The 259,309-nt window shown below is 34.8% G+C and overlaps 31 protein-coding genes, 3 long non-coding RNA genes and 3 pseudogenes across 54 annotated transcripts; 18 read left to right on the top strand and 19 right to left on the bottom strand.

The window, feature by feature from the left end:
* Window positions 1–9,615: 9,615 nt before the first annotated feature.
* On the top strand, window positions 9,616–15,413 carry LOC140807340 (ACT domain-containing protein ACR12-like). 2 transcript variants are annotated; one of them, XM_073164150.1, is made up of 10 exons: window positions 9,616–9,877; window positions 10,395–10,458; window positions 12,223–12,342; window positions 12,728–12,822; window positions 13,053–13,137; window positions 13,271–13,330; window positions 14,028–14,083; window positions 14,342–14,447; window positions 14,562–14,630; window positions 15,084–15,413. In XM_073164150.1, the coding sequence occupies exons 1-10, from the start codon at window positions 9,726–9,728 to the stop codon at window positions 15,144–15,146; spliced, it is 870 nt and encodes a 289-aa protein (XP_073020251.1). In that variant the 5' UTR covers window positions 9,616–9,725; the 3' UTR covers window positions 15,147–15,413. The 2 variants fall into 2 exon arrangements, with proteins under 2 accessions (XP_073020251.1, XP_073020250.1); XM_073164149.1 differs by having other exon boundaries at window positions 9,621–9,877; window positions 12,220–12,342.
* Window positions 15,414–16,560: 1,147 nt separating this feature from the next.
* LOC140807654 (diphosphomevalonate decarboxylase 1-like) lies at window positions 16,561–21,079 on the top strand. Its single transcript, XM_073164601.1, has 10 exons — window positions 16,561–16,958; window positions 17,576–17,774; window positions 18,343–18,406; window positions 18,709–18,772; window positions 18,861–18,941; window positions 19,703–19,789; window positions 19,934–20,091; window positions 20,201–20,249; window positions 20,440–20,564; window positions 20,677–21,079. Exons 1-10 carry the CDS (start codon window positions 16,740–16,742, stop codon window positions 20,897–20,899), a joined length of 1,269 nt encoding a protein of 422 aa, XP_073020702.1. The 5' UTR covers window positions 16,561–16,739; the 3' UTR covers window positions 20,900–21,079.
* Window positions 21,080–22,386: 1,307 nt separating this feature from the next.
* On the top strand, window positions 22,387–25,349 carry LOC140808435 (endo-1,4-beta-xylanase 5-like). Its single transcript, XM_073165575.1, has 6 exons — window positions 22,387–22,554; window positions 23,014–23,069; window positions 23,146–23,395; window positions 23,525–23,694; window positions 23,786–23,884; window positions 23,964–25,349. The coding sequence occupies exons 1-6, from the start codon at window positions 22,500–22,502 to the stop codon at window positions 25,098–25,100; spliced, it is 1,767 nt and encodes a 588-aa protein (XP_073021676.1). The 5' UTR covers window positions 22,387–22,499; the 3' UTR covers window positions 25,101–25,349.
* Window positions 25,350–26,835: 1,486 nt separating this feature from the next.
* Window positions 26,836–31,088, bottom strand: LOC140806909 (uncharacterized). 4 transcript variants are annotated; one of them, XM_073163457.1, is made up of 6 exons: window positions 30,629–31,088; window positions 28,996–29,734; window positions 28,145–28,517; window positions 27,299–27,698; window positions 26,986–27,205; window positions 26,836–26,896 (listed from the first exon to the last, which is right to left on the bottom strand). In XM_073163457.1, the coding sequence occupies exons 1-4, from the start codon at window positions 30,894–30,896 to the stop codon at window positions 27,648–27,650; spliced, it is 1,431 nt and encodes a 476-aa protein (XP_073019558.1). In that variant the 5' UTR covers window positions 30,897–31,088; the 3' UTR covers window positions 26,836–26,896; window positions 26,986–27,205; window positions 27,299–27,647. The 4 variants fall into 4 exon arrangements, with proteins under 4 accessions (XP_073019558.1, XP_073019556.1, XP_073019559.1 ...); XM_073163455.1 differs by having other exon boundaries at window positions 26,836–27,205; XM_073163458.1 differs by having other exon boundaries at window positions 26,836–27,205; window positions 28,996–29,707; window positions 30,629–31,087.
* Window positions 31,089–35,370: 4,282 nt separating this feature from the next.
* Window positions 35,371–39,866, top strand: LOC140806576 (uncharacterized). The gene is made up of 14 exons (XM_073163129.1): window positions 35,371–35,766; window positions 36,513–36,624; window positions 36,758–36,870; window positions 37,033–37,155; window positions 37,241–37,413; window positions 37,534–37,609; window positions 37,909–37,995; window positions 38,269–38,349; window positions 38,467–38,499; window positions 38,707–38,760; window positions 38,843–38,884; window positions 39,319–39,397; window positions 39,490–39,560; window positions 39,632–39,866. The coding sequence occupies exons 1-14, from the start codon at window positions 35,581–35,583 to the stop codon at window positions 39,731–39,733; spliced, it is 1,332 nt and encodes a 443-aa protein (XP_073019230.1). The 5' UTR covers window positions 35,371–35,580; the 3' UTR covers window positions 39,734–39,866.
* A 1,451-nt stretch (window positions 39,867–41,317) lies between these two features.
* On the top strand, window positions 41,318–45,346 carry LOC140806577 (organelle RRM domain-containing protein 1, chloroplastic). Of its 2 annotated transcripts, XM_073163130.1 has the most exons (9): window positions 41,321–41,682; window positions 41,871–41,968; window positions 42,303–42,543; window positions 42,633–42,730; window positions 42,818–42,883; window positions 43,435–43,512; window positions 44,406–44,474; window positions 44,577–44,683; window positions 44,788–45,346. In XM_073163130.1, the coding sequence occupies exons 1-9, from the start codon at window positions 41,360–41,362 to the stop codon at window positions 44,872–44,874; spliced, it is 1,167 nt and encodes a 388-aa protein (XP_073019231.1). In that variant the 5' UTR covers window positions 41,321–41,359; the 3' UTR covers window positions 44,875–45,346. The 2 variants fall into 2 exon arrangements, with proteins under 2 accessions (XP_073019232.1, XP_073019231.1); XM_073163131.1 differs by lacking the exons at window positions 44,406–44,474; window positions 44,577–44,683; window positions 44,788–45,346 and adding an exon at window positions 44,070–44,389 and having other exon boundaries at window positions 41,318–41,682.
* A 1,199-nt stretch (window positions 45,347–46,545) lies between these two features.
* Window positions 46,546–47,831, top strand: LOC140808287 (copper transport protein ATX1-like). The gene is made up of 3 exons (XM_073165367.1): window positions 46,546–46,750; window positions 47,035–47,110; window positions 47,390–47,831. Exons 1-3 carry the CDS (start codon window positions 46,742–46,744, stop codon window positions 47,683–47,685), a joined length of 381 nt encoding a protein of 126 aa, XP_073021468.1. The 5' UTR covers window positions 46,546–46,741; the 3' UTR covers window positions 47,686–47,831.
* A 138-nt stretch (window positions 47,832–47,969) lies between these two features.
* Window positions 47,970–51,438, bottom strand: LOC140808286 (histidine-containing phosphotransfer protein 1-like). The gene is made up of 6 exons (XM_073165366.1): window positions 51,132–51,438; window positions 50,401–50,531; window positions 50,234–50,302; window positions 49,902–49,973; window positions 49,118–49,190; window positions 47,970–48,513 (listed from the first exon to the last, which is right to left on the bottom strand). The coding sequence occupies exons 1-6, from the start codon at window positions 51,189–51,191 to the stop codon at window positions 48,481–48,483; spliced, it is 438 nt and encodes a 145-aa protein (XP_073021467.1). The 5' UTR covers window positions 51,192–51,438; the 3' UTR covers window positions 47,970–48,480.
* A 10,354-nt stretch (window positions 51,439–61,792) lies between these two features.
* LOC140808434 (uncharacterized) lies at window positions 61,793–70,087 on the top strand. The gene is made up of 3 exons (XR_012112877.1): window positions 61,793–62,403; window positions 63,196–63,293; window positions 69,443–70,087. It is a non-coding gene; the product is annotated as an uncharacterized lncRNA (long non-coding RNA).
* Window positions 70,088–71,733: 1,646 nt separating this feature from the next.
* LOC140807314 (cytochrome P450 77A2-like) lies at window positions 71,734–73,653 on the bottom strand. The gene has a single exon (XM_073164114.1). It carries the CDS (start codon window positions 73,430–73,432, stop codon window positions 71,873–71,875), a length of 1,560 nt encoding a protein of 519 aa, XP_073020215.1. The 5' UTR covers window positions 73,433–73,653; the 3' UTR covers window positions 71,734–71,872.
* Window positions 73,654–80,216: 6,563 nt separating this feature from the next.
* Window positions 80,217–82,636, bottom strand: LOC140807418 (uncharacterized RNA-binding protein C1827.05c-like). Its single transcript, XM_073164254.1, is given in 8 exon segments — window positions 80,217–80,396; window positions 80,659–80,690; window positions 80,692–80,757; window positions 80,846–80,893; window positions 81,059–81,114; window positions 81,222–81,336; window positions 82,542–82,600; window positions 82,603–82,636. Coding segments are annotated over 8 exon segments (486 nt in total). The 3' UTR covers window positions 80,217–80,320.
* Window positions 82,637–84,480: 1,844 nt separating this feature from the next.
* LOC140807721 (uncharacterized) lies at window positions 84,481–88,401 on the top strand. Its single transcript, XR_012112747.1, has 3 exons — window positions 84,481–84,828; window positions 86,105–86,229; window positions 88,295–88,401. It is a non-coding gene; the product is annotated as an uncharacterized lncRNA (long non-coding RNA).
* LOC140807720 (transcriptional activator DEMETER-like) lies at window positions 88,382–97,248 on the bottom strand. The gene is made up of 20 exons (XM_073164682.1): window positions 96,459–97,248; window positions 94,373–96,163; window positions 93,940–94,293; window positions 93,644–93,734; window positions 92,527–93,554; window positions 92,136–92,455; window positions 91,972–92,051; window positions 91,771–91,855; window positions 91,602–91,693; window positions 91,462–91,530; window positions 91,328–91,364; window positions 91,133–91,215; window positions 90,590–91,018; window positions 90,173–90,209; window positions 90,034–90,091; window positions 89,602–89,741; window positions 89,433–89,498; window positions 89,146–89,260; window positions 89,029–89,067; window positions 88,382–88,901 (listed from the first exon to the last, which is right to left on the bottom strand). Exons 1-20 carry the CDS (start codon window positions 97,246–97,248, stop codon window positions 88,792–88,794), a joined length of 5,814 nt encoding a protein of 1,937 aa, XP_073020783.1. The 3' UTR covers window positions 88,382–88,791.
* Window positions 97,249–102,092: 4,844 nt separating this feature from the next.
* LOC140807907 (glutathione S-transferase T3-like) lies at window positions 102,093–102,869 on the top strand. The gene has a single exon (XM_073164863.1). It carries the CDS (start codon window positions 102,093–102,095, stop codon window positions 102,867–102,869), a length of 777 nt encoding a protein of 258 aa, XP_073020964.1.
* A 3,747-nt stretch (window positions 102,870–106,616) lies between these two features.
* Window positions 106,617–109,875, bottom strand: LOC140807493 (uncharacterized). The gene is made up of 5 exons (XM_073164352.1): window positions 109,669–109,875; window positions 108,498–109,136; window positions 108,295–108,383; window positions 107,951–108,050; window positions 106,617–106,994 (listed from the first exon to the last, which is right to left on the bottom strand). Exons 1-5 carry the CDS (start codon window positions 109,825–109,827, stop codon window positions 106,827–106,829), a joined length of 1,155 nt encoding a protein of 384 aa, XP_073020453.1. The 5' UTR covers window positions 109,828–109,875; the 3' UTR covers window positions 106,617–106,826.
* A 9,073-nt stretch (window positions 109,876–118,948) lies between these two features.
* On the top strand, window positions 118,949–122,257 carry LOC140806935 (uncharacterized). 2 transcript variants are annotated; one of them, XM_073163501.1, is made up of 2 exons: window positions 118,949–119,172; window positions 119,974–122,257. In XM_073163501.1, exon 2 carries the CDS (start codon window positions 120,023–120,025, stop codon window positions 121,805–121,807), a length of 1,785 nt encoding a protein of 594 aa, XP_073019602.1. In that variant the 5' UTR covers window positions 118,949–119,172; window positions 119,974–120,022; the 3' UTR covers window positions 121,808–122,257. The 2 variants fall into 2 exon arrangements, with proteins under 2 accessions (XP_073019602.1, XP_073019603.1); XM_073163502.1 differs by lacking the exon at window positions 118,949–119,172 and adding an exon at window positions 119,193–119,362.
* A 140-nt stretch (window positions 122,258–122,397) lies between these two features.
* Window positions 122,398–123,738, bottom strand: LOC140806936 (uncharacterized). The gene is made up of 3 exons (XR_012112601.1): window positions 123,073–123,738; window positions 122,893–122,983; window positions 122,398–122,681 (listed from the first exon to the last, which is right to left on the bottom strand). It is a non-coding gene; the product is annotated as an uncharacterized lncRNA (long non-coding RNA).
* Window positions 123,739–124,861: 1,123 nt separating this feature from the next.
* Window positions 124,862–134,414, bottom strand: LOC140807078 (dihydrolipoyllysine-residue acetyltransferase component 1 of pyruvate dehydrogenase complex, mitochondrial-like). 4 transcript variants are annotated; one of them, XM_073163748.1, is made up of 26 exons: window positions 134,212–134,414; window positions 133,053–133,100; window positions 132,452–132,503; window positions 132,342–132,375; window positions 131,467–131,516; window positions 131,324–131,368; window positions 131,089–131,162; window positions 130,703–130,772; window positions 130,168–130,356; window positions 130,046–130,090; window positions 129,849–129,922; window positions 129,703–129,772; window positions 129,174–129,572; window positions 128,833–128,893; window positions 128,702–128,746; window positions 128,544–128,627; window positions 127,834–127,910; window positions 127,696–127,758; window positions 127,146–127,216; window positions 126,984–127,044; window positions 126,667–126,753; window positions 126,117–126,187; window positions 125,956–126,016; window positions 125,661–125,721; window positions 125,491–125,571; window positions 124,862–125,050 (listed from the first exon to the last, which is right to left on the bottom strand). In XM_073163748.1, the coding sequence occupies exons 1-26, from the start codon at window positions 134,310–134,312 to the stop codon at window positions 124,992–124,994; spliced, it is 2,133 nt and encodes a 710-aa protein (XP_073019849.1). In that variant the 5' UTR covers window positions 134,313–134,414; the 3' UTR covers window positions 124,862–124,991. The 4 variants fall into 4 exon arrangements, with proteins under 4 accessions (XP_073019849.1, XP_073019852.1, XP_073019850.1 ...); XM_073163751.1 differs by lacking the exon at window positions 134,212–134,414 and adding an exon at window positions 133,320–134,195; XM_073163749.1 differs by lacking the exons at window positions 133,053–133,100; window positions 134,212–134,414 and adding an exon at window positions 132,702–132,766.
* A 1,362-nt stretch (window positions 134,415–135,776) lies between these two features.
* On the bottom strand, window positions 135,777–146,936 carry LOC140806989 (uncharacterized). 3 transcript variants are annotated; one of them, XM_073163609.1, is made up of 22 exons: window positions 146,742–146,936; window positions 146,592–146,635; window positions 146,428–146,491; window positions 146,207–146,321; window positions 146,061–146,128; window positions 145,857–145,957; window positions 145,083–145,254; window positions 144,134–144,356; window positions 143,716–143,824; window positions 141,928–142,034; window positions 141,707–141,787; window positions 141,270–141,401; window positions 140,970–141,103; window positions 139,961–140,041; window positions 139,801–139,874; window positions 138,825–138,900; window positions 138,637–138,708; window positions 137,940–137,979; window positions 137,055–137,335; window positions 136,754–136,931; window positions 136,466–136,674; window positions 135,777–136,131 (listed from the first exon to the last, which is right to left on the bottom strand). In XM_073163609.1, the coding sequence occupies exons 1-22, from the start codon at window positions 146,796–146,798 to the stop codon at window positions 135,835–135,837; spliced, it is 2,715 nt and encodes a 904-aa protein (XP_073019710.1). In that variant the 5' UTR covers window positions 146,799–146,936; the 3' UTR covers window positions 135,777–135,834. The 3 variants fall into 3 exon arrangements, with proteins under 3 accessions (XP_073019710.1, XP_073019709.1, XP_073019711.1); XM_073163608.1 differs by having other exon boundaries at window positions 143,716–143,842; window positions 146,742–146,934; XM_073163610.1 differs by lacking the exons at window positions 146,061–146,128; window positions 146,207–146,321; window positions 146,428–146,491; window positions 146,592–146,635; window positions 146,742–146,936 and having other exon boundaries at window positions 143,716–143,842; window positions 145,864–145,959.
* Window positions 146,937–148,506: 1,570 nt separating this feature from the next.
* On the bottom strand, window positions 148,507–153,956 carry LOC140807539 (glucosamine inositolphosphorylceramide transferase 1-like). The gene is given in 5 exon segments (XM_073164434.1): window positions 148,507–149,130; window positions 149,132–150,238; window positions 150,389–150,556; window positions 152,682–152,804; window positions 153,237–153,956. Coding segments are annotated over 5 exon segments (2,349 nt in total). The 5' UTR covers window positions 153,615–153,956; the 3' UTR covers window positions 148,507–148,557.
* Window positions 153,957–161,356: 7,400 nt separating this feature from the next.
* LOC140807412 (uncharacterized) lies at window positions 161,357–162,423 on the bottom strand. Its single transcript, XM_073164247.1, has 2 exons — window positions 162,012–162,423; window positions 161,357–161,906 (listed from the first exon to the last, which is right to left on the bottom strand). The coding sequence occupies exons 1-2, from the start codon at window positions 162,196–162,198 to the stop codon at window positions 161,395–161,397; spliced, it is 699 nt and encodes a 232-aa protein (XP_073020348.1). The 5' UTR covers window positions 162,199–162,423; the 3' UTR covers window positions 161,357–161,394.
* A 973-nt stretch (window positions 162,424–163,396) lies between these two features.
* LOC140808086 (uncharacterized) lies at window positions 163,397–166,964 on the top strand. 2 transcript variants are annotated; one of them, XM_073165104.1, is made up of 5 exons: window positions 163,397–163,510; window positions 164,487–164,656; window positions 165,419–166,292; window positions 166,509–166,630; window positions 166,708–166,962. In XM_073165104.1, exons 2-5 carry the CDS (start codon window positions 164,523–164,525, stop codon window positions 166,814–166,816), a joined length of 1,239 nt encoding a protein of 412 aa, XP_073021205.1. In that variant the 5' UTR covers window positions 163,397–163,510; window positions 164,487–164,522; the 3' UTR covers window positions 166,817–166,962. The 2 variants fall into 2 exon arrangements, with proteins under 2 accessions (XP_073021205.1, XP_073021206.1); XM_073165105.1 differs by lacking the exons at window positions 163,397–163,510; window positions 164,487–164,656 and adding an exon at window positions 164,712–164,960 and having other exon boundaries at window positions 166,708–166,964.
* Window positions 166,965–170,997: 4,033 nt separating this feature from the next.
* On the top strand, window positions 170,998–171,360 carry LOC140807905 (uncharacterized). The gene has a single exon (XM_073164862.1). The coding sequence runs from the start codon at window positions 170,998–171,000 to the stop codon at window positions 171,358–171,360; it is 363 nt and encodes a 120-aa protein (XP_073020963.1).
* Window positions 171,361–174,305: 2,945 nt separating this feature from the next.
* On the bottom strand, window positions 174,306–180,213 carry LOC140807114 (uncharacterized). Its single transcript, XM_073163819.1, is given in 10 exon segments — window positions 174,306–174,680; window positions 175,251–175,350; window positions 175,462–175,627; window positions 176,244–176,550; window positions 176,615–176,880; window positions 176,883–177,083; window positions 177,161–177,203; window positions 177,601–177,719; window positions 178,467–179,872; window positions 180,042–180,213. Coding segments are annotated over 9 exon segments (2,484 nt in total). The 5' UTR covers window positions 179,631–179,872; window positions 180,042–180,213; the 3' UTR covers window positions 174,306–174,562.
* Window positions 180,214–181,738: 1,525 nt separating this feature from the next.
* On the top strand, window positions 181,739–182,403 carry LOC140806917 (histone H2B). Its single transcript, XM_073163468.1, has one exon. It carries the CDS (start codon window positions 181,808–181,810, stop codon window positions 182,246–182,248), a length of 441 nt encoding a protein of 146 aa, XP_073019569.1. The 5' UTR covers window positions 181,739–181,807; the 3' UTR covers window positions 182,249–182,403.
* Window positions 182,404–183,608: 1,205 nt separating this feature from the next.
* On the bottom strand, window positions 183,609–187,403 carry LOC140806918 (histone H2B.1-like; annotated as a pseudogene).
* Window positions 187,404–188,059: 656 nt separating this feature from the next.
* On the bottom strand, window positions 188,060–188,824 carry LOC140808237 (uncharacterized). Its single transcript, XM_073165311.1, has one exon. It carries the CDS (start codon window positions 188,714–188,716, stop codon window positions 188,174–188,176), a length of 543 nt encoding a protein of 180 aa, XP_073021412.1. The 5' UTR covers window positions 188,717–188,824; the 3' UTR covers window positions 188,060–188,173.
* A 4,187-nt stretch (window positions 188,825–193,011) lies between these two features.
* LOC140807251 (NAC domain containing protein 50-like) lies at window positions 193,012–196,462 on the bottom strand. Its single transcript, XM_073164029.1, has 4 exons — window positions 195,874–196,462; window positions 195,028–195,305; window positions 194,723–194,908; window positions 193,012–193,692 (listed from the first exon to the last, which is right to left on the bottom strand). Exons 1-4 carry the CDS (start codon window positions 196,067–196,069, stop codon window positions 193,177–193,179), a joined length of 1,176 nt encoding a protein of 391 aa, XP_073020130.1. The 5' UTR covers window positions 196,070–196,462; the 3' UTR covers window positions 193,012–193,176.
* A 556-nt stretch (window positions 196,463–197,018) lies between these two features.
* LOC140807902 (phospholipase A(1) DAD1, chloroplastic-like) lies at window positions 197,019–198,250 on the top strand (annotated as a pseudogene).
* Window positions 198,251–203,065: 4,815 nt separating this feature from the next.
* On the bottom strand, window positions 203,066–204,032 carry LOC140807851 (zinc finger protein ZAT5-like; annotated as a pseudogene).
* An 8,859-nt stretch (window positions 204,033–212,891) lies between these two features.
* On the top strand, window positions 212,892–214,951 carry LOC140807396 (probable cysteine protease RD19D). The gene is made up of 4 exons (XM_073164228.1): window positions 212,892–213,431; window positions 213,818–213,937; window positions 214,019–214,262; window positions 214,539–214,951. The coding sequence occupies exons 1-4, from the start codon at window positions 212,955–212,957 to the stop codon at window positions 214,811–214,813; spliced, it is 1,116 nt and encodes a 371-aa protein (XP_073020329.1). The 5' UTR covers window positions 212,892–212,954; the 3' UTR covers window positions 214,814–214,951.
* Window positions 214,952–217,107: 2,156 nt separating this feature from the next.
* Window positions 217,108–220,857, top strand: LOC140806926 (uncharacterized). Its single transcript, XM_073163482.1, has 5 exons — window positions 217,108–217,305; window positions 219,048–219,266; window positions 219,659–219,746; window positions 220,173–220,239; window positions 220,481–220,857. The coding sequence occupies exons 2-5, from the start codon at window positions 219,122–219,124 to the stop codon at window positions 220,532–220,534; spliced, it is 354 nt and encodes a 117-aa protein (XP_073019583.1). The 5' UTR covers window positions 217,108–217,305; window positions 219,048–219,121; the 3' UTR covers window positions 220,535–220,857.
* Window positions 220,827–225,015, bottom strand: LOC140806925 (putative ribosomal large subunit pseudouridine synthase SVR1, chloroplastic). Of its 2 annotated transcripts, none has more exons than XM_073163480.1 (10): window positions 224,445–225,015; window positions 223,895–223,974; window positions 223,599–223,699; window positions 223,434–223,506; window positions 223,224–223,317; window positions 223,062–223,110; window positions 222,798–222,948; window positions 222,033–222,089; window positions 221,341–221,396; window positions 220,827–221,244 (listed from the first exon to the last, which is right to left on the bottom strand). In XM_073163480.1, the coding sequence occupies exons 1-10, from the start codon at window positions 224,935–224,937 to the stop codon at window positions 221,184–221,186; spliced, it is 1,215 nt and encodes a 404-aa protein (XP_073019581.1). In that variant the 5' UTR covers window positions 224,938–225,015; the 3' UTR covers window positions 220,827–221,183. The 2 variants fall into 2 exon arrangements, with proteins under 2 accessions (XP_073019581.1, XP_073019582.1); XM_073163481.1 differs by having other exon boundaries at window positions 220,827–221,239.
* Window positions 225,016–227,707: 2,692 nt separating this feature from the next.
* On the top strand, window positions 227,708–230,718 carry LOC140807149 (amidase 1). Its single transcript, XM_073163867.1, has 9 exons — window positions 227,708–227,890; window positions 228,391–228,543; window positions 228,830–228,954; window positions 229,023–229,148; window positions 229,218–229,400; window positions 229,564–229,711; window positions 229,802–229,970; window positions 230,332–230,466; window positions 230,546–230,718. The coding sequence occupies exons 1-9, from the start codon at window positions 227,769–227,771 to the stop codon at window positions 230,654–230,656; spliced, it is 1,272 nt and encodes a 423-aa protein (XP_073019968.1). The 5' UTR covers window positions 227,708–227,768; the 3' UTR covers window positions 230,657–230,718.
* On the bottom strand, window positions 230,543–235,179 carry LOC140807150 (OVARIAN TUMOR DOMAIN-containing deubiquitinating enzyme 9-like). 6 transcript variants are annotated; one of them, XM_073163869.1, is made up of 11 exons: window positions 234,985–235,179; window positions 233,167–233,443; window positions 233,001–233,067; window positions 232,833–232,906; window positions 232,594–232,648; window positions 232,169–232,243; window positions 231,969–232,042; window positions 231,828–231,876; window positions 231,660–231,744; window positions 231,297–231,353; window positions 230,543–231,001 (listed from the first exon to the last, which is right to left on the bottom strand). In XM_073163869.1, the coding sequence occupies exons 2-11, from the start codon at window positions 233,439–233,441 to the stop codon at window positions 230,958–230,960; spliced, it is 855 nt and encodes a 284-aa protein (XP_073019970.1). In that variant the 5' UTR covers window positions 233,442–233,443; window positions 234,985–235,179; the 3' UTR covers window positions 230,543–230,957. The 6 variants fall into 6 exon arrangements, with proteins under 6 accessions (XP_073019970.1, XP_073019971.1, XP_073019969.1 ...); XM_073163870.1 differs by having other exon boundaries at window positions 233,167–233,465; window positions 234,995–235,179; XM_073163868.1 differs by having other exon boundaries at window positions 234,995–235,179.
* Window positions 235,180–238,672: 3,493 nt separating this feature from the next.
* LOC140806591 (ABC transporter G family member 24-like) lies at window positions 238,673–246,154 on the top strand. Its single transcript, XM_073163151.1, has 14 exons — window positions 238,673–239,122; window positions 239,399–239,475; window positions 240,034–240,294; window positions 240,624–240,687; window positions 240,783–240,929; window positions 241,045–241,079; window positions 241,261–241,334; window positions 241,516–242,402; window positions 242,797–243,093; window positions 244,146–244,631; window positions 244,923–245,071; window positions 245,287–245,576; window positions 245,665–245,798; window positions 245,878–246,154. Exons 1-14 carry the CDS (start codon window positions 238,881–238,883, stop codon window positions 246,032–246,034), a joined length of 3,300 nt encoding a protein of 1,099 aa, XP_073019252.1. The 5' UTR covers window positions 238,673–238,880; the 3' UTR covers window positions 246,035–246,154.
* Window positions 246,155–251,086: 4,932 nt separating this feature from the next.
* Window positions 251,087–257,543, bottom strand: LOC140808296 (N6-adenosine-methyltransferase non-catalytic subunit MTB-like). Of its 3 annotated transcripts, XM_073165379.1 has the most exons (9): window positions 257,409–257,524; window positions 257,208–257,282; window positions 254,342–256,876; window positions 254,055–254,138; window positions 253,827–253,931; window positions 252,931–253,039; window positions 251,971–252,122; window positions 251,367–251,751; window positions 251,087–251,207 (listed from the first exon to the last, which is right to left on the bottom strand). In XM_073165379.1, the coding sequence occupies exons 3-9, from the start codon at window positions 256,796–256,798 to the stop codon at window positions 251,155–251,157; spliced, it is 3,345 nt and encodes a 1,114-aa protein (XP_073021480.1). In that variant the 5' UTR covers window positions 256,799–256,876; window positions 257,208–257,282; window positions 257,409–257,524; the 3' UTR covers window positions 251,087–251,154. The 3 variants fall into 3 exon arrangements, with proteins under 3 accessions (XP_073021480.1, XP_073021479.1, XP_073021481.1); XM_073165378.1 differs by lacking the exon at window positions 257,208–257,282 and having other exon boundaries at window positions 257,409–257,543; XM_073165380.1 differs by lacking the exons at window positions 251,087–251,207; window positions 251,367–251,751; window positions 257,208–257,282 and having other exon boundaries at window positions 252,019–252,166; window positions 257,409–257,543.
* Between the last annotated feature and the right edge of the window lie 1,766 nt (window positions 257,544–259,309).

The raw sequence follows: 259,309 nt of genomic DNA, 5'->3' as shown, positions 1-259,309 counted from the left end.
TTCCAAAAACTACTTAAACTTCTGGCATAAAAGATAAAATCTAAAGCTCTTTTCTTTTTGGTCTTGTTGCTTACTTTTAATGATCATTGGAAGATCGTTTTCTTTACAACATTAAGAAACACGTTTATCAATACCCTTTAATTGTTTATAATTCTTTTATAATGCTGTCATATGACATCATCCTGTAAATTTTCTTTTTTGAAAAGAGGTTATCCTGGTCAGAGTATTTGGATTGACACTAACTTATTCCCTTATTTGCATTTCTTCCAAAAGACTTAGCATTTTAGCGAAGAAAAACTACATTTGTGGGGACCCGGGCTCTAACTCAATTCTTTTGGGATTTAATTGGATCTTTGTTCGAAAATGTGGGTCAAAAATTTGCTTTTAACATTAATTCTAATGTATAGATAAAGCATAACATATCGTTAACTGAAATAAACAACATAATGTACATACATATCTGTCTAGTACAATCATACACTAGTGTTCGAATCTCAAATACAAACATAAGTAGTACAAGTTTCATAAGGAAACACTAGTAATCTGCAATGCCCGAGATCTCCACGCTATCATCATCTCTCATCTAGCTCGCGACCCCGATCCTGCCCCACCTGTTGCCATGCACACATACAGACACGACAACAGCCGGATAACTCCGGTGAGAACATATCCCAGTATAAAACATGGATGCATGCAATGTCATAATCATGTACAATGCATAACATAAATCAAGTAACATGAATATACATCTAAACATGTAGTAGAATACAAATCTGTATTCTACAATTCACATCTTGACTCGACTCTTTTCTAATCTAGGGATCCCGGTGTGAATAAGACGGTCTGTTACCTACCCACCCACTCGGGGCAACGGTACGTCTTATTCCTAGACTTCGGTCAACTCTGTATCGAGGGTCTACACATAGAGCAAATCTACTACTATGCGACGATACACCGAAACGTCTAGTTTTGGCAAGTCTGCCAATCTCTCCTATCTCAGGACTCGAATATAAATCAATAAACAAGGCATTACATAATCAATGTAATAACAATCTAGTATGTGATTTAGGGAAACTCGTATCAAATCTGAATCGAGTTGTGCAATCCCGTGACCACATGAATTATACCTTTCTTGTCGAATCGTCGGTCGAAGTCTCGAGTTCACAATAGCCAATACAAATCTGAAATGGCATAAACAATGTGCACTTCAATCATATACATCTCAAACAAATCAATATACAAAGCTAACATCGGTTTCAAATTAATTCGACGGCGTAACGACGTAGTTCTTCGATACCGGTAACTCCACCATAACATGCTCAATCATAATCAACTCATAAACTCATCAACCTCAATACATAAGCTGAAATCTGTACCATTTTAACGTAATACATGCTGGAAACTAACAATCGTAGCAAATAACATCCGTTTCTTGATGCGGTTACGCATATACCATGCTCAATACCTCAAGAACACAATCTAATTAACATACTACAATTTCTCCAACATCTATATTTCGAGATAGGCTGGAATTATATCAAACTTACGTCACTTTGTAGCCGTCAATGCAAGGAACACAAATCTTACCTCAGAATTAAAATCGGATAACCGGAAATAGCAAAATCTCAAGTGCAAAGATCAAAAGAATGAAGGCTTCTCCCAAATCCTCTCTCGGTTCTAAGTTCTGAAATCTGAAAAATGAGATGTCATGCCAAGGTTTATATATCACATGCCATGTGTCAATACGAAATTCAAAGGTGGCAATCTCGCATGCACACCGCGGGTGCGGCAACTCAAGAGTGCGGGTGCGCTGAGCTCACGGCAAATTCATTTTAAAGTGTGACACTCAGACCGCGGGTGCGGTCCTTACATGACCGCGGGTGCGGTCTCACACCGCGGGTGCGGTCACGCTAACACCGCGGGTGCGGTGTCTGTTCGCAAAATACCACAAATTTCTGTCACCTACACCGCGGGGGCGGTAATCTAAGCACCGCGGGGGCGGTGTGGCTTCGGCCATGCCTTCAAAATTCTCATTTTTCATGTCATGCATAATCTTCTTCAATTCTCACATCGATGACACGGATAATTCTCGAGCCTTACATTTCTCCCCCTCTTAGACAATAGTTCGTCCTCGAACTTATAAACCAGTAATCACACTAGTATACGCAAAACAGTAAAATCAAAGCGGGAAGAAAAACTCACATCATAAGAATAGCTCGGGATGCCTCTGTCTCATCTCAGACTCCGTCTCCCAAGTTGCTTCCTCGATGCCATGGCGACTCCATTGAACCTTCACAAGCGGAATGGTCTTGGTTCTAAGCTTCTTTTCCTTCCGATCCAGAATCTGTATCGGTTGCTCGACGTAGCTCAAAGTTTGATCTAACTCGGCTTCGTCAGGCTGAATGACATGAGACTCATCTGGCATATATCTGCGAAGCATCGATACATGAAAAACGTCATGTATATCAGATAATGAAGGAGGAAGAGCAAGTCTGTAAGCTCGATCGCCAATCTTCTCAAGGATCTCGTACGGACCGACGTATCTAGGAGACAACTTCCCACGCTTGCCAAATCTGACCACGCCTCTGAAAGGTGAAATCTTCAAAAATACTCTGTCTCCCTGTTCGAATACTAACGGTCTGCGTCTGATATTGGCGTACTTTGCTTGCCTATCCTGTGCCGTCTTCATTCTCTTCTGAATGATTTTCACTTTTTCGGTCATCTCACGAATCATATCAGGCCCCAACTCTGGTACCTCAGAGATATCATCCCAGTACAACGGAGATCTACACTTCTTTCCGTATAAAGCTTCGAACGGTGCCATCTCTATGCTCGTCTGATAGCTGTTGTTGTATGAAAACTCACACAACGGCACTGAATCCTGCCAACTAGTACCAAAGTCTAGTACTACAGCTCTCAGCATATCTTCTAAAGTCTGGATAGTCCGCTCTGACTGTCCGTCTGTCTGGGGATGATAAGCAGTGCTCAGGTGTAAAGTCGTACCCAAAGCCTGTTGCAAGCTGTGCCAAAAGTGAGAAGTGAATCGTGGATCACGATCTGATACGATCGACTTCGGCACACCATGCAATCTGACGACCTCTCTGACATACAACTCTGCCATCTGATCGTGTCGATAGGTCATCCTGTACGGAATGAAGCAAGCTGATTTGGTCAGTCTGTCAATGATAACCCAAATCGAGTCACAGCCCCAGGATGATCGAGGTAACTTCGTCACAAAATCCATGGAAATGTGGTCCCATTTCCATTCAGGAACAGACAAACTCTGAAGTAAACCTCCGGGCTTCTTTCTCTCTGCCTTCACCTGTTGGCAATTCAGACATCTAGACACAAATTCTGCAATGTCTGTCTTCATCTGTTTCCACCAGAATTGTGTCTTCAAGTCATTGTACATCTTCCTGCCTCCAGGATGAATGCTGAACCGACTACAATGTGCCTCCGACATGATCTGTCGTCTCAAATCTGAAACATCTGGCACCACTAGACGGTTATGCACATACAGAACAGAATCTCTAACCTGATATTCTGATATATGACCAGCTCTGACCATATCAATCGATCTCTGCACACTCGGATCAGTTCTTTGTGCTTCTTTGATCCTCGAAATCAAGTCTGGCTCAATCTGAATCGTAGCAAGTCGCAACGGTCTACTCTCTGTATCAAATGTCAATCCAGACAAACAACAATCTTCTACTAAACTCGATACACCTACTGTCGACAAGGAAAGAGCACATACCTTTCGACTCAAGGCGTCTGCCGCTGCATTCGACTTCCCTGGGTGGTACTTGATCTCGCAATCAAAATCTTTCAGTAGATCAAGCCATCGTCGCTGCCTCATGTTCAACTCTGACTGAGAAAAGAGATACTTCAAGCTCTTATGATCGGAATAGATCTCAAATTTCTCGCCATACAGATAATGACGCCAGATCTTAAGTGCAAACACAATCGCCGCCAATTCAAGATCATGAATCGGATAACGAGTCTCGTGTGGCTTCAGCTGTCTAGAGGCGTATGCTATCACGTGCCCTCGCTGCATAAGAACACATCCTAACCCTCTGTGAGATGCGTCACAGTATACAACGAACTCACCTGTACCTGCAGGAATCGTCAAGACAGGCGCACTAGTCAGCCTCTTCTTCAACTCTACAAAACTGGCTTCACAATCTTCGGACCACACAAATGGCATATTCTTCTGTGTCAACTGGGTGATAGGCTTCGCTATACTGGAGAAATCTCGGATAAAACGTCGATAATACCCGGCTAGACCCATGAAACTGCGTATCTCAGGCACAGAAGTCGGTCTCGGCCAACTGATCACAGCCTCAACTTTACTCGGATCTACCGCAATACCCTCTCCAGATATAATATGCCCCAAGAAGACAACCTGTCGCAACCAGAATTCACACTTGGACAGTTTAGCATACAACTGTTCCTGTCGCAAAGTCTTTAGCACAATTCTCAGATGATCTGCATGCTCAGTCAAACTCTTCGAATACACCAAAATATCGTCAATGAACACAATCACAAAATCATCTAAATATCTCTGAAAAATGCGGTTCATCAAACTCATAAACACCGCAGGTGCATTCGTCAAACCGAAAGGCATAACAACAAACTCGTAGTGTCCATACCTGGTTCGGAATGCAGTCTTCGGAATATCAACGTCTCTAACTCGGAGTTGATGATACCCTGATCTCAAATCAATCTTCGAGTATACCGAAGATCCCTGTAGTTGATCAAACAAGTCGTCGATGCGCGGCAAAGGATACTTGTTCTTCACTGTTGCCTTATTCAACTGCCTGTAATCAATACACAGTCGCATCGAGCCATCTTTCTTTCTAACGAAAAGCACCGGAGCACCCCAAGGTGATACACTGGGTCTGATATATCCCTTGGACAGAAGATCCTCCAACTGTGCTTTCAACTCTTTCAGCTCTATCGGTGCCATCCTATATGGAGCTCTCGAAATAGGAACAGAACCGGGCATAAGATCTATGCTGAAATCAACCTCTCGAATCGGAGGCAACCCTGGGATCTCCTCAGGAAAAATATCTGCAAACTCGCAAACCACTGGCAGATCTGCCAATGCTGGGCTCGACTTCAGTAGATCTACTGAATATACGAGAAAGCCCTCTGCTCCTTTCTGAAGCAATCTACTCATAGTCAGAGCAGATACTAAGGGAATCCGAGATCTGGAACCCTTGCCGTAAAATTTCCACTCGTCTGTCATTTCGGGTCTGAATCTGACAATCTTGTGGAAACAATCTACAGTGGCCCTGTACTTGGTCAACATGTCTATGCCAACTATACAGTCAAAATCAGCTAAACCAAGTACTACACAATCAAGATCAATCTCATGCCCCTCAAACTGAAGCATACAGTGTCTAACAGTAGTCACAGATATCAAACCACTTCCCAACGGAGAAGCTATAGACACTACTGTCGACAACGACTCAACAGGCAATGCATGTCTCAATGCAAAATGTTCAGATATGAATGTATGCGATGCTCCTGTGTCTATCAACACATATGCAGGATAACCGCAAAGGAAACAATTACCTGCAATGACATCATCTGGCGCCTCCTGCGCCTGCTCCTCTGTCAAGGCAAAGACACGTGCCTGCTGTCGAGGAGGCTGACTCACCGTCTGACTACCTCCTGGCCTCTGCTGTGTTTGTGTGGAGGGTGGCTGAAAAGAGTGTACAGAAGATGCCTGTCTCTCCATCTGTGGCGCTGCAGCAGACGATCCTGCACTCTGGAATCGCTGAGAACTCCTCTGTGGGCACACTCTGGCGAAATGCCCCTGCTGTCTGCAGATGTTGCAGCGTCCCAGAACTCCTTGACACTGCTCCGTCGCATGTCGCCCTCCGCATGAACCACAGTATGCACCACTATACTCTGACCCCTGACCTCTCTGTCGAGATCCACTCGAACTCGATGAACTACTCCCAGATTTCTTAAACTGTTTGCCCTTAGCCTTCAGAAAATCCTTCTTACCACTACCACTAGCTCCGCTGTCAAAACGAGGAGGAGGTGATGGAAACTGTACGGTCATGGACTGTGGCGGTCTCTGCCCCTGAACACCGTAGGAAGCTCCTCGCTGCCTAATCAAGCCAGCCTCGGCTCCCTTCGCTCGGTTCAGTGCCTCTGAAAAAGTACTAGGCCGGCCCGTGTTCACCAAAGTAAAGACATCGGGATTCAGCCCGTTGATGAACTGATCGGCCACTGCCTCGTCGTTCCCGGCCACATGCGGTGCAAATCGCAGCAAAGCAGAAAATTTAGCGACATACTCCTCAATGTTCCACTGTCCCTGTCTCAGATTCGCAAATTCAGCTCCCTTATCTTTCCGGTACGAAACGGGAAAGAAGCGCTGATAGAACTCATCTTTGAAGACTTTCCACGTAATGTCAATGCCTCGGTGCTCCAAGGCTCTCTTCGTAGTCAACCACCAGCTCTTTGCAACCTCTTGCATCTGATGCCCTATCAGCTTCACACGTCGCTCGTCAGTATAGGCCAACGACTCAAACAACATCTCGATATCATCAAGCCAGCTCTCGCATTCTACTGCACTCTCTATGCCCTTCAGGGTAGGCGGATGGAAAGACTGAAATCTCTTCAATAAAGTCTCCATCGGCGTCGCGGTGACGTCCATCTGTGCACCTGATGTGCTACCCTGCTCTGGTTGTGGCACTCGTCTAGGCGGCATAAATCTGATTATCAAACTGATTAGTACATAATCAATATCATCTGTCTCAGCCCTCCTCTGATCATAACCTCTGATCGAGAATCGGTTCTGATTCAGGCTTGAAATGCTGTAACTCAATTCAGATAATACAACACAACATATAATAGGGAAAGCAGTAAATCATGCTAGCATCTCAAAAGCAAGGAAGATGACTCGATCTACCCCGCTCATTCTATTCTATTTCAGTCTACAGAACCTACTGCTCTGATACCACCTGTTGTGGGGACCCGGGCTCTAACTCAATTCTTTTGGGATTTAATTGGATCTTTGTTCGAAAATGTGGGTCAAAAATTTGCTTTTAACATTAATTCTAATGTATAGATAAAGCATAACATATCGTTAACTGAAATAAACAACATAATGTACATACATATCTGTCTAGTACAATCATACACTAGTGTTCGAATCTCAAATACAAACATAAGTAGTACAAGTTTCATAAGGAAACACTAGTAATCTGCAATGCCCGAGATCTCCACGCTATCATCATCTCTCATCTAGCTCGCGACCCCGATCCTGCCCCACCTGTTGCCATGCACACATACAGACACGACAACAGCCGGATAACTCCGGTGAGAACATATCCCAGTATAAAACATGGATGCATGCAATGTCATAATCATGTACAATGCATAACATAAATCAAGTAACATGAATATACATCTAAACATGTAGTAGAATACAAATCTGTATTCTACAATTCACATCTTGACTCGACTCTTTTCTAATCTAGGGATCCCGGTGTGAATAAGACGGTCTGTTACCTACCCACCCACTCGGGGCAACGGTACGTCTTATTCCTAGACTTCGGTCAACTCTGTATCGAGGGTCTACACATAGAGCAAATCTACTACTATGCGACGATACACCGAAACGTCTAGTTTTGGCAAGTCTGCCAATCTCTCCTATCTCAGGACTCGAATATAAATCAATAAACAAGGCATTACATAATCAATGTAATAACAATCTAGTATGTGATTTAGGGAAACTCGTATCAAATCTGAATCGAGTTGTGCAATCCCGTGACCACATGAATTATACCTTTCTTGTCGAATCGTCGGTCGAAGTCTCGAGTTCACAATAGCCAATACAAATCTGAAATGGCATAAACAATGTGCACTTCAATCATATACATCTCAAACAAATCAATATACAAAGCTAACATCGGTTTCAAATTAATTCGACGGCGTAACGACGTAGTTCTTCGATACCGGTAACTCCACCATAACATGCTCAATCATAATCAACTCATAAACTCATCAACCTCAATACATAAGCTGAAATCTGTACCATTTTAACGTAATACATGCTGGAAACTAACAATCGTAGCAAATAACATCCGTTTCTTGATGCGGTTACGCATATACCATGCTCAATACCTCAAGAACACAATCTAATTAACATACTACAATTTCTCCAACATCTATATTTCGAGATAGGCTGGAATTATATCAAACTTACGTCACTTTGTAGCCGTCAATGCAAGGAACACAAATCTTACCTCAGAATTAAAATCGGATAACCGGAAATAGCAAAATCTCAAGTGCAAAGATCAAAAGAATGAAGGCTTCTCCCAAATCCTCTCTCGGTTCTAAGTTCTGAAATCTGAAAAATGAGATGTCATGCCAAGGTTTATATATCACATGCCATGTGTCAATACGAAATTCAAAGGTGGCAATCTCGCATGCACACCGCGGGTGCGGCAACTCAAGAGTGCGGGTGCGCTGAGCTCACGGCAAATTCATTTTAAAGTGTGACACTCAGACCGCGGGTGCGGTCCTTACATGACCGCGGGTGCGGTCTCACACCGCGGGTGCGGTCACGCTAACACCGCGGGTGCGGTGTCTGTTCGCAAAATACCACAAATTTCTGTCACCTACACCGCGGGGGCGGTAATCTAAGCACCGCGGGGGCGGTGTGGCTTCGGCCATGCCTTCAAAATTCTCATTTTTCATGTCATGCATAATCTTCTTCAATTCTCACATCGATGACACGGATAATTCTCGAGCCTTACAACATTGATATATTTTCTTTGATCCATGAATTTCATCTATATTTAGTGAATAACATAATGTCTTCGTCAACTAAATATATGTCATTCAAGACTATATATAGTTTGAATAAATTTCTTTTTCTTCTTTGTATATTGACTGTTGAAATAATCTACTCATATAAATTGTGATTTAAATAAGGTATTCATTCTTCTTACTATCTCGCTAAGAGATTCACCGGCTAAGACCAACTCATTGGTTTCCACTGAAGTCATGTCCTAAGCAATTTTTACTGATCCCATAAGACTCGTTTTTAAATGTTTAATGAATTATTATCTGTTGAGATCAAGTGTTTCTACTGTGATTCTCATAGTTGATATCCAATCATCTATAAGATCTTCTCTTTTTTTGAACTCCAATACATCAAGATTAACTATAACCCTGTAAGGATGTATTGGTTTTAAAACATATTTCTCATATGGTGTTTGGTGAAAGAAAATTTAATTTCCCAACGACCTTATTCTAGTTGAGCGTGCTTCTCCACCAACCTATAAATCATTTCGAGGTCTTCTCATGCTTGTAACATAGGATCTCATATTTTTCCTCGGTGGTTCTTGTATTATACTAAGCAAAGGTTGCACACCTTAGTTGTATTAAATTTCACAGATACGATCTTAAGATCTGCAAAAGATTTTGCAAGGTCAAGTCATTTTTATAGTTGTCATCGAATTATTTTACTTTGCGAGACAAATTTGATAAAATTGATATTTTGGAAATATTTATGCACCATCTTGGACAAAATCTTTTGAAACATAATGAAAGATTTGAGACTGTTGAAAGAAAAAAATTGAATTGTGATATTATTAAACATTATACCACGTGAATTTACTTCACTTCCCGTCTTCGCTTCAGCACAAAAAAATATCCAGTTGTCACTTTTTCTATTAACAATTCTCTACTCTGCAGCATCAATGGCGATGGCTAATGCTTACCTCACTTCTTCTTTCACTTCTCTCCGGTTCAGGCCTTCAAATCTTTCTTCTGTTCCGAATCGTTGTTTGCCCACCTCAAAATCCGATCTTTACTTCTTGGTTTCCCCGAGAATCGATTCAACGCGCAACAAGTAAAGTGAAATATCTTCCATCGGCGGGTGTTAGCTCATTCTTTTAAATTCGTGGGGTTTTTTTTTTTTTAAAGAATTGTGTTCGAGTTGATTTTTTGGCTTATTGAGTTTCCTGGCACGTTTAGTTGCTAGCAATGGTTGTGCTTTTTCGATTGCCCGATGATCGGTATACGAAATTCCTTGTTTTTTTGTAAACTCTGTCGCAGTACTGATCGGTGTTCTGATTTTGGGATGTGGATGCTAGTTCAATGCTTTTGATTTCTGGGCTTTATTTTTTTTATATTTGTTTAAAAGCCTTTCATCGTCTCAGTTTGATGATTGATAAATGATTTTTTATGTCTTAATAATTGCCTTTTCTTGATATCTATCGATATTTTACGCTAGTGGATGGATATTTTGGGCAGCCACAGTGGCGATAAGCGTTAATTGAATTAAAAAGTTCAAAATTTTGCGTGGATTTCATTTTCCTGCATTACCCATTTGCTACTCAACGTGACTTGCTTGAACTTGCATGTAGGAATGTTGTGATGTGTGCCTCTGTGGATGGAGTGGATTCAATAAGTTCAAGTTCATTTTCTTTGGTAAGTTAATGTATCTTGTAAATTTTGCGCCGCCCTTGAGTTTCGGAAATGAGTTTCTGTAGTTTCATTTTTCGGAAATTGTTATGCTTTAAGTCAATCTGTCTCTGTAAGGTGTTTTTACATGGTGAAATTTGATGAACTGTTGCAGCTTTTAAAGACTTTTGTAAAATTAACAGTTCTTTGATTTCTTGAGCTGAAAAAACTTGGTAGAGTTTTGGATGTGATACATGAATGGTTTTCTTGATAGAGAGAAGCGTGCGTGAGACCACATTTTTGTCTTTTCAAGTTTTATGCAGCCCTGCTAAAACCCTAAAATTGAATTTGGGTATCTTCTATGTAACTCGAGCGTTTGAGATTTGTATACATAAACTACTGTCACTGGTTAAACGTGTACATTTATTGCTGGACTTGGTGATTTAATTTTTATCTGCTAGTTTTGTTCTGGGTATTCATCTTTTACCTTTATGTAAAAATAGGGAAATAGGTTTTACTCCAGAGGACATTTTCAAGGAAAGCCTTACAAGTATATCTGAATGGTCCAATGTAAAAAAGGGAATAGGTTTTACTCCAGAGGACATTTTCAAGGAAAGGCTTACAAGTATATCTGAATGATCTGTGGACGTGGATTTAATAAAAATTTAGTGGAATAAAATTGAATTGTATGGAATTAATGTTTTCCCTACGCAGTTGGAAATTGTCAATGTGTTCACATGCAAATGGTTTTGCTAATCTCTTATTATTCATATCGCATTTGCTGGATAGTTGAGGGCCACACATTTCTGTCATGTTGAATAAGTATATCGCCTGTTTTATTTGTTGATATGATTTTAAATGAGAAATTATTATATTGCCTCTAGCATGATCTCATGTTATGCATGCATCATTTGTTTCTTAATTCAATATTACGAGTACTAGGCTTGCTTTGAACTAAAACAAATTAGGACATCGGCAATTTTGAACTCAAACAATTAAATGGGAGAGAAAAGCATGAAAATTTGTTTATCCATAGAATGGTGACCGAGGATGATTATACAGTTAAATTTTGCTTATGGCTCCTACTGGACACAATGGAGAATGTCAAAAAATTAATTATTCGAATCTTTTGATGGATCTCCAGTTTGACACTAAGATATTTTACTCAAGTGAGAAAAGAAGGTATATTAGTTTATAGTATATGATATACGCTTTCAAATCCACTTCTAACAATGGGAGAGACTCTTGAAGGTCCCAGATTTTATTCGGTAGAGAGGAAAGATAAGTGTGAATTAACAGGAAATTATTTTAGTTAAATTGGACATTCTCAATAAATAAGCTACTGGTGTCAGTGAAAAAGTGCAAACTAGGGTAGACAAGTGAAGAATTATGTACGATACAACCCTAAGCTTTGATCTTGTTTTTGCTCGATTTGATAATCATGGGGATCGCGACACAGCCTACAGCCAAATGAATGTTCAAGTTTGAGTTACATGTTCCTGGTAATTCAACTATGTTACGTGGTAAAGTATTATTTATGTTTTGAACTTTTTGATGGAATGACATAATCACCTCTTGTCATAAGTTGTGTAGCCCATCTGCTCATTTGGAATCGAACTTTTTTGTGTAAGATTTATCGAAGAAGGAAATTGGGACTCAAATTGTGAATTAGTAATCATGATATACAGTTGTCTCATGTTCATAATAATTAGTACATTTAACTTAAAGCAAAAATATTTGTTTCTTCAAATTCAAGAAGTTTGACACTGATAAAACAATTCGTCGCAGAAGTCTGGGCCAGAGACTGATTATGTTCCAATGCCAATCGTCTTAATAGATCAAGATACTGATCCTGATGCAACCATTGTGCAACTTAGCTTTGGCGATCGCCTTGGTGCTCTTCTTGATACGGTAAAGGCTTATTCTACTTTGTATCCACTTCTTTACGTCTGGCCTTTTCTGAAGAATTCACTTATGCGACAACACTTTGAGGTGGAAAAGTTAAGAAACTTGCATCTCATTTTTCTTCATGGAGTACATATTACTTTCTCCTTATTGTCGACCCGATGTCGATTTTTGTTTTATGTGTAACATCGATGTTATTTGCTTCCATGGTTACTTGTATGTTAGCTTGTTTGATTTTCTGTCTCGATGTTATTTGCTTCCATGGTTACTTGTATGTTAGCTTGTTTGATTTTCTGTCTTTATGTGTAACATTTTTATTATTTGGTAAGTCTGCTATACTTTACTTCTGGTTGAAAGTTTGCCATCATGCAACTTTTATTTATTGCTGCAGATGAAGGCACTCAAAGATTTAGGCTTGGATGTTTTAAAGGGAACTGTCACCACTGAGAACTCAGTCACACAAACTAAATTTTTTATTACACGACTGTGAGTATGGTTTTGTGTTACACTTTTTCCTTGTTCTACTCGCGAGTGATGTGCAATTACTAGTTATATAAAAGATATATTTCTTGTTGATCCAAAATTTGGTTTTTACTTTTTTCCCCTTGATCTTGTTTTACTTGTTCCTTTTATTTTATGAAATGTTATGATCTTTTTTAAAGTTGTCTCTCTGCTGTTTGAACTGTTCATATATATAATGTTTCTATATTATTCAGATCCACTGGACGTAAAATCGAAGATCCTGATGTCTTGGAAAGGATTCGCTTGACCATCATCAACAACCTTCTTAAGTATCATCCGGTATGTTTATATAATTGATGCAAATATTACATAACCATCGTTTTGATTTTGGAGATTTTTTGGTCTGATCTAAGAAAATTAATTGCTATGGTCCTATGGTGACGAGCCTTTACCTGAAACTTTTGTCCTACAGGAATCAAGTGAACGACTTGCTATGGGTGAAGCATTTGGAGTAAAACCCCCGGAAAAAAAGGTGATGTCAAACAAAATATCAGTTATTGTTTCAGTTTCTACTCCAATTTCACCGCATTCCTCTTTCGGATGTGTTTGTCACCTGTTTCCCATTTCGGGCTTCATTGATGTTTATTTTCTGCAGTGTATTTGAGTGTTTTCTTCTTTTTTGTTGGTAGTATTTCAGTGTTTTCAAATACAAGTTTATTTTTCGGGAAAAAAGTTTGAAGAAAGTTATTTGGCTAATTATCCATGTTTATTCTTTCACCGCATTCCTCTTTCGGATGTGTTTGTCACCTGTTTCCCCATTTCGGGCTTCATTGATGTTTATTTTCTGCAGTGTATTTGAGTGTTTTCTTCTTTTTTGTTGGTAGTATTTCAGTGTTTTCAATACAAGTTTATTTTTCGGGAAAAAAAAGTTTGAAGAAAGTTATTTGGCTAATTATCCATGTTTATTCTTAAAGCTTTAAATTTTGTAACTTGTTTTCGATTTAACTTGTGAAGAAATTTGTTTTTAATAGGGAATATGTCATGTTCATGTCCTATCTGGAGCTACTGTCAATTACTTCTTTGTTCAATAGCTGAATACTCTCTTATACAACAGTAGTTTACTATTTTTTTAATATATAGACAATAGTGGCATACTTGAACACAATGAACAGCATACTTTTTCTACAAACAATGACAAATTATAGTTTGGTTTTGTTTTCTTGGTGCAGATTGACGTTGAAATTGCTACTCATATACATGTTAAGGAAGACGGACCTAGGAGGAGGTATGATAGGTCCCATGATTAATATTTTAATTAGATTGCAGCTCAAAAAGCCTATCAACTACATTTGTAATGAAACTACTTGAGGTAATTTTGGTTCGAATTCCATTTGTTCGGATGGAACATGTTACATTGTTTTTATGAAATATGTATAATAGTTGCCCAAATTATTTTCTTTCTTTCTTTTTATATTTATGGACTTTTTGAACACCTCTTGTGGTGAATGGCTTGGCAATAAACAAATTTATGTGGTGTTTTCAGCTTACTCTCTTTAGAGACAGCGGATCGACCTGGATTGTTGTTAGAGATAATCAAAATATTGTCAGACATCAATGTAACAGTCGAATCAGCAGAGATTGACACCGAGGTAATTCTTTTTCACAGTTTGGATCACTCGGACAAACTTTATTCTTTGCAGAAAACTAGTTTCTTTTTTCGTTGATAGCCACATTTACTGGTTTTTGGTGTAAAAATATTATAGGGATTGGTTGCCAAAGACAAGTTTCATGTCAGCTATCGAGGAGCAGCATTGAACAGTTCCTTGTCTCAGGTATTCAAATTTACTTGCTTCTGCCGGTCTTTTTACATAGGTTTTCTCTTCACCACTGAGCCACAATTTGTGTGTTTTTAGTACGACCCTTGTGTGACGTATGAGCGGCCTTACGAGATTACATAATTAATTCATTTGGCAATTTGAGTCAATAATTCTGGTGAAACGAGGGCGGATGCAAGCAGTTGTCTCTAGAGTAGCAAATTGTATCCGCTCTCATTTACACCAACTCCTTGGCCCAAGGTGTGACACGATCTTCGTGGTGGCTTGGAGAGCTCAATATTCTAATATAAAGAAAACCATGATGAACACTTTTTACCTACATAACTAAATTGGCAGTGCATCTGTGCATGGATCAAATTGTTTCTGTTTCTTTCTGCATTCTTGTTTTTTCTCCATCTTCTTGCTCGCTCCATCGTTGCATCAACAGAAAATGATGATTTGAACTTGCAGGTTCTTGTGAATTGCCTGCGTTACTACCTGCGGCGGCCAGAAACCGACGAGGACAGCTACTGATATTAGTATTCCATGAACTGTTCATCCTTACATTGTTGTGTTGGGGTCGAATCTTCGGTTTCGAGCTGTTAATGTTATATATGGAAGAAAAAGACTTTCTTGTTTGTCATATGTAACTCTACTGTGGGTGTAATAAGAGTTCCCTGTCATTATTTTGGGTCATATTGAGATCGTGGAAAACTAAAAACAAAGATATGCTAAAGGGTTGTAGTCACCTCTCTTGTATTATCAAGTCAATTTGCTCAAATCAATTTACTCTATTTTTTTTTATTACAAATATAATTTAATTTCTTACTCAAAATTTTATTTGATGGTTTTTCTTGAACATGAACATTTTTAGGGACACGACACAGGTCTTCAATTGGAAAAAGGAAAAATGAAAAATATTTTCTTGTGGGATGTTCAAACTATCCGAATCTTGATAGCTACACATATTGGGCGGCGTTAGTTATTAACGTTGATACTTGATTTGTGCCTAACTTTGAGTGCGAAATGTTTGAACGGAGACCCATGTTGATTGGTAAACAAAGTTTACCTATAATACATTCATTGTCATTGCAATTTATTCGCCAATCTGAAAACTACTTTCTGGCACACGAGCAATTTTTTTTTTTTTTTTCTCTAATAGTACATATTTTTGTGACGAATGTCATAAATCTAAGACGAAATCTCGAATTCGGAAATTCTCAACTTAAGACAGCATTTCATGGCAAATTATTGCTGTTTCTAATTAATTCCCTTTCTTGTTCGAACCTCTGGAGGGAAATAAAGTTGTGTGCGTTAATTAATCACTTTAGTCAGTGTTTGGTTGGAGGGATTAGGTGGGTTTATGGTTTTTTAACCCAACCAATCTCATATTTGGTACGTTTTTTATTTAACCAAGTCAATTTTTCCTATGAATGATTAATTATATTAAATGTGATAAAATAATCACTCCTCAGTCCTCAACCTTCTCTTAATCCATTATATTCTTCCAATTTTGTCATTAACCTAAATCCAAACTCACCATCACTTCATTGTACCGACCGCCGGACGACCACCGACCCCTGCCGCCCATTGCCGACCACCCCCTCCTCCTGTAGGCCGACCACCGTTGGCTGATCGTCGGCCGACCACCGCTGCCACAAAAGTAGAAGAACAATTTTGTTAATTCATTAAAAGATTATTATTATCCAATTTTTAATCATCATATCAAACATAATATTATTTTATCATTATATATTATTTTTTTATTTCAATAATTTTTTTATCATTTATTTTTTAATTATTTTATTATTTTATCCTCCGACGAGACGTAGTTTTAAAGAATATTTTAACTGAATTATTCTCATTTCTATTGCCATTCTTCGTAAAAATAAATATATAAAAATTTTATACAGAATTTTTAGTCCAATTCAATAAAGCGAGCTCTTCTTCACTGACCAAACATAGCGACGCACATGTTACACATGCGCATATACGTACAGAAAAAGTACCCACATTCGCATTTACAAAAGCTTGATTCCTCCCAATTCCGAGATCCGATCCAACATACACACACACGCACTGAGGGAATAGCAAACATATTTCTTCTTTTTTCTTGCAGTAACGCGAATGGAGGCGGATGGCGTGAAAAATTGGGTGTTGGCAGTGACGGCACAGACGCCGACGAATATAGCGGTGATTAAGTACTGGGGGAAGAGGGATGAATCCCTTATTCTTCCTATCAATGATAGTATTAGCGTTACTCTCGATCCGGCTCATCTTTGCACCACCACTTCCGTTGCCGTTAGCCCTTCCTTCACTCACGATCGAATGTGGCTGAATGGGAAGGTAAAATTTCCTTTTTTACGTTGTTGATATTTGTTTGTTTTTCTTTGTCGGCGGTATTTCGATGTTTTTGTTTTCAGCTGAATGCTATATTTTTTGTCCACTGTTGGCTTTCTCAGTGCAAATCTACCATTTGATTTTGACTCGAGTCTCAGTTCTGGTTTTGGGTGATTATTAGAATTGTCTATGCGTTGTCATTTGATATTTTGGTGCAAAATATGAACCTTTGAGTCAAAACTCGGAAATTTTGAGATTTGGCAGTTTTTGAATGTTTATTTGTACTTCTTGAGCTAAAGTATTCGCTTCGATGAGCTGGTAGGGGGTCCAGTTTGCTTACCATTTTAAATGAATTAATTCATAAAGACTTTTATTACTACCGATAAAAGCTTGCTAGCTAAAGAAATACTCTAGCTGGATAAAGTTTAATGGATTTGAATTGTAATTTTTCTGCTATATTCCCTCTTTTATTGTTGCGTCTGAAACTGCTAGTCCGGGTTGCCATCCGTACGATATTCTAGAAAAAAAATTTGGGTTTCTTTTTGTATCATGTTACAGAGGCAGATTCAAATAATTTAGAGATTCTGACATATTAGTGCATGTATGAATTCTGGTTAGCGCAGGAGATATCTCTTTCTGGAGGAAGATTCCAAAATTGTTTGAGGGAACTTCGCTTCCATGCTAATGACGTCGAGGACGATGACAATGGTATTAAAATCGCAAAAAAGGATTGGGACAAGATGCATGTGCACATAGTTTCCTATAACAATTTTCCTACCGCTGCTGGCTTAGCTTCCTCAGCTGCTGGCTTGGCTTGCCTAGGTAACTTGAATATCCCTATGTTGACCTATATTTACTGAAGTTTTTTTTAGTGGTTGATTTGGGCTCGACGTTTCTATTATTGTCTATGCGCACTGAAACCATGGACATAAGAGGAGATGGATTAGCAGTTATAGACATTTGTCATGTTAGTGTTTTTTGTGATAGTTCTGATTTTCCTAAAATGTATTGGCTTTTATTTTATTTTTTGTGAAGTAGTTGATTGCACCTAGTATCACCCTTTGTTAAACATAAGGATGTCCTACTTCTGCTTTCGATATTAAAAATGAACATGTCCTAGTAGATTGTATTTTATTTTTTTGGGGAAATTTGAATTGATGGTACCGAGGAATGCGAGTATTTATTTGGTAGCAAACTCCAATTTTGGTTAAATATGCTTGATTAGTTTGATAAAATTTTTCATATGTGAGCTTAAAGTACAATTTGATATCTAGATTTGATGATGTTTATTTTGTTGCTATCTCTGCTATAATAGCAAGATTTAAATCCTACTTTTTTATTTACTTAAATTAAATTTAACAACAAAATTATGATCTTTGCTTTTTCCCAGTTTTTTCCCTTGCCAAACTTATGAATGTCAAAGAAGATCACAGCAAACTATCTGCTATAGCAAGGTAACAGTTGCCTCTTGATTTGTTAATCCGAGTTATTTTATTTATTCAAGTTTATCTGCTAGCTTGCAGGATTAGTTTAATGCCCTTATAAAGTTTATCTTTTTTTCTATTTCCTGGACGTGAAACTCCACAGATGCATGCCAGTACACACACTACACACTCTTTGCTTTTGTCTCTATTTCTGTTTATAATTGATGTTATCTCTATATTTTGTTAATTGATGGTCACTCCTAGCTCTGTATAAAATTCAAGAGATGTCAACAGACGTAACAAAAAATTTGTTTTTATATTTTCATGTCCAGGCAAGGTTCTGGAAGTGCTTGTCGCAGTCTCTATGGTGGATTTGTCAAGTGGATCATGGGAAAAGTATGTGTAGTTTCTTAGCATTGTCATGGATTACTTCGAAAAGTATGTAATGGTCATTTTTTTCTCAAATTATTTTTTTTGGCGGCAGGAGGAAAATGGAAGTGACAGCATTGCAGTTCAACTTGCAGACGAGAAGCACTGGGATGACCTTGTTATTGTTATTGCAGTGGTGCGTATCCATCCTTTCCTGATTAAAATGCAAGTCACTTACTTTACATGTAACTGCTCTCTTTTAAGTTATACTACTTTGTCGTGATATTCTTGATTCACCTGTCACAATTAACCCATTATCCTAGGCTGGAGTATTTTTTCTTAATGCTCTTTTTCTCGATATTTTATTTTCTGCTGTACCTGTATTAAGTGATATTAAGTGAGAATCTTATTTGTGTTTTCACTAGTATTAAACTGTCAATTAGTAATAATACATTTTGGTGATAGGTTTCCCTTTTGATTGCTTTGTTAATTGATCACGTTATCGCTTTTTGGGTCTACATAATTTCTTTTATATTTACTAGCTACCAGACAATTGAGTATCTATATGACAGTTTATTTTATCCTTTGCTTTGAGTGTCAATTAGCTATTGCTAATTGACAGTGAGTAAATAAGAAAATGTTTAATGACCTTCATAAAAAAATGATAAATATTTCAGATATATATTTGACATTACTGTCTAATCATTTTAGTCCAATTACCGTGGTAAAATATTTTGTTATAAAGTTTCTTAGCATTTTAAGCTGTTATGGTGTAGCTCTCATGTGTTACAACATGTAAAAACCATCAGCGTCTTTGTCTCTTTTTTCTTTCCTTTTTTCCTTTTTTTGTTCCTCTAAGATGAAGATAATGATTCTTGTATTGATTGATCCCTGGTTTAGTTGTTTCCTGTGACTTACTATCTGTCACTTTTGTGTTTGGGCTTATTTCGGGTTCAGGTAAGTTCAAGCCAGAAGGAAACAAGCAGTACCTCAGGGATGCGTGATACAGTTGAAACCAGTGCATTGATAGAACATAGAGCAAAGGTATATAATGTTCCTCCCCACTAGTTTTAAGAAGTTTTTGAATGCTTCTTAGATGTCAGAAAGATTATTGTTCCTCGGTCATTTTGAGAACCTCAATGGTTTTTAGGCAACTTCTGAAGGTCACTCCACTTTTCAAATTTACAGGTTGTAGTGCCAAAACGGATAATACAAATGGAGGAAGCAATTAAAAATCGTGATTTTCCTGCTTTCGCTGCCCTGACTTGTGCCGACAGTAATCAGTTTCATGCTGTCGCTCTGGATACCTGCCCTCCTATATTTTACATGAATGATACTTCCCATAGGCAAGTTCCTTTTTCTGTTTTTAATTATGGCTCTCTATTCTCTTATATGCAAATACTTTCCCCCAAAGAAGCACTTTGTGGTAAGCTCATCGGGGCATTCATTTTTCAGGATAATCAGCTGCGTCGAGAAATGGAATCGGTTTGAAGGAACATCTCAGGTTCTTTTCTCTATCTTCAGTTGACCTTTGAGCTAATCAATCATTATTGTCCAACTTAAATAGGCTTGATACTTTCTCGAAAGCCTATTGTCACAGATGGCTGAATCGATCAGTAACCCGGTTACGGTTTCCCTGAATAACATTTTTATTAGAACGCATTTTAAGCAACTAACAACAAGATATTTGACAGGTTGCTTATACTTTTGATGCGGGGCCAAATGCAGTTTTAATTTCACGCGACAGAAAGACTGCTGCCCTTCTGCTTCAGAGGCTGCTCTTTTACTTCCCTCCTCAGTCAGAAACTGACTTGAACAGGTGTTTTTCAATTTCGAAATTTGTTCCAACCATTGTCTCCTTCATTTTCACTTCTCCAATCTGTATGAACATATATCCATCTTATCTTGGTTATATGCTACCTTTATCGCAGTTATGTTATTGGTGACAAAACAATTTTACAAGATGCGGGCATTCAGGAAGTAAAGGATATTGAAACATTGGCTCCACCTCCGGAGATAAATGCTAATACTCCAGCCCATAGATACAAGGGAGACATTAGCTATTTTATCTGCACGGGTCCTGGGAGAGGTCCTGTAGTACTCACCGACGAAAACCAATCTCTTATTGATCCCAAGACAGGGTTGCCCAAGTGAAAATAAGAGGCTCGAGTGTTTGGATTTGATTTTGCCCAAGTTAATTTAAGTTGGAGCTTTTTCAATACTTTTAAGTGTACTAATATGATAAGCATGGTTCAGTTTCGTTTTGACAGTCTTGAATATCAGTCTACAGCTTCTTTGGCCGAATAATTATTCAAGTATAATTGAGTCTGTCAACAGTCAATATAATAAGTTGGCCTTTTTTTTTCTTTTTTTTTTCCTTTTCTTTTTTTCCTGATTCTTGATTAAAAATTGATGTAATCATAAGGTGGACGGTGAATTTTCCTTAACTTCGGCCTTAATTTTTGAACTCATGTTTCTTGTTGTTAATTTATCTTATATTTTGAACTTACTTGAAGTGGAAGCGAGTATAGGAGATTCATGCATCGGAAGATGGAAAACCATATTTGAAACCAAAAACTTACTCAACATTCAATAACAGAAATGAAGCATCAATAATTTCTGGGTTGATTAGTTTCAATACAATGTATTTCAAAATGTGAATCAAGGGAAGAAAGGTACATCAACATTTCTTTTTTCCAATTCCATCCCTTTAACACACATATAGATAGCTTAGCTAGTGTATACAGAGGAGTAATCATGGAAATAAAGGTAACCAACAATAATAGTGCGAGCTCCCGCACAGCTTGTTCTATCTTATATGGGGAGAAATACCATTGTGCAGGACTAGGATAGCTATTGAATTAAGGTAGACCAGACAAAAATAGGTGGGACGACTACAATCTAAATGGTTGACAATACACGGGGGGAGAAATTCTTCTGATGTAGCATAGAATTTGCCCTGACAAACACACTATCTAGGCTTTGAATTGACGTGGAACCAAGATTGGAAGAGAGTAAGCATGGATAATTGTAGTGTTGAAAAAAGTTGGACCATCTCCAACTATTGTTCACGAAAGAAGAATGTCTAATCCAAAGAAAGAAGCATACTCAAAGATGCAGCTATAGCTAGTAACAGGAATAGGTATTTGAAAGATCAAAATAATTCAAGTTTGCTTTTACTTTATAAAAGACAAAAACTTGTGTGAGACGGTCGTATTTGTGATATAGATTTATTATTTGGTCATCCATAAAAAAATATTATTTTTTATGCTAAGAATATTACTTTTTATTGTGAATATGAATAAGGTTGATCCATCTCACAGATTAGGATCCGTGAGACGGTATCACATGAGACTCACATCTGTGAGACGGACTAGTTTTAATATCTTTATGCAAATATTAGTATGTTTATTATTTTTTTAGGGGGGAAGAGAATATAACTAAAACTAGTTATCATCGATAAAATTCGAAGAATCATGTGCACCTTTCAATATCTCATGGAAAGCAACGAAGAATGAACAACCTCACGAATATGCAAGTAAAAATAGTAAAGAGAAATTTGTGGACCAAAATTCTCTTAGTTCTTTTTTTTTTTTCACTATTTAAACGCATCGAATCAAACCAACCATTTCAAGTTTTTCCCCCCACCAAAAACACCTTTTTGGTGGAATAGAAAAATATTTCTTCTTCTTAACAAAAAAAATAAAAATATTTCTATTAGTTTCTTCGGAAAAACACCGAAAACTTCTCAACAATGGCGAAGTTCTTGAAACCTTGCTTGTTTCTTTTTGTCATTGTTTTTGTATCTGGTACGAATTTGAATTGTATATCTATTTCCCTTGACTTTTTTCAAATAAAGTTTTTATGACATGTTAAAACTGGTAAATATCGTGGAAAGCATTTACAAAATCAAAGTGGGTTGTTTTTAAAATTTTCATTTTTCCAAAGAAGATGAATCTTGAAATCCTTGATAATATATACCATTATTTTTTTTGTGATATCCCTTGATTATAACATTGAGTGTAAAAAGTCAGTCTTGGAGGGGTTGAGTATACGGAGAAATTTTTTTGCCATGGAACCTAATTAATGGACGTAGTGCAAACTATTATGATTTAGGAGCAGATATCTTGTGAGACGGAATCACGAATTTTTATACGGATTTATCATAACGATATCTCACAAAATACGAGCTGTGAGACCGTCTCATACAAGTTTTTGTGATGGTTTAGTTTCAAATATTTACACGTTGTTTTCTGTGTGTTTCACAGGTAATTCCCAAGTTTATGCCGCTTTACGGCCTTATGACTACTCATACACAGCTGAGGCAAGCTAGCTTCTCTTTGTGATTATACGAAATCCGTACTGTTTATTTACTTATCTCGATTCGTGCGTGCGTGCAGTGTCTTAAAACACCATTGAAACCCCAATACGATGGAGGGATAGTTGTGAATCCTGAACTGAGTCAAGGATTGACTGGTTGGGAAGGTTATGGAAAAGCAAGAATCCGGATCGAAGTAGCTGATGAAGGTAGCAACAAGTACATCACTGCCGCCACCACTGATTTGGCTGCTTCCGCCCGCGTCAACACTTCTTTCCACAGCTTTGCACAAGATTTTCATCTCGACAAAGACATGCTCTATTCCTTCTCTGGTAAGTTCATCCAATATCAACATTGAATTTCAACTAGTGCATGTTTTTGCACGAGTTAATTCTCTCATCATGCTAATATTCATATCGTATGATTTCTGAAACTATAGCATGTATTGTGATGTTTTGTAGCTTGGTTGCAAGTAAGGGATGGAGAGGCCCATATAAAAGCTATGATCAAGCCAAAACATAGCAACGCCAGTATTATTATTGGCAGGGTCGAGGCTCGAGAAGGTTGTTGGTCCATGCTCAAGGGTGGCTTCATCGTCGACGTCTCCGGCCCCGCGACGCTCTACTTTGAAGTATTTTTCTGCTGCTATATTGATTGTGTGATCCTTGTAATATCTAAATTTATACTTATTTATTCTAATGATTTCTTTTTCAAATTTTCAGAGCGACCTTTCAATTGCTGAAATATGGGGAGATAGCATCTCGTTGCAGCCATTCACATATGAAGAATGGAGATCCCACCAATATGGAACCATCGAGAAGGTACGTACGTACGACATGTTTCTCACTAGATTTCCATGCATCGATCATATGATGCCAACAATTCGTATATCCATTTCAGGTACGCAAGACCAAGGTGAAACTCCAAGCCGTGGACAAAGCTGGTCAACCCGTACCCAACGCCAAAGTATCCATCAAACAGATGGAGCCCCATTTCCCACTGGGCTCCGCAATAACCGTGCACATCCTCAACAACACGGCGTACCAGAACTGGTTCCTCCCCAGATTCCGATACGCTGTCTTCGACCGTAATCTCAAATGGAACGTAGTAGAGGAAGTGAGAGGTATCGTCAACTACACGCTGCCGGATAGATTACTTGAATTCTCCAGGGAACACAACCTCATCGTCCGAGGCCACACAATCCTCTGGGCAAACCCGGTGAAGTTACCCCCTTGGTTCGGAAACCTAACCGAAAACCGTGAATACTTCCAAGCAGCAGTGGACATGAGAGTAGAGTCGGTGGTGAACAGATACAAGGGCCAATTCATTCACTGGGATGTCCTGAATGAGAACATGCATTTCTCGTTCTACGAAGACAAATTAGGCCCTGATACCACTGTCGATTTGTTCAAGAAGGTTCAGGAGATCGACCCGGAAACCACACTGTTTCTGAATGAGTATTTCACAATAGAGAAGGCTGTGGACAAGCTAGCATCCCCACCTCTTTATTTGAAGAAGATAGCGGAGTTGAGGAAGAAGGGGTTTAACGGGACTATTGGTATCGGGTTGCAAGCCCATCTTACCTGGTTGAGCCTGCCGTATATGAGGGCCTCGTTGGATGTGCTTGCTTCCACGAAGTTGCCTATTTGGGTGACTGAACTGGATGTCTCCGTTTACTCTCCAGACAGGGTGTGGGCCTTGGACAATGCGATGAGGGAGATTCATTCTCACCCTACAGTCCAAGGCATGCTGCTTTGGGGTTCATGGTATCCACAGCCAAAAGGGTGCTGGAGGATGTGCTTAACAGATGATAACTTCAAGAACTTGGGTACAGGAGATGTGCTGGACAAGTTCTTAAATGAAGTTAAACATGGAGATGGTGTGCATGGAACCACTGATAACAATGGTTACTTCGAGGCGTCACTCTTTCATGGAGAATACGAAGCTCAGATCGAGCATAGCAAGTCGGGTTCTGAGAGATTCCAGGTGTTGCCAACCCTAGAGCCACAAGATCCGGTGATCCTCTGGGCCGCGTGATAAAAAAAAACCGACAGGACCAAGAATTTGAATGAAAATATGCATGTAAATGGGTAAATAATGGTATGTACAAGTACAACACGCTTGTATAATGAAAATATGTATGTAAGTGGGGAATGGTATGTACGATAAACTTGTGTAAAGCTTGTTAAAAGGAAGGAAACCTTCTTTCAATGGGAATTTAAAAAACTATTACTAACTCATGTTTCTTGTTATTAATTTATCTTATCTCTAGTATAAGTAGTTAATGATATTTGTTTTTCGGAAAAATTGCAATTTTAGTCGGGTAACTTGGCATGTTCTTGGTTTTAGCCATGTAACTTGTTAATGTTTGGTTTCATTCATTAATTGGATTTTTTTAATCTTTTTTTTACCTGAAACCACAAAATATTACATATATTGCTTATTTGGAACCAATAATCTCCTACACGACTCATGTAGCAATATTAAACCAATATTATACACATTAAAATCTATCTAAACAAAAGTGAAGGGAAAAAAGAACAAATAAAACATCATTTACATAGTACTAATTAAATAGGGGATAAAATAGGAAAGGAAAGTATGGGAAGGAGTTAATATAAAATAAAAGGACTTTAAAATTACAAATAAAGACTAAATAATAAAAAGTTAGCGGACTTTAGTAGTTTTTTTTTGTTATTTCCATCGTTTATCTCCCTACTAAAGTAATAAAAATTTGGAGACTGTAGTAGTTTTTGTTGTTATTTCAATAGTTTATCTCCCTCTTTGGCCATATTTGTATCATGTGACTTACAAAAAATGCCCATCCCATTTTACATAATGATGGACAAATGTGGACAATAATGATATCTCACACAATGTAAAAAATTTGCCCCTCTCACCGTTTTATAGTAGAAATAGAAATGTATTATAGCAAATAGATGCAAAGGAAAGCTTGCAATCGAAAAACATATTGCCTTCATTTCCTCCAGGTCGCGTGATACGGGGAAATGTATGTACAATGAACATGGCTAAAAGATTAAACAAACTATTACCAAATCTAAAATTCGATATCATCTTAAAAATGAGTTAAGCAATTTCCCGTATTACTCCCACTGATTGTAAAAGATTATCTTCAACAAGTAAACAGTGGGGAGCTTACGTTCTTGACTTCTATGGTAGCATCATTTTTGCTAGTTTAATTTCATACTTGGTATTGCGCATATATCTAGACAGAAAATCCAGAGGTGTCGCTGCCATGGTGCAATAGTACACAAATTACTGCCATAATTTCACCATAGCAAACCATAAACTCCTTGGACTTGTAGCACTATCCCAAAAAAATACGTTCTTAGTCAAAAAACTTCGTTCCAAGTGATTTTTTTTTTACGATTTATACGTATTAAAATAATATAATTCATCTACGCATATGAAACAGGTTCAAAAAGCACTATTACTACTGCCCTTCAACTTAAATTAAATCAAATCATTTTTCGTGATAGCTGATGCAAACGAACAAAATGCACAATTGAAACAAAAATGCGCGATTAAAATGGAAAATTTTGATGCTGCATTACATATGCAAACACTCACAGTTTGCAAACAAGAAATATCAGAGGTTTAAACATTGTTGCAGCCCCCCCTCCACCGAAATTGTAAGACAAGTTATATCTGACCGTTAAACATTGTTGTAGCCTCCGGCCACGCTGGGGCTTTCTGTGTATGACCGAACAGCATTCCGGATTCCCTTTTTTTGACAAGAACTTGTGCTGCCACAATTTAAATTCAGTCTACAATGCATTATGGTGAAAACCCTCTTTCAGTAAAAAGATAACCTGCTAGATTTGAAAAGATATAATTATACTTATGTTTCAACATATTACATATATCCAAAAATATTAAACCAAAATGTGAATATTCAGACCCCATGAGAAGGGGGATGAATGAGTCGGGTTGAGCACGGATCATCTGGTTGGGAAAATTTCTGACATCAATTTCAGGTGCAGCCCAATTGAACCATAAATTTTGAGTAGCTCATTTAGAGCTTTCACGTAGAATAAAAAGCTCGAGCAGTCAAGCTTGACTCGAGTTTTGTCTGAATTGCCGAGAAGTAGTCTTACTTCCACCCCTAAACCTACAATTTTCTGAGGATGGGCTGCGTAATTAGTACATACATCGGCAGAGGTAGCTGAGACTTGCAACTTGGCAAAAATGGATTATTAAGTTACTGAAGATACCTGGGGCGACAATCGGTATGCAAGTTTACAGCTCTGATATTCTTTTTCCAGTTTTGTTTTTTATCATCATCATCACCTGTATCAGCAGCAGAAAGGCAGAGCCCTAGGGAGCTCAGTCAACTATCTTTAGCGATGCCGCTGACAACAAACTCCATCAAGAAGCTTCCAATCAAACTGAGATTTGCTGGATGGACCAAAGTAGGGAATGCAAGATCCAGAACCACTACCCAGCTCATCTCAGTCACTTATGCCTGCACCCTAGCCAGGGAATTAATATGCCGCCCTAGCAGCCACAATTTCAAGGAGGCCCAAAACCTTCCTGGCTGGGTGCAGGCATGGCCCAGACCCCTCACCGAGGCCGGGCTAATCCAAAACTTGCATCATGTTGCTGCTGATGAGACTGAAATGAGAAATTAGCAAAAGTCGACGGGTTGTGACTGTATGTCTAAGCAACACTTTAAAAAGAACAGTGCAGATCAAACAGGAATAAGTTAAACAAAATGTCAAAATTAAACTTTACAATTTAATAATCTGGAGGGGTTAAGCAGAATGCTATGAACTAACATAATTGTCAGGTACAACAATAGCAAATTAATTATCAAGTACAAGCAGAGCTATCAATGATATAATACCAAATTTCGTTTTATAATAAAAATGGGCACGTAATTTTATAAACCCTAGATAACCGTATAGTCTACCTCCACGTATTGTGCATTTTCTTCGCACAATTAAAAAATACCCTCGTGAATAAGGGAGCCAAATTTTCATTAATGGGAAGGAAGTCACTCATAGGTAGCCAAATTAGTCAAACCAAAGAAATAGATAGGACATCCTAACAAATCATACCTGTGAAAATGTCTGGTGAACCTGTTCATGTGGATGGATGTAAGGCAATCCAGCTGGTTGACAAGGATACTGTGGAGAATTCAAGTAGAGTCCAGAGTTTGCGTGCACATTGACATTACCAGGACTAAATGGGGACAACACAGCTTCTGTAGGACCATACCCAATACCACTAGGACCTGATGGTGAAACCCATGGCCCAGGTATATGTTGGGGAACAGGTCGAGGCTGATGTTCAGAAGAAATTGAGGGCTGCCCGTGACTTGATCCAAGCTGTGGAAATTCAGTATTGTAGTTTATTGCAGGTGCATACATAGGCTGAATTGTGTATGCCCCTCCACTAAATCCAAACCCAGGGTCAAACCTTTGCATGTACCTGAGAAAATTGTAAAACATTAGCTCCTACCCAGCCAATGAAAGCCAGATAATTTTTTTCCCTTTTTTCAAACTCTTGAAAGTAACTCTGTGGCCAAAGCTAGATCCATGTCCAAAAGTAATCCAAAAGAATATGGGGGGAGATCAGCAAAACAAACTGCTGTCTTTTAATCAAAAACCATCAATGTTCATAAAGAAATTAAAACAATTCATATTTAACAGAATTAAGAGGATCCACCTAGTGTTCACTGGTTAAATACAAGCAAATGCGATGATCATTATTAAACTAAAGCACAGTCATAATTAAATAAAAAACAAAATAGCAAACTCTTTACAAAAAACAATTTGAATGTGAACCCTCTTTAAAAAAGTAAAAATCATAATGATAAAAAATATATTGCGAAGTACTAACAGTAACGATGTCAAACGCGAACAAAAAGGAGTGGAATTGGCAAGGATGGAAAAAAAGTAAAGCATACCTGTCGTATCTCCTGTCATAGTCGGGATCCTTGCGATCACCTTCACGATCCCGAAAGATAGCCACTCTATTGTTTGTTTTGGGCCTACCTATGGGCTCCTTCTCGGTCATACTTCCAGTTATTCTACTGCTGATTACAGAAGAATCAGAATAACTTCTGCCAATATTCACATCAGACCCACCTACTGGAAAAAGTCTTTCTTCTACCCTTTTATTCCCCATTGGACCACGTTGAAAACCATCCTGAGTCCTATGTTCAGCTTCTGGCTTCCCACTTGAACTTCCACCGGAACTGCTGGAACTAAATATCCGTGCCCGAGCCCTATTATATTCCTCCTTTCTTTCCTCCACACTTTTAGAACTGTTGGATTTGGCTAAATGCACATTTGAATTGCCTGTATTCTGTGATCCCTTTTGTGGCCTTTGCTTGATTGCAACCTTTAAATCTCCACCCTCTTCAGTAGGTAGATTTACAGGAATGTCAGCCAGACGAATCAAAGGAAACCGAATATTAGACGTCTTCCGAACAATGATCCTAGAGCCAGATCCATCGGGAAGATTATTATCCAATAAAACCATGGACTGTAGAGAATAGTGCTGGGCAACGCGATGTGCAGCCAAGCGCAAATACGAAGTAGGAAGATGTTGGAATTCCATTTGGTCCCTGGTTGGATCGCGAATGAACTTTTCAACATCCTGCTCCATTCGAAGGACTGAACATTCCAGAATATCATTATCCTCTCAAGCATCAAAGACAAATTAAAAACCAAAACAAAGAAGAAAGACAATACTCAATCATAGGATCACAAAATCGAACAAACCATCAGAAAAGAAGATTGAGGTCATCTCATTTGTGCATATCATCAGATTTGAAAATATTTTAAACAAACTAAAGGGATAATAAAAAAGTGCAAACGTAGGATTAGGTAATAAAAAAGTGCAAATGTAGGATTAGAAATAACACATAATCACAGACCATAATAAATAAGGTAGATGCGGACAAATCTCACTCGTGCATATCAACTGATGTGACAGTTCAAAATTGGTTTAAGAAAAAAAATAAGTTTCACGACTATATGTTCAGGTAATGTACAAATCCGGCTTCAATACAATGTGTGAAAGCATCATTATTTATTGCACATGGAAGGTCTTTAGAGATCCAAAAACCAGTGCTGGGGGCAGAGACATATATATAAGTCTAAATTCATTTTGCTGACAATGAAACGTGAGCCCCATCCAGCCATCCCTCACCCCTTTCGCTCACGAAGTGATAAATATTTTGCAAATAGTGCCACTCATATAAGTTTGAAAACTACATAAATATGTATAAAATTATTAATCAGCATGTTTAGACCATTAACTAAATTTTCACTTGGAAGAGAATATAAGTATGAAAAATTGAAAATACCAAATACATTTCGGAAATCAGTAAAATTCGGCAAAACTAGCTTAATAGAAGAAAATCAAAACATGGATAATTAGTAGAAACTAAAGAACCATGCAAATACTTCCATTTAACACTTGAATTCAAAACTTTTGCAAATAGCAAAAATAGGGTGTTACGAAGGAAGGAATAAAAGTGGAAAAAAAATCGAACAGATCGATAATCCTAACTGCCTCGAACAAAGACTCACCGGAGAGCCGCTCGCGAGGATTCTGTATGGCTTCCTGCAAAAATTGATCCACTGACTGGATCAAATCCTCTTTACCAGAGCCTGAAACCAACCCCGAGCCCTCGGCTATCTCAGGTTGACTTGAACCAGTATTAGTAGAGCTTGAATCCTTTCTAGAAGAAATCATGAGGCGGCGCATGCTGGCGTCCACATCGGCAACCTCCCAAGACTCCGGTGGAGCGAGACCGTCATCCGACGCATCCAACGACGTCGCCGCAGCACTCTCCATGAAATCTTCTCCAAGTGATAATTCTAGAGGTCGATGTCAGATTCATAAATCATCGGATCCAGGTGAGTTCAGAGGAACAATAAGGCTCAGATTTAAATTATCAGCTCAATATCATAAAAATATCATTGGGTGAATTACAAGACAAGAAAATAATATTTAGGGTTTCACCAAAGCGAGATGGAATATAGGGGTTGAGGATATTTTTATTGGCGATGTGGCTGACACGTGAATAGCACGTGATGCCCGATCTTTATTATAATTATTAACTAATATATATATATATATATATATATATATATATATATATGGTGTTCAGCATATCAAAACTAATATATATAAAGTTTTGATATGATGCACATCTACCGTACACACTTATGTGAGCACCGATGAGGTGTCAATCACCAATTGGATGTAATGAAATATAGAAAAATTGTGCATCCAATGGATGAGTGACACCTCATCGGTGCTCACATAGGTGTGCACGGTAGGTGTTCAGCATATCAAAACTATATATATATATACTAGGTACTTTGCACACGCACGCGGTGCGTGCGTACAGTTTTTTTTATAAATATTTATAGACTAAAGTGAAATTTGACAAATTATCGAGAGACTAAAGTGCTATTTGAATGGTTGTAATTTTAAGAAAAATAAAAACAAAAATGTTTTTTGAAATTAAAAAAATAAAAACAAAAATGTAATTTTGATACCAAATGGGGGCAAAATTGAAAAGCAAAAAACAGACCAAGAGCAAAATTGGAAGATAAAAAAAACAAACATTTTTTGTCTCTATTAGACAGATTCTTAATAATAGTAATAGATATATATATATAATAAGTAATACTCTTAACATAAAAAATAATATTTTTTCGTGGATGACCTAAATAAGATATCTGTCTCATAAAAGATGACGTCGTCTCACACAAATTTTTACCATATATACACAAAGTATTCTAAAAAGTGGCGGTTGTTAGCCAACTACTTGTGCTGACATCAAAACCAAAATCCCAATATTTTATAAATTTTTGAGCCAAGATTTGCTCTATAATTTCTCGATATAGCAAACATTTATATATGTTTTCTTTTTATTGCAAACCAAAATTATGTATTATTACACAATATTTATTTTCTATTGATTTTATAGGCAATTATATTACAATGTTACTTAAATGGATATTTTTTCTTTTTTGGAATTAATATTTTGCCGAGATTTTACTATATTTATCAGACAATTAAATACACTGTTTTTTATTTTTTGGAATTAATATTTTGACGAGATTTTACTATATTTATCAGACAACTCTGACATATATATATATATATATATATAAATATATATATATATATATATATATATATATATATATATAGCACACTTTTGTGAGCATTGATGATATGTCACTCATCCATCGGATGTGATGAAATATAAAAAATTGCGCATACAAAGGGTGAGTGACACCTCATCGGTGCTCACATAGGTGTGCACGGTAGGTGTGCAGCATATCAAAGCTCACCGATGAGGTGTCACTCACCCATTGGATGCGCAATTTTTTTATATTTCATCACATTCAATGAGTGAGTGACACATCATCAGTGCTCACAAAGATGTGCTATATATATATATATTGCCGTTCTTCCAATATAAGGTTATATGACTCTTTATAACTCTATAAATACGAAATATGTAATATAGTTTGACACATTAACTCGTTATTATCACTCAACACTATTTTTATCGTACTCTTAATTTTTATCTCAGTGTTGACTTAAGCATCCGAGAATGTACGTCAGAACCATCTCTTACACCATCTAAATCAGAGACGGATCTACGCTAGGGTTATACTGGGCTGTAGCCCAGCCCAATTTTTTTTATTTAGCGACGGTTTTAGCGACGGTTTTTTGATAACCGTCGCTATTGTTGCGACGGTGTTAGTAAACCGACGCCGATTGGATCGGCGACAGTTTTATCAAAAGCCGTCGCAAATATTAGCGACAGTTATTGCTAAAACCGTCGCTAAATTATTAAAAAATAAAAAAAAGGTGGATCGGTGGTTTTAATTAGCGACGGTTTATTCAATAGAACATCATTACCACTTTGATGTTTTTAATGCAACAATAGATTTCATTTTGATGGAGTTAAATACTCGGTTTAATGAGTCATCGGTGAAACTTCTTTCTCTTAGTATAGCTTTAGATCCTAAAAATTCATTTGACTCATTTAACAGTGATGATATTTGCAATCTTGCGAAGAAGTTTTATCCTGGAGATTTCACAGATCAAGAAATTGTTGTTTTGAAGTATGCATTGATACATTTATAAACTCGATGTGATGCAGAATTTAAAGGTTTCTACACTTGTTGAGTTGTGTCAGCAATTGACCGAGAGTGGACGGTCAAGTGTTTATGTTATGTTGACTAGATTGATTCATCTTGTTTTGACATTATCTGTGTCTACTGCCACTATTGAACGGGCTTTTTCAGCAATGAAGCATGTGAAGACGGCACTTCGCAATAAAATGGAGGATGACTTTCTTGCCGATTGTTTGACACTCTATATTGAACGAGATTTAGCTAAACATATTGATGTAAATTCTATTATTGATGAATTTTATGTTTTAAAATCCTGTAAGGCACAACTTCGTTGAACGATATAATGTACTTTTTTTTTAATAATATATAATTTATCATATTGAGTTTAAGCCCACCCCAACTCTTATTCCTGGATCTGTCCCTGCTCTAAATCTTGTTCGTTCATGCATATTCATACAAAAAACCATGTCCGACCCTTGTCGTGATGTGCTGAAAAAGATTTTATTCATCATACCGAACCTATTGTACAGATTTTGGTAACATCACTTTTGTAATGGGAAATAATGTCATCCACTTTTATACTTATAAATTCACAATGTTACAAATAATACAATTATTATTTTGTGTGATACACTAAACATTTGAAACTAAAGTTGTTTTTGTTATAATCGTGTTAAAATTGTTTTTCACCCGTCAACTTGTCTCGTCCGACTCGTCAAATAGTTGAGTTGGGTTGACAATCTCTTGACCCATCTCGCCAAATAATGGATTGTGCCAGGTTGCAGACCAGCTCCTACTAAATTGGTAAATATAACTAAAAAATTATTATGTCCATACAGCAAAATACTGAGTGGTGGTATATTGTAGGCCGTCCCAAGCCAGCAATTCGCTGGCCATTTTGAAGACTGTCTTTTATCTATCGTTTTTTATATTAATCATGGCCCAACTCTAACAATTTAGTTATTAGCTTAATGGCCCAACTTAACACTTGAGCTGTTAGCGGATCACTTATGGCCCACTCTAACACTGGAGCTTTAGCGGATCACTAAGGCCCAACTCTTACACGAGCTATTCTTGGATAAATTATTTATTATTGCAATCTGTAATTAAATTTAAAAAAAATAATTTGTTGAAATATTTAATAGATTATATGGATAAAAATATATAAAAGATAAGAAAAATAAACGACAAACATAATAAAAGTTGCAAAATAACTTATTGTAATATATTCCTACGCATTTCCCCCGAATCTATACTTTTTAAAATTTTGGTTGTGACAAATTATAATCAAGTGTAATAAATATAAGATAAAAACTTGTGTGAGCCGGTCTCATGAGTCTGTGAGACGGATCTTTTATTTGGATAATTCATAAAAAAATATTATTTTGTATGCTAAGAATATTAATTTTTATTGTGAATATCAGTATGGTCGACTCGTCAGATCAACTCTGATTATAATTACCATGCATACTCACAATTTCCTATACTTTAATCTTAGAGCTCGATATGATTAATTGGCTGATGAAAAAATTTTATTTTTATTTTAAAAAATTATTTTTTATTTTTACTATAGATCAGATTGACGCATATTATAAAAATAGACACGTGAAATCGTTTTTTTTAAAGTATATAATTGTCAACAAAGTGTCAAAGCATATGCCAGAATTAAATGGCTCGTGTGACACATCAATTTAGCTAGTGTAGGCACGTGCACAAGTGTGCCCAGTGCTCAACCCCCGTGTCCCGAACGAAATCAGATGTACAACCCATACACCACGACGTACAAATGCTGGATGCTTGTTCTTTGATCCATTCAAGAAACCTTATTTGACGCAGTACATTCATTATTGTGGGATGGGCAGCAACTTTTTCCATGCCAACCTTATCATCATTTTACTTTATTGGTAAAAATAATTTAAATATCGTTTTCTCATATTTTTTACCTTAAGAGAAGCAGAAATTATATTGACGAATTAAAATTGGATTATCTGAATGAGTATTTTTGATTATATTCAAGGAATCTATCTAAACAAAGTTGTGTTGATATTTAATTATCGTTGATGCAATGATATAAACATCTTGCAAAAGTCGTCCCGTCCTTGTCTTATAAAATGTAAAATAACACAACGTTGGTAGATTTTGGTTTCTATAAATGAGTCGTTGGCTGTATTCGAGCTGAGACCAGCATAAGATTTCGTGAACGCGACCTCGATTGGTTCCTACGTAACATTGTGAACAACTCGGGCTGCTACAGTTTGCATTGATCAAACTGTTCTCTATCAATAACTACAGATACAAATCAATTCACACGCTCGTTCCTCCTCAAAGATTGGCGCTAAGTGAAGAAAGATAGCTTTTTTTTTGGGAGATCGATAATGGGTTTTTGGTGGGAAGGTATGAGAGGGCTTCGGCCATTGATTCACCTTCTGTTACCGCTGTGTGTGCATTGGGTTGCAGAAGAGATGACCGTTTCTGTGCTTGTTGATGTGACGACTAATGCTCTTTGCCCTGGCCAGAAGACCTGCCCTGAAGCTATATATATCAATGGCCTCCAGCAAACTGTTAGTGTTTTGACTTTTTTTTTTCTTTTTTGATTAATTCTCTCTTTAACTTTGTGTATGCAAATTTTGCTTGATTTAGGAGGAGGGTGGGGATTTTTTTGAGACATTCTTGACGTATAATTTATTGTTATATTACTTTGAATTTCCCTTTTCCCGTTTTTGTTGATCTGATGATTGATTAGGTGTTTTAGTGTCTTGAATAAAGAGAGAGAGAGAGAGAGAATTTGTTATGAATCCTGTGGTCTGTATAGGTCTATTTGTTAAAGAAATCAACACAAGATATCAAGACAAAAGCTGATGATATTATGCTAAAACACAATGATGATAAGTCACCCGGCTCCTGCATTTTTAAATGTTTTTTGGCAGTGGAGAAGCCAGACAGGCAGGGCCGTAACACCAATTTTCCTTTTTTGACTTTTAAAGTCAAAGGTTTAGTTTTGCTGTATAGGCTCTCTTCCGCAGTTCCACTGATTCTTGGGGTGCCGCCTGGGCAAGCGACCGAAGTTGTCCCTGGAAGTGAACTTTTTTAAGAAAGTTGTTCCTAAATGCGGCAAATACTATTTCATTTGTGTGAATTGGATTTTTTCCCTTAAATAGTTAGCCTCTGTATGCAGAGGGATGATATAAGAATCGAACCTTCCATGGATAGACGAAGAGACAAATTAATTAACTTTTTCTATGGAGCACAAACTACGTTTGTTGCTTACATTTTTCCTCGTGTTTTAGGACTTCTTTTGTGGTCGTAGGTTGTTGGGATATTCAAGATGATAGTTCTTCCACTGCTAGGCCAGCTGGCAGACGAGTATGGGCGTAAACCGATGCTTCTTCTCACTTGTTCGACCACTATTGTGCCTTTCAGTATGTTTTCTTCAGGCAGTTTCATTCTTTCCATGACACATGTTATACATAAAATAAACGGTCTACTGTATTATACATATTGCATATTTTAAGTTTTTTGAATATTTGGATTTCATTGTATTACGTTTTGCAGCTTTACTCGCCATCGATAAATCGAAAGGCTCGGTATATGCTTACTATATTCTCCGGACGATATCTTACATCATAAGCCAGGGGAGCATTTTCTGCATTTCGGTTGCATATGCAGTAAGTGCTTGTTTGTATAATTTTCTTTGTAATACCTGTCATGTATATTCTGGCCTTCTCTTCCTCTTCCCGAATTATTTCGTCTCCCTCTCTCGCCAACACAAGCATTCTAGTCCATTATTGCTGGATCTACTTGTAACTTTATCTCTTTGCTCCATGCAGGCAGATGTTGTGGATGAAGAACGAAGAGCTGCAGCTTTTAGTTGGATCACAGGCCTTTTTTCTGCATCACATGTCGTTGGAAACATCCTTGCAAGATTTCTTCCCGAAGAATACATTTTCGAGGCATGCTGACGATGCCAAATTCAAGATTTCTCAATTTTTTTCTGTCATTTACTTATTACTTATGTGATTAAACTTCTACTTTCAGGTGTCAATTGGTCTATTGATTTTTGTGCCGGTTTACATGACACTGTTTCTGTCAGAAACAGTGAGGCCTGTTATGAGACCTGATCGGCGTATCCCTTATTTAAATAAAGCTTTTAGAGCTGTTCAAGAACGATATTACTCGATGAAGAATGCGGTATATGTTGTCACCAGAAGGTATTGTGGTGCTTTTATTTTGTTGCAAAGGAAATCGGGATTTTACTGGATCGAAGTCCAGGAAATAAATTTCTTCATACGGGTTACATGCTTGCTGAAATATTGTCATTTTCTACACAGTCCAACGCTGAAGTGCATTTCTCTTGTTTCCTTCTTCTATGAATTGGGAATGTCTGGCATCAGCAGTGTCCTTTTGGTACGTCTCTCTGCCTCTAACATGACTGATATTTAATCAGTGATGCTTCTTAATTTCAGTATATGTTTTTGTTTGACAATAGTTTTGAAAGAATATTTTATAACGGAATCAGTTAAGATATACATTATAAATTGTGGCGTTGGATACTGTATATTGTGTCCAGAACACCAGAAACTCCGCCGCTCTCTTTGATCTGCGTGGAATAAAAGTAGTATAAAGAAATTATGTAGTTCGTAATGTAAGTAATTTGATTTCCTGGAAGTATACTTAAAAATTATTTAAACTTGTCTCCCTTGCAGTACTATTTGAAGTCCACGTTCGGTTTTAACAAAAACCAGTTATCAGAAATTTTAATGATGGTGGGAGTAGGCTCGATTTTTTCTCAGGTACTTTATGATTCTCTTCCAATTTTTTGTTTCTTTGATGCTGATAACGAAAAATTTCTGCTTAGCCAACTCTGAGAAACAAATTTTTCGGATCTTTTTATCTACTAACTGCATTCTCTATTTTTGTCTCCTTTTTGGATGATGGAGTGACAGTTAAATCTTACTACTTGTTAAACCACGTATTTTGTTCCAATTTCGCACTTGATGTACGATTTTCTTGAATTTTCTTGTCTTTCTTGCTCATCTCTATCTCCTTTCATCCCATGTTTCAAGATACTGGTTCTGCCTTTACTCTATCCATTGGTAGGAGAAAAAGTGATCCTCAGTGCAGCCTTGCTCGCGTCTGTAGCATATGTAAGTTAATGCAGTACTTACAATACCATAAACTGTGGGTTTAAATTCAGTAGATAATACTTATTATTATTTTTTATGTGAAAGGAAATGATCTAACAAAGAGATTTATTTGTGCAGGGACTTCTATATGGCTTAGCATGGGCACCATGGGTGAGTCAAGTTTTCTTTGTTGCAAGTTATATTAAGTTAAAAAATTTAAATTTCACAAATATTTACTCTGCTACCTCTATATTACATATGATACTAGAAATTGTATGTCTAAAGGGCGGCGGACTCAGCATAAGCTTGAAACACAAGTTGAGATTCATCTGTTTACTATTTAATATTTGTTTTACTGAAAGCTATTGCTAAATATAGGTGCCGTATTTGAGTGCTTCTTTTGGAGTTATATATATCCTTGTGAAACCATCTGTAAGCACTTCCCCTTAACTCTATTATTTGTAAAAAAATTATGTTAAGGATATCCACATTCATTTGCTCATCGTGTTTACAGACTTATGCAGTTATATCTAAGGCATCAAACTCAGCAGATCAGGTAAGTCTGCACTACCAAATACTTAATTTTGAAGAGCAAGAAGCAAGTCTTGTGGGAGCAAACCTCAAACTAATATTAATGTTTGGATCATGTGATTTTTAATACCATGCAAATATTTTGGATTTCATTTTCATGTGTCGTGAGGAATCTTGGAATTATACCAGTATTTCTAATCTGCATAACTCAGCTCAATAAACAGTAGTTACCATATGCAACTGCTCTGCTTTATACTAAACAGTGAAAGTACCACATCGCGAAATCTGAAACATCAGATTGTGATTTTGACCGAAAAGTTGATAGAAATATAGCCAGAAAAAGCTTCAGCAATTACTGGGGTCTTTAAGTTCTGCTATACATGCGCAAAGAATTCAACATTGTCTCTTTCGTAGCTATTTCTAAGTATAAAATGATCATACTAGCTCATTATAAATCAGGGGAAAGCTCAAGGATTCATAGCTGGTGTTCAATCCATTGCAAGTTTGCTTTCTCCACTTGCGATGAGTCCACTTACCAGTAAGTCTGTATTCTTATTCTATAATTTTTGAAGCAAAAATGCAGCCCTTCTTCTCGATTTTCTCAAGCCACTATTTCTGGTCTTGTTGCAGCATGGTTTCTATCTAGCAACGCACCTTTCGACTGTAAAGGTTTCAGTATCATTGTTGCATCTCTGAGCATGGTAACTCAACTCCTGTCTTCCAAGAATGGCTCGGTGTCTTGCTATGAGTCTAATGTCACATTATGTTTCAGGTGGTTTCGTTATGCTTCTCTTTCACGTTAAAACTAGACGCCCCGAGTGACAAGAATTTAGAGGACGGAGCAGAAAACATTGAAGCACCACTTTTGTCGTGAGGATTCAGGATGTGTCTTGGCATGTCTGTCTCTATCCATATAGTTTGAGAGGCTCTTACATGACGCTCTTGGTGTGAATTCGAACTGGTAGGAAAAGAGAGTGAGCGTATGTTCTAAAAATCCGTACAGTGGAATTGAGTTTAATAGTTTTCCTGTAGTAAAAAATATTCGGGGCGTAGTTATAAATTATTATTATTTAATTTTTTATGTTTCAGTGGAAGAATGTTTGCCCAATTTAAATATTAGATTCGTACAAGAAAAATTATAAAAAAATCACTTCCATTCAAAAATTGTTGAAATTAAATTTGAAGTTTATATTAAGAACTTCAATTTTAATATGTTTCCTCTGAAATATCCTTTGAAGAACATCTTAAAAAATAAGCGTATTTATCTTCAAAAAAAATAAAATAAAAGTATTTGATTTGAAAATTTCTTTTTGATTAGTAATTATATTTTCAAATAATTAACTTTTTTATAGTAAGTAATAATATAATATGTATTGGAAACTTCAGTTTTTCAAATACTATTATTAGTTTAAACACATATGAAATAAATTAATTAAATTATGATTATCGATAAAGAATAAACAAATAATAATAATAATAATAAAACGTGAAATAAATTAATAATATTATTGTTGGAAATATTACGATATTGTACCAACAAAATTAATGACGATATCAGTATTATTTACAATTTAATATAATGATACCATATTTATAAATTAATAAGAAATGAGGTAATTGAGAGTCATCTAAGTTTTTTTCATTTGTCTGAGAGTCATCTAAGTTCTAAATGGAGTGATTCTAATTTTGCTATTTTCTCCATAAAAATAAAAACTTAAATTAATCAAAATAAAACTTGGGGAAGTTGGTGTACTAAAAAAGTACCCAGTGACCGAACACAAAAAAAAAACGACGGCTAGGGACTGAAGACCGATTTCCCGATAAAACTTCACCTTAACTCAACTATGACATAAAACTTCACTCCAAAATTTACCCAAATTTTCGTCCCAAACTCCACCCACTCCACCAGATGTGTAATACTTGACTCAAAAAGTTGAAGACATTGAATCAAATGTGAAAAGTCGACTCAAATGTGAAAAAACTCGACGTAGATATGAACAATTACAATTCAATCTAAATATGAAAAACTCGAATCAAATATGAAAAAGTCGATCCAAATATGAAAAAATCGACCTATACTCGACTTAAAAAACAAAAAACTCGACCCATTATGTGAAAAAAAATTCGACCTATATATAATATGCATATAATTATTTATGGAAATATTTAATCAAATGTGACATGTAGTGGTAAAACGACGTGTTTTGTAAAAATAAATGGTTTGAATGGATTGAATCAAAATATGATGTTATTTTTTTTATTTTAATAAATATGCGTAAAGATCATATTCCTTTTAAGTTATTTTTTGACCAAATTTAAAAAGTCAAACTTTTTTTAATTAAAATAAATTTGTAGGGAGTTATATATATATTTTAATGACTCATTTTTTTAAGTTCATATATTTTATTAATAATAATTAAAAATATGGTAGTTTTTTTTTTTAAAAAAAACAATTAAAAGGAAGGACAAGGTCTGCCGGGATTTAGATACTCTGTTAGATATGGAAACCGTGTCGTGTTCAGCAGCGGTCACGGCCGCCTTATCGTTTCCGGTAGTCTTGGCTAAACTTGGCAAAATCCCGCACCCGAAATCCCCTGCCCTGCACCTCAAAGCGACGTCCCACTGTTCTTCCATTTCTTGTTTTTCTTCCCCAGTTTCTGCAGCAGCCACTTCTACTTCTTCAACTGCTCTTTTTCCCAATAGTAGCCATGGTGATGGTAGGCGGCACTGGATGGTTCTGTTGGATACCCCGCCACCGGAATTCACTGCTAGACCTCAAGTAATTGATTATTATGTCAATGTACTTGAAGGGGTTTTAGGCTGGTGAGTTTTTTTTGTTATGACGTCACAAATTTTGATCTTTTTCACTTTCATTTTTCCTCCATGTCTATGCTGACTCGCTTTCGATGATGGAGCTGGTTTTTTTCTTGGTCTTATTGCTCTGCCTTTGCTGTCTCTTTTGTTGGGGGGGATTTATCTTTGGTTTGTATTGTGACTCGTGGTTTTTTCAGCAAGGAGGATGCACAGAGGTGCATGTCTGATGCTTCTTCTGATGCTCATTTTGGTTTCTGCTGTGATATCGATGAGGAAAGTGCGAATGAACTAGCCGGTACTTCTCAATCCATTGACACCATGTTTTCAGGATGATCTCCGGTCTTACTGTTGAAGAAAATTAATCATGAACTTGAGTTTCTTTCGACTGTGAAATTTTTTGTTATGCTAAGAAGTATATTTATTGAAAACAGTGGTTAAACATCGAGGACTTTTTATGCTCACAGTTAGCTTATTTCCATAAACGAACAATGATTCTCTACTCTATAGCTTGATGAGATTTGGTTTGTCTGTTTAGCAAAGTAAATTTAATCACTCCATTGTTATTTTACAAGTGTATGTGAATGATTGGATGATCTTGAGTTAGCTATACTTGCTTTCAATCTTCATAGGCAGGCCAGGGGTTCTATTGGTTAAGCCAGATCCCAATTTTGACTCCGTACAAAAAGACTACAGTAGTTTGAACGATGGGTTCCGTCTTCAATCAACCTATTTTAATGGGAATACATCATTATTTCCTGCTGGAACAACTAAACACTGGCTTGTTCGAATGGATAGGCCAGCGGTTGGAGCAATTAGGAAGGCGCATGTGGTCGACTACTACACCCAAGTCTTAATGAGAGTTTTGGGGAAGTGCGAACTAGTTTTTGTTTTGAATTTTATTATTTCTGCTGTTCTTTGGGAAAGTTTTTCTTAGGTCCGATCATGTATCCTTATCACAGTGAGAAAGATGCTCAGATGTGCATGTATCACGTTTCTTGGCAATCCAACTATGGCTTCTGTTGTGAACTAGACAATGAATGTGCTCAAGAGTTAGCTGGTGGGTACTTTTTTTTTTTGCATCGATTATTTAATATGAACGATTTGTGTTGCTATGTTGATAACGAATATCTTTATTTGGTTGCAGGGATTCCTGGCGTGTTGTCTGTCCAGCCAGATGAAAATTTTGGCTCGGACGATAAAGATTACAATGGTTAGTCTTGTCACTACATTTTCTGGATGGACTATGTGTTCAAATGGTTATGAACGTATGGTCACCACCATACATGACTTCATTTTCCTCTGGAATAAGGGGCTGTAAATTATATATGTTAAAAATAACCAGTGTTTCTATCTTTGAGTATTATAGTTCTATCAGCTGCTGCAGATATGACAAGATAAAAGTTGGGGAGTGTGGATGAGTTTGTTTTTATATTTGAGACGGTGTAGCAGTCAATCTGGGATCCATTATTAGTGCTTTGTTTTAGATATGTTTCTCCCCAATTTAGGGAAATGTCCCTGACATGCATGGTTGCACCTGATAGCAACTGTTAAAAACAGATTCCTCAACAAAGAAAATGAAATGAAACTCTATGCCGTAAAATCTGCATATACTCAAACTGATTTGCCAGTTTGCTCTACTTTTAAATGAATAAATAACAAAAAGTTCTGTAGGACTTAGTTCATGGACAAGGCAACATTTTGGGTGCAGTTTCGTTAATCTACTATTACCATTTTGAACACATGCATATGTTCATCTTGCAGGTGAATCCTGTGCCATGAAAGATTCTTCAGCCTCATCGCCAACTACCAATATTAAAACAAAAAAGCTCTTTGTAACTGGTATATTTACACTCCAAATTTTGTTGAAATTCTGTTAATCTATTATATTCCGACAGCTTCAATTCTTGTACTGAGGATCGCGAGTTTTTACCACCCTGTTTCTTACTGACAATAACACAGTTGTATCCTTTGAGAACATCATGTTGTTTCATAATTCGGGTTTCATTATCTACACCCGAAGGACCAGTGATAACTCTTGAGGTTTTACAGTCTTATGTAACTAGTGAATAAACCGTGAATATCAAATGATTAATGGGATATAAATAAGGTTGGCAACTTTATTTTCAGTCATATCTTCTTAATCGGCATAAAAAACTTTATACATCGAGAGTCTGGGTATGCATTCAGGAAAATACTCTTGCAGTGATGAGCTCGTAAAACTTTAGTTTACCTAGGGATGTGAACTAGCCGAGCCGAACAGTTATATAGGCTCAAGCTAGGCTCGTTTTGAAATTCCTAAGTTAAGCGGACTCATTTTCAAGTTCGTAGATTATTCTTAGCCAAAATGCGGGTATGCTTCTGATTTATAGAATTTCAATCTCTTCTCTTTCGTTCAGATATCGATGTGGGACAATACAAGTTGTTTTCCAATGTTTGAGTTATTGTACACTCACGGCCCAACAAACTAGTCGAGCTCAAGCTCGAGTCACATAAACGAGCTGAGCTTGAGCCGAAGCTCAGGAACAGGCTCGCGAGCTTATGAGCCGAATATCTTTGAACTCGAGCTCGAGAGCATATTATCACGCCCGAATGTCTCAAAGATCACGTCTTGAACTATGACTTTTTTAATCCTTGATTAATCTGCAATAGGACTGCTGATCCATGTACGTTACACACAACACCCTTTTTTCCTACTAAATCGAGTATTCTTGCTGTGTGGTTTATCTCTTCAGGCCTATCCTTCTACACATCCGAAAAAACCTTGAGCGAAGCTTTTGCAGGTTTTGGTGAACTAGTTGAAGGTACAACGCCATGGACAAAAGAGGGCTGATTATTTACTTAAGAAGAATGCCATCTAAACATGTTATTGCCTTTGTTTGTATTTAAGTTTCCTTTCTTTGCAGTTAAAGTCATCATGGACAAAATCTCGAAGAGGTCCAAAGGCTACGGATTTGTAGAGTACACGACCGAGGAGGCTGCAAATACAGCTCTACGTGAGATGAATGGCAAGGTGGCTGAACTTGGTTTACCCGTACACAGTTCTTTTTTTAATTGTTTAAACACTTGAACCGATGTTGACAAGATTATCCAAGTTTCTTTTTTTTCTTCTTTCAGATCATCAACGGCTGGATGATTACCGTCGATGTTGCCAAAAAGACCCCACTAAAGTATAGTCCGGGAAATCTGAGACCTGCATCGTGATCGTGAAGGAAGTGTGACTTTTACGTGCAATGACAAACAAAGCGATTACAGAACCGTTAGCTCAAGTAACAGCTTCACGTTCCTAGGCTTGCAGAAAAGAGGGCAATTGGTGAAACAACCCACCGTAACGCGTCTTCTTGATGATGAGCACCATTTAGGTGTGTTTTTCTTGTGCGATTTACCAGCAACGACTTCGATAAGTCTTGGAATGAGGAAGAGATGTTAAGAGTATATATCTAAAGGGGCAACAGCATGGATAAACGCAGTTGTATCTTGGTCCATTTTAGTTATTTATATGCTATTTTGAACTGAGCCGCATTATTTAACAAGAAAAAGATTTACGGGTATTTTATTATGTTTTAATTATTCTTTGAATCAATTAAACTATATTACATTGTAATTTGTTAAAGATAATATGTGAACATTCAAAATTTTGAGAGTTAATATTAATTTGTTGGAGATAATTTGTGAATATTTGAATTTTTTTAATTGGATATTAAATAAAAAGGTATTATTTACTAGGTTGATAAGGATATTTTTGAAAAAATTAATTTTTGTCACAAAACTCTTCGTATAAGAGTCTCCCGCTAAATAAAAAAAACTAGCGACATTTCGCATGCGTCGAGTGCATAAATATAAATTTTTTTAATTTTTTACAATTTAATGTTTTCTAATAATATTTTTTTAAATTAGGAATCAAAATTGAAAAAATAAAATTATAATTTAAAATTTTCTTGTTTTTAATAAGTTTTTAGATTTTTTTACATAAATTCAATTTTTCATTAAAAAAAGAAAAAGAAATAGGAGGACTAAAAGAATGGAAAAAATAGTATATAGTCACAAAAGAAAGCAAATTTTTTTTAAAAAAAGCACAAATGAAACAGTTAAAAATAGTAAAAATAAAAATGAATTTTACACTCGTGTACTTGGGAGTAAATGGTACTACGTCTTTGCTGGTGTAGTACCATGGGATAAAGAAACCTGTACTACGCAATACAAATCAAAAGAAGGTTCCTTTCAGTATACTTTGAGTCCACCAAGTGCACATGTTCGTTTTCTTGGGTTGGTGTCCAACAAAATTTGTTAAACCAAATATACCAAAGACAATCCATCTCCACCTTCTTGTTTCATGTCAAGTCGACTCATCACGCATATTTAATCGTATATATCCTTTATAATGACACCTACTTTTCTTTCGAATAACGAGTTCAACACGTATATTCGATTAACGTTGCTTGACATAGATATCTTATCTTTTCAGATGTTTAAAATGACGTCTATTATTTTATTATTATCACATTGACGTACGCTCGACTAACAATAATCTTGCTACCGAAACCGTAATGCATTCAAATTGTGGAGAGTATTCCAACGAAAAAAAATGTGATTTTAGACTAATGCAAATCAGATTAGTTGACTTTATAAGAAGTAACTAAAAAATATCTTTTTGGTATAATATACACACATGGTGTATATTTGTTTCGAGAGGTGTGAGAGTTGGCGGAGTAGGTGAAACCAATAGCTAAGAGTTCGATTCTTTTATTAACACTTTCTCGAGCGAGCTCGTCACACAATATTTATTCATTCTCAAAATTAATATTTCAATTTGAAAATTAATTTTACCGTTTTTTAGAGAGAAAAATTGGCTCGTTTGAGTAAGACTTTGATTTCTAATGATTTGATAATTGTTGTGATGATGATGGAATGATACTTCAGCTTACACGCTACTGTATTTTTCTTTATTAATTGATTTTCTTCCTCTTTAAATATCGGAAGAACGAGTGAAGTTCTCCATTATCACCACACCTCCGTCCCTCAAGAAAATATCGATCTTCTTGTCGGAATACACATTCCGTAATTACTCACTATGTCTGAGGCAAGTTTCACTCTGAATATACTGCATGAGTTTCTGCCAACAATTTTTTGTTGAAATATGCTCCAAACTTGAATCTGTTACATGGTCATTAATCATATTTCTATTTTATTAATTATGGGTTATTCGAAAAGAATTTCTGGGGTTGGAAAGAGATGGTTTTTGAGCTATTATGGGAGAGCAATCTAGTATAATTGTTGTGAGCAAATGTTGATAATTAGCAGGTTGGTTGGATTTAAATGTTTTCTGGATGGAATGTACATTCATAGATTTGTGATCAATTGCAGACTGTTGTGCTCAAGGTTAAGATGTCCTGCCAAGGTTGCGTAGGGGCCGTGAACAGGGTTCTTTCGAAAATGGAAGGTTGGAGGACATTTTTTTTCTCCGTCTTTATTCATTTGCTGGTTATCGTAGTAGAAATAACAATTACTCTTCTTGGTCTCTGTGACAATTGAACCTTACGGTTTAAAAGTTTTGAGTTGAATAATGGTCTGAAATCACGACAACAGATGCTCTAGCTTCTAACAGTAAGATGATCACTTTTTTGTGTTTTCTTGAATCTTGTACTCACCTCGACATAAAGTTGTCAATTGTCTAGCTAAATCTTCCAAGGCCGTTGATTTCTTGCACCTTATTCAATAGGCGTTGAATCGTTCGACATCAATTTGGAGCAGCAAAAGGTGACAGTGAAGGGCAATGTAAAGCCAGAGTCTGTTCTGCAGACTGTTTCGAAGACTGGGAAGGTGACTTCCTTATGGGAAGCGAATGAGGCGAAACCCGAAAATGTGTCAAAGCCTAATGATCCCCTGGCGAAAACTGAACCAGTTTCAAAGCCTAATGATCCCGTGGCGAAACCTGAACCAGTTTCAAAGCCTAACGACCCTAAGGCGATGGCTGAATCGGGATCAAAGTCTACTGATGCTGTTGCTGCTGCCTAGTGTAACAGTTTGATCCAGAAATGAATATATAAGCTATAATAACTTCTTGCCTGATGTTAGAAATAAATACTTCTGTTTAATGACAGAGTTTGAAATGTCTGAAATAAAAACATGAAGCTTATATCAAAATCCCTGAACAATGGTCATGGCTCGCCTATGTTCATCACAAGATTTTTAACGAGTGTGCATTCAATCCGGAGTTTTATGAATCAAGTACAATTCACACAATTAATAAAAATTGATGTATTCAACGGTCATGTTGGTCTAATTGCATTCAATCACACATTAAACCTGAAATCTTTTATAACCTGAAATCTTTTATAGCCATTTTATCCCACAACAAAGAAAACAAAAAAAAGATCACCAATCCATAAAGAAAGGAGAAATGGAAAGAGAACTCGGAGGCACGTAAGAAATTCCCGCCAAAATATACTTTGTGGCGAATTGATTGGTCGTAGAATTCCGGACAATTGCTGGTTCACCTGCCTGTAGTGTTTATCGTCGAGATCCCTTTCGGTTATATTCTTCACGGTCAATTTCATTTTTTTCTATTGGCGGGAAGATCAAAAGCTTTGCATGAACATTGGAAGAAGGACCGACGAAAGAAGCCCCTCGGACGCACTAGTTTAGCTAACACCAAACATTCTCTGTTCTTTCACATGAAAATTTGACAGAAAACTCTACATATAAGGACTAAACGCTGGAAAGACGAGTATCCATGAAGAGTACTTAACGCTGAAACAACCACCAAACCTACACTGTATGCGAAAAACACCATTCCACCATAAAAAGTCGTCAGCCGACTCCGGAAATCAACTTATGCTCGTCCTGCACCATAGATTGAATCAACATTTAATCGAGTCTATACAGGGAACAAAAAAAAATTGAAAATAAACAGGAAATGTAAGATAAAGAATACAAATATTAATTTTAGAACAAGTAAAATGGTATTTGAAATAGCCAAAGTTCGCTACAGTAAAGTAAGTTATTTCAAGATCCTAGTTTTCTAACGAAATATTCCAAAGGGAACAATCAAGACAAAACTTGAATATTCTGTAGTATGCTAATTGAGTACGTGACTGACTGACTGTATTCCTAAACTAAGCTGTGCCTGAGATGATGCTTGTATAAACTTGACGAACGAGCCCAATGAGCTGAACCCAAGTTTTAAAATTTTGAGCTTGAGCCAAGTTCAACCATCATGATTAGTCTGAGGTTCAAAATGAGCCAGAGATCAAGCCTGTGAGCTTTCAAAACGCTTCGACTTTTGAATGCCATTTCCACAACTAACAATTTGGCATGCAAAAGTCAACCGCATTATGGAATCCCATCATCCAAAACAAAAAAATTAGGAAAAGGGTTGAACCATCTAATCCTCATCTAGTATCTTGTGAAGGGTTGGTGAAATAATATGCTTTTTGTTATTACTCACCTTGAGAACAAAATTCAAATGAGACCGAAGTTCCTTGAATTCATGCTTGATATTGTTCAGCGCCTGAAGGCACCTGAAATTTATGATATCATGAAAGACCATTTAATAACTTTTAAATTTAAATCAAATTGCTGCAATGAGTGTCCAAAAGCATTCTGAAAATGTGTCATCCACAATTAGATTAGAATGAACACAGAAATAAGGGATAACAGAAGATAACAGACACAAATTAAGAGAATGCAAAATACTTGCCTGCTCGAAAGTCTCTACGGAATTAGAACAATTCAAGGATACATTCAATGGATATATTCCAGATATTCAAATGTATGACATGTGGATAATCGTATTTAATTGTCATAAGGTACAAATCTACTTCACCACAAATCGTGCAAATACAGAAGTATATAAAATAAAGAGTTTAACAAGATTCTTCTTTAACAACAAAAATTTGAGAAAAAGAACCTTTTGGAGTAAAAGAAACTATATAGACAAAAACTATAGATTCTCCACTGTTTCACTGTCAACACTTTTTCTGCTTCCTATCATTTCACATTTCATATCAATGATCTTTTGTTGTCTTCGGATTATTTATTTAAAGTTTAATGGTATTCGTTCAGATATGGTTATTCGAAGTAATGTACCTTTTGGATTGATCGACTTCAAAGTAAACAAACAAAAATACTTAAGAATTAAGATCGTATCAACAAGAAGAAATGATCAACTGACAAAATGGCAAAAAGGAAAAGTTTCTCCATAAATGGCAGAAAAAATCAAGCTATCTTACTCTTCTTTGGAGTTATTCTCAACAGCTTGGTGTAAATTAGAGCACACAGCACTGATACGGCACGCTCCAATGCTGTAAATTAAGCACAAAGCATTAATATAAATCCTGCCACCACCTTATTATAAAGAGAGGTAAATTTTCCAACTTTAAAAACAAAAATACTAGCTTTTTCATTCAATGAACATAGAGATTAAAAAAAAAAGTGTAACTCAAAACAGGAAATTTAGGCAAATTCAAGCAGAAGACCTGCATAAGGAGATAACTTCCACATCAAGATCTATCTCATTGAAACATTTTTAAGTATAAAACGAGCGGTTAAATGGTGTAATTACCTTGCGGCACATCCTTTGAGCTTCATACAACAATCGATCATCTCATCAAAGTCAACAAGTGATTGATTCCTGTCAATGATCGATCAGAAACAATATAAATTACAATGACGAATCACCCCTAAAAACATAAGATAAGGCAGGTCAATAATGTCGTAAGAAAGCTGTACAAAGTCTTTCCCATCTTTGTCACCACATTTCTAGCTTGGGTAGAAAAATTAGAAATCAATTCGAAGAAAAATGTAGGATCAGTGTCCTCCTTCAACAAATAGCACTCCCGAAAATGGTAATCAACCAATCCCTACAAGCATCAAGAGTAAATCGGTCAAACCCAAATCAGATCAAAGATAAAAAGGAAAATCTATATAGTACGCTTAGTTTTGTTTTTTGGCCAATTTTCCATTTGATATGTCGTGCAAACAAAACCCAAAGAAAATCTTATCGATTTTCACATAGAATATTTATACATAAATTAGAGCTACAACCATGTACATCTAAATGCAAGATCATGTCAATATTAATCTATTTTAACAATGTGTTTAACATTGACTAGTTCTATGTCACCACATGCAACATAAAGCTACTCATGATTGTGTACATATTCAATATACTCGTGTACACAAGAAATATTGAACCCACATGAACTCAAACTTTTTAAAGTCAATTAACATCAAAATTTCCAAGTTTAACTATTCCCATGTCAATTAATTCAGTTCTTAACAATGTACTTCTTTTCTTGATACAAGTAACTTAATCTTGATCGGTTATATCACCTCGTGATGAATTTCAAGAAAAGGGAAAACGGAGACAATCGATTCATAGCCGAATACAAGAAAATTCAAGACCACACAAAAAAAGACACGAAACATGGTGGTGGGGGGAGAAAAGAAAAGAAAATTACATCATTTTCGAGTCGTTGAATGGTATCAAACAGAGATTTTTTAAGCTCTTCTTTATCCATTCCCCAATCCACAACCAATGCTACAGAAGGTAAATTCAGCTAAAAGAATTAATTCGATGCGCATAACACTCAGAGAATCCGATGAAAATGATGCGGTCTTGGATTTCTGAGCCAAGTTTGTCGACATAAACATACACACAGAAACATGCATGAAATCAACGTGCTGCGGAAGGCGACGAATGGCGAAAAGTTGAGTCTGGCTCTCTGCGAATGCTCTGAGTTTGTGTGTTATGTATGGGGAAAACCAGTGTGACTGTGTGAGATATAAATTAAAAAATCTATGAAGTGGAAAACGTACGTTATACCAAATTTTTGAAAAAAACTTATATTTTTTTGTTATTTATATTTACATCTTCGAGATTTTGTTTATATGGTAGTTAAATTTTAATATTAATTTATTATTTTTTATAATTTTAATATTTTTTCAACTGACATCTACGTTGGACTAATGCGATAATATTATGACATTGAAATGTGTCAAATAAGCACCTCATATTATGGATGACAATGATTAAGGTTCAAACACATGACCGTTCGGGACGAGTTGGACTCGGTGCAGTGAGTTTACAAGCGATTTTTGACTCGGTGAAACTATATAATTATTAATTTTTATTATTATTAGTTGAATATAAATTAATAGATTTTAAATTATGATGATATTTTTTGTTACTAAATATTATTAATATAAAGATGAAAAATAACTTTGATGATTATTAATTTTAAAACGCTTTATTAACGTGTAATGACTATCATTAAACATTATAATTTTTTTAAAAAGATTGACAAATCAGTGAGTCTAATCCATATTAGATTCGTCAGATAGTGGACAAATCTTAATTGACGCGAAACTGATCTTAGGTTTGGTCAAACCCGTCCAGGACTGTCTCGTTTCCAATAGACTTCAACAGAACGGCTAGATGCTAGAAAGATGAGTATCCATGAAGAGTAGTAAAAGATGAAAAACAACAATTCGACTGTCTTTGTATGCCAAAATGACTCAGAAACTTCGACGTATGATTAGACGATAGGAGGATGAGTATCCATGAAGAGTACTAAAGGATGAAACAACAATCCAACTGCTGCTGTATGCGAAAACACCGTTCCACCATAAAAGTTCAGCCGTACATTCCGGTTATCAACTTATACTCGACCTGTGCCATAGAACGAACCAACTTCTAATCAAAATTGCCAAAGTTTGCTCAACGCTATGTTAACAACACACTCTCTCCGCAGTAAAGTTAGTTATTTCATGATCCTAGTTTTCTAACAAAATAATCCAAAAGGAGCAATCAAGACAAGACTTGAATGTATATTCTGTATTGTGCTAACTGCATGAGCAGGAGTCTGTATTCCCAAACTTAGCTGCGCTCGGAGCCACCCCAAAGGCTGGCGTGAGCTCTAGCCCAGGCTAAAATTTTGGCCCAAAGTAGTAATATATATGTATTGGGTTATTTTTGTATTAAATTTTAGCCTTCTTAGTAAATTTTTTGAGCCCACTTTAGCCCATTTCTTTCAGCTAAATTTTGGCCCAAAGTAGTAATATTGGGTTATTTTTGTATTAAATTTTAGCCTTCTTAGTAAATTTTTTGAGCCCACTTTAGTCCATTTCTTTCGGCCTATTTTTTTAGCCCACTTTAGCCCATTTCTTTCGGCCTATTTCGTTGATGAATGGCTTGCTTTTCATTTTTTTAGGACAACAATGATATGATTATGGTACTCATCTCAGCCCAGGATAAAAAAAAAAAATCCTGGCTACGTCAACCTCAGAAAATCATCTGCGTTGTGGAATCATATCATCCAAACCACAAAAAATCAGGAAAAGGGTTGAACCATCTAACCCTCGTCTAATATCTTGTGAAGGCTCGGTGAAAGAAGATGCTTTCTGTCATGACTCACCCGGAGACTTTCGTGCCAATGATACTTAAGATCCTTGAATTCACGCTTTATATTTCTCATAGCCTGGAGGCACCTGAAATTTATGATATCATGAAAGACCATTTAATAGTTTTATGAAATATAAAATCAAGATATCTTACTCTTCTTTGGATTTATTCTCAATAGCTAAGTGTAAAATATTAGAGCATTCAGCACTGACACGACACGCTCCAATGCTGTAAATGAAACACAAAGCATTAACATAAATCCTTCCACCACCTTATTGTCAAGAGACAGGTAAATTTACCAACTTTAAAAACAAAAATGCTAGCTTTTTCATTCAATGAACATAGAGACTAAAAAAAAGTAACTCGAACATGAAACCACTTAGGAAAATTCAAGCAGAAGACCTGCATAAGGGGATAACTTCCACATCCAGATCTATATCATCGAAACATTTTTGAGTCTAAAACGCGCGGTTAAATATACATGTGTGTAAATTACCTTGCAGCACTTCCTTTGAGCCTGATACAAAATTCTTTCATCTCATTAAAGTCAACAGGTGTTGCATTCCTGTCAATGATCGATCAGAAACGATACAAATTAACAACGACAGATCGCCCCCTAAAAACATAAGATAAGGCAAGTGAATAATGTCATAAGAAAGCTGTACAATAAATTTCTCGTTCTTCTCGCCACTTTTTTAAAATCCCTGGAAAAAGTAGAAATCAAGTCGAGAAAAAATCTAGAACCACTGTCCTCCTTCATCAAATAGCACTCCCGAAAAGGGTAATCAACGAATCCCTACAAGTATAAAGATTAATGCTTAGTGTTGTTTTTTGGCCAATTTTCCAACGTCGATATGTACATCGAATATTATGCATAAATTAAAGCCACAACCATAATCATGCAAATGCAAGATCATGTCAATGCTAAACTAAAAATGTAAGGTCATTCGATGATGAAAATAACAATTAGCATTGACTAGTTTTATGTCGCCACATGCAACATAAACTCACTCGTGATTGTGTACATATGCAGAACACACTAATACATGTCCGAAAGGCTGATGCCGAGGAACGGAAACTCATGCATACTCGAGTTCCCAAGAAAGATCGAACCCACATAAACTCGAACCTTTTAAAGTCAATTAACATCAAAATTTCCCGAGTTTAACTATCCCATGTCAGTTAATTCAGTTCTCATCAATGTAATTTTTTCTTGATACAATTAACTTAGTTTTGATCGGGTATATCAGCCATCGAGATGAATTTCAAGAAAACCGAAAACGGAAACAACGGATTCATAGCTCAATACAAGAAAATTCAAGAATACACAAAAAAGGCGGAAAACAAGGGAGAATATAAGAGAAAGGTACATCAATTTCGAGTTGTTGAATGGCATCAAACAGCCATTTTTTTTTGCGTTCTTCTTTATCCATTATCCGAAGTCCGATCGTCAACCAATGCTACCGAAAGTAAATTCAAGTAAAAGAACTAATTCGTTCGGAGAGAACGACGTGGACTTGGATATCTGAGCCAAGTTTGTTGACATAAACCTATACACACAAACATGCATGAAATCAGCGTGTTGTGAAAGGCGATGAATGGCGAAAACTGTAGTCTCTGCTAATGCACTGTGTTTGTGTGTTAACTGTGGAGAAAACCAGCGTGAGTTATTCTCTTTGGAAATGAATTTCAACGTAAAGTTGGAGGAGGACGGTTATTCATTGAAATATATAATTTTTTTAAAAAAAATTCATAAATTTAGGAAATGGAAAACGTCTGTTATAACTGATTTTTTTTTTTTTAAAAAAATTGCATTTTTAATCTTTATATTTTCTTAATCGAGATTTTGATCCAATATATGTTAAGTTTCAATCTTAATTCGTTTTTGTTTTTGTTCTACCTTAAAAAAGGGAATTTTAAAAAATGCAAAAAACTTGTGTGAGATGGTTTTACGAGTCGTATTTTATGAGACAGATCACTTATTTGGATCATCTATGAAAAAATATTATTTTTTATGCTAAATGTATTAATATAAAAATATTGCAAACGAGCTGATAATTAAATGCACATAATTATCATCAATATCTAATTTATTAAACTATTATACTGAGTAAATTTTTAAAATTCTAATAAATAACATATATAAATCAAATCTAATAGCAAAATATTCATTGTTTTTGTGTTTTTTGTTGAGCAAAATTGTCAACTAAATCATCGTAATCAAGCTCAACCATCATTTTTTTCAATCGACAATATGGTCAAATCATTCAATCTATTATGTGACATAGTTGATCGGCAATATTTTTGGCAAAAACTTGTGAGAGACGGTCTCACGGGTCGTATTTGTGAGACGAATTTCTTATTTGGGTTATCAATGAAAAAATATTATTTTTTATACTACGAGTATTATTTTTTATTGTGAATATCGATACGGTTGACCCGTCTTACCGTGAGACAGTCTCACATTAGACTCACTCGATATATTTTTTATCGACTTCAGTTTTGAGAAACTTATTTCCAACATAAGCTATTGTTCTCGATATGATTAATAATATTCTATAACAATTTCAAATTCTTACAAGCGATATACAATCAAATCTTTGTAATTAAATAATGGCATAAACAATTGTATTGAAAGAAAAGAAAAAATAAAGCTAAAAATAATATAAATAAAATAAAATTCATCAACTAAGAAAATATAAATAATTAATTTTTGTCACAAAACAAATCTACAAAACCGTCGAAGTTTGAAACACCCTAAATTTATGTAATGACAAGTGTTCAGAGTAAAATCATTAGTCTCTAACTACAATCCAATTTACCAATCGAGATAGATACCATGGAATCGAGCTGTTAGATGTTATAAGATGAAGTAGCAATATTTCTCAAAATTTCAAGAGTCAATCAACTTTTCAGAAGCTAAAAAAGCCAAAGTTGTAAATTACAAAAAATCATTAAATGTAACAAATAAACATTAAATAATCATTTAATGCAGTGTACGATGAAAATAGATTGACTTATGTTGTTGTCGGGAGATAGCACAGATGATGAACGAAAAGTTTTTCGACCATTGGAAGATGTAGGATATAAATATGCAGATTCAGATTATTGAAAAATAATTGAAGAACATAGAAATGATTCAAGCATTTACAATCTACATTATACAATATTTTGAGCACTCTTACTCTTTCAAAATCAAGCTAGTCATCCAGCACACACCTATTTGTTCATATCTTATAATCAATGATCGACTTGTGCTACAATACTAACTCTAGCCGTCCAAAGCTAGCTGTTGGAAATATTATTGTTTCCGGTGGACCGAGGTTCTTAAACAACCGAAATTTGTTATTGTTTGTGTTACACTAAGAGTTTTGATTTATGCATGAATAGAGTAGGTCTCATGTGAGACCGTCTCACGAATCACAATCTGTGAGACAAGGTCAACCCTACCCATATTCACAATAAAAAGTAATATTCTTAGCATAAAAAGTAATACTTTTTCATGGATGATCCAAATAAAGATCCGTCTCACAAAATACGACCCGTGAGACCGTCTCACACAAGTTTTTGCCGCATGAATAAATCATAATTGAAGTAGATATATATACAATAGTTATATTGATCAAAGTCATTTAGTGAATCTCACAAAATCTTGTCTCATTTACTTACACATTTACTTCTGTATGCCTATTTATTTATCTAGTCGTTGTGTTATTTGTTTACAAAATAATTTTACAATAATTTTTGAATATTAAAGATGATATAATCATTTAAAAATTTAAAAACAAAAATAAAGATAATGAATTGTTGATAAGATGACGCATATTTTAGATAAATCTAAAATTATTTCAGGACTCTATTCGATTTGTATAGAATATATACCTTGATGTCATAGATACCCATTCAACCAATTGATGATCTAGAAATTACTTAGGAAAAAAGTTATGGAAAAATCAAATAGCTTAGTCTAATCATCATACTCGTTTTAGTTTATTTCCAAGCATTTCATGTCTTTTCCTTTCAGATTTCAGAAAATTTTATTATATTTTCTATGTTTTATGAAATTTGTAAATACATAATCATTAAAAAAGTTTATTGTTCTAATTTCAGTCTTATTTTCATCTTTTGGTTTTTTTGTTTTTAACATTATATTTTATCAAAAAATTATAACTTACAATAAAATTTGATTCATACGTAGAATGAATCCATAGATTTTTTAGTAGGTCTCTTATGAGACGATCTCACGAATCTTTAAATATTTTTTATAGATGACTCAAATAAGATATCCGTCTCACAAAATACGACACGTGAGACCATCTCACACAGGTTTTTACCTAGAATTTTGTTATGCAGAATAAGATGGATAATTCCAAGTCAGCCACTCTTTTTTTTTTTTTTTATGATACTAAGTCAGCCACGTTTTGTTAACTTGGATTGACCAATTATTCTCTCTTGTCAAACAAGATAACGAGTTAAAGCTGGCGGCTTGCCTTGCCTTGCCTTGCCTAACGCTTATCTTACTATAAAAACTTGAAATAGAATAACTTTCAAATATTTAGAGTCGTTGTTAGTTATACGTAATCATCAAATTCCGTTGGCTATCCGAAAAAGCAGGAAATGATTCGGTGGAATTCGGGTGAGATGGTCGATCCGAGGCTTCTTGCCTTGCTGGAATCGTTCGAGGAAATCTACGTGAGAAGGCATGAATTGTTCGAGAAAATTTTCCCGGGGGATCACGAGGAATTGTTCAGAAAAATCGGTGATGCGATATTGAATAAGAAAATGAAGATGAAGAAGAAAAGCATGCGGCGGAGCCACAGCATTGGATCCTTGTATGCAATCAAAAGAAGAGGGTTGGATGATAGAACTGATGAATTTAAGATCGAGAGATTCAAAATCAGAACTCCGATCGTGATGGAGGAAGATGGCCAAGGGGGCACAACTCTTGGGGGATCCACTAAGGATTCAAAGTGAAATATACACACACATTTACCATTTTTTAGATTTTTTTTACATGAATATTGGGTAAAAAAAATTTATTCATTTATTTATTATTGTACTTTTTGGTTTAGAATTTGTATATATCTTGTGCTAGATTATGGGCCACAATCGTTATATGTAACATATTTACATTCTTATTTAATATTTTGAATGAAAATTTGAATTCTAACCGTTTTTAATTAGCGACGACTAATTTTTTGTAACAAGAGTTTTAGCGATGAAATTCAAAACCATTGGCACCATAAACTGCATAACATGGAACTCTATAGTTGTAACACCAGTCGTAACTTATAGAACAAAATTATAATCTACTTGGTTTTATCAGTAAAGATTTATTAAAATTAATTCGATGAAATCTTATTTAAAATCATAGTCATACACTTATTTATCCATATTTTTATAAAATTCAATTATATATATTCTATAATGATTTTTATCAAATAATCAAATAATTTTTTTAATCATATTTAGATAATAATTGCAAATTATCATTAGTAATTATGAAGGCTCAATCATTCATGATTTTTGGCATAGATACCGAATTATTATGCTCCCTAAGCTTTATTATCTATTAACTCATTTCTTCGTTAAAACATTAAAGTTATCCAATTTTTTATTTTTATTTTACAAGAATTAATGGAATTGGAAACCATTACATCGTATTACATATTGGGACAGGAGGTAACTGGAAATAGATGTTAGGATCGAATGCTTAATATGCATCATTCAAGAATCTTTGTTTAAAAAATAGGCAAAAATTTTGTGAGACGATCTCACGAGTCGTATTTTGTGAGACGTATTTCTTATTTTGATTATCCATAAAAAATATTATTTTTTATTGTGAATATCGGTAAGGTTGACATGTTTTATAGATAAAGATTCGTGATATCGTCTTATAAAAGATCTACTAAAAAAGAGTTGGTCTCATTTGAGACCATCTCACAGATCCTAATCTGTGAGATGGGTCAACTCTACCGATATTCACAATAAAAAGTAATACTCTTAGCATAAAAAATAATATTTTTTCATAGATGACTCAAATAAGATATTTACCTTACAAATACGATTTGTAAGATCATTTTACACAAATTTTTACCAATCAAAAAATGGTGACGGATCCAACATAAATTTTATGCTAACAAGACTCTTGTTCACTGACCACTGTCACATGGCATTTCAATATCTTGTTAATATTTAATTAAAATCGGATTTTATATTCAATCAACTTCAGTAAACATCGGCCCTTAATCCAAGTGTCATGAATCACGGAATCATAGCTGCACTCTTTCCCTTAAATCACAATATAAAATTAAAAATAGTTTTTTTTTTATTCGTGACACCAATAAGTCATATTTATATTTATAATAAAAATAATATTTTTAACATAAAAAAACAATATTTTTTTACGAATAACTTAAATTAAATATTTATCTCATTAGATTGATATTTAAGACCGTCTCACATGAATTTTTATATGAAAAAATAATTATTAGATTGCTTTATTTGTTTGTTTGTTATTTGGATTTGGGATTGTAATTCCGTTTCACATGAATAATGATAATTAGTCTATAGTAAAAAAACCGTATTTAATAGTCATTATTATATAGTTCTTTTGACAAAATATGCAGTTGAATAGACTCGAGAACGTGGGAGGACGACTTTATCAAATGCATATTTAAATTTATATATTGTAATTCAATGTTGTGTGAAATTATCAACGTAAGTTATGTATATATTCGTGCCAAGGTTTGTTTAAAATTTAACCACGTTAAATTTATTATATCACTTTAGGTTCTTACATAAGTCGTAATTTTTCATGTAATAAATATCTCAGATTTAAAATACAAAACAAATATATTTAGGGGATGCCCTTGAAAGGTCCGGAAGAGAGAATCAAAATAAGATTAGATTGTATCAAAGTAGGATTAGATTCTAAGTTGTTTACAGAAAATTGAGTAGAACTCAGATAGAACTTAGTCAGGGTCATCTTGCCTGATCATGGGTAGAAATCATTAGCATGAAAGTCAGTACTCATGACAAAATTATAAGATATAGTTTGGCACATGAGATAAGAGAGCGAATGATAAATAATCCTCTCTTATCCCACGTTTGGTATTTTTTTAGAAAGCTCGTGATAATATCATGTGCCCTTGATAAATAATTTTATATGGAGATAAAATATCTTTTTATGAGATATGATAATTTTAATCTAATGATAAAAACATCACAAATGATTTAATTGCCCTCAATATATAAAAATCCTAAACTCTATTGTTCTCTCATTTTACTTTTAGGTAGAAATTAAAATCAAATAAATAATTTTATATATTATATAATATGATAAATATATAAATGAACTAGAGATAATTATATAAATAATTTGTATAAATCTCAATAAAATTATTAGTATCACTCGATTAACCTTAAAAATTTATATTTGACTTGACTCACAAAATTAAGGGCTCAATTATCATATTATATAATATATAAATTTAGGTAAAAAAAATCATGCAAGTACTGTCGGCGGATGAACAGATAAGAAATATGAACTCAAGCAACAAATTTGAAATTATAAAATTTATTATGATAAAGTTAATTTTGTCATTACAATCTAATATATAAATTTAATCACTCTTATTAAAATCATATCAAACATTAAATTAATATCATATATCTTGTTTATCATTAACTTATCCTTATATTATATATCACATGTTTATCATATCATGTGTATCAAACTATGCCTAACAGTATGTGTAGCCATGCCTATTGACAAAGGCCGGGGCATGGTCAGCCGTCAGAGTACATGGCGTGGACATATGTCTAATCAGGAACACTGCCCAAACACTATAATCGATGTCATCTTCTCCTTTATAAATACTCATATTTGGTCATTCATTTGGAAAATGAGATATTGCATTATATTGTATTCAATAAATTTTCTCATTACTTAGTGAACCATGTATTGACTTAAGCGTTGGAGTGATCATATCGGAAACCCTTCTGGACCCTCACTCAAATTTCCTTGTCGAGTGTGTGCAGATTGTCTGACCCGAGCTCACCCTACCCGGTCAAGGGTACTCACATGCTAGGTCAGACCACTTGGGCTCATCCCATCAGGTCAGGACATGCCACCCGAGCTCTTCTCATCATGTCAGGGCAGGCCAGGCTAGGCCTACAGGTCACCCAGACTCATTCCATCGGGTCATGTCACTCATGCTCATTCTATCATACTAGACTCATCCTATCAAATTAAAAATCTTCATAGAAAAGTATCTTTTTGTAATAGGTAGATTGTCCACTCAGCTCATCTAATCTACCAACATATATATAAATCCAACATATAATACAAGCATTGCAAATTATCATTTGATAATATCACATATTAATTTGTAATCCAAATATTTGATCTGATTAAATCATGAAAAATTTTACTTTTTATTTTAAATATTGAGATTAAGTTTTTTGAGACGATATCACGATTTTTTATCTGTGAGACTGGTCAACTCTATCGATATTCACAATGAAAGTAATACTTTTAGCATAAAAGTAATATTTTTCATTTTGACCTAAATAAAATATTCGATCCATTAAATTGATCCGTAAAACCGTCTCACATCAATTTTTTAGAAAGACGGATTGTCACTGCATGTGAAATAGATCGAGTGTCTTACGAAGATAGAACATGCGTCCTTTGCAACCTTATTAAACTTCTACTTCTAATTTATCTTAATTCCTGCTTCTGAGAATCGAATTTTCAAAGCTGAATCTTTATCCCTCTGTGGCTTCTCTTTCCCAACGTGGGTCACCCTTTAAACTTTGCTTCACCCCACTTCCATCAAGGATTATATTCTGCCGCCATTTAAAATATTACATGCTCCTGCACTCGTCACAGGGAGGGAAGGTGGAGGAACAGAACAAAGATCTGATTTTTTCTTGTTTTAGAACGGACAAAATTAGGACCGACGGTCAAAGATGCAGTCTTTTACGCTTTTATGATTGAAAGATTGGTTTCCCGAGAAGGGTTTTTTGCTGTAATGTAAATCATTACAGTAGTTGGATTTCTCTTGGAATTTTCATTGTGAGGCATTGAGAAATATAGAAAGTAGGGACGACATTAGAATTTGGTCGTTATCGTGGACAAAGAAATTAAGAAAAGGAGGAAAAAAATGATATCTTCAGGTATTAATTTGGTGATGACAGTGATTGGATTTGCGGTGAGTACTTTGTTTATTGTATTTGTGTGCACAAGGCTCATTTGGGCTCGGATATATTTGACTGCGTCGACGCGGACATTAGCCAGGGCTTCTAGATCTGAAGTTGGCATCGTAAGAACTTGTTTTCACTACTTTTTGTTCTCTGGAATTTCATTTGGATGCGGATTTTGATTCACCTGTTTTTCCAATAATGTGTTAAGACAATGTCTTTTGTTTCTGTGTAGCTGCATTTTGTATTTATACTGGGTTGTTAAAGCTTGGTCATGTATTCTATGTGACTCTTTTGGATACTTGTGATTTTTGTTGACAAGCTAGTATTTGCTCCCAATCAGACTTATTACCTTATGAACCGCTGGTACGGGTCAAAATTTTCACCCTTTCTGTGTAACTTGTGCCTGCTCTATGTACATGTCGAGTTGGAGTCTACCTCAACCACCATGTTCAGTGGGATCCAGAAAATTAACTTTGGCTCCACTACGTCGTGCACGCAGCATGACACTAGATATTCTTTCCTTGAATTGAGGCTGTTTTGTTTTTGGCTCATATAACGTGTTTAGAATCTGAAGTTTGTCACCTGCTTATTCTCTGTTTGTTTGCTCAAGCAATTACTGAAGTCTTCTCGTGTTCTAGCATTTTTTAGAGGTGGCAATTGCCCCCTGCTAGTCACTCCAGTCAGTCCACACAGTCACTATCACATCCTTATTACAGGCTGGTACACCTACTTGTACCATGTTGATAACCACATCAAGACACTAGCATTCTGTTGTCAATTTTGTTGTTGTTACTTGATCCTTGGGTGTGTGTCTTGTCATAGAGTAATGACACACGAGAATCCTGATTTGTCTTTACTTTGAACCACTTGTAACTCAGATCTAAAGGATTGTTTATCTGACCTTTATACAGTTGGAGCGTGGTCTTCACTGTCTTGAGCCTCTCGAGGTATCTAAATTTCCGGTGAAAAAGTATGGAGAATTGTGCTTATCCTCGACAGAAAATGCTCTGTAAGTTTGTCAATCTTCTATGATCCAGTGAGTTTACACGAAAATTTTCTGCTAAACAGGAAGAATTTTATTAAGAACATTTTATTACTTATTTTCGGTTCACGGTGTGTCGTGGTTCCTCCAAAAAAAAGGTGTTAAAGAGAAGCAATGATCTGCCATTGAAGCAGTTAAGCTTCTCGTTCATAGAGCAAATATGAGAAGAAGAGGAAAATAAAAAGTATTTCCAGAAATTGTGTTTTGAGTACAAAAGTCAAGCTATTTATATCCTGACTAATTAAGCTACTAACCAACTGCAATATGTAAAAGACGTGTACACGTTTACACACTATTTAACAGCCCCCCTCAAGCTTGTAAGATGTTGAGGAGTGCAAGCTTGGATATCAAAAATTGATGCTGATCAGATCCCAACGGCTTAGTAAAGACATCCGCTGGTTGCAACTTTGTGGAAATATGTGTAGGGCGGATCACATTGTTGCGAAGCTTTTCTCTAATAAAATGACAATCAATTTCTATATGCTTCGTTCGTTCATGAAACATAGGGTTGGCCGCAAGATGTATAGCAGAATTGTTGTCACAAAACAGGGGTGTAGCTTGATCAATATATAACCCCATATCATTAAGAAGACCACGAAGCCAAACAACTTCACATACAGCAGTAGCCATCGAACGGTATTCGGCTTCAGCGGAAGAACGTGATACCGTGTTCTGTTTCTTAGTCTTCCAAGAGACAGTGGAGGAGCCCAGTTGAATAACATAACCGGTTGTAGACTTACGGCTCATAGGACAAGATGCCCAGTCGGAATCACAAAAGGCAGACAAGTGGAGATCATTAGTAGCTGAGAGGAAAATGCCCAGACCAGGAGTCTTTTTAATATATCCAAGAACACGAAAAGCAGCCTGCAAGTGAGATTTCTTTGGACAGTGCATGAACTGACTCAGAATATGGACAGCAAAACAAATGTCAGGCCTGGTGATAGTAAGATATATAAGACGACCAACAAGGCGTTGATAATGAGATGGGTCACTGAGAAGGGGATCAATCTCAGAAGTAGAACATGTCACAGACTTTGAACTATCAAATGCGAGAGTTGTAAGCTTTAAATGTTGTTCCATAGGTGTATCAAACGGTTTGCAACCAGACATTCCAAATTCTGACAGTAATTCTAACGCATATTTGCGTTGATTCAAACAAAGACCAGCTTTGGATCGAGCTACTTCAATGCCCAAGAAATACTTCAAGGAGCCGAGATCCTTGATGTCAAAAGTTGCATGAAGATAGGCTTTGAGTTTGTCAATAGCAACAGAGTCATCACCAGTAATGACAATGTCATCCACATAAACTAACAACAAAGTGATTAAAGTCCCACGTTTCTGGAAAAACATAGAATTGTCATGCATGGACTGCGTAAAACCTGCTGCAATTAGTGCAAGGGAAAATTTAGAGTTCCATTGGCGAGATGCCTGCTTCAAACCATATAGAGATTTGAGAAGTTTGCAAGCATAGTTCCTTTGCTTCCTTTCAAAACCTTGAGGAATGGTCATATAAATTTCTTCCTGTAAATCACCTTGCAAGAACGCATTAGTCACATCCATTTGATGTAAATTCCTGTTGCGTGCAGCTGCCATGGATAAGAGACAACGAACAGTAACAATCTTAGCCACAGGAGAAAAGGTATCCTCATAATCGATACCATATTGTTGGGTGTAACCCTTGGCAACAAGGCGAGCTTTGTAACGATCAATGCTTCCATCCGCTTTGTATTTGATTTTGTAAACCCACCGGCAACCAATTGGTTTCTTCCCGGGAGGTAAGGGAACAATATCCCATGTACGATTGGTGTCCAAGGCAGCAATCTCCTGAGCCATGGCATCACGCCAAAGTGGATCAGAAGCTGCCTCTTGATAGGACTTGGGTTCGGTGAGATTAGATATGGAAGCAAGAAATGACCGATAAGAGGGTGATATTTTGTCATAAGTGAGGTAATCAGAAATGCTATGAACTGTAGAACTGGATGAAAGATTGGAACATACATAATCATGGGTCCAGATAGGAGGTCGTGAAGATCTAGTGGACTTGCGGAGTGGAATGGAAGAAACAAGGTCAGGGGAGGTAGAAGATGTAATAGCTGCTGGAGGAAGATCAGTGGTTTGATGATGGCAAGGATCTTCCAGAAATAAAGAGGTTGAAGGAGGAAAAACAGAGGATGGAGAAATCATTGAGGAAAAAGGAAATATATCCTCATGGAAGACGACATCTCGAGACACAATAAACTGTTTTGTAGAAATATCAAAAAGCTTGTAGCCTTTGTGTTGGATAGGATAACCCATAAAAACATATGGTTTGGCACGGACATCAAATTTATCATGTGGCTTAAGATTTGAAGCATAACATAGGCAACCAAAAACTCTAATGTGAGTGAATGAAGGGAGTCTGTCAAACAAGACCTCGAAGGGTGTCTTATTTGATAATAATGGAGTAGGAATCCTGTTAATCAGGTATGCAGCATGTAATACACATTCTCCCCAATAAGGATCAGGAATGGATGCTTGGAATTTAAGGGCTCGAGCTATGTTAAGTATGTGGCGATGTTTTCGTTCGACTAAACGATTTTGTTGGGGAGTATAGGGACATGAGCTTTGGTGAAGAATCCCTAAGGATGTGAATAATAATCGGCAATCATTATTGAAGAAATCGGTGGCATTATCAGTGCGAACAGTCTGAACTTTTCGATTAAATTGGGTAGATACAAAGGTAAAGAATTGTTTTAAACACTGGAATGTATCAGATTTAAAATGTAAGAGAAAAACCCACGTGCATCTCGAGAAGTCATCAACCAGGGTAAGAAAATATCGAGCATCATTATGAGTAGGTGTTCGAAAAGGACCCCATATATCTATGTGAAGGAGTTGAAAAACATGAGTTGATTGTGAGTGTTCTCGAATGGGAAAGGGACGTCTGGTTTGTTTGGCCAGTGGACAAACTGAACAATGAGATAAAGAAGATTTACTTTTAATAAAAGGTAAGCAATATAACCGAGAAACAGACAAATGCCCAAATCTTTTATGCCATAGATCAATGTCATCAGTTATACTAGCAGAAAAAACGCAAGAATGAAAATTCAGATTACACCTAGAATGCACATTTGATTGAATAGGTGTTGCTATACAGCTATGGAATCGATCAAGATAGTATAAACCATGCTTTTGTCTACCAATCCCCATGATCTTCCCAGTGAAGAGGTCCTGAAATAAACAGAAATTTGGATAGAAGACAACAAAGCATTTATGATCTCTGGTGAATTGAGAAATGGATAAAAGATTAAAGCTAAAATCAGGAACAAAAAGAACTTTGGATAGGTTACAAGAAGGGGAAAGTTGAACTGAGCCATATGAGAGAATAGGGGTAATGTTACCATTCGGCAGCCTGACCGAATCAGAGGATGAAGCACACGGCTGAGGAGATTGCAAAACACTTGAAGTACCTGTAATGTGAGCATTTGCCCCAGTGTCTAATATCCAATCAGTGTCCTTTGAAACTGTCATCAGGCTAGTAAATTTACCTGCCAAATTAATTGTAGCCTCTGGATTGGACTTAGGTTGATCAAGCAGCCGTAACAGTTGCTGATATTGGGCATCAGTGAAGGTATGAGCCATATGAGGAACAGCTTTGGATTCATCAGAGACACTGCAAGGATCAGCCGTGGTATTGACACTATTATGAGCAGAAAATTTCGAAGGTTTTTGAGTGAACTGAGTGAACTTATAGTTCTTAGATTGAGGAAACTTCCTGTGCAATTTGTGACCAGGAGGATAGCCAACCAACCGAAAGCATTGATCCTTTGTATGGCCTAGAATGTTGCAGTGCTCGCATTTAACTGAATCCACCTTTTTATACGAAGAAGAATAAAAAGCAGCAGCATGTAACTCAGTATTCAAGTGAGAAGAAAGAGCTGCACGATGCGATTCCTCTTGACTAACAATGGAATATGCTTGATTGACAGATGGCAAGGGATCTAGCATCAGAATTTGACTACGAACATGTCCATACGTCTCATTCAATCCCATTAGAAATTGTAGAAGGCGTTGATGTTGATCATGATCAAGATATGCCTTAGCAGTCGCACATCCGCACGAAGGAAGCGTAACCAGAGAAGAATACTCATCCCATAGCTTCTTCAAGGTTGAAAAATACACAGAAACTGATGAAGAACCTTGTGAAATATGTGAAATTTCACGATGAAGAGAAAAAACTCTCGATCCACAAATTTTATCAAATCTTTCCTTTAGATCTGTCCAAACCGCGGAGGCTTCAGTGCAATATATGATCCCGCTGAAAATATCCTTCGAAACCGAGCTCATTAACCATGAGAGAACAATTGCGTTACATCGCTCCCATTGATGGAGAGTAGGATGATTATCAGCCGGCTTGCGACAGGATCCATTGATGAAACCTAGCTTATTTTTCGCTCGCAGTGCTAAGAGTATTGCCCTACTCCAAACTCCATAGTTCTCTGTACCAATTAAGGGATCGGAGACAAGCGAAGCTCCAGGGGCATCAGATGGATGCAAATAGAAGGGATCACTGAAGCTAAAATTGGTTGGATGCGCCGCCATGGACAGATTCAATCAGAGGCGGAAGAGATCAGCTCTGATACCATGTTAAAGAGAAGCAATGATCTGCCATTGAAGCAGTTAAGCTTCTCGTTCATAGAGCAAATATGAGAAGAAGAGGAAAATAAAATGTATTTCCAGAAATTGTGTTTTGAGTACAAAAGTCAAGCTATTTATATCCTGACTAATTAAGCTACTAACCAACTGCAATATGTAAAAGACGTGTACACGTTTACACACTATTTAACAAAAGGTGCGATGGAATTAAAAAAATGATGTTTTAATGGGTAATTTTGGAAATTTTTTTGGGGTTGTCCTTTTGCTCCTCTTCTTAGTGTAAGTTTATACTGCCCTTTTCACATAAATTCACCTTTATTGCGAAGAAAATTAGATTTAAAATACTTTCAAGCGTAAGTGTTGGCTATAGCCTATATGATTCAGAAGACGTGAGCATTTTCCCTCTGTTTTTGTTAGTTTCCAAGTTAAGCATATTTTAATCAGTCTGGCCCTGTGTTTGTATCCAGGCATTTTTAATTGTTCCCTTACCTCTATTAAAGAATAATCTCCTCTTGTTGCTGCATCCCTTATCCCTCGGCTGCAGAGTCTCGTTTTCTTTTAGTAACATGATACTTTTCATATTTCCTGCGCGCACTTGCAACTTTTGTGTTCAGAATGTTGGAGGTGGTCATGTATTGAAAAAGGGCCCAAGATGATCTTCTTAAAAGTTAAAGACAGCTGTCTGAGTAACATTCTTACACTTTAATCTTCTTAGTAGTCTTTGCAGAGACCATACAGTTTTCATAAAACTGGCTTTCCCAAAGTAGCTTTATCCTCCTGGCTCTTTTGTTTATTGATTATGTAATCTCACAAACCAAGGGTGCCTGATTGTTGCCTTTGGATTTCAAACCATTCTTTGTTTCTTGGATTTCAAATCAACATCCCAAAGAGTGCAACCATAATATCACAATTTTCACGAAATTTACTTTTACACATGTTAATAAACTCTTTCCTTTAGAACAGGTGAGGTCCTATGATTACCTGATGTTTTTTAGGCTTCTGTGGCAAATGCATCTCCTATTCTTTATTAAGTTCTTTTCTTGGCTTCATTTTTGGCTCGTTAACTTGTTTTGCACAAGAGTGCTAAACAAATTTCATTTGGGAAGATACTGGTAAAGTCACTTTGTGGATAAAACGAGGATGGAAAAAACCCCCTTCCCAACACTCGATAGATACAAACTAGAAACGGAGCTTTTATTTGAATTTTTGTAATTGACTATGTAGTATTAGTATCTTCTGTTTGCTGTCTTATGTTATGGACTCCTTTTTAAGCATTGATCCTATGAAATTGATAGGTTCAGCCGTTCAACTGGACCAGAACTCGGTGCAGTTCCAGTTGAACTGGCCTAAACACTAGTCTCGATTATCCTTGAAATGTAATGTATATCATTAGTGCTAAAAAATGAGGATACACTGTGCATCCTACCAGTCTGTTGTCTTCTGGTCACCCTTTTAATGCCAGATAAAAAAATTTGCCTCAGGTGCACTGTCTGCTTATCCGAATACCACAATGAGGATACGCTACGCATCCTACCAGTCTGTGGACACTTATTTCATGCTACGTGTATTGACATATGGCTGCACCAGCACTTCACATGCCCTATATGTAGAATTTCTCTTCGGGAGCTACCCGAACGAAAGTGGTATATGCAACCGATGTTTAGTTCTGCTATCCGGTCCCAGTATACCATGCAATCCATCAATGAATATCGCTGTCATTGCATGTTACATGAGCATGGTTGCTCTTTGAGATCCAACGACGCTCGTTCGACTTCCCCAATCCAGGAGGGAGGTGTTCCTGATCCAAGAGTTGGTGGCACAGTCTCGACCCATCGTGATCGGTCGGATAAAGATTCAGTAAATTTGAAAGTCGATAGCCCATCGAATCCGTGAGGTCGAGCCATTTTTCAGCTGCACTACGATCCTAGTGTGCTACTGTGTTTTTCAAATGAACGAAAAATATATATTTATTTTGTGATCTTCTTCTTCTTCTTCCTTTCCCCATCATCGATTAAATTCCCGGTTCTATTCTTATTAGATTCGCTCTCTTTTTATGATTGTAATTTTTTTGCTTTAATTTTGGTAAGGATATTTTGCAACAGTTTCATTAATGATGTAATACAAGCAGGTAGAGAGTACTGGTTAAAGATTTGCTTTTTAAAAAAAAAAAAAAATTTATGGGCTCGACTTGGATTTGAAAATGATGAATTAAAATAATTTGAGCTCGAGTTCGTATTGAAAAATACGCGCATAAACGCAGCTATATTTGGAAACAATGCGTCAATTTCTTGACATGTTAAACAATACGAGGAATATTCGATATTTTGAATAATATTAATAGAATCTAATTTAATTATTATATTTTTAAGCATTATTAATTAATTATCCTAAAAGTTAAACTGCTCGAAAGTCCTTGATGTTATTCTTTCATCTTTTATTTATTTCACTATCACCCCCAAATAAAGCTAAACAAAAAAATGAGAAAAATAAAGCAAATGGCACCAAAATTTTCAAAATGTCGAGCATTTCTTTTTGTTTTTTCTTAGATTATTTTTAACGTATTTAATATAAATTTTATTCTCGTCATATTACCTATATAAGACTAAAAAATGACCAAAATAAAAAAAATCGAATTACTGGAACAAAACCGAACACATACAAGTAAAATATAAAACAAATAAATTTATAGGACTAAAATTACAAATTTTCTAAAATACATCTTTTTTTTTTGTGGTGTCAAGCAGTGCCAATTCAGATGAATTTCACGGACTTTAACTAAAAAGAGGTAAGTGAAAATAAATTGATCATGATTTCAAAAATAAATAATAAGTCTATTTTGAAACGATCTCACATATATTTATCGGAGAAATAAGTCAATCGTGTTCATATTTATAATAATAAATAATATTTTTGACATAAAAAATAATATTTTTTCATAAATTATCCAAATAAGATATTTGTTTAGTATAATTAATTCGTGATATGACATAATGTTAAGTACAATGAAATCTTAACAATAAAAATATATACTCAAAGTCCAACCATATATAATATATGCATTTATGCATATGCAGAATCATAGGGTCATACATGTTTCAAGAGTTGGTTTCATGTGAGATCATCTCACGGATCTTAATCTGTGAGACGGGTCAATATTACTAATATTCACAATAAAAAGTAATACTCTTAGCATAAAAAATAATAATTTTTCATTGATAAACCAAATAAGATATATATCTCACAAATACGACCCGTAAGACCGTCTCACATAAGTTTTTGCCATGGTTCGATTCGATATATGATTGAACCCATAAAATTTTCTCATAGAATTAAATTCATAGAGTTAATTTTTCGTTCACCTTTTCCCCAAGCTGATCTTATTTCTAATATGTCCAGTACAATAAAATTTTATATTATCATTAACATGTATGTTTACAATTAGATTGTTAAATATCGGGATCAAGTCTTTTAGAGTGGAATACGTGAACTTGAACAAAATCTAAATCTTGAGGCAAAAATTTGTATAAGACGGTCTTACAGGTCATATTTTGTTAGACGGATTTATTATTTGAGTCATCCATGAGAAAATATTACTTTTTATGTTAAGAGTATTACTTTTTTATTGTGAATATCGCTAGAGTTGACCCATCTCAAAAATAAAGATTCGCGAGACCCTCGTACTTATTCTTTGAATATAGTATCAGAGCCAGATAAGATAAAGGCAAATTTTTGGGTACAATTATATTTTATATAAATAAACAGAAACACAAAGTCACAAATTATATATGTGTTTATTATTGGCACCCCTCCGAAACACTTACAAATTAATGAAATATCTTCTTACCCAAAATTAGTCTTTAAAATACACAACAAACATATGGATTAGGACACATACCTAACACATGAATTACCTATTGTGCCCTTGGCTTGATATGGGCCCTCAGGCTATTTTTCATCACAACCGTGAACGCCAGCTTCTCACTAAGATCCAATTTACCATTTTCATCCGGGTAACCCGACCACTCGAATTCTTGCACCATTCGGGCCAACATCAAATTCACGTGGACCGTGGCCATGCTCAAACCGGGGCAGATCCTACGCCCGACGCCGAAAGGCATCATCTTTACACCTGTTACGCCTGTTATATCGGCCTCCTCTCGGCCCGAAAAGAATCTGTCGGGGTCGAATTTCTCTGGGTCGGACCATAGCTTCGGATCCTCCGAGATACCCGGTGTGAAGAACTCAACATTTGCACTCGTTGGGATATCATACCCGGCTAGCTTGGCGGGTTCGGTAACTGCATGAGTTAGTGCAAAATAGGTTGGGGGGTGCTTGCGCAAGAGCTCCTTTACGACAGCGTTGAGATACGGCATCTTTTCGATATCTTTCTCGTCCACTTTCTTGTTTTCTCCGACTGTGGACTTGATCTCCTCGTACAATCTTGATTGGATTTTGGGGTTCTCGATGAGTCTAGCCACAGCCCATTCGATGGCTGTGCCGGTGGTATCGGTGCCGCCGTTCAAGAACTCGGAGCAGAGGGTCACGAGCTCCGCGTTCGACGGAGATGATTTGCGGTCCTCGATTTTGAGGTCGAAGAGGGTGTCGAGGTATGAAAATGAAGCGGCGTTTTTGTGCAATTCTGGGTTTCGAATTGCTTGGCGGCGCTTCTCGATTAGCGGGACTAGAGTTTCGATCTGTTGTTGCCTCACTTCGTGTACCCTTTTCCTCTGTTTGGAGAAAAATGGGCTTAAAAGGGGTAAGTAATCGTCCAATCTTGGATCGAGAACTATCAGCACAGTTTTCATCATTTGATCCACTTTCTCGATCATTTCCTCGTCCATTTCGACCCCAAAGCACATGGATAAGAGTATACAGAACACGGCGAATCGCGCGTTTCTGAGAACCCAAACTGCGCCATTGTTGGCCACTGCTTCATTCTTCAGCCTGTCGATGAGCTTCTCCATTGCCATCTCTCTTGCGTTTCGGAATTCTTTCAGCCTGGAGGCGCTAAGCCCGTTCTGCACCAAGTTCCGCCGCAAGGATCTCCACACAGGGCCGTAGAGGCTGGCATTGACGGTGAATTTGTTGCAACTGAAGATTGTCCTCGTTGGGTTTTCCCTCGGCCGGCTGGCAAAGATCTGACCTTTCACAATCAAAGCTTCGTAAGCTAAATCAGCACTGCTGATTATAATCATGGTTCTTGTCCCCATTTTCAAAGTAAATATGGGACCATATTCAGGTAAAAGGTCGCGAACGTATTGAAAGAACTGCTTCCCCGACCCGGCCACCTGAAACAGGTTGCCCACGACCGGCCATCCCGGCGGGCCCGGTGGCAAGTTCAGCTTCTTGGCCTTGGACTTGGACTTGGACTTATACATAACCAAGAAAATCAAACCGGAGAGAAAGAAAGCCGAAGCCGTGAAAATGAGATGGTAGTAAGGAGAAAGCGGGGAAGACGAGAGGGAATCCATTGATGAGATGAAGACGCCAGGTGCTGGAAACTGGAATGGGAGTTTATCAACAGAGAAAAAGCTAGAAGTTACAGGCAGGATCAATTAAAGCTATTGAAAATTTTCAACAATAAAAGACATTGGCTTTAAATGCTGCTACTCGGTATGTAAAAATGTACCATTTTTCACTGAATTTAAGCAGAATCCATGGCAGTGGACTGCGAAATAAGTTGGGTGGCAAGTGGAATATGGCGGAAAGAGAAGCGGTTGGGAGTTATTAATAAATCTCTCCCAACCACTTTCGTCGATCATTTAATTTGCACTGCCAAATCTTTTTACTGCAACCTTTTGTTTTCTTGAAGAGAATTTAATACTTGACTTATATTTATAGTAAAAATTAATTTTTTTAAATCTTAACTTTTCTCTCATGAATCTTTATCACTGAGATGTGTTAATTTTATTGATGTGTACAATAAAACATAATGATATTAGCATAAAAAGTAATATTTTTCATTGATGATCCAAATAAGATATCTGTCTCACAAAATGCGACTCGTGATCCATCTCACACAAGTTTTTGCCCTTAGAATATATATTAATTAGGATATCAATTTTACGAAATTGATTCATCATATGATAATATCATAAAAAGTTTTTTTTATTAATATTTTTATAAAAATATTCAATCCGTAAATGTCAAAAAAAATCTACTAACTTCTTGAATTTAAATGTAGTTTGTCTAATCCAAAGAAAAGCCTTCCTTGAAAAGTATTTCCAACTCCAAATAAAACCTTACTTTGTATCCTTATTAAGAAATTACAGTGATTTTGATACTAATTAATACAATTAATCATGTGAGTTTTCCTCATAGAGGTTCGAACATTTTATTTATCAGTAACTATTACATATTTACATGGGAGGAAAAATTCAAAAGAATTTTCAGTATTTATCAGTAGAATATGTTGTTTTTATTCCAAAATAATATTTTTTCACATAGAATATTAAATTTTAATGGTTGTGACGGTTGAGACGTTCTTTTTTTTATCATAAATAATTTAATTATGTGTTTAAATATGTTAATCGTATTCAATTAATATAATGGATTTAACCATAGCGCATTTATATTACAATTTATTTGACAAATCGCATTCCTATAATCAACATGTTTAGCACACATTATCAGGTGTAATAGGTGATGGCGCTTGAAATAATAACACACAATCTGATAGCTCGTCTGCCAAAACCGACGCCAAGATTTTAAATTTGAGGAGGTCGACCTAATATGTTATAGTCCTCGTATTATCTATCATGTTAAAATTGAAATTTGTACTTAACTCAACCCCAAAAACTAGTTCAAAGGGCAAGATTGTCCAAGATCATATATACAACTCACAAATATTTTATTTGTCTGATGTGAGACAACTAACACACAATGCGTGAAGTTTACAGATGACCCAATTAATGGCAGAACATGTGACTCAACTATTGGTAGTCAACACATAACAGTGGAATCTGTGCTCTAATATCATGTTAAGATTGGAACTTGGATTTAACTCAATCTCAAAAACTAGCTCAAGATGGGAGGATTGTCCAAGACCATATATATAACTCTAATATGTTTTATCCAAGCGACGTGGGATAACTAACATATCAATTACACTTGATAATGTCACATTGTACAATGTTTTATGTAAATTACTACGAGAAAACTTTTAATTTAATCTCCTGTTTTCTGACACGATTTTTTTATTGGGCTGGGAATGGTTCTTTTCGGGGAAGTTTCCCAATTTACAAATTTGCTGGAAATTTCAATTACTGATACCAAATGGGGAGCTGCTAATGGAAAGTTGAATACTTGAATCCTTCTATTTTTTATATTTTTTTTATCAGAGTGGAATTTTTAGTATGCGAAGGAACTTCAAAGCATCCCTGGCTTGCCAGAAGTACGGCTGACTAGTGACATTTCAACTCACCGTACTTCGTTGATTTTTTTTTTTTACACATAATTTTAATTGTTCATTAAAAAAACAAGGGAATAAAGAAATAAGATTAAAATTTTGGACATTTTAAAAATTATAAGAAAACACTATTTTGTATTAGTGGATGAGTACTTTTCTTATAAGACGATCTAACGGATTTTTATTTATGAGACGGTCAACTCATCGATATTCACAATAAAAAAGTAATATTCTTATCAATGAAAAGTAATATTTTTTATGGAGGACCCAAATAAAAGATCTATCTCACAAAATATAACTCGTGAGACCCGTTTCGCACAAGTTTTTGTCACAGTGGATTGTGGTAAATGCGATGTGTGTGTTTCTTAAAAAAATAAAGATCATGAAGTAGTATTTCAATTTTAAAATAAAATCTATAAAATTTTGAAAATGAAATGGTAGTAGATAAAAAAAATATAAAAAATACTATTATAATATAGTAAAACTATGTATTTCGTTTGATAAGATGATGTTTTCGGTTAGGCAAAAACTTGTGTGAGAACGGTCTCACGGGTCATATTCGTGAGACGGATCTCTTATTTGGATTATCCATGAAAAAATATTATTTTTTATGCTAAGAGTATTACTTTTTTATTGTGAATATGGATAGGGTTGACCCGTCTCACAGATTAAGATGCGTGAGACGGTCTCACATGAGACTCGCTCTTTAGGCTAGTCGACAATTAGACCATGACTTCATATAGTTAAATTTACCTAGAATTGTGATAATAAACAATGGCAGGTTATTTGTACAAATCTTATTTAAAGAAAAAATAAGACAAACTATAAATTAATTACCTCCAATTTTTCATCATTTCTTCATAATCTATAAATTTAATAAGTTTTTACAAAAAAAAATATAATATTTTGCAAACACTCTCTATAAATATACGGGATATTTATTTTTATGTTTTCATGCTTGTCTCGCATTATTACGGGTCACTGGCGAGATTTCAAGATTTTATTTACACGGAAAAATATCGCAAATATCGAGGAAAATTAGACCCTCTTGGGGAAGTAAAATAGAAGATACAGAATGGGTCCATGGTTCACTACATTATATTGAAGTCCAAAACTTAAACTACATTGATTGAATCCACGTCTCATTAATTCCGTGTTAGGACCACTTTTGCCATCAACTTTATTCATTCATACATGCAAATATATACATATTATGCCTGTTTATAGTTTTCTGTACAACATAATAAATTTTGTTAGATTGATATTTTTCCGATCCAATATATACTCGGTGTTGTAAATTTTTAAAAAAATAGATGAGAGAAATGTGAGTTCAGACAATAAACTTAGAACTATTTTTATTCATAACTGAGAATGATCCTTATTTATAAGATAAAATATTAGAATACAAATATATATATACAAATATTGAAATATCAGTCTTAATAGAAAATCTATCCACATAATCACCTATAATCAAAAATAATATCATAAGACTCTCCCTTACATGATTATCTATGTAGCAACTACTTCGTTGAATATTTCATTTGGAAAGATGAATGTTAATTTGAAGCTTCATGGAAAGTCGGGTGTTTCTTCGCTAAAACATTGACAATAAAATTCAGTGGGAAAAACTCGAGCGAAGGAAAAAAAAATACAACGATTGATACTTGAGTCAGGTGTTGCATCGCTAAAACATTGACAATAAAGCCCAGTGAGAAAAACTTGCGGGAATAAAAAAAATACAATAATAGATACTTCTCCTTGTATGTTCTCTTGACAATAGATGCGTCTCATTAAAACCTTATTAGAAAAACACAGTTGGACAAAAACCAATGAAGAAAAAAGAGTATGACATCTCTTACTTCAAGCTAATCATCTCATTAAAACATTATCATGAAAGACCGTTTGAAAAAATTCATACAAAAGACATAAATAGTCTAATCTGAATATTTCCTCGTGTTGCAAGCATAGCTCAGTATCTTTAAGTTATTGCCTGTTTGATTTTGATGATAATAAAATTTGTTATTGTGTTTCTAACATATCTACTCAAGTGAATAGTTTCTCTTGTTCAAGTTGGAAGTTTTAGATGCTGAAATCAGCAAAGCTAAACATCAGGTGAGCATATGTTTTTTTAAAATAATATATTATAGTCTGTTGATTCAAATGACTAGCCGCCAAGACGGTTAAAGAGCCAACTGAAAATTCTACAAATCATATTCAAAAGTCAAGGTCTGAATCAGAGTCTAAGAGGACGAAAATTTGCATTGAAATGACATGTTCTAAACTCAAATTTAGTAGAGCAGAATCTAGGGCGTAACTAAGTATTTCGAATATTGATATTAATTTAATATTCATCGAGAATATTAACATATCTTATATCTGATTTTGAAATTCATCATCAATATTGATGAATGTTGAGATCGATATTCTTCAGTAAATTGATAATATTACATATTATATCAATATTTTTCAGAAATATTGATAGATCGATTTTAAAAATTTAAATTCCAAGTCTAATACTCTTCAAGAATATAGACATTATTTAGATCATGAATCACACATCTGACTACATATCTAATTTCAAATAAATTCTTTTCAAGAACATTGGTATACTAATCTTGAATCTTGCTAAGTATCAATATAAAATCGTGTTGTGTCACTTCAGGAATATTAAAAAATTATAACCAATAGCATCAATATAACATTAAAATTTTTTAATAGCGAGTAGCGCTCTTTAGAATAACAACTTAAAAGAAAAGCATTGTTACAGATAACATGTTATAAATTTAATAAGAAAAGAGAGGAGATGAGAGAAATGAAGTTCAAATAATAAACTCCGAAATAAGCTGAGAATCTTTATTTATAGAATACAATGATATAATACATATATGTGTATAGATAGATTGAGATATTAAGATTGACATTTCAATCTTAATAGAAAATCTATCAACATAATCATCTATGTTCGAAATTATATCACAACACTTTTTAGTTTTTTCCTAATTTTAGTAGTTTTTGTTTTATAAGTTTTCAAATTGTAATAATCTTAATTATTTAATATATGTATAAATTAATAGTACTATTTAAAAAATTAAAGTTTTATATATTTTATCAATAATAAAAAATATATAAGTTAAGAAATTTGGGAGAAAAAAAATTAAAAAGAGGGACCGAAGCCCTGGGCCCTTCAGGTTATTAATAATTTTTTCCCATATTTTGTTACAATTTTTTGTTATCTATATTTTTTTAATTAAAAAAAACCAATAATACGCTGAGTCTGACACTACGGTTGATCAGGAACAAGCAATGTTAGGGTTTAGATCTTTCCCAATCCTCCACGTTCCCTCCAAATTCAACACTGTAATCGCGATTCTTCCACCTCAAACCCATAATTTTCATTCACCGTTAACCCCAAAGTCCCAATCCCAACTCCTAAATCTCTACACCAGAAAACAGTTCCGAATTTATGCAGAAAATGGGAACAAGGAAAAAGAAGGCAAGAATGGGGTTCCAACATGAAAAATCGAGCAACGGGGAGGAAGAGAAGGTGGAGAACGAGCTGCCCAGATTCAATCTGAGGTGGGCGGAACTGCTGCTGGACCCGAATCCGGACAACATCGTGGCCGTTGGATTGACTGGGCTTCTGACGTGGGCCAGCGTGCAGGTTCTGTGGCAGCTGTTCGTGATATCGGCGGCCATCTTGATCGCCGCTCTCAAGTATACCCTCGTCGCTGCTCTTCTCATCTTCGTTCTCATTACTCTGCTTTGATTTTCCATCTACACTTTTCCCCTTTCATTTTATTATTATTATTATTTCGTAAAAATTAATAGCGTGCGATTAATATATTATCAGCGGTGTATTTCATTTTTTTCGTGGGAATGGACGAACGGTATTCATTGAGAATTTGTTGGAATAATCTCTAAAAAAGTTGCACACACTTTTTTCTCAATTTAATCAATAATTTTTGTGCAAAAATAAATAAAAAAATATTGATCAATAATTTTAGTAAAAATGTGGCTACTTGTAAAAATATAAAATGAAAAAAGGGTGGGTCAAATCAAAATCAAACAACTTCCCATTTTGTTTCAATTTCGTGTAGGGTCGGTTGCATCCCGGTTTACACAAATACGAATTATGTCTACTTCTTGCAAGTTACACGAGTGATGTGAAAATGTGTGAAATCAACGTACTACACCAAAGAACAATGAAACTCGGTTTTGTGGCTGTGGGTCACTTTAAAACTTATGTCCGCTTATGAAGGGGCATCGACGTTGCAGTTCATGGTCAATATCCAACAAGTTTAGCCAAAGTAGAATCGAATATAACAGAAAAATTACATCTAAATAAACACAGTAAACGACCACATCTACAAAATTGAGAAATTAAATATAACCATCGTATAGTTGATACACGCTTCAAATAGAACCTGGGCTGTTTGAAATCCCTACACCTCCAAAATCACGTTTTAGAAAAACAAATGAAGCTTGTCTCCATCCAAAACAACATATATGAAGTTGAATAAGCAACATATTCGATTTCTGTTCGACGATATTCCCGTTTGACAAGATGATAATCCGGTTTTCAAAGACAGATCAAGGTTATGGTAGCGTAAAAGAACGGCTCACAATATCTATTCGAAAATCAAACTAATCTTCTTCGGAACACTTTGGAGGCCTACACCTGAAAGAGTCAAGTGTCAAATCATCCAGTTAAAAATTAGAAATCAAACACTTAAGACACAGGTTAATTTATTTGATCAAATAGAATAGTTGAGTAAGCACAAAGACTTCAAAGTATAGGTATCTATGCCAGGGACATAATAATCCAGCAAAGGACTTCAAACGTAACGAATATTCGGAGTTTAGAAGTGTTTTGTTTTGCGTAAGATTTGTGCTTTGACAAACCGTACATCTATCTTTCAACAAAATGCATAATATGTTCAAATTAAGTTTACACCTTATCTTGACGTCTCCGCTCGATCTGAACCCAATCCAAGGGTTTGTAGGAGCGGTTCACGCCTTTCCATCTGAAACAGTTGAGTCACATTCAATTACCAATTCAGCGAGCCTTCGAAATTTACATCTTTACCAGTAAAAGGATACCTAGTTTAAGCGTTGACGGTTGACCCATCGTAAGATAGTTCAATTCCAATATCATGCCCATGTTATCATATACTACAGGGATTATCCATTTATTCATGTAAAAATAAGATATCCCCAAGTATGGGTTGCAGAAAATGGGATGACCAGGCAATAGCATAATAAGGGGACTGCAAAGTTATTACTCACATTTGTGGATGAACCCGTTCCTGGGGAACTAAGACTCACTTGCAACAAATGCTCGTACATTAAATAATTATGCATGCAATCGGCAACAACTTGGGCAACCTGCAGTTGAAAAGAAAAGAATGAAACTCAGAGAATGAAAAGCACATCCCAAGGAAGTTAGATTATAATATCTTTGCACAAAATCAACCTCTGGAGACTGGAACTCAATGAATCCAAAATGCTTTGACTTTCCGGTCTGTAATGTAAGATAGAAAAGTAAATCATTATGGACACAAAATTCTCTTGTTGATGGCATGCAACATTACCAACAAAGCTCAAAAACTGATGAAGAGCTATCATACTGGAATCAAAGTTTCGGATCCGCAAAAGTAAATACAAAATACAGCAACAAAAAACCGACCTTTCTATTCCTCGCAATTCTAAGCCGCTTGACAGAACCAACCTGCTTGAAAAAACCTGAAAATCCACACATACTTGAGGGTAATGCAACACAAAACAAACACTGCTGAAGTCAATTCAAGAATTCGACAAATACATCTGCTACAAAAACGAAAAACCAATACCTTCCATCTCATTCTCATAAAATCCATGTGGGATTCTTCCAATATACAAGACGGTTGCTTTCTTCTCTTTATCTTCAGTTTTCAGAATATCCCTCGCTGGACCACCCTCTAGCGGCTAATTTTTCCAAACAAAAAGTCAAAAACACGTTTACAACTCGCAACTGTCACGCCCCGGGATGGGGGTTGGTTGACACCGGCGTTGCTCTCAATATTCATTCGAAAACAACAAGCCTCAGAAGTACAGAATTTCAGAAACCCGTCTTTTATTCATAATAATCATTGTCTGAACATATGCAGCGGAAAATAAAACATAAATCAGAACTAAGAACAACGATCTTCATCACCAGCCCCAAAACTGACGTTGCTCCTCTTCTTCTATCAACTCTTCCTCGTTCTTATCTGAGATGGGTTTGGTGGGTGAGTGATATGATTGTCACTCAGTAAGCAGGGGCGGGAATAACTCCCAGTTTTCGAAATCGTTTTCAACAGAAACACAAATACAATAATATACAGAGAACTCTTGTTTTCAGAACAGTAATCAGAATTCAAGAATTACAGAACAAAATTCAGAATTAGTAAGCACTGAGCACGTTAGTGAATTTCATGGCTAAACTGATATCAGTCCCCTATATGTTCTCTCCTCTAAGGGGTGAGGCCAAAATCAGAATCAGAATCAGAATCAGAATTCAGAAATGTTCAGAATATATATTCCTACCATTAGTTCACTAGGGAGTTTCAGTGCTTCAAAATCATATATCAGAAATCATACAGAAACTGAACTTTAAAACAGAATTATCAAACGGATTTCAAGATATTTACATATAAGCCCACTTACCGTAATTTGCTTAAAGTTTCGGTTGAAGTCTACTGGAATTTGGCTGTTCTCGCTACTGGATTTTGCTGCTTGACAAAGGCACTCTTTCTTAACTCGAAATTTAAGTGATAATCTCAAAGCTTGTGTAACTCATTTCAGAGACTTGAGGGTGTTATTTATAGGCCACAATCTGACTGTTACGTTTCCAATTAATGGCCATAATCTGACATTAACAGCCTTTATTCCATGTTAATGCTTCAGTTACAAGTCTGAGCTGAATCAGTAACTGACTGCTGCTTCTTTCTCGCTCTTCTGCTGCTGCTGATTTTTCGTTCTTCTTCTACTACTGCTGCTGGAAAATACATGTCTGCTGGAAAAGTACCAGCTTCTGAATATTATCTTCTGCTGGAAATTTTGCATTGCTTACTGAAATGCTTTTGCTGGAAATTCGGGTTCTCACAGCAACTTACTAATCGGCTCTAATAAATTGACAAACAGTAGCATACCAGGAAATCACGTGTTTCCTTTTTCGAAGCAGAGATATCAGCAGCGGCCTTCTTCAATTCTTGGCGATCATTCTCTTCTTAGCTTTCGTCCCCATTTTTCTTCAAACAAGAATACACTTGTTGATCGAATCTATGCAAATTAACCAGCAGTTCATAATAAACGGGAAGAATAATTAACCCTCTGTTTAGCAGCCCTATATATCATAGGACTTGAGGAGATTTGAAAATAAAATTTTCATTTTTAAGTGTACATTAGCACGATTTTACAATACAGATATCATATTTAAAGGGACGAGATTTTGTTTCAGTAAATGAAATCCTATTAAAATTGAACGAATTTGATGTGATTTGGATTACAATGAACAACAAACCTTCGATTAACAAACAAATCATTACATAAATTAACGAATTTTACCTCAAACTGCAGCCTTTTGACAGCCTTTCGACTTGATTGCACAAATTTCAACGGCACCGGGAGGGTTTTTCCACAGCCGTGGTAGACGGCAGCGGGCCAAAAGGCAGGCTGAGTGTTCACTGGTTAACTCGACCTTATCACTGTCTGACAGTGCTCGTAAGGGTCGATTCCACGGCTCGAATTTTTCTGAGTCAATTTTTTATTTTTTTTATAGAGAGATGGGTCCGGATCACTCCACGTATGGCCCATGTAGGCACTGTCTGCACTTAGAGGTGAGCAAAATCTCGGTTAAACTGAAATAACCGACCGAATCGAGTCAATTCGAAAATTCGGTTCGGTTATTTCAAAAATTCAGTTTTGAAAGTTTAAAAAAATCGGTTAATTCGGTTAATTCGGTTTTCGTAAAAAAAAAATCGGTTAATCGAAATAACCGAATAATAAATTAAATTTTTTTAAAAAATAGATTTATTATATAATTTATAATATTGTTAATGTTTTTATATTTAATTTTATTTAAAAAAAACAGTTAATTCGATTAATTTATGATCGGTTATTAAAATTAATTCGATCATTTCGGATATCAAAATAAAATTCGGTTCGGTTGATCGAACCGACCGAATACACATCTCTACCTGCACAGACAGGGTGAAACAATCCGTGTTCACTTAACCTATTTAATTTTTTTTTGTTTTTTTAATGTTTTTACCATAATCCTGTAATGTTGGCCCAATGGGCCCATTCACAATAAATCTAGTAATGGTCGATATCTGGCATAAATAATTATAATTTTGTGGCCTGAAATATTATAATTATTGAACAATTTTATGTTGGTTTATGATATAAAAAATAATATATTTTTACGAATAACATCATATTAAAGATATAGATTATAAAATAGACTCATGAGACGATATTATAGAAGTTTTGCTTTGAGTATATCAAGGATTTATATTCATATACGAGTTGATTCGGTTTAAATACACAACAAAACTAATATTTTTGACATAAAAAATAATATTTTTTTCATGAATAAAGTTGGTTTGTGGATCCAATATTTCATTGAAGTCCTTGTGATTTATGAGATTAGTAAGAAACAACAAAAATAAATTTTTTTATTGATAGCAGATAGATGATTATCCTTATCAGAATAAAAAATAATCATGATTAAGATTAATATCTGCTATTGATACGAAATTAACAATTCTTAAATCATTATTTATTCGAACACTCTTTTTGTTTTCTCCCATGTTTAATATTAAAATTAATTAAAAAGTTTTTATGTATTTCCGAGGGAAATATGCAGTTACGAAACTTACGTAGCACGAATGGGAAAAGGCGGCAGACTCGAATACAAGGGTAAACTCTTCGCGGAAAAGTTCCCATTTTTCCCGCTGCCATTTCGTCATATCGATGCAGAACTTGTACACAATTTACTCCGCACATGTTTCCACTGTATAAGAACTCGGGCTGGACACCAAAAGAACGATCGAATTCGAGCAGGTATTGACTTGACTTGTGGTTGGGTTCACTTTGTTTACGATGCTTTCAGAATGGTGGATGTCATCTTATCTTCATATTTATGTTGATGGGTTTGTTAGACATTGCGAAAAAAAATCGCTGTTGATATTTTATATGTTTGCGAGAAACTATCTGCACTCAATCATCATGAATCGTTAGGCCCTCGTGTTGAAGAAATGGAGAAATCTTTTAGTGGACGGACGCGATTTGGACTGGTGGTAGTATATATACAGGTATAAAATTATTGGTTGGAATACTTGAAGTTTTCGAAACGTGCCATCACTCACTATAGTTAAGAGTGTCATAAAGTAAGGCAGTTGTCCCCAAGACAAGCACCTCCACTCTTAGCCTGAGGTAATTGTTCATAGAGCCTCAATTTAATGAAAGTCTTTCATAAGTTCTAGTTCGAAATTATGTTGGGAGCATGAAGGTTTGCAATAAAATTATCTAGACTTTCTAATTCTGCTGTATAGGCGTGAAATTTTTAGGATTGACAAATATTTGTCAATATATTCGTTTTATCTCAGTATTATCACTTGCAACAATGAAAGAAATATCGTTAACACCCATAGTTCAAGAATTTTGAATGAGCATTATAGCATCAAAAGTTGTAACTGTGGCCACGATGTTTTTAAGTAGTACTTTTAGGAATCACGGTTTTGTTTTTTGGTGGACTTGGCGGCATTAACTTTTAAGGTGGTGTGTAGGATTGCATATAGTTGTCATGGTAATGTGACGAGTTGCTGACAGATTATGTGCTAGGCATATCCTGAGTAAAACGAGGTTTTTGTGTCTCCTTGTACAGGAGGGGTTGTTGGACAGTTTAAAAATTCATAAAACAATGTCATAAGAAAAACTTAAACTATTATATGGATATCATCTTGAAGTACTCTGCTGATATTGTCTACTTCCTCGCACTCTATCTCTAATATTGGTCCGGAGTTACGTATAGAGGATTTCATGTCTCAATAGAGGCTCTTGTATTTTATCCACGAATGTTATGAGTCACTCAACCATTGACATGGGTAAATAAAGTGTGAAATATCTCATAATCTTTCGTGGATATTATCGTGAGATTGGTGCCTGCCTTCAATAAAATTTCCATTCTCTTGGATTTCTAAGCAGCTGTATGATATCAAGATCCTTCAGTAAGTCCTGTATATGACATTGATATCACGTTTAAGGAGTCTGTGGAAGGAGGGGTTCGCCTATTCCTTTTTTCAATCTCATTTGACCATTTCTCATCAACTAGAATTTAACACTGGCAACTCACACTTCAGAGATTGATGCCTCTTCCATATCGAAGTGCATGCGCCATCATTTTTCCTCCTCTGGCCTTCAATATAAGTATCCTCAGTCTCTTGATTGGCAGAACTAGAGTAGCATGCCTGTTATCCTTTTGCTTTCCACTTATTGTGGACATTGTGTTGTTTGCTACATGAATTAGAAATACTATTGATTTACCGTTGTCTGCTGCGGCTTTTGGCTTATTGTTTTGATCCGATACTGTAAGAAAGTTGGTTGGCTACTTGGCTTCTCGCCTTCTTTCAACTTCCATCATTCATGGAATAAAAGCATGGATTAGTATCACCTGAAATTAAATGTAGCATTGACTTCATCACACTTGCAGGTACCACCTCCTTTAACGCAACATGTTTTGGCATGAGAGGTACTGGAGTCGGTATTACTGGTTGTAAGACTCCCTTTAGGATGCATCGGTCTGTCCATCCACTATGAGCCTCAATCTTTCATCAGGTTTGGTCTGGATTTTTTTTCTCTATCAGTAAAAATTCCTATTCATTGACCGTGACGCATGACTAGATCATCATATATAATACAGCCCTATATATTACCAGTATCCAAGTTTCTGGATTAAAATAGTGAACTTCGTTCAATTAACTGGAGTGTTTAGTGGAAAAATTGATTTGTGCGTTGATGTGATTCAAACTTCCAGATACAAAAGCATTAGTCATATATAAACTACTCATTGGTCATAACCAATGGAGATTTTACCCTTGTTATCATCCTACACACACTATAGCTAAATGTACACACACAACATGTTGACAATTATCACTAGCTGACTCTTTACACGCGTTATGTGCATATATCTAATATTTTGTGTTAAAAGTTTTTGTGTTTTTTTTTCATGTAATGCTTTCTTATAATAAATTTTTATATTAGAAATGACATAACCATTTAAAAATTTAAAATTTTGGATAAAGATTAAACAAAATATATTAGTAGTTTTAAAATTTTTGGAAATTTGATATGTTAGGTGAAAAGAATACATAAATTTACTAAAATGGATTTTTATAATATTTTTTCTTAAATGAAACATGATAATTTTTTTATTTTTAAATTAATGATTTTTTTATATTTTTTATTAGGAACATATCTAAAAAGGTTAAAATATAGATAAAAATTTGATTGAATTTAAAATATATAATTTCTTCGATAAATTCATATAATGAGGATATTATTGTACTTTTATATACAGCTTAACCAAAGCTTCACCAAATAATTAGAAGCTAGTTAAAATAGTAAGCTAGTTAATTAGAGCGTTTTGGAAGTCAATTTCAACAAAAGAGAATCTTGGCGCTAGCGGGTCTAAAAATGGGTCCGAGGTGAGTCTCTTTGGACTTGTCTCATCAAAATATGTTATATATTTAAAAATATAAAATGTATATGCATATATATTATTAATGATATAATTATATTATTTATATTAAATAATTAATATCTTATCTATAATTTTAGTTTATAAAATTTTTGGATTGAAATTATTTTATTTTATTATTATATGTTTTATATGAAAATATATTATTGCAATTTTTTAGATATTAATTATGGCAAAAACTTGTGTGAGACGGTCTCACGGGTATTATTTGTGAGACGGATCTTTTATTTGGGTCACACATGAAAAAGTATCACTTTTTATGCTAAGAGTATTACTTTTTATTGTGAATATGGGTAGGGTTGACCCGTCTCACAGATTATGATCCGTGAGACGGTCTCACATGAGACTCACTCATTAATTAAATACAAGTCGATATATTTTAACTTATGATAATATTAATTTTGTTCTCAATATTATTAATATAAATTTTGACATATAAATTTAATGATTCATTAATTTTTAATTTTTTTAATTATATGTTTGATGACTCGTTGCCATCCCTGACTGCAATGGTATCTTCCTTCATATTGTGAAAAAAAATTACAGAAGACTTTTCCTTTATTATATTCATAATCAGAATGAGATCTTCTTTTATTGCAAGAGAAAGGCAATGAGATTTTCTCTTAACGGGATAAGGGAAACAAGATTTTCCTTTATCTCATAGAAAGTTTAATAAAATTTTCAACTTGTTAGATTTTCTTTTGATCTCATAGAAAGTTTAATAAAATTTTCAACTTGTTAGATTTTCTTTTGATAAATAAGTTATTCCGTCGATCTCCACATGTTTATAAGGGGGTTTGCGTCCCGGTGTTACCTGAATTCCAAGAAGGCCTTTGTTTTAATCCCATGAGTCAATAACTTAACGAGGCACTTCTTTAATGTTGCTGGGATACGACCACTCGATTTCCCATTTAGTTTTTGTTTTGGGACTTTAATTTCAGATGATTTGAATTGGAGTAGTTTTAAGGTGGGAGGAATCAAGGGTATCTCTTCCCTCCGACCATTCATGAGATATTCCTCCGAGTTTCTGTGTGTGCCTTTTTTGTGAATACAGTTCTATTTCTTAATATCCGTCTTTGTTCCCATTTTTTTTTGTATAAAAAATACCTCCAATCCCCCGAGGAATTGATTGTTTTACAGCCGCGTTGCTGTATACATGAAATGATTGAAGAACCCGGTGTATTTCTGGTGACATGATAACATAATCAGACATAATTGTTCAAGGAAGAAACAATGGCTCATTTGCCACCAAAGAACTCTGACAAATATATACATGTAATACCAGTGTAAAACACATTCATTGATTACATCCCTTATTGTTACCTATTCTGCCGCCAACACATTTGTATTCTTGAAAAATGGCTCAGTTGTGAGCGTATCATGAAAAAATATGAACTATGGAAAAAATGGAACTTTTTTATGGCCCCCTCTTTCAACAGATTACTCACGCTCTCTATAAATTATGTGCCTGCCGCTCATGTTAACTTGCTCTCAGGTTAATGAGGAGAGGAGGAACAAATGAATGGGTAAAAATTTTGTTAGCTGTCATATGTAGTCCTATTTTATCAGGTTTTTGTCTTCTCTTGGGGAAGAAACAGGTCATTAACCCGTTTTTGTATCTTACCCCGTAGCATGCACTATTGTTGCTCATTAGGCTTAACCATCTTACTTGCAGGATGATGCAATCTGGAACTTAGCGGTCTTGGTGCTCGAGCTTTCTGGTCAAACCCTCTGACGCATACGAACCCTGACATGCATTTCAAATTACATCAATTAGTGGTGAAATAAGGATAGTTGTCTGCATGGGACTATGAAGAAGATGCTCAATGGCATCGATATAGCAGAGACGGGTGGGATATTAATGCAGTATATACCTTTCCAGAAGCAGTACTGGATACCTTCAGTTGTCAGGCCTGGCAAGCACAATAGTATTTCTGTAAGCCAGAATTTCTTTTTATATTTCATAGTTCTATGAAATTTTATTTATTTACCTTTGAAAATGGTCGTGACAGAGGTCCCAAAGAACACTGTCCGTCTTGGCAGGTTCCATAACAAACTTCTTGGAACAACGATAGGATTCATACTGGATTCATGATCCGCGAAAACCTGAGTACAATTTATTGATACGTTATCTCCAATTTGCAGAAATGAATTCACTTTCATCTCCATGAAGATAAATGCAGAATCCTCGTGCGGTTTACAAATGGGAAACATTTCTCCAGTACTTTGGAGTGCATTTTTACATATACAGAGCTCTTAAGAACATGAATTGTGTTACCTCATTGACCTGGAAATATGTGCCATTAAGAGGGAAACTTCCTCTCATTGCTGTCCTGCAAGGTATCTAAAAGGAGGTAGGCAATTCAGCAAAAATAAACAGAAGAAACGGGAACCTAATGGCTCATAATTTTGTTTGATCATTGATGATTTTTCACATTTGTGCTCACCAGAATTGTGCCTCTGACCGTTTGAGCCTGTGCTTCTCTTGAACTGCTGCAAGAAAAGCATGTTTTCTTGTCGCACATGCTACCTCCTTCCCGAGCTTCGCATTTACTTTCAGGAGGTTTAACTGAGTCTGATGTCTCACCTGGTTAAGATAAAGTTGATTTAGGTATGATAATAGCTATTTTACTGAGATAATCGAGTTTTAGTTTTACTGAGATAATTCTATCCTTTTCTTTCGCTGAGGCTCATTTATTTTGTCTGTGTCAGTGAGAGGAGAAAGGGAAGGGGAAAATTACAATAGATTTATTATATAAGCATTATAAATCATATATATAATATTTTAGCCTCTTATACCATTATGGCAAAGAAATGCCTTTGTATTTTCATGCAGGCGTGATTGAACTGTATTAAGTGATTAATTTTATACTGGGTACCTGGTGTCCATATAGCAAGAAGGTATGGACTTGGATCATCAGGTTCTCGTTTGTCCAGCTAAACATTTTAAGATTTATGGTCAGAGGAGTCAAATTGCATATGATCTTCAAAATTAAACCAAGAGAAGAAACAACTAACCCCTTTCAGTATGGGATGTGAATTCGGGAGTTCATAGCTGCAGGAATATGAATCATTAGTAACAGAAACTTATCCTTCTAGTTACATACTTACATCTAGGCTCAAGATGCTTGATGTGGTCGTGATACTTAAGGGAGCAATACCTATGCTATTTTCTGAGTTTGTTTCCTAATAAATTATTAAGGGAAACTATAAATCACTCACCTCTCACTATTTTTAATAAAAGAAAAGGACTTCTGAAATGTTTAGTAAGCTCTTTTTAGTTTGATGGCTAAGTTTTAATTTTCGTTATCCAGACCACTACACGAGATAACATTTTTGACCCAACAAAATTTTGCATGCCACGTAAAATTTCCTCTGTTAGATATCCTACAGTTTCGTCCCTTTCTTATGCTCTAGCCAGAGACTATCACTTACACTTGATGCTCTGTCCGCAGTCGACTCACGTTCTTCAGTTTGGGCATTGGAATAGAAGCAAACTCTGGACTTAGAGCAACTAAGGCTTTGGACATGTCTCCTTGCATTTCCTTTTGCAATTGCATAAAGCTCTGCAAATTTGATGTGAATTCTTCCATGTTGAGCTTTATGACTGGAATCTCATCAGGATCCTCATAATATGCATCCTCGATGTCTCTTTCTGTCAATTCTGTGGGTGGCTCTGGGGTTTTTGGTTCCTCAATGATTGGTTCACTGCTTCTCATTGAATCCTTCCCTTTCTCCGAATTGTCCTCAGATGGAGGAAGTGGCATCGGCTTCATGGTCATGTTAGACATTTGGTTAGTGCTTGTTGGGGCGGATGAACAGACTATATGTCTCCCCTCGGTCCCTGGAAGAGCGAGTCTTGCACTGCCCCAAAAGCATCCGCCAATCAATATTCAAAGGTTTAACAATCAAAATAAGCTTTCTTTCATTGGAAAGCTTCGTGTTGTGCATACGTTTGAGACATATTAGACGACTAACCTTGCATAAGCACTTGCAAAATGTCGGCAGTCACCCCTCATTGGACATGCGTTACAGTTTGGGTCTCTCTTTGTGCAGAAAACCTGTACTCAAAAGTTAATAAAATAATCTTTTGCGAGACATGTTTCACGTAGTTGGCTTGCATTATGATCACCAAGTGGGACTGGCAATCAATTGTCAAATATAGGATCTCACCTTTCCAAATGTTATCAGTTGGTAATGCAGCTCGTACCTGTGATTCCACAACCAAAAATTAGTGTATCATTTTGGGTTGGCAAATATAAGTATGAAGTCCTAATTTAATTAATTTTTAAGCTTAGTAAAATTACAAGGATTCTTGATCCAAATGGCAGAGTCTGGGCCAAAGATATTTCTGGATCGATTCCAAAACTGGATATCTGCATAGAAACACATTTAGTTTCTGTAATGATTCACAAGATCTTATACTAATTGCTTTATATATATTTACAGTTCAAGGAGATGCAATTGGAGTGACTCAGGAAGAGGTCGGAGAGGAACCCAACCAAGTCGTACTGCAATCCGTCCAACGTTTGTGTCAACCTAACATGAAGACTAGTCAGAAGAATATTTCTTTTGTTTTCCCTTTATACATGATCTGTACAGGAAACTGCACTTACTGGAAAAGCAACATTACGAAGTGTTAATAAGCGCACACATTCCACGCTCTTTAAGCCCAATCCTCGTATACTTAATAGATAATCCCTGCACGAAAAATTGTTGTTCGAGGGAGAGTATGATTATCTTTAGAAAAAATTGGCATGCCTCCTTATATATGTTTCGAGATGGATGATCGGACTAGCTTTTCCGAGGAGACTTACTTGACTTTGTCTGGTTGAACATCTCTCAGCCATTCAAGGTCCATTCTTTCATGCTCTTGAACAAGTCGATTGAGAAAAGCCTGCATAATATCCAAGGAATGCAGATTCCAGTGAAGTATGCTGTCGAACTTATTATTAATTGTTTTTAATATTCCAATAAATACCTTAATTCGCTCTGCTAGCATGTTGTTCATTCCTCTTTCCTTTATTGTTTCAGATATCTCACGAACATCAGCATTTCGTAATGCTTCATAATCTATGGAGTCCACTGTGTCCACATTTCTGGCTCTCATTCCAGTTTCTGATTGCACCTTCTTTCTTAAGGCATCCCAATTAAATGAATCTGTCTTTTCCTTCTCAGCCTTTTGCTTGCTTACATGTGAAATTTTGGTGTCAATCTTACTGGATGGAGGACCGTGCGAGGAATGTACTTGGTTAATTTCTGATGATTCAGGAGTTATATTTTTAGAGCGCTTCTGATTATCTGCAACAAAATTCACTGTAATCAGTTTTTCCACATAAAGACAGTAATGTGGATTTATTTCTGTAATTTACCACTTGGTAGTTTACTGGACACTTCAGCAGGTCTGGTGGGGTCTGTCAGAAATTTGTGTTCTCGCTGAAAGGTCTTCTGTGTTCCATCTTTCCTATAATTGACAACATGTTGGTCTTTTCTGCTCTGAGAACATGCCGATAAATAAGTTTGCTGTTCAAAATGTTCATTCAAAATGCCATTGTCCGCCATTGATGGCTGTAACTTTGGTTTTCCTATCTGTTGAGCGATAAAATTCCTTTCAACATTCTGTCCTGAAATATCATGTCTGTTTTCTACTCCTCTTCCATTAGTAAGATTAGCGTCTGTTGAAGCCATAGAAGATATGCTTCCTTTTCCAGATACGGTGATAATATCCCCTTCCAATTTTTCCGAACTCTTTGACATGTTTGGCCAGGAACTAGTGGGCAGGGTAACAGGTCTCTGATGATGCAGCACATTGGCAGCAAATGGGTGAATGCATGCACTTTCACTGGTGGTCAGCTGAGTAAATTGTCTGTGCATTGGATTTTCAAATTGCTGGTGACCAGGCACGGTTCGCGTAATTGGAAATGAACTTCCAATTACTTGTAACTGACATCGCTTGAATGCAGCAATTCTTTCACCCTGCTCATAAAAACTTGAAGGACCATGGTTTCTGCTGAAATTTCCCCCAGTTATTTGATCTTCTGCTTCTGAATTTGATCCTGAACTGGATCTGATATCTTCAAAGGCTTGAAAAACAATAGATTCTGAAGAACTTTGTGATGAAATCATGTCTTCCTCAATTTTTTTGGTCTGATCATTTAATATATAGGTTCTTGTGGTTGTGAAAATTTCTGCCCCGCATTCAGATGATTCACTGGAAGTCACGGAGCTGGGGTTATACACCGGTTCCCTTATCATTCTATGCTCATAAGACGTCCCATCTGGATATGTTATGCGAATTTTTTGTTGTTCAATCAATGAACTTTGCCCATTTTGGCAGCATGATTCTCTTATAGTTGTTGGTTTTACTGGGAACTTGGCTGCTAGATGCATGAAAGCAGAGCTGCAAGCAAGGAAAGACATTATGTAAATGTGATTAGCTCCTGTTATCTTGAAAGGCTCTGAAGCTTTTCTCTAGGAAATCGATTTTACCTAGAAAGATGATCTGAAACATTTTGTGTGAGGAACACTCCTATCACCGAGTCAACAACCGATCCTTTCCATTTGGAAAATCGCCTGTCTCCTGTGAAGATGCAATTCATTCAAGGTTATACCACCACGGATTCATACAATTCGATCAGGTAAATCCAAACAAATTATGGTCCTTGTTGGGTTTGAAGAAAATAAATTTGAGCTGGATTCTTTAAGTTGAATTTTAGTGTCTTGATAATTACTCAAAATAATCTTATGGTATAGTGCTAATGATGCAGTGGTTTGGAAGCTAATACCTTGAACTAGATGCATCCTTGCGATAAATGAGTCTGCTCGATTACGGAGGACTTGTCTTTCTTTCTCCCACCATTGTTGTTTGTCATCCTCCATTGTTCCTGCACTTTCACTTCCTTCCTTACCCATTAGAAGGTTCCACAGCCTATTTGTCTCTGGATCAAGATCCACTTTAGGTCGTAGCCGGCGCTTTTTGATCAGATCATAAGAAACAATAGCACCATCTCCTCTATATGGAACAAGCGCACTTCGCTCTTCCTGACCAATTTCCTTGCCACCGGTATTGATGTTTAGACCTTTCATACGGTCTATGATATAATCAACTGAAGATGAATTTCTCAACTGTTCTTGTGACCCTGCTCAGCAAAATAATAGTTTTAATTTAAAGAGCATGTTCAGCTTAGTTATGGGGATGACTTATGAAGAGATGGATACCTGTGAATGTCTTGGGCGGACGCCCACGACCTCTTGAATGCGCGATCGGTTGCGGCAACACTTTGTTTATACTGGACAGTTTGTCAGATGTTTGTCCAGCTATCTGTCTCTTAATTGACACAGGCGCAAGATAATTTACTACTTCATTTCCTTCAGTAGTAGGATCTCTTTTGGATGCAGATTCCAGATTCCAGTTAGTGACTGTAGCAAAAGAATTGGTGCTTTCTGCTTGAGTGAGGTGATTGAAAGTTTTCTGTGCCTTTTCTTTTGCATGAAAATGAGGCGAAGTATGTCGCTGCTGAAACTTGCCTTCAAAATCTTTGGACTTCACGTACCAGTTGCAACTGACCTTGTTGAGTTCATCGTTTTGATATCCGGAGGTGCATCCTTTGATGTCAGAATTTGGTAATCCATCATTCAGGTAAATTGCGGAGCTCTGTGCATGGAGACTCTTACACTTTGTGTCCATTTGTCCTCTGTAATCTTCAGCAGTTGTAATCCTAGAAGACATGCTGGATATGGTTCCATGAATTATGCCCTCAATCCTCCTCTTTTTCATAGTTTCTGAAACATTTAGACATATTTTGCTGCTATCACTGCTAGCATGACTCGTGTTAGAAGACCACAGTTGAGATCCCATCAACGTGACAGTTTGAGGTTGTCTTAGCTCAGTGTGGGAATAATCTCTTTTGCAACCCTGATTCTCTTCGGCAGGCACCAAATCTTCTAAAAGTTGAGTTTTACTATGAAGGTTCGGTTGCCTCATTCTGTCTGGGTTTGCTTCATTGGAATTTGCCTCAATGACAAGCTGAACAAGGTCTCCACTCGTAAGCTGATGCAAGTGACTGTATCCATTTTGGCTACCATTTTGGTTGACATTAGAATTTCTCGCATTCAAACTCCTTGCTATGATATTCAACGTATGGCCCTTTGAGCCAGGTGGTGAAGGTGTAGACGGAAGCGGCGACAACTCTGGAGATGGGATGTGATTTACTGATTGGACACGATTGTATGAATTCTCTATTATATGTAGTGTAGATTTGGCTGCCTTGTTCAATTCTGTAACCCATTCTGTATTGGGAGAATCCAAGTTCAAAGTTACAGGAACCTTGCTTCTTTCATCATTCTGTGTCTGGTTACCAACTTCTGTTGCCTGGCTGTCCCTTTCTACTCCATTTTCTAAGTTAAAATTCAGTACTCTCCTGCATGATTTCACTGTGGGCCCAACATTAGATCCTTCAACACCCTTTGCAACATCAGTTAATGGAGTTGTTGAAGTTCCAGTGCTGTTTTTCCGCACATAATTTCTTTTTCCGGAAGCATTTTTATCTGTGGTTCTATTCCCTGAAGCAGCAGACTTGGGAGTTCTTTTGGGTTTTCCTTCCACTATTACTTTTGGTCGATGTTTTTTTCTTTTGGGTGGTCTTTGCTGAGGTGTCTTATTCAGATCAATTTCTCCATTTCCACCATCAGAATGAATGTTTTCATTAGGTGGTGTTGAAATGACCATAGATGATGTGCCTGGATTGCTGCTCAATTCATCATGCTTTCCCTCAATTATTTCAGAAGGCTGAATGCAGACTGCGTCATCTTCCTTAAGTTTTTCTGGAGTCAAGCAATTGCTTGCAAAGAACTTTGGTACTTGCATGGGCTGGTTGGTTTTCATCTGCTTTTGCTGATCTGGTGTTACTGGCTCGAACGGAAAGGGCATGGTTCCACTTGAGGATGCCCCTTTCAATCTTTGTGGTAAATTCAGGTTACGGTCAGCATGGTATGGGACTGTAAATGTATCTGCCAAAACGAAGCATTCTAATTGTCAACTTGATTTTTTTAAGTCCTAAAAAAAAGTAAATATTTTTTGTGCTTCAAAAATTGAAATTATAAGCTGAGGCTCATATGGTTCATACACAGTTGTCGAGCGAGAGACACTCTGCTACAGGAAACGGATAAGAAACATTGTCTTGTCATTTAAAACAGATACACAGCTATTGGCTAAGAGTTCAGAAACATAAACATTCAGACTTAAGATTATCTGATTCATACAAAAGAAAGCTCAGAACATGTATCCAACTTATAATTTACTTACTGGTCGAAATTTGTTGTAGGTTGTGACCCCCTACATGCCAGTTTTCATTCAAGATGTGATTTTGAAGGAGTATTGAACTGTTCGAATCATGCATCTTCCCATTGCTTCTGGCCAGAGAATGTTGATTGACAATGGTGGAATTGCTTATAATACTTGCTGATCTGTTAGGTGGGCCATTGGTTAGAGTGGAAAGTGGATGTTTATTTGTTCCCATTAATTCTGCCAGAGAATCAACTTTCTGAGGAGGAACGACGTCTAAATTCTGCACGTAAGAGCCGACTGTTCCACCATATTGATTCAAGATTCTGAGATTCTCAACCGGTGCAACATCTCTAAGACTATGCTTCAGCTCCCATTGGTTCTGCCCTACGAAATTGGTGGGATTCAAATCCTGAGGAATCCTATTACAAGTCTCGACAAAGGTAAGATCTTGCACGTCACACTTCCGATTCAAATCTATAAAACTGGTTCCATTTAAATTCGGGGGCAACCCATTGCAGGTTTCTATGGGAGCAACATTATGACTAAGTTCCCCATGATTTAGCCCTACATGACTACATGGATTGAATCCAGGAGGCAGGTGATTACTAGTTTCATCCTGCAGGAGGTCGGTGTAAATTCCCAGCAAATCGCACCAGTTTTCTGCTACCGTCAGATTTTGCCGCATTTCAGCAGCAACATAACTTGATCTGTGCACACCAGGTTTTTCTGGTGTTGGAGGAACCCAAATATCTCCATTTTTCACCACTTCTTTTTCAAGGGGAATTGACATTCCCCTTCCAATGTTCATATTCGAACTTGCTGGTTCGATTTTCTAGGACACTTGCCTAATCTGTTTTGTATATTTGTGGCACATATAACATCCCGACCTGAAATCCAAACCAATTTATCACTAAACCACGCAGCAAAACCACTGATTTGTAAGATTCACATGTGAAAAAAATGCATTATCCTCAAATCAAGATCAATTTAATTAACGTCAACTACTAATTCAGTTCCAAACATCACACCTTTTCTCTTTAAATGCTCTTATTACATGCGTGTATCTGTATGCTCCATGTATGCAATTTCCAGGTTTTACAGACCCAGCTAGCTGAATTAGCAAATGCACGTTTAAATTAAAACAGTATATAAACTCAAAATAGAAAAATTGAATCAAATTCAGGAAATCAAATACCACCATAATTGGAGAATCAGAGTGAATTGGAATGTTTAATTCCGAAAAAGAAACATACAACGGTGTAAAAATCCACAAAATCTTGGTAATAATTCTCCCAGGTGATTCTGACTAAAAATGCAATCACACACTGATATTGGATATTAAAGCATGAAAATTTAATTAAAAATGTGAGACACGAATTTAGAAGAAATTAAAAAAAAAATTTATTTCATACAATTTAAACCCATCGATCTCTCTCTATATATCCATGTTTTCATGTATGTGTGTGTGCTTTTTGTGTGTGTGTGTGTGCGTGTATTACCGGAGTCAATGCCGGAGAGCCAAGTCAGCTTTCGTTACGTTTGAGAGAGAGAGAGAGAGAGAGAGAGAACAGTAGAGAGAGAAAAACTAACAAACAAAAGCTAGTACAGTAAGGTATCCTCTATTTTTAAGAATAACAAAGAAATGTGGGGAAATTTTCATTTTCAGGAATGGAAAAAATTAAATTTTGCATATGTTGTATAGGTTGCAATAAGATGGAGCAAATGTTAGGTGGGGTGTTGATGGTTTCGCTTATTGTCTGAATTTAGATTACGAATCGTAAAAATCTCGAGTGTACATCTCGTGTTTATTGCGAGAACCTCGAAAACTAAGACGATCTCAGTCTTCAACATTTGGTGTTTCAAATCGTATTACACTTTGCTTAAACAAGTTTCGTTTACGCAAATTATTAAAAATTTAAATGCTGTTAAACATCATAATAACAACAATTAATCATTGATAAAATATTGTATTAGTCTATTCGTAAAAATAAAAAAAATCATCAATATATTGTCTTAATCATTTTCGCATTTGAGACATCGATTTCTTTTTTAAAAAAAATAAATGGATCGAATGTTTGATTAATGATTAGTTTTATTTTGTTCATTTGTGATGTTTAGGTACATTTAATTTTTAATAATTTATACAAACTTAGCACGGTGTAAAACACAAGTATAGTACAAAAATTCTCCGTATTTTGCTACGGAAGTCGGTGGAGATCGATTGTATTTATAAATGTCTTTGCGTAAATTATTAAAATATAATATATAGAATAACGACAGTTACGTTGCTTTCTTGAAACGAGGAAGTTTTTTTCCTCGTATATATGTGTATCTATACATATATATTTATTTCTTGCTACAGTCATCTATGGTCGAAGCTGGATAGATATAAACCTAAATAAATATATGTAATATAAGAAAGATAAAGAAATTTCTACGAAAATTCAATATATATATATATATATATATATATATATATATATATATATATATATATATATATATATATATATACACACCCTCCCCTCTCCAATTGGTTCAAACTTTGTCTACTTGGCGAAAATGACAAAATAACCCTGTTTTGCCGAACACCCTATTGAAATTCTGGTCTGCGTCCAATAAAAACTTTTATGCAATACTTTTTAAACTTTTTACATTTATCTATTATTAAAATAATAAAATTAAAATACGCTAAATATTTATCTGGAAAATTTTTAAATGAATAGGTTTCATGTGTTTTTAAATGAATATGTTTCATGTGATACCATCTCACGGATCTCAATCTGTGAGATGGTCAACCCTACCCATATTCACAATAAAAAGTAATACTCCTAGCATAAAAAATAATACTTTTTCATGGATTATCCAAATAAAAATCCGTCTCACAAAATACGACCCGTGAGACCGTCTCACACAAGTTTTTGTCTTTTTAAATTTGGCAGTCATTTATGCAAACTAAACCAAGAAAACCTCTAAATTTATATCATTCCATACACAAATGAATGAACACAAAGTAACTTATGTTTCACATAATTAAACACTATGAATGCGATTCTTTTCTTCATCACAAATTACAGTGGATTCTTTCATTTATTGGGATAATATATATATTTTTTAAAAAAATCGAAAGAAATTCCACCAAAGTTTGTAATAATTACCTATATCTTATTATTATTATTATTATTTAAATAAAAAATGGTTCAGTTTAAGCTAGGGTATTATGGTCATTATCACAAACATTAGGGATGCCTTAACAAAGTAGAGACTAAGTAAGCATTGATTGTAATTTTTGACATTGTCAACCAATTTGCGCATTAAATTGAGGGCCAAAATTGTCATTTAGCCTCTCTGTCTGAAACTTAGTAGCGTGAAAAGCGTGCGGGTCATGGCTCAACCAACATATGCATCTCAACTCGAGAAACGTAAACCTGACAAATATCATATACTCAATTAATTTAATTAAAAGTAACATCACACTACACGAGTTGAGTGTTTATATGATATTGCACTGACACCCTCGGTTAGAAATCTGACGAGCTGAAGTATTTTAATGATATCTCATGGACCAGATATCAAAATGACCAGTGTCCCAAGTTAGTATAGATAACTTCTGAACTAGTTTAGTCAGCTAGAACTATGACTCGTAGAAAAATAAGATTTATTTATGACAATTTTGTCTACTGAAACTCGTCAGATTTTCAGCTGATACAAGGAGTGGTCGTGCAAATTTTATAAAAATTAAGATCGAAGATAACTATTATATTAAAATGTTATGATTTGGATATAATTTTTATAAATATGTTATTTTGGATTTTTTATTGTGTGTTTACTAAAAATAAAAAAAGGCTAATGTTTAACGGGTTCACAAGTCCAACCAACATTGGACCCAACGATTTTGGGACAAAACGAATCTAAAAATGTGACGAGACGAGACGAGTTCAGGTTTATGTCCTATTTTTTCATGGCGGAATAAGTCGTGTCTACTCTCTTGCATCTCTACTCGGTGTCCTAACAACGTGTGTGTGTGTGTGTATAAACAAAATTAATAACATTCTTAACTATTATCTAAAATAATAATAATATAATAATAACAATAATAATAAAAAAAGAAATTTCTCCGTAGTTCAATGGGACATGGTCAGAGAAAATTTCTGTCAAATCATTGTAATGATTCTAACATGTTTGTCACAATCTAATGTGACAACAAGGAAAAGTTTATGTTACATCAAGTGTGATTTTATTTTATATTGTTATATATCTAAGTGGAATCTATCTTATCTTAATGATTAGAAACATGCACAAAAAAAAAAAATTTATATTGTAGCATAATTTATATTTTTTCATAATAGATGGTAAATTTATTTTATCGGCAACAATAGTTCTTCTTAAATAAAATATACAAAAAAAATTTCCCAAAAACAATATATTGTTTTATGGCTTAGAAAGAATCATACACAACATAAATACTATATAAAACAAAATATATTTTCGATCCATAATTGTTTTATATAAATATCATATGATTTTTTTGATCGAATATTTCTCAAGCAACACAACGTTCATAAACATATTTTAAAATAATAATGATAAGGCAGTTAAAATATCGCTCCCCTTGGGGCAGCCGCAATGGTGTGTTGTCAACTCATCAAAAATCGCGGGTTCATTGCCACATACTTATTATAACAACACATCTTTTTCACCCACATTTTTTTAACATTAGATTAATTATTTATAGGTCTCACAGTCCACTCAATCATCTAAATTTTTTTCATATTAAATACAAATGTTTTATAATATTTAAATAATTTTCTAGATGTTCCCACGACTATTTTACAATGAAAATTTTGCAAATATGATAATAATTGAAAATCACATTAATCGAAATAAGAAATACAATAATTAAAAATTACAATCACTCGGAAAAACAATAATACTAGAAAATGAATTTTGGGTAAATAGTTTTGATATTTCATCTCGACTTAATATCCTGATATAGACATTCATGTATGATAAGCTGATCATCTGTCATCTGCGAGGTGTCTTTGTTCAAGATTTCGTACTCCTTCAATTTCAAGCGTCGATTCTTAACTTCAGATTTGGACAATGCAGCTTTTGGCTTAATCTCGTCTACTTCAAGTTGTTTTTGTTTCAGATCAACTTCGGACTTCATCACGCTTGTGTACTCGTTGAACTTTGCAAAGATATTGTTATAGTTTATTGTCAGATCTTCCATGGTCGATTTTACTCTGTCTTTTCCCTTTCTTTTTGTTGATTTCTGTCTCATTGGATGAGTATCTTCATTCAGCTCTATACTCACCTCTTGTTTAGAGGAGGTGTTGCTTGCTCCCGACTCTGAAGTTCTCATCTTCTTTGTGGCCACAAAGTGATCAGCGGACTGTGGAATAAACATTGGATGTTATTTGACAATTCTCCACACATGCTCGAGATTGAATGCAACACCATTGTTTTCGGATTGATATTTTTCGTACGCAAACCTCAATTTATCTTCGTCAATGCTCACATTCATTTCCAAATATGTTCTTTTCTCAACAAAATCTTCAAAATTTCCAAGGTTTTGGATATTCTATGAATCATCATAATTATGCCCCTCGAGGTCCATATCAACCGCTTCCAACCGAATATTGGCAAAACATGAGTCATCCGTATTTCATGCCGCCGGTTATTCATGGATATAGTACCCCGCACACAACTGTTATGCCTTTCATATCTCTGATATCAAATGAACCTGCAACTCCGACTTTTGTCTCGGAAACGCAATTTTCCGATCGTGAATCTCCAATTGAGGTGGTCAATTTAAAAAAAAAAACGGATTCAAATGTTGAGGGTTCGAGAATGCGTTCAAGTTGGACAAAGGTTGAAGATGAGGTCTTAGCGAGAACTTTTGTCATTATCAACGATGATCCAATAATCACCAATGATCAAAAGGCGGATGCTTTTTGGGGACTTGTTGCAAGCTACTACAATGAAAATCGTCCCCCAGGTTCAAACACCAAAAGTGCAAATGTTATACTGTCACATTGGCACAATACAATCCAAAAGAAGGTATATCGATTCAACGCAAATTATAATAGTGTTTACAGTTCATATCGAAGTGGTCACAGTGACGAAGATATATTGAGGTTTGCGTACGAAAAATATCAATCCGAAAACAATGGTGTTGCATTCAATTTCGAGCATGTGTGGAAAATTGTCAAAAACCGTCCAATGTTTACTCCACAGTCCGCTGATCACTTCGTGGCCACAAAGAAGACGAGAACTTCAGAGTTGGGAGCAAGCAACATCTCATCTAACCAAGAGGTGAGTATAGGTCTGGATGAAGATACTCGTCCAATGAGACAGAAATCAACAAAAAGAAAGGGAAAAGACAGTAAAATCTACCATGGAAGATCTGACAATAAACTACAATAATATCTTCGCAAAGTTCACTGAGTACATAAGCGTGAAAAAGTTTGAAGTCGATCTGAAACAAAAACAACTCGAAGTAGAGGAGATTAAGGCAAAACTGCATTATACAAATCTGAAGCTAAGAATCGACGCTTGAAATTGAAAGATTACGAAATCTTGAACAAAGACACCTCGCAGATGACAGAGGAGCAGCTTATCATATATGAATATCTATGTCAGGATATTAGGTCGAGAAATAATATCTAAACTATTTACCCAAAGTTCATTTTCTAGAATTATCGTATTTCCGAGTTATTGTAATTTTTAATTGTTGTATTTCTCATTTCGATTAATGTGATTTTCAATTATTATCATCTTTGCAAAATTGTCATTGTAAAATAGCAGTTGAAAACTAGCCATTGCAAAATAGTCGTTGGAACATCTAGAAAATGATTTAAATATTGTAAAACATTTGTATTTAATATGAAAAAAATAGATGATTGAGTGAGCTGTGAAACCCATAAATGATGAGTATTAATGTTAAAAGAAATGTGAATAAAAAAAATATGTTGTTATAATAAGTATGTGGCAATGGACCTCACGATTTTTGATGAGTTGATGAGTGCTATAACAACCCACCATTACGGATGCCCTTAAATATATTAATACATTTAAGAAAATTACATGAGTCAACTAAATCCAAAAATTCAATTTAGTTATTCAATCCTATCGTGTAAGAAGTAAACAAAATTAATTTGAAATTATTAAATAATTAATTTATGGTAAAATTTAATTATTAGATATTATTGTAATAATTTTGCTTCAACTGATTGGTTTACTAATCTTACCCATAATCAAGCGTGAATCACAGATACTGATTGAGATGTCCAAAATTTGATCGATCTACTTCCTTCCACATTACTAGTAATCAGTAACAAGAAACAGACGTTACGTGATTATACAGTCTTACATTTCGTGAAAATTTGAACTTAATGGTTTTTAAATTTAATTTGATTTATATTAAAATAGTAGTAATATTATAATTGTAAAAATTAGGTTGAGTGAACTACAGTTTGGCGAAATGTCATATACCAAACCGACACAATGTCCGTATAAGAATTGAACCTTAATGGTAGTATTCTACCCACATGTTTGGAAATGCACGCCAAAAATTTGGTCGGATCAAGTATAAGAAATTACAAAGAGTGACTAAACAGTAACTAAGTACCAAAAACAGATTGAAATCTTGCACCAAGAATGAACATGAGTGGCATGGAAAACAATACCACACAACTGAGACGTGCTTGGTCTAAATTCAAATTTTGTGCTTTAATGGAGCACCGTTGCATTAACTGTACGGTGAAAGTAAAGAGCAGCCTGAGATCAACAAAAGATGCCGAATATAACCTCTTTTAATGGTCGATATGGAGTGACGATAATTGAAACGGTGTTTATCCTAACATCCAACAGGCTGGAAAAAATGGACTGGGACGTCCATAGAGAGTCGGGAGTGTTTATTGCTAGATGAACTACCTATAAATTAGGAAGCCTGCAGCGTATATAGAGAGAGTAAGATGTCAGCTTTTAACTTCAAGGCTGGTAGAACTCCGAGAGCTCTCACTCAAGAAGGGAACAATCCTTCTTGCATCTTCCCAAACCATTTCCGGAATCAGAAGTGATTGTAATAACACGGCAGGTGATGTGGCTTGACATTTCCGCCGTTTGCAAACATCACAAGCTGCTACAAATTTATATACATCATGTTTCATCCCTTTCCAACAAAACACTAACTGTCAGGCGCTTCAAATTACGATATCCTCCTGAATGCCCCCTAGAGACAGTTTTGTGATACTCTTAATCTCACACCAAACGCCCTTTATATAACAATTGACCACACACCAAAAAATAGGGAGCAGGCTCATTAGGTTGCTCTTTTAATTTCTGTCTTATTTGTTGCAATGCAACATCTTATTCGACTGGCTCCCTCACATCTTCTACTCCCACCCAGTGAGGAATACTAACTGACATCAAGTCTCCCTCACCCGTTACTCCCGACAAAGCATCTTTTTTTTTTTATGAGAAACTAAATATTATTAATAAGAGAAGTTTTACAATTAATGCGGATGAGTAGTCCGCAATACGATTAAGAACACTACATAATAGACACTAATCCAGTACGATCATGCCCATACATACTTCCAATCCCTAATTAAATCAGAAATAGATAAATACTCCCGACAAAGCATCAGCTGCTCTATTGGTTATTTCTGGCTTATAAATAATTTTGAAATCATAGCTCAACTTGGCAAACCAATTTTGCTGGTCAGGTGTAATAACCCTTCGTTGTGTCAGGTAGCGTAAGGATTTTTTATATGTCATCACCTTAAACTGCCGTCCCGACAAATAAGGACGCCAATGATGTATAGAGAGGACTAGTGCCATCCACTCCTTCTCATGCACTGACTTGGCTAGTGTTCTTTCTGCCAACGCCTTGCTGAAAAATGCTAACGGCCTACCATACTGCATCAATACAGCCCCTAATCCTCGACCGGAAGCGTCACATTCAATGACAAATTCTTAGTTGAAATTTGGTACAGCCAACACAAGAGTTGTAGTGATCAACTCCAATTTTTCAAATGACTCCTTTGTCGGTTCCCCCACTTGAACCCATCCTTCTTCAATAACTTTGTAAGAGACCTCCAATCTTGCCATAATCCCTAATGAACCTGTGATAATACCCTGTCAACCCCAAAAATCATCTCACCCCTTTCACCGACTTGGGCTCTGGCCACTGTTTCACACAAAGCACTTTGTTCAGGTAAACCTTCACCCATTTGTTTGAAACTATATGTCCCAAACACTCTACCATCGGCTGTCTAAATTTACATTTTTTTGTTTGGAACAAATTTTTGCTCTTGCAACACTTCAAACACTAGCCGTGCATGTCACACTTGGAACCCAACCATCCTCGGCCTTTTTGTTACTGCTCTTTATTGCATCAGTCAATCCTTGAACCACAGCAGTCAAGGAACTCATTTGTCCATCTAATGATTGGAATTTAGTTTGGGTAAACCAATATTTTTCTTCCTGACCAAGTATCATCTTCTCTAATGTTTCAAACTTAGCATCAGTGATTGTGGAAGCCATGGAAGTCCCTTGGTCGGCTTGGCAGGTCTGACCAATTGATAGAACTCCAAGAGATCTCACTCAAGGGAACAATCCCTCTTGCCCTAGCAAGGCTAGACTTGCGTAACAAAACACATCATATCTCACTACATCTCTCCTCTCCCATTTTAACCCCTCTGCACATGCATAACAACCAGCCTCCTCCCACATGTTCTTTGGGCCTTCTTTGATATACTTTGTAAACTCTTGGTCTATCATGGTGGGCCTAAAATTGTTGGCCCTCCAACATCAGTACTTGGGCCCATAAGTGTTTGTCCCGTAACAAATACTCTGCCTAAAAAAAAGTACTGCTAGGTTGAGAGTCAGTCTCGAAGCAAGCACATGTAAACATCATAGTGTCTGCCCCATAAATGGCACATTTTGCCAGTCGAGCTCAACTACTTTGAGACTAAGGCCCGATATACGATTAATTAAGCTCAACCATAATTATATGGTCATGAGCGGGATGATGATCTATGATAGAAAGGTAAACTAATACGTTTTTAACTGGAAGATAAGGAAGGACAAAGGTAGGGGTCCATGCCTATGGGGATGTGCATTCAAGATACTCCAATTTAAATAAGCAATTTCAGAAGAGAAAAGTGATTCCGAAATAAAAATTGGGAAGGAACAGATAATGTAGAAATCTATTACAGCCGTCACAATGTTGGAAGTAATTTCCCATGAATCAGAACATGATATATAGTTACCAAGTATGATTTCAACAACAAAAGAACACGTACCTTCAATTTTATTCACATGATAAGTATTATAGATTATGGCTGCGCTTCAACAGGCGAGATATGCACCAATAAATCATCTGCAAACGGATCCTTCCGACAGTTTTTGCACCACAGATGCAGATGAGTTTTTCAAGCAATCACAGAACACTATGTTCTGCGGATTTCCAGATATGAATTGTCTTATGGATTTGATTGCATCAAAGTACGCGCCATTAAAAGGGTATTCAAGTCCATCAATAACCTACAGTCATGATTGAAATCAGAACAGACAGATGGCGACTTAGATATAAGCTGTTATAAAGGAGTGAACACATCTCAACCATATATGGAAAGATCTGAGTGCCTTAGAAAAATTAAGCGAACTAAAATGGAGTAAGAATAACATAAAAGGTTGAAGTTAGACTTTTAAATAGGGGTGAACGAAAAATTCAGTTACACCAAAATAACAGAACGAATCCATATATCGGAAGTTTGAATCAGCTTATTCAGTGATTTGGATTTAAAATTGGAGAATATTGGTTTGGTATTATTTATTTTTAAAAGAAAACTGACTAAACCAAACCAACCAAACTTTTAAAAATTAACATTTTTTAATATGTAGAAGAATTTCTTTTATGTTGACCTATATTAGCATCAAGTGATTACATTAATTTAATAAAAAAATTAGTTCATTTGATTTATTTGTTAATTTGTCATTTTTAAGTAGAAATAGATTATCTTGGTCGATCGACTGAATAACTGATTAAAATCTTTCAGTTACATAGCTTTTCACAAAGTAATGATAGGTTTGATGTGGCAAAAACTAAATCAGCCTAATCCTTTTTTTAGCAATTCGGTTCCATTCACACCCTAGCTCTTGGTGCTTAGAGTCTTGATGCTTAGAGTAGGGGTTTGATATGCAATTGCTGATACACTCAACTTATGTGACGTTGGTGAGCATAAACACTTTCATGAGAGTAATGAAGCGTTAACTGATTAAAATACAAATATTGGGGTGAATTCTATTTCTCGGCATTTCTCTATTCAGGGATTTACGTAATTTTTTTTTACAACAGTGTTTTCTAAAACTATTATAATTGTCCTGTATGATTACTACTAAAAGAAAAAAGAACACAAAAGAATACCATACCAGATGGAAAATAATGAATGTTGCAATAACAAGTCTTAAGGGGAATGAAAAGTTTAATATAAAATTACCAGTAGGGAAACCCCAGATGTGTCAAAAGCCTTCAGGGTGAGAAGCTCCAAAAGCCTCTCCGGCGTGGAGACAATGAACTCCGGTTCACAGCTCTTCAAACTTTCAGAAAAAGCGAGAAAGGTGAAAGGTCATTCTTTGAACAGAGAAACAACACAATCATAAATATACATGGGCTTAGTTAAATTCTAAAGGCGAAGTAGAAAAGAGAGATTGACAAACAAAAAAATTGAGGATCATACCATCCCACCTCCCAAATGAAAATCCTATATTTGCCTCGCTTTTAGCTATTGTCTATGACTCGCAAAGTTACATCATATTAACAAGATTGAAGGTAGATTCTAACCCATTAACTTGATGATCAACGGAAGCACCAGAATGAAGACTCACGGTATGAATTCCAAGGGCCTTCAATGGCTTGCATACTTCACGCACCTAAGTATGATGCAACAGAGAGACAATTAAGCCAATGAGTCAATTGCGACTCTCAACAGATCTATAAGACCTGTGGTACCGTTGATTAAAAAATAATTATTGTATCTGACAAACCTTAGAAGCTTTCTCTCGTGATGGCACAAGATATAAAAGAAAAGGGCTAGTAAATGAAAGCCCCTCTTTCTCTTTCATTGAAATGGTATCAGCAGCCGTTGATGCGATCCAAGCAATTTGCTCCATTGTGGAATCAGCTCTATCAGTTTCAAGAACATCTTTTCTGTTGGAATAAAAATTCCAGAACTCCGTTCCCCATGCATTGGCAAAGAAAGGTTTGTCTCCTTCACTAACATAACCTTCAACATTCTCCAAAGCAGTCTGAATTGAATTCAGGCATGTAATCAAAAATTTTGATGGGCACTCCGTTTTGTTTTCAGAGCAGTTTACTTTCCGAACACGGTCGGGATTGATCCTACTAATGACCTGGCAAGTTGGTTTCCCCACATTGATTGCTATTTCTGGACCCATAAAACTAAATGGCTCAATAGATTCTGAGTGTCCACTACCCACTTCATGCTCTTGGGGATCTACATGAGAATCACCCCTGCATTTGGTTACTTTCTCAAGCATTCTGGCTTTTTTCTCCCGAGACTTCCCATTTGCTTTAGAACTTCTCTTCCTTTTTTTCGTATGATCAATTTTCCCATGTTTATCATTAAAAGGGTCCTCCGGAGTTGGAAGGCTAAAGCACATGCCCTGAAAAAGCCACAATAAAAGAAAAACATGATCCTAATGATCATGAACAACAGCCACATTAATGGTGAGCATCAGTACCTTAAAGGTTTAGCAGTGCTACATCAAAATTTTAAGGGTCAAACAAAGATTTATGGTCCAAATAACAGATTCAGATTCAACTACATAATCTCAGAACAAGAAATCAAGTCATAGGGAGACATAATATTTTTTTACATCAAAGACACGATTTTGAAATAATTATTCGAGGAATCCGATTATAGCTGCCGTACTCGTTTGAAGCCAATCAGCACCCGACTGCAACCACGCATGAAAGCAAACTCTTCTAACCTAACGCGTTTATAGCAGCGAATAATCTTAACAAACGATAATATATTTTCAATTCATGATTCTACTGCAAAGGAAAAAAAAAAGACAAATCTTAACTTCGAGATAACAATGAACATTACATGACAGATATTTACAATCAACGAAACAGCATAAAACCATAAAAAAAAACAATTAATCAAGAGGTGTCTTCACAATCTCAAGTCACCTGGCATTGGCGGCGTTTGCCTGATTTGCGACGGTTTTTGAATGCGATGATAGCGGCGACGCGAGCAGAAACCTTAGAGGATGAATCTTTCTTGTTTTCTTGCTTTTTTCTGCTCTGTTTGTTCCTTCTTCTGCTTATCGAATCCTCGCTTCTTCCCATTTCTGAAGGCTGCGGGCGAATGAACCAGGCGGTTTCCGCAGTTCAGTAGCGAGGCTATATTTGATATTTGAGAGGGGTGCGCCATGGTTTTTTTGTCATTTCCGTAGGCCAATAGGGTTTGGTGGGCTTTGGACAAATTGGGCTTAGGGTTGGGCCTTTACATATTATACTTTTTCATTTTACACAATAATTGATAAATTCGTGAAATAAAGAAGAAAATGTTGAATTGTCCTCCAATTTTTCAAATCAACCAAACTCTTTGCTAATGATTATTTGTTATATCACGTTACTATTATATCAATTATAATATTGAAATCTTCTTATTATCAACCACCGCACTTGAAATATGAAATAAAACGTTAATTGTTTGAAGTAAACTCCGAGTTAATTTATTGATTAAGTATTTTATAAGACGATCTTGAAGATCTATATTTCTGATACATATTGACTCGGTCGATATTTTTAACATAAAAAATAAAAAATAATATTTTTTATGAATTCGATCAGATTAAAAATGAATAGCATAAAATTGACTCATTATATGATGGAGAAGGTCTCTTGTGAGACGATCTCACGAATCTTTATCTGTGATACGGGTCAACCATACCGATATTCACAATAAAAAGTAGAGTGAGTCTCATGTGAGACCGTCTCACGGGTCATAATCCGTGAGACGGGTCAACCCTACCCATATACACAATAAAAAGTAATACTCTTAGCATAAAAAAGTAATACTTTTTCATGGGTGATCCAAATAAGAGACCCGTCTCACAAATACGACCCGTGAGACCGTCTCACACAAGTTTTTGCCTAAAAAGTAATACCCTAAACATAAAAAGTAATATTTTTTCATGGATGACCCAAATAAATATATGTCTCATAAAATACGTATGTCACACAAGTTTTTACATATATGATTTTATATGAGTTTTTTTGTATAATTTAGTGTAACGATGAATAAAATAATATTTATATATGAACATATGGACAACAGGCGGAGTGAATGCCGTTACTTGTTCCAAAGCAATAAATTTGTTTGAAATTACCAACTCACGGGGCGCATTGACTTGCGTGACTTGTTCAGACCACTGTCTGCCTTAACCTGTAATAATTAATTCCATTGCATGGAAATATAAATTACCTAAAACTTAGAGAGATGCAATTTTCTTTTTAGTAGCCACCGGTCAAATTAATTAATTCACATAAATTAAAATTAAAATTAAAATTAAAATTAAAATTAAAACATGAATTTATTCATACCTAGATTTATTATGTTATATCGGAAAAAATACTTGTATATAATAAAAATAATAATTTGATACATACATTTAAAAAAAATTTATGAGTCCTTCGTACAATATATTGAAGCTTATATATATATATATATATGAACCGGGTTTATATTTGGGACGGATGAAAAAAGAATGCAATATTTATATTGGGGACGAAATCGACAAAATTGTTAGAATGGGCAAGTGTGTATGACGATCGATGAAAATTACGAGTGGTGCACGCACTCGGGTCGAAAGGTATTTTCACTGCAATTATATGTCGGCCAAAATAAGTTATCTTATGATGGATTTAATTATAAGTCAAATTTGAGGCATTTTATATTATTATTATTATTATTACGTGCCTATGGGAAAGAAAACGACTCGATGGTAATGTCAAAAACCAGCGGATGGCTAAGTTAAAATTTCATCGCGCACGTGGAACCGAGACCCAATTCAAATATGTCGACCATAAAAGCAAGCACTGGTCGTTGGTCAAAATGTTAAAATCCGAAATATGAAATAATAATAGTTATAGAGCAGTAAACGAAATATTACTGTATAGATATAGATGTAACATTAAACAAAAACAGTATGATATTAGAAGTACAAATATCAGGTATGTAAAACAATAGGAAATCAAAAAACTAAATCGAAATCTGTATGGATTGCACTTTCTATAAAATAGATTTGTCCTGCTGATTCTTTAATATTCATGAGATATAAATTAAATTTAAACTTTTTTAAATTTAATTAAATTTCCGTCACAAGTTAACAAAGCCACCATGAATACTTGCAATTTTGGCGTTTAGAATTAAAGTAAATAACAAAAACGTCTCACATTAATTAACCATATCGAAACATTAATTTATGGTTTTTTTGCTAATTGGAGCTGTGGGGACCCGGACGCTAATTCATTCCTTAATCGTCTTTAGGAATAATTCAAACAATTATAATAAACAGAGTCTAAATTTTTTTTTTAAAATACACAGCGAAAACATAATGTAATTAGATTCAAATTACATATTAAACATAACATACAATCATTGTATGATCTACAATAATCCGACTAGGTTCAACTACAGGTCAGTGCTGAATCCTAAGTTGCTTCAAAGCCCGGATCTCCACGCTATCTAGTCCAGCCTCGTTCTCTTCTTGACCCTGATCCTAGCCCACCTGTTGCCATGCACACATACAAACAAGACAACAGCCGGATAACTCCGGTAAGATATAAATATCCCAGTATAAATCATGTATACATGCAATCATATAAACAATATAAAAACATATAACAGAAAATCATATCCCATATCGAACTCATGACATGAAATACTAACAAGAATAAATCATATTCTAAACATGTACCCTATTTAGGAACCGCAAGGAATATGAACCATATTCAGGAACATAACCAACATCAATAAATATAAATCAATATAATTGTCACTCAGACTCGTGACTCCACGTTTTAGACTAGACTCAGTCCTAGCCTAGGGATCCCGGTTTCCAGACATTGGCATTCCATATCGACCAACAGTAATAGAAAAGACTCCAGTTCTATCCACGTCGATATAGTATCGATCACCAGTAATAGAAGAAGCTCTGTTTCTATCCACATCAGTATAGTATCGATCACCAGTAATAGAAGGAACTCCAATTCTATCAACATCGATATAACATCGATCAACAATAATAGAAGAAGTTATGATTCTATCCACATCGATACAGTACTGATTACCAGTAATAGAAGGAGCTATAATTTTATCCACATCGATAGCCAATTATCCAATGACAGACTATGGCACTTCCGCCAATACAATATCTCATGACATCGTGCAATGTGCCCGTGGTAATCCTATCAATATCTGGCACTTCTGTCACAAGATTACTCGTCTAACACCTGTTATCTATAACTCAAGAGAACAAGTATATCAATCTACTCAATGCAAATATCAATGCAATAAGTAAAGTATGTGATTTAGGGAAACTCGAGTCAAACCTCACTCGAGTTGTGCAATCCCAACTCAACATTAATTTATACATTTATCTCCTCGCTCAGAAGAAGAAGAAGAATTTCCGACTCTATCTCGGTCCATTCTCAATCTGGTAATAACAATACCGAACAGATATAATATCAATAAACAACTCAATTCAATACATGTTCTGATCAATACTCAAATCAACACATAATCTGATCAATGTCAAGTCAAGACACAATCTAATCCATATCGACGATATCACGATATAATCGAAATCACTACTGTATCTGATCAATATCAATCAACTAATGTTTCGACGACATAACAATATTGTCTGGATACCCCGTCAGTCCGAACATCACAGATATAATACCAGAACTCATAATAGATATCGATATCAGTCATAATCTCAATAACAATACATATCTGATATGAATTCTCAGTCAAATCAGTTCCAAAAATCATAACAATTTCATAAACAGTCTGTTTCTCAATCTGACTTCGATTCTATGATGTCTAACATGACAAGAACATCATATATGAATTCTATTCAATTCTGACAACAGCATAATTTCAAAGCATATCAAAACGTAGCAAAACTTATGTCCAGTTGTAGCCTACGTTGAAAGGAACTCGGTACTGTACTCAGATTCAAAATCAGACGGACGGATTGAAATAAAAAGGCGTAAGGATTTTCGTGAATCTTTCTCGGCCCTTTCTTCAATTCTGGGGAGAATTAAACATTTGTATGCATATATATCTACCGCTCGGGCGCCACATCTTCTGCCCGAGACACATTTCTGTTGAACATTGGCGCTCGGACGGTCAAAAACCACCGCTCGGGCGCCACACTCTCTGCCCAACTTCCTCGAATTTCACATGTCGTCTTATTTTCATGTTCCGATTAATCTTTTCATAATCATATCAAATTATATATCAATAATTATAGATTACTAGGATTAAATTTCCGGGCATTACAGAAGCACACTTCTAGGTCAGCATTCAACTCACTGACATTGATCTACCGTGTATTTCTTTCGGGAAATTCGCTTTCAGTTCTCAGACGTCGATTTTTTTTGTGTTCAGTCCCTGGGTACTTTTTTAGTACCACATTTCCACATAAAGTGTACCACATTTCCACATGAAGCGTACCATATTTTGTATGACATAGTACCACAATTTTGTGGGTAAGGAGTGAACTCAAAGAAATGTTTTGATTGGGGATTTTTCACCAACTTCTCCTATTTCTTTACATGCTTTAAATATTATATATATCAAAAAAAAAAAAGAATCACAAATTTTTCATGTGAGCCTGATATTTTATTTGAGTCGTTTATTAAAAAATATTATTTTTTATATCAAAAATATTACTTATCATTGTAAATATGAATATTTGATATGATTGAATTATTTTATGTATAAAATTCGTCTGGATCGTTTCATAAACCTACTAACAAAGAATAAATTTACAACGTTGTAATTGGGACTTTGCATGTATAGTTGTAAACTAATTTCTATTGGGCAAAAAAAAAAAAAGAATAGGAGGGTGGTTTTGAAAGTAACTTCAACTATTTTTTTAAAACTGAAGCCAACTATTTATGTAACATGGATTTTCGTAATAATATTATTTAATAACCAGGTCGGCTTTGAGATCTGTCTCATAAAATTGATTCGTGTGTAAACAACAATCCTTGATTTGTTGATGTCATAGCTTGACGTATGATCCATAATTCACGTAATTATCATAAATCATAGCAATTTATTAAAACAATAAAATTATTATATTCATCGTCCGAGTTAATTATATATATAAAAAAATTAAAAACAAAATCACACCAGAAGTTCTCAATATTAAAACAATATCCAAATTTGTTGTGTAAAAGATTATTTTAGATCAAAATATAAGATACTAATTAATCAGTGGTATTTACTGTACGTTATGGAGGACAGTCCTTTTCGATACAAGAAAGAAACTAAGAAAGTATAAATTAAACAGCCATAATTATTTAAATATAGACTAATCACATATTTTTTTAATTAATTAATAATAATATTCAAATCGAAACGAAGTCAATCTTTAATCCCACACGTGGACCCACTTCCCCTATCACACATTTGGGTGGCCACTAGAACCACCAAGGGTCAATCAGAATTCGGTGGCCAACACATTTGGTCGGCAAAAATGAGATTCATAGACATCTTTTTTGTGTGGATACAGTTAATAGGGATGCCAATTTCCTCTTAAACCAATTGAGAATCTTATAATTGATCTTAATAAAGGAGGGTAGGGTATGAAATTTTTTTTTATCTGATTAAATAAATGAGTAATCGAGTATAGAGATTTCTCGAGTATGCATATGAAAGCAGGTCTTCAAAATCCTATACACACCCCGATTTAATTAATATTGATGAGTATGAGATTTTTAGTTAGTTAAGTGCTAATTTCGGATAATTACATCAAAATCGATCAGAAAAAGAGTAAGTGAACATATTGCTAATATTTAGCTCATATAAGGGCTCCTTTAAGTCCATCTAAATTTATCTATAAATATCAAGTATTTATTATGTTCATGGTAAGTGACTTTGAATTCCAAAAATTATTTCCCTTTTTATTATATTTTGGAGGTGATTGTTGATTTGATTTTTCGTCGGGTAATCAATGGCATCTCTAACGTTCGTTCGTGAAGTATGTGACATCTTCGAGAAGACCATTTATTGGATTTTCATTCTATCGACTGATTCATAAGAGCATGATGTCAATCATATAAGTGATCTCTTAATTTGGTAGACTACCAGAACCCCTAATTGCAGGTAGTCATTTTATGACGTGCATAAAATATATGTGTGTGTGTGTGTGATGTCCCGGAAAAAAGGGCTAGAGCCTTAGACCCGGTCGGGGAAATAAGGACCAGAACAGGGAAATTTCAATGTTTCTCAGGAAGCCAAGAGGAGACCGAGTGGAAGTCAATCTGAGTAAAGAAATAATATCATGTTTAAATCACCCCCAGCACATATCAACCAAAAAAACATATCACACCACCACCAACTTGTACAAGACCGATCTTATGGCCTCAATTGGGCAACACAGAAAGATTAGAGTCAATTGATCACGAACTTTGTCAACCGATAATCAAGAGGCCTGTTTCCCTTCAGGTTCTCAAATCATCTCGAAGTCAATACGTGTGCCAAGTCCTCATATCGTGGCCATTACTCGAACATCTAAGAGTGATCATTGACTCGGGTGCCTTACAAATAACTCCAATAAATGTGAAACCTGAGAATTCATTTCCATTCTCACAAGCACTCCTTTTAGACTCATTTAAAGAAACATTTTTTTTCTCTGCATAAATATTTGACTGACTTGAGTGTTGGGGTGATGATGCCGCAAACTCTTCCGATGCCCCAATAAAGTTTCTTGTTTCAAGTGTGCAGACCATCTAGTCGATGTTATAGAGATGATGATGAAATTGAATGTCCGATGATGTTGGTGGTGCATATAATAAATGATGATGCGAACAGAAGATATAAAATTCTATATAATCCGACTCATTATCATTCATAACAATTAAATTAGATTAAAAATGAAATCCCACACCCCGATTATATAAAGATTTGGGTGGTCCAATTGATAGGCCAATCCAATACGATTTTTTTAGTATTTATTATATGTATAGTTTTTTTTTATGAAATATATATAATAATTTTACATGAAATATAATTGTATTGATGTATTGTAATTTGTTTTGAGAACATCCTCTCAGTATGGTTTTGAATAATTAAAATAAACATATTTAATGCGGCTCGAAATCAATAATAATTTTTGATACTCACGGGAAATTTAGGATCCGCTCCCAGCAAGTGTCAGTAGTACAGACGTAGGGTTTTGAAATTGTCCCGAGCTTGAAATCACGAAAAAGACCGTTAAGAGGGGGCCAGGAGGGTGTCCTGACGTAACCCCTCCGACGCTCAAGTCAGTGACTGAGGATATATGAAGGAGCAGCTAAGGGTGCTGCCGAAAACAATATAGTGAATGAATCAACTGAATACTCAAACCTGGTATTTATAGGAGAATACCTGAACCTTTGATGAGTCTGTCTTCCATTTGGGCTTAAGATGGACCAGGGGTTTGGATCGGATCTTGATGGGTACAGAGAATATCAATTTTAAAAAAATCAACAAATTTTTTGTTGGCAACGTATTTAATATTGATGATTATGATATGATTGAAAGAAATCGTGAATAGTCAACGAGTGAAGGACCGGGCGGGCCGGCAGGGCTGCTTTCAGTGGGACAGATTTGAACCGGTCATTTCAAATTGATGGTAGGGTCAAAACGGTAAATATACATTTCTCCGCGTGGTCGCTATAATGATTTGTAACATTTATGTCTATCACAATTTCAAGTACCCCCTTTATCTTATCTGCTCCAGAACCCCCAAGAAAATTATATTTGCCGGGTTTCCCCCTTCATTTGCCTGGGTTTATAATGTTGTCGGTGAAAATAAAATAGAGATTATCTCAATATTATTTTTTTTAAATGTAGTTATCTTTTAATAAATGGATAATAATGTAAACTTACAATAAAAGATTAAATGCAAAAACTTGAGTGAGACGGTCTCACGGGTCGTATTTGATGAGACGAATATCTTATTTTGGTCATCCATGAAAAAAATATTACTTTTTATGTTAATAGTATTTCTTTTTATTGTGAATATCGGTAGGGTTGATCCGTCTTACCGATAAAGATTCGTGAGATCGTCTACTCAAGATTAAAAGTATGTCGATTGATGATCTGATCTATATTTACGAAGAAAAATATTATTTTTCGTGGTTAGTCGGGTTGGAGACTCTTATCACAAAATTGATATTTGAGACGATATTATTTTTTCATGGTTGGGTCGGATTGAAAAATCGTCCCACAAAATTTGACATTGAGATAGTCTTATAATAGGTTTTTTTGGATTAAAAATTTCGATAAATATATCTATTTAATTTATTCTTAAAAATAAATTAGATTTTTTCCCAATTAATGAAAACACGGCCAATTTTTTAACAATTCTACACTAACTAACTTAAAATGTCATATTCTCCAAAACAAGAAAAAAACAATCAAATCAAAATAAGTATGTTAAAAAGTTTTTAAACGTTTTCTCACTGTATTGAAACATATCAGACTATAAAAAAATTCATATGAAACCGTCTCACGTACCAATTTTGTGAGGCGATCTACTGTTCGATGCGACACATGATATTTTTTATTGTTATGTCAAAAATATTACTTTTCATTATAGATATGAATCAAATCAATACATATAACAAATAAATATATGTGAGATGGTCTCACACAAAACATACTCATCAAACTAATAATAAATTATTAATAAATCTAAAAAACATAGATATTAAACATGTCGATATCAAATGATCTAATTTTAGCTTGTTACAGTAATTTCTTGATACCAAATGCTATTTCAGTTGATTTTTTATTTAGTTACCTTACCATTTTTATATTCCATATATTTCTATAAAATTTTGAGAATATTTGAATATATGTTTTATCACAAAAAATTTGTGAGACTCACTAATCAATTTTGTAAGACGAATTTCTTATTTGAATCATCCATGAAAAAATAATATTTCTATGAAAAAATATTATTTTTATGACAAAATTATTACTTATTATTATAAATCGACGAGGTTCATATGTCTCATAGATAAAAATCGTGAGAACCTATGAAAAGATAGGTACTAAAGTTTTATGAAGCATAAACAAAATCCTACATAAAATAAAACAAAGTTGAAAAAAGATGGAAAGATAACATTTAGAAAAGGTAACAAATCTCGAGTGTTAAGGGGAATTACGAAAGGAAGAGAAAGCTGAGGGTGCTGGCTGTAACGTAATAAATGTTCCCATAAATTCCACTCGGTTTCTCAACTCTCGCCAATTCTTCTGCCAATTTCGTGCATGTGGCCATCTTCCCTCTGCCTTTCCCCTTTATATTTTGCTGGGTTTTTCTCTCTCTTCTACTAGAAAATACAAGCCTCCCGTTGTTTCCTGGTAGATTCGGTCCAATTTTTGTCTGTTGCAGATAATTAGTGAGTTTCTGATATGGGCTTTCACCCTTCTTTGTTTTTTTCTGCTTGGTTACACGGTGTCTTGTTCTTGTTATGTCCTGGTTTTATGACGGGAATTTTAGTGTTTCATAGTTTATAGTTCTTGTTGAGCTGTGTGTAAGCAAAGGAAAATAATTTGTTGGGGAAGATTTGGAAGTTGGCAGCAGTTTAAGCAAGTTTTGAAGCGTTCTCTTTTGCTTGAAATTTGAAAGAATTTTTTTTTAATTAAATCCGATATCGGTTTGATTCTTCTTACTTGTTTGATCTGGGATTATTTATGTTTTCCTGTCTTCGGTGTTTTTTGTAATGAATTTCTAATCATTTTGTGGTGGTGGGGTATCGAATTCCAAGTGTAAAATAATTTATCGATCCATTTTAGTTGTGCTTAGTTCACTTTATTTAACGTATAATTTCTTCAAATTTATAGTTGCTTTGTCGTTCACATAGTTTCATGAGATCTTCCGAGTACCAAATGAAAAGGCGAAAGTAAAGCAGAAATAGAGAATAGGAATCTTGGGAAGGAGAAGATTATTTTCTGATTAATGAAGTCTTAAGTTGTTTTGTTTTCTGATCATATCTTTCTGGTTATAGAATCAATCATCCTTCGGTTTAAATTTTTTTGTTTGTTTTATCGTGAATAGTTGATCTTGAGTATTTTCCATTCACCTTGCTGTTATCTAATGTGCAAATAAAGGTCATTTCGATGATCTGTCATTTGTTACTTGTTGATCTTTACAAGAACAGAATTTGAACTGGTTTTAAGCAGCTTCTGTTTCTGTACAGTTTCTCTTTTACTTCGGAGTAAAGAAAGTTAGTGGGTGCAATACTAGAAATGGTTGCTGAATCATGGTTTCGTAGTTTATGGAAGCCCTCGAAAAAACAAGACTTTCATGCTGGAAAGTTGCATATCGGGGTTCTGGCTTTCGAAGCCGCGAGTTTGATGTCTAAGCTGCTTCATCTCTGGCAATCATTGACCGAGAAGCAAATCATGAGGTTGAGGGAGGAAATAGCAAATTCCACAGGTATCAAGAAGCTTGTCTCGGAAAACGATGATTACATTGGAAAAATGATAAGTGCAGAAATGACCGAAAACTTGGTGAATGTTGCAAGAGCTGTTGCAAGAATATCAAAGAAATGTAGTGATCCCTTGTTAAAGAGTTTTGAGCAAGCCTTTAATGATTTGATTAGGTTGTCTAATGATACCTATGGTTGGCAATTTTCGTGGAAGAAGATGGATAGGAAAGCCAAGAGATTGGAACGGCTTATAATCGCGAATAATAATTTGTTTCAAGAAATGGAGACACTTGCAGATTTAGAACAAAGTTTGCGAAGAATGATGGGAAGTGATAATGCAGATAGCATAATCTTGGTGGAATATGAAAAAAAAATCGCGTGGAAACAACAAGAGGTGAGGCATCTTAAGGAGAATTCTCTTTGGAATCGAACTTATGATTACACAGTTCTTCTTCTAGCAAGATTTATATTTACTACTTATGGTAGGATTGGGCATGTGTTTGGAGTTAATGACGTGGCTGACATGGGGATTAGAGATTCTAGATTTGTAGATTCAAACAATAGCCGAAAGAGCCACTCAACTGTATTCACTCAATCATCAGTTTACCCATCTGAAAATTGCGTTCCGAGGTATTCTTATGGCTCGGTAGGCAAGATTATATCTTTGTCAGGTCCAATTTCAAGAACAAGCAATATTGGCAATTTCCACTCAGGTCCACTTCGAAATTCCGAGAATACTTCAGGCCCGATTCCTGGAACACATAATGGTGCTAGCTTTTATTCGGGTCCCCTTGTGAGGTCGTCAACGAAGTCCGGCCCTCTGCGAAAGGCGATCCGATTGTGGCAGTTTCGTGATAAATCTCAGAACATAAAGGAGAAGATTCCACCGCAGCAATCTGATCAACTAACCACCTCGGTGCCTTTTACGAGGGGCATGGTCAGTGAGAATGTTACTCCCACAAGCGATTTCTCCGGGAACATCTATTCCGGAGTTTTCAACAGAACTAAAGGTCCCAACAGAGCAGAGCATACTTCTGGCAACTCAAGTCAAGGAAACCAATCGGTTGGTCCTAAGAACAAGTTGTTGAATGCGCCTCCTCCCGAAACTCTCGGTGCTGCTGGCTTAGCTCTTCACTATGCAAATGTTATCATATTTATTGAGAAATTAGTGGCGTCTCCTCATTTGATTGGCAATGATGCAAGAGATGATTTATACAACATGCTACCTTCTAGCATCAGAGCTTCCCTGAGGGCGAAACTAAAGCCGTATGCCAATATCCTGACTTCATCAGTGTATGATACAGTTCTCGCGGGAGAGTGGACTGATGCAATGTCAGTAACACTCGAATGGCTAGCCCCACTTGCTCATAACATGATAAGATGGCAATCAGAGCGGAGCATTGAGCACCAGAGTTTAGTTTCCAGAACAAATATGCTTCTAGTTCAAACCCTTTTCTTTGCGAATCAAGAAAAGACAGAAGCAGCCATAACCGAGCTTCTTGTTGGGTTGAACTATATATGGAGGTTCGGTCGAGAAATCAATGCAAATTCACTATCTGAGTTTGCTAGTGCCAGAAAAGTCGACGAATACTTGGATTCATAGCTGCATCACTAATACATGCTTATCATTTTGCTGAAGGATCATTCTTAATGTCAAAGTTTCCTGATCCATTCGTCCCAAAAGCCGAAGTACAGGAAAGGATTCCTCGAGTCTTTGGTGAAACCTACATGTCGGATTCTTGGATGGCAAGAGGGCATATCCTTATTCCCGCAGTTGGTGGATCGCAACATTTTCCTGGTTACAACTTTGGATATAAGGTTTGTGATTCAGAATCCACATGATGCTGTTTTTCAGTCATCGATAGCCATTACTCGCACTTGAAGTATTGTAAATTGTCGATGTAGATCATGAAAATTTAATCCTGGTAAAGGTGTGGTTTTCCAATCTTAGGAGCTTCTCATTAATTTAAAGGATGTCATGCGGCTTGTTGTTTGGCTTGAAATCTTTGCTTTGCCATAAACTTTTTTGTTGGGAAACAATTAGAAATCTCAATTTCATGGCCTTTTATTAGTGATGATATTTATGATTACTGTTGTCCATGCTTGTGGCTACTCTTCTCTAAACAAGATACAAATCATTGCAACTATAAATTGGGTGCAATATGTTAACTAATATCTAATATAGCATGAAATGAGTGTCTTCGGGTCCAACAGCTCCATTTTCGTCGAGAAATGGCTGTTCTATCGGTTTAGGTTTGATTAAGTAGGTTTCACTTGTCTGCATTATTGTCTAGTTTTTTTGAAAGAATTGCACTGTTTCTTCCTGTAAAGTAAATTCATGGTGCCTCCGGAAAGCGTAACTCTGCTGGACCAGGACCGAGAATGCCTTTCTGCTCGGAAATCTTGCCCAGTCCCCAAGTTGGTTCAGTCTGCACAATCTTTTCTTCATCTCGCCTACCGATGCCTTGCCATTCTCTCTACGCCATAAAAAATAACCATGGTTAGTATGGCAATGAAAATCTGGTCGTCCAGAGTATGCATCAAAAGATTTCAGGGCTATGCTCGACTAAAAGAGCACATTTTTTAGAAAATATTTGCTAAAAATGAAAGCTAAAGGCGCATGGATTAATAGACCAATTGCTGCTGAGAGCCACTCTTATTATATAATTCTTAATATAAGAAACTCACCTCATCCGGAGTGTAGTTTCCATCTTCCATCAACGGAGTCGTAAGAGGAGGGGCGATATCTGGATCAGGCTTTTGAAAAGATGAATGTGGTCTGTAAACAGAGGATTCACAGATAAGTTCAAAGAAAATACAGAAAGCTCACTTCCGAGGTAATAATCCAGTGTGGAGCGATACAATCACCCAAAATGCCGTATGTTCTGGGAAGAAGCCTTGGATCAGTAAGGTTTGGACCAGAATCCATCAACAACCATGCCAATTGTGCTCTGACAAGCCAAGCTAAGTAGTACGTCAGTCATTTCACCAAAGTAATACATCTGAGAGACTTCATTCGACAGTTTAAAACTGGAGAAAGAATATCTGCTTGGAACACTTCATATACCATAATTAAATGTATTAAAATTCAAGAAAAGAAGAATCCATGCATATTTTTCATCCTTCCTCGTTAGACATCCTAGATTTGCCGAGCTACAAGAAATAACTGTGTTTTCCAAGCACTTGATATTCAACTTATACTAATGTATCAATAATCCCACAGAATAAATGCAATCCAGATTAGTCAAATTTGTGACACGCTTTCCGCTTTTGTTGACCTTCTGTAACCATACAAGCACATAGAGAAAAAAAACAAAGATTACAACGTTTAAGATAAATATGTTACCTGTTGTCCTCATAAAATTCAGTCAGGTTTTGTATCTCTACATACTCAAGACCAGCCTCTCTAGCCAACCTGATATCAGAATTCTCCACACTAAAACAAGAAATATCATAGATTAACTGGCAAATAAGCAATTTCAGGACATGATTTTTAATTGGGTGTCCGTTTGCAGCCATCTACATCAAGCTAGTTCGAAAATTAACGTTCAAAAAATTGAAATACTTAATATTATATAAAAATATTTATATTTTATTTAATATTATAGAGAGTTGTGAGAATTAAATATATAAAAATAATACGAAACTATAACAAAAATTAATAAAATGATATAACTAATGCAAGCACCTAAATGCAGTTTATATTTTCAAGGGACATCAAATTCGAATTTGAATATTTTTTAAAAAAATTAAAAATCATATCAAATTTGAATTTTTTTTAAAAAAAATTAAAAATCACAACAAATTCAAATTTGAATTTTTTTTAAAAAAATTAAAAATCATATCAAATTCAAATTTGAATTTTTTTTTAAAAAATTAAAAATTAAAAATCATAACAAATTCAAATTTGAATTTTTTAAAAAAAAATTAAAAATCATATCAAATTCAAATTTGAATTTTTTAAAAAAAAAATAAAAATCATATATATATATATATATATATATATATATATATATAAATATATTTGTTTTCAAATTTTTCATTTTTTGGCTGATTGTTTATTTAATAATTTTTATTTTAATATCACGGGAAATTTTGAATTATAGAATTGATTTTGTGATTTTTGATTTATGATTTATACAAATTAATGTAATATTCAATAATAATAAAATATGATCAAAAAAATGTTGCTTAATTCTTAATAATTAAATAGTCTGGTAACAACCATGATTTTTTAAATTCATTCTAGTATTTTCAATTAATATGTAAGCTATAATATTTTTATACAAAATTATATTCACACAATAATAAATAATATTATTTTCACATGTATATTGTCAATTTAAAAAGAATGTTACATGTTAATCAATTGATGTATTTTAAAAAATTTACAAACATACATATAAACCCACATATATACACATGTAAGAATTAAACGATTTAACTTTTAAATAAGTAAATTTATTTATTAATATAAATATTAAAAATAATTTCAAACTGAATATGTTATATATGTCAATTAATTATTGGTTCAAAGAAATCAATAAAAAAATCACATGTTATAGTTGAGTACAAAATTTATAAAATTTTATAATAAAAAAATTCACAAAAGTCTATAAAAATATTGCAAAAAAGTCTACATAAATCCACATAAATCTGTTTATAAATCTGTGAGATTCTATAAAAGTCAATAAAAATTTATCAAATCCATAAAAATCTATCATTTAAAAAAGTCATTAAAAGTCATCAAAAGTCTGAATTGAATACACCCCGCAACGTTGACGCCATCACAAAAGAAGTATTCTAATATCGCTGAAATTTGATCGAAGTGCCGTCATGAAGCTGCCTGTAAAAACAGATTACTTGCAATAAAGCCAATTGGAATCCAGAACACATAGAAACTGACATCGGAATAGAATTATAAATGACAATTGCATTGGAGTTGCAATTTTTGGTCGGTATTCTTGAAGAATAAATTCCCCGAGTCACCATTCTCTCAGGCCACTGATGTAAAAGAAAATGATTCCAGAAAAGCAGAGAACTAGAAGAGAAAGGCCTTCGTTCAAATGTTCCTCAAGGAATGATTACACGTGATTGGTTTAGTGTGTTTAGGCATTCTCTTGGAGAGCTGAAGGCACTAGCTGCTTAAATGCACCAAAATATTCATAATTTACCGGGTGCCAACTTTTATGGTGTTTTAACATGTATGGTTGGGAACGAGGTTTAAAGAAGTTGGGGGAGGCATCACATAATAAAATAAAGTTTAATCCGCTCTATATCAAGTACCTCCGACTTTTCCATCAAAAACACGATGATCTGCAGACAATGTTAGACTCATTTTTGTCACAACAGCAGGCTTCTCAGTTCCTGAAAGCGAAGAAAATCAAAGTTCAAAGTCAGCCAGTAATGGTTAAGTTAAAATAGCACATGTTGGACATTACACACAAACAGATTACCATCATCTCCAATAACTGGTTCAACAACTTGATTGCCCCTACCAACAGCAAGAATGCCAGCCTTCAAGAAGGAAATTAGTCAACTCTCACCACCGCTTACACAATCTATTTGATAATTCCAAGAGCTACCGGGAGAGAAATATAAACTTTTAGTCCCAAATTTACAATCTGAACGACATCATTCTTATTTGGGCTCATAGTTCAGGCAAGTTTCTCTTTGTGATTGTCGGGACATGCATGTGTGCAGGTGGGTGTATGTGTGTGAGAGAGAGAGAGAGAGAGAGAGAGAGAGAACCTGTGGAGGATTTATGATTGCACAAAAGTGATCTACAGGAAACATCCCCAAATTTGAGATGCTGCATGAAGAAGGGAAAAAAACATCAATAAAGAAACAAAAAATGGAGTATTCAACAAAAAAAAAAAAAAGATATTCGAACAAGGATAAGGTGAAGCCACCTGAATGTGCCACCTTGAAACTCATTGGGCTTAAGCTTTCCCGTTCTTGCTTTTTCAGCAAGTTCTTTGACCTTTAGACACAATTAGAAACAGAATTTTTTTAGCATAGAACAAAAATAAAATCACAAACGTAAATATTTCATGGAATGACGAGACATTTAAATACCTAAAGATATAGAATTTAGGAATATTGTAAATAATGTGAAAGTCATGAAGTTAGAAAAACAAGTAATAATGCATAAGGAAGAGCACGCAGTTGAAAAATTAATACCTAAATCTTAGGGTAAACATTTATTAGAAATGACCAATCAGTTTAACACAAAGTAAAATGCTTAGAGAATTGACTTGAATCTGATAGAGTAACTGAACGATATCAAACAACTGAACTTGAAGTACAGCATCACAAACAACACAAATTGATAGTATCCGCCTGATTCAATGTAATCTTATCCTTCAAAGAGCACAATGATGCCGTCTTAGACCAATTGCAGCAAGTCATCCTTTCACTGGCATATGAAATTGAAGCAACTTCAAACTTATTTCAACATACCTCTGAGGAAATGGATGATATAGACTTTTGATCAGCATTTCTAAGGATTGGAGTCATCAAGCCCCTACCAACAGCAAGAATGCCAGCCTTCAAGAAGGAAATTAGTCAACTCTCACCACCGCTTACACAATCTATTTGATAATTCCAAGAGCTACCGGGAGAGAAATATAAACTTTTAGTCCCAAATTTACAATCTGAACGACATCATTCTTATTTGGGCTCATAGTTCAGGCAAGTTTCTCTTTGTGATTGTCGGGACATGCATGTGTGCAGGTGGGTGTGTGTGTGTGAGAGAGAGAGAGAGAGAGAGAGAGAACCTGTGGAGGATTTATGATTGCACAAAAGTGATCTACAGGAAACATCCCCAAATTTGAGATGCTGCATGAAGAAGGGAAAAAAACATCAATAAAGAAACAAAAAATGGAGTATTCAACAAAAAAAAAAAAAAAGATATTCGAACAAGGATAAGGTGAAGCCACCTGAATGTGCCACCTTGAAACTCATTGGGCTTAAGCTTTCCCGTTCTTGCTTTTTCAGCAAGTTCTTTGACCTTTAGACACAATTAGAAACAGAATTTTTTTAGCATAGAACAAAAATAAAATCACAAACGTAAATATTTCATGGAATGACGAGACATTTAAATACCTAAAGATATAGAATTTAGGAATATTGTAAATAATGTGAAAGTCATGAAGTTAGAAAAACAAGTAATAATGCATAAGGAAGAGCACGCAGTTGAAAAATTAATACCTAAATCTTAGGGTAAACATTTATTAGAAATGACCAATCAGTTTAACACAAAGTAAAATGCTTAGAGAATTGACTTGAATCTGATAGAGTAACTGAACGATATCAAACAACTGAACTTGAAGTACAGCATCACAAACAACACAAATTGATAGTATCCGCCTGATTCAATGTAATCTTATCCTTCAAAGAGCACAATGATGCCGTCTTAGACCAATTGCAGCAAGTCATCCTTTCACTGGCATATGAAATTGAAGCAACTTCAAACTTATTTCAACATACCTCTGAGGAAATGGATGATATAGACTTTTGATCAGCATTTCTAAGGATTGGAGTCATCAAGCCCTGGAATTCGTGAAAAGATAATGAGAACAAGGTTTCCATAATAGAGAAAAAAGAGAATGATGTTGCACGGATTACCTTCTCTGTTGCTACTGCAATGGACATATCAATTGAGTCACGTAATATTATTTCACCTTTCCCAGCATCCCAGTAAGCTGCATATTTATTAAATATTGAGCACATAATCTGATAAGTGAACTAAAAGTAGAAATAGAAGAAGGCACTCAATTTTCAAAGACGGACTTTTATCCTTGCACGCCAAGAAACAAAATAGGTAAAGTTTATTTACATCCATATCCTTAATCACTCAAACTTGTATAATTATATCAACAGAATTACTCAAACAAATGATTCATAATTGATATCTGATCCAAATTTAACTTATTACATCCAAACTAACTCAAATTAAGACTAAATTAGCTGTTTTTTTTTTAAAAAAATAACTTCTAGAGGACTTGAGTCAATAATGACAAGGATCGAGAGAACAATTGTATGCATTAACCTATGACGAAAGATGCGGAAATTTAAAAAGAGAGTGCAACATGTATTTACTTTTCAATCATTACTGCCATATGAGCTTACAATTTAAAATTATGTAACCATCAGGCACTCTATTTTTTGTGTATCTACTCTAGTCCAAGGAAGTAAGGGTATGGAAGAAGTTTTCACAGTCAGCCAACAGATGAGTGGGAGATGATTCCGACTTGAGGCTAGAAGCAATGTTTCATTACGGTCTTCAACACAACCAATTAAAACTTGAACCAGTTTGTCAACATGAAAACCCATACCATTTGCTTCTGGTACATTTTTCAATGCAACTGCAACCGCTTTGATGACAATATCATTCACTGAAACTTTAACATCATATTTTGCTGCAACACAATGTAAATTAGATAACTCAACTTTAATGGTGTCTTTAACGAGGCAAAGAGATAGAAGTCTCTACCTTTAAGCTCCTTTCTGAAGGATAGAAGAGGATCCAGAATAACATCTAAAGCAACAATCAAGGTAAGCATCACAATGGTAATGTAATAATTAAAGTTGAATGCACATATATCTTTCTTGGAAGTTTGAAACCTGTTGATAAATATAAATGGGGTGTGGATTGTTTAGATTCCAATAAACGTGTTGCTATCACCTGCATATAAGCGAAGAGAACATGTTTTTGTGCTATCAGCAAAAGAGTGTTACAAAGAGTGAAAATAATGAGTGTTTTAAGAACTCCTCTAAACAAAAGCTTAAGTTACAAAGATGACATCACATGAATTTTTTTTCATTTATTTATAATATTAAAGTTTATGACATGATGTGCACCACGAACTTTGATGTTTATCGCATTTACTAGATCCTTCACAGAAAAACTAAAAAATACTAACCAAGGGCCACATGGTACCAAAGTAAATAAACTGTACACGTACCTTGCGAATTTGACTATTCGGAAGATCTTTATAAGCATCTGTCTGCTGTACAATGGATTTTAATCCTACTGATGTGGAGGAAGAAGTTTGAGGTTGAGTTGTAGGTGATGGAGAACTCTTCTGAGATTCAGAGATTTTGGTAGATCCTTTGCCAGATTTCATTGCAGCCAAAACGTCACCCTTCAACAAAGTACCACGAGGACCAGACGCTGCTATTAAAGATGTATCCAGTCCGTGCTCTGCAATTAGTATCTTTGCAGCAGGACTAATCCGATTAAAACTTGTTTTCTCCATTTCGATGTTCTTTGAAGTGCTTTTTGGAACAGGCTTTTCATCTTTGACACTCGAACCACCATTAACAGATGTCTTTACAGCTTCAATATCATTTGGATCCTCAACCTTGAAAGACAAGTAAGCAATTCTTATGAGAATTATGATTATTCACTAATGCCATAATAAAAAAATATTACACGGCATATGTTTAGGGAAAAAGGAGAGATTGGTCCAAGTTCACTGAAGTATAACTTACAGTTACTGCAATAGGCTGGCCCACAGCAACATCTTTTGACCCTTCTGCAACCAATATTTTGGCCAGGAACCTGCATATCCAACATAGTCAACTGAAAATGAAATCCTTCATCAACTTGATCATAGTAAAGTCAATATTTTCATTACCCTTCTTCAAGACTTTCAAATTCAAGGGTTGCTTTGTCTGTTTCTATTTCACAAATAACATCGCCAACCTCGATCTGTACTGAGCAAAAGTATAAAAGCAACCAAAAAACAGATGCATCATGCACGTAAATATTATAAATTGTAGAACAGTTTGCCACAGAGAAATTAATAGACCGACATAAAATCGAAAAACTGACCTTATCACCTTCTTTTTTCCTCCATTTTGCAATATTTCCCTGGTTCTGTAAAGCAACCAAAATATCTTCAGCAATGATGAAAATAGCAAAGCAATACAATATATAGACATTTGACTTCCTACCATGGTTGGTGACAATGCTGGCATTTCAAGCACAATGTGAGGAGGAAGTTCAGAAGGGCTGATGTCAGCAGAGCTCGATTGTTGTGTGTTGTCTCCAGGAGTCAAATTTTGTTCACTAGATGTTTTATCTTGAACTTCTGACCCACTAACAGTTGCGGGAATATTCCCCATAGCATCTGGATCCTCAACCTAGTCATCCAACTCAAACTCATCACACTAGATGATGCCAACAACATTGATAAGAAATCAAAATGATCAACGAAAACAGGGAATATGAGTGTAGTTATATCTTAAGAAAAAGTTTGGGAAGACAAATAAACCGCTAAGAACCTTCATCACCAAAATATTGACAAACGAAAAGAGGTGGACTTTGCTGGCATGGATTGGAGAGAAAGGATCACAATGGTAAACTTTTTCAGATGAGCTAAGCTCAGCAATCATATACTATAGTCTTCAAAAAAAAATTACCATGAAAAAAACAGGACAATGAAAAGCTTTGATTCTGTTATGCACAGAATAGATAAAAAAAACTTACAGTAATTGCTATAGGTTGACCCACTGGAACATCCTTTGCGCCCTCAGGAACCAGGATCTTAGCCAGAAACCTGAAAGTCATTTTCCAACATGGGACCACATGAGAACCATGATATCCACCAACCAGTTAAATGTTCTATCCTATATGACTTCCATAATAAGAATACTAACAAAAATAGAATTGACAGCTTAGTTTGCATGAGAAAAGTATCTCAGTGTAAACATTATAACAGCAAAATAGAAATATATAAATCCTGACATGTGTTGCTAGACCAAGAGAATTTTCAAGATAAGATACTTGAGATTAATTAATCTACTATCAAAAACATTTCGTCATGACTAACATCCTATCATAAGAGAAAAAATAAAGTAAATCATATTATTTACCCTTCTTCAAGACTTTCAAACTCCAGGGTAGCTTTGTCTGTTTCTATTTCACAAATCACATCACCCACTTCTATCTAAAGGATCATATAAAAAAGTTAATGTCAATTATATTTATTTGAATACCATTCACAGTAAAGCCTTCCTTCTATCAAAACATTCTTATTTTATGTGTGTGAGATTATAAGTCCAGATTAACAAACTGTCCCTACTAATAGAGTTTCTTAATGAAACTGGCCTTATCTCCCTCTTTCTTCCTCCACTTTGCGATGTTACCTTGGCTCTGAAAAAACGTGGACATGCATGTGAGATCTAAACATGCCAACACATTTTCATATGAAAAGTCAAAACTAAATTTTGGCTGCCTCAGGATTAATTCACCATTGTAGGCGACAAAGCTGGCATCTGAAGCACAATATGATCAGGAACCTCTGCAATAATAAAAAAAAATCTTACCGAACTGCTTGAGAAAAAAATTCACATCGAGTAGTAATAAAACTCCAGCAAGCAAGTCCAACATCTTTCTTCTACATGTTTTATAGGTTGATGGCTCCCAAAGTACTGTTCAACTAACTGAATGTAGATTATATGTCCTTAAATGACTTTGATGAGCTTCAATAACTTTTCTGCTCCTCGTCGCCATGATGCTACCTAATCTCCATTTTTTTTCATTTTCACATCTTAAGGGAGTAGCTGTTAGAGAAAGTCCCACCATTCCTAAGTTGACCATCTTAAGCATGTGATGAAATGCCAAGATTCACAAGCTGTAATATTATTTGTACCTTTCAGCACAGAGTTGAGACTCTGGTATCTCAACAATCAAGGGGAAAGACTTACCAACTGTACTTCCACCACAGATATACTGTAGAAAAAGATATTTTGATATAAAGCAAGTCTGCATGCTCATAGCCAAGAAACTAAAAAAAAGACACTTGGAGACACGTACAAAAACAAACATGAGTAGAAAAGGAAGTTCAGACATCTTTCCCTTTTCAAGCTCAAATATCAAGTTTGGTGCCAATCCCAAGTGTTCCAGTTATTAAAAAGACTCTAAGTAATACGTTTAAATATCTGAAGAACAAATACTCAATGTGGACAGTATATATTTGACATGAAATTACGAGTTAATAGAAAAAGATAAGTAGAACACTATCTATCACAAAAATGAGCTTATCAAAATGCAAACAATCCATTTCTCACTAAAAACTTCTCAAAGAGATATATATGGCAAGGTTCGATGCTGAATCGAAAAGTACCTGATGATGAATAATATCTGACACCAAGTTGTAGCTGTAAAATCCTCATGTTGTTAGAAAAAGAACATGCAGGTGAAACATGTATCATAAGTACTAGTTTTATAACCAACCTTAAGGCCAGAAGGAATATAATGAACCCTGTCGCCCACTGAAAAAGATGTCCTGTGGAATTTCATCATGAGCGAATGGGAATGTCATTGTTCAATTTATTTGATCAACACTAAAAAAAACTGTTTGATCACAGTATATTCCCCGATCGATGTCACTATTCAAGGTAGATGGAGGGTAATGGAAGGAAGTTTAGGGCTAAAGGGGGGAATTTAGCAACCCCAATTGTTTTAATACAGGACTTTTCATCACCTTATCTTATGATGCTGGTAAGCCTCTCTGAGGTAGACCTCAGACGTCATGTTGGATTGAGTTGAGAACATAGAGCTGACTAGCTAAAGATATGCCAAGATAGAATATGAAAAGAGTGACCTAACCAAGTGATAACCATTTAGATGTCTAAGATTATCACACCAGATAATCATTTAATCACAAACTCATATCAACTTCCTTAATGTCAAAAAATTGTACTCGAGTTATTAGATTACCATATTTAAAAAAGGAAAAAAATCAACAAATAAAATCTCCAGGTTATAGCTTGGGTTATAGCATTGATAAACAATTGAGACCAAAATGATAAATATGAGGTCTGTAGATGCAAACCTCAAGCAAGTGGTCTCAGCATCAATACCTTGATTTAACCCCCTACATCTGCATCATCAGTAGTTTTATATTGAGACAATATTTAAAAAGATCAAATTGATAATTTATCCATTAAAAATAAAATCAAGAGACAAATACAAAGCAAGCATTGGAAATCACATTACGCAACTTTAAGTGAAGAGAAATGACAAAGTGAAGGATTTTCCTTTTACATATCAGAAATTATTAATCTACATAGAACTAGATGGTCTAAAGAGTGTAACTAACCATGCATAACAAACCATGGTCAGGGAGGCAGGAATCCCTGGTCAGTGTCGAGAGCTCGAGAAATGCCCAGTTTTAGCGAGTATACTACTTGTCATCCAAAATAACTTCCTAATACTCCATATTCTTCAATGAATTTTGGAGTTCGTTATTTAATTTTTATCAGGTAAAACGGTATCAAAGGAAATTCAGGCCCCAACAAAAAGAATAAAAGAGAGAAGCAATAAAAAAATTTCAAACATAGCGATTCAAATGTCATTACAACAGCAACCACACCAAATCACAAGCATTTTAGTGTTTGCAAGTAATTACATAAAAGTGAATTTATATTGCAAAGTCCACAAACTTAGTGTAATAGGATAGCTCACAGTAGCATTTTCTCAGAACCAAGGAACTATAAAAAGGAGAGAAACTTGTGGAATGAACTTGATGTTTAGCGATCCCAATATCGTAGAGCAACTAGTCAGAATGGAGGACAAAGACAGAACCTGAGGTCCCATGACCCAAATTGGATTTGTGAAAAATCTTAATCTTCCCTCGACCCTTCCTATCCCCTGGAAAAATCTCAATTCCAAGAACCAAGCAAGAAGGTTGGACCAGGAGTGTGGTCGTTGGGCTATTCAACGTGTATAAGGTGAAACTAGCATTTTGGCGTAAACAACACAAAATTTTATCTTTTTTTTTCTTTAGCTAGAGACTCCCATAGTCGACCACTAGGCCTCCCTGTTTCATACTTCTCAAGTAGACCAACATTTCTCTCGATATTTTTTTACCATTCATCCAGCCACCAGAATTTGAATATTCGCCATCAAAGAGCTAAATCAGATCAAACTTCACAAGACCGTTGACACAAACACACTAGATAGATCCAAATATACAGAGACGAAGAAGTTACCGATTGAGCGATGGATGAGCGGAGGAAAAGGTGATAAAACGTGCCCTGAAGAGAGAAGGAGCTCGGAAGATCGCCGGATTTCTAAGCCTGGATAATGCCATTGATCATCAGACGTGCTTCGACGTTTCTTCAATTCCTTTTCATTTCTTCGGCTCGTGGTTGCAAGTTCTAATTGCACCTACGGAACTTTTCTTTCCTTTCTATTTTTTTTTTTAAAACGTGTATATATATATATATATAATTTTGATATATTCATCTACTGTACTTACATTCGTGCACACCAATCATATATCACTCATTTATCGCATGTGATGAATTATATTCAAATCTATATACCTATAAAAGTGTGGATGAAGGACATTATTTTCCAATTGTGCAATGACAAAATTAACCTTCTATTCACACTTCAAGATTAGAATGTAACTCCTATATTAATTTTATCAAATAACTCATCTTTATACTACATTTATTTAATATGCATTTCTTTACATATGTTGATTTATTTAACAAGAAAATAATAGTCATCAATGTTAGTCTACGAAATATCGACGGCTTGAATTTTAATTTGGAAAACAATTTTGAAAGTAAGTTATATAAGTTCTTATAAATCGTCTAATATGATAGGAAATTAAGCTCAGATAAATAACAAAATGATTTAAATTATTTTTTAGAAAATCATATTTTTTTAATTTTTATAATATAATTGAAATTACGTGCAACGCACGTGCATCATGTTAGTTATATATCAAATAGATGAATGACATCTCATTGATACACATAGTGAGTGAATAACATATCGAATATATATATATATATATATATATATATATATATATATATATATATATATATATATAATGTCTCCTTGTATTGAAATTATATAATTCAATTATACATGGAAAATATTTTTTAAAAATTTATTATTCTATTTCAAGATTTAAAAAATAATAAATAAAATTGTGAAAATAAAAGCGTTAGATATGTACATGGCACGTGGCGATTTGGCCATTTATTTTCGGTACGTGGTTGGCTCTTTGAAAGGTTTGGAAAGGTGAATTTGAATACGAATTCTCCATTACTCCTTTGTCACACTAAAATTCATTTTTTGACATATGAATTGTTATAAATAATTTAATTGTTATGAATTATCGATAAATTGAAAAAATCGATACAATTATTATCATAAATGATTTAATCCACACACGATCAAACTAAAAGATCAATTTTACTCGAATGAAATTGTTTTAAATCTAATTATTGTTATTAAATTCAACTAAGGCAAAAACTTGTGTGAGACGATCTCACGGATCGTATTTGTGATACAGATCTTTTATTTGAGTCACCCATGAAAAATTATTATTTTTTTATGCTAAGAGTACTATTTTTTATTGTGAATATGGATAGGGTTGACCCGTCTCACGAATTATGACCCGTGAGACAGTCTCACATGAGACTCACTTCGACTAAATACATATTTCATTTTTAAAGGTTATTTTATTTTTTAAAAAGTATAAAAAATAAATGTATATTTATTTAAAAATTATATTATATATATATTAGTCAGGTAAAGAATCGGGATCGGTGATTTCATACAAAAATAATTATAATGTACAGATGGAAAGTTTAGTCACAAGAGGTAACAGCAAGAGCTACACCAAGATCATTTGACGTTGCACATATATACATTCTGTATGTTTCAACATCTTGTTGATAAATCTTAGGCGTACCTGCAGCATAGTAGCTTCCCTCGACTCGGTCGCGTTTCAAAAAAATTATCTCCCTCAAGATGGGTTCGTGGCCATTGAGGAGATTTCCCATGCTCAAAACTTTCCTCCACGACTGGTTTTCAGTTGGTGGAGGGAACATGTTGGCGACCACATGTCTGTCGCGTGAGCTTATTTGTTGCTTCTTGTCAAAATCCTAACATGGGGAGAACAAAACAGATAATAGCACGAAAAAATATGTATTATACGAGGAGGTATTATTGTAGATCAAATGGGGTTCGACAGATAAATCAGGGAAACAGATTCGAATAAGGTGCACCCTTGTACTTTATGGAGTTTTAAAAAAAAGATTAATTTCCCATCGGGTTAGGCCTAAATACAAAAAACTCCACAGAGATTTGATTAACTATGACTTCACGAGAGTGAGATTACCCAAAAATTATTGGGGACGTCGTATTAACCTACGACCAAGGCATTATCCCATCGATTGGCGAACAGTTGCAAAAAGTAGCACAGAAAAAGTTGATTACCTTCTGAGTATCACCTTGTGCAGAGCCAGTTCCCATTTTAGGGAGATAGTAATTGTAGTAATCGTTGAAAATTGCTTGTGCAAGGTGTGGGGATTGCAAGAATTTGTGGTGAAGAGATGCTGCAAGTAAAATTAACTTCTCAATGTGTTCAAAGGTCGTACACAATCGTGTGAGGTCTTCTATGCCATCATCACCAATTATATCATGCGCTGTGATAGAAAGAGTATTAGTAAATTCCGTAGACCACTTTCTCACCAAAATAAATTTTTAAGATGTGGACAACATTACTTTGAAGATGTTTTAGCATCGATCCCATGGTAATGTACAACTGTCCAATTTTTGTGGTCATGTGCTTTAAGTCAACAAATGAAGTCTGATTAAGAGTGTCAGCTGCTGCTCTGAAGGCAGTACAGATTATTTGTGGCAGCAGTTGGTGCGGTTTCAGAGTCTCCAAATAATGAAGAACCTAGCACAAGATAATACAATGATTGAAAATAAGAAATAAACAAATATAAACCACTGAACTGTGAAATAATGGAGCATATCTATGAGAAGAATAACCAAACTATCACCCGAAAATCAGGAATACCTTTTCTCCTTCTGTATTTGGATCTAGCAGTGGCTTTTGTTCGGAAGCATGTAAAGGCTGAGCTTCATTCCAGATCTTTCTCCACGAGTTCCCATGATCTGACATTCTCTCTGATAGTCTTCCAGAAGGAGGCCACTTGACTGTTGACCCTCGATTTGCATTACTTGGAGACACTTGATTGTGTTCAATATTAATATCATTTTCCCAATCTTTTGGTGAATGCCACCGAATGAAATCTTCAAAGACAGCATCTGGATTAGCAGCCTTGAATGCAGACATATCTGCAGTCAAGAATAAGTGATCCTCACGAAGATTACGAAAATATAACAGGTCAACATAAGCAGATTATAAGAACCATTCAGAATTATACATAGCTCGCATAAAATTAATATCCCGGGTCCCATTCATTGAAAGAGGGGAAGGAAAAAATTACCGATAAACATCAAATCAAAATATATGAAAGAAGACTAACTATAGTGAAGAAAGAAACAGCACATCGACCACATGCTGGCCTACCACACTGTTGATTTCGTGTAAAGCAAGTTACGTTTTGGGAAGCATTAACATAGATGAGCCTAACTATTACAACAAAGAAATAATTTCAACATTGAGATCTCCAAATAATCCTCAAAATTTTCATTCATCACCGAATGGCAACCAAGTTCTTCAAAATATATTTGTTCAAATTTTTTTTTTCCAATCTCAAGGAAAAAAATCTGCAATCTCAAAAAAAAAATAACAATTGTCAGATGATATTTAATTTCCCATGTTCTACTACAAAATACTAAATACTAGTCTGCAGAAGGGATATTCTCCTCTACAATGGTAAAAAGTTACTGCAAGTGATTAACGAAAGTAAAGGCATGATAAAAGAAATGCCGTTACCTGATGATAGGATATCTTTCTCAAGTTGAGCAGAGAAATTCTGCAAAAAACGAAGGCAGAAGATAATTACCCGCCAACTGTAAAATTTTGAACAAGAAAATAGTGAAGAGAACATGATCCAATACATATGTGATTTGCTACGGCCAACATCCAATACAAGTGGCAAGCAATCTTGTTATTCCTGATTAATTTTTAATAAACTATCATCCTGATATATGCATGAAAATATCTTGGGAATGAAAATAATCTAGCCAAATCGCAATAAAATGAGATCCAATACCTCATAATCTCGACAACATACATATATTGAATCCAAAGGAAATGGCCTTAAAAAATAAGCTTTTGACTCCAAATAATCAGTCACAAAAAAAAGGTCTCAGAAGGGGCTCTTCTAACTAGATCTGGTCAAATTTACTATTATTAACATTGAAAACTTGCACATGCTACCATATATCCTTAGCTAATATTATGTGAATGATGTGCAAAATACTTGATGAAAGAAGTTTGACAGCCCTTAATATTTGTGAATCAAGACTGGAGTAAAAGTACAACAGAGCATCAAATTCCCAGTTGAAATTCAATTGGAAAAACCTATATTTTCCAATTAAAAAATGAGGCAGAAAATTCTCACTTGACATGAAAAACTATATTTAAGATTAAGAGTAAAAAACAGTATCCACTAATGGTCTTAACTTACAAATGAATCACCCAAGGCTTGAGCAGCCTGTTGTCGTTCTTCATGCATATCTTCAGTCATAGGAGGTGGATCCTACATAATCGTTAGAAGGGGGATGCATGTTATTTCCTTCAGTATTTGAGTAGGTCCAATAGTGTATGGGAAAGATAGGAAAAAGCTTTAAACAGCCGACCGATTTAGCAATCAACCTGTGTTATTGGACCATGCATACTCTTGCTTGATTTCAAAAGCATCATAGGCACAGGAACTCCACTTGAATGCTTTCTGACACATTAAGAAGGCATATTTAAACAGATTCAGAAACATACCCGTACCTAGAATTACAAGCACGTGCGCCCTCTGGCAAGCACACAATATGAGGTTCACAATTTTACTATAAACAATGTTGAGATAATTTATAGATAGACCAAATATTGCAAGGGTATGACATCGTTTAATTGTGAAAGCACGCGAACAATCTATTGAATTTGTAGCAAGAAATGGAATAAAATTAAATCCATCCCTCCCAGAAATCACTCTCAGCAAATCATTGTTTCAAAATATTAATTATATTACTATATTAAGAAAAGCAAGCGCAGGTTATTAGAATAACTATCTCAGTATGTCCAATGTGTATTGCCAAACATGGCCTATAAGTATATAGATAAAAGGACACATTAGAAAAGTTTATCCTAATTACAACTCATATCACAGACTATGTTTCTATCTTTACCATCATGTATATCATGCACATGCACCGCCTAAAATGATCTGGGAAAATGCCATTCAATAAATTTTAGTTGTGTTCAGTAGTGTAGGTAGCTCCCTTTTTTTGAAAAGAGTGGTCACCTAAAAAAATACTGGTGGTTTAAACTAATGGCAATGATTTTTATATTTGTTTGAAAATGAATCAAACCTTTCAAATAATGAATGAGACTCTTGGATCAATAAGTTTACTTTTAATTTCCCCAACCAAACCATAAATTTCATATAACAGGAATTTCTATAATAAGTTATAAAGGATGGTATAAAAAATCCATAGATCAGTAAGAAGTAATCTATATGTCATCAGTTTCTTGTCAGAAGTTGACGGAAAAGGACAGCAACGCCAACCAAATATTTTTGGCAAGCCCACAGAGTCTAGGTCGAGATGATATAGAAACAGAGTTGTCACTTGCTTTTCACCTGTCTTTTTTCCTTTCAACACCTTCATCAACATCGCGAGAAGAAGAAATATCCCTAGGAACTAAAATATCTTCCTGCAGTAAAATATGCACTCAATGACAGAGGTTAAAAATAACGGGATACAACCACCAAAAGGAACAAAATAAAAATCTACACGTACATGAACAGTATCCGAATCACCACTTCCAGCAACATCATTCCCTCTATCTTGTCGACGTTTCTCATTGATGCATATTGCAAGCTGAAAAATTAACATAAAAGAACTATCTGTTATTTTCATCCAGGAGTAATTTGGTTAAAAAAGAATAACAGTATAAAAAGACTATAATTGTTTTAGATATTCTTCTTCAAAGAGAGAGACAGAGAGATGGCACTCTTCATCAAATTAGAATCAATCGATGTTCATAATATTGTGTGACCATAAACAAATCATATGTGGAAAAATTTCAGAAGATCCTCAGCATGTGAATTATTTGAAAAATTAGTAATTTCTTCACCGGTTATTCAGGTGCATTGGCTAAACCAAAGTTCGAACGTGTTCCGTGTAATTATGTACTATTAGGTTAAATAACATAACCAGTCCTATAATGCCGTTTGAGCTAATGCTTCTTCTCACTGTAACATGTTTAGTTGACTCACAAGACATTTTCTATTCTAACACTTTCGTGAACTTTCATTTCACAACATAACAAGGTAAAAAGAAAAAATCCTCGAATACAAATTGTCATCTTTGACAACAAGATGTAAATCAAGAGTCAAAGACACTAGAAACTTCATACTTAAATCAGTAGAGATTTCATCAATTTATGCACTTATATCAAGTTTATAAGAGGAAAACAGCCGGAATAGGGTGGTCACTCCACAGCTTCATATTATCTCAACATCCCCAACAAATGTTTCGGTTCTGAATTTAATAAGAGAAGGTATAATGCCATGATTATGAAGAGAAGTGGATCAATAGCCACAGTATATAAATCAGTCTCACCACCCACTCCAATAAAAGTACGATTGTTTGGCAATAGAGATTCAGTGAAGAAACAAGATAATGATCAGAGGTGCAGGAAAAAGAATGGTGACACACAGATAGAAAGAGAAAGAACGAGTTTCTACAAACTTAGCAGAGGTGCTACGACATCAGGAAGTATATAATTTGTGTAACAAAAACCAACCATGTGCAATTTCTGATTAATCAAGCAGGTAGATAAGTCGATTGTGCCATTGACTGGCATTCTTGGAAGTGGCTGTGATTCTTCCCAACACCAACGAACCTCCCTTACAAACTCTATCCAGAGTACAGCTATTGCTAATAAAATGAGTAGCAAAATGACGACAGTGAGAATAGTGTAAAAAGACAGTTAAACAAGAAGAGGAAAATCTACAGATGCACATTTTTTTAAGGCAGGTGCACACAATTGCTTGATAAGCTCCTTAAGAGATTATCTTGCTAAAACAGATCTCAAGAGAAATACCATGTTTACTACAATTTCCAAACCAGAGGGCATGTAAACAGAACTGTGCAAATAACGAATCAAGAGCAGCGCCTTTAACAGCTCGCGAATTTCTATGCTCCCCCAAAGAAAAATCTAATTGAGCCCCTGCAACTGAGAGGAAAATTTATGTCAGTAAGCATCAACTTAAAACCAAGAGCTTTCTTCCATCTTTCCCTTCTTTCATGCATGCCAAAGAATAGCACTTAAGTTGGAATGTAAACAATAAATAAGGGAATTATACAGAATCAGAACAGGGATTTTGACTTATAAAGAAGAAATATAAAGAAGAAAAACCAATAAAATATAAAGAAGAAAAACCAATAGATCAAGGATGGTTTGGAAAGCAAGAACGACTATGGCATCACAAGCATAATGAGAAGTTCATAGGCGAACAAAAAATGGACAAAATTTTGTACCTTCATGAAATAAATTTTTTAGCACACGATCAAGAACTGTAGGGGGAGGCACAGCTTCCGATGACTTCAAAGTTTCAGAACCTGAGTTTCAGCCGCTGAATTAATAGAGAGAATTGAATAGTAAAAATAACCCAAACGAGTATATAAGGAAAACTTATAGTTAAAATAAATTATTCTTCACATCTGACACATAAATATCATGTACATAAAGATCTTCAAACCTGACACAAAATCTTCCACAAATTGAGCATCCAGTGACATTTTCAATGCCCTAACCAGAAGGCGCAGCTGTGATGCAAATCCAATGGTGTTTCCACCAGAAACACCACTGTTAAACAAGAGCACATGACTCAATCACTTCAAACAATGGTTAAAATTCAAATTCACCATAATTAGATATCCATAATCAATGATAAAATAAAACAATCTCCTTTGAAATAAGATCAACCAATCAAAGAATGAAAGTTAACAATCTACCCAAGAAATCAGTTAAATCTTTACATAAAAAAAATCACAGAATTGTTTAAATTTTAAAATAAAATAGACACTATCTGACTCATTCATTTTCAGCAGAAAATAAAATACGATAATCGGGAAGACAAATGTTGGACGGGGGAGGGGGAGAAGGGATTTTTCTGAATAGCGCACAGCAAAAAGAGGAGTGAAGATTGAGCACCCGGAGTAGAGTAAGAAAGTGGCTGATAAGTATGGAAGCAGAGTGAATATCCTGGCATTATTGGGGTTTTAGCTAAGCTGAATCACCAAAGTAACCTCCATAATGACTTAAAAGTGCATGACCACGTTGTTATATAACTGTACTTGTCCAACCTCATCAAATACTGAGTAGCATAATCATGGATTAAGACATTAGATCTATGTCCCTATCCAAAAATACTACATGGATCAGCAGATGTAAAGAGAGATATAACTTAATATGTACAGAAATTGGGAAGTAATGTTGAACTCGTCAGTCACAAGCCGTGTTGTTCATCAAAATTCGTGTAACACATATGAATTACTGCAAGAAGGATGTGCCGATCCTCAATGTATTGAATCAAGACAAGCACTAGGCTTGACATAACAAAACAATACTAACCTGCTCAGCAAAAGTTATAGACAAACTTTGGTGGTTGTGCTTGCTATGATTAGATCAGGTAAAAATGATGAAGGATTGGGTTGAGTCCAATTAAGGACCGGAACGGCAACCACCACTAGATTACCTTGTAGCCCATCTTGAACAAAATGTTAAGGGCCACATCGATATGCTATTATTAAATACTAAGAAAACACTTCAAAGACATCATTGTACAAGTTGATGCTGAGGATAGCACATGTAACCTAAAGATACACCTATGCATGCTATATTTGGAAATAAGATGAACATGCATACGTAAATAGTCAGAGTATCAGATAATAATGTGTTTTGACAAGCATTTCACGGTACCGCTGAACCAAACAAACTTCAATCTTCATTCACCAGTAGTCAGTACTTAAAAAGTCTGGCAGATGCATTTCATTTTCCAAAATATTTGAGAACAATATCAAAAGGAAATGACGAATCAATAAGAACATTCAAGTTTGAAGCTGTGTGAACTGACGTTTGGAGATGATGCTGACAAGGATTTAGCATCAGAGGTTTCTCAGAGGAAAATTTTCGGTTAAAAGCACTGGAATAAATTTCCCACTTGATACCCTCAGGTGTAGACCAATCACATGATGAAAAAGATTGAAGGTGTTAAATAGATATTGTCTGACCACTCCATGAGTGGCGAACCTTCTGAAGTAACTTGTCATATGAATACGAACTTGTATGATGACATATGAATGTAAGTCCCATATTTTACTCTTCTTGGTTAGCATTGCAAATTCGTCACTTTCCTAATTGACAAGGACTCCAATAAGGTAGCCAAAACTTGACACGAGCACATGTTGATCAAAAGCATGTTATATATTCTCACGCATACAAAGAATAAACATTAACATCACATATATGAAAACACTACTCTTACATATTTTGGGAAAGATTTGGATTCAAGAACCACTTATCAGCTTCCAAAGGAGAGGCATTTTCCAATTCAGCCATATCCAGAGAACTTTCTGCTGTTATCTCAGACCATACTGCAAGCAGTTGAAATCCTGAAAAAGAAACTCCACACATAAAAATAATATTTGGTTTGCAGTTTTGAGACTTGATGTCTGCTACTTAATCAAACCAAATAAAACGACAAAAAAAATTAAAAAGTTTACTCAGAGAAGAGACCGAGTCAATAATAAGCTCACTCCAAATAAATTTCTCAAGCATATTTTCAAATATCCTACAATTTTACTCTTTCCTAGAAAAATGAAAAGGGCCGCATCTGAAGAATCCCGGGATTCATTTGAAATCTCATTTTTTTCACTTCAATGGAGATTATTCAGCATATCTACCTTTGACTGGGTCCTCCGCTGTGTACCACTGACTCCAAGGACAATCATCATCCCATTGGATTTTCCCATGTTTGTCACTCTTAAGACTTTCACCGGATTCTGTGCCCTCGGCTTCAAATTCTTGCACTTCGTCTTCCTCAACGTATACAGGGGTTCTGTAGGTTAACTTCATCTTAAATTGGACTTCAAAATGATGCATTGACAAGTCCACAGCAGTATAGGCCTTCGGCATGTGTTTGGAAAGATGGACTATCATATCAGTATACGATGATAATATAATCTCACACTCAAACTAAAAACTCTAGAAAATAACCTACTAAAACCGATGAGTATTGAGTGCAATAGGGCAAGCTTACATAGTCAGTCATACATAATGAGCATAACAAGAATGATAGCTCAAAAGTACAATACTCGACAAAGTTTCCTGGCTATAAATGTATAAACTCAATATTCAAATTATTGAGTTAATATTTGTACTGATAATAGTTAGTAGAATAGTAGTTAAATTAGTCTCGCATGACAGCTGGCAAGTTAATATATGTTTGCTTCTTGTTAGTAAGCATATAAAGGGCAGCCTTTATAACTAAGCAATTCAGATAACGAAATAATGCTTATCAATTCAGTTGCTCCATGGAAAAGCTCTCGTATGTTATACAATGCAATGATGGGAGAGGGAGAATGTTGACAGACCTTCGTTTAAACATACATACTCATAGAAACATGACGGTCAATTCCATGTCGAGAGTTTCCCATTAATCAAAAGAGGGATAAAGCATTTAAAAAACAAATAAAATGACATGCAAATAAATAATCATACCATGTAACGTGGTTTCCAATAAATGCAAGACCTTTGAAGCTAAAACTTAGTACCAAACACGAAAACAAATTCAAAATTATTACATAACAAGCTCGAGGGTTTTTTCCAAAATTGAGAACAGCAAGGACTCACAAATTTAGAAATGAATAGCTCATATAATCCTTCCAAATGCATAAGCTTTATTGGAACTTGGCTACCAATGCGGTCAGCTTCAAATCTTCTGGTAAAAACTGTTCCCATATTTTGAATACCAATGTAGGCTTTGCGTGAAGGATCATGAACTGGAACAAATGCTGGCCACAGGCTGCAGACAAAAAATGCAAAAGAGATCAACTCCGTTTTTGTCCTTAATCAAAAGCACAAAAACATGTACTCATGTGTAACCATCACCAGAATACCAAAAAAAGAAAAGACAGAAAAGAACAAAATAAGCAATGATGTCCAAGAAAACCGCAACCACTGTTGAACACTCGACATCAGCCATTCTGTTGTTCAATGCTCATTCGGTTAAGCTTTGTCTAACAGTGAAGGGTCTGCTTTGATACAATTTATGCATGGTCTGAGCCACGTTGTAGGAACCATAAGCAAGATCTTAATGCCAATAAATTAACTGATGATTATATCGTACTCATCCATGCTTTGCAAAATATTAATCCGCGTTGCTAGAAAGGCTCGTATCACAAGCTTATAGTCTTCACACCACAATACAGGACGCCATTCGTTGCAATTAGGGCTATAATACTAATTAAAATAGAAAATTGATGAACTATTTCTTAATACAGAAGTTCGTTGCAATTAGGGATATAATATTAATTAAAATAGAAAATTGATGAATTATTTCTTAATACAGAAGTGAAAAGTTTTTAGACGAAAAGGATAAAGCTATGATGTTATCAGCATCCAAACCACGAACAATTGGACAAAGCAATGGCAACTGCACTCAAAAGTTTGCTAGCCTCTGGTGCATCGAGAACCACCACACCACTTGCACTTTGCAGAGCAATCACCTACATAGTGGATACTACAAGGGTGAAAATACAACAATAAATGGAACAAAACCAGATACTAATGGGGACAATGAATGAGGGAAGAACAGAGATAACTACTGACCAAAAACTCCTTCACCCCAAACGATAGTTGCAAATCATGTAAAGGTTGATTCCAGTCAATGACTTTACCTGAATCAAATATTATTACAATTAAGATAGGAAGCTAGAAAAACCAACAAATAATTTATGCTCGGGCTCGGGCAATACCATTATTGCTTGTGTCAAAATAGTACTCCATGCAATAGCTTTTCATAGCATACTTGAACTCGGATTTAACCTTGTACAAATCCTTCAATGTATCGGTTTGAACAGCATCCTTTATCTACATCCAACATCCAATTGTTAGAGAAACAAAAAGCTCAGATCACAATAACAGCTAATATAGTTACTTTAAATGAAAACCAGCTATGTAAGTAAACTCGGGATACCAATATATTCTTTGGACCATCAGCTTTCCATTGTCGACACACAGCTTCTATTTCAGAAATGAACCTATAAAATATGTAATTGGTGATAGTAGTACTGCAAAAATGTGGCCTATCTTATTCCTTGTAGGTGACATAAATAGCAATGCCAAACTAAATTCCGGTACCTTTCCCATGAAGATGCGAGAGTAAAGTCATCAAAATGCTCAAACTGCAAATAAATGTGAATGAAAAGTGGAAAAAACCAACTGATCAAACGGCGTATACATGAAAACATAAACACGTCAAACATGAATACAAAGAAATATAGGCCATGCCTCCTTTTCTTCATCATCATCCTCCATCACGCGTTTCGAATGGCTGGTTGACGCCATTTATAAAAAAAAATGCAGGGGTATATGGGATTGGAATTTTTTCTGATCCAATTTTTTTTTAAAATTTTTTTTCCGTGGAATCCCAACCATTTACAGGGATCGAACGAACCGACTTTGGTGACCTGAACAAATTTCTTCGGGGGGATCCGAATCTCTTTTAGGTTCGGGTACCAGACTGTTACACCGGACACGGGGCATGACCGGGTGTATTTGGATCCAATTAGAAGTAATATTTTATTTTATTTTATTTTATTTTAAAATATTATTCAATTGTATTTATTAAAGATTATTATACTAATATTAGTTACATTGTATTTACAATAAATAAATTTAAAAATTATGTATTTCGATTATATTTTTATTGTTAGGAATAAAACAAGTTATAAAATTAAAATTTATATTAAATATTATTCAATTGTATTTTTAAAGATTATTATACTAATATTAGTTTAAATTGTATTTAAATAAATAAATTTAAATCTATGTATTTCGATTATATTTTTATGGTTAGTAATAAAAACAAGTGATAAAATATTAAATTTATAGTCTATTATTTTCACATTAGTCATACACTCACACTAACGTGAAATAGAATTCAAAATACCTCGATTAGAGTGAACTTGAAATTTAACCTAATAATATAAAAACAAATAAAACATGCAATTAATGTGTCGGATTTAAATTTTATGATTTTCTTTATCTAAAAATATAAAAATATATTTGAATATATTTTAAATAATAGATTTGAAATTCATCGATCAAAACACAATTTTAATTCAATCATTTGGTGGGCATTTTCTTGATCCCCATCTAGCCAAATTGAGCCATTTCAGGAAGTGATAAATATAAAATAAAATAATGAGATTATAATTGTTATGTTAAAATGTACAACGTTTAATTATTATTTTTAATATGATATTAATACTTTAGTTGAATAATATATATTTTTTATTGTATAATATCTTTCAAAATATAAAAAATATGTATTTACTCTTTATCTTCTAAAATGCTCACTCTTTATTTTTTCCGAGAAAAAAAAATATATTATAGTATTAGATTGTTTTGTTCAAATTTTGATACAGAAAAGTGAAAATCGCCTCCTGCTTCCACTAGCGTTGAACTAATTTTACAATTTTGTCCTTCAAAAGAAAAAGATATGAACGTCATAATAAGCGACCGTTTGAAAACCGTCGTTTTATGAATACGATGATAATTTTTGTTACGGACGACCAAACAATCGTTAAAACCATCGTTTTAACCTTTTAACGACGGTTTTGACCGTCGCTAAATTTTTTTTTTTTTTTTTAGTGAATGTCCAATTTCACTTGATTAAAAAAAAAGAAAATAAATTCTTCTCTAGTAACTTCACCATTTTTTTATTTAAGTCCACTAACTTTTATTTTTTTTAATCTTGTTAAAATAACCTCTAATTTTGCTATTTTGATCCATCTAGCATCGAAATATTCTTTTTTTTTTTTTGGAATACGCTTATTAGACTTTGACTAAAGCTAAGTTAGCCAAAATCATGTGAATTTGTAGTTTTAAAGAAAATCAATTTATTTGAAAGTAACTTAAGATAATAATAAAAAAATCAAATAAATGGAACATTTCACCAAAATAACTTAAATTCAAAAGTTATTATATCATAACCAAAAACCGAAAGTTTAGTAGATCAAATGGACAAATGACAAAAAAAAATTAAAAAATAAAAAAGACACTAGAATTTATCTATGTTGCAACCTGAGAACTTTTGTCCCAGCTATACATCCCAACCATCGGTTCGTCTGCTGAACTCCACCTTCCGGTGAGTTAAACTTCCATACATGTCTGAAAACTTCGTCAAGCAGTTGCTTCGGACCCCATAATGAGTCTGTGTATTCCTACTGATAGCAACACTGGAAAATTTCGACGTATCTATCGCCCAAGCGGGTTTAATGTACTCGACCACGTTAGTCGAGCTTTTATTTGCATATAAATAGTTCATCAATATGTCTTCGCAGTTAAAGAAACTGTCCACCATCTCTCGGCCTTCCGCGGCGTATGTGCTCCAATATCTCTCGAATGCTACGGTACTGTCAATAAAAGCAGCCCCCGTCAAAATCATGTTGTAGCCATCATGTTTTCGGGCATGTTTCTCCCCTCTATAGTTTAAGGGGGACCCGTTGACGAAGCGTGGATAGAACCCCACTATTCGTTCTGGATGCTCACGCCAGACTCTGAACCCTCGTTCGATGTCGTCACAAGTCATCATGATATCATCATCAAGCTCAAGAACTGCCCGAGTCTTTATCAATGGATCGATCTTGAAGCGGTTGTTCAATGAGTTTTTTTCCCTCTATCCTTATCCTTAGGGGAACGGCTGAGTTGAAGTCGCTTAACTGCGGAGGCATTCCTTTGTTCCACACCACAACTATCTCACGAACCGAGGAGCATCTCGAGTAATGTTCCACGTACATTTTCAGATTCCAAAGTCGAGCATCGTAGGTCATGGTTAATAAAGTGAACTCGGAGTAGTGACCATTCAGTGGATATGGTTCCTGTCCATTTCCACCGTAGATATAATTGACCCCGCAACATGTCAGCATCATAGCCACCACAATCACGAAAGTCAGGATGAAGGTTCCGCTGCAACTGTTTGGCCTTATTCTAGCACGCAGAGTAGAGCTTGCTCGGTTCAAACGACTGCAGAATAGTCTTAGTTTTGCAGATAACAGACTCGGCTTCTCCCATGTCAATAAAGCATCACTCCTCTTTCCCATATTGTGTGGGCACCAACTTAATGGGACAATACACTTCACGATCCCGAGTAAAAATCCCACGAGCATGACAAAAACTGACACTGCTAGAAACGAAGCTAACCCAAATATAAAGCGTAGAACTGCATCTCCTGATGGTACTCGATCCCCATCAAGAACTGCAATCCACTCACCAGAACTGAGCTGTTGAACATCGATGTGATGGCTACGAGCTCCGTTCCAAGCATTCCGGCCTTTATTCGACTCCTTGACTCCCAAAGGAACCCCGACTTCTCTGAACTCATCAGTGGTCAAAACTTCGATCTTGAATACACGTACGCGCTTTCCATATGTCTCACCGCAGTCTTGACCGACGCGATAAAGATTTCCATTATATACAAATGGCCTGCCTCCATTCCGAGCTCCCATGCTCTTGTCTGTGTTATATATAGGGTTCTTCTTATGAGGTTTCCAAGGACCGAGAGGGGAATTGCTATACCAGATCTCCAGTTGTCCATTCATTTTGGCGCCAATCCTGCTGTGGTCAGAACCGAAAAGCCAAAACAAGCCCTGATGAGGAATTATAAAAGAATCTACTAGAGGCTTTTTCACAATAATCTTATCCATTGTCCATGTCAGAGGGAAGTTTATGGCACGATAAAGACGAAGATCCCCTTTTGCACTGCTCTCTGGCATCATATACATCTGTACAAAGCAACAGACGAGCAAAAGTAAATGTGCCTGATTTACAAATGAGTGTAGCAACAGCAAAATCCCAAGTCAAGAAGATAATTAATATGCTCAATCTTATACAATCCATCATACCACTTTTATTTAGTAAGTTAGAAGCATTACGTTTCCGTTGTAGTCGAAGACATACGGATATGAGAGATGCCAATCTTCATCTAGGGCAATACCCAAATGCTTCCATGTTGCTCCCTTGTCTACGCTTCTTGCAACTCCTATATCTCCTTGCATGGTAACAGAATTTTTTGTTTCGTAAAACAGATATAGAGTATCTCCCTGCATCATGACATAAATATACGCTAAAATTAATTTTTTTCAAGAAAAGATTATATAAAAGTTCAGTTAATATGATGATTCCCTGTTGTTCGATTTAGTGAGACAACCATGGAAAACACAACACGTTCTTAGGTGGCACAAACCCTCCAAATTGAGCGCACCAGATCAAATATAAGCTAATATATAGGTTGGAGGAGACAATTAGCAATACAAGCGAGCATTGCTTTCTACAAGCAACAACCAAAGCCACACTTGAACAAATTCTTACCATGACCAGTCAATTCTCTACAAAATAATACGGCCATATTAATATTAGGAACAAAATACCATGTCGAAAATCAGAAAATCAATTTATAATTTGTTTATTACCGCAATCATATTGGCATCCCCATCCATCCTTCATTGTCCCATTTCCTTAAAAGGCACGATCATGACTAATCCATTCTTATCGTAATTCGTTTATGTCTCCATAAAGTAATCTTCTTGTTTATTCCCCCACAAAATAAAGGGGGAGTGTGTAAATGTATTTATTCTGCGAGTGATGTGAGAGGTATGGCAATAATGTGGAGTAGAACCCCACCACTTCAGCACATCTATGTGCATGTATATATCTGTGTGCTCGTGAATGTGCTGATGCACATCTTTTGTGACTTTTTATTTATAGTTCTCTTCCCAGAAATCATCAATACAGACTCAACTACGAGTGTGTTTGGAAAGAAAAGTTATCTTAAAGCAAACACTTCTTTCAAAAAGAAAACCATTTTTTCTTTTTTGAAAAAATGAAGTTTGGTTGAGCATTACTTTTACAAGAAATGCTCAAACAGCCAAAATCAATAGTAGAATGGAAAATGTGACAATTCTGGCTTCTGGCTCTACGTCTAATTTCCTTAAAAGTAATACAGGAGATCTTTCTCGCTATTATATCTAAAGATAAATCTATTTTTGGATTTTTTAGTGGAACTCTAAACAAAACATTTTTTTAAGTCAGTGCTGCTGTATCCAAACTCGCCCTCAGTATGCTAGAACTTATGAAAAATCTACACCTTAAATCACAAATTTTGATGCAGAATACAGGCCACTGCAGTCATCTTTAGAGATTATCTCTCGATCAAAGGATTTCTACAAAAGCTTATATTCACTTTATGCATGATATTTCAAGTTCACACACCAACAATTGATAAAGAATGCATTCAAAGTCATCTGACCTTTTTCTTGTGGTACTTTTATTTCAATAGAAAACAGAGTGGTTTCTAGATAAGAAACAACTGGCTCGTGACAGCCTACCCAGTATCTAGTACCATCACCTCTCAAATTTTCAAGAAAAGTAGAATGATTTTCTCTATTAAGAGTTCAAGTCATCCTAAAAAGTATCGATACCATTTTCTATAAGCTCGAGCTTTTCAGAAACTTAGTTACTAAACTGGTACCTAAGTTAGGAAGTCCATGGTTCCAATTTAGATATTCTGATTCAGTCTAATTTTAGAAAAGCCCACCAAACTCAAATTAAAAATGGAAAAAGAAATAGTGCCTCGCTCTTCTAATTCGCCAGTAATAATCCACAACCTCTATTTTAAAAGCGGAATTGTTACATTGCTCGCTTTTGTGTTTTCGCAGAGAAAGAGAGCGTTTAGTAAACACAAATGATAAAACATATAAAAAAATGAGATAAAGACCGCTCCACGAGAAATGGAAATATTCAACTTTTTCCCTCCTCGACTGACTTACAACTCAACTCTCCAGTAGAATAATAATATAGAAACAAGATTCCAATCCATTTAGCTAACAAAGAAGCAGAATATAAAACAATTGTTTCCAATCACTGTTTGACCAAGTTCACTGTAGGTGACAAATCCTATGTGGTCAATACTGAGATCAAGCTAACGATAGAAAGTTAAATAATGCACATGAAATTTGTTCTCTACCCTCTCAGACGGTGAATTTCTTATATAAAAACAGGTCAAAAAAATAAGGTTGAAGCTGACTAGAAACCATGACCAGTGATCGAACAAATTTTCTTTTTCGTATGATCAGGGAAGGGAGGTGCCGATTCTCTCAGGTTGTGTTGGCAAACTAGACAAACTAAGAACTTGTTTTGGATAAAACAGTACGAAGCCTAAAAAAATACCTGTACATAAAGAAAAGGGTCAGCAACAAAATTACTGGGAAAGCCAGAATCAGAAGGTGAAGCACAAGTAAGAACAGGATTGGCTACAGGCCATGCTGCAGTCTCATTCTTCCAAACATTCATCTGCAAATCATTTATCGAGACATTAGGATTTTTTCGAAAAGCAGAACTGCTGATTAGTCCCAAATCAATCAAATTTCAAACTACCGAAAACTTCTTTTAAATAATTCGACATGTGTGTTTTGTGTATCTATCAGATCATATGTTAAGAAGTCAAAAGGGAGGAAAATTCCAAAAATAGATATTTTAAAAAAAAAAATACAAGAAAATTAAGAAATTGAAACAATAAAAAAAGAAAGAAACAAAAACCCAGAAACTGATGAGCATCAAGAAATTTCACTTCAATCCCATTCAAAAAATAGATCGCTTTTAATTCATAAATATACCAGAAAACTTAAAACGAAAAAACCCAACAAAAAATTGGATCTTTCCTGCTTTAATAACATGCATCCTTGGATTGATAAATAGTCCAAATAAAAGAAAAAAGAAACTCACAGTTTCAATTGGCTTAAGAGAAAAGGGTGAATCACCATAGTAAACGCCAATGGCCCACGAACCCTCACTATCTAAGCCGCAGCCGAGCGGCGCGTTGATCTCCGACCTCACGTTGGCCGTGAGCATGAACCTCCCATACAAAGTCCCTATCGACCCCAAAACGACAACCGAAACCAAAAAAAACAGAAGACTCGACGAGAGAACACAATGCTCATTAGTATTATTATTATTACCATTAATGCTACAGTTTCCATTCCGATTAACAAGGCTGTTGCTCTTCCCACCCCCAACCCCTCCGTGCCACCACCACCTGAACCACCCGCCTCCAAGGGGACCGGCGCTGGAGGATCCCGAAGTCACGATCGGACATGAACCCATTACTTCAAATCAAGACGAAGAAATAGTCCTGTACCACCCGCAAGTGAGAACAGAAGTTCGCCGCTCACCGCCGCTTTGCATGCAACACCTGAGCCCAAGAAAGAAAAAAGAAGAGATGGAGAGAGAAGCATCAGGCAGTTTCTAGCCGTGGATCATTGGATCTTCCGGCCTCCCACTCTCTGTGAAAGGAAATTAATGCATTCTGGAAGTTTAATAGAAGAAGAAGAAGACGACGACGACTTGAGAAGGTGACAACGGGGCCAGCAGAAGTGTTCCAATGGAACCAAGAAAATACGTTGTGGCCACTTTCTTGGTTTTTCAGTTTCACCGCACATACAGACAGAGATGTAATCAAGATTTTGATTTTATTTTTATTTTTTTACAAAATCTTGTATTCAATAACTTAATTAAATTATTTTAAATTTTTCAGGAAAGTTCTGGATAATTTGAATTATAGTAATAAAAAATTGGTAGGCGCATTTATTTATTTATTTTGAAATGTTTGTTTATTTTATTTTAATTTTATAAATCCGAACAAATTTTGATAATTTCCACGTAACACTTACTACATTGTAATAAATATTAAATACGGCTCCAATATACAATAGGTTAATTAGGGATATTTAAATTTACTTTCCAAAAAATTTATTTATAGTTATTATTTGTTATTTTTATTATTTTATAAAGGAATTATCCACTCTATTTGTAAAATTAATTTCCTAAAATATAGGGAGCTCTTATTTTTAGGTTTGTTTAGCATGCCTACCTGGGGCGTGCCCACTAAATTAATGCAATTAATTTCTTATTTAATACAGCATTAAAGAGCTCATTTATCTCATCGGTTTATTCTATGATATTTTATGGATTATTTAATATTTGTTCAAATAAAGTAAGTTTTGTTTTTTTTAAGTTTGTGTTTGGACGGATTTATGAATTGAAATGCATGGTTTCCAACTATCAGATTGGAGAACGGATGTGCAACGTAAGAAAATTCATCTACTAAGAATGTCACTGCAATCTCACTAATTTTCTTGTATATCCAAAGTTTCTCTAGATTCGTACCGTGAATATCACTGCACTCTCACTAACTTTCTTATATACCCAAAGTTTCTCTAGGTTCAGGGGCGGCCCAGGGGTGGTCAACATGGGGCCACCGCACAGGGCCCCCAACGGGATAGGGCTGAATAGGGCCCAATTAAATTGGGGTTATGGGTATATTGGGTTGAATATTTGGGCTTTGGATATTATCTTCAATTTTTTTAAAATCAAATATTTTAAAATTTAATAGTGGTTAGTGTGTTTATCAATCTGACACTGCAAATTTTCATGTTGATCCTTACATCTAAAAAAAACCACTAAAATAGAGTAACGATACTGATTATTAGCAATGTGGAATATAATGTTTTTTTTATTATAGATATTAGTTTATGTAATCAAATAATGAAATTATCTTTATATTATTGATTTTAGTATTAGTTTTATATAAATACAAAGGGCTTTTTTTTTTTTTTGCACAGGGCCCTTCAAAGTCTAAGACCGGCCCTGTCTAGGTTCTTGGCTAAATCGAACTATTTGATAGTGTCGTCAAATATGATATTCTAGCTTCTTAATGTGTGTTTGAGTCCGTAGATAGATATACGATGTTTGTGTATTATATGTTCACTTCCTACTGACGTGAATATTTTGTGATGAGATATGTAAATCTCTTCTTTTTTTTAATGGCCTTGTTATCAAAGGATGTTGTCTTTCATATCCATATTCTAATACTTATATTTTAGGACAAAAAAATTGTTATGCTCAGATTTGAATTAATATGATTAAATAACAGATTTTCAGTTTAAAAACTGAATTTTTGGTAAGGTGAAATACAAATATACGTAGATTTTGATGTATTAATAATAATTAATCTTTTTATTTTCTCGGGAAGCATGATAGGAATTAAATAATGAAATCATTGTCCGAAATTTAATGTCACGATGTTAAAGTTGGTGTTGACTCCACTTTATCTCCCTCTCTCGTCTAATGCTTCATTATTATTATTTTTTTCAATTTTAAAATATTAATGATTAAGTTTTAAAATTTTAAAATAATAAATAATTTTTTTGTTTTATGTTTTTACATGGAGTTGACGAGTTAATCAGGGTCTTCTTTTATTCTATAACTTTTTACTAATGTAATATATTTTTATATAAAATATATGATAGAAATGTAATTTCGTCCATCCATAAAAAACTTAAAAAACTACGTATTGTATATTTTAATACATATTTATTAAAGAATATATAATAATTTATTTATATGCATTTATTAAATTGTAGCATGTGACATGTTGACATGTATTTGTTTGAATCACATTGGTACATTTTTATGTGTACCACTTGGGTACTTTCCCATGTTGTGGCAATATCTTTGATTTGTTTATTTCAATTATAACAACAACAATAATATAAATTTGTGTGAGATGATTTTACGGATCCTATTTTGTGAGATATATCTCTTTTATTTGGGTCATCCATGAAAAAATGTTAATTTTTATGTTAATTATTACTTTTTATTCTGAATATCGATAGGGTTGACCCGTCTCACATATGAAGATTTATGACAACACCTCACAAGAGACATACACATAATAATAATAATAATAATAATAATAATAATAATAATAATAGCATTTTACTAATCAAGCATATTTGTTGCATATGCCTGACAGATCCATAATGACACAATCAATGCATTATTTATTTTACTCTAATTATTTATTGTGGAAATCTTATATATAACTAGGGAGGTTTATTTGGGGTGGTCTTTAATTTCCACTGATATATTTATTTGATATATTATTAATAATAATGTATGGAGACGATATATTTAATCCGAATATATAATTTTCTCAAGTACACGTTGGCATCTCAAAATTGCACATATTATCATTAATTATAATGATTTTTGTGATGATTTATTCAACCTCTCTGAACCAATCTATCAATCCTAACATTAGCCGATTTAGTATATACATTATATTGAACATTTATGATATGAGTGGGTCTCATGTAAGACCATGTCACGGATTTTAATCTGCAAGACGGGTCAACTCTACCGATATTTTGTTTCTTAAGATTTGATTTAGTTATAATATTTATAAAATAAAATATGACGCTAGATTTAGAAAGAATGTTTTATATGATTATTAAATAAAAAAATGTAAGCATGCTCTATTATATTTAATTTTAAATTAAATGAATAAAAATTTAATATATAAAATAGAATCAATTTTATTTTTTGAAGTAATAAAATTGAGGTTATATACATTTTCAAAGGGTTGTTCGAGCGTATCTAAATAGATACTATATTTACATATGGACCCCCTACGTCGTTCCATTCCATGTAGGATTAGAAATAGGCGTAATCAAACCTGTTTTTTCCATATCTCTTGCTATTTCGGGGACGCTATTCACCTCGTTGAACTTCTATTAAATCGAGAAATAAAATAGGTTTGATTGGCCATCTTTTTTATATTTGCTATATACATAAGGCATTACATTCTCCAGATAATTCAAATCAAAGCAATTGGATGTCCAAATTGAGCCTATATGACCGATCAATAGAAATACTCTGCCTTTGTCAAATATTCCATACATCACACTAGATAGATATCATATGTGGAGTAATTTTGGAAATAAATAAATGAATTAACCAAAAGTTAGTTAAATATTGATGGGGTGTAAAAAATGAACCCGACCCGATCATGTTAGGGTTGGAAGTTTTCGGATTCATGTCAAATAGAGTTTGACCTAAAGTTTGACCTGGAGAAAATAATCAGATTGGTTAGGTTTGAGTCAACCCGAGTTGACATGAGATTGCTTTATTTTTTTTATTTTTATATAAAATTATTAAATACTAGCTATATTTTTATATATTGTATATTTGAATTTTTTATTATATATGTATCGATATCATTACATTAATGTAATATTTATTTTATAAAATATTAATTTTTTAAACAATTATTTATTATTTTTTAGTAAGTTTACTTTATAATTTTCACAGACGAACTTTCAAATTTATGAATATATTTATAAATGAGTATGCTTGATCAAATATTTATTATGTAAAATATTGTTTTTTTAAAAATGTATTAAAATTATTTTGTGATGATTGATTTTGTTTTATTGTTATTGTTCTCATAAACTTTTATAATGTGATATATATTTTGTGAAGTATATGAATTTTCTAAACAATTGTTCTCTTTTATGGAGTTTTTAATACTTTAACCAAACTTGACTCTTAAATTTAAATATATAAATCAATGAAACATAATTATCATATATTTTTAGACGTGACCCGAATCAACCCAACCCACTCAAACTCGAAGTAGCTACACGGGAATTCCCGGATGAGATCAGTGGACTTATTCTCGGGTCTCGAAGGGTGCCTTTAAAGCTATTTTTCGTAGATTGATTTAACTTTTTTATAAAATTAATTTGTTAAAAGTTGTTAATTATTTTATAATTTTATTTATTTATCTCTTTTCTAAAAAAGAATAGGTGGACCCATCATCCATGTTCAGAAATGGAAAGTTTGGAAATTTCCATAAATTTCCATTTCTTACCACATACTTGTCCCACTAAATTTTTTTTATCAAATAGATTAAACTAGCGAGACACGGTCGGTATCTAATTTAAATAAAAGGTGATTCTTTAGAATATAAAAATAAAGATTATGATATGACAAATTTGAGATAATTAAAAAAATAACAAACTTTTGAGTGTAAATTCCATTATGGTGGGGCTAATCCTATATTGTGGGCAATGATCAAAATTTCTAACCAAAATTTTGAATTTTTTGGATAATTGTTCAAACTAAAAACTTGCAGTCGAAATATGTTTATTGTCTTGTCAATAATTATGGTAAGTTGTAAGGTATTTCTCAAATATTTTAATATATAAAACAATTAAAAGGTAACGTTTCGCGACAATTGATATATATCGGATAAATTGAATGAGGGCATCTCCAACCCATCTCTATTTTGGAGGAAATCTCCAAAATAGAGTATGGGTTGGTGTTCCAACCCAACTCCAAATGCAATCTCCATTTTGGAGATTGCAACAGTGATCCTCCATTTTTGGAAGATCACTATTCATTTAGAGATCCATATAGAGATTCTACCAAATTACTGAAATGTCATCGTAACAATTGTAAAATGGCAAAAACTTGTGTGAGACGGTCTCACGGGTCAAATTTTGTGAGACGGATCTTTATTTGGGTAATCCATGAAATAGTATTGCTTTTTATGCTAAGAGTACTACTTTTTGTGATAAATATGGGTAGGGTTGACCCGTCTCACAGATTGATATCCGTGAGACGGTCTCACATAAGACCTACTCTTGTAAAATAGTCTTTTTGTATTTTTATGTATTTGTTTTGCTCCATTTTATATTATTATATATCAAATTATTTAATTAATTAATTTTAATGTTAAATAATTTTTATGTTTAGTTAATTTATTTTAAATTTTTTATTATTTTCATGAATTAATTATAAGTATTGTTTATAATAATCATGAAATGGAAATAATAAACAATAATATAATTTATGTGTTGTTCTTTAAACCATATATGTTGTTTATATTTATCGTGATTTATATTTTATGTTTATATTATGAATGTTGTATCTTGTCGTTTATGTTTGTCGTGTCAAAAAAATATTTTATTTTAAATAAATTGAGTTTAATACATGTTTTTATTGTATTATGTTTATCGAATTAATTAAGTTCGGTTATATAATACATTATGTAATTATATGTGTGTGTTTTTGAAAATGAAAAAAGAAAAATGGAGTATTTTGTAATATTTTTAGAGGATATGGGTTGGAGAATGTTTTTAAAAATAGAAATCACGGATCTCTATTTTGGAGAATAGATGATAAAAAATAGAGGATATGGGTTGGAGATGACCTAAGTGAAAGATTTTACCGTGTCAGATGAATTTTCTCTGGAATGCGAGAGACCGGGTTGGTAGTTCCCGAACTATGTGATCGATATCCAAGTCAGTCAAGTATTTTTTGCAAGAAAAAAGTGAATTAAAGAATATATATTGAGTATTCGTGAGAAATAGTAAGTGAATTTAATGTCTCATAATTAATAAAACTTGGGTATTTATAAAGACACGAGTAATGATGATCTTATTTTCAGGTCCAGCTTTTCCTGGGAGCGTGATGGCTACTGATGTTCTACTTTCTGAAATTATCATATATTGTCTCTTGTACCATCACATGATCAACCTTGCGTATGTTGAATGATATGTCAGTGATCTCAATTCTCACACCATGACTTCTCATACTTATGGGCCCAGGATTGGAATTTGCCTCGGAGTGCTCGGGCAATGATCGTTATGTTAGACCATGAATAGGATCTCTGATCTCATTCAATCTTATAACAGTTTGATTATCCTCTTCGGTTTTTGAAGTTCTAATGACTGAGACTTGAACTGATTCTTATATCGACTTGAGCTATAAGATGATCTATATATTTCTCAGATATCAACAACCTCCTCTATAAATATAACTGTACTAGGGCGTAATCGCCTCCAACACAATCGAATACTTATCATTCAATCAAACCCTTTAGTGATGTATCTCGATAATTTGTAACATTTGTTCCCACCCATCGATCCATATCTTTCTCTCATACTTGGTCAATGCCTATCCTGCCTTTGCTTACACACCATTAAAAGTGCCAACACGTAGTGTGAGGGGGTCAATATCCACTCTTGTTTATACATTATTGGTCCATTCTATTAATGCGATGGCTACGTCTGTATATTTTATACATATAATCTTATTGTGTATGTTATCCATTTGCATACTCAACAATTGTCTCATTTATTTTAAAATTCCTTCGGTTCGAAAAAATAAAATAAAATAAAATAAAAATAATACCCATTTTAGTTCTCGAGGATTCCATTGAGACGTGGTACACCAAGGTGTAACATGAAAATAAATTTATAATCTATACTATATTATTTTAAGTATGTATATAGCAAAGAAAATGAACATATCTAGATTTTTAGCTAGTTTTGAATTGAACCAGGCATTGAAGTTTGTCGTGCGCTTTGATAGTTGTAAGATGTAAGCATGACTTTCGGGTAGGTCGATTTTTTCTATCTTTAATGGGCCAAGAAGCCCAAGTTCTCAGAGCATGTTGGGCAAGGCAAGTGGGCTGCACTATAAGACCCAATCCATCCGACAATTTACTATTTTAGAAGTTTCTTAATGCTAAACCAATGCTGCCCACCCCCTTTACTTTCTTCCGTGTCTATTTTTTAAATTTGGAGTTCGTTTCATGAATAACGTTTAATTGACAAAAATTTGTGTGACACGATTCACATGTCGTATTTTGTGAGATGGATTCATCCATGAAAAAATATTACTTTTTATGTTAAAAGTATTACTTTTTATTGTGAATATCGGTATGGTTGACATGTCTCACTGATAAAGATTCGTGAGACATTCTCACAAGAAACCTACTCCGTTTATTTCATGTTTAATGTGAACTTTAAAAAGATAAGATATCAAAGTCTTCTAGTATCCTATGTTGAATATACATTCTATTAAACAAACAATTATTTGATATTTTTAAATGATTAATATTAAACAAACAATTATAATATTTTAAATGATTAATTAGTGAAAATATAAGACAAAAACTTGTGTGAGACGATCTCAAAAAAACTTACTTAAAATGTATAATGTCATATAAAAAATATTATGATAAAGTACCATGTCAGTACAAACTGGCAATTTGAGGGCTACAAAACAACAATACTTCTTGAAGAATTGCCTTAGACTCATCACCAAACAATGATTCCTTCCCATCGTGCCTCTTAGCATAAGACAGCCCCAACCTAGATTTAGCCTGCCTCAAATCCCCGACACCCGAGTTCGTATCCGGCCCGGCAAACCCTCCCATCACCGGAGCTAGAGGTGGCCCCATGAGCAACCCATCGGCCCCGAATTGTGGACCGCCTCGTGCATAGTCGAATAAGGCTGCACCGCTACCACCAACTTTAGGCAAGATGAACAGCCGGTCTTCAATCCAGTAAAAGAGAAAGGCGTCGAAAGTGTCGTAGTAGTCATCTGTGCTCCTGTAGCCTTCGGGGTTAAAGGCTCCAAATTTGAAGGATTTGTCCGTGTGGGCAATGATGACACAAGGCCCTTTGAAGTCACATTTGTTGTGAAAATCAGTGGCACTGAATCCGTCAATCGTTGCCTTGTAGCAGCATTTTAGTTCCTTGCCTTGGTTAATTATGAAAAACGAGTTTAGACACATAAATCAACAAAAAAAAAGATATCCTCTGAACACATAATTATTTAAAAACTTGGGGAGAACGCAATATTTACCTTTCAAGAATGTTTTGGAGACGAGTGAAGTTGGGAAAGGAAGATCGATTTCATCGTAATATTTCGGGTCAGCCTTTTGGCTTCTGTTTTGGCCAAAATCCCATTTGAATAAGCTCTGTGGGGGACATAAATCTCTCTTCCAACCACATGAAAGTGCAAAATTTGACACACAAAGGCATTTCACCATCTCCGATCCACACTCACTTTGATCAAGAATCCGTAGAACAGTAAATACTAAAATTTAATCAGTCTGCAAGCCTTCCAGAACTTCTTCCAATTATGCATGTTCCGTGGAGTATGACTGATTCTTCGAAGGGTAATCATTATTTTCTGTAATATTCTTTTCATGTTTGGGTTTCCATGTTTTGTGTGGATGAGATTTCATTACAGCTTTTCATTTTTTCAGTGGTGAGAAATCAACCTGTCAGAATTCCAACGGCACCACAGCTAGTATATATCTGGTTATCTAAATTTTACATCTGTCATTTGTCTTGTTAAACTTTTCATGTACGGTATGTTTTAACTTTTTTGCTACGGGGATGTTGACGTAAAATTGTGTATTTAAACATTATACCACCGTCACGTCAAAAATATTGATTTTTTATTTCACGAGAGAAGTGAAAATTGACATTCAATTCATAACTCGTATTTCTTAATTCTATAATAATTTAAGAAAAAAAATAGAGAGATTGTATCAATACCAACATTATTACGTTAGACTAGGTTTTTCGTGAGACGGTCTCACGAATTTTTATTTGTGAGATGGGTCAACTCTACCGATATTCACAATAAAAAGTAATACTCTTAGCATAAAAAATAATATTTTTTCATGGATGACCCAAATAAGAGATCTGTCTCACAAAATACGATTCGTGAGACTGTCTCACACAAATTTTTGTCATTATGATTAATTTATTTTTGAGTGATATGTTTAATTTCTTAAAGTATAATGGTTGGGAGTGATTTCCCTTGTGAGACGGTCTCACGAATCTTTATCTGTGAGACGAGTCAATCCTACTGATATTCACAATAAAAAGTAAATGCTCTTAGTATAAAATGTAATATTTTTTCATGAATGACCCAAATAAGAGATATGTCTCACAAAATACAACCTGTGAGATCGTCTCATAAATTTTTTTTGCCAATTGTAAGTATTAAATGCACATAAAGTATACTATAAGACGAATACTTACCATTTTTAATAATTGCTTTTATAAATTTATCATATTTATTTATATGTACTTTTTTAATCTGTTTTTATCTTTAAGTGATAATTTTTTACAAATAAAATCCAAAATATAGCCTAAACATTTTATCTAATAAAATATTAGATTAGATTAAACCCAACCGAAATTGGGGGCAGAGAATTTCCAAATGATTTATATATTGTATTTAATATAATAATATTTGAAAATAGTAGGGTTTTAAGTTTAAATGCTGACACTCAAATTCCGAAGCCCACAGCTAGCAAACCCTGCTCCTCTTCCTCTCTTGCTAAGGTATTTTATAGATTTTGTTTCTTTTTCTTCGAGTGAACTGGTATTTTATACTACGGGTAAAGCCATTTGAACTTGTTCTTGATTTTGCTCTCATTTTTCTGCTGTTGGATGCTAAAATGAGGCAAAATTGACATTCTGAGGAAAATTTGCGAACTTTGTTGTTCCTAGTTTGGTTTCTAATGAGGAGATCCTGATTCTGTTTGGCTTTGATTTCCCCGTACCCTTTTCTCCCTTTTTACGCGTATCTACCTTATGAACGGATTGCGGGATCTTCCAGTTACTCAAATTTTTTAATGTTTGGGATCTTGAAGTCGTTTTTTAAAGCAGGAATTTTCAAAATATTTGAGCTTCGGCCTCAAATCTAATGAATGGCCCCTTAAATTGGATTTATCCCCACTTTCCAAATCTTGAAGAGAGCAACACTTTGGTGGCATTCTCTGTTTCTTGATCTTCTAGTTCATTGTTATCGAGTTTGGCAATGTGTGTGTGTGGCTTAATGTATTTTGGGTGGTCAAACTTTTAAGCAGCATTCTTCGAACTTCTTTATGCTCCTTTCGTTCGACCTTTTTTTTTTTAGAAAATTGTAATAGGTGAGATAATAACATCTTTTCTTTTATTGAACTTGGTCTTTTATTATGGGAGGACACCAACATCCCAATAAATCTGTGCATGTTTTCTGGTGTTTGAACATATCTAAGCGGTCCCAGTGGCGTCAATTCTGTTAAGACATGCTCTTGCAACAATTGTACTCTAAGAGGCAGTCAATTTGAAATTCACTACGTGAACTAACTGGATTCTTTAGCAAGCAATAATTCGCTTGTTAGAATGGCTGTTCAACATCAAGAATATTTATATGGTTTCTGTTTGAGATACTTTGCTACAACACATATGTCAAATGCCATATTTCTGTACGCATAGATAGACATGCTCCCTAGACGAAATTTTGTTGAAGCTCTCTTTTTCCTTCATGTTGTAGATTTGGGTCTTTGGCCTTGCTAGACCTACCTAGGCCATGCATGCAATTAAAGGTGGCTGGGTTGGGCAGGCATTTGCCCTTGCTACGAGCAATGACTCGGGGAGAAAGAAGTCTCGGATTAGGCGCTCCAAAGAAGAGCGAAAGGATATGGTTGAATCTTACATAAAGAAGTAATCTCTATATGCTTATTGTTCTTTTAAATCCTGTTCCTACAACTGCATATTTTGCAATCGTACATGTCGAATGAGCCGGAACATCATCTACTACCCAATTCTTTCTATATTCTCTCTCCTCCATCCCACTTCATATTATATGAGGAACGAGAAGTTTTCTTAATAGTCATATATAAGCTTGAAGTTTGCGTCAGTCAAGGCTTCCTCAACCATCGGATGGAACATGTTCATTTTTATGATTGGTAGTGAGAGGGGATTCCTTAGTGCATGTACGAGCTTTACTTGCATGAGAGAAGATGAGGTATTCTATCTTTGTCCACTTTTTCTTGAAGTAGATGCTTGCAGTTCTGCTAAGTGGAGTGCCTCGAGTTGATATTGCGGCTTTTAGCATGAGTCTGATATCGTATTGATTGATTGTCCTACTTAAAACTCACGTTATAGCATAGAGTTGAGTCTTGCCTCTAAGATATTCTTCGTTTTTGTATAAATGTTTCCTCTTCTTAGTTCAAAATATCATATTTTTTATTTTCATTTATCTACTGACAAGTGACAGCTATCTATTTCTCGATTTAAAATTAGATGGGGATTTTCCATGTGTGGTTATTCTTGTTTGAGGGTGAAAAAATGGATGAGTATGATTGCCATTTATTTTTCATTGCTAACTTGATGCTTCTCGTGTAATTTTATTATATTAGTGATGACTGATACCCTTTAGGTTTGTCACATTTAGTTATATGTTTTTATTGTAACTGCTTGCAGGTATCAAAAATCGAATAACGGGAATTTTCCTTCACTCAATCTTACGCACAAAGAAGTTGGTGGCTCTTTCTATACTGTTCGAGAAATCGTTCGGGAGATTATTCAAGAGAATAGAGTATTAGCTCCACCTAAAGTGCTTGTGGATGATTATGATTATTCTGTTTTTATCGAACAACACCCACTAGGATCTTTATCTATCGAACCTAAAACCGATTCGTCAGTATTTGCAAATGCTGTTAATGGGAGTGAGCCCTGTGAAAAAAATCAAGAATTTGATTCCGTTGTGATTGATGCCGTTCCCGTTCATCATCAAGCCTATAGTGAAGAGAGTACTCTCCCATCTGGCCATAAAATTGGCGGACCGGGAAGTCAGAGGCATGGTAGCGAGCAATATGTTAATAGCGATGATGAGGGAGTCAACGGAGAAAAATTCAAAGAGTTCAGACAGCGAACATATACCGAGTCAGTAGTTATGTCGATTCCGGATGGACAGAAAGAGAGAGACAAAGTAGAAACATATCAAGTCATAACATCTCATAAGAGGTCTAATGTTGTAGTGGAGACGTTTCCACTAAGGCCTATTTTTCCAACAATTCATGATATGGATGTAGAAACATGGCAAGATAAAGAAATACAGCAAGAGAAATTGCAATCCATGGAAAGTTCGAATTCTCTGGTTATTGAGAACGATATGAAAAAGAATCAAGATTTGGAATTGGAACAGAATCATGTATATGGGGAGGAGAAAGTGGAGCTAAATCTCCAAATCCCTTCTTTGGAAGGTCCAAATTCATCAGAAGTGGGAACTGGTGGGCTTAATGTGGTTGAAGTCAAGAATGTCGAATCCAAGGGCTCAATGCCTGATGGGACTAAGGTTGGTCTTTATCTGAAATGGGAGTCTCATTTCGACTTTCTTATTCAATCTTTTGGTGCGGCCATACTCTTTAATCATAATGCCTTTAAATTTTCGCAACCAAATCTCCTGAATCTTGATTACTGTACTTAATATCATCTGCTTTTAATTGGTAAATTTTCTTGTCATAGTACATGAGCATCTGTGTGTTTGTTTACGCTTTCTTTAATTCTGCAGGATGTTGATTCCACTGAAAGCTTCATTACCAAAGACTCAACATCGATCAAAAGAAAGTCAGGTGATTGCGAAAATACCAGTTTACAGACTGCAAGTGACCTGATTCTGGATAGAATCGATAGGTATGTCTCAGCATTCTACATGCATCCATTTCTCATTCATGTTAACCTTATCTAACGAAGTTTGAATTCATGGGCAGTGAAACTCAGGAAGATGAATCTGAGAGACCCGTTCGACCTGAAAATTATGACGTCCTGGCATTTATCAAGACCTTTATTTCTGCATTTTTAAGGTTTTGGACGGAATAAGATCTGTCTTGTTTCAGGTGTCAGAATAGGTTTTAAGGTTTCTCCGGCTTAATGCTTTTGTTTGCCCCACTGTGACCGACACATTGAACGAATTTTTTTCCCCCATAATTACTTACCCCCCATGTTTTATTCTGCATTTGTTGATATATATGCAAAGAGTTCGTTTTCTGCATTTGCGGGCACTGACAGGGTGTAGAGATGTGAAAACGGGCTGGCGAGACAGGTCACGTGACCCGCCATTAGGTTGGGCAGTCCGCCCCAGCATACCTAATCAATTTTGTGTGTATTCGGGCTGGTTGGTATGGTCATCCCGCAACCTGCTTCAACCCAACACTAGGTGTCCGGCCTGTCATACGACGAGTTGGGAAATTGTTAACTCAACTTACCTATTTATAATGATAGACGGATCTAACTTATTTTGACAATATAGAATGTATTTGTCTTCAATATCGATTATATTTTTCTCCAGTTGGAATTGAGAAGTGACCACAATTTTTCTTAATTTGGTGTTTTTCCATGAGTACTTTTTAATAGCTATAACAGGAGTCTTGTTATAATTGAATATCGAACTTCCAGCTCATCCCGATGGGTGTTCTTTTGAGCATAGAACTGGCCCAGGTTACAAGCCAAACCGTTGAGGTTTTTTTAAATCATTGCTCCGGTTAATTACTTGCACCAATGTGCTTGCCTGGCCGGTATCAAATTAAAAAAATAAAATTTATCATAGACTCATAGCACCCAATCGAATTTGTCCAATAATAATGAAAATAAAAAAAAAAAGGGTTTTATAAGTGAGATGCCGGAAAAGGATCTGGGAAATAATTGTATATGGTAATGGATTGTCTGATACGATTAAGCAAACCTTGCCAAGGAATAAAGGTGAAATCATGTGCAACTTATTAGTTGTCTTTCATATGTTCATTTCTTTCACCCCAAACAAACATTAATCATTGCACGTGATTCCATGCCATCAAAATCTTTTATTTTCCATCCATTTTGTTATAGAAAATGTAATTTTGCATTCTAAGTTGCTTCTATATCAATTTCTCATCAAATTTTCGGCTAAATTTACATAATTGTTCTTTATTTTTATATATCTGATTTGGTTGAGTATGGCTAAAAAATTAAATGTAATTTAATGCAAATGGATTAATTAAGAGAGAGTTCACGTGAAAAGATTCATTTGGAGAAGGGCGGTGGTTGGATATTTGGTAAACCAAAACAAAAAACTATACACTATTTTTATGTATTAGTGGTGAGATTTGGTTGTTAGCCATGTTCCACACTCTACGTCATATATATATATATATATATATATATATATATATATATATATATATATATATATATATATATATATATAGTATGGAGATTACCATAGAAAATTGTTACAAATCTTGTATAATTATTATAAGTATATTTTATGTTTTAAAAAACAAAAATCGAAAATTCTTCAAATATATTTTATGTCCACTCTTGTTGTCTTCCACGATTGGGTCCAATGTGTGTGTGTGTGTGTTTGACATTATGAATGTTTTGCATTTGTGACCACAAAATGTGAGGATGAAGCGTGACATATAATTAAGTATGGTCCAAAATTTGTTTCAAACATTTGCTAGATTTTCCTCCGAAGAAAAATTTTACTATTGTGTATCTGATTTATTCATCAAGCTACGCACAAAAACTGTTACGTTCGACGAAAAACAGTTTGATACATAAAATGAGATGAACCAAACATGATGTCATCAAATAAAACGAAATATATATATATAGTACGTATGTATGTATGTATGTATCGGTTCACACAACCTCGCCTCTGCATAAAGCGCGTGTGACGGTGGTGGTGGGGTGCGATATTTAATTTAACGCTTTTGGGCTTTTTGGAAAACCGTAAGTTGTAAACTTCCTCACTTAACAAATCCCCAAAAGCGAATAAATCGCATAACGGTCTGCAAAAGCCACTGTCCTCTGTGAATCCGAATAACCAATTTTTTTATACATATAAATGATATAATAATAAATAAATTGATGCTTAATTTGTCACAGGTAAAGAAGGAGCATTATTTGGGCCATAAAGAATGGGTACTTATTAATAATGAATATCTTAGCTGTGTGGATTAAATGTGACAACTCACGCATTCACTCAATATTAACTTAATTGCTTTTAAGAAACATAGAGAATAATCAGAATAATATGACCAAGAATATTGATAACTATCTTTATGTGTGTGTATATATATATATAAAATTAAAAATAATAATCATGTCAAACTAACTGTCTCACATCTATTCTATTTTATTATGTTAATTGTACCACATCGATTAGATAAATAGCCTGAGAGTTGTATATATGGGCTTGGACAATCCTCTCCCCTTGAGCTATCTTTTGAGGTTGAGTTAGTTACGAATTCCAATCTTAACATGGTATCAAAGTCCAAATTCCACCGTTATGTGTTGGACTACCTATAATTAGGTCACCCGTTCTGCCTATAATTGGGTCATTTGTAAACTCCACGCTCCAGATGATCATTCATAAATCAAATGAATTATAAAAAAATATTATAGAGTTACTAGTATCAATTATGTGAAACAGATTTTCAACCCAACACAATTCATGAAAATGTATTACAATTTATGTTAAAAGTGTCGTTTTTCATTTTAAACATAAAACGGATCATACATAGTTGGAAATAAATAATTTTGAAGATATATGGTCATTTAATAGCTAGCCAACAGGATCAACTTAAATCAATATTTTTATCTTAACTAAAAAAAAACTTATTATATTTTTAATTGGCAGTTTCTGAATAATAAATGTTGGCCATGTAAAAATTGCAAGAAATCTTTATGATGATCATTGCAATTATTTTAGCTGGTTTTCAAAGTAACCTAGTTAATTATTATGTTTTTTTTTTTAAAAAAAAAAAAAGAAAGAAAGAAGAAGAAGAGAAAATGGTAGGCTTGCAGGCAACACGAAGCCAGAAATTTGTGAAATTAATAAGGTGGGCATGCAAAAAGAAGAAAGCACAGAAATAGATGCAGTTGGAGTTGGTCATCATCATGTTACAAAAAGTTGTTAAAATTAATAAAGATTTCTCATCTTTTTCTTCACTCTCTCTCGATTACCTTCCATTGCACGCCACTCTTGCCCACCCCTCCAATAATAATAATAATAATTACTTATTCACAATTTGTGTGAGACGATCTTATGAGTCGTATTTTGTGAGACGGATATCTTATTTGAGTTATCGATGAAAAAATATTACTTTTTAAATGTGAATATCGGTAAGATTGACTTGTCTCATAGATAAATATTCGTGAGACTACCTCACAAGAGACATATATTTTTTATAATATATTTCATTTTCCTGATTAGTTTATGAATAGTTGATATGAAAATTATATTTTTATGTTACAATTTTAAATCGTACACTCAAACGATATTTTTATTTGATGCCCATCGAATAAAAATTATAAAACACGTACCATACTGTTTTATTTTTTAATTTTTTTTTGTGTTTGTGAATTATTCGTCGGTTTCTTAATTAAATTCAATTAATTTTAGTGAAATAAAATTTGTCATTATTTAATTGTTAGGCTTCTCGATCATGATTTACCAATTCATTAGTTTTAGGTAGAATAACATTGTTCATTTTCTTATTTCAAAAAAAAAACAACATTGTTCATTTTCTAACAGATAAACTTTAATTTTTATTTTTTGTCTTGTTATAAGTCAATTTATAGTTTTAATGACCAATTTTTTTTCCCCGTTTTAGTCATTTCCGTCGGAATGATAAAATAATGTCGTGAATTATTGATGTGATATCGAATAATATTGACTATATTGCACGTCAGCAGTTTGATGAAAAATGATTAAAATTGAAAAAAAAATACAAATTAGACTATTGAAATCGTGAACTGACCGCAAATTTGGTAAAAATAAAAAATATGCCAAACCGAAAAAATTATTCTCACTCAAATTAATTTACCAAATTGAATATATATATATATATATAATATATATATATATATATATATATATATATATAAAGATAAAGGAAAGAATAATTATCACGTTATGTATAAATTCACCAGCCTCACCCACCCTTCTCCCTATATATATACATACACCTCATTTTACTATCATCTTCTCCGTTTCTCACCCCACCAAAGAATTAACCATGTCCACAGATCTTGAATTACACCTTCCTCCACTCGTCAAGATCAATCGCACGCAGATTTCTGACAACAATTCTTCTGCTGCAAATGATGAAAGCACCACAGCTCAAAGCTGCGTTGTAGATGAAGAAGAATGCCACACGCCAAGATCTCCACGCCACATGATTCCGGCGATGCTCAGCTGTCCCCCGCCGCCCAAAAAGCCACGGCGGATGGTGCCGGATTCATGCAAGAGAAAACTGCGTGAGTTGCAGTTCTTCGAGACCGTTTCCGGAGAAGAGATCGAATCGTTCTTCCGAACCGTCGAAGTCAATTATGTGATCGCCAATGGCGGGTCCACGAAGAGGAAACTTTGTTTGATGTGAAGTTTTCCACGGGTTTGATTCGTGATTATTGTGTATTTATTTATTTATTTATTTTTCTAAACATTTACACGTTTAATTCAGATGGAAATGTTGTCTGAATTATATATATATGAATGGACATCATTTGTATGATTTCTTACTTAAAATTATACAATATCGAATTCATATTTCATTTGAATTCCTCACTTATTTGTTGGTAAGAATGCAAATAAAGACATCAAATTACCTCTAAAAACCATCCAAGTTTATATAATATTTCCACAAAAATAATTAAACTATATTATCACCTTCTAATTTTTTTTTAATCTTATTATATGTATTTATATAAATTTTTATTGAATTATATAAGTTAAAAATGGGGAAAATCTCTATGGGTTGTTGATCTACTTAAAGTTTGACATTACTTGAGTGATTGACACGGCATTATGATAGATAATCTTGATTTTTAATTGGTGATTATTACGTTTATTTAATTGAATTCCACAAATTAAATTATCTTTGCTATTCCAGTCATGCTTTTATACTATTGCATATTCATACTTTCATACTATATCTTAAGTGTGTGTGTGTATATATATATATATATATCCGTGTCTACAAATAAACTGATATACACCTATTGAACTGATATACAATTTCGATATACTTCATCACATCTAGTAGTTGAGTATCACCTCATTGATGGAAACATAGATGAATACGGTTGATGGATGACATAACAAATATATATATATATATATATATATATATATATATATATGCTAAATAAGGAAATAATTAGGAACTTAGAATATTTAATTTAAAATACGTTTTTTTTAATGCAAAAAGAGAAACACAAAATTCCCGCCAGCTTTGTGTAACTGTACAATGAGTTAATATTAAAGATAGTTAATAACATGCTGCAAAAATTAACTGACACATGGTATAATCAATATATGATTTTATTTCATATCTGTCGTCCCATAATTATATTACCCATTTTATATTTTATCATGTGCCTTAATATCTCTAAAAGTAAATAAAACGAAACAAAAAAAATGTCCTAAAAGTAGGTTTATTTATTTATTTTTCGTGCCTGTGAGTAATATTTGTAACATTTAGATGGAAATTTATTTCCGAAGACCTTAATTTTGATTCATTATTGTCACGTGTCCTAATCACAAAATTATTAATAATTATTAATAATTTTGTATTGAAAAAGTAGATAACTTGTGATTAAAGTAATTAAGATTAGTCATGTATGACCAAGGAATCAGAATAATACCTTTTTTTTCCTTGCATAGAGCTTAAATCATAAGCCAAACAGAGTATCCTATATTTTGACCCAACGAAGCAAACTTAAAAGCTGACTTAAACATTTAAATTAATGTTTATTATTTGGTTATAAGTAAATTTCTTTAAATTTTTTTAATTTATTAAATATAATTTAAATATATATTTGCTTATGTAGTAACTGTAAAACTGATTTTGCGTGCATGTTTTTAAGCCAAGTTGTTTTAAATTAAAATCAACGAGAAAAAAATTACTTTATTATTTGCGCATTAAGAATTATTGCAAAAGTTGAAGAAAATCGAGGCGATGAATCGAAGGTAAAGTTGAAGGAAATGTACGAAAACTAGGAAAATGGTTGTGAGATTTGACCTTCAACCAACCTAGCTAACTATATGTTCAAGAAGGTACATATATATATATATATATATGCAGTTTAGAAATGAATCATATTTTATAAATGAATCATATTTTATATGTACACTTATGTAAGCACCGATGAGATGACACTCGCCTATCTGATGTGCAATTTTGTTATGTTTTATTACAATTAACAGGTGAATGTCATCTCGTCGATTCTCACGTGAATATGTACGATAAATGTACAAAAAATCAAAATTTTATATATTAAATAGGACGAAGATATTAAAAATTTTAATCTTTTTGAGAAAGGTACGTGTAAAATTTAATAATTTTAGTTAGTTGAAATGACAACCACCTTTTATCTCACTCTAGATAGACACCCTAGCTAGTCTCGACTTGCTCCTTTTGCTTGATCCAAACCGAGACAATATATTTAGGATTTTTCTTCTTTTTTTTTCTATAGTTGTTACAATAAGTCAAAAATTGTATGGTTTTATATGGTGGGAAGTCTATATATAATCCAACATCTAACCGACCGATATGTTTAACTTATTTGCAGAAACGAAAGAAATCAAAAGAAAAACAAGACATGTGGAATTATCAGTGAAAATAAAATATTTTTTGAAAAGTCGGAGCAAAGGGATTTTGTGAAAAAAGAATAAAGAACAAAACTATTGTAATGAGGCAAGATACAAGTTGTATAGCAATGGATCGGTTCAATTGTTCACTAAACCAAACTACTAAAATTTATCGATGTTCTAAAATTCGAATGATTCGAGCCAATTTCGAGCTAAAATTAAAAACCCAAATGAATTAATGATTTAGAAGAAATTATAGTATGTGTAATTTTATGATAAATTAATCATTGAAATTAAACAAAATGTATTTAAAAAAGTTGGTAAATCTTTAACGAACAAATCAGCATTGTAGAAGTACATTGGTTTGAAGCTACTACATAATTGCAATTCAACTCAATAATTTTCAAATCGTACACCAGTGTTTGATCAATGTACTGCATAGATGAGTCAAAGCTATCACTACTGGTTGAACTCAACTTATTCATAGGTATTGTCATAAAAGTATCCAATTATTTCTATTTATTTTTAATAGACAAAAACTTGTGTGAGACGATCTCACGGACATTTTTGTGAGACGGATCTCTTATTTAGGTCATCCATGAAAAAATATTACTTTTTATTGTGAATATCGGTAGGATTAACACATCTCACAGATAAAGATTCATGAGACCGTCTCACAAGAGACCTACTCTTTTTATATTTGGGGTTCATTATTTTTATTTGGATCTCATACGATACGATGAATGTGCATAATTAGATACATAATTAAAGTATTCATCGGAGTCGACATTTGTTTCGATTACACATCAAAATATTCATATTTAACATATGAACGAATGGAAGATTACACTTGAAAGATGAGGAATGGGAGCTTTAAAAGTCGTCTAAAATGATTGAAACCGCAGCTCCACGACACTTCATCTCCTCCTCAACTATGACTGATATCCCCCTCCCCACTCTCTTTACTTTTAATCTCTATTATTATACTATGTTTAGAGTATGGAATAAGCTCTAATCACCTCAACAATGGGTGCTCGACACAATGGACATTTTCCTCCTCCACGAACAAGCTCGTTGGCACATTTAGAGCATATGCACATGTGCCCACATCTGGATAGGGGAGGAAGAGAAGAACAGGGAGAAGATGAATATGTAGGCAAGAGTATACTGGCCAAGTAAAAATAATCGCTGCTTCCTCTGTAAATGTAACAAGTTTGTTCATGCGGGAGCAAGCAATGAAAGAACCAAATTCAACAATAATTGATCAAAATTAGAGCATAATCTTACTCCGTTTTTTACCATATTTGAATGTTGTACACATTCAAGAAACGTATCCAGCTCTGAAACGTATGTGTGATATAATTCGCGCAATCTTTCATTAGCCACATAAGGATAGCATAAACAGTTCGATAAAGTCATTATCTATGTGCAGAAAATAACAGTTAATTGTGAAGTCTCATGTTGTAAAAAAAGCAGTATATATATTGCAAAATAAATGGAAGACATCATATATGTATCGGATCAATGGTATGGTCAGTATCTCCAAATGAGTTAGGACCAACATTTGGATCTCTGATTGGTCGCAAATTCCTCTTGTTTGACAAATTCAAACTAACAATTGACCAAATAAGCACCCTTTAAGTTCCGATAAACACAAATTTTAGTTGTAGGCAACAATACCTGTACAATAAGGAATCAATATGATTGTCACAGCACACACAGCAGGTACCCTTCTTGACAAGACCCCAATTTGACCCATTCAGTGATGGCTCACCGACCCCTGCATTAATAAGACTCAATTTAACTGAGCAAAGTAAGACAAAACAGTAAAAACAATATTTTCCAGTCTCACAGGACATCAAGAATAGTAGCAGTGAGAATGCACATAGACCTTGTTCACTAGTTGCTCGGTTAAGAGCTGCTGAAACTTCTTGTCTAACTGAACGTTGGAGCTCCAGTTGCATGTCCATGCAAGCCTCCAGCATCCTTTGCATATTATTCATGCCTTGCTGAATATTGGCTACATCAGCTCTCAGATCATTGATCGTCTCCAACTCCTGCTTCATACAAACAAGAAAATGATCAACAATGATATTGTATTATCGTGATCTTAGCCATCTCGGTATGTGAAATATGTGAGCTGAAAGTTTTTAATAATGGTAAATAAAGCATTATGATTTTTGAAGGGATCTAGATCATCTCACAATTTTAACTATGTCAACACGGGAAGTTATCCACCCAATATGGTTAAGAAAGACAATTTTTTCCAAGCAAGCACCATGGAGATTGTTCTTAATGAATGATCTTGAACAAAAGTAAATTGACTCAGCTTAACACCAATTTTTTCTCTGAAATGCAATAACCAGGAAAAAGAACAGGCCGTCCTTACCATTTAGATATGAAACAATTCCAATATTATCAAGATTACATTGCTAACTTAATTAGTTCCCAATAGACTGCCCACAAATCTCAACTTTGCAACTTGTTATTCATATGTCAACACCCAAGTTTCTTCCGACAGAAAGATAAAAAGTAAAACAAAACAAGAAGAGAAGATGAAGCGAATCTAATTTAACACAAGAAAAATCAAGTGGTAACACTAAACATGTAATGTTATCAAGAACAAAAATCACTGCCAAATCAAGGCAACATTTCAATCAAGAGTAAACCCACAAGTTCAGAACGCTGGATACGGTGGTGACCCCAGCGAGTGTGGCGCAAAGCTGAATGCCAAAGGGGTCGTGGAGGGGGGACTGGAGGAGTTGGTAATACTAGTGAAGGTCTTCTTGTTGCATCATGTCGATCCTCATTCAGCTCATCGCGCTGTTGGTGCTGATTCCTCACGGGTGATGCTGGATGAGGCAAATTTCGGTGGAGGTCCCAATCAACGTGAGCCCTGCCTTGCCTTTGTACATATGATTGAATTAACAGATCCAGGCTCTCACGGAAACCACTATGAAGAAGATTAGAGACACTCCTCCTAAAATACAAGATTCATAAGTTCAACAGAAAATTGAGCATCCAAGAAAAAATGAGGCAATAACCTGCTTATTAACTCCCTGAGCTCCATGCTGTACACGTTATCATCATCAGATGGGTTGAACCTCGTAATTCTTCTAAAAGGAACTGAAGTACGCATTCTTGGAGGGTCTGAAGGCCCTCTTGACCAATTATCTACAGCTTCTCTGGAACCATCAGCACGCCAAGCATCTTCTTCTAATCGATTTTGCCGTCCATCTTCAGTTACCAATAATTCAGATGGCCAAGCAGATGCTGGATTTTCTTGCTGATTTTGATTTGTGATCTCTGAAGTGTTCTGCATCCAGTCATTAGAGGCAGCAGCCCCTGATGATTGGTTTGCTCTCTCATCTTCAATAGCCTGTTCTGGCCAACTCTCTCGTTGACTGGCAGCAACTTCTTGGTTTGTAGTTTGATCAGCTGGGCTGCTATCCAAATGCACCAAGCGATTGGTAGTTGAGGGATATTACTTTCCCGGTTGATAGGTTGACCCTCCTGTGAGGCATTTGTCTTGCTCTTATCTTTACTAGAATCGTTACTTTAAGTAAACGAGGTTTGAGATAATTGCTTACTTGACTGTGATCAGTAATATCCAATCTGGAGCCAAACCCATCCCTGAAAATAAATATCAAATTTCCCAGTAATGATATAATGCTTTACTCCATAACATATACTTTACATTTTATATATGTGTGTGTGTGTCTGGAGAAGTACCAAACCATGAAATAAGATCACAATGTCACGAAACAAAAGGCAAGATGTATATCAGTTCATTAATCTTGCTCACTGGAATGATTTGATGATAAAATTTCAATCTGAAACAAGAATCCTATTGTCACCATAATCTCTCTTAAGGATACTGAACATAAAAAATATCGTCCCATTGCTACAACTTCTATAATCCATATAAGCAGAGAAGAAAAAATCCAATCAGAAAGGGAGAACGAAAAGGGAGGGAAATTTTGTATCAGCACAACCGAGTACACATGCATTGTTTGGATTGGAGCCATACCTCAATCCCATGACCGTCAGTCTCTGTCTCAACTGCCTTAATTCAACAGTTGCCATCGAAGGCAGTCTCTCTTCCTCAACAGGCCTTTCATTCCTCAAGAATCTGCCTCTGAGTAGAGACTTAGAAATCACATACAAATAGAAGTTCTTCAGTAAAAATCCAATGATAAGTTTGTCAAGAAAAACAACTAGTTAAAACATATAAGCCTCACCATATCTATACTATATATAAAGGGAAAGATCCCTTTACAAAACTAACTTTTGGTGAAGCAATTTTCATATTCCAAATTTGCCCTTTTATGCCATTTCTTTTTTTTACTTAATTTATAATTTATTTGATGCAAATTTTATTTAGAAGAAATAATTAAAAGAAAATTGCTTCAAATAGCGAAAAAAAAGGGTTATATAATGTAGAGATAAAACCATTAAAAGCCATCCATATATGTACATCTTGATGCCCTAATGCGTAAGAAATCTACCATCTCAGTCTGATAGATCTTGCAGGGAAGACCAAATTAAAAGCTATCAAAAAGAGCTTATTGAGAACTAAATAAGTTCAATGAAGAATTATATTTAATAACCGTATAGAGGAGTTTCAAATTCAAATACCCAGAATTATATGTGCTCAAGAAACAGTTCCAAAATGCCAAGATCAATATAAAAAAAAAAAAAGACAGACTCAATGTCAAAACTCAGATTTGTAGCACAGCATGAGCATAAGGTAGACATGGACAACCACACTCCTCTAGACGTCAAATCTTATAATGAAGAAAATATTAAAACAGGTAGTAATAACTACTTCTAGTATCAGACAACATGAGTCTGATGATACTGAATTGAGCAGAAAATCAAGGACACTTAAAATACCTGAATACGACTGCGATGAGCAAAATCTGAAACAACACGATATTCCAACAGACCCTGAAGTTCCCGCTGCCTTTCCCTTTCAATTCTGACCAGCAAATCAATTAGAGATTGTCTTTCTTGTAACCGCAACAAGTCTGTGCGAGTATGCTCTGTCTGACCTCCCTCATGATCAGAATCCAAACATAGATGAGAATGTTCTGGTCGAACACCGAGTTCGTTATCTCGTTCTTCCCGGCGTCCACTGTGAGATCCTCTTTGCTGATTTGTCATTTGCATCAGTTCTCTTACAACTCTCACCCTCTCTCGTTCAGTCTCCCCAAGCCATTCAGCTCTAGGACTCTCATTTCTAATCACAACATCAGATGGCTCACTAATACCACTCTCCATCCAACCACGAACAATTTGCCTCACCCTCTCCCTTTCAACTTCTCCAATATCAGGAGATTGCTCACGACTATAATTTTCGAGCTCTGCGCTTTCATTCTGCGGGCCCACCTGATCAGGAAACCAAGCTGCGTGGTTATTATCACTCTCACTAGCATCCCTTGGACTACCCTGATTCCGACTCTCCGTGCTTTCTGACACATTCGAAGATACATTTGTATCAGAACCCAGAGATCTCCGCTGCCTCAGTCTCCCTCTCACTCTCTCATGGGTACGATTCAAAGCATGCTCATCCTCTAATCCTCGCCACATCTGTAAAATAGATGAGTCTCGGGTGCTTAGCCTCTCCACAGTACCCTGACGTCTTGAAGGTGGGGACTGTGACTCCTGTAAAAAAGATGAATCAAGCATTGAGACGGTGTGCAAGCCAGCGAGAGCAATCAATTCAGCCTCCCGATTCCTCTGCTCAATTGTAGTGATCATATCCTGTGCCTGCCGTGCAGCCCACTGGGTCAAAATCCTTGAGTGGTGCCTCCTAGCATCAGAAGACTCTGCCGAGTCAACACCAGCAAGATCGGACCTCCCCCTTCTAGCAAGCTGTTCCACCTCATCGTCCTCTTCTTCAGTAGTAGACGTTCTGGGTGAGCTGCAGGTCGCAAAGGACATGCATTCATCATGATGCTGACACATCAACTCCTCCAAGCCCCTCTGAAATTCAGAACGAGCATTACCCTCGGTGCTCTCCGGTTTCCGACAGACTTGTTGCTGAGCCTGAGCCATACCTAACCCTAAAAACCCATCCCACTCAGTTACCACCACAAAAAGTCCTGTCCTCAGATATGACCCCAAAAGGCACAAAAATCCCACTTTTCCCCATCGTGCCGACAACACATAATTACTCACTAAACTTAAAATCTAATTTCTAAAGTCAGAACACAAACCTAACACCAGGCCATCAACAATCCTAATATTACAACGGTTTCTCAATCTATTATAATGATTGATCAAACTCGTAATATCACCTGATCAAACACGAGAAATTAACATTTTCATTCCCACGGAACAATACAATCTAAACAAAGAACGCACTCGAATTGTAGTTAAACAGCAATTGATACCCAACCTCATACTTATAAATAAATAGAGGATCGCACATCGAAATCAAAAAATCATCATATAAACGAAACGTACCGCTGAAGCTGCGCGGTTTCCGATTGCAGCCTAAAAGTTGAAGCCTGAAGGTGCGAGCAAGAAAGAAAAAAACTAGTTTATACTGTATGTAGCATCGATTTGCATCGTATTGCGTATGTCGGAGAAGAAAGGAACAGATAAAGGTGATACACGTTAGAAGCGGACAATATAAAATGGCAAATGTGTTAGTTAATTCCCAGCACCACCCTTAACTATTACCAATACATATTTAACTCCCTTGTATGGTATACTTTTAAATGTCATTTTCACCCTCAATTTTTGACTATTGATGATTTAGATAATTAATTTAGCTTGCTTAATTATAAAAGCTAATTTATGAAGTATCTTGCAATAAAATGAACTTTGGAATATGAGTTTTTCATTTTTTAATAGAAATTGGATAAGTACTTAGTTTGTTAAATGAAGAGTATCTCGTATAGAAAAATAATTTTAACATAAATGAATTTATATTGAGTTATATTTTGTGAAAGTATAATAATAAATAGTCAAAAGACTATCTTTCGCGTACCTATGCAGAGGGGATGCAAATCAAAATCCTAATTTGCACAGGAAAAAGGTTTCAATTGTGTACTAGAGTTACATGAGTGTGTCGAATGTCACACCGATCAAGACAAAATTGTCCATCAAAGTTCGCCTGGCTTTTTTATTTCCCAAAATTCACTATGAATCCTTTTGGATGTGACCTTTCACCTGACTTACAGTTGGTGCTCCAGCTGAGCAACTTTTTGCCTTTCGGACGGTCAGTCTTTGACTGTCCACAAGACCTTCGACTCATTTAGATACATCTCACACTCACGTATTACTTCATTTCTCGTCTATATCTCCTGCTGTTATGTTAGGTTACTACTATTTTTTCCGTTGTGTCATGAGAAACAATCGTTCAACTTGATCATGAATCACATATCAAAAGAGTAGTATTTTTATTTCTTGTATAATTTTTAGCTTCTATATATTTTTTCAAAAACAATAATAGGAGGAGACATTTAGGCTATACATATTTAGTGAGTCTCATGTGAGACAGTATCACGGATCTTAATATGTGAGACGGGTCAACTCTACCAATATTCACAACAAAAAGTAATATAATTAGCATAAAAAGTAATATTTTTTGATGGATAATCAAATTAATAGATCCGTCTCACAAATACGACCCGTGAAACTGTCTCACACAATTTTTTATCATATATATTTTAAAAAAATGTTTTTAGCGTTTTTTAAGTTGAAAAAACTTAAACTGTCTCTTTTGATAAGATTTGTATATAATATTTCTAAAATAATGTTCTTTAAATATATTTTTAAATAAAAACTGAAAGATTTTTCTTGATATTTTATAAATGAACATGATAACAGAAATCAAAATATTAGTTTTAATCATAAAAACATTTATAGAATATTTGGCAAAACAAATTTTTGTTAACTTTTAAAACATTTTATATATTTTTGCTGTGGTTAACTATGTAATCAAATCTAATTACACAACACGTGGCAAAAATTCGACTACCGCCAAAAGCTGATGGAAATCCCCGTTAAATTTCGCCTCAATCCAAAATATTTCACGAATTTTCCCGTTTAATCAGGACCGTTATAAGGACCTTGATCAACAGATACCCTTGCGATCCGCGTCACTCTACGCTAACCAATAGCAACAGACCTCGATGTCTATATAACATTATCCATCATAACAAACATTAACACCGTCAAATTCTGAAAAATCAATTTTGAGAAAAAATACCCTAAGCGAGTCGATGGCAGCGAAAACTGAGAAGAAGCTGGCCGAGAAGAAGCCCGCCGCCGAGAAAGCCCCGGCGGCGGAAAAGGCCCCTGCAGAGAAGAAGCCAAGGGCGGGGAAGAAGCTTCCCAAAGAAGGCGCTGCAGCCGGCGATAAGAAGAAGAAGCGGACGAAGAAGAGCGTGGAAACCTACAAGATCTACATCTTTAAAGTTCTGAAACAGGTTCACCCCGACATCGGTATCTCTAGCAAGGCCATGGGGATTATGAACAGCTTCATCAACGATATTTTCGAGAAATTGGCGCAGGAGTCGTCTCGCCTGGCTAGGTACAACAAGAAGCCGACAATTACTTCTCGGGAGATACAGACAGCGGTTAGACTGGTTCTTCCCGGCGAGCTGGCGAAGCACGCTGTTTCTGAGGGGACGAAGGCCGTTACCAAATTCACCAGCTCTTGAAGAATCAGCCACGAGGATTTCATTTACTACCCCCCTTTTCGTTGTGAAGGCTAATCGTTTGGATTTGTTAGGGTTATAGTTGTGTAATTCTAGTTATTCTGGTATGAGAGAATTGTGGTGTTCAAGTCCGTACTTTTCAAGGTAACTTTTTTTTTTTTAATCGTAGATGTTTAAAGCGTACATGGTTTTGGCTCATTCGTAAGAAACTATGTAATGTTTAGTTGAATGAAATTATAGACGTGAAGTCTCTACTTTTTCTTGATTCCATTCTGCCATCTGTCACGACATTTATCAATGACGGTTTGTATCGTTTTGTATGTATTTTCATTTGTACAAGTTACTTCCTTGTTTCTTCAGAAAACGTCTGTCAGAAGAAGCGTGTTCTATTTAAGTTCTATTGAAGTTACTCTGGATTGGTTATGGCTGGTGAAGAGTAGATCATTCATTGATGATTTCGTTCAAGGGTTGGTAATTAATTTTAAAATATTTGTTTACGAAACTGCAAAGCTCATTTGTGTAGAAATACGTTAGAAACTTGTCACATTTCATATCTCTCTTTAAAAAATTTAGAGGCAGAATTTGTTTGGACGATGTAACATGCTGTAGATATTGTAGACTATCAATTGTGGAACTCATACCGTGGAACCTAGTTTCTTATTACGAGGATTCGATGGTTGGTCCTAAAGAAGCAGATGATTAGTTGTTCTTCGGTGTATGAAGTTTCTTCTTCAGTTCCGTGCAAATCTATTGCCCAAAGTTTTCTGTATTTAATTTATCTTGTGATAAATGATGACTTGTTCTTTCAGAACTTTAATCAGACAACGATTACATGCTTTTGCTCTCATCTCTCTGTTCGTTTAACCAACTTTTAAACCTTCAGAAAATTCCTTATGGGCGAGCACATTGTTCTGTCAAAAACAGTTCAAACCTCTCATAATTGACAAGCGGGTTATAAAATACAAGTGATTTGAGTTGGATGACTGCAAATTTCATTTCATCTCTGGATTTCCACATTTCGATGGTGGCAGTGCCCGTCTCGCAGCTGAAAAGGTATCCCAGCAGACAATAGGAATTCCTAATTCAGCTGTAATGCCGGAATGGAGCAAACCAAGATTTGATTCCTTTAAACCAACCCTAGTGTGTTTGTCGATATTAATTCGTATGCCCATTTGAGTGGATAAAACTCCAATGCATACCAAGTGTTTTCATCTCCGGATAATGTAATTGTTTGCAATTTCTATACCAAATATTCTCGTTTCCAATTCACACTCTAATCTAGAAAAACGATTCCTATATTTTGTTTTTCGACAATTAAATGTTTACATAATATATTTAGTTACACATTAATTGTGATAAATGTAAAAGAGTAGATATTTTCATTGATTCGTAAGGAATCTCACATCGATTAAATAAACACATTTAATCCTTTGATTCGTAATCAATATCACATCAATCACATAAAGTACATCCATGAAAACCCTAAATTCATCTACCAACCAGACATCCGAACTCCAACTTCAACGCGGATCATAAATAAATCGACAACTTAACTTAGCTGCTGGTGAATTTGGTAACGGCCTTGGTCCCTTCGGAAACCGCGTGTTTGGCAAGTTCACCAGGAAGAACCAACCTGACCGCAGTCTGTATCTCGCGAGAGGTGATCGTCGGCTTCTTGTTGTAGCGAGCGAGACGAGACGCCTCCTGCGCCAATTTCTCGAAAATATCGTTGATAAAGCTGTTCATGATACCCATGGCCTTGCTAGAGATTCCGATGTCCGGATGAACCTGTTTCAGAACCTTGAAAATATAGATCTTGTAGGTTTCCACACTTTTCTTGGTCCGCTTCTTCTTCTTATCGGCTGAGGAGGCGGCGACACCTTCCTTTGGGAGTTTTTTCCCCGCCCTTGGCTTCTTCTCCGCCGGGGCTTTCTCGGCGGTTGGCTTTTTCTCCGATGGCTTCTTCTCTCCCTTGGCTGCCATTTCGATTTTGCGTGAATTTGCCGGATTGCGATGAAATTGGATTTGTCGAGGTGGTGGTTTTATACCGAGGATGGGAAAAGTTGTGATTGGTTTAGTTGTGGTGACATGGATCGTGGATGTGAACCGTAGATGGGATCTTTGATATGTCGCAAGATATTATGCACTTGATTGGTGTGAATATTTTATTTCCTAGGGGCGTGGGTTCTTTTAAATAAACATTTAAATTTCATTATATTGCACATTATTAACAGGGTTAAGCAAGATTTCGGTTAAATCGAATAAATCGATCGAACCGAGCCAATTCAGGAATTCGGTTCGATTATTTCGAAAATTCGATTTTCAAATTAAAAATATCGATTATATTAGTTAATTTGGTTCGGTTACAGTTTTCAAAATTTTGAAATCGGTTAATCGAATTAACTGATATAATAAATATTATTATTTAATTATTTTTTTTATTTAACAACTTTTATAAATATTTTAATTTTAATTTTAAAATCGATATATGTATTAATTGTGTTCAAATAAAACTTATATATTTATGATGTGTTTGTTTTATGTTTTTATGCATTTGTGTAAAGTGTAGTGTTAAAAAAAATTATAAATATAATTAAAATTAAATCACATTTTTTTTAAACTAATCGGTTAATTCGGTCACCGACCGAATTAACCGATTTTAGTTCGGTTCGATTTTTATCGATTATGAAAATTTATTCGGTCGGTTCGGTTATGACTAAATATTTCGGTTCGATTCGATTCGGTTCGATCATAGTTAATTCGGTTTGATCGGTAACCGAATGCTCACCCCTAACCATTAGTCACCAAAAATATTAAAAAATTCTTTCCTCTAAAATTTATATATATTATGAGGTTTTTTCATTTGACAAAATGATGACGTCATGTTATCATTTGTTAAGATCGCATGTTCCATTACTCTTACTATAAACTGATCTTTAGTTAGCTTTGAAGAAGGTACATAAAATTAGTCCAAGACCAAATATGTTAGATTTTTGTTTTCAAGTACTCAAATTCGTCCGTACATATCAGCTTTGGATTCACCACAAAATATAGGGGTGTCAATCGGGTGGGTTGGGTCGGATTTCGGGTCAACACGCGAATTTTTTTTATTTTTTTTCAACCCAAACCCGACCCGAAGCCAAAGCAACCCGAACACGAACCCGTATAACTCGACTCAACTCGTCTAACTCACTTAACCCGAATTTTATTATTTTTCAAAAAAAAAAATTAATGAAAAAAATTCAAAAAAATAAAAAATAATAATTATATTTTAATTTAAACACGTAATAACAAAATTTCCGATTTAAATTTGAAAATTCAATAGTAGAAAATTAAAATTATATTTACTAAATCAAATAAAAAATTGTTAAAAAAATAAAAATATGCAAAATAAATATTAAATGATGAAAATTTATCATATAAATATACAATAAATTTTGTTCAAACATAAAATATATAAAAATAGAGGTAATATTTTCAAAAAAAAAAGTTCGCGGGTCAACCCGCGACCCAACTTGAAACCCGTCTAACATGATAGCATTCTCCGCCGGGGGCTTCTTCTCTAACCTGAAATCCGTCTAACATGACACCCAACCCGTCTAACAGGATCGTGTCGGGTTGACGGATCGTGTCGCATTTTGACACCGCTAACAAAATACCCAGTTATTTTAGGTATAACATCTCGATCAGGAATAGAGAAGTCTCGAATTTCACTCTGAAAGCATTCTACATAAGAGTCGTCTAAAGAGTGTAGCATATTACTATTTGGATAACCAATAATTATATTCCATTTATCAACTCTTTTTTCATTAAACAAGCTATCAAACGGTGTCAAAGAAGATATAATTTACATAATTTATTCTTAAAAATAAGATGTACAATAGGAAAGTTTTCTAATTAGATATTCTGCTTCCTCAGAAATTTAAAACACGTAGAATATGTATATTTTATTATAAGTTTTTTTTTTGTTTTTTTTTTTTAGTTTTCTAATTTATTCATTATCTGTTCATCTTGTTGAAACTAATATTTAGTTATTGAGTAGGTCTCATGTGAGACCGTCTCACGGATCACAATCTGTGATACGGGTCAACCCTACCTATATTCACAATAAAAAGTAATACTCTTAGCATAAAAAGTAATACTTTTTCATGGATTATCCAAATAAAGATCCGTCTCACAAAATACGACCCGTGAAACCGTCTCACACAAGTTTTTGCCTTAGTTATTTCAGAATATCTAATTAGAATTATAAAAAACTTAGAATTAAAAATAATAAAATTTTTTATTAACATTAATATTTATGATAAATTACTATTAATTCTAATAATATTTATGATATTTTTACTAATAGTTTAAAATTATTTTATAAATATGCGCGACGCTCGTTCAGCGCACCGATGAAATCAAGACATTTTCCGCAATTTTCTACATTAAAGCTGTAATTTCTTACAAAATTAAACCGACACACAGTAGCTAAATTCAGTAACAAGAAAACCCAACAAACCAAATTTTACATCAGCAAAACCCTAATTACAAACAGCATCGGAGACGCATTTTCAAGAACTAGTGAATTTGGTAACAGCTTTAGTCCCTTCGGAAACGGCGTGCTTCGCCAACTCGCCGGGAAGCACCAATCTCACCGCAGTCTGGATCTCCCGGGAAGTGATCGTAGGCTTCTTGTTGTACCTCGCAAGCCTCGACGCCTCCTGCGCGAATTTCTCGAAAATGTCGTTGATGAAGCTGTTCATAATGCCCATAGCCTTGCTCGAGATCCCGATGTCGGGGTGAACCTGCTTCAGTACTTTGAAGATGTAGATCTTGTAGGTCTCCGTGCTCTTCTTCGCACGTTTCTTCTTCTTTTCCCCGGAGACACCGCCGCCTTCCTTCGGGAGTTTCTTCCCGGCCTTGAGCTTCTTCTCCGCCGGTGCTTTACCCGCTGTCGGAGCTTTTTCCGCCGCGGGCTTCTTCTCTGATGCGGGCTTTTTCTCCGCGGGTTTCTTCTCTGCTTTGGCTGCCATTGAAGAGTACAAAACAACACCGTGGATTTAAATTTTGAAGGAGTGAGTGACGATGAGGTATACCTTATGTGCGTTGGAGGGTGGCTGTGATTGGTTGAATATGTGTGGCGCAGATGGGGGGTTTCCACGGTTGATTGAATGATCCGATTGGACGATCGAGATCATTTTGAAACTCGGCTGTATTTATGCCTCGACTTAGAAAGCTAGGGCACAACAATATTCCTTTTTGATTTTCTGATTTGAGGATAAATCATTTCTAGGTTTATTTTAAAATATTTTTCCGCATCTAATAAATCATTAATTGAATGACACCTCACATCATAAAATTGATGGATTGTTATACATGAATCGAAATCCTAAAAATGTTTAGTCAAGTCATATTCAAAATTAAATTGATCGGTTAAAGTTCTGATTAATGAGTTTTAATGTATATGATAAGTTGTAATTCTTTAATGTATAGTGATATAAGTGTAATTTTTGTTTTTATCGCGTGACACCATGTTTCATATTCTTTTTATCATTAAAAAAATAATTAAAAAGAGAAAGCTAAATAATTCTCTTCAGGAAAAGAGCGTATAGATTTGGACGATCAATATACGTTTTAAATAATTTAACTAGATTATGATTTCAAATACGTTTCTGTTTAAATTTTCAGTCAAATTCTCCGTGATATAGAATGATGAATTATATGATTTATAGATTCTCTTCTACATATATACTTTAGAATATTAAACAATATCTAATACCATATATAGTTATTAAAGCTTAAGCAAATGATATCTAATGAACAATATACAGTTATTAAAGCTTTCATAACACTTACATGTTGAGTAATGGATATTAAAAATTTTATCCCAATCGATAATCGAAACACTAAAGAATATAAGGGATGAATAGAGGAATTATCGATTCATGGCTTTTCATATCCACCACCGCCGTAACCGGATCCACTGCCACTGCCATAGCCTGAGCCACCTCCTCCTCCTCCACCACCTCCTCCTCCTCCACCTCCTCCACCGCCACCTCGCCCACCTCCTCCATAACCATAACCACTACCTCTCCCATAACCATAGCCACTTCCTGAGCCACCTCCGCCACCACCACCTCCGCCTCCACCGCCACCATCTCTTCCTCCACCTGAACCATAACCTGAGCCATACCCAGACCCATATCCCGATCCAGAAGCACCACCACCTCCCCCCCCTCCTCCTCCACCACCTCCTCCTCCACCACCACCATATTCTCCCTCTCCATATCCGTAGCCACTTCCTGAGCCGTACCCGGAACCATAACCTGAACCCAAGTTCACGCCCGACCCTCCTCCTCCTCCTCCTCCTCCTCCACCTCCACCTCCTCCCTTAGCAGCCAACTTTCCAACTCTAGCAGCCAACACAAGGTCCACAAAGATGAACAAGACCAAGAACGCAGCATTGATCATCTTACAGTGGACCATTTTCAACCTGCTTCACGATTATATATCTTATTCTTACTAAATTAAGAATATATTATGCTCAAGAACTGGAAATCTGACACCCCATTTATAGTAGTACGCTCACTCTCTATCTGCCAAACCCCATTGGACGCATGGCCTTTTAGTCATTTTATTTATATTATTTGTGTTGTGATATATTCTATAATAATATATATTTCAGTAATGTATGCATGCATGCATTGATTGATGTGTAGGTCTTTTGTGAGCCGGTCTCACGGATCTTTATCTGTGAGACGGGTCAATCATACCCATATTCGCAATAAAAAGTAATACTTGTAGCATAAAATGTAGTACTTTTTCATTAATGACCCAAATAGATATCAGTCTCATGAAATAAGACCCGTGAGACCGTCTTACACAAGTTTTTGCCTTGATTTATTGCTTTCTCAAGTTCTACAAAAATTAATTTCGTAAAATATTATCTTATTCAAATATATTGATTTCTAACCGTTATTTCGTTGACGGACAAAGTGATGAGAAAGAATATTTGTAAAATATTTTAACAGTCACATTATAAAATCAAAAAAATTATTATAAGATTCTCATATATATAACTAATACGAAGTTGAGTCAGACCAATGCTTCAGTTTCTTATATAGAAAATATTCTATAGAATATAAATTTCAAATAAATATTTAAAACATAAAATTCTAATAATACTTCTAGCAACTTTTTTGATGAGAAGCACATTAGTAAAGAAAGAAATAGAGCCAGCCAAAAACTCGAAAATCCCGACCTACATTTTTCTTGATCCGAGTTGTCCGGATTTTTTCATCTAAATAAATGCTGGGAAGAAATTGGAAAATTAATATCCTCCCGGTGAAATTCTCGACCCGACCTCTCCCGATTTTTTTTTAAATAATATAATATTATTACATATTGGTCGAAAGATGGTCATTTTAAATAAAATACTATTGAGTCGAAGCCAATATAGAATTGGTTAACATATTTAAAAGGTTAGCTCATAGATGATAATTTTAAGACTTAAATTAAATGGTTAATAATTCATCTAAATAAAAAAATATCACATAGATAAATATTATAATTCAAATAAAATTATACAAAATAAAAGAAAATTTATCGTTATTTTATCCCTTCGCCCTATACCTATACCTATACCTATAAGAGTAAATGAACCATATTATTATTATTATTATTCTTAATTCTATATATAATATCCTCTTATCTACTCGACAGAATTCCGATCTTTTCGAGTTACGTTATCTCTATCTGATCCGATCCCGAACTTTTGGGTTCCAATATTATCTGAGTAGGTTTTTTTTAAGAAATGCTCTCACAAATCTTTATCTATAAGACTGGTCGACCCTACCGATATCCACAATAAATTAAAAAGTAATATTCTTAGCCTAAAAAGTAATAATTTTTCATGAATGACCTAAATAAGATATTCGACCCACGAAATTGATCCGTGAAACCGTCTCAAAATAGTTTTTGTGATATTATCTTGTACATGATTGCGAGAAAAAAAAAAGATTTAATTATTATCGGGAAGGGTCCTGACCGATCTCACCCTTTAAAAGAAGGTAGTGGTGTTGGTGGTGGGTGTGTGTAATGTGTTGTATAAATGCCATATTGACCATAAAGTTTTCTTCCACTTTTATTTATGACATCGACCAATCAGCGACCCCGCCTTTCCTTTATATTAGGACTTTAAAATTGATCGAGTTCATAAAAAAATATTTTACTCGTTAAATTAAATAACTTGAGGTGTAAAAAAATGTATTTTTAAAAATTTAGTTTTATGTCTAAACTAAACTATATTTCTTTTTAAATTTTTTTTTATTTAAAAAACACTACATTATATTATATTGCTAAACTCTAGTACGAAGTCAAGAATCCAAACCTTCCCGTCGATGTGAGCTTTTGAGGAAGATCCTGTTATCTCTAGAGTAAATTTTATCCGTTGAGCGACGATCTTTCCATTCGACACCGTCGGATCAATAAGACCAACTTTCGTCCCTTCTCGACGGATGGGTCTTGCAGTCAAGCTCCATTTTGCCTTTGTTTTCATTTTATATCTGTAATATCTATATTATTATATAAAAAATGAGGATATAGTTGGAGGACACTAAAATATTTAATTCTATAATTATTTTTTTTTACTTATTATTTTAGTAAAAACTTCATTAAATCACTCCACATTTTATATAGTAAAAAAAAGTTGTAAACAAAACTTCAATTTTAAATTGAATAACGCTTCTAAATTAAAAATAATTTTACTTTAATTGTTTATTAGTATTTGAATAAATTTGATATATATATATATATATATATATATATATATATATATAACATGACGCATGTATGAATAGGAAACACCACTAAATGGGTAAAATTTTCACCTAGCCATCATCACCTTTCCTACAACCTTTTCATCCTATGAATGACAAATGTCAAAATATGTTTAGTGGTGTCCAAACAATGCATAGCATGCTTACTTTCAATTTGGGAATTATTGGGATTAGTCGCTGCATCAAATTCTTTTAAAGATAATGTTTTCCCACTTTTGTTTGTTCTAAAGTTGCGACTCCTTATCAAAAAATGAAAAAAATAAAATAAAATTGTTACACTACTTTTTCCACTCAAAATATTGGGTACAATAATTATCCTGGTTTGATAGAACGATCGAAATGTAGTGCTTAAGCTGCTGTGCAGTTTAAAAGATTTGAGTTGCACCATTACCACTAGCAATAACTTTTGGTAAAACGACAAGCGTTCGGTCCTACACAAAACAAATCAATCAATCGAAATGTGATCTTATGGACCATATCAGTTCTTTAAATTTTTTAAAACGAATATTTTTTGAGAATATAAATTTAATATTTTTACTAATTTATTTTGATTTACTTATGTTCTCTACGTTATATAGAAAAGAGAAGTTTGTAGAAGAGATTTATTTCTTTTATTAAACTCTATAACCCGTCACATTTGGGAATTGGCGGTTAAAGGCAAGTAATGTTAACCAATAAGTCGAAAAAATATATAACTAAAATGCTAAAATTCTTAAAACAAAAGATTGATCCGACTGTAGATCGAGTGCAAATGCATGAAAATGCTCGGTTCATTCACTTCTGGTAATGCAAAACAAAGACCAACAATGAAATCAAACTTCTTTAGTCGACAATCGAACTAACAATCTAACTCAGTTGCCGAATTCGATCGATTTGATTCATCCAATTTGTGGGTTTCTGTGTAGATTTCAGAGAGTGAGGGCAAAAGGGCCGACTGAAATTATTGTATATGAAGTGTTTTGTTATATTACACTTGCACGTGATACCGCAAAAAACATATGACACAGACAGTAGCCTACTTGTGCCAATGAAGGGTTCAAGAACCTGGATATCGGCCCCTCGCCATCTAGGCACCATGAAATGGAGGATATATGAAAACTGCAGCGGAAAATGTAAATAAAGTTTGGAAACTTATTCATTGATGTTCCAAACCCGTATCGACAATCCGCAACTCAGTTTCACTCAATCTGCCCTCGATATAATCCAGTCGACCAGACATCTCAAAGCCTAGATGTACATAGTTCAAAAAGAGTAGTCTTGAGGCTTAGTTAGCACAAATATACAAACCAATTTTGAAGCTAGTCGAGAGAACTAAAACCCCGAGAAACCTTTTACAGTATTGTACTTCTTCTGTGCAATTAAAATCAAACATGTGACTTTTATTATGATATCAATTGTAGAGCTTTTTTCGTTTTTCCAAAATCTGTAACTAGTGGGGAAATAACATATATAATATTTTAAATATTACAACAATTCAAGTACATATATATTGTTCTATCAAACAGAGACAATTATTGTACTATGATATGATCTTACTTTAACACACTCTTTCAAGAAACTAATACCAAGATATGTATGTAAAGAATTTAGTACGTTTCATTAAACAGATATTAAGTTAACACGGTATATCACATCAATTTCACTAATTTATTATTTTTATTAAAATAAGTTAACACTGAGAGTATCATAATCCATATTCATATTTAAGTAGACACAAATACTTTTGTGTTACGATCTTCAAGAATAATTTTGTGAAACAGATGTCTTATTTAAGTCATCTAAGAAAAAATATTATTTTTTATACAAAAAATATTACTCATCATTGTAAATATATGTAGAGTTGATATGTCTCACGTATAATTATTTATTATTGTAAATATAAGCATGATTGACTCGTTTCACAGACCGTCGCGACATATTATAAAATAGGTGCGTCGCCATCAATATTTGGAATGTCCATTTTTATTCAGAGTTTTAAAACGAGCATAGTCGACAGATTCTAGTTCAGATGACACAATGCTACAAAGATCTTTCTAGCTCATTGCCTCATCTTTCCCATAGTAGAAGGGAAATGAGCATTAAAGCTACAACGCTAGGTGCCGCCGGTAACTAGCCTCTTCTAGGCATACCTCGTCTCAAATCCTCGTTATCTTTGCTCAAGGAATCGACCTGGGATTGAAGAATGTTGATCATTGCTTGAGCTCTCATCACTTCAATCTTCAACGTCTCCCGCTCCATTGAAACGTTCAAGATCTCGGTCTCGAGGTTGCTGATGAACTTCAAGTACCCTGGAGGCACGGATTTCTCGAGGTTGGAAGAGTCGAGTGGGTTGATCACTGGACGGTTTTCTTGGCGTTCTACGGGTTCTAGCAGCGGAAACTCAAAAGGTCCTAAAGGAAAATTTGTCGTCATCATCATTGTTGGTGGGTCTTGAGTCATTGTGGTTGAATCTTCGGATCCATTGGCGTTGCTCGAGTTGGGGTCATTGTGTTTCGATCTTTTGCTCTGGGATAGAGAGAGCTCTCCCGGATCTTCTGATTTCTCCCTCTTGCACAAAAACTCGAGACTCTGCGACTCGACTGGATTTTCTATCCGAGGAGAAACCATGATGAGAGGCTTAGGATCCTGCGTCAGATACAAAACAACAAGATAAAAATCTGAAATCGATAAAGTAAAGAATCATATGGCTTTCAAGAGTATAGTTTGACAGCAACAGAGACCAGATAAAAATTATTGGAGAATGTCTGTTCAGAATCATAGTTTCGACTCCAAATAGTTTTTTGTTATCTACAACTTAAGAGTTCCAATGTTCCATACAGGCGAAAAGTACTTCTCAATTAACTCACATGCGAGACAGATTTCAATAAATGAGTTAAATTAAGTCCAAAAACAAAGGATTTGGTAATAAATTATCATCAGAAATTCAAGGTAATTAATTGGGATCCGGTGCAAAAACTTTCCACATGTTTTACTCCAACTTAGAACATCAACCGTGGCCACCAGGTGCTGGGTGGGGTAACAGAAGATGGATAAAAAACACACTGCGTCTTTTCTTCCCATCAAAGACTAGATCTCTGTTTAAAGAGGTCATCTTATAAAACAAGATTTCCCGGAACGAGCTATCAAGCCAATCTTGAAATGAAGCTGTTGAACGTAAAATAATCCAAATACTAACAGCAAATAATTTGGTGCGCTTCGAAAGACTTTCAATCTCACAATCGCTAGTTCCTAGTTCCAATTTTTTTATAGTTTTCAAGTCTGCTTTGTCCTAGAATTGACTGCCCATGAATGAAAAGGCATGTTTCTCCTTCATCCCTCAACTTTTTTTAAAAAAAAATTAGGCAGAATCTAGCTGACGGACAGCTTCCTCAAAAATAAACAAAGCACTGTAAGAAATGTTTTTCACCGTAGAATCGACAAACTAATGGCTCAAGAAAATGAATTAAACAAAATTTATGCGTGATTCTGCAAACATAATCCACAACCTGGTATTTATATCACTTCCACACCTAGCAACATTGAATCCAAGGATCAACAGAGTAAGTTATGGACAAGACAGTCCACTTGTCGAGGGAATTCATTGTGACGTAATAATTAGCACCTATCTAAAATCAATTTCAATGGTATATATTCAGAAGAAGGGACAATGAAAAACCTGTCCAATAACAGTGCACTCAACTCGAACTTCATCACCATTGGGCACATCATCATCAGCGTCCTCTCCAGGAACCACAAGCACTGCATCATCGTCCCATTCCTCTTCAACAAAAGGGGCATAACGGTCCCCATTTGGTGGCCCGAGGCCACTTTTCTGGAAAATTCTACAGAGCACAAATGCATCCTTTTTTGCCGGAAAACAACGAATGATTGTAGCATTTATAACTCACATATAAATCAGAAATACATATACAAGAAAATAAATAAAAGCATAGAGATGAATCTCTGAAACCACATCCACACCTGCGCAACTCCAGCCCTTTCCAATTCCATATCACACAGCCTATACTCATGCATTACCCAATTCGTTCTCTTCCCATCCGGAGCACGTCCACTATGAAAAACAAGTGTTTTTTTCATTCCTATGGCTAGATTTTTATGACGCACAGGTCGGTCCTTCCCAGTTGCTTTCCAATATCCTTTGCCAGTAGCTCGATTCAGCCGAGACCCATTACCGTACTTCCTATCCACAGGGCTGAAAAAGTACCATTCTTGATCTCTAGTCTTCAGAGATGAGTATTCTGTTTAAGGCAAAAACACACCCGTTTAATAGCGAAAAGAAACCATTCGTGCACATAGAACAAGAGGAATAAAAATGAAATCAGAAACAACAAAATCTAATCTTGTAAAAGTTTATCCAATTATTTGATGCTAAAGAAACCTCATCTTCTTGCACTTCTCTTCACAGTAATTTAAAACCATAAAGCCCAAGGGCTTGAGTTTAATTGAGCTAGTCAAGTTAAGAATTTTGGAGGACAAAATTTGACATTGAACGAACAATTTAATTGGATTTATCATAACACTCAAAAGCTACATTTTTTCCAACAAAATACATGATCCACAAACAGAAGAATTAAAGTCACGCGCACACATTACTTAACACCACCAACAAAATTGGCAATAATTATATCCCATGTAAATTATACTAATATCAAATCAGTTAAATTATAATTCCAAAGACTAAAGTTTGCAACTTTGCACTAAAACATCAAATAGATGAACCAAAAATACAATCGAATCAATGAAAGATAAACAAACAAAACATAGCAATCTCATTTGAGAGCACGCAAAAGTATTTATTTCATTTACCAGCAAGCTCCCAGGGCTCAGATTTGTATACATCAATTTCAATAACAGCTTGGAAACGAAAGGGTTTCCCACAAGCTTTCCTCCTCAAATAATACCTCACCAACTCTTCATCAGTCGGATGAAACCTGAACCCCGGTGCCAAAGAAGACGGCGGCGGCGCCCCTTTCCCCGCCGCCACAACCACCTCATGTCCCATCTCCACCCCAAAAGCACGACGATCCCCTCAAAACCCACCAACAAATAAATTAAAATCCGGTAATTCAGAACTCCCCCTCAGCAAACCTCAACACAAAAAAGAAAAACCCAGATGCAATAAACCAAGAAAAATGAAAACAAAAAAGCCCCAAAGGAAGTTAGGTTCGAAAGAAGTGAAAAAAAAATAGAAGAAGATTAGAAGGCAAGCAAAGGTGTTAACACAAGATTTAAGGTGATGGGGTGTTGGGAAAGACGAGATTTTTTAAGGGTTTGGTTAATGGTTTTGCCCACTGGTTAAGAAACGAGAGTGTGTGGTGTGTGTTGAGGATGCTTGCTTGACACGGAAATCGAAAATCCAACCAAAATGTGTACATGTAGCTGCAGTTCCTCATTGTTTTGTTTCATTCGAAGGTTGTTTGTTACCTTTTTATTTAAATTGGTCCTGAAATTTTATGGGATTTTAGACTCATTTTCCATGTTTATTGTGTCTTCCTCAAAGATTTATTATTTAAAACCAGACACTTGTCTAAAATTATATTTTTAAATAGAAGCAAAAAATGTGGTATGTAGGTTTTTACATCATCGTTTTGATTGGCTAGCTAGGAGAAGTCATTTTTCAATCTTGGGGGTGAGGTGATATGCACTCGAATCACGTATAAGAATCAATTGTTTCACCATTGACCATAAACGTACTTTGGCCGTGTTCAAAATAGCTATGGCGTTGAGTTCTTACTGGAAAATGTGCACTGGCCTCATGATCCTACGATTTATTTTTAATTTCCTGTCATAAAAGCCCACTAAATGCTTCTTGCAAGATCAAAAATTACTAATACCTAAACACGACAGAGCTGCAACAAGTTAGTAAAAGGTGCTCAATCTCCACGCCCTCGTGTGAAGATCATGGCATTTTGTTTCTTATTAATACAAAACCCACAAAGAAAACCATATGCATGAGGATTGAAGCTCGACCGAAATTGGAAAAGTACTCCCATCTTCTCAAGAATTACGTCGAACCAAACTCCTCATCTACCCTGGTGAAGCTTAGCAAGAGGTGGATGGATGACCAAGGAATCAAGAATTGGGAAGGATTGCTCGATCCTCTCGACAATAATCTGCGGTCTGAGATTATCCGTTATGGTAAGTTCGTGGAGGCATCTTACCGAGCATGTGATATTAATCCTTCATCTTTGTCATATGCTACTTGTCGCTACCATAAAAGAAACCTACTCAATGAGTCTGGATTCAAGGAGACTGGATATCAAGTCACCGAGAATCTTAACGTCAATTCTGGGATACAACTTCCACGGTACTGGATCGAACGAGCCCCAGCTTGGGTGGCCATGCAATCGAGCTGGATCGGATTTGTGGCAGTGTGTCGTGATAAAAATGAGATTTCCAGACTCGGGAGGCGAGACGTGCTCATTGCATTCCGGGGGACGATTACCGGCCTGGAGTGGCTAGAAAATTTTCGGGCAACCTTAACTCCATTGCCACATTATAATTCCAACTCCGAATCTGATTTGGAGCCAATGGTGGCGAGTGGATTCCTGAGTTTGTACACCTCCATCTTCAAAACACGACAGAGTTTACAAAATCTTGTGAGACACGAGATATCAAGAATTCTGGAAAAGTACAAAAACGAGCCATTGAGCTAGCTTCACCATCACCGGCCACTCACTCGGGGCAGCGCTGGCCACTCTAGCCGCATACGACATCAAAAAAACCTTCAAAAATTCACCACTTGTCACCGTAATCTCCTTTGCAGGGCCAAGAGTTGGAAACTGGAGCTTCAGGTGTGAGCTGGAGAAACAATGGACTGAAATACTACGCATCGTCAATTCCGATGACCTGATCACAAAAGTCCCTGGATTTGTGGTTGACGACAAAGCACAGACTCAATGTCCTGGTAAACTTCTCCGAAGAAACACGTACGACAGCGGGTCTGGGCGGATGGATTGAGAAACTGGCTGAGGACAGCCAGCTAGTATACTCAAACGTCGGCTGCGAGCTGCGGCTGAGCAGCCGAAACTCTCCGTACGTGGATGGCAACGACATCGGCACATGTCATGATCTTAAAACGTATCTTCATCTGGTTGACGGGTTCGTAGGTTCCAATTGCCCGTTCCGCGCTACCGCAAGAAAAATGATAAACAAGACTTTCGGGAAGAATTATCCCAGTTAAAGTCGGCGCACACACAAATATTTTTACCCCACTGGGTGTATGACAGGTTACACACTCAATGGGCATAGATTTTTCCTCTAGTCTATATGTATGACCAGAAACAAGAACTCTATCTTACATACAAACAATGATTTTTCGTGTATAAATTATTTTCATATTAATTTTATCCCCGGATTTGATCACTGGAGAATCAAATATATATTATGGACAAAAAATTGTGTGAGACGATCATATTTTGTGAGACAGATCTTTATTTGGAAACACAAAATGTGTTCAATGATTTATCAAATGTCGCTAGCCGAACACATTATATTACGAATGACGAAGAAGATTTAGATGAAACTGAGAGAACATTCGGAACAACGACGTGAGAAACTACGAATGAATGTGATTGGATATAATGAAATGTAATATATATATTTTTTATATAGCCGAACCCGAATTGTCAGATTCACGACTCGGCCCATAAGCATACTAGACTATTACGATCAATCCCGACCCTAACCCCCTGGCCCGGACCTGGTCTAAGTATATATCGAAAACGGGGTTAATTTTTTAGAAATTCGATAAATATTTAAACGCAAAGCTAAACATGACTCTATGCTTGCTCGGGTAAGAAATGACTTCATTCCCATGCGACGGATCTGTCGAACCCTGCCACATCCATAAACCTTGGCACAATATATATTATTATGTTTGAAATCATTTAATTTTTTATTTTAAAATATTTTAAAAACTATTTAAATATAAATTTTGTGTATATACTGAAAATTATAATAATTTAATTAACATCGTCAACATATTCGTGTACAATAAATAAAATATTTTAAATAATAACTCTACTATAAAAGTATTTAATAATATATCATAAAAATAATTGAAAAAATGACAAACAAAAATGAATATGTAGCAGCATTTTAAAACTTTGATTTATATTTATTTTGGCACTTGTTGTATATAAGAGAATACAAATAAAATCATTTTGGTGGTTGAATGTTAGTGTCATAAACATTAATTGATGCATACTATTTTTAGAATACGACGAATGACACGTGACATCTAATACCATTTATATTTTTTATTTTTCGTACAATTGAATTTTAGCGGTTCAAATATGAATATTGAAGATGATCAATAAAAGATCATATCAGAATTTAGCAAACTCTTTGTACACTTGATCAACAATCTGCTAATTTTCAGAGCTCTTCTGAAAATATTTTGTACGATACATGTGATGTGTGACCTGTTGTATATTTTAAAAGATTTGAGTTGCATCATCATTATTATTAATTATCGTTATTTTTTTTGTAAAACTTGCCGCGCTCGGTCTTTTGCTGTCATTTTTTGAAAGCTACTAAAAAAATCAAGAATCTGGTTGGATCGTTTTTATAAAAAAAAAATCACTTGGAGACAATCATATGATCAGTGTGTTGGAGATTTAATAAAATATTAAATCTATAAATCATGTGATTAAATCCATATATCACAATATACCAGGAATTTATGTCGAATTATCAGAAAATATAAATAACAGTAAACACGTACCAGAATCCATTGTTCGATGTAGCGTCAGAGTTATGGATCTTCCAAGACAACAGAGAATCGATCACCTTATTCTTGCATTTGATGGGAGAAGGAGAGAGATCTAGAATATGTGTGCGGTATGTATTCTGTGTTATATTCTCTGTGTCTTGGGACCATAACCTTATGTAACCTTAGCTGTCTCCAACCCATCATAGAAGACCTAATTGGGCTGTGCTTCTACACATAAGGTGGACCATACCAATTTATTTAATACTTTGGAAGCCCATAATTAATTAGATCACTTTATTGGGTCCTTTATTAGATAGCTTGTCTATATACAATTAATTAAATTATGTGAGCCCACAAAATAATTCCAACATAGTGAGACTCAAACTAATATATCGTAGATTTTATAATTGATATATTAATTAATTAAAGAAATTTACAAATAGAAAGTATATCGCTGATGTCTGGGGACAACCTGTGAAAGTGACGTATTCGTGCAAGTCATCATGCAAAAACAAAAAGAAGATATGTATAAATAAATGAAAAAGAAGTGATGAGTGCAAGTAAAGTATTACATTGCCTAAACGTGAAGAAATCTCTGACAGGCTTCTCACTAATAATAAATAAATTTTATTATTAGGGTAAACTCAGTTTAAATCTTCAATTTGAAATTGGTTTTGTTGTTAATTTTTATCAGATGAAAATTTATACTATACGTTGAAAATATATTATTAATATATGATATTTAAATATCAACCGTTTCAAATCTGGTATTGATATATGATGTTTGAATATCCAAACATGTATAAAAAATATTAATATTAATGACATGTATCTTTCTTGGATTAAAATCTGTACAAAATATTGAAAATGTAATACTAATATTTGATATTTGAATATTAAATGTTTCATATCTGAAACTAATACGTAATATTTGAATACTCAAACAAGTACAAGAATAGTTGATATTAATAATTTAATATATATGTTATGATTTTAGACTTAGAATCTTAATTTTTTTTTTTTACAAAATCTAAAATAGTAAATACTCAATTATCATATATTAATATCATAATTTAGATTTTTTGTATCAATTTTCATCAATGAAAATATAAATGAGCCCATATATATATATATATATATATATATATATATATATATATATATATATATATATATATATATATATATAGAACATAAACTAATATTTGGATTTAAAAGCAAGTTACCTTATGGTTATAATTTTTATTTATATTCTTATTAAAATACTGCGACCCAACACTTGCCTATCGGAATTATATTTAAAAAGTAGTATTATGTTTATTTTAAAATTTAATAATTGAGAATATTTTTCTCTACCTTAGAAATTTAAAAATATGTTTATGCTTAGATGTACTTGAAATATAATTTTTTGGAAGCTGAAGAGATATTTTCAATGGGAATATATTTATTTTATTTTATTTAAAGACTTTTTTAAAAATAATATTACATAAAACTGATAAAGCACTATCAAGGACATGTTCATGCCACAAGGAATTCAATGAACATTAATTTACGGGCGAGCCCATAATAATTTCTTATTTATTGTGGGTCACCGTCATTTTAATTTCGGTTTGTTCTTTTTCTTGCAAGTCAATTTGAAATTATTCAACTTTAAAATATCCAAGGTCCAGTATAGGCCTACAAAGTTTATGGAATAATGGTTTCAAAGCCCTTAAACAAAGATGAATTATAGAATTTATTTTAACATAAGAACAATTATTTAAAATTATCATTTAACATTTATATTTTTATAAAAAAATCACTAATTCAATTTGATAATATTGTATATTAAAGGGAAAATTGGCTAAAAATTTCACATCACGAGTTCAAAAAAATATACAATTTTAGCATTGGACGTGTCATTAATTGTTGGTCTTAAAGGTTATTATTAACTTGGGGTCAAAATTACCATATACAAATTGATTATTTCAAATTATTTTTTGCACGGTTAGTGCCATAAGTTTTCGAATCAAGACGTTGTACATATGGTAAGTATATAATTTAAATGATATATTTTTTTAACAATTTTATAAAAGCTAAATATATCCTTCAAAAAAAAAAAAAAACTAAATATACATCAACCCATGTCACACAAGCACAAACATATCCATATGTTTTGAAAATTGCGGATCTGAGAGCCATGCTCAGTCATGTAAAATTTCTGAGTATTTTGTCATATTTATGACATTATTTGGATTCAAGTAGATGTTTGATACTAATTTTCTCAAGGCAACGAAACAGTTCTTGAAAATCTTTCGTAAAATAATTTATTTGTTAGAAAATGAGCAAACAGTTGTGTGAGACGGTCTCACGAGTCGTATTTTGTGAGACATATTCTTATTTAGGTCATCCATGAAAAATATTACTTTTTATGCTAAGAGTAGTACTTTTATTGTGAATATCGGTAAATTTGATCCGTCTCACAGATAAATATTCGTGAGACTGTCTCACAAGACACATACTCTATAGAAAATGTGGCATATTATGCTATGATAGCTGCATGAAATAATGATTTTTCAAGTTTAGGATCGATACGAGTTCCAACCCTAACTATCTAGCATTTGGGACGGAGATGGCAACGGCGACCTCGGGGTTATCGAGCTACAAGCATCGAATTCGAATGCATGGATGCCTATGCAACAGTCATGGGGTGGTGCTATATGAAAAATCGACCTATATAACCAGGAGAAAGTCGTTGCAAGCCAAGTTACCACTTGTATTCCTTAGCTGTACAACATTGTTGTTGGGTAATTGGAATAAATTAAGTTCCAAATATATTTTTTAAATAATTCATCATATCTAGCTAATCTATACGTTTTTACTTTTTTTAGTCATGTTTTCTATATTTTTATCCACAAAATGATGAACTAGACCAGTATAGAGGTAAATCGAACTAACCCGAACTCGGATTATGGCAATCTCCTTCCGAATAAAGTTCCCGGCCCGTTTACATAGCTACTAGGTGGAGCTTAGATCGGAGAAAAGGAATAATATAAAATAAAGATATTCCAAAATATAAAACAATAAAATCTGTCATTAAAAGAACCAAACAAAAATAAATGTAATACGTTCGTTTGAATTTATTAAAAAGAAGAAAGAAGAAAGAATTGATTATATTAATGTGTCTTAATTAATTTATGTTGTCATGTGGAAGATCAATGCGTTGCAAAAGTTTTTTTTTTTTAAAAAAGACTGACCTTCCAAATAAATAATGGCAGGCATTGATTTGCAGATTAATCGAACTCCTTCTCGATTCATATTGCAGCAGCAGCTACCCACTTTCTGAACTTTTTTGTTGCTTCGAATCAAAGCCAAATCATCTCTGATGCTCATCTTCGGGCGCCGGAAGATTAAGATCCAAGGACAACTCGTTTTTGGGTTTGATTCCGAGCTCGAAATCGAATTCTTTGCTATGAACTGTAGGCATTAATGGAGGTTTTGATAATGGAGTTACCGGCCCAGAGGTCCGGTGTCTCCTCATGTGGCCTCCAAGGGCCTGGCCGGATGTAAACTCGGCTCCGCAATACGAGCACTCGTGAATCCGCGGGGAGGCATTGGGGGTGGTGTTTAGTTGCAGGGAGAGAGACATCCTGCTCTTGTAGGACGAAATGGACGGAGATGGGAAATCCTCTTCATCGGAAATGAATAATGACGTCGAAGATGATTTCTTCTCGTTCTTGGTCTTCTTATGGCTGGCCCTGTGGCCACCGAGGGCCTGAAACGACGAAAAAACCCGATCACAAGTCTTGCATGCATACATACCCGCGGCGGTCTTGTTTTCTTTGATGGAAATTTGATGACCTCGAGGTTGTCTGGTTGGGGAGAAATGGCCATTGGCTAAGAGGATAAGGCACCGGGCGGTGTCTTCCTCCTCCGTGGTGGTGCTCTCCTCCGAGCTGGAAGGGTTGGGATATCGGTGGCTGTCGGTGTTATCTTCAAGAAATGGAGGTGCGATGGTTAAGGGAATCGGGGAAAGAAGTCTCAACCTTTTGGTACGTTTTCCCTTGGCAACATTAGGGGAAGAGACATGTTTGTTACAATCCATGGGCGGCCCAACCGTAGCCTCCATGTCCTACCTTCTTCCCCACCATCACCATGCACAGATCGATACAATTGTTCGTAATTTCAAATTTGGTCGATCGAGAGACAGAGACGACAGCGTGTGAGAGAAGAAGAAGAGAGAGTGGTGATTCTTGTTCTTTGAATAATTTAGTGAATGTAAAGAGTTTCAGTTTGGACAAGTCAATTGTATCTATCCATTAATTCCATCCACTATATATAGAAATCATGTCTTTATAGCTAGCTAGTGTACAACTATTATTAATTAACGATACCCCATGTCTCCATCCCACAAAAACTAACGTATAATAATAATATTAGCAGTGTAACTGGCATGCATCAGGAGTGAGCTTTTGTCTTCGGTTACTCATCTAATTTATTAAATTCCGACTTGGTAGATACTATTCATATGGATAATGCTCTCGTCTATTCAGTATACATGCTACGTGTGTTGAGTGATGAATCACGACCATCCATCCAGACATAATGATTGATGAGTGATGGGTCACGATTTATTCACTCACCATGCGTGTCATGTGATGAGTGGTTAAGAACACGACACTATATGAGTAGCATGACCAAAACCGTGAAGAAGTTTGAGGAGGGCATGCAAGTTGTTGAATGGAGAGAATATGTATTATTGTGTGTGCACGTAAGGAATATAGCGTCCTCTGTTTAAACAATAATTTCTACCATCATCTTATAATTTCTTTTTACATATTTTTATTACAAAAATTCAAGATCTTGATTAAGTGCTTATAAAATTTTATTATCTAATTCAACCGACTTGCTAGAGTATATAATTAATTAGTTCTTGTGAGTATAAAGTAAATCTTATTTTATTATTTATTCTAAAGTTAATATTGAGGATATATACTTGATTACTTATTGAGAGAGTCGTGCTGCAATAGCAAAAGAACAATAATATATTGTCATATTAATTATCTTAGTGAGATATTGTGGGGACTCGGACGCTAATTCATTCCTTAATTGTCTTTAAGAATTATTTAATCATTTATAATAAACAGGGTCTAAATTTTTTTTTTCTAAAATACACAGCGGAAACGTAATGTAATTAAATTCAAATTACATATTAAACATAACATACAGTTATTGTATGATCTACAATAATCCGACTAGGTTCAACTACAAGTCAGTGCTGAATCCTAAGTTGCTTCAAAGCCCGGATCTCCACACTATCTAGTCCAGCCTCGTTATCTTCTTGACCCTGATCCTAGCCCACATGTTGCCATGCACACATACAAACAAGACAACAGCCGGATAACTCCGGTGAGATATAAATATCTCAGTATAAATCATGTATACATGCCATTATATAAACAATATAAAAGCATAAGACAGCAAATCATATCCTATATCAAAATTATGATATGAATCAATAACAAGAATAAGTCATATTCTAAACATGTATCCTACTCCGGAACATAATTCAATATCAAGAATAAATTCCATTCTAAGCATGTACCAACATCAGGAACATAATTCAACATCCATCAATATCAATCGATATAACTATCACTCAAACTCGTGACTCCACGTTTTAGACTAGACTCAGTCCTAGCCTAGGGATCCCGATGTCCAGATGTGGTATTTCTATATCGACAAACAGTAATAGAAAAGACTCCAGTTCTATCCAAGTCGATATAACCAAACATCCAGTGTCCAGACGCATCCGTCATAGACTATGGTCTATCACCATATCTTGTGACATCGTGCAATGTATCCGTGGTTACCTGCCACTATCAGGTACTTCTGTCATAAGATTACTCGTCTAACACATGTCATTATAATTCAAGAGAACAAGTATATCAATCAACTCAATGCAAATATCAATGCAATAAGTAAAGTATGTGATTTATGGAAACTCGAGTCAAACCTCACTCGAGTTGTGCAATCTCAACTCAACATTAATTTATACCTTTATCTTCTCGCTCAGAAGAAGAAGAAGTCCCGACTCTATCTCGGTCCATTCCCAATCTGGTTATAACAATATCGAACAAATATAGTATCAATAAACAACTCAATTCGATACTTGTTCTGATCAATATTCAGATCACAATAAAATCTGATCAATGTCAATCAACTGATGTTTCGACGGCATAACAATACTGTTTTGATACCCCCGTCAGTCCAAACATCACAGATATAATACCAGAACTCATAATAGATATCGATATCAGTTATAATCTCAATAACAACACATATCTGATATGAATTCTCAGTCAAATCGAATCCGAAAATCATAACAATTACATAATCAGTCTGTTTCTCAATCTGATTTCGATTCTATGATGTCTAACATGACAAGAACATCATATTTGAATTCTATTCAATTCTGACAATAGTCTAATTTCAAATCGTCTCTAAACGTAACAAAACTTACGTTCAGTTGTAGCCTACGTTGATAGGAACACAGTACTGAAGTCGGATTCAAAATCAGACGGACGGATTTCTCACAAAAGACGTAAGGATTTTCTGGAGAATTTCTCGTGCTTCTTTTCTCGTTCCTCCCTTACCACTTCTGAATGAATTGATATATGTATATACACATCTCGTGCATGAAAGGCAAGTGGCTCGATTTCGTTTTGCATGATTCGCGCTCGAGCGGTCAATCTTTACCGCTCGGGTGCGGAACTTTCTGTCCAAGTACTTTCAACTTGCACCCTTGGCGCTCGGGCGGTAATATTCTACCGCTCGGGCGCCACATCTTCAGCCCGAGACACATTTCTGTTGAACATTGGCGCTCGAGCGGTTACTTTCTACCGCTTGGGCGCCAATTGTTCTGCCCAAAACTCATATCATTCATATTCTTGGCCCAATCTGGTCTTGGACTGGCCGGGCTATAATCACTTCAATTAATCAATAAATCATTTCAGATTAATTTCAGATTACGTAATCATACCCAAATCATTTCAAATTTCGATAATCAAATTCTCGGGCATTACAGATATATTCAATTCAGAATTTTTTGATGAATATTAATGATTTTTTTAAATGACCGACTTTTATGGATTTGATAGATTTTTATTGACTTTTATATAATCTCACAGATTTATAAACAGACTTACGTGGATTCATGTAGACTTTTTTCCAGACTTTTATAGATTTTTGTGAATTTTTTTATAGTATTTTACAAATTTTGTTATAACATATTGTTTTTTTTATTAATTTCTCAGAACCAATAATTAATTGACATATATAATATATTCAATTTGAAATAATTTTTTAATATTTATATTAGTGAATAAATTTACTTAATTAAAAGTTAAATCATTCAAAAATTCAAGATCTTGATTAAGTGCTTATAAAATTTTATTAACTAATTCAACCGTCTTGCTAGAGTATTTAATTAATTAGTTCTTGTGAGTATAAAGTAAATCTTATTTTATTTTATTATTTATTCTAAGTACTGGATTTGGTAGGAATAATTCTCACTTTTCACAAAACAAATATTTTGAATTTTATTATGAAAAATTAATCTGACTCCAAAATTCATTAAAAATTAAATTTATATTTAAATAATCGCTTAATTTAATAAATTGAATTTGGATTTGTCCCATAAATAAATTTAATATTATGGTCAAATTTTTAAGTATCTAATATCAAATTTCGTGTTCACAGTTGTCAGTTTGACATATGATAAATTATATCGAATCAACCTTCAATTAATCTCGTATCAAATAACGATTACTTTCCATATAAAAAAAATCCATTTTAGAAATCTTGCATCTAATTATTAATATTTATCTATAAACGGGATCACAATATTTTATTTAATTATTAGAAATCTTGCATAACTTGAACTTTATAAATTGAAGTTGAAACGTTGGATCACCAACAGTATCAACATAAGGCCGTACGCACCATGAATTTTTCACAGATCAAATACACTTGGTTATTTCTTGTGCTTTTGGTTAACCTTGTACATGCAAGATCCTTAGACAACAATAAACTCAGATGTTTTGTAACTCATAAATACCAAGTTTTCATATCCAACAACCTCGACCCAAATACTCCACCATTGCTCGTCCATTGTCAATCTAAAAATGACGATCTTGGATATCATAATGTTACGCTGACTCAAAATTTTAATTTTCATTTCTGTGAAAATTTTTGGGGTACTACTCTGTTTTTCTGTCATCTCTCGTGGGAGACGAAGAACATCTCTTTCGAAGTTTTTAATTCAAAATGGATACACCATCCGTGCAATCACGATCATCTTTGCTATTGGGAAGCAGCGGAAGAAGGTATTTATTTTTCTTCGTCCATTAATCCTCCGCATGATTTTCAAAAAGTATATTCTTGGTAGGCAACGGAGCGGCTGGGATTTTAGAACATAGATGGTTGTGTCAATGTTTAGCAATTGTTTGATAATACAAAACGGTGCGATCTATTTCTTATATATAATGATAATACATTAATCTTTTGGGCCAAATGGTTGTTTGCGATTTCTATGCACTTGGGATAAATTATTTTTTGGGATCATTCATGATTTTACTCTACTGATTTGCAATTCTTTTTTATTGGAGTATCGATATGATTAGAAAATGATAATGTAACGCAAAAAATGATGACGCGACACTAAAAACTATTGATATGATGACAGATATTGTTAATGCGTTCGATGAAATTTCAAGTAATCTTGTAAAAAAGATTATATTGAAAAAAAGTGTAAATATATTTTTAAGTAAGAAATGTTATATTTTTAAAGTCAATATAAGTACATATATATCGGTGAAATTATGACATAAATATACGAGACATCAAGTATTTCAAGTTAGGTATAAAAATTATATTCTTGGGTACGGTAATAGTTGAAACAATTTTGAGTAATGAAAATTAAAGTACTTCGTAGCACTCAATTTTTTTACCTAAAAAATGACTTGAAATAGATGAAAATTAAATGGATGCGAGGTCCATGAATTTAAAGATAGCCAAATAACTTGAGAGGATTTTGTGTCAAGAACTTGAAATCCAAATCCTCTCACTAAAATGGGGTATTAGGTTTCATTTTGATGAATGTATTTGATCAGTAGGTCTATTGTGAGACGGTTTCATGGAGCTTTATTTGTGAGACAGGTCAATCATGTTCATATTTACAATAAAAAATAATCTTTTTGACATTAAAAAAATAAATTTTTTCATTGATGACGAAAATAGAATATATTTATCATAAACTTGACTCGTGAGACTACCTCACATTAGTTTTTGTGTTATTTAATTTGGTGGATTGGATTTTAATAGAGGAAATCCAATATTCAATTCTTTATTCAATCTCTATGTCATTCCATTTGGATCATCTGAATTTCAATCGTTTAAGTAAATGTATAAGAATATTGTTCTTTAAATTTTTTATTGTTGCATATTTCGAAAACGGAAAGTTAAGGGTTGGAATCATTAATATTAATCTAATTTGTAGGTAGATTCATGCCTTTTTTTATTTTAATCTCAAAACAATCATTTTAGGGCTTTGTTTTGGATTTTTTAATATATTTTTAAATTAAGTTTCTTCGGGCTCACGGCGATAAATTACTCAATTATGATTTATTTATTTTGCCCTAAAATTTTAAGATGTAGAATTCAATATAATTGACTCATATTTCATAATAAATGCTCAAATTGCTACAATGTGAAGTTAAACATTATATTAAATTTTTTGACTACCATATTAGGATGATTCTTTGACATCCTTAATATTCCAAAAACATCATCCTAAGGAGACTTGTCTTGTAGCCTATTTGGTCTCACCTCCTACTCAGAACAGAAGGGGCACCCTCCCCTCCCATGTAAGTAATTAAAACAAATAGTATCGTACAACAATATGGGAGACAGGTCATGATGGTTGTCACAATGTCATGTAAGGTAAAAATTGGCTAGTATATTTAGTTAAGTTGTTTGGCATACGTCATGTTATAATAGACAAAAATTTGTATAAGAAGATCTCACGTGTTGTATTTATTGAGACAGATCTCTTATTAAAAAATATTAATTTTTATGAAAAGAGTATTACTTTTTATTGTGAATATCGGTATGGTTGACCAATCTCACAGATAAATATTCGTGAGATTATATTATAAGAGACATACTCATTATAATAGATCGACCATTACTTTGAGCAAAGCGAGAAATGAAAATAAATTTGACAAAGCAACAACTTTAATTCTATTAAAATAAATCGTGATTACATGACGGTCTTCAACATCATAATCTACCAAGATCCACTAGATGCAATATTCGATTTGCACCCAATATCTGATATTATCCGGGGAAATTAATCAGAATAATCTACTAAAAAAAACATATTCCTAAAATTACATTTTTTAAACAACGTTGGGACATAAATAAATACCTCGCAATAGAAAAAGACCAGCAAGTCTACTTGCATAATAGTATATTTTTAATTTTTTATGGAAAAATGATTCAAAGGCTCCGTCGACTCTAGGAGATGATTAAGCTAGCCCATTTGTTTCTCTCATGAATTAGTTTCAAGATGCTTAGTACCTAAGAAAAAGCTTCAATTTATTGAGTTATAGTCAATTAGTAATTAACGGGGACGTACGGTAGATGTTATAGACAAGAATGCTCAGCAGATGTTGGCGTGGCGGTGTTAGGGGAGACGGGTGGAATGTCGGTGGAGTTGAGCGGAGGCGGAGGATGTTGCCACCGGGGAAGCGGCCCCGCAAGGAGGAGAGTGTGGAGAAGGGGTCCTGCCTTCATCGCCGCCTGCAAGAACTTGCCGTTCTGTGGCAACGGCTTCTCGCACGGCCAGCACTTGTCGCTCGACGATGATGGCACCACCTCAGAAGGTGACCATGTCGTCGAGTCGTCGCAATTGGAGGGGGACAAGGACATGTTTTCGTCGTCCGAGGTTGCGCAATTGGAGTGCTATTGTGTCTTCATTTGCGCCACTTGCTGCAAGAGCTGCTGGTTGTCCGACACGAGTGCTTGGCATTTTGCTTGGAATTCGTCCCTTTCTCTGAGGATGTTCGCCAGCAGGTCTTTTAGTAGGAGAATCTCGTCGTCTTTTCTTGAAATCTCGTGGTGAACAGTTAGGATGGCCGCCTCTAGCTCCAATCTTGAGTACAGATTTTCCTCAATGCCCTAAAGAACATAAACAAAAGCACAAAAATGGCTTGCTACGCTCGATCGAAAACTCGAAAATGCACGAAATTGTTGACTCACCTCTTCTTGATAGTAGTAAGCCCAATTAAGAGGACTGCATTGTTCTTCCATCTTGGTCTGAACAGAGCAGAATGTGAATGAGGTTGCTAGTTACACTCTTACAAGAGGTAGTTTGTTGTAATAATAAAATGGGACATAGATATGGTTGGAGAGACAGAAAAGGTCAAAAGCATGAAAAGGGCAGGTATGGCTTGTGCTCAACTTTATACTGCTAGATTCTTACTACACAAAATTGAACCTTTTGACTGTGAAAGTGATTTAACCAGTGAATGTGTAGGATCGAACGCTTGTTGTTTTACCAAAAGTTATAACTGATGATACTGGTGTAACTTAAATCTTTTAAACCGCAAAGCAGCTCAAACATCATGGTTCGACCGTTCTATCAAACAAGGACAATTATTGCACCCAACAGAATGAAAAGTGTAAATGACATGAATTTTATCTTAAAAGAATTTTGTGGAGAAATTTCTCATGATACCTTTTAATTTGTACAAATGTAACATGTTTTACTTAACATTGTCAATTTGTTATGTACATTAGAAAATATATTGAAAATGGTATAGATCTATTACACCTTTCAATTTGGATATCCAAATATGGGGAAAAATGTTATCCGATAAACACAAATGATTAAATCTAACAATGATGCTTTATTTTTCACCAACAAAATGATTATTTAGGTTTTATCCCTTATGTCTACAATACCAAAGTGACGAATATAATACTAATTTCTTTTACCATCCAACTCCATTCATTACCTCGTATAAATGGCCAAAACAAATTTTTAATGATCTTGATTTAGAACGGATTTGATAGAACTTATGAGCTCTGAAATTTTATTAGATAATTTTTTTTAATTATCTTGTAAACTAAATTTTTAAAAGATTTTATTTGAATGTCAATAATGACCATATTATCTTTGTATATTTTATAACATATCAAACATACCATCCTCAAACATGATATATAAATCGCTTAATAACCAAAACTAATTAATAAACTAATATTTATTATTCTTTTAATATAAATTCGGTTGTATTTAATATAATTATAAATCAGGATTTTACATTTCTACATTCTCTTTTTATTATGATAAATTTTATTTTTTTAATTTTTCAGTTCAATTTTAAAATAAACCTATATTTTTTCTGTAAAGAAACAACAATATTATATAACGATATTAAAAAAATTCGAAATAAAATTGTACACGTGGGAATGAAATAGCAGCATGTTGTTAGGGCTAATACACGTGTTGTAAGCGGAGCGAACGGCCTTGCCTGTCGGATTATCCATGCAGACTAATTTACATATTTACCCCTCATCTTCAATTTTCCTATTTTATTATTTTCTTTAATTTTCTATTTCTTTGCATTGACATTCGAGAGAAACTTGATTAACATACATTATTTATCTGTAAAATGGGATTTAATATTAAATATTTTAAAATTGTAATACGGTTAATTAAATAAATAATTATATTAAAATAGAAACAAAACAATCAAATAATAAGAATAAATTACTTAAAACATAGGATAATAATATTTGTGATATTACTAAAGATGATAAATATTTTATCAAAAATAATTTTGATATATTTGATTTGTACATTATAATATGCTCAAGCCCAAATGACACCCAAAATAAATAAATCTATAAAATAAAATAAAATAAAATAAGAAATAAAACAAAATTAGAAAAATTAAATGAGGTAGGGGCATAAAAGAGAGACTAAGCTCACCGTTAACCTCATTCAACCTTTGACTTCCCCCACTGCTATTTAATTCCTTCAAATTCGGCAAAACCAGCAAACAAAGAGGCGGAGCAGATAGATAACCTGCGCCCTGCGGTATACATAATACATTACTTGGTTATGAAGGGAGGAGGAGGTCTGATCTTCTCGGTGTTTGTTGCACTCTTAACCTGCGCACTGACCATCCGTGCTGACCTTGAAGATGACCCAAAAATCCTCCAAGTCACGGATAATTACATGGCTAACCACCACCTCCTGGGGACGGCGGCGGAGCATCGTTTCAAGAATTTCATGCTGGAGTACGGGAAAGAATATCCTACTAGAGCGGAGTACTTGCGCCGCCTCGGTGTTTTCGCTGCTAACCTGATAAGGGCCGCCGAGCACCAGGCTATGGACCCCACCGCCATCCACGGTGTAAACCAGTTTTCCGACCTGTCCGAGGATGAGTTTGAGACTATGTACATGGGTGTAAAAGGCCAGGCTGGCGCCGCCACCCTGTTGAGTAATGGAGAGGCGGCGCCGGAGTTGGAGGTGGATGGTTTACCGGAGAGTTTTGACTGGAGAGAGCTAGGTGCTGTTACTGACGTCAAGATGCAGGTGGGTGATTAATTCTAGAAACCAGCTATTTAAAAAAAGAAAAAAATTGGTAAATTTATTAGATTTTGAATGCATATATTATCGTACGTATAAATTGGTATATTAGAACTAAGCCTCATAATCTTTTGTTCTTGTTCTTAATTTTTTGGTTGAATTCAGTGAAAATTGTGGTTGCGCCATATGAATATATAATTAGGCTATCAATAAATGTCCCTGTTAGGTGACAATGACGTTAGTTCCCTGGCTTGAGGCAAGCGTTTTTATGGAATAACAAAGAAGGAAGGGAGCTGAAAATTACTGAGACATGAAACGCTAAGAATCTGAAATTTATCATAATAATACTTTCCCTTCGGTGGTCATAAACCTATTCGATTTCCTACGCACAGGGGAAGTGTGGCTCATGCTGGGCATTTAGCACCACAGGTGCGATTGAAGGAGCAAATTTCATAGCGACGGGAAAGCTCCTGAATCTCAGTGAGCAACAGCTTGTTGACTGCGATCACGCGGTGAGAGTCGATCAAGCACACACCGCTATATATATATATCATTTATATGTTAAATGCATGCTAAGATGTGTTTGGTTGAAGTGTGATGCTAAGGAGAAGAGAGCTTGTGATGATGGATGTTCAGGGGGCCTCATGACGAATGCCTACAAGTATTTGATCGATGCTGGAGGCATAGAAGATGAGGATTCGTATCCCTATACTGAGAAGCGTGGCGAATGCAGGTTTCGACCTGATAAAGTCGCTGTCAAAGTCGTGAACTTCACCAACATTCCTATAAATGAAAACCAGATTGCTGCTTATTTGGTCCATAATGGCCCGCTTGCTGGTAAACATTATATGATCATTCTCCTAGTTTTCGGTCCCTTATATATTTTCTCCTAGAATTTTTGTGTAAGCCTTGGAATTGAAAGATTTGAATTCAAAAAGATATAGTATTTGGAATTTCCATCGATTAGCACAGAACTTAACTTATAATGTCGAGTGAATTATTTTGTCCAAACCTGATTTTATTTAGGTAATAGAATCTTTTAATATTGGTATATTAAAATCTACATTGTCTTGCACAAAGAGAACTTGGATCGATCTTGATATGTTTATGCAGTTGGCATCAATGCTGTGTTCATGCAAACTTACATTGGTGGCGTATCATGCCCATTAATCTGTGGCAAAAAGTGGGTGAACCACGGCGTGCTCCTCATTGGCTATGGCGCGAGAGGTTACTCAATCCTTCGACTAGGTTACAAGCCATACTGGATCATCAAGAACTCATGGGGGCGGCGCTGGGGTGAACACGGTTACTATCGCCTATGTAGAGGGCATGGCATGTGTGGTATGAACACCATGGTTTCTGCTGTGGTGACACAGACTTCCCAGTAGTTGACCCTTTGTTGAATAGGTGGTCTCTAATAATGCAAGGAGAATTGGTACTTCGGCTTGTTTCATTTTCTGGATGCAACCTTATCCTTTGTACTTACTAATTAATAAATGTTTTAGTATATAAATACTTTTATTCCACTGAAGAGTATTAAGGAGGGTGTGCCATTAGTTTATCACAAAAATTTGTGTGAGACGGTCTTAAGGGTCGTATGTTATGATACAGATCTTTTATTTAGATTATTAATGAAAAATATTACTTTTTGTGATAAGAGTATTGGTAGGATTGATCTCTTTCACAGATAAAGATTTGTGAGACCGTCTCACAAGAAATTTACTCTTAATCTTAGTTTATAGAGTATTTTTAAAACAAAAATGAAAAGTAAGACAAGCATTAAAAAATATTTTTAATGTTTTATAAGTAAAAAAAAATCGTATAGAACAATTATTCAAACACATATTTATTTTTAAAATTATTTAAAAAAAAATAGTCATTTTTTTTATAAAAAGTATTTATAAAAAGACGACGTGTGTAATAAGTATTTATCAAATGAAGCTTAAATGATTTTAATATTAATATTTTTATTATAATCATTTTTATAACAAAAAAAAAAAGCAACTTTTGGATTTCTCTGTATTTCAGTGAACTAAGCATAAAGTTAGGCAAAATTTTGGTGTAATATTCACTTTGTTTGATAATTTCTGGATTTCGATTCAATTAAACATGTATCAACATATTATCAATTTTTGGTTTTATCAAGATTTCAATAGGAATAAACAGAAGTTAACGCAAAATTTTGGTTTAACAATCAATTTGTTTGATAACTTCTGGATTTCAAATGAAGTAAACAATGATCATTTTATCAATTTTTGGATTTATCTCGATTTCAATTTTAGTAAACAGATGTGACAAAAACTTGTGTGAGACGGTCTCACGGATCGTATTTTGTGATACGAATATTTTATTTGGGTCATTCATGAAAAAATATTACTTTTTATGTTAAGAGTATTACTTTTTTATTGTGAATATCAGTAAGGTTTACTCGTCTCATAGATTATGATCCATGAGACGATCTCACATGAGACCCACTCAACAGAAGTTAACTCCCACTTGTGGTGTAATAATCACTTTGTTTGATAACTTCCAAGTTTTTGATTTCAACAACAAAAGTTAAAAGAGGAATTTTGATTTAATGAATAATATCGCAAATATCGAAAAAAAATGTTGACAAAACAACAATCGATCGAAACAAAATATTTAAATGATTGTATATTTTGAGTTGCGTGGTTCATTATTAAAACTAGTGGTCGTGCACAAGCGTTGCAGGCTTATAATAAAACAAATAAATATTATATGATGTTTGTGATATTTATAAAATTATTATGACATTAAAGCATTTGTAGAAATTAGGTCAAAAAATAGATAATAATAGATTTTAAATGAGCAACCAGCAGCCACTAAAAAAAATAAAAAAATTAAAACCACATGTCAATTAACTGAGCCACTAAAAATTTGAAACTTGTAAAATAGGTGGGCCTAGCAAATTGCAAGGAGACACTCCTATCACGTGAATCATTAGCAAAATAAGACAATTATTAGAAGGGGTGAATTATTATTAAAATTTGTAATTTTGTTAAAAAAAATTAATTTATTTCCTCAAATTTTAATATGGTGATAACAAATTAAAGTTTTACATATATAAGAGTCAAATTCTAAATTTGTTTAATCTCAAAATACATTAGTTGTTCTCATGGAGATGGTCTCACGTATTTATATTCATGTAAGGGTTGAACCGGTCTAAATCTAGAGCGAAAATAGTGTTTTTGACATCAAAGTAATACTTTTCACGGATCCGATTAGTTCAGAAATCTGTATCACAAAATTTATTTATGAGACAAATAAGTTTTTGTATACTATATTATATAATTTCTAATCCTTGTGTTTATTCAAAAGTGTATCCATTTAGGATGTTCAAGTTTTTTTTACCCTTCTTTTGTTTTTCCGTTGATTATGTTTAATGGTTTCTGAATCGCACACATATTTACAAGATGGGATTTTTTATTTATTTTTTTTGCTTCAAAAAAATTTACGAGCTTACTATTTTCGAATCTCTCAAATTTTATCATCGATCTTTGTAGCATATTTGTTTGTACTTTTGATTATAATTTATTAAATAAAACCCATTTCTGGTTCCTTCTTCATTCGATGCTATTTCAAGATAATGGGATTATTGATGCATTTTCAATAATATTTCCGATATTTATAAGAGTTTGCACTGACTCGGGTCTTGGAATCTTTCAGAGAGAATCGGGAAATTTAACAAAAAATGATATGATAAGAGCAAAGCGACGAAACCAAGAAAAAGACATGGTTCCCACCTCCCCACACAATAATGCTCGTGCCCCTCTCGCTATATATTGACCCTTTTCACGTTCATAGACCCTCACTTCTCCTCTTTATTATTTGCCTTCCCTAGGAGCAAAGCCCACCGAAGGTATGCTTTTTTCTTCCTTTCTTTTTGTTTGATTTGATCTGGCTTTTAATTTTTACTTTTCTTTGTTTTTTTTTTCCTTGTGTTTTTTATGAATATACTTGCATTTCCGTTGTCTCCTTTCTTGCTTTTCCTACGGTTTTATCGTGTGTTTGTTGGAAGGTGTAATCATTTTGATGGTTTTGGTTGTTAATGTGGAAAGGGGTTGGAAACTGTGGGAGAAGCTTAACGGGTTCTGTGTTTTTGGTTTGCTGAAATTTTTTTGACCTTACGAATGGAATATAGTATTATAATTTGGCGAGAAGATGTAGTTTTGACCATGTACCTGTCATGATTTAAGGGATTTTCTTATGAATTCAACGTTGAAATGCATCAGATGGTTTTGTTTCACATATACTATTGAAGGCGTCTGTAGTAATTGCTGGTTTGGTTATAGTGATGGAGTATGAAGGGACTGTCGGCCCCCTCCTTAAGATATCTAGATTTTTAATCATGAACACGTCTCAATTATTGACTCTAAGTTCTGTATCCACCCTAAGACAATGGTTGCTTATGATTGTGGGGATGTTATGTGAAAATGGGCAGTAAGAATATTCTAAAGCTATTATCTTTGTATGTGTCCTATTCACTTATTATCTCCACGCATACTTCACATTTTGGATGAATGGCTGAGATATGAGTGCTAGAAATTCTGAAGTTTTTGTCTTTATGAAACAAGAGCATGAGGCAATACATTTTAAGAGGAATAGTTCGGTTTTAAGACACAGAATCTGAGGTTCTCTGCTTTTCATAAGGCCTTTGCTTAACCTGGTGTATATCAGTGGAAATAAATCGTTACATTGATGGGATGGTGTTGCATGAAATAGGACATTGGTGAATAATGAGCCCAGGAGGCACAATAATATTTCTGTAGCTGTAGTAACTATAGGTCCTCAAGTGAAATTTTTTTCTTACACTTGAGAAAGAAAAAAATATTTGTATGTTTTATCACGAAATGAACTAATGTTTCACGGGGTAGTGAAAATATTTTCTTTTTCTTAAGAAAGAAAAATATTTGTATGTTTATCACAAAATGGACTAATGTTTCATGGGGAGTGAAAATCTCCTCTCTCACTTAAGAAAGAAAACATATTTGTGTGTTTTAGCAGGAAATGAACTAATGTTTCACGGGAACTTTCTTTTCCATAACTATCCCCAAAAGTTTAAAATTTTTAATGTCCCTGTGGTTTCATTGAAATATAATTGAAAAACAAGATTGCTGAATTCTGTGGGGCTTTTGTAGATCAGGTAAAGCGGGGTTTCTGCTGTCTAGTTTCAAAAGGATTGTACTTTAGTGATTACAACTTCTGACCAAACCTCAGACTTTGAACAACACGCATGCTTTTTAGTTGAATGGATGACTCAGAGAAACCTCTGTATTTCAGTTTGTCGTCATGTTTACTGAATTCATCTTCAAAAGAGTATCAATAGAAATTGTTTGTATCGAGTTTGGTTCTGTAAGTTGCAACTTTTTTGATGTCTTGAAAAATTATGTTTTAAAAATCAGAAACTTTCCTTCTCACAAGCTTATACACTAACAGTGGATTGCTATCTATTTTTGGAATTGTTAAATTCCACTTTCCACTTTCGATACGAACATATTAACTCTAGAGTCTCTCTGGTTTTTTTTAGTCTGGCCCAATATTTGTTATTTTACTTAGCTCCACATGCTATGATTCTTAATATAAGTTGGATTGCCTGTGCAGCTGTGCTCCTGTCAAGGTTGACTAGGAAGGAAGTTAAAGCATAGCAGACAATTTTCCTTTCATCTTGAACGGGGATGTTATTAAGTCAAGATATGATGGAAGTTGGTACTATAACATCCCATTCCAGTGAGAAGAGACCTTTGGCAAATTCGACGCCTGTCAGTCAGCCAAAAATGCCAGCCGAGAAAAATATGAACTCGTCCGTGTTTGTCAATCATGGTGAGTCTTTAATGGTACCTTTTGGTTTGAAGAGTAGAAAGCAATGGAATGTAAAGAGATATCCATTTTCTTCTACTTTCGTAACTCATCCTTTATTGTCAAAATGCATGAAAACTTCATTGAAATAGAATGTATATAAATTACTCCCGAGATTATCTTTGGAATAATTGAAACTTGAACTTCTCTTTGGGCACTAGATGATTGATGATTCCTCTATTTATTAGGTTAAAATCTTATTTTCCTGTATTTTCTGTTGATTTTCTATTCTCGCGCCAAATACATATAAAATTTTAAAAAATACTGCCTTTTTTCCTGGTTTGACAAATTGTGTAGAGACTAAAAATTGAGAAACGGGTGGTATAAATAAGGCATATAATGTATGTGTTATGTAGCTGCAATTGCATGGGACGAGAACAGAAGAAAGTGGACTGGAAATTTATCCCAGAAACCTAAAAGGATACCGAAGGATCCAATTATAAGGTACACTAAATATTCCGTCTCCCCAAATGTTTGAACCAATGTATGGCTGATTCAAGTTTTGACTGTTTCACCAGATTTTGAATGGTGCGTCTTATGTGACTTTTGCATGTCAGTAGCATTCATATTCTGAAAATGGAACTCATTTTCTTATTGGCACTTCAGTCACAATATTAATTGACAAATGATGGGGGGGCCTTTTCTAGTATATGTTCATAAAGATCATCAAACAAATCTTTGGTTCAAACCAGTTAAGATTTGTTATATTAAAAAAATTATCTGGAAAAGTTGTGGGAATTCCAATTTTACTATATTTATTGACTTGGATAACAACCAACAACTCCCTCCCTGTGATGATTCCATGGATTTGCAGTATCTCGTGGTTCAAAAATCACGTGGACTCTTTACACAGTGTTTTTGCTCATGCAGCTGGTCCATGACCTATGAAGACTTGCTCTCCACCAACGACCCTTTCTCCGAGCCAATCCCCTTAACTGTAAGTTACCTAGGTACAAATAATATCAAATCCATTTGAAAATTTTACATGCTCATTTACTCATTAGCTACCTCACAGGAGACAACTTTTATGGACTTTACTTGAAAGAGCAAATTTTTTTTTTACTTTCCATCCATTTTAGTGTTGCGCTGATTATGCATCATCATTATTCGAATCCATTATTGATTCTCACATAGGGAAAGTGTGCCACTGATGATTTACGTATCTATGTATTTTGCAGGAGATGGTAGACTTTTTGGTCGATATATGGCTAGATGAGGGCCTTTTTGACTAATCAATCTCGTTGAAATTATTTCGGGGTAGGAATTTACTTGGAAAGTACATGTGGATATTGTTCAACGAAATGACTTGTTGCATTTCCTTGGTGTCTGCTCATTTTGTATCCAAGAACTAAATATAGATGAGCTTCGGTGATATTCAGCTGTATTTTCAGGTTCTTGTTGTAACATTATTTGCATCGGTCATGCTTGTAACCCAATATTGTAGTTCGTACGCCTTCTTAAAATTTAGAAGAGCAAACTACTTGATTTGTTTAATAGAAAGTGTAGCTGGTAGATTGTTGATCATGAAAATGAATCACGTTATGATTTGGTTTTAGCATTGAAAGGGTAAAATGCATAGCTTTAGCACATAATATTTTACGTCTAAAATTCTACAATCGAATTTATCATATTTATACACCTTCCTTGTTACATCAACTTCACTAACACTTGGTGTCGTCCACCGGAAAATTCAGGGTGGCGAAAGGTCTCCAAGCAAATCACCATCGGTGTATATTCCATCTCCACAAGAACTTACATGGTCAGCATTTTAATCCCCAAAGAGTTCACAACTAACCTCTTGCTGGAACAATCTGATGCAAGAATCGAGCTTTGTAGTTCTGGAAAAATACCATGGTCTTCAATTCATTAGCTGCGTCTTTATTAACTTTTCCAGCCCAATGCTCTCAGGTTAGCTGCGCTAAGTTCCATATGCTTTCCTAGACTGACCCGGAAGAGGCAACAAAATATTTAGGACTCAGGGAAATAGAGATCCAACACAGAAAATAACATAGTTTGGGACAAGATGCATAAAACTTACGTGAGATCAGATGGAAGCCTGAAACCACCGATTCGTACTCGTTTCAGAGAATGAATCTGAAAAAAGGAAATAAGATGATCACTTTTTGGAATGTCCAACACTCATTCGGAAAGTATATAGAAAACAAGTAAAAACCACTTCGCTAGCCATGTCAAATGCAACCAGCTTGGAAAAAGGTAAGAAAACTCGGATGATAAGATAATGTGTTTATGCCGATACCCCGCAATGGTCTAGCGAGTAATAATAGTCACATGTACGAATACAAAATCCTCGTAGACAATTTCTGTACCAAATTATATACCATGTGTTATAATGCTCAAAATTTTAACTTTACCATAACCGAAACACCACATTATGACCCTTATGCCACCACATAAATAGCAACATAGCACAACAAAAGCGATTGTGTTGTTTCTCCAAACAATTGCTTAACTGGTGACCTTAAATATGATACTAACTACCAAACAACCGCTTGCCGCTAATATCAAAATTATAGTTTATGATAAATTGGCGATTAAAATCTTTAAAACTGTGTCTGTTTAATGTCACATTTTTTTACCACTACGTCATTTAGACAACAATGCAGAATTACAAGATAATTACTAGGCATTGACTGGTGAAGCGATTCGGCCAGTCTTGATAATATAAACGAATAATATAATGTTTAAACCACATCATCAACTCTGATGTACCTGAAGTCCAGCATTTTTAACAAGTTCTCGAACTTCGTGGTTTCTTCCCTCGTGAACCTGCAAAGTAAAAAGGACAAAAGTTTAACTCCCATCATGATTTAAGAGCAAAAGCTAAAAACAGACAGCTTTTTCAGCGATTATTACATGCCAAGATCTTGGTGGACTTGAAACTGATCAAACCCAAATCTTTTGTTCTTCCTTTGATTGAGCTAAGGGAAGAATGAATAGGCATTTTGCAAGGATGCCAATATATAGTTTTATACCACTGTTTTTACTGTTGAGCTACCCCACACTTAAATTTTCACCAATTCCTCGCAAAATAATTCCCAAATCTCTACAAAAATTAGGCCAACTACACCTACCATGATTCTCAATAATAAGCATTGTTAATGACTTGACGGACGCTCGTTCACAGTTATGAAAATATTAAGATGCCAACAGGAGAAACAACATAAGATATAGACAGGAGATCTACATATATCTACTGGAACGTACATGAAAAATAGTAAACCATTGAAAACCAAGAGCAAAATTCCTCTTGTCGATAATTAACTGACCTTTCATATATTTTGCCAAGCATGAGTAATAAAAAACAATATTCTCGAGCAGATTGATCACATAGCAGCTAGATATAGAAAATGGCACCCCACATCTAAAAAAAAATTGTTTTTTCACCCATGTTGCAATAAAGATGAGGGAAAAAAAGGAGGATAACAAAGCCGCGAGATGAAGAAATAAAATATGAAATGGAACAATCAACAATACCACAATGCGAAGTCGAGGCCTTTTATTATCAGGTTGTTGGGGCAGTTGCTCCACCATGTCTGGTGTGCAGCGGGTGCCTTCTATGACAGTTCCCTCACTGATGGCTAACAAATGCTTCTTATTGACCTCACCGTCAATAGTTGCAATGTATCTGCAATCAACAAAATGATATGCACTAGCATCATTCATTTGATAACAAGCCACAAATCTGCCCTGGAGAAATCAAGAAACAAGGAGAAATAAGAAAATGAAAGCAAATCTTACTCCTTAGATAAATTAGATGAAGGGTGCGAAATCTTTTGAGCAAATTCACCTGTAACACCACATAAACCATCAGTGCCACATGTAATTCATCACACCAAATCTGATAATGTATAATCCATCAACTATTGAAGTATTCATATCAGATTATTCAGATAACTATACCATCATTTGTCACAATAATCAACCCAGTCGTGGCGACATCAAGGCGACCAACTGTAAAGAGTCGTGGCTTTGGAAGCCCAGCATTTCTTTTATTCTGACAAAAATGAAGACATTTAAAACCACCAAAAATTGTTCAAAAGAAACGGTTTATGTTGACATTCAAGTTCCTAAAAGGCTAAAATATTAAACAATTTGAGCAGTCTCTCATACCCAACTCATCATATAATCATCAAATAGAGACACCACAGATTTGGTCTCCTTTTCTCCGGTCGAACATATGTAACTGCAAATAATTTTATTTTTACATCAATCCACCACTAAACTTAATTTGAAGCTAAATTGTAGTGCAAGAAGTGAGACATATAGATGACAAACCCTTTCGGCTTGTTCAAAGCAAGATAAACCTTTGGAGGTAGTTTCTTAGCCAGACGTCTCCCATTCACATATATAACATCTTGACCAGGATCAACCTTTGTCTGCTCACAAGATCGGTATTCAGAATCAAATGCACACCATGTCTTATCAATACATAATTTAACATCTTAAGTTTTAACAATCAGAATCCCGATAATATGATATACCAAAATATGCCATTGGATTTACAAAACAGCTTTTGCACCCAAATATATGTAACTTTTCCATACGCCCCTCACATTGACTTTAGAACTGACCTGGGGTGTGGCGCAGACAGAACCATTGACAGTCACCTTCCCTTGAAAAATCAGCTCTTCGCTACTTCTCCTCGATGCAACTACCAATTCCCATGCCGTAAACATAGTTAAAAATAACTGAGATTATAAGTCTTAAACATCTTTAACAGTTAGACATATTACTTCGCACACCTATCACAACTGATGAGATAATTGCCAAGCTTGAGCTTACGCTTACATAACATCATTCAAAAGCTCGAGAGCGGCTCATAAGCTACTTACAGTTGTTATTGCTTATTTGTATATAAAAAATAGAATATGTAGACCTAACACTAAGGGTAGTAACAATCAATTAAAGATACCCCTATGGCCCGATCCAATAATTTCCAGCTTTAAAAATCATCCAATTTCTTTTAATATATAATCCGTAATTCAATTATATCAAAGCTTAAACTTTGAATCATAATCACAACCAACTGACAAAATTAGCTGAATCCAACTGTAGAAGCAACTTATCGCGCAGAAAAGCACTAGATATAGCACTGGATGCGATAAAACAAATTTACTGTACCTCCTGCAGCTGCAAGAACCTTTGCCAGCCGCTGAGGAGGCTCGCGAAACCTCTCATTATAAAACCTGCGAGCCGCCTTCGAATACTTCGGCGGCACGGTAGACGGCTTCGGTTGCCCACCTTTTTTAGCATTTCCAGCAATGACCTTTTTCTTCTTCCTCTGGGTTTTCGCTTCAGCCATAGCACGAAGATAACGCTCCGGCGGTGTCGTCTGGAAGGTGAGGTTTCCATTCTCGTCTCTGACAATCCATGGGATTAACAGCTGTTCTCCGAACTCTGAACTAGACGATTCCGGTGGGTCCAAGTCAGTCGCGGGAGTTATCGGCAGCTGGGCTATGGATTTGGGTTTGGGTTTGGGTGGGGCGAAGGTGATGTTGAATTCAGTAGAGAGAGAGGACGTGACGAGGGTGCAGAAGCGGCGGCGTGGGAAGAAGGTGGGTTTGGAAATGCGAAGGGTTGTGAACGCGGCGGCAGCGGCCGCTATCGCCGCCATTCGCGGTTTTCTTGGCAGCGGACTAATGCTGCAGATTTTTCTTTAGTGTGGTGTTATATCCATATTCTATCAAAATTACAAGATCTCATCCATTTGAATAATATTCTTAAAAATTGTTTTTTTCCTGAGAATGACCGTCTCACAGATCATAATCTGTGAGATGGGTTAATCCTACTCATATTCACAATAAAAAGTAATACTCTTAACATAAAAAGTAATACTTTTTCATGGTGACCCAAATAAGAGATTCGTCTCACAACTACGACTCGTGAGATCGTCTCACACAAGTTTTTTCCCCCTCATTTTTTAGTTCAGGTATGAATTCTTATTAACTTTAGGTCTTTAAATCAACGTTTTCATACTGATTTATTTTTAAAAATTATTCAATTAATTCGATCCAAAACTGTTATTTTATATGAAATAATAATATAATATAGTAAATAATATATTTTAAATTATAAAATATTAAATGCGTATATATAAATAATAAATGTATATATTCAAGTTTAAAATCTAAATAACATAATTATATATATATATATATATTCTAAAAAATAAATAAAATTAGTAAAATAATATTTTTAACAAAATTTAAATAAAAAATTATAGTTGTTTGAAAGAAAAATAAAAAAAATCACTTTTTCTTTAAAAAAAATTAAAATATATCAAACTGATCAAATGGTTTTCTTATCATTTTCTTGACCGAGCTCGTGAATGGTTTTCGATCGAACTGACCAGTCTTATTTTGAAAATATTGTTGTAAATAACTATGGATTTGAAATTCTTTGCAACAATGGATTCATATTTTTTTTATTGTCTTCACTATGTTAAATTTGGTATCAACATATGTATCAGGTAAGTAATGTCATTCAACATGTTATTGCTATTCTCTGGATTACCATCGATGTTTTTCCCCCCATTATAGAGATATTTTGTAACCTTTTTGCTAGTATTTGGAAGTAGAAAATGGCTGAGCCTCATACTCGTAAGTTTAAAAAACATAAAGTTGGAGAATGTAGAGTTGCACTCTATTGTCTTTTCACTAACTCCCACTCTCGTATCTAATATATTTGATGATTCAAAAGTGAATTCGCTGTAAAACCTACCTTATTAGTAACATTATTATTTTAGGTTGCAAGGAGCAAGACTCGAAACGGCTATGCGTAAAAGAACACTAGTATTAAGATCAGTTATAATAAATCGATATCTAAAAGAAATTATTTAATGTTATTGGTGTTTCTGATGATCTTTAGATCAGATAACAGTACGAGTTGAGGCAAAAAAAATCTTTTGTCTGAAAGACGAATTTGCCATGTATGTGCTATACGGAATGACAATCGTCCCTAAGATATAATAATTCAATCCAGAAAATACATCATTACAGGTTCTGGATGTTAGCAAATAACAATATGCTTAAAATTTCAAGTTTCGGAGAGGAAAGGATGCAACGAAATGAGTATGCAAAAAGTGTGTGATGAATGCATGTAGAGAACTATTTAAAAAATGAGTCTCATAAGCCATGAGACACACCCTTCTGTGATAAGTCATGGGAAACACCTTTCTGTGATAAGTCACATGACGCACGGTTCTGTACGAAGGGACACACGGTTGCACCAAAAGAGTCACACGAGACGTTGTTCAGACTGAAGCTAACTGGAGGGTGCAAACATTACACTGTTTCGAAAATAAAATTTGTCCAAAAAAATAAATATGGTCAAGAGACCACACAGCACCGCCCCAGGCCGAGCCAGCCGGCCCCGCACATGTGTGTTTCACTGAGACTCAGTCTAAAGCGTTTTTCCCCCTCTAAAAACTTCTGGTATCCTTTTGGACCCAAACCATTAGCCCAAACTTGGAGCTAATAAAAGAAGACTTTATTTGGCACATTTCTCAATGTAGGACAAGACTTTTTTTAGCACATTTTCTAATGTTCATTCATTAATCATGTTTAACTTGGTGAAAAGGATATGACCAAACCACCAAAAGCACCCCTACCCCGGTCTCCTTGCTTATCTCACTCTCATATAACTAATCAATGCAATCTGAAAAGAAAATAGAATGGTTCTCAAAATTCAAAACGTTGAAGAGATGACGTCCACTACTTAAATTCAAGGTTGACATCATGCTCTCTAGAAGCTCACTGCAGAGGAAAGTAAAGTTTTTATTGTTGTTCTTCGAATCAGATAAAATAAAAATATTGTTCATCGAAAGATCAAATTATAAGTAAAAAGATTCGCGAACTTTATTAATGAAATTATCTGATTCTGGCAGGGTGAGACCACTAGATTACAAACCCGGTCTCACTTGTTTAATGGAATTGAAACATAACATTGGATCATTTAGTTTCCTCTCTTTTGATGTATTCAACATACTTATATAGTTATATATGATCAAGGACGGAATAGGTTTATATATATATGTATTTATTTATAAAAATATAATAATACATAAAAATAATCAAGTTTTTATAAAATTTAATTATTTAAACCTAATACAGAGGTTTATGTACGTATTTTTTAAGGTTACTCTTTAATTTATTTTATATATATATATATATATATATATATATATATATATATATATATATATATATATATATATATATATATAAATTTTGAAATTTGATTTTAAAATAATTGGGATGTTATTACTTTTTTTTTTTGAAAGAAAAAACAAAAATTTATGTTCAGTATGCATCAGTGGTTATTTTTGATAAAAGTTTATTTATTTAATTATTAAACACTTTTCAGATTTTAAAATCAATTTTCAATTGGATAAGATGTATTATTACAACGTAGGATTACAGAGAGCAGAAAAAAACAGAGAATAGAATGGCGAAAAACCCATCAACAAGATCGGATTTTGGAGCTTTCATGGAGAAATTCACCCTGCTTCCGCAGCCTTCACCTCATCAACTTCCTCTGAGTGGCCTTACTTTTGCTGTCAAAGACATGTCAGTTTCTTCCTCGTACCGTAACAACCCGACTCCTTTTTTGTGGGTAGATCAAATCATGATAAATTGTTAATAACTGTTTTATTGTAAGATTATGCATTCAGGGTTACAAAGTTTTATTTTTGAAGATATGGGTTCATCTGAATACACATAGATGTTGAAATTTTATGTGCATTTGGAAAAAAAGAAGAAGTTTTACAGTCTGATGTTCCATTTTTAGTTGGTTCGGATGTATTTGCTACATTTTCTTGGCAGAGAAATCCTTCAATCATCTTTGCATGTCAGTGTTACTTAGAGCCATGACAAGAGGGAAGCACTCCAGTGGTTTCGAAACTGTTCAAATTCCAATTATAAATGCTAATAATTTCACGCCTCTCCAATTCAAGTTATTTTGCTCCTTCGTTTCTCATTGTTTTTTCGTATCATTTTTTTCCATCTGTTGATATTTGGATCATGCGATTTCTGAATTTGATAATGAAGGTAAAGTTACATTGGTTCAGATTTGATGTGGAGGGATATGTGACCGGATTCGGGAATCCGGATTGGGTTAGGACACATTCCGCTGCTACATCCACTGCACCAGCAATCATGGAGCTGCTGAATGCAGGTGCCAAATGTGTTGGTAAAACAGTAATGGATGAAATGGCTTACAGGTTTGATCATATCATGTTCTTTTCATTACGAGCCTTTAAATATTCTACTTACTACTTACTCGGGATAACTTTTGTGTTGGAATAACTTTTATGCTATTTCCAATATTTTAGCCGCATCCCAGGAAATTTGGGTTGAATTATATGCTACATTACACCCTATAACGCATGAGCCATTGTTTTATCGATATAGGGTACATCACCCATGAGTATAATATGGTACATATGTCACCCAATGGTTTGTGGTATAAGGGTTATATTTCACTTTAGAATCCACTTTTCTTGGCAGCATAAATGGAGAAAACATACATCACGGGACCCCAGTCAATCCACGTGCTGAAGATCGAGTACCTGGAGGATCATCCAGTGGATCTGCTGTTGCAGTTGGTGCCATGCTTGTAGATTTTTCCTTAGGTAAGTTTTCTTAGTAAGTAAAATATTTTCTGATACTCTGCTGAACCGAAACAATCTACTTATTATAGGTACTGACACTGGAGGAAGTGTTAGAGTTCCTGCATCATATTGTGGAATTTACGGTTTCCGACCATCTTATGGCATCATTTCAACTTCTGGAGTTATACCAATGGCCCAAAGCTTTGATACAGTTGGTGAGTATTCATAGAATCACTCTGACAAAATATTTGTTAGTAAATTTTCCAATGGAAAAATTCTCTCAGGTTGGTTTGCTAGAGATCCCATGATATTGAGTCGAGTGGGGAAGATTTTATTGCGATTGCAAGATGATGGTCCTGCAAAACTTGGTCGTGTTATTGTCGCAGAAGATTGTTTCAAACTTCTGAACATTCCAAGCAACCAACTCACAGAAGTACTCATAAGCTCAGTACAAAAGATACATGAAAGTACGCTCAACATCCTGTTATCTTAAAGGCTCTTTTTACAATCAATCTTAAACTTACACACCATTTGGAAACAAAACAATAAAAGGGAAAACAACCCTTCTAGGATATCGCTATTTGCTCATTCAGTATCAAAGTTTTCGTAAAAATACCTTGTTCTATGTAGGTCATACCATAGAATACACATCTCTGGGAAGCTTTATTGATGCCAATGTCCCCATCTTAAAGCATTTTATGAATGCTGAAACTAAAAATCAAGACTACAATATGCCCCCATTGACAGTTCTTTCAAGTGCTATGCGAATGCTTCAAAGGTCCATTTTACGATGATTCACGAGTTCTCTTTTTGTCAAAATTACACTGTAAAGCTCCTACATCTAATCAAGAATCATTTCTTGAATCAGACATGAATTCAAGAAAAATCATGGTGAATGGGTTAGTTCGGTCAAGCCAGATTTAGGCCCTGGAATATCAGAGCGCGTATGGGAAGCCATCAGAGCAAGAGATGACAATATTAACTCATGTTATTCATTGAAGACTGAACTGCGTGCTGCTCTCAGTTCACTTCTAGGGGTACTTACTTCCATGTCCATCCATGTGTGGCAAAACTCCCTTTCCTTGCATGATTCGATGCCGATTTGTGTCACATTCATCTAAAACGTGCCTAGTCTTGTTAGAAGTCAGGATTGTGAAATATGCAAGCACTAAAACATATCCTGTCCATGGGATTATTTTGAATGACCATAGATATATTATATGTACATCTCCATAATCAATTGTCTAGTATAATGTTACAACTCGAAATGGTGTAACAAAGTTACCATCTTTTTTTTTTCAGCAGAGTATATGAAAATAACTATTCTCGTTTATAATGCTTCTAAAAAGTGATTTTTCCACGCCACCACCGTTTTGTCCCTAATAGCTATGCCCACAGGAATTTGGCATCCTCGCAATGCCTACAGTGCCAGGGCCTCCACCAAAGCTACAAACAGAGGCAAACGCATTGGAAACATTTCGGGCCAACGCTTTTAGTTTGTTATCTGTAGCTGGAGTATCCGGATTTTGTCAGGTCTCTTTCTTTCTTTATTTTATTTGATAATCTATCTTCTTCAACAATATTAAGAACAATTCGGGATATGTATGAACAGGTAAGCATACCAGTAGGCATGTATGATGGCTTACCAATCGCAGTTTCTTTGCTGGCAAATCACGGTGCTGATGTATTCTTACTCAAACTTGTTGAGTGTATGTTTTCATAAAATTCTTTAAAAAATTTACTTCGGGATGTTGTTTTTAGAAATGTAATCAAGATTGAATAGCATATACTTAGTACATATAAATTTTTGGGTTGGTGCTATATTATATACCCGATCGGGTTTGGGCAATTTCCCTGGTCATGAATTTTAAACAATGAAGCATCTAATTCAATCAATCAATCAAATAAAGCATCTAATTCAATAGATCAAATAAAGCTTATAAAATTGATATTTACAACCACAAGAACATGTGCAGATACAGATAACAATCTAGTATGATATGATATTGCCCAACACCACCATTTCAATTGCTCTTCTTTTTCTTGCCCTCTTCTTCTCCAGGCAGTTCTACGAACAAAGAAACATGAAACTTAGATGCAAGGACATGAAAATATAAGTCAAAGATCAAATTGTTTCAGTTTCTGTGCACACTACTTTTGATTTTGAACTACTATATAGAATTGGAGACCAATAGTCTTATCCAGTGATTTTCTTGTTGGACTGTTCCAAAATACCCAGAAACAGACTTATGAATGTGTACTTGTGTTTTTGTAAAACCTTTTACTTTTTACGTAAAAATACAAGATACAACAAAACGAGCTTCCACATTTGATTTAGCTAAACGAGAGAGACATATATTCACCTCCCATTGGATAGATCGAGTTGTAGTGCACTTCAGCCCAGAAGCTCAAGAATACAACTGCATGAAAATTGCAGATAAACAACAATCAAACAAAAATGGCTGTTCCAAAATGTCAATAAGGATGCATAACCTATTCATTTAGACAGCAGATAAAAACTAGAAAAAACAACATTCTAAAAACTATAGTTGCAATGCATAAAATGGCTATAAGAACACAAACATAGTTGGAAATAATGAAGCGCAAAAATGGAGAATGCAAAGGGGTAGTTTTTATGTCATTAAGTATAATCGATAAATTTACTGGTCAAGTATCACATGTTCCAAGCTTTTCGTGTAATAAGGCTAAAACTGAAGAAAACTCACTTCTATTTGATTTTTGAGTTCGTGGAAGTATCTCAATATAGCATGTATCCTTGAATGAAGTAACAACAAAAATCTTTATGCCATACTGCCAAAGAAAAATTAAAATTCACAAGTCAATAAGCATTAAATAACATCACAAAGAAATGGAGAAAATAAACAAAATGATACCCAATCTGCAGCAGCCTGTAATGTGATATTATCACCCCATTCCCCAGATCTGGAACCAGGCAAGATTGATTTAGGATACGAACAACATTTAAGGAACAAAACACATTAGCATGTTGAGAAAGTAACAGATCTTCATCATACCCGCTCATTTTCTTCAAGTATTCACCATAAGTCATTGGGACGTAATTTTTGTATAACTCGGGCTCTGACTTCAGCTAATGTTTGGCATAAATGAACAGATTAGTTGCAATGCGGAAAAGGTTATGGCCAACAAACATAAAAGGCTGAATTTTCAATGATAAATTTAAACTTATCTGTGCTAGCATAAAATTGTTACAGACCTGGTTGATTACTTGTTCTCGCACAAATTTGTGATGCTCTGGAGTTCTGTATATTTGATCTGACAATGACCGGAACTGCAGAAAGTTACGTGAGCTTAAGTAAATATGAAATTTATCACGGGGAAAAAATCAGCTAATTTTTTTTTAAAAGTTGTACTGATTTTATGGTCATGGTTTATTCTTAATCGATGAGAAGCAAAACAATTTCCAAATATTCAGATTACAAATAAAGTGAACGAGTAAATATTTGAATAATGACACAGTAATAGGGTTCTAAACATGGCAATCAGAATGTCGAGGGATGTAGGGTAGTCCTTCAAAGCCACAGGCTGAAAATGTGCTAAATTTTCATAATCTAAGACTACAGCATTTTCAAACGGGGAAACAATAATTTTTAGCAATATTTAAGACCGTAGCACACCAACCTGGCAATTTCCATCTCCCAAAATTTTTAGCTCAACAAGGTCATATAACTGCAATCTGATGAACGGAATGAAAATTAAGTGTCAACGAAATATGCATAATATAAAACAGATGCCTGAGAAAGATGACTTGAGTCAAATGAAATCTCAGATATATATATAAACATCATATTTATTTACAGACATGGAAAATTATATAGAACAAATGCGTGGAATAGAAGATTTGGAATGACTTTCGTTACCTGTTAAGCAGCCTTTGATGATCTGACGTGGCTTCATCAATAGATGGTATTTCTCCATTAATTTTAGGAACATGCTGCAACAAAGACATGCTTGACGTTAATATCATGGTAAATTTTAGCCACCAAGGAAATGTTTTGGCTAAATTTGAGAACAAGCATGGCACGCACAGGAATAGCAGTCATCTGATTCATCCTTTTTCCCACCACGCCATCAAGAATTGACTCATCTTCAATCCTGGGCGATACATCGAAATTATCAGCGTCAACTGACTCATCTAACTTAGTTGCTTTTTTATTACCAAAATTCAAGTGCCAATCTTGATCAAGAACAGACACTTGAATCTGTTGCTCCAAAGATGATCTCTCAGACACCTCTGCGACGGCCATTCTTGAGAATTCTTCCTGAAGTGCATGAGCAATAACTTCATCATTTTCGGCAGCAGAGTCTTTTGGACCGCAAAAACCTTCTTTTACAGACTCAACCCACGAAAAGTCCTCCTCGTAGACAGTAGCATTTTCTGAAGCGCCGTGCTTCATAAAAGATACGTTGAAAAGGTGAGGCCCCCGCCAAACAGCTTCGAGATCTGGTTCATATGTCATCATCTCCATGTCTGAGATCAAAAGAAGTAAACACTTTGGCAATGTTTAAACAAACACTTTTTTGGCAACAAGAGAATCTTTTCTAGAATGGTAACAACAGCTATCTTCTTGCTGGAAATCATGCCGCTTTAGATCAAGAAATGGTAACTTCCCTTTTTGTATAAATATTTTAAATAACTAAAACCAAAAAACTAAAAAGTAAATATATAAAACAATAACAGCATAAAAATCATCTCTACAGCTCTACTTCAACTGATGAGGTAAGTTCATGTAAAACGTGCATTGTAAGCATAAAGAAATATAATCCATAGGGAAGCCATCAAAGCGAAAAAAATTAATCACATAACATCGAGATATTAAATTTCCAGTCGGTTGATTTTTAAAATTTGTTTCCACCTCAGAAAATCACTACTTCCCCACTTCAAAATTTGCACGAGAGAATGGGTAAACATAGATTCAAAGAAGAGACTACAGAGAAATCAACTGCTCCACCATTTGAAGAATTAGTAGGTCACAGGAAATTCTACATCTCGAATACACAAATTTGATTAATTTTGGAACAGCTGCTATAAATATCACATTAGTTACTTGTATGTGAAAGCTTTCTCAACTCAAGGATCTACGGAGTACATCTAGAGATCTTATAAGCATTTCCGAGCTTTTTCTTCCAAAAGAAGGATTTGATGACAGGTCTATACTTTACTAAAGAATAGAATTCAAAGAAACAGCCTTTATACACTTGTAATCTACTCATTAAATCGAAAGAACACACCAGCAACCAGTGAGGGCAGGGCTTAAAACTCTATCACCGAGCAGGTATTCAATGGTGTGGAATGGTTAAAGAATGGAAATATAATTGTTCCTTCTTCCCTACCTCTGAAATAAATATAAATTGTGGCAGGAGTGTGTAAAAAGATTGCAAAGATCTCCTAATTGATGAGCCAAGATTTTACTCTTCAGATCATGACTTAAGTATGCATAACACTCGGAAATAGAAAGAAAGTTGACCTTTTGACCAGGGGTGAATCCAATCATTTAATCGAGAGTCGGATTTCAAGCAACGCTGGGATGATGATATTCAAAATTTAAAACAATCACTAGTAAAATTTGAAATTTGCTCATTTAAATTAGACGGCCATCTATTGTGCCCTGTAGATCAGCCTCCTACTGAAAAAAATGGTACCAAGTTTTATCTTTTCCAATGTTCAAGAAAAAACAAAATATTCAGAAAAAAATATCCAACAAAGGTAATCAACAGCCACAAACATGTGCAGACCTATATCATCAAACCACTGCCAATAAAATCTAAAATCAAAATGCATCCCTCCTGCCAAAGCATCTGGAGTTCGCAAAAAATACAAAATTCGTGATATGTAACTTGTTAAATTATGACTCAAAATAACACACCAGAAAGAAAGGAGAAAAAACCCGATATTTAACAAGTACCAACCCACAAGAAAAACAACATTTTCCGCCAATATCAATTCATCAGCTTCCAGAGAAAACCAAACACAATTTATTTTTCTCCTAAAACAAAACCCAACGTCCATACTTCGACTTACATGCGATCAGATGCATGCCAACCTACGTGTATGCCTCCTGTTTTGCTCAGTTTCACCGACCCAGAAATTATGATATACTTTTATCACATCAAGCAACTGGAATGACCTTGAAACGGGCCGCAAAAAACTGGGACCATAGCTGTCCATAGCCGCCAGTAAAGTGATCTTCCGAAAATCTGTTTACATTACATGTCAAATATTTGAAACTGATTTCTCTATCATACACCATTAGATAATTCAACCACAATCCAAACTGGGTCGAGGGACTTGAAATCTCACATTCAGCCCGACCCATTAACTTAACGAAGCCCAATGAGCCTACACGACCCAACTAAGTTTGGGCCATTGGACCATGACGACAAAGACTTCTTTTTTATTGAAAAAAAATCCAGTCCACAAGATATTTAATATTTTCAAAATTATTCATTCCATTTCTTATACGCAGTATCCACTGAAAAAAGACAAAAATTTGTGTGAGACGGTCTCATGGGTTGTATTTGTAAGATAGATCTCTTATTTGGGTTATCCATGAAAAAATATAATTTTTTATGCTAAGAGTATTACTTTTTATTGTAAATATGGGTAGGGTTGACCCGTCTCACAGATTAAGATCCGTGAGACGGTCTCACATGATACTTACTCTTAAAAAAAAGGTGCCTAGTTTTCAAATATTCAATTGAAGACGTGCAAATCATTACAAGTCTTGTAATATATATATAATATATATATATATATATATATATATATATATATATATATATATATATATATATATATATATATATATATATAAATTAATTTATTATAAGATTTGGTCAACTTTATTAATAAATTCCATGAACGTATTGGCATAATTAATATCGGGCGGCCATACGCACATGGCCATTGCCACTGCTTTAAATTAATAGGACAAATTGTCAAGTAGTTTACATATCCTTGTTAGTGATGACCACATCGAGGGGGTAAAGATTGTGATGTTTTCATTATCCATAATTCCAATTAATTTAAACATTATTCTTTGATTGCATTACACATCGATTTGAATCCATGAATATGTCAAATATGTTCGAAATTTAATTTAATGAATTGAAAATAAGAAAACTAGCTCAATTGGTACCATGATTGCTGTCAAGATTTATATAAGTCCAAGAGGTCTCGAGTTCTAATCCTGAGAAGGTAAAAACTCCAGCGTCTAGGCTGGATAAGTTCTATGCATAATGGCACGTCGGTATGGGCAGAGGCTCATGCTATGCCATGGCCTATGACTGTTACAATAAAAAAAAAACTCGAAAATTTGAAGATGTGGAAGAAATCCTCGCACAAAAGTTGCATAAAAAATTTCCAAGCAGTAGGGGTATGAATGTTTCAGCGAGTTTTTTGATGTCATTTCATTCCAAATGTGTCATTTGATGATTTTTTCAAGGTGTTTTGAACCAAGAGACAAGACAACCATATGGTTAAAAGACAATACTAAATAGATAATCAACGTTCATTTTGAGAACATTTTTTCAAATTCACTACATTCTCATTAGTATATTCATAATGATCTATTCTTCATTCAAAAAAAAAAAACGAGTTTATATCATTTATGGTAGTGAAATTTGTGATTTATTGTGTTATTCACGAGTTAAAGTCGTTATATTTTGAGAGAATATTGTCGATTTCCGAAATCATTAAAAGCGAAACAAAATCTTCTTAAAGATATAATATTCAACACTGATTTCCATTTACTTTGGTTCATTTCCATCTAAGAATTCTCACAAGCATTAAAAATTTATCAGATTTTCAACAAAATAAAATCAATACATCCACCACGAGTTGAGAAAAAATTGATTGTCAGGAACAGAAGGTTCCACTAGTCAAGACGTCCCGACTTCTAATCGTTACTAGCTGGGACAAAAAACTCGGACTCTTCGGATTTTGATAACTAATAGAAAAATATTTGCAAATTTAAAATTATGTCCCTAGAGCATTACTAAAATTCTTGTTTTTTTTCCTCATAGCAAAGCTATTTAATTTTGTTTGTAGTTGAAAGGTATTTATGTGTGTATTGTCGGACGGCACAAGATACAAAGAAGAAAGTGCTGCATGTTGTCGCTAAAAAAGACTTGGTCTCGCTTCACTCCATTTCCTAAAGTGCCCTTCCCTCCAATTTTGACAGTTACGAAGAAACAATTTTTTTTAAAAAACAATAATAAATGTTTGCCACAGCTCAGAAATTTTAACTCCTAAATATTTATTATTAAGCAAAATCTTGTGTGAGACGGTCTCACAGGTCGTGTTTGCGAGACGAGTCTCTTAATTGATTCATTTATGAAAAAATATTACTTTTTATCCTAAGAATATTACTTTTTATTGTGAATATGAGTAGGATTGACCCCACATAAAACTCACTCTTATTATTATTATTACATTGATGTGGGATTATTTAACAATAAGATGCATTTTGTATGTATAATATTTTCAGAATATTTACAATCTATTTCATTTCATTTTCACTTTTCCATAAATATATTTATCAGTGCTTAAAAAAAAATATTTGATAGGCAAACGATCATCCATCGTCTAGTACTTAGGCGGGGCTTAGACATCTGTCTAACATGTTTTTTTAACCTAAATATCTAATTATTTTTGTTTATCTCTAAATTTCTCTACATCGAATTTGGTCCTAGACGACACTTTTTAGAACACTGATATTTATTAATACCCGAAAATAAAATCAAATGCTGTATCACCTGACCCAACTTTCATCAAAACATAAAAAAAAAAAAAAAACACTTTCATCAAAACATACAATTATTTTGCAGCAATATGTTATTATAAATATATTTTCATCAAGTTGGCAAAAACTTGTGTGAGACGGTCTCACGGGTCGTATTTGTGAGACGGATCTCTTATTTGGGTTATCCATGAAAAAGTATTACTTTTTATGCTAAGAGAATTACTTTTTATTGTGAATATGGGTAGGGTTGACCCGTCTCACAAATTAAGATTCGTGAGACGGTCTCACATGAGACTCACTACATCAAGTTATATGTACTATTATAACAATGAGAATCTTTGATTTATGAGATGAGATGACATATGATATATCATATAGAGGTAATAAATTATATATATGGTATAATAATTATAAATCTAATTTTAGAATTTGTGTCAAATATTTGATGAAATGTATAATATAGTTTTATATACAATAAAATAATTGTTAAAAGTAAAATTTACGGTAAAAAGTAAAAATCTCAATCTCACAAAATATATTAAATTATATATTTTATAAAATTTTGACTAATCAATTGTGTGTTTTCTTCACAAATTGAGAGACTTATTTATAGAATTTATTTGAAAATAATTCAAAAATAAATATATCGTTACATACATCATCTCACACTAATTTTCAATATTTACAAATCTTATTTTCTACGTTCAATAATTTCAACTCTTATTTTCAATAATAACTATCTTTTCTCAAGTAAGTTATTATGTTTTTTTTTTTTGGAGAAATTGGTTAAATAACTTTTTTTTAAAAGATTGATATCTTTAAATGTATTTTTTTTTTTTAAGAAAATGACATCTTGAAATATATTTTATTTTTTAAAATAAAATTGTTCGATGTTAAAAATTAAAATACTATGTTTTTTTTAAGTTGTGTAATTTATCCTTTAAAAAACGACAGTGCGGCCAAGTACGCTAAACGTAGAAACACCAACTGGAGGCAACCCCACATTCCAACTGATCAGCTTTCAAGAACTCTCCTCCATATCACGTTACAGTCTGGCTTAGCAAGAGATTCTAAATATCAAGTAGCGGAAGAACTAACTTTTTTTTACCATCTCCTTTGGGATTAACCCACGAATTTGCGGTGTTCTGGATTGGCAAAATAATTATGAGCAGAAGGAAGCTGGGTTCGTCCACGTTGTTTGTTTTCTTTTCCTGTATTGTGCTTCTCCGGTCAGGTTTCCTGCAGTTGGTGCGCTGTCAAGTGGGTGAATTCACTCCACCCAAGTTGCAAGATCCATCAAATCTTGATTTCTTGACACGGTTAGCGTACAATGGGCTCGATAATCTGACTTCTGATATTCTCTCCAGTAAACTTATTCAAGACTACAGCTTCTGCATTGAGGACCCGTAGGTCTTTCGACTCTCATCTCCAACTTTGTTTGTACATATTTCAAGAAAATCCTGAAACTTTGGTGTGTGCGGTGGGGGATTCCTATAAAATGCTGAAATTTACAAAAGACGGTGAAAGACGTGCATTGAGATTTATTCTCCGTTTTGTTTTAAATTTTCAATATGTTTCAAGAAAATGCTTTGGGGTGTTTTTTGGGTTGGTGGTGGATTTTAGAGATGATAAATTATTCTATCAAAAAGTGTAACTTGTTAATTCATGTTATGTATGTGTAGGGAAGCTGAATGGAACACAGCTTTTAATTTTTCATCAGATTTGAGTTTTGTAGCTGCTTGCCTGGCCAAAACTGGAGGTAATACGGAGCCCATGTCTCTGTTTTTTTGAAAAACTCATTAGAAACACAGCGACAGGTGTCGATGGATTCACTTAAATAGGATTAAGATTTCAACTTTTGTTGTTTTTCACTGTAAACTAATGACATACATGGACATGAAATCTAGATTATTGAATACAATGTTACATGATAAAAGGGACGGAACCTAGGATTGTGGGATGGAAAGATCAAGATCTGTTACAAATATCATGCATTATTATTCAAGTAAAATTGGAAGGAAAAAATGTATTCATGGCTAAGCTTATGGCACATGCTTAGCCTGAATCGAATCAAAGTTTGGAGTCATTTGATATGGAATTGACTAAAAGTTGCTGTAACCTGACTTCATCTTTTCACGGGGAATAACTACGTTTAAAATTAGATTATTGGAATTTCAGACAAAGTAAATTTTTAGACAAACCCCAAATATGGATTATATATCAAATTTATGACCTTTATAAATTGCATACTTTGAAATTTTTTTCAGCATTTAATTTAGCACTTCTATCTTTGAACCTCTTAGTTTTTCAACCACAGATGTTACTCCAAGATTATGTAATGTGGCAGAGATGGAAGTTTACTTTAATAGCTTGAAGAATGGTTGGAATCACATTAAGCCTAATAGGAACTGTAACTCTACACATTGGGTTGCTGGTTGTGAGCCAGGATGGGCTTGTAGCACTGGCTCTGACGAGCATACCGACTTTAAGAATATTCATCAAATACCTGAGAGGCAATCTGATTGCCAGTCTTGCTGTGAAGGTTTCTTCTGCCCATATGGTATCACTTGCATGATGCGTAAGTTATCAAGAAAATGTCAACTTTAAATTTATTTAGTTACTTATATATTTGAACCGGCATATAGTCTTCTTACGGTGTACTATATGAGGCTGTTCTAAAGTTAAAAATTTTTATTTTGATATTAAGCTTTACAAAACTATTGATCAGTATTAATGTGACTCGTGCATCCTATTATCAATAATCTTCTTAGCATCAAAAGGGTATTTTATCTTTTTGTATCTCTCGGCAATCCCTTTTTCAATAATAGATAATTTCTGGGTTTTAAGTATTATTGTTGTTCATAACTGATAAAGGCATCCTTCCCAATTTTTCTTTTTCAATTGAAGCATGTCCATTGGGTTCCTACTGTCCACTCGCTACCTTCAATCCTAGTACAAGCATGTGTGCACCGTAAGTACGATTTATACATGTGATGATGCTTCTTTAAACATAGCGTTTTTCCATCATATAATGTGTATAACATATTTATTAGTAGGAATCTACAGATATTCTTACAAACCACCTCCAGGAAATTCAAGTCACACTTGTGGTGGTGCAAATGTGTGGACAGATGCTCGTTCAAGTGATGAGTTATTTTGTACGGCTGGTTCCTATTGCCCCTCAAGTACTGAGACAAAGCCTTGCAGCAGTGGGTAGTGATTGTTATCTCAAAAACTGTCAAAATACGATTTTTTTTTTCTAGACTTCTATTTTAATTGCATCATTTAATTTCAAATACAATACTAATACTTGTTTTCCAAATATCAGGAATTACTGTCCAGTGGGTTCAACGGATGAGAAACGTAAGTTTCGAGTTAATGCACGCCATATTATTCTCTTTCTTTTCTCGCTCTTTCTCGGTCCTTGCCATAGCTGTATGTGAAAAGCTTATATTGGAATAGATTATTAACAACTGGATACTTACTTTCAAAATCATTTATTATTCGGACATTTTTCAACCCATCTCCATGACGACTATGTCAGGATGCTTCAAGTTGACTACATGCGATACCAAAACAGAAAGTCAAGATATTCACGCATATGGTATTATGCTAATTGTAAGTAAACTCGAATTTGACAGTGTTTCCAAGTTTTCTTGACATGTATTTTATTAATTACAATACATATAAGATAATGTATCCTCACTAATGTGACCCGTCGTGTTTTTATTCACATCTTGAGTATCTTGTTTAATTGCATTTGGGATAGTTGATAAATTATAATCAACTAATGCGGCAGGCTGCACTAAGCACCCTTCTGATCATAATATATAACTGCTCCGACCAAATTCTTACCACAAGAGAAAGGAGATATGCCAAATCCAGAGAAGCAGCGGCACAAACTGTAAGGGAGAAGACACGAGCACGTGCGAGGTGGAAAGCTGCCAAAGAAGCTGCCAAAAAGCATTCCCAAGAATTTCGATCTCAATTTTCTGGCAGATTTTCGAAGAAGAATCTTCCAAATTCTGATCAAGTTAAAATTTTGAATCAAACAGAAAGTGAAACTATGTCCGATTTGTATCCATCTTTGTCACCTACTCCATCTCAAGCTAAGAAAACTGAACCCGTCCATCTTATGAACATGATGTATGAGATTGAAGGCGATTCTGCTAGTTTTGATCTAGAGTCTAGAGAAGTGAATGGCAAGAAAATAAGCTCAAAAGAAAAGGATATTCATACTCATAGTCAGATTTTCAAGTACGCTTACGCACAACTTGAAAAAGAGAAAGCTCAGCAGCAGCGCGACAAGGACCTTACGTTCTCAGGTGTCATTTCAATGGCTATGGACAGAGGGCCTATTAAACGGCCTCTAATTGAGATTTCTTTCAGAGACTTAACTGTCACTCTAAAAGGCAAACATAAAGATCTTTTGAGGTCCGTCACAGGGAAGATAAGACCTGGTCGTATCACAGCTATTATGGGACCGTCAGGTGCTGGAAAAACGACATTTCTTTCAGCTCTTGCAGGAAAAGCAGTTGGATGCACTGTTAGCGGTATGATATTCATTAATGGGAAGGCAATATCTATTCATTCTTACAGAAAAATAATTGGTTTTGTGCCGCAAGATGATATTGTGCATGGGAATTTGACTGTCGAAGAGAATCTATGGTTTAGTGCAAGATGCAGGTACGTAATATTTAGCACTGAACCTTTTGTAGATGCAGGGGGCAGGGGATGTGAACAGCAACCGAACGTAATTGATCTGTGACTTTTTTTAATATGTTACATTTTTTTGGAAACGATTCAATAACGGGCTCATGAACATTCACTAGTATGGTTGTTGTATATAGATATCGTAATCTAGACCTTTTTTGGATAGTAGAATGTGGTATGTGCATTTGGAACTTTCTTTATGACAAAGTAGAACGAAAACATAATTGTTAACGAAACATAATTGTCTTTACAATTTCACTCTTTATAAAAAATTTTGGTTCTTGATCTTTACCCTATTTTCCCCATGTACTAATGAAATCTTTTTATTACAAAATGCAACGGCATTTACATTTTGAAATTTTTAAAGACTGTCTGCAGATTTACGAAAGCCAGATAAGGTTCTTATTGTTGAGCGTGTCATTGATGCCTTGGGATTACAGGCAATACGGGGTTCATTAGTTGGAACAGTGGAGAAACGTGGAATCTCTGGAGGTCAGAGAAAACGAGTAAATGTTGGTCTGGAGTTGGTAATGGAACCGTCATTATTATTTTTGGATGAACCAACTTCAGGGTTGGATAGCTCATCATCTCAGTTACTTCTAAGAGCACTTCGACGAGAAGCTCTTGAAGGGGTTAATATCTGCATGGTTGTCCATCAACCAAGGTAACAGTAACAACCTATATTATGTTTTTGACTTTTGAAACGAGCTGATCATGGCTAGTGTATGTAGCTAAACATTGTTATTTTTGTTTATGATTATACTTATTGTTAGAAATTACAGAACTAGTGCCATTTATATGAATAACAATAAATCAAAATTTTAATGTGGTGGTAAATAACTGCTAAAGCTACCTACATCATTTGTATCCCACAGATTGATTAAATTCACAATGATGTTTTGAGGAAGCATGAGAGGAGTTTGTGATAAAATTGGTCTGTCATGGAGTAGAATAATTCATGTTTATAAATTATAATCTTTCTACGTAAGGACAATCACACCCAACTAACTACTCTATTTATCCCAACCGACTCAAATATGGATGTAATAACCCAATCTCACATTGGATCGTGTGAGATGTATGAATGGGATTATGAGGCTACATAATGGATTTCCTTGGTGCTTCATAGAATTTGGATAGACATTAACTGGTAGTGTACTCCATTGGGTTAAGTCTCACTTGTGCGATAAATTACTCCGAACTAGGTGCTAGTTTGATGAGAGTTCCCGTATAAAAATGGATGTTAGCAGGAATAACAAGAACCAAGTGCTTTGTGGACAAAGTTCTATCTGCGTGGGAACCACCTCTAGAATTTATGCACTGGTAGATCGATGTGTTTCGCTACGATAAGGGTGTAGTGTAACTCCCCATTTGCATCGAATTGTGGAAGAGGTGCCAATGGATAATAAATTAATCAACTATTCTTAAAAGCAAAATAAATTAATTATTTGTGAATCCCATTGTGTAGAGTCTGGCTTGCACGAGCTTATGGTCCAGGATTTGACATTAGTCTACTAGCCGTGACTAATCATTCAACCAAATGCCATCCAACATAATCCAATACTCATAAATAAAACAATTTTTGTAAGGGGCTATCTTGGGAATGTGCCAAGTTTCTAGTTCCTATTTACTTCGATTTTTGGATGTTTTGTTGAAAAAAAGGGATTCTAGTATTTTTCTCAAGGACAATCCTTTGAATTGATTTTCCTGTTGCAGCTATACGTTGTTCCAGATGTTTGATGATTTGATACTTTTGGCAAGAGGAGGTCTTACTGTCTATCACGGACCTGTAAAAAATGTTGAAGATTATTTTTCAAGTCTTGGCATCGATATACCAGACCGTATTAATCCTCCAGATTACTTTATCGATATTTTGGAGGGAATGGTTAAAACTAGTTCAAGCTCAGGCGTGAGTTATACAGAACTTCCTGTTAGATGGATGCTACATAATGGTTATCCTGTGCCACCAGATCTGCGAAAATATGCAGGACCTGGTACATCCCCGCTGAATGGTGATCATGGTCATGAGATTCCTTTTTCTGTCCCGGAGGAGCGATCATTTGCTGGGGAAGTATGGCAAGATGTTAAATGCAATGTGGAGCGGCAGCGTGACATGATACGGCACAACTTCCTTAGGTCGACTGACTTGTCAAATCGAAGAACCCCGAGTACTTTTGTGCAATATAAGTATTTCCTTGGAAGGTACATGATTTCAAAGATGATCTTGATCAGAAATGTCACTTTACCTAATTGCAGTTGCTGTTTGAGAAGGGCTGAAAACCAAAATGGAATACGTTGGTCACATAATCGGGGGTTGTTATATGTTGATATTCTTAAATTAGTCGATCTTTTTTCAACAAAATCATTATTTAGTTTTTCTAATGGGATATGTTGGTCATATAAATGGGGTTGTTATATGTTGACATTCTTAAATTAGTTGCTCTTTTTTCAACAAAATCATTATTTAGTTTTTCTGATCTCATTATGTCTCAGGGTTGGTAAGCAAAGACTGCGAGAAGCTAAAACGCAAGCAGTAGACTATCTCATCCTGTTAATTGCTGGCGCATGCTTGGGATCACTGACCAAGGCAAATGATATGAACTTTGGATTTGGTGCTTATACATATACAATAATTGCTGTTTGTAAGTTCATTAAATTTTTAGGGTCACTTATACTATTTTAACAAATTGTTCATCTTTTCATGTCCCACCGTCAACATTTTTTCGTCCCCTGGTTCAAAAGTTACAAAATTGTTTGTTGACTTCCTTCTCATGACGACTTGCTTAACATTCACCTACTTTTTTTCGTCAGTAGTTCGCCATTCTTGCTTCTTGGTTTCTAACTAGCCAAATTTCAGCTTTATTATGCAAGATCGCAGCTTTAAGATCATTTTCTCTCGACAAACTACAATACTGGAGGGAGAGTGCTTCTGGCATTAGCAGCCTAGCTCATTTTGTGTCCAAAGACACTGTCGACCTATTCAATACCCTGATAAAACCTGTGGTCTATCTCTCAATGTTTTACTTCTTCAGCAATCCAAGATCGTCCTTTGCATATAATTACATCGTCTTGCTCTGCCTTGTTTACTGTGTTACTGGTATTGGCTATGTGTTGGCGATCTTTCTTGAACCTGGTCCCTCTCAGCTGGTAAATTGATAGCTCTATCTAAATAACTATTATCGATATAGTTTGATCTTCTATAAGAACGACGATTTGAATCTTACAATTCATGCAGTGCTCGGTATTGCTTCCTGTTGTTTTGACTCTCCTCTCAACTCAGTCGAATGGGAGCAAATTCGTGAAACTTTTAGCAGATTTTTGTTATCCAAAGTGGGCTTTAGAAGCGTTTGTTATTGCAAATGCAGAACGGTAGGTTGCAACATCTACTAGTGTCCTTAATTTTCTGACATTTAAACTGTCTTTTCTTACTTGTACTTTTGAATTTCAGGTACTATGGTGTGTGGCTATTAACCCGTTGTGGTGCATTACTCAAGTATGGGTACAATGTTCATCATTGGATTCTTCGTTTATGCACACTAATTCTTGCTGGTATAATCTGTCGAGCCATCGCTTTCATTGGTATGGTAACACTCCAAAAAAAGTGAGTTGAAGCATTGAGCACTCTTGGGATGATCTTCAGTGTCTTTTTGGTTTGATGATTTACATCCACCTCCGTCGCGAAAGCCAAATGTTGATGAGTTTGATAGACCTGCATACGTACATTCGTGTTAAGAGACGATGCATAGTGTAAATAAAACCAACTGCTTTATCAGCCACAAATTTGATCCTTGGAGGCAATCTTTATCAGCAGCAGCATCCGCAAGCCAAGCCACGAGATCGGTCCTAAAATTTTCCCACCATATACACAAAAATGATGACCAAACTTCAGTTTTTATATTTTTACATCAAGATTTGTCTATTGATCTCCACTCTAAGTTTCCCCACTTGACCTCTTCCATCTACTTCATTCTCTCTATTCCTCAGTGTCCGGAAACTTTAGCCTCACACACCCCTCGTACTTTTTTCTCATCAGATTCACCACACGTACTCTTCTTCTTTCTTCTTCCTTGTGTTTTTTTTTCGCTGCTCCTCTTTCTCCATTTTCAATTTCTTTCTGCACTTGTGTTGATTAATTTCTGATAACTATTTTGTCATCTTGTTTGCCAACAATAATCACATTTGAGGGGAAAAATTTATATTTACAAAGGTTTGCCAGAAAGGTGTCTTACTTTACTCTTTTACCATTTTCTTGAAACAAAGACGTTTGACTGCTAAAAAAAACTAAGGTTGTGATTTTACGGAGAGATTTGAACCTATGGATGTGACATTCCAAAAACTTGAGTTGCATGCATTTATGATGCTAAATAATAAAAAGCTAAATTTACTTATCTATAAAAAATTTACCATATTATTTTTTGGGAGAATATTTTATTTTCCAATAAACTTAAAGATACATCTAAACACATTAAAATATACTTAAAATTCATAAAACGAACAAAAATTCTACCATATCTTTTCGACAAATTATTTTAATTTTCCAATAAATCTAGAAATACACAAAAATACATCAAAATACACTTAATTCATGAAATATAGATTAAATAAATTAAAGATAATATTTCAATATGGAAATACACAAATATGCATATAAATATATTCAACTAAAGATCCAAAATGAAAATATATAAATAAAAATAAACAAGAAATAATATATATAAATAAATTTTTAAAAAAGAAAAATATAAATTTTTTTAAAAATTATATTATACCTAAGTAATGGATAATGATTGAATATAAAACTAAATTTAATACCTAACTTAACCAAAAAATATCGCTCTGAATACGTTCGAGAACCATAAGAGATTCATTTTGAATTTTAACTGGTGATGATCTTATAATAAATTTTCCAAGAGAACATGTTTTGCATTGAAACTTATTATTTTGAAAGATCTTCTGGTCTTTCAGCGGATAACCATGTGTATTTTCTATAATTTTTCGCATCATTGTTGAACCATGTTATCCTAATCGATCATGCCAATTGATCAGTATTGAAGAATTATCAACTACCATGTTTGATTCAATTGAACTTATGTATGTATAATGCAATCCAGTAGGGAGCATTAGTAGTTTTTCAACTACATATTTCTTTCCTGATTTATATGTGGTAAGACACATATATTTCTCATTTCCTTTATTTATTGTCTGAGTATCATACCCATGAGAATATATGTCATTAAAACTCAACAAATTTCTTTTCGATTGTGGTGAATACAAATCATCATTTATCAAAAAATTTGTATCATTAGGTAACAAAAAATGTACTTTACCACAACCTTTTATCAAGTCTACAAGACCAGATATTGTATTCACCATTGTTTTTGTTGTTTTTAGTTCCAAGAAATATCTTTTATCTTAGAGAATAGTGTGCGTTGTACCACTATCAGGTATGCAAACTTCCATGAGATTAGTTTCTTGTTTAGCTTTGTTCATAGCATTTTCCATATTAGAACTTCAAAAAAAATATGCAATGAAAAAATTATTGACAATACATATGTAATTTATTGAAAAATATAACACATATCATAATTGTACAATAAAACATTATCATATGAGTACATAAAAAATAAATTATTTTACATTTATATTCCACCAATATATTGTTATTTTTCAGAGAAATCGTTGAAAAAATTTGTAGCATCAATATTTTCCATTTCTATTCCACCAGCATATTGTTCATTTCCAGAGAATTCATTCATAAAATCTGAAGCATCACAATGAGTTAAATCGCTCAAACGGTCAATGCGTTCAGTGAAATTGGTCTCTTTTTCTTTCCCCTTTATCGATTTTTTATAGAGCTTGCAAAGGTGCTCGGGGCCTCGACAAATACGAGACCAATGTCCTGGAGTGCCGCATCTAAAATAAGAAATTTCAAATCGTTTTGAGTTATTTTCATTACCACTCATGTTCTCATGATGCCTTTTCAATGGGTGGTTCGTGACGTCCTTTTGAGATGAGTTAAAAAAATAACTATCTCGATTGTTTTCAAAACAACGGCCCCGACCACGACCACTTCCGCGTCCACGACCATGACCTCTATCTTGACCAAAACCTTGTCTCTGAATTTGATTTTGGTTTGCAGTTTTAAATTCATTTTTACTTACAGCATTTACTTCTGGAAATACTGTTGGTCCAATAGGTCGGGACCGATGATTTCTCATTAGCAGCCCGTTGTTCTTTTCCGCCATAAGAAGACAGGCAATAAGTTCAGAATATCTCGCAAATCCACACACTCTATATTGTTGCTGTAGAGTTATATTTGATGCGTGAAATATGGAAAATGTTTTTTCAAGCATTTCAGATTCCGTAACTTCGTGTCCACAAAATTTTAATTGCGAGATTATTTGATACATCGTCGAATTGTAATCACTGACTTTCTTAAAATCTTGGAATCTCAACATATTCCATTCATCACGGGCGGTCGGAAGTATAACTTCTCTTATATGTTCAAATATTTTTTTTTAATCCTTTCCAAAGAGCCATGTGATCCTTTTCGATAAGATATTCACGTTTTAAACTTTCGTCAAGATGTCGACGCAAAAATATTATAGCTTTTGTCTTTTCTTGTGATGAAGAGATACAATTTTCTTTAATGGTCTCGCTTAGACCCAATGACTCAAGATGTATTTCTACATCGAGAGTCTATGGCATATACTTTTTTCATGTAATATCGAGCGCAACAAATTCGAGCTTTGCTAAGTTTGACATGGTTGTACTATAAAAATAACAATGCATTTTATTAGTTAAGATCTAAATTTATTAATATGGCAATAAAAAGTAACAGATAGATTATAAGTACAAGCATTATTAGAAATAAATAAAAACGTGAGACATATATTTTCCGAAAAATACAAGACTAGTGAGTATAATAACCAAAATAATTATACAAAATATCATTGAAAGTTACGTCTTCTTCTTCTTCGAAAATTTTGATGAAGAAAATTTTTTAGGGAGGAAGAATAAGTTTGGAATGATTGATGTGTTTGTGAAATCATATTTATAGGGTAAAAACTAGTCGTTTATGACCGTTACAAAATCTTAAAAAATAAATTTATGTATATGTAAATTTTATGGTAATAGTACGATGCATATAATATTAACTATGTTTAAATAATTATGTATATCATATCACAATATTATAATGAGGTGTCAGAGACTCTTTTTATATGATATTGTGACATTATACAAATATATATATATATATATATATATATATATATTATTATTATTATTATTATTATTATTATTATTATTATTATTATTATTATTATTATATAACACAATAAAAATATATAAATAGTGAATAATCACATCACGTTATTATGATGAGGTGTCATAAACTCCTTTTATATAATAACATGATATTATTCAAATATATATATATATATATATATATATATATATATATATATATATATATACAATATTTAAACAGTAACACAATAAAATTATATGAGCAGAGTAATCACATCACGTTATTATAATGAGGTGTCATAGACTTCTTTTATATAATAACATGATATTATACATACAATAAAAAAATAAATAAACAGTAAAGTAAATCTTCTTACTTTTGAATATTGTTACATTTTTCTTGTGTTTTGGAGCTTGGAAAAATATGGAGAACCGAACCTTCGAGTATCGTGCTGATAACGTGTTAAAAGTAAAAATTCACGGTAAAAAAGTAAAAATATCAAACTCACAAAATATAGCAAATTACACTTTATAAAATTTTCTCTCTACTCAATTGTGATTTTCTTCATAAATTGAGAGACCAATTTATAAAATTTCTTTAGAAATAATCCAAAAATAAATTTATCATTACATACATCATCACACACTAATTTTCAATATTCAAATATATCAACTCTTATTTTTCAACATTCAAATATATCAATTATTATTTTTCAACCGTTTATATTGGAACTGGATAAACTTAATTTTGCCTTTCTTAAAAATTATCTATTATAAGAATCAAGATTATGTCTTGTAATATAAAACGATTTGATTACGATGATTGTTCAAAATTATTGTTACAGATGTATCATTTTTATTAAAAAATCATTCAATAATAGTTAGAGTCATACGAATAATATGGTAAAATGGAATAATTACCACAATCTGTTTTGCTTTCCAAGGCACTAATTCAATATTTAACGACATTGTTATTTAATTGTTTCAAATGACGAGTCCTCTGCTCTGGAGTCTGAACTATTTGTTCCGACTGGCTCGTTTAAACAGCATCTCAATCAACACCATTAATTTTACGATATTTTTATCCATATAAATTTTAAGAAATCTATAAAATTATGTTGCGAATAATTTCGATCTTTCCGAGCCCAACTAACTAGATATTTTCACGAATCGAACTTGAGCTTGAAATTGAAGACTTGATCGAGTTCAAATCGATCTCCAGCGTATAAAATTAAACTAAAGCTCGACCAGACCCGTGCACGCTTATGTAGAACATTTTTTGAAATAGAGTTGAGGTTGTGTTATGTAATTGATCCTAAAGTGATATTCCCTTGTTCGGTGATATCAGTAAAAAATTTTAAACCTCACGAGGTGAATCATATATAACCAGATCAGACCACAAAGAATAAGAACAAAGAGATGAAACCCTCTCCAACGAAATGGTCCTACAGAAGGTTAACAAAAATGAGCAAGCTTAATGGAGAACACACTGGTTCAGGCGATGAGAGTAGTTGATTTCTCGATCCCCTTGCGTGCGACCAAAAAACAAATTGTGAGAATGAGAATGGAGAATGTACTGCAATCATAGGCAGAAGTATAAAAAGAGAAACACCGAGAAAAAATGAATAAATGTTAACTCGTGTTTGCTACATCACATTCATTCCTCGATGAGATTCAGAAAATTACCAGTAGGTGTACCAAATGGCGGGTTGTACCCATACATGTCGAATGCCTTATCTTCTGAAGGCAAATGACCAACTTCTCGTCCTTTAAACATTTCCATCGGTGAAGACCATGGAGCTGCAGACTGCACATTTGAGCTATGAGTTTCTTGATTTGTAGTATGATTCTGGGGTGACATTCCAGTAGGCCATCTGTTGCTAGAATTGATGTTTGTCAAGGTGATGGACGCCGATGACTGTTGCTGCTGATTCTTCATCGGTGACTTGGGACGAAGAGACTCTATTTCTGGGGTGGTTAGGACAAGGTGTGGTGCCTCAGGGGGTGGATTTCTTCCTCCCACGCCCACCCAAATTTTTCCATCCTTATCTGCAAAACTCTTGACATATGCCTGAAATTTCCAAGATACCAATTATATAATCGTTAGAAACTCCAGTTTGGCAGCACCCCAAAATCTTAACGGCTTTTTCTTAGGTCCGCACTAAAACAGGAAGTTCATGGTGAAAGTGTACGAAATATGAGTATCAATACTTTTTGATTAGGACATTTAGAAAGATCTATTTCTGCTTTAATAGAAAAAACGATAGTTCTTATCGCCTAACAAACATGCCTCAGAATTGAAATTTGATGAAGACAATTCTTTGCCAACTGTCAACCAGCCAGAACGAATATTATGGTCCCCTCCAAAAAGCTCAAGCCTCCTTCGTCCAAGAGCAAAATGCTCAATTATTCGGTACATATCCTCGGGCTTTGTGGTTGAACCTACAGTACTTTTGGAATCAGTAATACCACCAAAAGAACTGAGGCTGAAAGAAGTGAGCACACTTAATATCAGCTCAATAAGTTGCAATAGATATTGCTTGAAAGTCGTCACTGTATCATTCTATCTAATCTACTGAAAAATTGATTTCACAATCTCACAGCAAGGATCAAGTACCATGCTCCCACAGACAAACATGATAAGCATCAATAAGAAAATATTTTTAAAAAAAAAACTGCATTGTGATGCAGAGTTGAGAACCACTTGAATTTTCACTCAACAAGAAGACAGGCGTGCAAAAGTTCAAGGACTTGCACATCAAATCTTAACCAGAGCAGAGGATAGAAATTCAAATGAAATTTTAAAGAAATGGGAACGGGTGCAGAATATAATTGTCTCAAGTCTTAGCTTAATCCCCGGTCTAAAAACGATTGACTAATAATTGCCCTTACTTTCCCAAGGAACTCTTCCACTAAAAAGCAATAATCTACCGTGCATAGATGCTAATACACCTAGTACTTATATAGCATGACCAAAAGCAAGTCTTCATAGTTTATTTTCCACATAAGCTGCTGATTGGTAACACAAATTGGGGGTAGTCACTTTAACCAACAAGAAAATAGAAGTATTAGATAAGGGAAAAAGACGCACAACGCATGATAAGACATACAGAGTATTTATAACTCAATAATTTCCATCTATCAACTGTCCCAAGAATAAAGTACGTTAGACATGATGATTTCCAGAAGTGTGGTAACTCCTGAGCCACCAAGGTAGCAAAAGCTGATCAAGGTTCAAGGTCCGCCTTACCGTATGGAGGGTCTTCAGCAATTATTACATCAGTGTCAATGTTGGCATGTATTATATGGCCATCTGTACTGCGACGTACAGTCCCTTTTATGCCCATCAAGCAATGTTCCTTCATTACAATAACAAGTCAATATCAAGATAAACATTAAAGTAAAGTACCCCCTTTACGCACATGGCACCCTTACATTAGCTGCAAGGACATCCAATCAAACATTCGCTGGTGTACTTGATAAGTTAGTATCACTTAGTTACAAATTTTAATGTGCAAAGAGACTAACCCTTTTTCCGCATCAAATAATTAATACATGTAATAACCTATCTATTATTTCTTGATTGAGACAACATAATTTTCTCCCAAAGAAATATAATGCAACTAGTCGCAAAAACGCTATTCAAAGGGCTGCTAGATATCACATGTTCTGGATTCACAACTCTTTATTCATTCCTCTTGAGATTGCAAAATCTCTGGTGAAATTTTTAATTACGGTGAGTTATCTCATATAATTATGATTACGGCAACTATAGGTTCCTAAGAAGTGAAACACTTGACAAAAAATACATGCTATATCTCAATTCAGTAAGAAGTTCTCTATTCTGGTAAACACACAGAAAAGTAAATTTTGCATCAAACTAGCAGTTTGGTTTTTAAAGTGTGCGTATAATTCAGTTAGGGATCAACTCGATTTCTGCCCCAATTTAGATGGGGTTCTTGATGTCTAATTTTGTTATAAATCAGAATGAGATTTGTTTTCCTTCCCACATTGTCGTTCACACTACCATCGAACTTTCTTTCTATATAAAAGAAATCATACCAGGGTACGCAAACCATCACTTTTAATGTCCTCCATAACATTATACTAATTACTACTTTATAAAAGAGTACACTGTAAACATACCTTGGATCGCTGAAACAGAGTATGAGAATCATGGCGTAATCCAGGAGTTGCATTGGTTTTGTTAGTCTTCACCCAACATATATCTTCACATCTACGAAATCCCCACTAAATATAATGAAAGCAGAAAATAGTGGTTAATATGACTGAAATTACTGAACGACTGGGAAATGAACCAAAGACATGGAAAAGGTCAAATAATCACTTATAATTATGGCTGTCGTTGTTTACCTTTTTTAGACATTGTCGTCCTTGTTCCAGCCCAACACCATCTCCAACCCACAGGAAGATGAAAGATGGAGTGTCAGTTATTGCCTATGTACAATATGAAGGAAAGAAAATGGGACATCAATCAAGTTACAGAAAGCAAAGACACTTCACGAATAAGCAAATGCACCTGGGTTGGTAACTCGAAACTAAACTTAAAAGAGAATTATCTTTTATTTTGAACCAGTAAACTCCAACTTCCCACGGGGATCCTTTCATGAATAACATTGTGATGATAAAAGGTTAAATACCTCAATCTTCAGATTCATTATTTCTTCAAATGTCCAATACTCCATATGTTCGGTGACACCAGGAGCACGATGAACATACTCCTCCCAAGGTGGGTCTATAAGAACGACATCAAACTTGGTTCCAAAGAATTCATGTGAAAGCACATGATCTCGAAGATCACACTTGTAGTACATAGGAGGAGAAGCCGATTTGGCCACTATTTCATCCTTTCTCTGGATAAGGTCTCGAAGCTTTGGATAGTCTTCCACAACACTAGTGAGCTCAAGCTCTCTTATAAAATTCTGTGGTCGCATACCAGTGTCAACAAAGTTTTGTGAATAATCATTCTGCTCCCCTCTAGAGGGAGCTTTACCAGGGGGTCCATTAGACCTGGGAGGAACCCATCCCCCAGAGGCTTTGTCGTGTAACTGCCCACGGACCACCGGAACAATAGTATTAAAATTTTGGCCAGATATGCTAGGAGATGTTCCTCTTCCAGGCCCCGATGGATTGAAAACAAATGGACCATTTGGTGGGTTTCCAACATTAGGGGAGAATCTGGGTGTCAATGTTCCAAGGGGGGCATGTGGAAGACCAGGTTGAACACCATGAATGTTCACATCAACACCTCTAGCTCCAGGCCACACGATGGGAGGTTGAAATGGAAAAAACCCGGCAGATATAGGAGGACCTGGTGCAGGGGACATGTTCGGATTTAAGGATTGCATTGGTCTAAGAGGTGGAATGCCAAGTGGTCCAAAAGGTGATCCAACCATCGGTATGGGAGTACCAGGCTGTTGACTGTCTCTTCCAATCGGCCTACCCCTTCCTACTCTCCAAGCCCTATTTCCCCTACCACCTTGAGAATTAGATCTATTAAAAGAACTATTTTCGTGGTTTCCATGTCCACCAGTGCCATTATTGCACAACACGCCTTTCTGACCTCTAGATTTCTCTGGCTGAAAGTCATTGTCATCCCTCCATGAATTCTGATCCTGCATTGTAGGAGGAGAATCCATAAATCTATCTTTGTATTCCTCACCAGCTTGTCCAGATCCTTGTTCATTTCTCAATGTCTCGTCTCTTACATAAGAAAGCTCGTTTTCAGGAGCTAGATTGGTGGGGGCTTGCTGAATGGCCTCCCTCTTATGGACAAAGATTGAATTAGAATCCTCCCCTTCATAATCAAAGGGCTTGGTTTGGATTTCAATCACGTCATAATTTTCATTTGATATTCCATACTTTGATGAAGTCTTCACAGCTTCTGTCCTGTTTCCATCCTTTCTACGCCTTTCACCCATCCACTCAAGACCACGCCTTGGCATTTCCCAGTCCCTGCTTTTATCATATGTTTTTTCACCATCTCTTGTTTCCTTGTCTCCCTCTCTTTTCCCACTATCTTTAAATTTCACCCGTTCTCTGTTTTTCTCAACCAAATAATCATCTCCTCCTTTCAATCTTTCATCCTGTGATCCATCTTTTACCTGTTCCTTCCTCCTAGCGGCACTTTTGCCATCATAATCTATCTCAAAATTATCTGAACCATATTGATGCCTTCCAATCTTCTCAGGGATCACGGACACATTGGAGCTATCCGTCTCTCTCCTATTTTTGCATCTCATCCAATTACCATCTTCCTCATATCTTTCTTTGTTTGATCTATTTTGGCGTGTTAAACTTCCCTTGGTATCTTTCTCTAAACCTTCAGACTTTACCCCGTCACTTCTTTCTAAATCAACTTTTCTCTCTTCTCCACGAGACTTAATATTGTTATTAATTGAGTCTGGACCCAAGCTTCCAATACCATTTGATTCGATTTCAAGAGTATCACTTCTTTTGATTGCACTTGCACTTTCAGGCTTCCAATCAGAAGACTTCCCTCTTCCTACATCAAAATTTTCAACATAGTTATCATACTTAACAACAGTCTCAGTCTCATCCCATCTGCTCTTAGTGCGTCTTCCATGTGCACCATGCCCATATTCCTTGTCTCTGCCACTATCCCTTCTCTCTGAAATTTTTGAATACATATCTTCCCTGTTTTCCCCATCAAAGTCTTTTTCAGGGTACTCTGTAACTGAGAGTTTTTTCTCGCCTCCTTCACCTTGATTGTGTCCTGTACTTTCATATTTGTACCCACCCTCCACCTTATTTTCTGTTTCTCCATCTTGATACCATGTGCTCAATCGGTCCAACGTATTCTCCTCTAATTTTCTTTTCATCTGCTTAGAGTGCAACAGGTTTCCGGCCTCATAATTATCCTGTCCACTGTCAGCTCTGCTCGAGCCACTGACTCTCCTTCGACTTTTGTGAGCATCTTCACTACTCCCAATTTTGCTCGACTTGCTTGACACGTGCTCTCTCGTATCATCATGGTTCCAGTTATCATCATCATCGCTCACCTTATCGATGTTCACATCTACATCCTCCTCAACATCTCGTTTCACAAAACCTCTTACACGGTCAGATGAATGCATTAGCAAAGAAGATCCTAAAAATTGATCTCTTCAATTTATTATCAGAAAAATATTTTCAGTTAATGCAGAAGCAGCATCCTGAAATTTGCAAAAAGTAATATCAGACAAATATCACTGTCAGTGTGAATAACCAAGAGGCAGCAGGATATACACAAATAAAAGGTTGCACTGGAGAAATGTTTGAAATCCATCAGAAGGTACATCATAAAATTGATTCAAATACAATAATAACACGTAATATAAAGTAAAAGCATGTGATGCAAAACAAAGAGACTAAATCCATTACAAGGAACACAAACATTGCACTTCAAACGAGATATAGTTAACTAAATCTCAATAAACTCAAAACCTACACATTTAAGGCGGTAGGACATACCATATTAAATAATAACAAATATGCCCCTTTTACCTAAATAGGCAAACCGATCCATCATTGATTTGAATCGAGCAGCAGAATTCCACACAGATAATTTAAATTACAAAACTGCGTGAAATTCACGATATAAGTTATCAAAAAGCAACGTCCAATCTCAATTCAATCAAATATTGACAAGTATAAGCGAGAATTGATGGAAAAATAACTAATGCTTCAATTAATCACTATACTGACCCGAAGAGGCCGCCACGGTTCAGTTGAAGGCGGCAATGGAACGGGTTTTCACGGCGGGGAGTTTACGCCGTCGTCCGTAAACTAGGAGCACATTTGAACGCGAGACTTTTTGTTCGGGGATAAGGGTAAATGCGGAATTCAACTGATAAATTTATTCAAAATATTAAATTATTGTATTTAAAGTTACAAAAATTTACATTTAAAATTTTCAATTTTCCGTTAAAAAATATAACAATTTTCAAAACTCAATAGCTCAAAAAAATTAATATTTTCTAAACTTCCTAATCATACCTTTTATTTTTCCATGCTATTCTCAATTATTTTACTAATCCAAGCACATAATAATCCAAAAATAATTATTTTTTTACGTGTATAATTACAATATTTATTGAGTGATCAGATGTTCTTAGGTACAAGTTCTTCTAACCAAAGTGGAAACTCCTTAGACACCCAATAAAAAGGAGTAGGTGAAGAAACAGAAAATTTTGTCGATACGCGTGTAACTACATCTGTTGATCGTTTAATACGCGTGTAACTACATCCGTTGATCGTTTAATATGACAAAAAGACTACACTAATGTAACTCAGTTCTTCTTATGGCTTGATGACTCCTGCTTCTTATGAAAAACACTATATACCAAATGTCCTATTTGTGATTTTGTGAGGTTTGGATCAAATATATGTCTCAATTATCATATTTTTGTAAATTGGTTAATTAGGAAGTGAAAAAATATTTTTTTAAATATGAAGTACGAATAAAAGATATTTGACGTAAGGATTTTATTTGAACTTCAAATAATATTAACATATCTTGCTAAAAAAAAAAGAACTTACCTTGCTCCATTTACCCTTCGAATTTTATTCGTTAACATGTTTATTATCTTTTTATAATTTTTCGATTTAATAAAAAATATATAAATATTGAAAGATTATCCAATCTTGTATTTTATATATGTACCATTTTTTACACTAAAAATACAATTAGAATGACACAATAACTACGTTCCGATGTTTATTTTCTTAAAAAAAAATGGCAAAAACTTGTGTGAGACGGTCTCACGGGTCAAATTTTGTGAGACGGATCTTTATATGGGTAATCCATGAAATAGTATTGTTTTTTATGCTAAGAGTACTACTTTTTATGGTGAATATGAGTAGGGTTGACCCGTCTCACAGATTGAGATCCGTGAGACGGTCTCACATGAGACCTACTCAAAAAAAATATTTATTTTTTGTATTTTCTTTTTCTCCGACTCCGTCGAGTACGACTATTTTATTGATTTGATTTTTATTCATCGAACAATACATATTTTAGTAAAGGGTTCCAAAATTAATTTTAGCTGATGAACTACTTTTTTCTCGAGCAATTTGTTTAAAAATGATAAGCTTGATGTAGTTACTCATTATTATTATTGGTTTTGAGTTATATTTTTATGTGAAATTATATCTGCTTAATCATCATAGAAAATGACTCAGTAGAACCGATATGTCTAACGGATATAAACATATGAAATCATCTCACAAGAGACTTACTTTAAATTATTGACTTTGGATGTGTCAATTTGTGATATAAATATATAAAATTGATTGAGTTTGACCTCTAATTAACTTGAGATTAACTCAAGATTGGGATACCGAGCGGGCATCTCTCTACAAACAATAAAACATCAACATTTAGAATGCAAGTCGAGTTGGATTAAAAGTAAAAACTTGTGTGAGACGAAATCACAGATAATATTTTGTGATACGGATCTCTTATTTGAGTCATCCATGAAAAAATATCTTTTTTTATGCTAAGAGTTTTTTTTATATTGTGAATATCGGTAAGATTGACCCGTCTCACATATAAACATTCGTGAGACGGTCTCACAAAAGATCTACTCTAGATTAAAATAGAGACC

This window comes from Primulina eburnea, chromosome 12, assembly GCF_022965805.1.
Source record: "Primulina eburnea isolate SZY01 chromosome 12, ASM2296580v1, whole genome shotgun sequence".
Classification (NCBI taxonomy): domain Eukaryota; kingdom Viridiplantae; phylum Streptophyta; class Magnoliopsida; order Lamiales; family Gesneriaceae; genus Primulina; species Primulina eburnea.
Note: the sequence above shows the minus strand (reverse complement) of the source record. Positions and strands in the feature narration are given on the sequence as shown.

Coding starts and splice junctions, on each gene's coding strand:
- LOC140808286 (XM_073165366.1), bottom strand. CDS start 51,191: ATGGATAAAGAAGAGCTTAAAAAATCTCTGTTTGATACCATTCAACGA. Junction 50,303..50,400: donor ACAAAGATGGGAAAGACTTT/GTACAGCTTTCT, acceptor GATCATTGACAG/GAATCAATCACTTGTTGACT. Junction 49,191..49,901: donor GAGAATAACTCCAAAGAAGA/GTAAGATAGCTT, acceptor CATAAATTTCAG/GTGCCTTCAGGCGCTGAACA.
- LOC140806917 (XM_073163468.1), top strand. CDS start 181,808: ATGGCAGCGAAAACTGAGAAGAAGCTGGCCGAGAAGAAGCCCGCCGCC.
- LOC140807396 (XM_073164228.1), top strand. CDS start 212,955: ATGAAGGGAGGAGGAGGTCTGATCTTCTCGGTGTTTGTTGCACTCTTA. Junction 213,938..214,018: donor TTGTTGACTGCGATCACGCG/GTGAGAGTCGAT, acceptor GTTTGGTTGAAG/TGTGATGCTAAGGAGAAGAG. Junction 214,263..214,538: donor CCATAATGGCCCGCTTGCTG/GTAAACATTATA, acceptor ATGTTTATGCAG/TTGGCATCAATGCTGTGTTC.
- LOC140806926 (XM_073163482.1), top strand. CDS start 219,122: ATGTTATTAAGTCAAGATATGATGGAAGTTGGTACTATAACATCCCAT. Junction 219,747..220,172: donor CCGAAGGATCCAATTATAAG/GTACACTAAATA, acceptor TTGCTCATGCAG/CTGGTCCATGACCTATGAAG. Junction 220,240..220,480: donor CCGAGCCAATCCCCTTAACT/GTAAGTTACCTA, acceptor TGTATTTTGCAG/GAGATGGTAGACTTTTTGGT.
- LOC140807907 (XM_073164863.1), top strand. CDS start 102,093: ATGAGTCATCCGTATTTCATGCCGCCGGTTATTCATGGATATAGTACC.
- LOC140806576 (XM_073163129.1), top strand. CDS start 35,581: ATGGGTTTTTGGTGGGAAGGTATGAGAGGGCTTCGGCCATTGATTCAC. Junction 38,350..38,466: donor TGCTCGCGTCTGTAGCATAT/GTAAGTTAATGC, acceptor TTATTTGTGCAG/GGACTTCTATATGGCTTAGC. Junction 38,885..39,318: donor CATCAAACTCAGCAGATCAG/GTAAGTCTGCAC, acceptor ATTATAAATCAG/GGGAAAGCTCAAGGATTCAT.
- LOC140808237 (XM_073165311.1), bottom strand. CDS start 188,716: ATGGTCCACTGTAAGATGATCAATGCTGCGTTCTTGGTCTTGTTCATC.
- LOC140807150 (XM_073163868.1), bottom strand. Junction 232,649..232,832: donor CATCAAAGGCTGCTTAACAG/GTAACGAAAGTC, acceptor TCCGTTCATCAG/ATTGCAGTTATATGACCTTG. Junction 232,043..232,168: donor GAGAACAAGTAATCAACCAG/GTCTGTAACAAT, acceptor GCCAAACATTAG/CTGAAGTCAGAGCCCGAGTT.
- LOC140807412 (XM_073164247.1), bottom strand. CDS start 162,198: ATGGTGAAATGCCTTTGTGTGTCAAATTTTGCACTTTCATGTGGTTGG. Junction 161,907..162,011: donor CTCCAAAACATTCTTGAAAG/GTAAATATTGCG, acceptor TAATTAACCAAG/GCAAGGAACTAAAATGCTGC.
- LOC140808435 (XM_073165575.1), top strand. CDS start 22,500: ATGGCGAAGTTCTTGAAACCTTGCTTGTTTCTTTTTGTCATTGTTTTT. Junction 23,695..23,785: donor CCGCGACGCTCTACTTTGAA/GTATTTTTCTGC, acceptor TCAAATTTTCAG/AGCGACCTTTCAATTGCTGA. Junction 23,885..23,963: donor AATATGGAACCATCGAGAAG/GTACGTACGTAC, acceptor TATCCATTTCAG/GTACGCAAGACCAAGGTGAA.
- LOC140806591 (XM_073163151.1), top strand. CDS start 238,881: ATGAGCAGAAGGAAGCTGGGTTCGTCCACGTTGTTTGTTTTCTTTTCC. Junction 239,123..239,398: donor AGCTTCTGCATTGAGGACCC/GTAGGTCTTTCG, acceptor ATGTATGTGTAG/GGAAGCTGAATGGAACACAG. Junction 241,080..241,260: donor GGGTTCAACGGATGAGAAAC/GTAAGTTTCGAG, acceptor CGACTATGTCAG/GATGCTTCAAGTTGACTACA.
- LOC140806925 (XM_073163480.1), bottom strand. CDS start 224,937: ATGGCGGCGATAGCGGCCGCTGCCGCCGCGTTCACAACCCTTCGCATT. Junction 223,975..224,444: donor GGTTCTTGCAGCTGCAGGAG/GTACAGTAAATT, acceptor GGGAATTGGTAG/TTGCATCGAGGAGAAGTAGC. Junction 222,949..223,061: donor TCATCTAATTTATCTAAGGA/GTAAGATTTGCT, acceptor TGTTGATTGCAG/ATACATTGCAACTATTGACG.
- LOC140806909 (XM_073163456.1), bottom strand. CDS start 30,896: ATGGAGAGTGCTGCGGCGACGTCGTTGGATGCGTCGGATGACGGTCTC. Junction 29,735..30,628: donor TCCTCGCGAGCGGCTCTCCG/GTGAGTCTTTGT, acceptor TTGATGCTTGAG/AGGATAATGATATTCTGGAA. Junction 27,699..28,144: donor TTCACCAGACATTTTCACAG/GTATGATTTGTT, acceptor TTCTCATTTCAG/TCTCATCAGCAGCAACATGA.
- LOC140807149 (XM_073163867.1), top strand. CDS start 227,769: ATGGCGAAAAACCCATCAACAAGATCGGATTTTGGAGCTTTCATGGAG. Junction 229,712..229,801: donor GCTATGCGAATGCTTCAAAG/GTCCATTTTACG, acceptor TTCTTGAATCAG/ACATGAATTCAAGAAAAATC. Junction 229,971..230,331: donor CTCTCAGTTCACTTCTAGGG/GTACTTACTTCC, acceptor CTATGCCCACAG/GAATTTGGCATCCTCGCAAT.
- LOC140806935 (XM_073163501.1), top strand. CDS start 120,023: ATGGTTGCTGAATCATGGTTTCGTAGTTTATGGAAGCCCTCGAAAAAA.
- LOC140808086 (XM_073165104.1), top strand. CDS start 164,523: ATGCATGCAATTAAAGGTGGCTGGGTTGGGCAGGCATTTGCCCTTGCT. Junction 166,293..166,508: donor CAATGCCTGATGGGACTAAG/GTTGGTCTTTAT, acceptor TTAATTCTGCAG/GATGTTGATTCCACTGAAAG. Junction 166,631..166,707: donor ATTCTGGATAGAATCGATAG/GTATGTCTCAGC, acceptor ATTCATGGGCAG/TGAAACTCAGGAAGATGAAT.
- LOC140807493 (XM_073164352.1), bottom strand. CDS start 109,827: ATGGGAAGAAGCGAGGATTCGATAAGCAGAAGAAGGAACAAACAGAGC. Junction 109,137..109,668: donor GCAAACGCCGCCAATGCCAG/GTGACTTGAGAT, acceptor TGGCTTTTTCAG/GGCATGTGCTTTAGCCTTCC. Junction 108,384..108,497: donor CACGAGAGAAAGCTTCTAAG/GTTTGTCAGATA, acceptor CATCATACTTAG/GTGCGTGAAGTATGCAAGCC.
- LOC140807314 (XM_073164114.1), bottom strand. CDS start 73,432: ATGGATTCCCTCTCGTCTTCCCCGCTTTCTCCTTACTACCATCTCATT.
- LOC140807078 (XM_073163748.1), bottom strand. CDS start 134,312: ATGGCATTATCCAGGCTTAGAAATCCGGCGATCTTCCGAGCTCCTTCT. Junction 128,747..128,832: donor CCATTTATATTTATCAACAG/GTTTCAAACTTC, acceptor TTGTTGCTTTAG/ATGTTATTCTGGATCCTCTT. Junction 127,759..127,833: donor TTGCAGTAGCAACAGAGAAG/GTAATCCGTGCA, acceptor CACGAATTCCAG/GGCTTGATGACTCCAATCCT.
- LOC140807654 (XM_073164601.1), top strand. CDS start 16,740: ATGGAGGCGGATGGCGTGAAAAATTGGGTGTTGGCAGTGACGGCACAG. Junction 18,773..18,860: donor TCAAGTGGATCATGGGAAAA/GTATGTGTAGTT, acceptor TTTTGGCGGCAG/GAGGAAAATGGAAGTGACAG. Junction 18,942..19,702: donor TTGTTATTGTTATTGCAGTG/GTGCGTATCCAT, acceptor TTTCGGGTTCAG/GTAAGTTCAAGCCAGAAGGA.
- LOC140808296 (XM_073165378.1), bottom strand. CDS start 256,798: ATGCATTCATCTGACCGTGTAAGAGGTTTTGTGAAACGAGATGTTGAG. Junction 254,139..254,341: donor TAATGAATCTGAAGATTGAG/GTATTTAACCTT, acceptor TATTGTACATAG/GCAATAACTGACACTCCATC. Junction 252,123..252,930: donor TGCTGAAGACCCTCCATACG/GTAAGGCGGACC, acceptor AAAGTACTGTAG/GTTCAACCACAAAGCCCGAG.
- LOC140808287 (XM_073165367.1), top strand. Junction 47,111..47,389: donor GGTTCTTTCGAAAATGGAAG/GTTGGAGGACAT, acceptor CTTATTCAATAG/GCGTTGAATCGTTCGACATC.
- LOC140806989 (XM_073163608.1), bottom strand. CDS start 146,798: ATGGCGTCAACCAGCCATTCGAAACGCGTGATGGAGGATGATGATGAA. Junction 146,492..146,591: donor CTCGCATCTTCATGGGAAAG/GTACCGGAATTT, acceptor CATATTTTATAG/GTTCATTTCTGAAATAGAAG. Junction 142,035..143,715: donor CCAAATCTTTCCCAAAATAT/GTAAGAGTAGTG, acceptor CTTGTTTAACAG/TGGTGTTTCTGGTGGAAACA.
- LOC140807340 (XM_073164149.1), top strand. CDS start 9,726: ATGGCGATGGCTAATGCTTACCTCACTTCTTCTTTCACTTCTCTCCGG. Junction 12,343..12,727: donor TTGGTGCTCTTCTTGATACG/GTAAAGGCTTAT, acceptor TTATTGCTGCAG/ATGAAGGCACTCAAAGATTT. Junction 13,331..14,027: donor TAAAACCCCCGGAAAAAAAG/GTGATGTCAAAC, acceptor TTCTTGGTGCAG/ATTGACGTTGAAATTGCTAC.
- LOC140807251 (XM_073164029.1), bottom strand. CDS start 196,069: ATGGGACATGAGGTGGTTGTGGCGGCGGGGAAAGGGGCGCCGCCGCCG. Junction 194,909..195,027: donor AAAGGGCTGGAGTTGCGCAG/GTGTGGATGTGG, acceptor CCGGCAAAAAAG/GATGCATTTGTGCTCTGTAG. Junction 193,693..194,722: donor AGTGCACTGTTATTGGACAG/GTTTTTCATTGT, acceptor TATCTGACGCAG/GATCCTAAGCCTCTCATCAT.
- LOC140806577 (XM_073163130.1), top strand. CDS start 41,360: ATGGAAACCGTGTCGTGTTCAGCAGCGGTCACGGCCGCCTTATCGTTT. Junction 42,884..43,434: donor GGACGATAAAGATTACAATG/GTTAGTCTTGTC, acceptor TTCATCTTGCAG/GTGAATCCTGTGCCATGAAA. Junction 43,513..44,405: donor AAAAAAGCTCTTTGTAACTG/GTATATTTACAC, acceptor TTATCTCTTCAG/GCCTATCCTTCTACACATCC.
- LOC140807720 (XM_073164682.1), bottom strand. CDS start 97,248: ATGAACATTGGAAGGGGAATGTCAATTCCCCTTGAAAAAGAAGTGGTG. Junction 91,694..91,770: donor TTCGTAATGTTGCTTTTCCA/GTAAGTGCAGTT, acceptor TCTTCATGTTAG/GTTGACACAAACGTTGGACG. Junction 90,210..90,589: donor CTGCGGACAGAGCATCAAGT/GTAAGTGATAGT, acceptor ATATTCCTGCAG/CTATGAACTCCCGAATTCAC.
- LOC140807905 (XM_073164862.1), top strand. CDS start 170,998: ATGTCCACAGATCTTGAATTACACCTTCCTCCACTCGTCAAGATCAAT.